Source organism: Sminthopsis crassicaudata, chromosome 2 (assembly GCF_048593235.1).
Source record: "Sminthopsis crassicaudata isolate SCR6 chromosome 2, ASM4859323v1, whole genome shotgun sequence".
NCBI classification, from domain to species: Eukaryota; Metazoa; Chordata; class Mammalia; order Dasyuromorphia; family Dasyuridae; genus Sminthopsis; species Sminthopsis crassicaudata.
The window spans coordinates 760,308-1,028,794 of NC_133618.1; the positions used below are offsets into that span (position 1 = coordinate 760,308).

The 268,487-nt window shown below is 57.8% G+C and overlaps 15 protein-coding genes and 3 long non-coding RNA genes across 49 annotated transcripts in view; 8 read left to right on the plus strand and 10 right to left on the minus strand.

Moving 5' to 3' along the window:
• Positions 1-2,508: 2,508 nt before the first annotated feature.
• EVA1A (eva-1 homolog A, regulator of programmed cell death) lies at positions 2,509-13,039 on the minus strand. Of its 3 annotated transcripts, none has more exons than XM_074285311.1 (4): positions 12,668-13,039; positions 10,289-10,454; positions 8,698-8,833; positions 2,509-4,074 (listed from the first exon to the last, which is right to left on the minus strand). In XM_074285311.1, exons 3-4 carry the CDS (start codon positions 8,771-8,773, stop codon positions 3,698-3,700), a joined length of 453 nt encoding a protein of 150 aa, XP_074141412.1. In that variant the 5' UTR covers positions 8,774-8,833; positions 10,289-10,454; positions 12,668-13,039; the 3' UTR covers positions 2,509-3,697. The 3 variants fall into 3 exon arrangements, with proteins under 3 accessions (XP_074141412.1, XP_074141414.1, XP_074141413.1); XM_074285313.1 differs by lacking the exon at positions 12,668-13,039 and adding an exon at positions 12,025-12,367; XM_074285312.1 differs by lacking the exon at positions 12,668-13,039 and adding an exon at positions 10,627-10,933.
• A 4,585-nt stretch (positions 13,040-17,624) lies between these two features.
• Positions 17,625-24,489, plus strand: MRPL19 (mitochondrial ribosomal protein L19). Of its 3 annotated transcripts, XM_074285327.1 has the most exons (8): positions 17,625-18,219; positions 19,072-19,168; positions 22,625-22,705; positions 22,815-22,899; positions 22,974-23,092; positions 23,169-23,303; positions 23,883-24,064; positions 24,150-24,489. In XM_074285327.1, exons 2-8 carry the CDS (start codon positions 19,144-19,146, stop codon positions 24,369-24,371), a joined length of 849 nt encoding a protein of 282 aa, XP_074141428.1. In that variant the 5' UTR covers positions 17,625-18,219; positions 19,072-19,143; the 3' UTR covers positions 24,372-24,489. The 3 variants fall into 3 exon arrangements, with proteins under 3 accessions (XP_074141428.1, XP_074141427.1, XP_074141426.1); XM_074285326.1 differs by lacking the exon at positions 19,072-19,168 and having other exon boundaries at positions 17,625-18,259; XM_074285325.1 differs by lacking the exon at positions 19,072-19,168.
• Positions 24,441-40,418, minus strand: GCFC2 (GC-rich sequence DNA-binding factor 2). 11 transcript variants are annotated; one of them, XM_074285322.1, is made up of 18 exons: positions 40,127-40,418; positions 39,502-39,591; positions 39,205-39,309; positions 38,821-38,982; positions 38,646-38,725; positions 38,443-38,555; positions 37,613-37,799; positions 36,971-37,094; positions 35,827-35,914; positions 35,509-35,624; positions 32,091-32,290; positions 28,190-28,334; positions 27,126-27,247; positions 26,547-26,623; positions 25,455-25,521; positions 25,160-25,306; positions 24,713-24,837; positions 24,461-24,635 (listed from the first exon to the last, which is right to left on the minus strand). In XM_074285322.1, the coding sequence occupies exons 1-18, from the start codon at positions 40,401-40,403 to the stop codon at positions 24,515-24,517; spliced, it is 2,346 nt and encodes a 781-aa protein (XP_074141423.1). In that variant the 5' UTR covers positions 40,404-40,418; the 3' UTR covers positions 24,461-24,514. The 11 variants fall into 11 exon arrangements, with proteins under 11 accessions (XP_074141416.1, XP_074141423.1, XP_074141422.1 ...); XM_074285321.1 differs by having other exon boundaries at positions 39,502-39,621; XM_074285320.1 differs by having other exon boundaries at positions 38,443-38,725.
• Positions 29,405-30,922, plus strand: LOC141553884 (uncharacterized). Of its 3 annotated transcripts, XM_074285330.1 has the most exons (3): positions 29,405-29,863; positions 29,999-30,119; positions 30,607-30,922. In XM_074285330.1, exons 1-3 carry the CDS (start codon positions 29,405-29,407, stop codon positions 30,633-30,635), a joined length of 609 nt encoding a protein of 202 aa, XP_074141431.1. In that variant the 3' UTR covers positions 30,636-30,922. The 3 variants fall into 3 exon arrangements, with proteins under 3 accessions (XP_074141431.1, XP_074141429.1, XP_074141430.1); XM_074285328.1 differs by having other exon boundaries at positions 29,405-30,119; XM_074285329.1 differs by lacking the exon at positions 30,607-30,922 and adding an exon at positions 30,484-30,589 and having other exon boundaries at positions 29,405-30,158.
• A 4,377-nt stretch (positions 40,419-44,795) lies between the features above and the next one.
• On the minus strand, positions 44,796-48,271 carry LOC141553885 (uncharacterized). The gene is made up of 2 exons (XR_012485707.1): positions 48,168-48,271; positions 44,796-48,046 (listed from the first exon to the last, which is right to left on the minus strand). It is a non-coding gene; the product is annotated as an uncharacterized LOC141553885 (long non-coding RNA).
• A 1,889-nt stretch (positions 48,272-50,160) lies between these two features.
• Positions 50,161-105,498, plus strand: ITSN2 (intersectin 2). 7 transcript variants are annotated; one of them, XM_074285333.1, is made up of 41 exons: positions 54,993-57,543; positions 57,942-58,807; positions 62,852-62,914; positions 63,400-63,492; positions 64,011-64,074; positions 69,139-69,302; positions 70,516-70,719; positions 70,799-70,895; positions 71,242-71,381; positions 72,048-72,111; positions 72,694-72,831; positions 75,228-75,310; positions 75,573-75,823; positions 78,951-79,100; positions 79,475-79,615; positions 79,802-79,889; positions 81,149-81,288; positions 81,702-81,782; positions 87,538-87,677; positions 88,325-88,467; positions 88,585-88,685; positions 88,852-89,030; positions 89,164-89,293; positions 89,914-90,119; positions 91,175-91,239; positions 91,735-91,901; positions 92,413-92,458; positions 92,561-92,682; positions 93,070-93,166; positions 93,309-93,500; positions 96,519-96,640; positions 96,836-96,942; positions 97,126-97,309; positions 100,941-101,039; positions 101,142-101,309; positions 102,280-102,495; positions 102,579-102,700; positions 103,937-104,019; positions 104,794-104,877; positions 104,962-105,135; positions 105,220-105,498. In XM_074285333.1, the coding sequence occupies exons 3-41, from the start codon at positions 62,887-62,889 to the stop codon at positions 105,375-105,377; spliced, it is 5,031 nt and encodes a 1,676-aa protein (XP_074141434.1). In that variant the 5' UTR covers positions 54,993-57,543; positions 57,942-58,807; positions 62,852-62,886; the 3' UTR covers positions 105,378-105,498. The 7 variants fall into 7 exon arrangements, with proteins under 7 accessions (XP_074141432.1, XP_074141437.1, XP_074141438.1 ...); XM_074285331.1 differs by lacking the exons at positions 54,993-57,543; positions 57,942-58,807 and adding an exon at positions 50,161-50,354; XM_074285334.1 differs by lacking the exons at positions 54,993-57,543; positions 57,942-58,807 and adding an exon at positions 52,708-52,807.
• Positions 105,499-105,727: 229 nt separating this feature from the next.
• Positions 105,728-116,375, minus strand: LOC141553889 (protein FAM228B-like). Its single transcript, XM_074285340.1, has 10 exons — positions 116,212-116,375; positions 114,304-114,407; positions 110,781-110,849; positions 109,919-110,110; positions 107,985-108,065; positions 107,371-107,458; positions 106,805-106,943; positions 106,435-106,522; positions 106,143-106,282; positions 105,728-106,041 (listed from the first exon to the last, which is right to left on the minus strand). The coding sequence occupies exons 2-10, from the start codon at positions 114,385-114,387 to the stop codon at positions 105,984-105,986; spliced, it is 939 nt and encodes a 312-aa protein (XP_074141441.1). The 5' UTR covers positions 114,388-114,407; positions 116,212-116,375; the 3' UTR covers positions 105,728-105,983.
• A 2,281-nt stretch (positions 116,376-118,656) lies between these two features.
• Positions 118,657-158,678, minus strand: LOC141553888 (protein FAM228B-like). Of its 2 annotated transcripts, XM_074285338.1 has the most exons (9): positions 158,600-158,678; positions 147,367-147,476; positions 146,805-146,873; positions 132,789-132,980; positions 122,426-122,513; positions 122,195-122,351; positions 122,022-122,111; positions 119,561-119,636; positions 118,657-119,337 (listed from the first exon to the last, which is right to left on the minus strand). In XM_074285338.1, exons 2-9 carry the CDS (start codon positions 147,451-147,453, stop codon positions 118,936-118,938), a joined length of 1,161 nt encoding a protein of 386 aa, XP_074141439.1. In that variant the 5' UTR covers positions 147,454-147,476; positions 158,600-158,678; the 3' UTR covers positions 118,657-118,935. The 2 variants fall into 2 exon arrangements, with proteins under 2 accessions (XP_074141439.1, XP_074141440.1); XM_074285339.1 differs by lacking the exon at positions 132,789-132,980.
• PFN4 (profilin family member 4) lies at positions 158,220-174,759 on the plus strand. Of its 3 annotated transcripts, XM_074285343.1 has the most exons (5): positions 158,222-158,622; positions 170,762-170,909; positions 171,245-171,382; positions 172,950-173,055; positions 173,953-174,759. In XM_074285343.1, exons 2-5 carry the CDS (start codon positions 170,793-170,795, stop codon positions 173,979-173,981), a joined length of 390 nt encoding a protein of 129 aa, XP_074141444.1. In that variant the 5' UTR covers positions 158,222-158,622; positions 170,762-170,792; the 3' UTR covers positions 173,982-174,759. The 3 variants fall into 3 exon arrangements, with proteins under 3 accessions (XP_074141442.1, XP_074141444.1, XP_074141443.1); XM_074285341.1 differs by lacking the exon at positions 173,953-174,759 and having other exon boundaries at positions 158,220-158,622; positions 172,950-173,328; XM_074285342.1 differs by lacking the exons at positions 158,222-158,622; positions 173,953-174,759 and adding an exon at positions 158,828-158,955 and having other exon boundaries at positions 172,950-173,329.
• Positions 174,760-176,663: 1,904 nt separating this feature from the next.
• Positions 176,664-177,910, minus strand: LOC141553900 (uncharacterized). Its single transcript, XR_012485709.1, has 2 exons — positions 177,558-177,910; positions 176,664-176,937 (listed from the first exon to the last, which is right to left on the minus strand). It is a non-coding gene; the product is annotated as an uncharacterized LOC141553900 (long non-coding RNA).
• A 106-nt stretch (positions 177,911-178,016) lies between these two features.
• On the plus strand, positions 178,017-183,772 carry TP53I3 (tumor protein p53 inducible protein 3). 2 transcript variants are annotated; one of them, XM_074285353.1, is made up of 6 exons: positions 178,017-178,133; positions 180,060-180,204; positions 180,541-180,808; positions 182,464-182,676; positions 182,782-182,978; positions 183,571-183,772. In XM_074285353.1, exons 1-6 carry the CDS (start codon positions 178,081-178,083, stop codon positions 183,751-183,753), a joined length of 1,059 nt encoding a protein of 352 aa, XP_074141454.1. In that variant the 5' UTR covers positions 178,017-178,080; the 3' UTR covers positions 183,754-183,772. The 2 variants fall into 2 exon arrangements, with proteins under 2 accessions (XP_074141454.1, XP_074141455.1); XM_074285354.1 differs by having other exon boundaries at positions 178,048-178,133; positions 179,937-180,204.
• On the minus strand, positions 182,001-185,332 carry LOC141553901 (uncharacterized). 2 transcript variants are annotated; one of them, XR_012485710.1, is made up of 2 exons: positions 185,216-185,332; positions 182,001-183,023 (listed from the first exon to the last, which is right to left on the minus strand). It is a non-coding gene; the product is annotated as an uncharacterized LOC141553901 (long non-coding RNA). The 2 variants fall into 2 exon arrangements; XR_012485711.1 differs by having other exon boundaries at positions 182,001-183,028; positions 185,216-185,305.
• Positions 185,333-185,349: 17 nt separating this feature from the next.
• SF3B6 (splicing factor 3b subunit 6) lies at positions 185,350-187,761 on the plus strand. The gene is made up of 4 exons (XM_074285355.1): positions 185,350-185,977; positions 186,066-186,184; positions 186,389-186,527; positions 186,643-187,761. The coding sequence occupies exons 1-4, from the start codon at positions 185,948-185,950 to the stop codon at positions 186,730-186,732; spliced, it is 378 nt and encodes a 125-aa protein (XP_074141456.1). The 5' UTR covers positions 185,350-185,947; the 3' UTR covers positions 186,733-187,761.
• A 106-nt stretch (positions 187,762-187,867) lies between these two features.
• On the plus strand, positions 187,868-220,082 carry WDCP (WD repeat and coiled coil containing). Its single transcript, XM_074285346.1, is given in 6 exon segments — positions 187,868-188,714; positions 208,975-209,221; positions 209,350-211,228; positions 212,630-212,747; positions 216,934-217,032; positions 217,035-220,082. Coding segments are annotated over 5 exon segments (2,199 nt in total). The 5' UTR covers positions 187,868-188,714; positions 208,975-209,207; the 3' UTR covers positions 217,124-220,082.
• FKBP1B (FKBP prolyl isomerase 1B) lies at positions 190,084-195,678 on the minus strand. Its single transcript, XM_074285356.1, has 4 exons — positions 195,475-195,678; positions 195,089-195,136; positions 191,037-191,149; positions 190,084-190,601 (listed from the first exon to the last, which is right to left on the minus strand). The coding sequence occupies exons 1-4, from the start codon at positions 195,509-195,511 to the stop codon at positions 190,473-190,475; spliced, it is 327 nt and encodes a 108-aa protein (XP_074141457.1). The 5' UTR covers positions 195,512-195,678; the 3' UTR covers positions 190,084-190,472.
• Positions 220,083-223,556: 3,474 nt separating the features above from the next.
• Positions 223,557-230,718, minus strand: MFSD2B (MFSD2 lysolipid transporter B, sphingolipid). Of its 2 annotated transcripts, XM_074285349.1 has the most exons (14): positions 230,233-230,718; positions 228,558-228,683; positions 228,290-228,414; positions 228,050-228,173; positions 227,887-227,969; positions 227,499-227,643; positions 227,338-227,428; positions 227,128-227,246; positions 226,847-226,930; positions 226,613-226,693; positions 226,436-226,545; positions 225,833-225,976; positions 225,320-225,496; positions 223,557-224,636 (listed from the first exon to the last, which is right to left on the minus strand). In XM_074285349.1, the coding sequence occupies exons 1-14, from the start codon at positions 230,299-230,301 to the stop codon at positions 224,573-224,575; spliced, it is 1,542 nt and encodes a 513-aa protein (XP_074141450.1). In that variant the 5' UTR covers positions 230,302-230,718; the 3' UTR covers positions 223,557-224,572. The 2 variants fall into 2 exon arrangements, with proteins under 2 accessions (XP_074141450.1, XP_074141448.1); XM_074285347.1 differs by lacking the exon at positions 226,613-226,693 and having other exon boundaries at positions 230,233-230,700.
• A 1,253-nt stretch (positions 230,719-231,971) lies between these two features.
• On the minus strand, positions 231,972-248,040 carry UBXN2A (UBX domain protein 2A). 3 transcript variants are annotated; one of them, XM_074285352.1, is made up of 7 exons: positions 247,504-248,040; positions 239,177-239,231; positions 236,845-236,980; positions 236,035-236,141; positions 235,054-235,191; positions 234,688-234,846; positions 231,972-233,367 (listed from the first exon to the last, which is right to left on the minus strand). In XM_074285352.1, exons 2-7 carry the CDS (start codon positions 239,215-239,217, stop codon positions 233,175-233,177), a joined length of 774 nt encoding a protein of 257 aa, XP_074141453.1. In that variant the 5' UTR covers positions 239,218-239,231; positions 247,504-248,040; the 3' UTR covers positions 231,972-233,174. The 3 variants fall into 3 exon arrangements, with proteins under 3 accessions (XP_074141453.1, XP_074141451.1, XP_074141452.1); XM_074285350.1 differs by lacking the exon at positions 247,504-248,040 and adding an exon at positions 242,515-245,081; XM_074285351.1 differs by lacking the exon at positions 247,504-248,040 and adding an exon at positions 239,398-242,384.
• Positions 248,041-249,147: 1,107 nt separating this feature from the next.
• The window catches only part of ATAD2B (ATPase family AAA domain containing 2B), a 54,042-nt gene continuing 34,702 nt past the window's right edge, over positions 249,148-268,487 (plus strand). Inside the window, exons 1-10 of one of the 2 annotated variants that reach the window (XM_074285345.1) lie at positions 249,148-249,564; positions 258,403-258,554; positions 260,053-260,102; positions 260,325-260,478; positions 260,695-260,797; positions 260,988-261,096; positions 261,593-261,709; positions 261,884-261,959; positions 263,128-263,226; positions 263,963-264,074. In XM_074285345.1, the coding sequence (XP_074141446.1) occupies positions 249,337-249,564; positions 258,403-258,554; positions 260,053-260,102; positions 260,325-260,478; positions 260,695-260,797; positions 260,988-261,096; positions 261,593-261,709; positions 261,884-261,959; positions 263,128-263,226; positions 263,963-264,074 (1,200 nt within the window). In that variant the 5' untranslated portion in view covers positions 249,148-249,336. The remainder of the gene's footprint in view (positions 249,565-258,402; positions 258,555-260,052; positions 260,103-260,324; positions 260,479-260,694; positions 260,798-260,987; positions 261,097-261,592; positions 261,710-261,883; positions 261,960-263,127; positions 263,227-263,962; positions 264,075-268,487) is intronic. The other variant, XM_074285344.1, reaches the window with a different exon arrangement.

The window sequence follows — 268,487 nt, forward strand, 5'->3', positions numbered from 1 at the left end:
GCCTCTTCTCTGCCTTCCTTTTGGGGAGGGAGGGGGAAAAGCAGCGTAGAAATTGTTTTGGCACCACTCTACTTGCTTCAATAAGCTTGTTTTTCTGGGCTGCTCACTGGTTACAGGAGGAGGAAGAGAATTTGAAAATACAAAAAAACTAAGTCTGTGCTTTAAAAAATGGGGGATCCATCGCTATGAGGAGGGTGGCTGAAGGCATGGAGCGCTGCATCCCTTGCTACAATTTCCCCTCGTAGGAGAGGGACGATCTGCCAGGAGGAGGGGACGGTGCAAGGCTCATTTGGGGAGGCCGTGTTTAAATAGAGTCCCCCCAGAAGGAATCTGCCACCGATGATTTCGGCAGCATATCAGAAAGGCCACGTGGGCTCTCCAAGGCTGGCGTCTTTTCCAAAGCGGAGCTGAGAGGTGGGCCCCGGGCTCAGAAGCTGGTGCTTCCCGGGGAGGAGGCCGACAGAAGCCTTCCGTCCGGCTTGCAGCCACTGCTCTTCCCCCGCTATCAGAAGGGATCAGGCCCGAGGAGAATCTGGGGCCCGGCTCAGGCCCTTCCCGGCTCAGGGCCTTCCCGGCTCAGGCCCTTCCCGGCTCAGGCCCCTTCCCGGCTCAGGCCCCTTCCCGGCTCAGGCCCTTCCCGGCTCAGGCCCCTTCCCGGCGGGCCTTCCCGGCTCAGGCCCCTTCCCGGCTCAGGCCCTTCCCGGCTCAGGCCCTTCCCGGCTCAGGCCCTTCCCGGCTCAGGCCCCTTCCCGGCTCAGGCCCCTTCCCGGCTCAGGCCCTTCCCGGCGGGCCTTCCCAGCTCAGGCCCCTTCCCGGCTCAGGCCCCTTCCCGGCTCAGGCCCTTCCCGGTTCAGGCCCTTCCCGGCTCAGGCCCCTTCCCGGCTCAGGCCCCTTCCCGGCTCAGGCCCCTTCCCGGCTCAGGCCCTTCCCGGCTCAGGCCCCTTCCCGGCTCAGGCCCCTTCCCGGCTCAGGCCCTTCCCGGCTCAGGCCCCTTCCCGGCTCAGGCCCCTTCCCGGCTCAGGCCCTTCCCGGCGGGCCTTCCCGGCTCAGGCCCTTCCCGGCTCAGGCCCTTCCCGGCTCAGGCCCTTCCCGGCTCAGGCCCCTTCCCGGCTCAGGCCCTTCCCGGCTCAGGCCCCTTCCCGGCTCAGGCCCTTCCCGGCTCAGGCCCCTTCCCGGCTCAGGCCCTTCCCGGCTCAGGCCCCTTCCCGGCGGGCCTTCCGATGTACCTGACGTTTGACAGGGAGTTGGGAGTCGGGCTTAGCTTCCTTGCTGTGGCCGCGCAGAGTTCCTGAGCAGTGTATAGCAGAGCCCCCAGGGGAGATTCCTGCCCCTGAACTTGCTAAGGCATGGGAAAGGCGGCTCGGCTGCAAGTCGGAAATGAGCCAGACTGGGAGCCCGGAGGGGCGGCTCAGGAAGCCAGACTCGGAAATGGCCAGGAGCTCCGCTAGCCGGCTGGGGGTGGCTGCCCGGGTCTGCACCCCAGAAAGGCCACCGGGGTCCCGAGCTCGACAGCCCCAGCCACCTGAAGGGCAACGAGCAGCCCGGGGATGGAGACGGGCCGTTGGCCCCGAGGGGCCCAGGAAGGAGCAGAACCCGGACACCCAGGGACTTCCCAGAGAACACCGGCTGCCCTTCAGAGGTGCGAGGGGCTGTGGGCCCACAGGATCCCCGAGCACACCCTTGCCCCTCCTGCCCCTCGCCTCCTTCCACGCACGTTCCCCACGTGTCTGCCTCTGTCAGTGTGGGCCCCGGAGGAGCGGGCAGAGCTTCGCCGGCACTCATCCTGCCGCGCTCCTTGGGAAAACGTCCTGCTTGGTTGAGTCACATCCCTGGGGGCTGCATTTTGAGAGGGTCCAGGAGCCCTGATGGAGGGGAGGGGGAATCGGGGGCTACATGTACACCACCCTTGCTTGGTCAGATGTTTCCACCTGAGCACAATTATTTCTGAGTCCGATCCCATCACCACGATGGCTCTGAGCAAGCCAGAGGGGATAAAAGGACAAACTGAGTCAGCCGCTGTCCTCAGGGAGCTTGCGTTCCATTAGGGGCCGCCCAGGGTCACCCGGCCGGGAGCCCCAGCGTGGAGGGAGTCCTGCGGACAGGCCCTTAACGACAGGGGCCGGCTGGGGCAGAAAGGTCACTGAGAACACAGGGGGGCCCGCAGAAGAAAGTTTGGGGGGCTGCTTGCGGGAGGGAGTGTAGGGGAAGGAGGAGGAGCGGAAAGAAGAGGAAAAGCAGAAAAGGGAAAGGGAGGAAAAGGACAAAAGGCAAGAAGAAAGGGAGAAAAATGGAAACTGGGGCAGCCCGCCCCCAGTGGGAGACCTTTCTGCCACGGGCTGTTGGGGGGGGGCTTCTTCAGTGCAGGGAGGGACCTTGCTGAGGGAGGGACTGAGGGGGAGAAGGGATAGAGGGGAGACTGTGTGTGAAGGGACAGGGTAAGAGCGGGGGGCACTACCGCTTCTCCGCCATGGCCCCCGGCCTTTAAATCAATACAAAGCCTTTCTTGGCTGATTCTGATTGTTTTTTAATAAAATATATAAAACAGTGTGCATTTGTACTCCTGGGAAGCCCATCCCGGGACTGAGGCACCGAGGCTGACGGGCCGGCCCAGGGCCTCCCCAAACACCCGTGTGCTCACCGATGTTCTCCCTGACTGTGTCTGTGTCTTTGTCTGTCTCTCTGTCTCTGTGTCTCTGTCTCTGTCTCTCTTTGTCTCTGTATCTCCCTGTCTCTCTCTGTGTGTCTCTCTCTCTCTGTCTCTGTGTGTCTCTCTCTCTGTCTCTGTGTGTCTCTCTGTGACTCTCTCTGTCTCTGTGTCTCTGTCTCTCTCTGTGACTCTCTGTCTGTCTCTGTGTCTCTCTCTCTGTCTCTGTGTGTCTCTCTGTGACTCTCTCTGTCTGTGTCTCTGTCTCTGTGTCTCTGTCTCTCTGTGACTCTCTGTCTCTGTCTCTGTGTCTGTCTCTGTGTGTCTCTCTGTCTCTGTCTCTGTCTCTGTCTGTCAGTCTCTGTGTCTCTCTGTGTCTCTCTCTCTGTCTCTGTGTGTCTCTCTGTCTCTGTGTCTCTGTCTCTCTCTGTGACTCTCTGTCTCTGTGTCTCTCTGTGTCTGTGTCTCTCTGTCTCTGTCTCTGTGTCTCTGTCTCTGTGTCTCTCTGTCTCTGTCTGTCTGTCTCTGTGTCTCTGTGTCTCTCTCACACACACCAACTTAATTTAAACCAGAACTGGGGGGGGGGGGGGGGGGAATGTGCTCTTGGAGGCCGCTGACATTCAGTGCCCTCGGGCCTTCAGGAAAGTGAGAGGAGGCGGCCCTGGAGGCTCCAGGCCCGAGGCCCGGAGCTGTGCCGGCCAGGGGGCGGGGCATCTCTGGGCCTGAGAAAGAAGTCCCCCTGAGGGGCCCAGGCCCATCCCCGGCTCGGCCCCCCCCCCCTCACTGCAGGGCACCGACTTCAGAGGGGGCTGGGGGGGCGGGGCCCGGGACGTCCATCTCCGGTGGCAGCCTCCCCCTGCCCCGGCAGAAGAGCGGGAGCGGAGGGGCCAGGCCCTCCCCCCTGGGCCCAGGGCCCTCAGCCTTCTCCCGCCCCTCGGTCCCTCTGGCCCGGGGCCGCCCGGGGCCGCCTGGGGAGGGTGCAGGCTGCCGGCGCGGGAGGGAGGCCGGGCCGGCCAGCCCCGGGGACAGCGGCCGCCCCCTCCCCCGCGCCCCTCAGTAGTAGCGGTTCAGGCTGCGCGTGGCCGGGCCGTCCGGCTGCCCGTTGAGCCAGATCTCGCGGAGGATGCGCTCCCGCTCCTCCAGCCGCTGCGCGCGCTCCAGCTCCTCGGCCGACGTGAACACGTTCCTGTGGGGCGGCCGCTCGAAGAGCCAGGGCCCGCGCGCCGAGCCCCCCGAGGAGCAGCCGTCGCCGCTGTCGTCGTCGCTGTCGTCGCCGGGGTCCCCGCCGCCGCGCCCGGCCGCGCCCCTCCTCGAGCGCCGCGGCCCGCAGTCCGCCCGGCAGGAGCCGCTCAGCAGCAGCGCGGCCAGCGTGAGCGCCAGCCCCACGCACACGCCCGACACGAAGCACAGGGCCGCCCGCTCGGGGTGCTCTGCAAGAGGGGGTGCGTCAGCGGCGGGCCGGGGCCCCTCCCCGCGCCGCGCTTCTCCCCCACCCTCAGTCCGGACCTGTACTCCAACAATACGGTGGGAGGCAGCGCGGCGGGGGCGCCCCCCCCCACCCCCGAGCAGCGGCAGCCCCGCCGGGGAGGCCCCCTCCAACGAGGCGGCCGCCCCTCGGGCCTCTCCGCCAGGGCGCGCATGCGGCACACCTTGGAAAGCCCGGGCCACCTCCCTGGAGATGCGGGGGCTCCACGCGGCTCCCTGCCCCCCCCCCCCAGCAGATTCCCCGCGGCCCGGAGGCTTTCAGCGGGTCAAGGCCTGAGAGGCTCGGACGGACTCAGATCCCGGCCGGGTGACCCCGGGCCAGACCCAACCCCTCTGTGTTCTAGGTCACCCGAACCAGGGGCAGCCCGCGCCCCCCCGCCCCAGAGGAGTAATCAGGAGGGCCCAAGGGGGAGGGAGCTTGCAGCTGGCACTCCCGCCGTGGCAGGGAGGGCGCTGAGAGCCAGGCTGCCCACAGAGGCGGGAAAGCTGCCCAAGGGGCCGGAAAGACTGCACCGGGCACGGCCAAGCGCCGCTTCCTTCCCACTCCCTGCCCAGGCAATCCACGCTCCTCTCAGAGCAGCTGCTGGGCTCTAAGGGGCCGCGGCACAGTCCGGCAGACACTCAGAAGGGAGGTGGTCCCCCCCTCAGGGGCTGCAGCCATGGTCCTCCCTGTCACAGGCTTCAGCCATGGTCCTCCCCCTTAGGGACTGCAGCCATGGTCCTCCCTGTCACAGGCTGCAGCCATGGTCCTCCCCTCAGGGGCTGCAGCCATGGTCCTCCCTGTCACAGGCTGCAGCCATGGTCCTCCCCCTTAGGGACTGCAGCCATGGTCCTCCCTGTCACAGGCTGCAGCCATGGTCCTCCCCCTTAGGGACTGCAGCCATGGTCCTCCCTGTCACAGGCTGCAGCCATGGTCCTCCCCTCAGGGGCTGCAGCCATGGTCCTCCCTGTCACAGGCTGCAGCCATGGTCCTCCCCCTCAGGGGCTGCAGCCATGGTCCTCCCCCTCAGGGGCTGCAGCCAGTGGTCCTCCCTGTCACAGGCTGCAGCCATGGTCCTCCCTGTCACAGGCTGCAGCCATGGTCCTCCCCCTCAGGGGCTGCAGCCATGGTCCTCCCTGTCACAGGCTGCAGCCATGGTCCTCCCTGTCACAGGCTGCAGCCATGGTCCTCCCCTCAGGGGCTGCAGCCATGGTCCTCCCTGTCACAGGCTGCAGCCATGGTCCTCCCCCTCAGGGGCTGCAGCCATGGTCCTCCCCCTCAGGGGCTGCAGCCAGTGGTCCTCCCTGTCACAGGCTGCAGCCATGGTCCTCCCTGTCACAGGCTGCAGCCATGGTCCTCCCCCTCAGGGGCTGCAGCCATGGTCCTCCCTGTCACAGGCTGCAGCCATGGTCCTCCCCTCAGGGGCTGCAGCCATGGTCCTCCCTGTCACAGGCTGCAGCCATGGTCCTCCCCCTCAGGGGCTGCAGCCATGGTCCTCCCCCTTAGGGGCTGCAGCCAGTGGTCCTCCCCCTCAGGGGCTGCAGCCATAGTCCTCCCTGTCACAGGCTGCAGCCATGGTCCTCCCCTCAGGGTCTGCAGCCATGGTCCTCCCCCTCAGGGGCTGCAGCCATGGGCCTCCCCCTCACCAGCCTTTCTTAGCCTCCCCTCCCAGGAAGGGATGCTCCCTCAGACTACACAGCCTCGGAGACCCCTTCCCCTCGAGGGCTCTGGCTCTATCTGGGCCCCCCCAAGGCCTGTGGGACAGAGATTCAGAGGCTTGATGCTGTGGAAGGGAGCGGAGGGAAGCCTCTGGCCCGGCCAAGCCAAGCGGACCAGGGCTCTCCTGGGATGTCCGGCGGAGCAGCTGGGAGCCTCTTCCCCTCGGTCGGCCCTTGGGCGGCTGCAGACCCGCGGGCACTCCTGCCGATTACTTAGAGCACAACGCCCCCCACCCCACCCAGAACCAAGAGCCAAAAGGTACAGAGGAGGCCCATTGCTCCTGGCTCGATCTCCCCACTAGAGGGCGCCCCACCCGCCATGCTGGGCCCCCTGGAGCCCCGCTGATGGGGGAAGCCAGGCAGAGCCCAGCCCCACGTCCTTCGGAAGCCTTGTGGCCAGAAGCTGACCAGCACTCTAGGCGGCCCGAGAGGGAGACCCCCCCTCCTTCCCGAGCCTGTGCCTCTCAATGCAGCGGATCATCCGGGACTTACTAAAAATGTTTTAAAAAACGAGAAAAAATAATGAGCAAAAGAGCCCGCGTGCACGCGCAGTGATTCAGGCCCGAGCCACTGAAACTCCCACGACCGACAGCGCGGATGCCAAAGGGCCCTACATCCGTCCCCGCAGCGAGACCAGCGGACCCCGAGAGGACCCGAGTCGGCAAAGCCTGGCTTAACTTGCCAACAGGAGGGGCCCCGGTCAGACTATAAACTCATCCAGAAACCCCCGGAAAGGGCACTGGATCCTTCCCTTCTCATATAGCGCAGGGAAGAGGAAATCCTGGCTAAAGAAGCCAGACGGTCAGCTAAGCAAAGCCAGCCTGAGAACGGGAAGGAAGAAAAGGGGGAACTCGAACTAAAGAAAAAGGAAAAACCTGCAGAAATCACTGGATCAAACTTTTCTCCATCAAAGAGGGCAGACCCTCACAGGGTCAATGATGAGCCTGTCTGTCTGCCTATCAATCACCTGTCTGTCTGCCTGCCAATCTGCCCACCTGCCTGCCCATCTGCCTGTCCGTCTGTCTGCCTGTCTGTCTGCCTGTCCGTCTGTCTGCCTGCCTGCCTGTCTGTCTGCCTGTCCGTCTGCCTGCCTGCCTGTCTGTCTGCCTGCCCGTCTGCCTGTCCATCTGTCTGCCCGTCTGCCCACCCATCTGTTTGTCTGCCTGCCAATCTGCCCACCTTCCCGTCCATCTGTCTGCTCGCCCGTCTGCCCATCTGTCAGCATGATTCAGACTAGAGGAGGAGGAGGGTCCCAGAGGAGGCCTGGCCAGCGCCCGTGGCTGGGACCCCTCGTCTCCGCTCCCATGGGAACCACGAGGCTGCAGGTCTTTCTCTTGTGGCAGACCGCGCCCACGGCTAAGGTCAGGCTCTGCCATTTCCCCGGGAAACGTCCGTCACTAGGGCAGTCGACGCTCAGTTCTTTCCTTGGCCAAATAAAAATAAACACTTCACTCCGGGGAGTTTCATGCCGTCCTTGCAGGCCGGGGCGGCCCTAAGCCGAGCTGGGAGGGCAGCGGCCTGGCCCCTGGCCCAGACAGACTCACAGACTGCCCAGGTGGGGCCGAGGGGGAAGGGGCCCTTGGCTGCTGCCCGGCCTCTGAGGACGGGCGGAAGGGAGAACGGTTCCTTCCGTGGGACTCAGACTCGTCCGGGCCAGGCACACGCGGGCCTCCCGGGAGGCCCTTCCTGGAGCCCAGGACAAAGGCAGAGGCCCGTTGAGGCTGCTCATTTCTCACCGGGTCACTGTGTGCCAGCTCATCCCCCAGAATCGTACCCTTGCAGCCCTGAGGGTCTCCTGCCCAAGAAGTGGTCCCCAGATCCTGGCGGAAGCCCTCTGGGTGGGACCACCTCCCAAGGCCACCACTCCACACTGGGACAGCCCTGATAGGGAGGTTTCCCCCAACTTTTGTGTCTCTGTGAGTCTTCCCCATCCCTCCCAAGTTGGGCCCGGAGGCCAGGGAGACAAGGCTGAGCCCGCTCCCGGGTGACGGGCCTCCCGGGGAGGCCGAACCCCACCAGCCCTCCCACCCCGGGCTCCACATCTGCCCGCGTCTCAGTTTGTTCTATAAAGTATGCTTTGTTCCCTTTTGGGTTCAGGTCCCGAAGGCCGGGCAGGGGCAAAGTCTGACACAAGACAAACAGAAGCAGCAGAGGGCATCTGAGGGACGGTGCAGAGGCCAGCCCGGAGGAGGCAGAGACCAAGGCCTGGGGGCCGGGACTCCTCACCGAGCCTCCTCCTGGCACCTCCAGACAGCCCGAGACAAAGTAAGTGTCCGGGACCAAGATCCACCAGTGAGTCATGGGAAGCCGGGGTCCGGGCGAGCGGAGGCCCAGCGGGGTGCCGGCCAGGCCCCTGAAGCTTCCCCGGGGCTCGGTCCCTGCCTGTGGTGGGTCAGGGGACGACCGAGCGTCCACTGGGCAGATGCTGGCCCTGTGCCACAACCCCTGCCCTCTGGGAGCTGGCCCTGCACCAGCAGGGACTGCTGCTGAGCACCTCTGAGGGGGCGGGGATGAAGGAGCACACAAACGCCTGGGGGGCCTTCTCCTGCCTTAGCCCCCAGCCTCGGGCCCTGACTGACCTCCTGGAGGACCAGGTCCCAGGCACTGAAGTGCCCTCCCCACAAGCCCCCGGCCAGGGTAGAGAGTACCCGAAGGTGCCTCCCCAGTCAGAGCGTCAGGGGCACCGAGGCAGGGCCCAAGGCCAGGCTGCAGGCTGGCATAGGAAGGGGCAGCCAAGCGTGAATCCTGCCCTGCTGAGACCCCCTGGGCTCCCCGGCACCTTCTCCCCAGCACCCTGAGGTGGCTCCCCCCCCACACCCCAAAGCAGCTCCCCCCGGTGCCCCGGGATGCCATGACCGCTGGGCACCTACCGCTGATGAAGGAGTAAGCCGCCAGCAGATTGCTGAGGAAGGCCATCTGCCCGGCGCCCCGGACACCGGGCTCCATGACGGGCTGTCGGCCGCTCGCACCGGCCCTGGAAGTCTCGGGCGCCCGACGCCCAGTTCTCTGTTAGGAAGCACAAAGTCAAGGGTGAATCCTGGGGGCGCCCCACTAGCTCCCGGTCTTCAGCAGACTCAAGGTCATTGGGGGCTCAGGGACTGCCAGTCCCACTGGACAAACAGAGAGACTGAGGCCCAAGCAGGGGCCGGCAGTGTGAAGCTCCGGGGGCTCCAGGGATTCCACCCTGGGGTCTCCAGCCCCCTGTGGCTCCTGCACCCCCTTCTCTCTCCTCTCTGCCGCTCCTGCTCTTTCTCCTTCCTGCCAAGGCACTAAGACACACCCACCACGGGCCGGCCCAGGAGGCCAACCTGTAACCGGAGACCTGGCAGGCCGGCCGGACAACACCTGGGGGCCGGGCTCTGCGGCCGGGACTGCCCCGTCCAAGGGCCAGCCACCGGCCAGGCTGGGGGGCTGCTGCAGCCCAGGCACCCCCTCCCCCACTCCTGGTCAGCTGGCCCAGCTCCAGGGCCCGCCTGCCCAGCCCCCAGAGACACATCCCCCTCAACTGGGGGCCCCAAGGCAACCCCCCCTTCCCTCTTTCCCACAGACCCTGACCACCCGGCAGCTGAACTCTAGGGAGCCAGGTTCGGGGGGCCGGGGGCTCCCAACTACGGTGGCTATTTTTGGGGGGGGCTCATCTGGGAAGAGCACGGGGAAAACATGGCGGGGACAAAGCAGGAGTGAGGTGTTCACAAGACAAGTGCAGGCAAGATGCGGGGCCCAGACGCCCTGTGCACACGGCCTCCGCGGCTCGCCAACCTGGGCCAGGGGCCTCCTCCATCTGGACAGCTCCAGTTTCTTTAACTGGGGACTGACCAAGGCACAGGACAGAGGCCCGGAGCCCCGGAGGCCCGGAGGCCCAGCCTCTGCTGGAGAAGGCAGAATTCATCTGACTTTCTGATTACTGAGTGGCCTCTGGCCTGGGGCCCACTTCAGCCCCAGACGGGCTGCCCAGAGTCCTGCCATCTTGCCACTGTCCCTAAGCACTTAAACCCAGGCGGATTTTCCAGGTGGGACTATTGGTCCACACCAAATGGCAGAGTCTTTGGGGTTCGAGGGTAGGAGGGAGGGGGGGGATTCTGGCCCCGTGTGACTTCCTTTCCCCTTCTCTCCAAGGGGCGCCCACCAGCCCGGCCCCAACCTCTGGCAATGGCAGCCTCCTCTCTCCACAGCTGTCCGGCAAAGGGCAGAACCGTGAGCTCATCAGCTGGCAAGAGGGCAGAGCCTGGCTCATGTCGGTCAGCCCGCCCATCGGGGGCGACCGCCAAGCACTCCCGCCATGACAGGCTGTAGCCCTGCTGGAGGAGGGGGCGGACAGCGCCACAGGCGAAGCGCCGAGGGCAGGAAGGAGGCGGTGGCTCCAGCAGCGGGACCTGCCTCCGGCCTGAGGCCCGCGCCTCCTCTTGGCCTCCTGGGCTCACCCGCCCCGACCAGCTCTGGGGACCCTGAGCACCCACGTACCTTAGGCCCACGGTCTGTGGCTTGGCGGGGGTCTCGGGTCAGGGATGAGGAAGCGGCCAAAGGCGTTTCTCCCCAGGGGATGGAGCCGGCCGAGCCATGGGGCCGCCCAGGACGCAGGGGAGGTCAGGGGGGAGAGCCGGGAGAGCCTGCGATGGAGCCTTGGGATCTGGAAGGAAAGAAAGCATGAGCTCAGTCGGGGGTCAGGCAGGACAGGAGAAGCGGGGTCTGCAGGCAGCGAAGGGAGGGGGCCGTCACCCCCACACTGACCAGAGACGCTCCAGCCCCTCTCGGTTCTCCTCCTCCCTCTGACCGCCCCTTCTCTGCTGGCTCCTCCTCACCTCGGGCCCTCTAAGCCAAGCCTTCCAGCGGCTCGGTCCCGGGCTCTCTTGGGCTTCTCCCCAGCTTCCTGGGGCGAGCCCATCTCTCTGCTGGTGGTTCCCAAACTACCTTTCCCGCCTCGGTCTCTCTGCCGACCTCCGGTCCCAGACGGACGTCCAGCAGACATCTGAACCTCAGCACGTCCGATACAGAGCTCCCCCCAATCCTTCCCTGTGGATCGCATCTGCCTCCCAGGCCCACAATGAGGGACAGTCCTCCCTCCGCCTCACCTCCCATACTCAGTGGTAACAAGGCCAGGGAGCTCACCCCCACAGTCTCTCCATCCCCTGCCCCCACCCCAGGGCAAACCCTCATCTCCTCACTCCATGGCTACAGAAATAGTTGTGGGGGGGCCTGCCTTCTCCCATCTGCCCCCTCAACTACTGGAGTGTTTCCCTACAGTGTGTCTTAGATGGCACCACTCCCCCCACTCAATCTACTCCAGGGGCTTCCTTGGGCCTCCAGGGTCAGATCCAAAATGCTGCCCACCAGCCCCCCATCGCCGGCTGCCCCCTGGAGCTATTCCCGGCTGGCTCATGGGCATCTCCACCTGCACGTGCCCAGAGAACGCATTTCCCTCAAAACTTGTCTTGGCAAAGGCCCCCTTTCTGCCCTGAACACCCCAGGCTCGTGCCTTGAGCATCCACTTGGAGCGCCCTCTCCCTCACACTTGCCAAGCCTTGTCTCTCCGGCTCTCCCAACTGGCTCTCCCAGTGTGTCCCACTCTCTCGGTGATGGGATCATCCCTTCATGACCCCTCACTGGACGCCGTCAGAGCTTCCAACCCTTGTTGCCCACGGCGTGGTCAGCAGCTCCTCAAGACTCTCCACAATCATACTCCCACCTTCCTGCCAGTCTCCCGGCCAGCCCCTGCCCGGGCCCCCTGCCTCTCCTGCAGCTCTCCCGCCCTCCATCTGGGACCATGCCCTGTCCCCTCCCTCTCGGCCTTTCGGATTCGGATTATCCTTCAAAGCTGCGCTCTGGTGCGCTCTGGGACTGAGCCCTCCCGAGGATTCCGGCAGCCTTCCCATCGTCTCCCTCCTTTGCCCCTTCCCCTCGTCTCCCTCCTTTGCCCCTTCCCCTCTGCCTCGTGCTTGGCTGTATAATTCTGGTTCTCCAGGAAAACACCCCCCCACCCCAACCCTAAATGCGCTCCTGGCTGCGGGCCTTCTTCTTTGGGACTCCTTTGCCTTTCTTTGTATTTCCAGGGTCTACCCAGTGGGGGAGGAGTCCTTAATCAATGCTTCTGCCCTCCCCCAGGGGTCCAACTCTGGCCCCGAAGGGAAACCCTCCGCAGACCGGAGCGTCCCTGGCATCTCTCTGGCAAGAGCAGCGGGGAGGGATGGGGAGGAGCAGACCTGATGGGACCCAGAAAGGGACTCCTGGAGGAAGAGGAGGAGGAGGGGGGGAGGAGGAGGGGGAAGGGGAGGAGGGAGGAGGGGGAAGAGGAGGAGGGAGCAGAGGAGGAGGGAGCAGGGAGGAGGGAGGAGGAGGAGAGCCGGCGGCCCCACTTCCGAAGCAGGGCGTGCCCAGGGGCTCGGGCCGGGCCTTCCAGGAGAGAACTTTGCCAAGTACTGGGAGCCGCGGGCGGTCCCCGGAGGAGCTGGGAGGAACCCGTCGGCCGCCGAGTGCCGGGCCGCGGGGCGGGAGACTGGAGGCAGGTGGGAGGGACGAAGAGCTAGCTCCGCCAGGAGGCGGGCCCGGGCGCCGGGGGTGCCGGGGGCGGCCTGGGAGGAGGGGGCGGAAAGCCCGGCGAAGCCGGCGCGCGGGGGCCGGGCGGGCGGCCTGCGGAGACACGTCGGGCCGGCCCGGGCGGCCCGGGACGGGAGCGCGGCTGCCCCGGGCACCCTGCCAAGAGCGTGTCGGGGCCGTGGCCACCCCTCCCCCGTCCCAGCCCCCCGCTCCCGGGAGACAGACAGACGGGGACAGAAACTGAGGGTGGGACAGGCGCTGCCCCTGGCGGGGGTGGGGTGGGGGGTGAGGCGGAGAAGCCTCCCTTACCTGGCCGCCCGGGCCGCGGGGAGCTGGGGGGCTGCCCCGGAGTCTCCGGACCTTCGGGGGCCTCGGGAGCCCGGCGGACAAAGCAGCCGAGGCGGCGGCGCGTGGGGTTCGCGGCGAAGCCGAGTGGCGGGCAGGGCGAGAAGCCCCCCAGGTCTCCCCCAGCCCGGCCCTCCCGAGCTCCCGGCCGCCGCCCCCTGTCCTCCTTCCTCCGGCCCGGGCCCCGCGCGCCCCGGCGTCTGCAGGAGGAAAAGCTCGTCTCGTTTCCTTCCACCTCCAGTCACCCGTCCCCCTCCCCCCCCCCCCCCCGGGAAAGATTCCCCAGTGGGAGGGGGAAGGGAGGGGAGCCGCCCCCCGGGAGGCTGGGACCGCCCCCCGGCGTGAAGTTCAAGCTCAAAGGAGGCGGAGGAAGAGGAAACCCGAGAGGGGGGCGGGGCGGGAGGGGCCGGGCTGCGCCCGAGAGACTGCGAGGTCCGGCTGGAGGCGGCTCCCTCGCCCCGCTCCGCTTGGCCCGGACCGTGGGGCTCGTGGGGCGCGCGGGGCCGGCCCGGCCGGGGGAGAAGGGGACCGTGGGGCGCCCGGGGCCGGCCCGGGCAGGGGGAGAAGGATCCGAGCGTGGGGCGCGCGGGGCCGGCCCGGCCGGGGGAGAAGGGGACCGTGGGGCTCGTGGGGCGCGCGGGGCCGGCCCGGCCGGGGGAGAAGGGGACCGCGGGGCGCGCGGGGCCGGCCCGGGCAGGGGGAGAAGGGGACCGCGGGGCGCGTGGGGCCGGCCCGGCCGGGGGAGAAGGGGACCGTGGGGCTCGTGGGGCGCGCGGGGCCGGCCCGGACGGGAGGAGAAGGACCCGGGCGCCGCACCAGGCCGAGGAGTCCGCGGACCCTCAGCACCAGCGCCGGAGAGCGGGGGTCTCGTTCCTGGCCCGGCCCCGGGAGAGCGGGACGCGGACGCGACCCGGCACTGCGGACCCCCGGGGGGGGGGGGCAGGGCAGCGGGAGGGCCCGGCTCCAAGTTCTCCGCATCATTCCCGTCAAATTGGGCTGGGAGGGGCTTCCGCCGGCACCCCTGCGGGGAAGGAGCCAGCAAGGGGGGCGGGGCGGCTTCCGGGCAGAGGGGTCCCCAGCTCTCCCCGGCAGGCCGAGCCCCGCTCGGAGCTGCTCCCCGCAGCCAGCCGGGCGGCTCCATCTCAGCTTCCGCGCCTGGAATTCACTTTGCACCTCGGCCTGTCTCCGAGGCTCTCGGCGCCGCCTGCATGAAGCCCGCCGGGATTCAAGGAGCAGCTGACCCCACTCCCTCCCCAGTGACCCCACGTTTTCTGTTCCCTTTGGTAACCGCCGGGGCAGGAGCGGTTTCACCCCCGCTCGCGGCGGGGGTCCCACGGGCTCCAGGCCCCGCCATCGGCTTTCGGTGGAGCGGAATAAGCGGTTGTTATTCATCAATAAGTAGCGGGCTCGGGTAATTATGGGGACCGGACTAGGGAACGAGAGGCGGCGGAATGACCGGACGCTTAGCCCGCGCCTCCCGAACCCGGCGCTGCCCGAGACCCTCCTGCGGGGGGGGGGGTGATGAAGCCCCTCAGCCCAAGCAGGACAGGTCGGCCTCCCTCCCCCTCCCACAATGCCCCTTGCCTATGTGAGGGGGTCAGGGAGAGGGCCACAAAGCCGGTGATCCAGACCGAGGAGAGTCTGCCCGCTCTGGGGGGGCCCTGGGCCCCGAGCTCCAGCCCCACTCTCCTCCTGGAGCCTTTCTCAGCCTCGGGCTCCAGCCCTTTCCCGCCCGGACTAAGCCTCCGTCCCCAGAGCCTCCTCAGCCCCCCTTCCCCCTCCCTGTCTCTCCTTCCCCCTCCTCTTGGCTTCTTTCTTTTTCATCTCTTCTCTTGTCTCTCTCTTTGTCTCTTTTTCTCTGTATCCCTGTCTCTCTCTGTCTTTCTCTGTGTGTCTTTCTCTTTTTTCTCTGTATCTTTCCCTCTGTCTCCTTTTCTCTTTCTCTCTTTGTCTCTTTTCCTCTGTAACTGTCTCTGTCTTTTTTCTCTGTATCTCTCTTTCTCTTTGTCTCTCTTTTTCTCTGTATCCCTGTCTCTCTCTGTATCTCTGTCTCTTTCTCTTTGTCTCTTTTTCTCTGTATCCCTGTCTCTCTCTGTATCTCTCTGTCTCTTTCTCTTTGTCTCTTTTTCTCTGTATCCCTGTCTCTCTCTGTCTTTCTCTGTGTGTCTTTCTCTTTTTTCTCTGTATCTTTCCCTCTGTCTCCTTTTCTCTTTCTCTCTTTGTCTCTTTTCCTCTGTAACTCTGTCTCTGTCTTTTTTCTCTGTATCTCTCTTTCTCTTTGTCTCTCTTTTTCTCTGTATCCCTGTCTCTCTCTGTATCTCTCTGTCTCTTTCTCTTTGTCTCTCTTTTTCTCTGTATCCCTGTCTCTCTCTGTATCTCTCTGTCTCTTTCTCTTTTTTTCTCTGTATCTTTCCCTCTGTCTCCTTTTCTCTTTCTCTCTTTGTCTCTTTTCCTCTGTAACTCTGTCTTTTTTCTCTGTATCTCTTTGTCTCTCTTTTTTTCTGCATCCCTGTCTCTCTCTCTTTCTCTGTATCTCTTTGTGTTTCTATTTTTTCTCTGTATCTTTTCTCTTTTTCTGTGTAACTCTGTGTGTCTCTGTTTTCTTTGTATCTGCCTCTTTCTCTTCTTCTGTCTGTCCCTTTCTCTCTTTTTCTCGGTATCTCTCTCCCTCCAATACCCCCCCCCACACACACACACACATCACCAACTGCTTGTTGGACAAGTGGATTTGTCTTACAGACATCTCAAACTGAATAAGTCTAAAGCAGAATTAAAGATCTTTTTCTGGAAACTCTGCCCTCCTCCAGCTTCTCCAGGGCTATGGAGGTGTATCATCCTTCCAGGGACCCAAGTTCAAGGTAGACAGCGAGAATGTCTTCCTTGACTTCCCCTCCTCCCACCCGTTCTAAGACCAAGTCTTGTCAGTTCCATCTCAAACTTCTCTCCCATCCTCCTCTCCTTGACACAGCTTCTGCTCTAGCTCAGGTCCATCCCTTCTCACCCGGATTATGGCCAGGGCCTCCAGTGTCCCTCCTCTCCAATCCCATTAACCTTCCGAAGGAGCTGCCCTCCACATCTCCCTCCCTCAGCCCAAAAGCCACTCCCTCTCTGCCACCCCTCAGACTCTCCACAGAGCATTCCGGCCTTATACAATCTGGAAGTGTGGGAGGCTTCATTGCTCCAATTATCTGCTTCTCATTCTCTGGGCCCCTCCTCAGAACTCAACTTGATCCAGTTCACACCCACCGTCTCCAGCTCACACCCACCTTCTCCAGCTCACACCCACCGTCTCCAGCTCTCACCCACCGTCTCCAGTTCTCACCCACCGTCTCCAGTTCACACCCACCGTCTCCAGCTCACACCCACCGTCTCCAGCTCACACCCACCGTCTCCAGCTCTCACCCACCGTCTCCAGCTCTCACCCACCGTCTCCAGTTCACACCCACTGTCTCCAGCTCACACCCACTGGTGTGACTGTATTCCACCTGGTGACTGTAAGCTCCCTAAGGGCAGGAACTGAGGGTCCCCTCCCCACCCCACCCCCATCTGGCACAGATGAGCACTTAAGTGACTTTGCCGACTTCCGCGGTGTCCCGGGAGGCAGAAGCTGCCGAGGACAGAGGCGCTGCCCATTTGCCGCTCTCCTTGGGATTCCACTAGAAATGTTTGACCAAGAGTGAAAGCTGAGAGCCCATCTCCTCAGATCAGTGGGAGGGGAGGGGGTGGGGGGATAACAGCCCCGGGCAGGGCCGGCCCAGAAGGCCATCCGCTCTTAACTTTGGAGCCAAGCTAGGCCGCCTGCACCGCGGTCACTGACAGCTTGTCTGAGACCATTCCTCTCGGGAAGAGGCCGAGAGCTGGAAGGTATGTGGAGGGAGCCAGCCGCCACTTAAGGAGGTTAATGTTTAACTTCAGAGGCCTTGTGGAGGGGACCATGGGAACTCTCCAGCCCTCCTCCCACCCCCGCTTTGGGGCCCTACCAAGCACAGAGTGCCAGGGGGCTCAGAGTCACCCTGCTGCACATTCTGCCCCCAGACACACTCCTGGGGCTACTTGGGGCCCCATTGTGGGCCAGGGGACCCCACAAATCTGCAGCTGCTCCTGGCATCCCTCCATTCTCCTGGGGCTGCTTCTTGGGTGACCGGGAGTGCTCGAGGGGTTTGAATCTGACCCTGACTCCTGGTGACTGGCCCCGTGGCCCCGGGCAAGGGACTCCCTGAAATGGGGGGCGCACTGAGTTGGAAACTAAGCCCAACAAGAAGCCTCAACAACAAAGTGAGGGAGAGCTATTGCAAGATGGAGACGGAGCTTCTAAAAATCAGAAACCTTCCCGGGGAGGAAGCCCCACGGCCCAGCTTTGAAGGCAGTGGGAGTCTCTGAGATAAAGGGGGAAAGGGACGTGCGTTGCTCATCTCGCAGGCCCTCACCCCCTTCCCTTTCATTAAAAGAAGTCCCAGGCTCCTTGAGGAAGGGGTGACCAAACCCAGTCCACGTGCAAGGGTCCCAACCCCGGGGCTCAGTGCGGGAGCCCGGAAAGCGGGTGGGAGCCCGTGGTGGGGACGTGAACAGCCCAGGGGCCACCGCAGGGTGGTGGGTGGGAGGAGGGCCGGGTCGGCCTAGCGTTAGAGAGAGCAGGCGGCAGGACAGAGCCCCCCCCCCCCCCACTCCGGGGCCGGCAGCCAGCGCCCCTGCCCGAGCCGCATTCATCCAGAGAGCCCTGGAGGGGATGTCCCACCCTGAGCACTCTTTTCCACAGCAGAGGAAGGGGAGGGGGAGGGGAGGACGGGACGGAGGGAAGAGACTGGACCAAGGAGACCAGGCGGGGGGCCTGGCGCTAGTCCGAGGGCTCAGGGCTGCAGCCTGGCCCAGGGCAGCGAGCACAGTCTTTGTGAGAGTTGGCGGAGAGAGGGCAGGGGCAGGAGAGGGGCTGGGACGGCAGAAGCAGCAGCCTTGGCCCGCCGGGCATTGAGGGGGAGAAGGGAAGGATGCGGCTGTCAGCCCAAAGCAGGAAACTTGGAGCAGGAGGAGTCGGGGAGGGCTGAGGGGCCGCTTTGGACATGGGCCCTCCGGAGGTGGGCTGGCCAGGGGAGACCTCCAGCGGGAGGGAGGGAGGGGGAGAGACGCAGAGAGAGAGAGGAGCAGAGACCAAGAAAGGACCAGGACAGTCTTGGAAACAGTCAGGGAGTGGGCAGGAAGACCACCAACCCGGAGACCCTCCCTCTGTCTGTTTCTGTCTCCCTTCTTCCCTCCCTCCCTCCGTCTGTCTCTCTCTGTTTCTGTCTGTGTCTCTCTTTGTCTCTGCCTTTCTCCCTCTCTCTGTGTGTCTCTGTTTCTGCCTCTCTCTGTCTCTGTTTCTCCATCTCTGTCTATCTCTATCTCTGTTTCTGTCTGTAGCTGATTCTGTCTCTCTCTGTCTCTGTCTCTGGGGGTGATGGCCATTGTCCAAAGTCACAGATGCCCCAACCAGGAGGAGAGCTGGGAAAGCAGCCCAAAAGAGGATGAATCCAGGAACAGAGGTGAGCCTGGGCCTGCCGGAGGAGGGAGGCGAGGCCGCAGGTACTTCCCGTGTGGGGGAGGTTTCTGGGGCGGGGCAGAGAAAGTGTCTTTGGGCCATTCAGAGCCCTGCATCCAAGAAGCCCCCCCCCAGTCCTCCCCACCTTCCCTCACAGTTTGCGTTGGACAATTCAAAATGTGGCTCCGGGCAGTGTAGGCTAAGGAGAAGACCCCCCAAAGTTAGAGTTCAAGGGAGGATCTGAAGCTGGCCTCGGCCTGGGGTGTGTGTGATTGTGTGTGAGAGTGAGTGTGATTGTGTGTGAGTGTGTGTATGTGTGAATGTGTGTGTGATTGTGTGTGTGTGATTATGTGTGTGTATGTGTGCATGAGAGTGATTGTGTGTGAGAGTGTGTGTATGTGTGTGAGTGTGTAAGTGTGAGTATGTGTGTGAGTGTGATTGTGTGTGAGAGTGTATGTGTGATTGTGTGTTTGTGTGTGAGAGTGTGTGTATGTGTGATTGTGTGTATGTGTGCGTGAGAGTGATTGTGTGTGTGAGTGTGTGTATGTGTGTGTGTGTGAGAGAGAGACACACAGAGTGAGCAGGCTCTGCAGGCAGGGGACAATCTGGGGGGGACCTGGAGGGGGCGCTGGCTCCCGTCGTCCTCTGGGCTGGCTGAGCCCCTCGGCCTCCAGGAGTTCCACAAGGAGCCTCCCCAGTGCAAGGGGCCTGGAGCAACTCTCTGAAATTGGGGAGAAATGAATTCTAGGTCATGGAGGGGAGAGAGTGAGGGGGAAGAGGGGGAAGGGGAGAGTGTGAGGGGGAGGGGGAGAGTGTGAGGGGGTGCCAGTTCCCCCACTCCTCCATCCATGCCAAGGGCCAGCCCACAGCGCATTCATGGCGCTGAGTCTGATCCCCACGGCTTCTGGGAGGGGCTTTTTTCAGAAGGATGAAGGAGGCCGAGGCCGCTCTAGGTTAGTGTGACTGCTCCAGAGGTCTGCGGGGGCTCGGGAGGGGAAGCCAGGCTGGGGTGGGCACTGCCTCCGGCGATCCCTGCCGCAGGGGACGAGCGTGGGGGGCCGCCGGGTGGGAGGGCTGTGGGGTCCAAGGCGGGAGCGGGGCGGGCCGTGAGGGGCCACAGAGAAGAGACGGCGCCCGCGAGGGGGCTCCGGGCGGCCCATGACGTCACAGGGCGCTGTCCAGACCTTCCGGAAATTGGGAGGGGGCCGGAGCGCCCCGTCCTCTCTTTCTGAGCCCTCGAAGCCCCGCGGGACCCACGCCAGGAAGAGCCGGCCGGCCGGGCCCCTCCCGTGGAGCCGCGAGTCTCCTCACTTGGGGCGTTTTAGTGGCGGCGGAACACACTGTTCTCATCCGCCCACCAGGGACGTCTCCCGTGGGAGACTACCAGGGACTGGGCAGGGGGGAGGGGGGAGGGAGAAGGGGGGATCCCACCTAAGAAGGATCATCGCCCGAAATTTCATCCAAAGGGCTTGAAGCCGAAAAGGAGGAGAGGGAGAAAAAGGCCAACCCCGTCTGGGGACCCGGAGGCCGGGCACAACGGGGGCCGGGAGGCCGGCACAACGGGGGCCCGGAGGCCGGCACAACGGGGGCCCGGAGGCCGGGCACAACGGGAACTCGGAGGCCGGGCACAACGGGACCCGGAGGCCGGCACAACGGGGACCCGGAGGCCGGCACAACGGGGGCCCGGAGGCCGGCACAACGGGGGCCCGGAGGCCGGCACAACGGGAACTCGGAGGCCGGGCACAACGGGGACCGGGAGGCCGGGCACAACGGGGGCCCGGAGGCCGGCACAACGGGGGCCCGGAGGCCGGCACAACGGGGGCCGGGAGGCCGGCACAACGGGGGCCCGGAGGCCGGCACAACGGGAACTCGGAGGCCGGGCACAACGGGGACCGGGAGGCCGGGCACAACGGGACCCGGAGGCCGGCACAACGGGGGCCCGGAGGCCGGCACAACGGGGGCCGGGAGGCCGGGCACAACGGGAACTCGGAGGCCGGGCACAACGGGGACCGGGAGGCCGGGCACAACGGGGGCCCGGAGGCCGGCACAACGGGGGCCCGGAGGCCGGGCACAACGGGAACTCGGAGGCCGGGCACAACGGGGACCGGGAGGCCGGGCACAACGGGACCCGGAGGCCGGCACAACGGGGACCCGGAGGCCGGCACAACGGGGGCCCGGAGGCCGGCACAACGGGGGCCCGGAGGCCGGCACAACGGGAACCCGGAGGCCGGGCACAACGGGAACCCGGAGGCCGGGCACAACGGGGACCGGGAGGCCGGGCACAACGGGACCCGGAGGCCGGCACAACGGGGACCCGGAGGCCGGGCACAACGGGGACCGGGAGGCCGGGCACAACGGGGACCCGGAGGCCGGCACAACGGGGACCCGGAGGCCGGGCACAACGGGGACCCGGAGGCCGGCACAACAGGGGCCCGGAGGCCGGCACAACGGGAACCCGGAGGCCGGGCACAACGGGGACCCGGAGTCCGGCACAACGGGGGCCGGGAGGCCGGCACAACGGGGACCCTGAGGCCGGCACAACGGGGGCCGGGAGGCCGGCACAACGGGGACCCTGAGGCCGGCACAACGGGGGCCGGGAGGCCGGCACAACGGGGACCCTGAGGCCGGCACAACGGGGGCCGGGAGGCCGGCACAACGGGGACCCTGAGGCCGGCACAACGGGGGCCGGGAGGCCGGCACAACGGGGACCCGGAGTCCGGCACAACGGGGACCCTGAGGCCGGCACAACGGGGGCCGGGAGGCCGGCACAACGGGGGCCGGGAGGCCGGCACAACGGGGACCCGGAGGCCGGCACAACGGGGGCCGGGAGGCCGGCACAACGGGGGCCGGGAGGCCGGCACAACGGGGGCCGGGAGGCCGGCACAACGGGGACCCGGAGGCCGGCACAACGGGGCCCGGGAGGCCGGGCACAACGGGGACCCGGAGGCCGGCACAACGGGGGCCGGGAGGCCGGCACAACGGGGACCCGGAGGCCGGCACAACGGGGGCCGGGAGGCCGGCACAACGGGGGCCGGGAGGCCGGCACAACGGGGACCCGGAGTCCGGCACAACGGGGGCCGGGAGGCCGGGCACAATGGGGAAAGATCAGCTAAGGCCCCGCGAGGGCCGAGCCCTTGGTCTAAGAAGAGTCCGGGGCCGAGAGCCGGAGCTGTTCCAACAATCCGGAGGAAGCCGGGCAAGACCTGCGGAGACCCTGCCCGGGGGCGGGACCCTCCAGGGCGTCTCTGCTGAATGGAAGCCGGGTCCACGGAGGGCTTGGCCGTGGGAGCAGGAGGGCGCGCTCCCGGAAGATATTTGGGCCAAAGCCCGAGGAGCCGAGGGGGAGCACAGACAGAACGGGACGGAGGGGGAAGTTCGGGAAGACGTGGGGGGGGCGGGGCCTCCGTCCTGCCTGGCCGGCTCCGCCCCACACAGTCCCCCTTAAGCTCCCGAGCCCGGAGCGCTGGCTGGTTCCTGGGACCCCTCCCTCGTGCCTCCGGGCGCCCATCCTCTCCCCGTCCTGAGTGAAGGGGCTCCCGAAGGTCAGGAGAGGAAGGGGCTGCCCCAGCAGGTCCAGGAGCAGGCTCATCCTGCAGCCAAGTTGGGAAGAGAACCCTGGGAGCCCCGCTGTGGTCGGGGAGCCCCCGGGAGTGCGTCCCGGTGTGGAGAAGCCTTGCCGCAGCTTGCCAGTGTTCTTTTGGGAGAGGGACGTCATCTGGGCTCTGAAGGAGGCCAGCAGGGGCTTGGCCCAACAACCCCCGAGGTCTCGGGGTGCCCAGAACCCCCCTGGGGACACAGAGCCAGAGCCTCGCTCGGGGACAATCGTAGAGATGCAGCTCCCGCTCCCCGCCTGGGCTCAGCCCTGGCCAGACGGGCCTCCCCTTATTCTGAAGTAGCCCCAAGTCCCCCCGCCTGGCAGTGCCCTCCCCGCCTGGTATTCCCTCCCCCGGCCTGGCAGTGCCCCTCCGAGGAGGCGCTGGGAGCCAAGAGAGGAAGTAGCCCCAAGTCCCCCGCCTGGCATCCCCTGGCAGCGTCTCCGGCTCTCCGGGGTCCCGCACCAGATGCTGCCCTCAGGGGGCCCCCGTTGGCCGTTCGCAGCCTCTCCCCGTCCATCCAAGGTCCTTCTCCGAGAGAGGAGCCACACACAAGTAGAAGCGCTGCTGCCTCCGCAGGGGGAGCTCCCCGTCCGGGCGGGTGCCTGGGCGGAACCCGGGAGCGCGCGCTCGCAGGCTGCCCTCACACGGGGGCGCTCAGGAGCAGAGTCCGCGGGATCCGGGCGCGGCAGCGCCCCCAGCTGGCCGCTAACACCACGGAGTTAGTCTGGCGCCGCCTTCGCGAAGAGCGGGATTTGGCCCTCGGAGGCCACCGTCCGATCCCAGTCACGTGCCGGGCTCTTCTTCCCAATCTAGGAAACATGGCGGCGCCCGTGAGCTTGGCCGTCGGACTCCTTCGTCTCCGCCTCGGGGCCGCGCCACGCGTGCCCGCCTGCCGTAAGATCCAGGGGGGAGGGAGGCGGGGTCGCCCGAGCCCCCCGACTGCCGCGGTCCCGCCCCGCCCCCACCCCCGAGCCCCCCACCCACGCGGACCTTTGCCCCGCAGGTTCCCTCTGCAGCCCCGGGAGCTTCCGGCCCCCCCCCAAGCCGGTGATCGCGGACAAGCGGCCGGAGCCGGAGCCGGAGCGCAGGTGAGTCCCGGGCCCCGCGGCGGGTGAGGGGGCGGTCGCGCCGCCGGCGCACCCACCGCCTCTGGCCTCCGCAGGTTCCTGAGCCCGGAGTTCATCCCTCCCCGCGGGCGCACGAAGCCCCTCAAGTTCCAGCTCGAGCGCCAGGACATGCTGCGCCGCAGGAAGGTTCTCCCCATCCCCGAGTTCTACGTGGGTGCGTGCGGGCGCGCGGCAGGGGGAGGGGCGGCGGGGGGAGGGGCGGCCCCTCAAGCCCTTCCCCTCCCCCACAGGGAGCATCCTGGCCGTCACGTCCTCCGACCCTCACGCCAAGGGCAAAACCAGCCGCTTCGTGGGCATCTGCATCCAGAGGTCCGGGACCGGCCTGGGGGCCACGTTCGTGCTGCGCAACACCATCGAGGGCCAAGGTGAGCGGGCCCTGCCGCAGGCCCCGATTGAAGGGCTCTTGGAGCCCTAGTGTGTGTGTCTGGGGGGCGTCCAAGACAAGCTCCTACTGTGTGCCCACGGACAAACTCCTGGGGGGGGGCGTCCAAGACAAGCTCCTACTGTGTGCCCACGGACAAACTCCTGGGGGGGCCTCCAAGACAAGCTCCTACTGTGTGCCCACGGACAAACTCCTGGGGGGGGCGTCCAAGACAAGCTCCTACTGTGTGCCCACGGACAAACTCCTGGGGGGGGGCGTCCAAGACAAGCTCCTACTGTGTGCCCACGGACAAACTCCTGGGAGGGGGCGTCCAAGACAAGCTCCTACTGTGTGCCCACAGACAAACTCCTGGGGGCGGGGATATCCAAGACAAGCTCCTACTGTGTGCCCACGGACAAACTCCTGGGGGCGGGGACATCCAAGACAAGCTCCTACTGTGTGCCCATGGACAAACTCCTGGGGGGGGGCCTTCCAGGATAGGCTCCTACTGTGGGGGGGCCTCCATGACAAGCTCCTACGGTGGGGGGAGGCCCCCCTGACTGCTGCACCCCCACGCCCCCAGGTGTGGAGATCTGCTTTGACCTGTACAGCCCGCGCATCCAGGAGATCCAGGTGCTGCGCCTGGAGAAGCGGCTGGACGACAACCTCACGTACCTGCGGGACGCCCTGCCCGAGTACAGCACCTTCCCCCTGGACATGAAGCCCGAGACCCTGGCCCCCGACCAGGAGGTCCCTGTGAATGAGGTGGGGCCCTGCGGGAGGCAGGTTCCCGGGGGGCCTTGGGGAGGGAGCCGGCCCGGCCCCCCCTCACGCCGTCGTGTCCCCCCAGCTCCAGGTCCGCATGAAGCCCAAGCCGTGGTCCAAGCGCTGGGAGCGCCCCCAGTTCCGCATCCAGGGCATCCGCTTCGACCTGTGCCTGAGCCCGGAGCAGCTGCAGGAGGCGCAGAAGTGGGCCCGGCCCTGGGTCGAGTTCGACATGCTGAGGGAGTACCGCACGGCCCGGCTGGAGGCCAAGATCTGGCAGGAAGTGGAGGCCGTCCGCAGGTCCTAGGCGTGCCACCCCCTCCCCCCCTGCTCTGGGGGCCGGCTCCTCAAAGGCTTCTGGGAAAGGGGGGCGGGCTCAGGGAGCACACAGTGAGCTGTACAATAAAACGTTTATTAAGCACCAACTGGCTACAGGTACAGGGGTGGGGGTCACCGCGGCCCGTTGAGGCAGGACCTCAGCTGCTCCAGCCCGTTCCTCTCCACGAAGGCCCGGGCCTGCGCCGCCGCCTTCATCTCCACCAGGAGCAGCACCATCTCTCGCACTTCGGCCCTGGGGGGAGAGAGGGTCTCAGCGGGGCAGACACGAGTGCCCCCCCCCCACAGGACCCCCAGGGCTCGAGCACTCACCCAAGCTCGTGGTCGTGCAGCTGCTGGGCCGCCCGCACCAGCGCCAGGGCCAGGTTGGCCACCTGGGGAATGGGGGACCCCGCGGGGTCCCCACTGAGCCAGCTCTGGGGGAGGCTCTCCACCACCTGTGGGGCCACACACCAGTCACCGGGCCCGGCCAGCCTTCCCCGTCCCCTCCAGCTGCTGTGGGCCCCCGCAGGCCTCGTGGGGACCGTCTGTCCTTCCTGGACCCCCTGCAGTGGGGGGACTCTCTCCCCTACATGTCTGTCCTCCCCAGGCCCCCCAGCCTACAGTGGGGAGACCCTCTCTCCTTCCTGGGCCCCCCACCTCACTCCCCATGCCATGGTTCTATTCACTTCCTCCTCTGCAGCACAGCCCACCCTCAGCTCTGCCGCCCCCATCCAAGATCACCGTCCCTGGAGGGGGCGCCCCCCGGCCCCCGCTCACCCGGCGGTACTTGGCGGCCAGCCCCGGCCCAGGGCAGGTGCTGGAGAGGCCGATGACCAGGTAACGACTCAGCAGCTTGTCCAGCGCCAGCTCCCGCAGGGCGCCCTCCGGGACCAGGCCCTCCCACAGGACCACGTTGCCCAGGAGCTGGAAGCGGACCACAGGAGGCCTGGGTGGCCACGCCCTCCCCTGCCCCCACCCCGAGTCCGCCGGGCCAGCATGCCCCCCCCAATTTGGGAGCCGGACCCCAGGGTCCCCCCACCCCGCCTGGGGGACGAGGCCGAGGGCCCCTCACCTTCACGGCCGACCGGAAGCGCCGCTCCTGGAACCTGGAGTGCGGGGAGTCTCTGTTCTCCAGGACCCTGATCACAGGAGCACACAGTGAGCCGTGACCCCCCCCCCACTGCCCACGGCCAGCCCCGCCCCCACCCTGTGAAGCCTGGCAGCTCCTGTGGGCCCGGAGGTCAAGGCAGGGGGGGAGAGGGGGGCTGGAAGCGTATACATATACACGTACACGTGTGTGCGGGACCGGGTGCATGTATGTACATGTGTATGTATGTATTTGCGTGGGGGGGGCCGGGGCCTGCGTGTGCATTGTGCGGCAGCCCAAGGCAGCCCAGAACCAGCGCCTGGCGGCCGTGATCCCACCTCTTTTTCACCTTAGAAGGGGGGAGGGGGGCAGGGAACCGCTGGGCTTCTAAGGTCCCTTGTGCCATCCATGAAATGACCGGGATTTCCTCACAAGCACTGATTAAGCACCTGCTGTGTGCCAGGCGCCACATTAGGGGCCCGTCTGACGTGCTTTCCCGTGGAAGGTGTTGAATCCCAGAGGGGAGGGGGAGCCATGACATGGGAGCGGGAGTTTGGGGGGGCTGATGGAGAACAGGCCCGAGGTCCCCTGGTGCAGACGTGGGGGGGCCCTCGTGAGGGAGCCAGGGGCCGCCAAGGGGCGCCTGCTTACATCGGAGCCCTGGACCCCCCGGGATGCGCGGTGAGCGCTCCTCCCCCGGAACTGCAAGAGAAGGAATCCTAGGAAAGGCGCCTTAGCGCGCCTCAGATTAAAGCCGCGGCACTCTGGGACCTTCGGGATCGTCCTCGCTTTCAGAAGCAAAGACTAATCACGGGGAAACTATGTTTGGAAAAGGGATTCTGCTGGAAACTGGAGGGAACTGGAGGAGCTCAGCAGAGCCTGGTAAGTGGAGGCCCCAGTGTAGACAGCCCTTTCGCGGGAGCTAAAGAGGGAAGGAGGATGAGGGAGGGCGAGGAAAGGCGAGAACGGCCGCCGCTCGAGCCGGGAGCCACAGGAGGGTGGGAGAAGCGCCGGCGCAAGTGGGGATGAGGTTGGGGGAAAGCTGGGGGGGGCCCGCTCCTCCTGCTCCCCTCTCACCTTTTTGGATAGAGGGGAATAAAGACGTCGTCCTCCACCGCCTTCTTCAGCCTCGAAACCACCAAGTCTCTCAGCTCCTGGGGTCGCAGGGGACACCTTGGCCCTTTCAGAAAGCCCCCATGGCCGCTCGCGCCCCCCAGCCTCCCCTCCCGGGGACCTTCACCTGGCCGAGGGAAGAGGCGGGAGCCGCCCCCAGCTGAATCCCACCCCACCAACTCACAGGCTGGCCCCTGGGGACCCTGACCCTTCTCCCCCCCCCACTCTGCCCTCCAATCTGTCACAGTCACTCTGGCCTCCCGACCCCAGCCCCTGCTCCCTGTGCTCTCCACGGTCCAGGCAGAGCGACCCCCGCGTGGCCTCCGGCCCTTGGCCCCGGCCGGCTGACCGCCCACCCTTAGCTGCTCTCTGCCGAGGACCCCGGCCGCCTTTCTGGGCTCGGCTCCGCCGCCTCCTCCCCCAGGAAGCCTGGCCTGCGCCTTGGAGCCGCCTGCCTGCATCCCCACGAGCTCCCCTGGGGCAACAAGGACGCCCTGCGCCCATCAGGGCCCCCGAAAGGCCCCGGGTGCGCAGCCCACCCACCTGGATGGCGTGACCCTTCCTGCCCCTTGGAGGTGGGCAAAGGCTGAGGACCTCCCGACAGCGCTCCACCAGGCTTCTGGTCTGCGGCGCAGACAGAGGGTCCCAGAGGAACCGCACGAAACCTGAAAGAGCCGTCCTGAGAGTTGGCCCGGCCCTGTCCCCTTCGGGAGCCCCGGACCGGTCCCTCGGCTCCTTGAGGGCAGGGACCTTTGACCTGGGGGGGGGCTGGGGGCCTCTGGCTGCCCCCTCCCCAATCCTATCACCAGAGGGTCAGACTCCAGGCACATCGAGGCCGGAGAAGGGAGGGAACTAACCAAGGCAGAAAGCCCCAAGCAGAGTCCGGACAAAAGGGGAAACGAGGAAGTTGGGAGGAACAGCCAAGGGTGAGCAAAGTGGGGCCAGAAAGGCCGTTCTCCCCTCCCCCCCCCAGCCAGGCCAAGAGAAAGAAATGAGCTGTTCCTCAGGCCTCCAGGGGGCGCTCTGAGCACGCCCTAGCCCTGGTCCATGCAGGGGGCCTTAGTGCAGCTCAGCGGTATGCAGGCAAGAAGGCGCTGAACTCTTGCCTCTGGCCCCACCTTGGATGGGTCCCTTCCGGAAAGTCTCTACTTAACTACCTGAAAAGGAGCCCCCTGAGCCAGGGAACCAGCCCCACAGCTCTGCCTCAGCCGGGGTCATCCCGGGCAATGCCAGTGGCAGCCGGGCACGGGCTAACAGAGACACACCCTGGCTGGGGGACGCGTGACCCCAACTCTATCCGGAGCTCCCCACGGACCCGACAGACGCTAGGGGACAGAAGCAGGTCAGCCGAGGCCCAGGATCCGGGGTCACAGCCGATTGCCGGCCCCCCCCCAGGGGCCTCGGCTGCCCCCCCCAGGGGCCTCGGCTGCCCCCCCCAGGGGCCTCAGCTGCCCCCCCCCCCCAGGGGCCTCGGCTGCCTGGATAGAGGCTGTCTAAGAGAACCACCCAGAGAGGAGGGGACACAGGCCACTGACGGTGCCACCTGTGGATCCCCGTGTGTGTGTGCTGGGCGCAACAAGTTCTCCGGATCAAGACAGAGACAGTACCCGTGATGTGAGGGAGGACGGTCTTCTCCAGAGCAGCTGGCAAGATCTCCCTGTCAGGGCTGTCTCTCCGCGCCACCGCCCCGCTGTTGGCAAAGTCCTCCAGGGACTGGAACCAGGGCATCCGCCGCAGACTGACGCAGTCCGGCTGCCGAGGAAACAAAACGGGAAAACCACCTGTCCTCAAGCGGAACCCCCCCAGCCGCCCCAGGGGTCAGATCGAGCCTGGAGCGGCGAAGCCTGGAGCGGCGAAGCCTGGAGCGGCGAAGCCGGAGGAGCGCATCCCCACTCTGACTCAGACAAGGCCACTGCGCTTCTCCTGGCTCTTTCCAAAAGTGGAAACAAAAGAACCATTCTGACTAAGAGTGAAGCGAGAACATGCTTATCAGCCCTCCTCCAGCTCCCAGGGCCAGGGCTGGGCACAGCCCTGCAGATGGGGCCCCGCACAATGGACGAGGCCTTCGGGTGGGGCCCTGAATGCTGCCAGCCCCGTCCCAGCCCATCCTGACCCCAGATCGCCCCCCCCTCCTCACTGGGCCTAGTTTCTCTCCGTGGTCTCATAATGCCATTCTTCTCGGTCAGTCAAGCAGTCAGTAAACACTGATCAGGCACCTCTGATATGTCAGGTGCTGTTGAAGCACTGGGGATACAGTGAGAGGCAAAAGAGACTCCTTACCCTCCAGGGACTCAATCTAATGTGAGAAACACGAACACAACTAAAATAAGCTACACAAATGGGAAATGAAGAGGGACTGGGACGAAAAGGAAGCGGAGGAGGAAGGAGAGCGTTCTGAGTATGGGAGACAGAGAATAGGGGAGGTCCTGTTTGTGAGAGAGCCATGAGGCTGGGATCACTGGATCTAAACGTATATGGTAGGGAATGTAAGGGATAAGAACCTGAAAAGGTAGCAGGGGCGAGGCTACAAGGGGCCTTGGATGCCAAGCAGAGCATTTTGCCTTTGAAGCTGGAGGCAATAGGAACCATTCAGGTTTACTGAGGAGGGCGTGTGACATGATCAGACCAGTGCTTTAGGAAGATTAATTTGGTATCTGGATGAAGGATGGAATACAGGGGGGAGAAACTAGAAACAGAGAGATGCTTCCCAACCCCCCGCCAGCAGCTGCTGCCATAGTCCAGGGTGAAGGGATGAAAGTCTACACCAGGATTGGGACAGGGTCAAAGGAGAGAAGGAGGCATGTGGGAGAGGTGCTGCAGAGATGAAACAGACCAGAGATGCTGCACAGGTGAAACAGACCAGAGAAGTTGCAGAGGTGAAACGGACCAGAGATGCTGCAGAGGTGAAACAGACCAGAGATGCTGCAGAGGTGAAACAGACCAGAGAAGTTGCAGAGGTGAAATGGACCAGAGATGCTTCAGAGATGAAACAGACCAGAGATGCTGCAGAGATGAAACAGACCAGAGATGCTGCAGAGGTGAAACAGACCAGAGAAGTTGCAGGGGTGAAACAGACCAGAGATGCTGCAGAGGTGAAACAGACCAGAGAAGTTGCAGGGGTGAAACGGACCAGAGATGCTGCAGAGGTGAAACAGACCAGAGATGTTGCAGGGGTGAAACAGACCAGAGATGCTGCAGAGGTGAAACAGACCAGAGAAGTTGCAGAGGTGAAACGGACCAGAGATGCTGCAGAGGTGAAACAGACCAGAGATGTTGAAGAGGTGAAACAGACCAGAGAAGTTGCAGAGGTGAAACAGACCAGAGATGCTGCAGAGGTGAAACAGACCAGAGATGCTGCAGAGGTGAAACAGACCAGAGATGTTGCAGGGGTGAAACGGACCAGAGATGCTGCAGAGGTGAAATGGACCAGAGATGCTTCAGAGATGAAACAGACCAGAGATGCTGCACAGGTGAAAAAGAGAGATGACACAGAGGTGAAATGGACCAGAGATGCCGCAGAGGTGAAACGGACTGGAGGTACAAAAGTGTAATCAACAGGCTCTGGTCCCATAGTAGATGGGGGTATGGGGGAGAAAGCATGAGAAGCTTAGGATAACTCCCAGGTTAAGAGCCTGAGAAACTGGGAAGATGGTGGCACAGTGGATAATTTATCAGGAAGACCTGAAATGACTCAGACACCTACTAGCTGGATAACCCTAGGCAAATCACTTAACATGTCTGCCTCAATTTTCTTAATAAGTTCTGTTTTGGACATATTGTGTATAAATTGAATATTGGTCCAAGGCAAGCCCAATAGACTTTGGGTGGAAAAGCCATCTGAATCCAGAAAAAGAACTGTGGAGAATGAATGTAAATCAACACATGCTAAGTTCACTTCTTTATTTGGCTTTTTTTCCCTCTTCTATGGTTTTTCCATTTGGTTCTGATTTTTTTCTCCCAACATGATCCATAAAGAAATGTAAATTAAAAACAAATTAATTAAAATTTATTTAAAATTTTAAAGATATCTATTGGACATCCAGCTGGAGATGAGAAAAGGGTCAGGACGGAGCCTTCAGGGACACCTCCTTTGAGCTGGATGGAGACCCACCAGAAGAAAGTGGAGAGGAGTATTCAAATACAGAGAAGAACAAGGAAAGAGAGAGGAATATTAGGAAATTGTAGAGAAAATAGTTAAGGAGGTCATTGGATACGGAAATAAGAGATCGTTGTGTTTTTTTTGTTTTAGGCTTTTTTTCTTGACGTGGAGGGAGATTGAGAAGAGAAATAATGTGGACCTGAAAATAAAATACAATTAAACATTTGAAATAAAGACCATGGTAACTGTGGAGAAGTTTCAGTTGAAGGATGAGAGGGTCAGAAGTCAGATGGCAGAGAAGAAGAGAATGAACAGAAAGGGGGCTCCCTAGTATAGACGGCCTTCTCAAGGGGTTTAGCCACAAAAGACAAGAAAAATATCGGGAGGTGGATGGACCAAAGGCATGTTATTGACATATTTGTAGGCAGAAGAGAAGCAGACAGGAGGAGAGAGAAAATAAGGGGGAGAGGGGTAACAGAGGGTGTGATCTGTTGGAGAAAGGTAGACAGAATGGGATTCAGCTAGCAGGATTTGACTTGACAAGGAGGCTCCTCTTTCTATGGGCTGGGAGTGAGCTCCTCAAAGGCGCAGCCTATCTCCCTATGTCTTTGTCCCGCTATGTCCAGCAGAGAGCAGGCCCACATCAAGTGCTCCCCAGACCCCAAGCTGTCCCACCAGACTCCTCTGAAAAGCCATCAGGTCCATCTGTTACCTCTAATAACAAGTGCAATCTCAGGCCTGAGGTCCTAGTCCCTACACTGCTCTTGATCACAGTCACCCAGCCCAGCTCACTACCCCCGTTTAATGTCTCTGCCACAAAGAATCCTCTCCACCCCATGGCCCAAAAAAGTATCCTCCCACTCCGGTTGAAGGCTCTTAGGCCCTGTGTTTAAGGCTGATATCCAGCACCTCCCCTCCCAGAACTCCTGGTTCTAGTCTCTGGGATCAAGCAGAACAAGAATGATCACTTGTCCCATGGAAGCTCTTCAGATTCAGAGGGTTCTTTCACCTTTCCTAGAGCCTCTTCTCCTGCAAGCTCAGCATCCCCATTCCCATGGCTGATCCTCACTTTAAACAGACCTCCTCCAGCCAATCCCTGACTTTGCTGAATTGGATGCCCATTCCTGGATCATGCTGAAGGCCCTTCCCATCCTTGAGGCACACTTTTTAGGAACTTCCATATTGGCTGGTTCCATTCACTTTGCCCCTAGGTTTTCATCAACTCATTCCCTCCTGAAATCTTTTTTCCACTTTTAAGGTCCCAGGCCCAAGGTCTCTGGCCCCAGAGCACCTGCCTGGGACACAGCTGCCATTTTATTTTGCGCAGAGTTGTATGCAGTACAGGGGAAACAAGAAGCCCCCAGGCTGGAGACCACCCCATCACTAGGTCCCTTAAGAAGCACAGATACCTTAAGAGGGTTCCAATCCATCATTTGAATCCTTATGAAAGGACTCAAAAGTTTGGGTAAGCAGAGACTGGCATAAGCTTCATAATAGGAATCAGGAAACTGCTCTCGCCATTGCTGGAATTTCAGCAAAATCTTCTGGACATCAGAAAATTCCTCATTGACATCTTCAAAAACACTCTGGCAGTTTTGTAAAATAGCCCCTGCAGATCAAAGGACAAAGGGGGCCACAGAGGATGAGCAAGGCAGTCTCCTTAGGTATGTCCCATCGGGGGGGGCAATGAGTGTCCCCCTAAACCTCCCCAGCTTCTTTTGTCCACCACCTAATTCTAGGTCCCAGGTCCAAGATGGACTGACAAAGAGACCTATGCTGCACCACCTTCCTACAGTAGGCAGTTAGTGTACTGAGAGAAAAGCCAAGTTCCGAAGCCAGCAGCCACATTGTGGCTTGGACCCTCAAGATCTGAGCACGGTCTGTTTCTGCCTCTAACTTAGGCTGATGCTGACAGGAGAGTCACCGGGACCGCACACCAAAGGGAAGCTAGCAGTTCTGTCCTTCTGAGTAGCAGAGCCTCCCAGCTGAGCCTGTTCAGAACCAAAACTAGGTCAGGAACTTGCAGAGCTCAGAGCAAGGAGGCAGCAGGATCAGAGCACTCGGAGGGTATTTTAGGCTTTCAAATATCCAGCCTGAGCTGCCCTTAAGACCACAGAATAATATCAACCCCCCCATGAAAGGAGCAACAGAACCAGCATAGACCTCTCCAGACTTATTATCAAATAGGAAAATGAAGAATTCTACCATAATAGTGACCAGGATACTTAGGACACAAAAGCAAAAGAAAAAAATGACTTTAAAACATCTACAAGCAAAGCCTCAGAGAAAAAGAGAGCTTGGGCAAAAACTCAACTCAAATTCCTGGAACGATGGGGAAAAAAAATTTAAAAAAAATTTTTTAACAATAAAATGAGAGCATTGAGGGAAGGGAAATAGAAAATAAATGAGAGTTACAGGAATGAGAAAGAACTGGAAAGGTATTACAACAGCTTGGCATAAGGAATAAAACCTGTTCAAGCAACTCCCTGAAAATTGGAATGAACCAAATGGCTCCAAAAGGCAACAAGAAACAGTAAAATAAATTCAAAATGCTTAAAAGAAACTTAGAAAAAAAAAAAAACCATAAAAGTAGTTGCTCTGGAAAATAATTAAGAGAGGAAAAAAGATTAAGAATCACTGGACTATCTGAATGACATGACCAAAAAAATAAAAAAGGAGCCTGGACATCCTATTTCAAGCAATTTTAAAAGAAGATTGCCCAGAGGTCTTACAACTAGATGGCAGGCAAAAAAGAAAGAATCCACTGATCACTTTCTGAAAGAAAAGCCAAAGCAAAAACTCTCACCTTTCTGAAAGGTGAGAGATGAATCCAGAGCCTCCAGATCAAAGAATAAATCCTCAAGTAGTCAAAAAGAAAGAATTCCAGAACCAAGGAGCCACAGCTAGGATCCTATTAGCAGCCACTACCATAAAGAAAAGGAAACATTGGTATATGCTATTACAAAAGGCAAAGCATATGGGCTTAAACACAACAATAACCAACCCAGCGAAACTGATTATAATGCGATTGGCAGCAGGGGAAGGTGGGAGTGGGGGTACTGAGAAGGAATGGACCTTTAATGAAACAGAGGCTTTCCATGAAGAAGTTCAAATACAGGAGTGAAGAGAAACAAAAAGGGAAAAAGGAACAATTACATGGAATTAAATAGGGATAATCAATCACGAATCAACATTTAAACATCCATTCTATGCCAGGCATTATGTTAAGTGCCAGGGACACAAAAAGAAGCAAAAGATAGTTCCTGCTATCAAGAAGTTTATAATCGAATGGGGGAAATAACAAGCAAATACATAGACAGCTATTGACAAGATAACTAGGAAATAATGAAGACGAATTGGAATTTATATATTATTTTATGTAATCTGATTTTATTTGGAAGTTAAGGGAGAATTCAGAGATCAGCAGCTGGAATGGAGGAGGGAGAGAAGGCATGGGGAACAGCCAGAAAAAAATATTCAGAACTGGAGAGAGATGGAGGGTCTTGTTCATAGGACAGTCAGGAGACCAGTGTCACTACATCAAAAATTACCTTTGTACTGGGAGTACAGTAAATAGACTGGAAAGGAAGAAGGTGGTCTATGACATGAAATGGACCAGAGATGCTGCAGAGGTGAAATGGACCAGAGGTCCTGCAGAGATGAAATAGATCAGAGTTGCTACACTGAAACAAACCAGAGATGCTGCAGAGGTGAAATGGACCAGAGACCCTGCAGAGATGAAATAGATCAGAGTTGCTACACTGAAACAAACCAGAGATGCTGCAGAGGTGAAATGGACCAGAGATGTTACAAGAGGTGAAATAGACTAGAGATCCTGCAGAGATGAAACGGATCAGAAATGCTGCAGAGATTAAATAAATCAGGGAGATGCTATGCTGAAACAAACCAGAGATGCTGCAGAGGTGAAATGGACCAGAGGAGATGCGGGCAGAGGTGAAATGGACCAGAAGTCCTGCAGAGATGAAATAGATCAGAGTTGCTACACTGAAACAAACCAGAGATGATGCAGAGGTGAAATGGATCAGATATGATGCAGAGGTGAAATGGACCAGAGATGCTGCAGAGGTGAAATGGATCAGATATGATGCAGAGGTGAAATGGACCAGAGATGCTGCAGAGGTGGAATGGAAGGACCTTGGCATCACATTGAATATAAGAATTCTTATTTACACACCAATTACAACTCACACACATCCCACACATTCACATAGAAGCCCCATGCATGTGTATGGATTATACACACACGTTCATAAATGTTTACAAGCACATATGGCATATGCACATATATACCTCATATACACATATACAAATTACACACGCACACATATATCATAAGTATACACCACACACACACACACACACACACACACACGTGCAGACAGAAAGAATTGGGTATAAAAATCATTTTACTCAATCAGTCCAGAATGTACAGCAGCAGCCTAAATTCACACTCAGTCTGAAGAAATGAGGACGGGGAGGGCTCCGGAGCGGACAAGAAGCTGGTGATCGGGGGAACGACTGACTCCGGGGGGCTCTTAAGGATATTATGGGACATAACAGGGCACGTGTTCTGGGTGTGCCAATGGCCAAAGCTGTGTCTCGTGAGGGCACGTGTTGGCAAAAGAGGTTTTGTTTTTCTCTCTTTCTCTATTGGGAGGGGATAGGGAGGCAGAGAAGGCAGACTTTGTGGACTGGTTGAAAAAATAAAATTGAGTTAGCAGAGTTACAGAGAAAGCCAAACACTAAGAAAGGCTGGGCAGGAGGGAAGGGACACAGGTGGAAGTTCACCACACACAGAGCACCAACCTCGCCTCTCCTGGATGTCGGCTCCCTCTGACCCACTGTCCTCGTCATCACTACTGGACGCACCTTCCTGATGCCGAGACGTGCCGGAGCTCTCTGTGGCTTGAGTTTTCTGCATTCTGCATTTTGGAAGAAGCATCAGCCTTTTATCAACAAGGGACCAAGAGCAGCATCAGAGCTGGAGAAAATCGATCTGTCCCAAAACCTCAGCCCACACCAGAGACCACCCAAGGCCTGTGGGGACGAAGAGCCCTCCCCCTGATTCAGAACAAGGTCACTAAGAAGATATTCGGGTGCAAAGAGGAGGCAGGTTCTGGCTACCTCCAGACAGCGGGCTCTCCAAGGACGTCTTGAGCTCCAACACCTTCTGTCAAGCCATCGGGCGCCGGGGCGTCATCTGTCATGCTGGCTGATGATTGACAAAGTACAGTGCTGTGAGATGAGGGCTCCAGCCACCTACTGGCCAGGGAGGCTCATCACTGGCCCCCCTCTCACGTTGTCCCCGTGGAGCCCAAACCAGTCTCTCCCTCCCTCTGTCTTCCCTCCACAAGTGCTCAATTCTCAGGACACAAGACCACCCCAAGCCCAGCCCCGCCCCTGCTCCCAAACTGGGTATCAGGGCCACTGGAAGCCGGAGGGGGGCCGCACCAGAGCACAACACAAGCCAACTTGTGAGGCCTGCTTCTGGCCCTTCCTCAGGGAAACGGCTACCTCCCAACAGGTCCTGCCTGCTGGACCTCCCCAGAGGCATCCAAAACAGAATGCATGACCCTCTGCCCCCCTCCTACCTTGGCTGTACTGGAAAGGGCCCCTCCCTGCTCCCACCTGCTAGGCTCCCCAGCCTGGACTCCTCACTCTCTCTCACCAAAGACACGCCCCTCGCCTCCTCTGTCTCCCCATCCCCTCACATTTTAAGGGGGGAGGGGTGTCTGTCTGCCTCTAGTCTCTCCCCACTCCCATCCACCCTCCATGCAGCCCTTGATGTGACCAGTGTCCCTGCCCCCTACACACTGTAAACACCAGGTATTCCCCCACAATCAAATGCACTTTTCTAGGTGGCGCCCCAGGATCTCCACAACTAGACCACTACCCCGTTATCCTCCGTGATTCCCCAGCACACGCCCCCGCCTCCCCCTGTAGGACTCCCGGGGTCACTGGTGGCCGGCTGCCAGGCCTTCTCCCTGTCTTGTTTTGGGGGCCCCAGGCCGCCCTGCCAAGCCCCTAAATGGCTCCATGACAACACCCTCCCCGACCTCCCGGAGGCAGTTTCTAGCCTCCAGTTTGAGCCGAAGAAAATTCTGACCTCAAAACCTGCTTTAAGGTATTTTTACGCGAGTGACATAGGACATTTTGCTCATTCTGATCTTTCTGACACGAGACACTTCCTGCCCAGGGGTTCTATCTGGGACCCCCTGGCTGGCGCGGCACTGAAGGAGGAAGCTTCCACGCTGGGAGCGCCCCTCACCTGCCAGCTGCTGGAGGCGCACAGCTTCGCTGTGTAACTCCGCCTGTCGGCGCTTCCAGAAGGCGGCGGCGTGTTCCCGGAGGAGCGAATGCATGGTTGACTCTAGCTCCTGAATGGCCCCGATCTGAAACGGCATCCGAGGAAAACAAAGTGAAGTGAGCGGAGGAGCAGAACCCAGGGACCCGAGCGGAGACGCTATCCCTGGAAGAAAGAACGGCCCGTCTCACGGGACGACCGGGCACCGATCCCAAACAAGGTGGAAGGACGTTCGCCAGCCCCGTGGCCCAGCCTGACGGCTGCTTCCCCTCAGCCAGCGCGCCCCACGTCCAGAGCTCGCGGCGGCCCCGGATCTTCTCAGCTGAGTCTTACTCACCGACTGGACAAATAACCCCCCGAATTATCGCTGCCCCGCATGGTCCCCGCCTCTGGGCCGTCCCTAGGCTAATCCCGAGAGCCCGGAGGCCACAGGGAAGCCCAGTGAGAACGGGGCTTTCCCCTTGTCTGGGCCCCGGAGGCCCCGGATCACTCACAGCTCCCACCGTCTCTCTGGGACCGAGCGTGAGGTGCCGGACCTTCCTGAGCCACAGACCGCGTCCAGGCATGAGGGCCCGGGGGGCGTGACGGCGGCCTGCCGGCCCATACCTTCTCCCGGAGGCAGTCGACCAGGGCCACTAGGTAGGCCTTCATGGCCCTATAAAAGGCGCAGCTGGGCGCGGGGTCCGGTGCCTTCTCGAGATCTGCGATGGCGGTCTTGGCGCTGACCACGTCCTGCAAGCGTCTCTCGTACTCCCTCTGGTGGGACCGGTGCACGCCCTCCAGGGAGGCCAACCTGAGCCCAGGGACCAGAGGTCGGTCACTGCCCACTGCGGGCCCCGGGGCCCATGCCGGCCTCTCTTCTGCCCCTGGCCGGGCCAACGAGGAAGCAGCCAGGCTCCAGCCCCTCAGGAGTGCCGGCCCAGCAGCCCCTCGGCCTCTGCGTGCCCAGGACGGCGCCGTCTCCGAGCAGAACCGGAGGAAGGAGCCCTGACGCGCAACTGCGCCCCCCAGGGGTCTCCTTCCCATGTCTGCTAGCCCCATCTCCGACCCCGGGCAGGGAGACCCTCCTGCCGCAGGGAGCTCACCGAGCCCCTGCCCTGGGCCACCCCGGCAGGAAGGAGCAGTGAGGGGGGCACTCAGAGGGGAGACAGCCGGGGAGGCTGGACCTGCCTGAGCCCCACTTCCTGTCCTCCATGGCACTGCGGGTCAGGGTGCTCCCAGGGCCAGAGGGCAAGGAGCTGGGCTGCGGACCCCTCCCCAAGCCCCCACTGCGGCCTGGCCATCCTCACCCCGCCGCGCTCGGGGAGCCCCAGTCACGCGGTTCAGCCCAGAGCTCCAGCTGGGCCAGCCGTCCCCTCCCCAGCCCTTCCGCTCAGTGTCCTGCCCCCTCTCCCCCTGCAGCTCCCACATGGCCTCCCTCCCGCACTCGCCCTTACCGCCTGTTGAGCTGTTTCTTGATGACTGCCAGGCTCACGGGGGGCAGGGACAGGGGCGGCTCCCACGCTCTCTTGCCCGGGGGGCGGTCGTGGGGGGGGCCGGGCTCGGCTCCCTGCAAGGGCGAGAACGGGGTCCTTCCTGGATCCCAGGAGGAGGGGGCGGCCCGGGCTCCCTCCCCTCCCGGAGAAGGCCCAGCACGCACGGGGTCGGGGGCCCGCAGGGCTTTCCTCATCTGCTGCGCCTCCCAAGCGTCCTGCGCCTCCTCGCTTCCGCTGTCCGAGCCTGGGGGGAAGGGGAAGGGAGGGCTCAGCCTCTCCTCCACAGGAGGAACGGGGACGGGGAGGCCGAGGGGGAAGGGCCCGCCAGCCGGACGGCACCTGGGATCTCTGCGGCCCCGGGGGCCGGCTCCTCCTCCGAGTCAGTGTCGCTGGCGCCCCAGGGGGGGTCCCGCGGCCCCCCGCTCAGCGGCAGGTAGTCCTCGGCCGCGCTCCGGAGCCTTCTTGGGGCCGCAGGGGCTCGGGTCGGGTCCGCAAGGCTCCCTGTGGCACAGAAGGCGAGCGGTGAGCGGACGCTCCGGACCGGCAGCGCTGCCCCTTCTCCTTCCCGCCTCCCCGCTCATGCCCCGGGGTGCCCCACGCCTCCTCCCGCCCCAGCCCCGCCCTGCCCTCGGCTGCTCTGGCCCGCCGGACCCCCGGGGGAGGGGCAGTGCCGGAGGGGAGGGGGGGGCCGGCCCTCCCAGCCCTGGGCCCGGCCGCCCCCACCTGACCGCTCCTCAGAAGCCGCTTCCCCGCAGGGGTCGAGGTCTCCGGCGCTGGCCCACAGGTCCCGGGTCCCAGCCTCGGCGTCCTCCCCGGGGGCATCTGGCTCTGAAGCAGAAGAGCCGCGATGTGGTCCCTGCGGCCGCCAGGCCCCGCCCCCAGGGCCCCTCCGCTCTGGGGAAACCTGCGCCCTTAGCAGGCTCTGTGCCCTCCTCACGGGCGGCGCCCTCCGGCGGGCTTCCTCGGGGAGACCGCAGCCCATCCCCCCAGATCCCACCACTCCAAGCCGCTCCTCCCCACCTGGGGAGTCGCCATCGGCCTCGGGAGACGTCGGGGAGCCTTCTCCTGCCCCGGACACATCTGGAGGGCCGCGTCCAGGACGGGAGGGGCCTGCAGACAGAGCAAGCCCCACCTCATGCCCTGCACGGAAAGGGAAACTGAGGCAGGGCTGGGGGTGGGGCCAAAGCTGAGTCTTGAGGGGCAGGGGAGGCCGGGCCTGGGGGACAGATGCTTCAGGGAGCCTGGGGGGAGGGGGGAGGAGGCACACCCCGCCCCCTCCCTGATCTCCAAGAGGTCAAGGGCCAGGACAGGTGGGAGTTCCTCCGATGGGCAGATTAGGAAACTGAGGCAGAAAATCTGTGTGTGTGGTGGGGGTCCCGGGGAGGTCAGGGGCCAGAACTGGGGGAGGCCCTCTCTACACATGGGGAAACTGAGGCAGAGAGTCTGCTTCTGTGCAAGCGCACGCCTGCAGCGCTTCCTTCCCGATCTCCATCCCGGCACCGCCCACGGGCGGGGCCTCTTCCCAAGGCATCCCCAAGAGAGGAGAGCTCTCGGAGAACGGAGCGCCGGCCGCGCATGCGTCACCAATCCCCGCGCATGCGCGGCTGCCCGCCCAGCCCCCGCGGCTCGCCGCCCCGACACGGACCTTCGCGGCGCGAAGTCGCCCACACGCGAGCGCGGCCCCGATTCCGCGGAGCCCCGAGTGCGCGCTTGGCAGCGCGGCCGAGGCCCGAATCAGAGCGGGGCCCGGGGTCAGAGTCGGGGTCAGAGCTGGAGCCGGAGTCCGCCTGGCGCTGGCGGAAGTTTCGCGGAGGTCTCCGAGACATAGTCGTCACGTACTGCGCCGGCGCGAAGCCGTGCCGGCAATCCCGATGAGGCGCTTTCCGGAGGAGGCGCCTGCGCCGTGGGCCGCACGTCGCCATTGGCCCGCGGCCCCGCCCGGTCCCGCCCTCGCCCCGCCCGGTCTTGCCCCTGCCCCGCCTTCCCGAGCCTCGGGGCCCCACCCCCATTCACCTCCTCGGGAGGCGGCCTCTTCCCGGCCTGGGGCTGTGCCTGGAAGTGACCTGGAGGGCAGGACTGGCCGCTCAACCCCCCTCCCCCCCTCCCCGGGCCCCGCCTGGAAGCCCCTAGTGCCACCCCTTTGGCACGTGCCGGGCACCCGGAAGGGGCCCCACAAGTGCTCGCGGACCCCTGGAGGGCTCGGCCTTTGGAGTATCCGCCGGGGCTGCCTCTGGACTATTGGGTCCCTAAAGGGGGGCTCTGCGTGAGGTTGTTTCCTTCCCCCACCGGGGCTGTCCCTGACCCCTGAACCAGTCACGTGACCCGCTGGACGCCTCCCTCTTCTACACTTACCAGATGATTAAATTCCGAGCCACTCTTTCCTTCCCCCCACTCCCTGCCCCAGAGCTCTGGAAAACTCCCCAGGCCCAGTGGAAGCGTGCTTGGGACCAGGTGGCCCTTTCTCCAGGTGTCCCGGTCTGGGGGAGAAGGGGACGAGGCCCCAAGGGCCAGGTCTGGAACCCCCAAAACGAGGGGGGAAAGCCGGGCAGCTGGAGGGTCACAGAGTCTGGGCCCGGGGCCCCACGCGCCCCACAGAAGCGTCCCCCAGTCCGGGAGCTCGGGCGGAGCTGATGGATCTGTCTCCTGTCAGAAGCCTCCCCATCCCCTTCAGGTCAATGTCTCATGAAACCCGGTGTCCAGAAGCACCCTTGCCCCGAGGGCGGCCAGCGCCATGAAAAAGATGGTCCTCAGGGACTGGCGTGAATGTTTCCCTGCGCGAATGTTTCCCTGCGCGCAGCTCTGCCCGTCCGTGAAGGAGGGGCATGGGCGGAGCCAAGGGGAAGCCCGACTTTCCCGCCGTCCCCTGACCTGGGGCTCACTCAGGAGACACCCCACCACCACCCCCCACTCCCCCCCCCCCAGAGGCGGCTCCGGCAGCCATGAAGCGCCCACTGGAGCCCTGGGTGGAGTGAGGAGCTCAAAGCCAGCCTCAGGCCGCCTGTCCCGCCTCAGGTCCTTCACTGTAAGGCAGGTGACCAGAAGAGCCAGGCCGGGGCTGCCGTGAGCGCGGAGCACTCGGTGCGAGGCCGTGCGGAAGAGCCGGGCCCCGGCTGCCGTGAGCGCGGAGCACTCGGTGAGAGGCCCTGCGGAAGAGCCGGGCCGGGGACTGCCGTGAGCGCGGAGCACTCGGTGCGAGGCCGTGCGGAAGAGCCGGGCCCCGGCTGCCGTGAGCGCGGAGCACTCGGTGCGAGGCCCTGCGGAAGAGCCGGGCCGGGGACTGCCGTGAGCGCGGAGCACTCGGTGCGAGGCCGTGCGGAAGAGCCGGGCCCCGGCTGCCGTGAGCGCGGAGCACTCGGTGCGAGGCCGTGCAGAAGAGCCCGGGCCGGGGGCTGCCGTGAGCGCGGAGCACTCGGTGAGAGGCCCTGCGGAAGAGCCGGGCCGGGGACTGCCGTGAGCGCGGAGCACTCGGTGCGAGGCCGTGCGGAAGAGCCGGGCCCCGGCTGCCGTGAGCGCGGAGCACTCGGTGAGAGGCCCTGCGGAAGAGCCGGGCCGGGGACTGCCGTGAGCGCGGAGCACTCGGTGCGAGGCCGTGCGGAAGAGCCGGGCCCCGGCTGCCGTGAGCGCGGAGCACTCGGTGCGAGGCCGTGCAGAAGAGCCCGGGCCGGGGGCTGCCGTGAGCGCGGAGCACTCGGTGCGAGGCCGTGCGGAAGAGCCGGGCCCCGGCTGCCGTGAGCGCGGAGCACTCAGTGAGAGGCCCTGCAGAAGAGCCGGGCCGGGGACTGCTGTGAGCACGGAGCACTCGGTGCGAGGCCGTGCGGAAGAGCCGGGCCCCGGCTGCCGTGAGCGCGGAGCACTCGGTGCGAGGCCGTGCGGAAGAGCCCGGGCCGGGGGCTGCCGTGAGCGCGGAGCACTCGGTGCGAGGCCGTGCGGAAGAGCCGGCCCCCTGCTGCCGTGAGCGCGGAGCACTCGGTGCGAGGCCCTGCAGAAGAGCCGGGCCGGGGACTGCTGTGAGCACGGAGCACTCGGTGCGAGGCCCTGCAGAAGAGCCGGGCCGGGGACTGCTGTGAGCACGGAGCACTCGGTGCGAGGCCGGGCACCCCGCTCGTTTCCCTTCCTAGATGCCAGCTACAGTTCTAAGAACCGAACGCGCCAAGAAAAGTCTTTGCTCTGAAAGATCTCGGGGTTCTGTGCGGAAGGAAGACCTAGCCAGACAAGGGGGAACACATCCAAGTGCCAGAGGAGGCTCCTGCAGAAGGAACTTGGCCCGTGCCGGGAGGTGAGGAGGAAGAGGGAGAGCAGGGGCAGAGAAGAAGCCCTGGAGTCAGGACAGGAGGTGAAAGGAAGTGTGGATTATGTGCCAGGCACGCTCCCACATGGGGAGGTAGAGGCTAATATAGACCCCATTTCGTAGTGGGGGAAACTGAGGCAGATATGGAGAGGGGGCTTGTGGGAGAGATGCTGCAGAGGCCAGATGGAGGTGGGGAGGTGATGAGAATGAGAAGGCACAATCGGCCCTCAGCACTAGGGGGAAGGGAGTGAGAGGGAGGCTTTGGGGCAGAGGTCATGCGTCCTGCTGGGACATGCTGACCGTTTGAAATGTCCGCTGATTAGCCAGTTCAAGAAGTTTGAAAGGCAGGTGGAGACGCGAGGTTGAAGGTCAGCCGAGAGTTTAGGGCAGTAAAGGTAGACGTGAAAATCGTCAGCATTGTTCCACCGTGCCGGCTCCGCGTGACGCAGATATTGCCGTGATTTGCCAAGGCCTTCTCCAGCTCCTGCTACAGATGAGGAAATTGGGGTGAAAAGGTTAAGTGACTTCACCAGGAAGACAACATTCTAACCACTGTACCACCTAGCGCACCGTCATCGGTACAGAAAAAGACTTCAATCCGCAGGAGCTGACGAAATCACAAATGCAGTAGTATAGAGCGAAGCGCACGGGGCAGGATCCAGGACAGACCCCTGCAGGACCCCGAAGGTCAGAAGGAATGAGCTAGAGGAGGATCCAGCAAAAAAAGATAGGAATATGCTGAAAACCCGGAGACTAGAGTCCCAGGCAGCTCTCAGGTCAGGAGGAGGACTGAGAAGCGGCTTGGGTCCCTTTGGAGAGAAGGTTCACGATAGAAGGAGGAGGAAAGAGTCAAGAGGAGAGTTAGAGGGGAGAGTGGAAGGCTGCTAGTGTAGATGGCCTCCTTGGGGAGTTTACCTACAAAGGGCAGAAGAGAAAGGATATTTAGCAGGGATGCAGTAGTCAGAAGAGCCCTTTTCCAGGATTAAGGAGCCATGGGCCTGTGGGGAAGAAGTCAGTGGATGGGGGCAGCTAGGTGGTGCAGTGGATAGAGCACCAGCCCTGAATTCAGGAGGACCCGAGTTCAAATCCAGTCTCAGACACTTAACACCTCCTAGCTGTGTGACCTTGGGCAAGTCACTTAACCCCAGCCTCAGGGAAAAAAAAGGAAGTCAATGGAGAAGAACAGAGTTAAGATTCAGCAGAGAATGGCCTCTTGTGCATGAGGTAAGGTTTGCTTTGGTAAAAAGTAGAGTCATTTCTTCTCATGAGGCACAGGAGAAAGGGCCGAAGGCCCCTGAATGCTATGAGATGAGGAGGAGAGGAGAAAAAGGAGCTCTCTTTGAAGAGCCTCTTATTTTTCAGTAAAATAGGAGGCAAGCTTCTCGGGCTAGAAAGTGGGACTGTGGGGAGCCACACCAAGGAGGAAGGGCTGCATTTACTCATTCATTTAGTGCCTTTACACTAGGCCCAGGAATCAGGCCATTTCTTAGCACTCTGCATCTAGGTGCTACTGTAACAGATTAGATGCAAAAGTGGAGCGTAGCAGAGTCTAGTTCAGGGTGCTCTCAGACATTTACTAGCTGTGTGACTGGTGTGCATCCGTTCTCCCACCCATAAAGCAGATCATAACTGTGCCTGCCTCTCATGGTCACAGTTGTAAGTTGGCACAGTGTCTGGCCCAGAGCAGGGGGTCGATAAATGCTTGTTTGCTTCCTTTTCCATTTCCATATGAAATTGTTCAAACGGCCCATCAAACTCATTTTACTTCCCTTTCAAGAGTAGTGGCCAACAATAAGAGCCGAGAAAGAGATTCAAGGAATTAGAGTAGGAAATGAGGAAATTAAACTGTCACTTTTTGCAGATGACATGATGGTATACTTAGAGAACCCCAAAGACTCTGCTAAAAAGTTATTAGAAATAATTCAGAATTTTAGCAAAGTGGCAGGATACAAAATAAATCCACATAAATCCTCAGCATTCTTATATATCACCAACAAAATGCAACAGCAAGAGATACAAAGAGAAATTCCATTCCAAACAAATGTTGAGAGTATAAAGTATTTGGGAATCCATCTACCAAAGAATAGTCAGGACTTACATGAGCAAAATTACAAAACACTTGCCACAAAAATAAAGTCAGATTTAAATAATTGGAAAGACATTCAGTGCTCTTGGATAGGCCGAGAGAATATAATAAAGATGACAATACTCCCCAAACTAATCTATTTATTTAGTGCTATACCAATCAGACTCCCAAGAAACTCTTTTAATGACCCAGAAAAAATAACAAAATTCATATGGAAAAATAAAAGGTCGAGAATTGCAAGGGAACTAATGAAAAAAAAAGTCAGAGGAAGGTGGACTAAGTGTACCTGATCTAAAGCTATATTATATAGCAGCAGTCACCAAAACCATTTGGTATTGGCTAAGAAATAGACCAGTCGATCAGTGGAACAGATTAGATACAAAGGACAAAAAAGGTACATCTATAACAATCTAATCTTTGACAAACCCAAAGATACCAACATTAGGGATAAAAATTCATTATTTGGAAAAAACTGTTGGGAAAACTGGAAATTAGTATGGCAGAAATTAGATATGGACCCACACTTAACACCATATACCAAGATAAGATCAAAATGGGTCCATGATTTAGGCATAAAGAATGAGATCATAAATAGATTAGAGGAACAGAGAATAGTCTACCTCTCAGACCTGTGGAGGAGGAAGGAATTTATGACCAGAGGAGAACTAGAGATCATTATTGATCACAAAATAGAAAATTTTGATTACACCAAATTAAAAAGTTTCTGCACAAACAAAACTAATGCAAACAAGATTAGAAGGGAAGTACAAATTGGGAAAATATTTTTACAGTTAAAGGTTCTGACAAAGGTCTCATTTCCAAAATATATAGAGAACTGACCCTAATTTATAAGAAATCAAACCATTCTCCAATTGATAAATGGTCAAAGGATATGAACAGACAATTCTCAGATGATGAAATTGAAACTATATCCACTCATATGAAAGAGTGTTCCAAATCACTACTGATCAGAGAAATGCAAATTAAGACAACTCTGAGATACCACTACACACCTGTCAGATTGGCTAAGATGACAGGAACAAATAATGATGAATGTTGGAGGGGATGTGGGAAAACTGGGACACTGATACATTGTTGGTGGAGTTGTGAAAGAATCCAGCCATTCTGGAGAGCAATCTGGAACTATGCCCAAAAAGTTATCAAACTGTGCATAGCCTTTGACCCAGCCATACTACTACTGGGCTTATATCCCAAGGAAATACTAAAGAGCGGAAAGGGACCTGTATGTGCCAAAATGTGGCAGCTCTTTTTGTTGTAGCTAGAAACTGGAAGATGAATGGATGTCCATCCATTGGAGAATGTTGGGTAAATTGTGGTATATGAAGGTTATGGAATATTATTGTTCTGTAAGAAATGACCAGCAGGAGGAATACAGAGAGGCTTGGAGAGACTGACAGGAGCAGAAACAGAAGATCACTGTACACTTCAACAACAATACTGTATGAGGATGTATTCTGATGGAAGTGGAAATCTTCAACATAAAGAAAAACCAACTCACTTCCAGCTGATCCATGATGGACAGAAACAACTACACCCAGAGAAGGAACACTGGGAAGTGAATGTAAACTGTTAGCACTACTGTCTCTCTACCCAGGTTACTTATACCTTCGGAATCTAATAATTAATGTGCAACAAGAAAATGGTATTTACACACATATAGTGTATCTAGGTTATATTGTAACACATGTAAAACGTATGGGATTTCCTGTCATCGGGGGGAGGGAGGGGGGGATAATTTGGGAAAATGAATACATGGGATAATATTATAAAAAAAATTACTCATGCATATATACTGGGGGAAAAACATTCTATAAAAAAAAAAAAAAAAAAAAAAAAGAGTAGTGCCCAAGCCTTTCCTGCCAGCAATGCCACCTGGCCTTGGGAGGGTCAGGGGGAAATGATGTGTTTCTCGACCTAGATTATCCTGCCTCGGTTTACTCCATATGGCCACCGATGCTGCTGGCTGTCAGTTAACATTGACGTGTTATCCAACATTGCCTGTCAGTCAGTGATGAGTTTCTGAGACTAATAAACAACGATCATGAGGTACTTAAAAGTTGACGCAGGCACAGGACAAAATTGGGGGTCTGCTACCTGACCTAAAAATTCACCTCCGGAAAGTTCTCCTCCACACACCCCTCACCCCTTGAGTTCTTTCCAAGGAATTATGGGTACTACATCTGTGCACAAAATCAGAACTGGACCACTCTTCGACTCTACCTTTAAGCCATAAAATGAGCAGATCAGTGACGTGAAGCACCTGGTCTCTCAGTTTTTCTCTATAAATTTATCTTTTTGCATATGGTTCTTTCCTAATTTCTTTTGGACTTTAATTAATGTTGCAATTATAATAAACTTGGCCCCTTGACTTGGAGATGGATCGAGCCTGCAAATTTTTTCGAGATACTTCATGGTGCTGAACCCCAAGACAAGATGGTCAGCTCCAGCATCATCCTTTCCCTTGAAAAAATCACAGTTGTGAAAATCACCTCCTTCTCAGCACCAGCATCCAGCTCAGAAATCCCAGAAGTTCCTGTCACCTGATGTTTATTGTGGTGATTGCTCCTAGGGGAAGGTGGAAGAAGAGCTAAACTCCTTTCCTTTTCTCCCTGGAATTACAAGTTTTTCCACTTGTCCCTGGAGTGTCCCTTACAGGCCTGAAAGACCTTGCTCTGGAATGACGAAGGACATCTGAAGGCCTCCAGCTGCCCAGGCCCTGCACTGCCCCGCCCGCTCTTCCTGCTCCCACATAATATGCGGGGATGTGAGAGGGTGCACTCTAGTTTTGGGAGAAAGAATTTCTAACTGTTGCTCTGCCCGTTCCATCCGAGTGGGACTGAGCCTTTGCTAAAGAACGGAGCCTGTTGCCTGACTTAAAGAAAAAGAGACTCAGTGGGGGTGCAAAAGCTAGTGTCAGGGAAGGGAGACCCAAAGGGTTGCTCTTGGGAGCTTGACAGTGTAGCAGCAGCCCCTCTCGTGACCCCCATCTGCCGGTGTGGGGCTGAGGGAGCCCCAAAGTGCTGGGAGGTTCGTCCAGTGTCCCTCTGGACACTGGCAAAGCTCCTCAAGCCCATCTCTGCTGAGCACTGGCTCCTGTGCGGTTTGGGGCGGCAGATTTCTGATTTTTCTACTTTCTGAAGGTCAAAAGATTGTCATCTGATCCATATCACCTGTAATCAGGAAAGAGCAGACACAACCAGGTCAGAAACACGTGGGGGCTCTGAATGAGGCAACCCGAAGGGACTGCCGCTGCTGGGGGCCCAACCGTCCCTCCTCCTCCTCCTCCCTCACCTGAAACGGTCATCAGGGAGTCAGCTTTCCTTGGAGTCTCGCCTGAGTCCCAGGCCCAAGGATTACAGTGATTTTCCTTATAGAGAGCTCCTACCCGCCCCCCCAGGCTCCTGGGGGAAGATGGTGGGTGCGGGTGGCTCTGCACCCTCTGGCCATCCCCAGGCCCTGTGTCAGGCACTGCTCTCCGAGGGGGCCCAGGCGGAACAACCAATCTCGGCCTCCTGAGGCCCCTGGACCACAGCGGCCTAGGAGCAAAACATCTGGAATGTTCCGCGGCTGTGCTTCCATTCAGCAACTCAGGCTGTGGGTCTGGAAACCGGGTCCTCCCATGCGTTAGTGCAGGCAGCGCCCAGGATGGAGAGCAGTAATGGGGGTCTGAGAGATAACGAGGGCTGAGAGACAGCGGGGGCTGAGAGACAGCGGGGGGGGGCTGAGAGACAGCGGGGGGGCTGAGAGACAGCGGGGGGGGGGCTGAGAGACAGCGGGGGGCTGAGAGACAGCGGGGGCTGAGAGACGGGGGGGGGGGGGGGGGGGGGGGGGCTGAGAGACAGCGGGGGCTGAGAGATAACGGGCTGAGGGTTCTTGGGAGGAGTCTCTCCTTTTTCTTACTGGGTGGGGAAGGGGCTGCCCTGCCAGGGCCGCCAAGGAGGAAAGTGGGGGAGCCCAGAGAGCGGCATCCCTCCCTCCGCAGCTTCGAAACCAGCGCAACGCCCGGAAGCCGCAGGGGCAGGAGAGATGGACCGGTCACCCGGAGCCACGTCCGGAGCTCCTCGCTGGGGAGGGAGGGGAGGAAGCCGAGGAGTACGGCGGAGCCACAGGCACCTTTCCTGAGTCCGGCCCCCAGGCCCCCCACGCAGGCGCTCCCTAAAGAACAACCCTGGCCACGCCCTTCACCTGGAACTGCCGGGGCTCCCTATCACCACTAGAATATTACCTTTTTGTGTCTTTGGGGTGTGGGTTCTGTGATCTCTATAACGATATAGTTAAAAATAAAATGAATTTCTCCCCTTTTTCACTTCGCTGTTAATTTTTTCTACAAACTGCAATTTGTCTTTTTAAAAATATTTATCTAGGTTACTTTAACACTGCAGGGTGTCATGGCAACTTCTACCCGCGGGGGTTAAGGAGACCCCGAAAGGGTGGGGTTCCAGCCTGGTTTGGAGGCAGGCTCCGCCCCGCTCCCAAGTCAAGGGCAAACTTTGGGAGAGTCGGGCCGGGAACGCGGCAGGAGCCGGACTGATGGAGGGGAAGGGGCCGCCGCACCTCCTCGGGGCCTCGGAAACTCGGGGGTCAGCGGCGCTCCCGAGTTATCGCGGCATCTCCCGGGAAGCTGCGCCCCCTCATACCCGTTAACGCTGCTTCAGGGTCCGCCTGGAGAGGGCCAAGCCACCGGCACGCGGGGAGGGATTGGCCCGTAAGGGGCTGGAATTCTGACCCGCCCCTTGGGCCAGGCTCCGCCCTCTCGCTCTCCCGGTCTCAGAGTAGTCCTGCTAGGCCCCGCCCTTCTTAGCCTCGCCTCTCGTTTCAGGCCCCGCCCTCTCGCTCTCTAGGTCTCCTTGCTAGGCCCCGCCCTTCTTAGCTTCGCCTCCTGTTTCATGCTCCGCCCTCTCGCTCTCCGGGTCTCCTTGAAAGGTCTCCTTGCTAGGCCCCGCCCTTCCCAGCCTCGCCTCCCGCTTTATGTCCCGGCCCTCTCCGGCCCCGCCTCCTCATTCTCCCTAGGTCTTTCCGGGCCCCGTCCCTTTCAACCCCTCCTCCGCCCCGCCTAATCTCGCCAGACTTCACAGGACACCTCCCCCTTTCGATCCAGGCCCCTCGCTCTCCCAGTCCCCTTGGGGAGGTGGGGGGGGGGGGGGCTCCTTCTTGGCCCCGCCCCTTCTGGTCTCGCCTTCAGCTTCCACCGTCCAATCTCCGCCCCCTCGCTCTCCAGGTTCCGCCCCCGGCTTCCCTCGGAAGGCCGTAACATGACGTCCCGGCGGGCGCGGTGACGTGAGGTGACGCGGCGGTGACGTCGGGGCGGGGCCGAGCGGAGCTGACAGGCGGCTTTGACAGGCGGCGCAGCAGCTGTTTCGCTCGGCGCTCCTGGTTCGCCGGCTCCGGAGCGCCGTCGGGACCCCTGCGGCGGATCCCCGCGGGCGGCCAGGCGGCGGCGGAGGCGGAAGCGGAGGCAGAGGCGGCGGACGGCTGCAGGTTGGGGGCGCGCGGGGGGGATGCGGGGGCGCAGGAAGCCGGAAGCAGGAAGGAGGCCCCTCTTCCGGTGGTGACTTCCTGGCCGCGGCGGGGCCGGGGGAGGCGGGGGCGGCGGCCGAGCTCCGGCTCCGCGGTCCCCGGGCCGTGGGCTGCGGGGCTGCCCACGCGCGGCTCGAGGGGGGGGCGCTGGGACAAGTGCGGCCCTCGCTCCGCCCTGCGGGGGGCGCTGCGCCGGGGAAGTGGAGGCGGTCACGGAGGCGGAGGAAGGGGGAGGCGGGAGCCGCGGGGCCCTGGGGCTGAGCCGGAGCCTCCCGCGGCCGTGGGGAGCGCTAGTCACGAGTCCCGTGACTGGGCTGCGCTTCTGGGGGGGTCTGACCTCTAACCCGCACCCGCAGTGACCGAAGAGGGACAGGGATGTTCCCCCTCCCCCCTGTAACTGGTCTGCGCTTCTGGGGGGCTCTGACCTCTAACCCGTCCCCTCCCCCAGTGCAGCCCCACGCCCTCTCCTTGGGCTAGAGCAGTCACCAGGGAGGGGGGCGGGAGGGGGGCGGGGACAGCGCGCTTCCTCCTCAGTGACTGGGGCCTGCGCTTGGGGGGTGACTCTCTGACCTCCGCCCCCCAGTGCTCTCCCTCCCTCCTCGGACTCTTGCAGGAACCACTGAGAGGGGGCAGAGGCCCCGGCCCCAGTAGATCCCGCCTCCCCCTGCTGTGATTTACCCCTCCCCCCAGCAGGCCTGGCCGGGCTCCTGGGGGGGAGGGGGGAGGGGGGCGGAGGGGCAGAGAGGACACCCCTGCTGCAGCGGCTCCCTGTGACAGGCCCCCTCAGAGCCGGCGGCTCCCCAGGAGGCCGGAGTCCAGGCCCTGCGCCCCCAGAGGCTGCGAGGCCTTCGCCGTGCTCCTGCGGAGGCCGGGGTCCGGAGGCCGGGGAGCGCCCCAGAGGAGGTGGGGGTCCATCTTGCTCCCCCCAGGTGCATTTTCACTCTTCCCTGTCCTGAGTAGCCCAGGCCTCCCTCCCGCCTTCACGCTCCTGGCTCCCCAGAAGTCCCGGCTCCGCGGTCCCGGCCCCCAGCCTCCCCGGGCCGAGGCTCGGCGTCCCGCCTTCCGGCGGCTGGGCAGGGCGCTCCGGGGTCTCTGTCGGGGCGCCAGCTCGTTTTCGCGCCCCGGGCTGGGGGTTGTCCCGGGCTGGGGGGGGTCCCGGGAAGGCCTTTGCCTTTCTCCTCTCCGATTCTGCGCCAGGCGGAGCTGTTTAATGGGAGCCCCGGAGACCTGCGTGACCTCGTGCCCTGGCTCCCTTGGTCTCGTGGGCCAGGGCTGCTCGGGGCTCTCCAGAGGGAGCAGCGGGGCCTCCGCCAGCCCGTTGCTGGGCGCCGGTCTGGCGGGCTTCGGGCCGGGAGTGTTTTGGAGGGAATCTTTCTGGAGGGGCCTCGGGGCCAGATGTGGCCGCCCTTGGCCCCGCCTCTGCCCGTCTCCATCTGCTGAGTGAAAGGCCGGGCTCCTGGGGGGGGGAGGGGGCTCCTGCTGAGTGAAAGGCCGGGCTCCTCCTCACGCTGGGGGGGGGGGGGGGCTCCTCGCAGAGGGCCCGGGTGTTGCCTCCTCCCTGACCCTTTCTGTCAGAAGCTGCGTCCCGGTTCCAGACTGGCGTTCTCGGGCCGCCCAGAGAACCGGCCCGTGCTCCGCGGCCGAGCTTCCCGATGGGCCGGGGCTGGAAAAGGGAGGAGGAGCCGTCATCCTTCCTCAGCTCCCTTTTCTTCTCGCTGTCGGCTGCTGCTGCCCGAAGCCGCCCTCGCTTTTCCCAGGCAGCGCTGGGCATCCAGGGCTGGCCGTGGCCCCCGCCTCGTCCCGGTGGCATTGGGTCCGGGACTCGGACGGGCCGCTTTTCTGCTCTCGGGGCGCGGGGATTCCTCCCGGGCAGAGCGCGCTGTGGGCGCCTCACAGGGCGAACTTCCTCTCCCTCAGAACGCTGCCAGGTCCAGTGTCCGGGGTCATGGGGGTCTCAGCACATTCTTAATTAGAGAAGGGGGGAGGAGTCTGCCCCGAAGGTCCGTTCTGACTCCGGCGGTGCCGCCAAGGCCGCTGCAGGCTCACGCAGCGGGCATTAGTGGGGCGCCTGGCAGGGCAGAAGGAAAGCTGGGCCCAAGTGCCGGCGGCGGAGGCAGAACTGAGAAAGGCCCGGCCCCTCCCCCCCCCCAGTGTCCGGGCCCCCCCTTCCCCCCCCCCCCCCCCCGCGCCAGTGCCTGCCCTCCCCCTCCCCGCCAGTGCCCGCCCTCCCCTCCCCCCCCCCCCCCCCCCCCCGCCAGTGCCCGCCCCCCCCCTCTCCCGCGCCAGTGCCCGGGGCCAGCTGGGTGAGGACTCCCCCGGGGCTGGGGCGCAGGAGGCCTGCGATGAGCTCGGCAGGGGGGGGGGCCCTCCCCGAGTTGGGGTCTCCTTGTCGGCGCTGGAAGCAGACTTGCAAGGTCGGTAGATCTGGGCCCCGCTCGGGGCTCGTGGGCCGCCAGTCAGCCTGCCGGAAAGCCTGAGGAAGCTGGTCGGAGCAGAAGGGGGGGCACCCTGGGCAGGGGGGGCCTGGGGAGTCGGAAGCTCTAACTGCCGACTCAGCACTCAGGAAACGCTCCTGGCTGGCCCTGCCGTTATTTCTCCTTGTCTTTCTGTGGCCCAAATGTGTCCCTTTGAGCCCGGGGGGCTGGGGTGGAGCCTCCCTCCGAACTTGGAGGGAGCTGGCTGGCACAGTTCCGAGCCTGGGGGGAGATGAGGTTGAGGGACGGGGGGGGGGGGGGGGGGGGGGGGGGGGGCCCACCGGGTGGCCTCGGGCAGTCCCTCCCCCCCACTGCCCGTGTCCCTTGGGCGGCTGCCATAGCCTCTGGTGCAGGGGCATTGGCCCGGGCACTTGGCGTCAGGGCCGAGCGTGGCTCTTCCTCCCCGGTGCCCGGCTCCCGGCCCTCCTGCCGACTGGCTTTTGTTGTCAGAGGAGGGATGTGGTCAAGCCCGAAGGGACAGCTTGCTGCAGTGGGGAGAGACCGGCCAAGAAGCCGCAGGGCTCTGGGCAGGGCCGCCGACCAGCGTGGGGGGGAAGCCCTGGGCGGGGGCAGTGCCAGGGTGAGTCAGGGCAGTGGCGCGGCCCGTTCCCGGATGCAGAGGTGAATCACATTCCGGCCTTTGTGGCAGCAGGAAGGAAGCCCGCCCCGCTCGGGCCCACGGAGGAAGGCAGAGTCGGGAGCCCGCCCCTCGAGGCCGCTTTGTGCCCGGACTCTCCTGGGGGGGGGGGGGTCTGTGCCAGGCAGGCGCTGGCGAGCTTGCCAAGACCGGGGCTCGCCGCTCCTCAGGCCTGGAGCGGAGAAGGGGAGACCGGAGAAACGGGAATCTCAGCGGGAGGGTCTGGGGCCCGGGGCCGAGCTCCGAGGGGCGGCTCCGTTCCAGACTGGATCCCGGAAGTGGTTGGAAGCCAGCAGAGCCCCGCGGTGGGGGAAGGGGGGTCCTTGGGCCTCACAGAAGCAGAGTTTGCTTCTTAGCTGGGCAAACGTTCGCCTTCGCCTCGGGGTCCTCGCCCGCAAGGTGGGCAGTGACGGCCCCCGGCAGAGGAACCCGAGAGAAAGCCCTCGGCGCGCCGCCTGGCAGGGGTCACCACCGTCTGGGCCCCGCTCGGGTTTTCCTTGGCCAAGACTGCAGCCGCCTCTTCAGCTCATTTTCCAGATGAGGGACTTGCCCAGGTCACCCCTTAATGAGTGTCCGAGGCCAGATTGGAGGGAGCGCAGAAGGAGGGCTCTGCCTTGGCAGGAAGATGGGGCCCCCTCCCTGGGAGCCGGGCGGGGGGGGGGGATGAGGTGAGAGGAAGAAGGAAGGGGAGCTCATAACAAATGGCCTCCATGTTGTCAGGAAACTGCCGGCTGAGGGGGTTGAGGCGTGAGGAGGAGGATGGGGGGAGGGCAGGGGGCGGGCGGCCACCCCGGGCCTGCCCCGGCGGAGCAGCAGCCCATGAGCTGGGAGGGCGGCCAGGCTGGGGCCCAGCAGGACTCTGGGACAAGTGGGGGGGGGCTCAAGAAGGTGCTGAAGGGTCTGGATGCGAAAGAGGGGCGAGTGGGAGGGATCGGGCGGAGCCAAGGGTGGGCGAGGCAGTCTGCCAGTCCCTGGGAACCGGCTCACTTCCCTGGCACGAAGGAAACAGCCCCCACACCCAGAACTAACTTAGCTCTTCTGTCTGGGGGCAACACGCAGATCAGGAAGCACCTGGTGGGGGGTGGTCTGGAAGGCCTGCCTCTCTAACCCGTCTTGAACCTGACTCCCCGGTCGTCTGTGGCGGACCGGCCGGGCGACGTCGGGGGAGCCCAGGGCCCGACACGCTGGCTATGCTGGCTCTGTGGGCCCTCGTCCCCCGAGGGGACCTCCTTGCTGCTTCCGGGACTCAGCCCCCTCCTCGTCAAGGCAACTTGCATTCGCTAGCTGGATTTTGATAGAATGTAAGCTTCTGGTGGGCAGCTGGGTCCCATGGTGCCCCCCGGTCATTTGGCTCGGGGGAGAGAGCCTGGCACTGCCCAAGTGGGCGGGGGGAGTTTCTTCGCACTGGCCGTTTTGACTTGGATCAGGAAGATGGAGGAGTGTTCCTGCTATTACAGGGTAATTAGGGGCAACCCAGGGTTTGCAGGTGTGGTACGGGAGAGGAGGGCTGCCAGCCTTGGGCCTCAGGTTAGCCAGAGTCATTCTAGGGCCCCCCAATATTACAGACAAAGCTTTCTGTCAGTGTTAGGGCCGGCCGTCTCTAAGTTGTCCTCGGGGACTGCCTTCGCGCCTCTTCTTCCTCCAGAGTGCTGCCCCCACTCTGTCCCAGAGTAGACTCACTCCTTGCCCTCCCGCCCTCCTCTTTTATCCTAGCAGAGAGCGCAGCTTGGGGAAATACTTCAGCCAATGAACTTGCTCCCTCAGAAGTCCAAAAACTCCCTTTAAAGGCCCGAACCAAAGGTGTGAATTGTGAGCAGAGAACTGCGCAGACAACCTGAGTTCTCACCGTGTCATCCTAACTCCTGCCCTTGTCGGGGTTCTGGTCGCCTTTTGATTTTACTTTGTCTTCATTTCTGAATCGATGGCCCCTCCCTACCCAGACATCTTTCTGAAAGGAAGAAACCAGGTCGGGAAAGGAGCCCTGTGTCCCCCAGTCAGCATCATGGGCACAGTCCGCCCCTCCAGTCCTTCCCTGACCCCCTTCCAGGGCCCCGGGCTCCTCCCTTGGGGCTTCGCGGTCGGGGCAGTCGCGCAGCTTCTTCCGGTCCGTGTCGTTCCTCCGTGCCGGGTTTCCCTGCTCTTGTTATTGGAGAGAAGCGGGGAGTGGAATTGGAAAGCTGGATTCCACTCCTGCCCCAGGGGGCCCCCCAGGCCGAGCCCAACCCCCCCTGCAAACCCAGAGCTTGCCAGGCGTTCGGCCGACGCTCAGAACCAGGACCCGACCCAGAGGTGGCTGTGGAGGAAGCGGGCCCGGGGCCTTGAGAGACGTCTGAGAAGCTGTGCTCCTTGCTCAGGAGCCAGGGGGAAGCTTCTGGCTCTCTGCTGGTGCCTCCGAGGGAGGGGGCAAGGGCTTCCCTCTGTCGTTATGAGCCCTCCCCCGTGCTCCTGTTTTGTTTTTTCCACGTTTCACCTTCAATCTGACTTGTAAGTCAGTAATGATCCCTCTTATTAAAGGACTTGGGCTGGCACAGGCCCCTCCCCCCCCAAGCATCAGCAGACCTGCCCCAGAGACCAGAAGGAGCCCCCTGCCTCGGGAGCCGGCTTCCCACTGGGGCCTGTACGCGTACGAGGGGGGGCTTCCCTGGGAGGGGAAGCATCAGCCGAGCTTTCCGAAACCCTTCCCAGGGAGCGTGCGGCCCTTCCCTTCCTTCCCAGCTCCTCTCCCCTGGGAGAGGGAGTCGGACTTGGGATCAGACTCGCTCACTCCCCGTGCCGACTTCAGCGCTTGCCCCGTCTGCTTCTTCGGAGCCAGCGGGGGATGGGCGCTGCCCAGGGAGAGTCAGAGGACGTGGGGGGGGCCCAGATGCCACAGCCGGGGGCACTTTTCCCTGGCTCAGGGTCTAAGGAGAAGGGCTGGGCCTTGCTGGGCCCCTCTGCTTCCCCTCCTCCCGTGGTTACTGCTTTCAGGACCTCGGAGAGCGCTTTTCTCCCTGCGGGGAGTCGGGGCCCACTGTGGGCTTCATCCTTGTTACTGTTGGACCATGGTCCAGTCTGACACCTGGAATGTCTGCTTTTTGGGTGGGGTCAGAGGCCAGCTCTCTCTCGGCAAGGGGCCTTCTGGCCAAGCCTGGGCCCCCTGCTGCCTGATTTCCCAGCGGCTGTGTCCTGTGGTCAGCTGAGCTGCCCTGAGCCGGCCTGGCCTCCTGGCTTTGGAGCCGAGCCGCCCTGAGGTCAGGAGGCTTTTCCTGGACTTCCCCGCCCCCCCTTCCCTCTGGCCTCCGGCTCACCTTCAGCTCTTTGTGGGCAGAGATGGCTTCCCTTTCGAGTTGGGAACCCTGGGACTTGGCACCCGGTTTTCCGGGTCACGGTGTTTTGCAATGATAGAACCCCTTAAGAAGGGGCAGGCTCAGTGAAAGACTTGTTTTCCCCCCTGGGAGCTGCACTTGCCAGTCAGCGCGCCTTCAGAAGCCTTTGGGGCGGGCACCAAACAGAACTAAATGCTTTGGGTTCAAGAAAAGGCAAGAATGGGTCCCTGCCACAAGCAGCCTCCTCTCCGGCGGAGGAGGCCGGACCCCGGGCGAATTTCCAGCAGCCAGCAGAGGTTTGGACGCTCACTCCACGCCTGGTAGGCTCTTCTGGTGGCGCGGGCAGCAGAGCGCAGCGGGTTCACAGCTCAGTGTGCTCGCAGACGTACGCCGTCGTAACATTCGTTTTTAACGGTCCCAAATCCTCCATCTTGGCCCTCCCCCCTCTGAGAAGACTGGCCGTGCCGTCAGTGGTGCATGGGCCGGCGTGCAGCGCTGGTTTCCCTGTGAGCCATGGCAGGAAAGGAATCCAAGAAAGGGCAGGTGAAGAAAGGTCTGCCTCACTCGTGCTCCCCGCCCCTCGCCGGAGCAAGATGGAGTCTTGCGTCATCGACTTGATCCCGCCGCCATGTCTTTGCCACTCTTGCCGTGGCCGGGGTCATCCCGGTCATTTCGAGTGGACAGAAGGGTAGCTTTGGTGGGGATGGCACGAGCAGCTGGCCCCACTGGGAAAGGTGTGCGGGACAAGGGTGCAGAGTCGGGACAGGGAGGCCAGCCTTGCTGCTTCCAGACCCTCGGGGTGTGAGAGGAGGATGGGAAGCTAGGGAAAGGCCTCGCGGGGGAGAGTGTGCCGGGGCTGCCATTCGCCAGGCCGAGCAAAGGCGGCTCCTGCCCTCAGGTGGGCGAGACAGACAGCAGTGGGGGGACTGAGGCCTCTCCTCCAAAACTGGAGGGAAGGCCGCAGCTTCTCTTCCCTTGGGGAGTGGCCTTTAGGCCTGCTTAAATAAGGCCGAGTTTGGGGTCTTTGGCAGCCGATGGGCCAGAAAGGAAGCGTTGGCTCCTGAGTTGGGGTTGGCTCACAGGAGATGAGAGGATCTTGAGAAATGGGCGTCCTTCTCTTTTCTCTGTGAAGGGGATGGCTCAGAACGATGCCTGAAGTGGGAACTGAAAGCTGAAAAAAGGATGGAAAGGAGCGCTGCCACTGGTCCCAGATGAACCGCAGCCTGATGGGGGGTCATTGTTTTTAAATTGAAATTCTCTCCCTCCTGCAAACCTCCATTGAGAAAGCAAGAAAAACAAAACTATCCATTTTCACATTAGCTATGCCCTGTCCTCCCTCAAAAAGGGTATTGCTTTTTTTCCCTGAGGCTGGGGCTAAGTGACTTGCCCAGGGTCACACAGCCAGGAAGTGTTAAGTGTCTGAGACCAGATTTGAACTCGGGTCCTCCTGAATTCAGGGCTGGTGCTCTATCCACTGCGCCCCCTAGCTGCCCCGGTATTGCTTTTTTTTTTTTTTAAGAGATAAATGGGCATTTTGTTTATTTTTATTGAAGCTTTTTATTTTCAAAGCATGTGCATAGATAATTTTCAACATTTACCTTTTGCAACATCTTGTGTCCAAATTTTAAGCCCCTCCCCCACCCCTCTAGACAGAAAATAATCCAGTATTTGTTAGACTTGTGCAATTCTTTTTTCCATATGTCCACAATGATCATGCTGCACAAGAAAAATCAGATCTAAAAGGGAAAAAATGAGAGAAAACAAAATGCAAGCAAACGGCAACAAAAAAGTGAAATAACTGTTGTGCTCCACCCCCAGTCCCCACAGTTCTCTCTCTGGGTGCAGACGGCTCTCTCCATCACAAGGTCATCGGAAATAGCCTGAATTAGCTCAATGCTGAAAAGAGCCACAACCAGCAGAATGGATCCTTGTATAGTCTTGTTGTTGCCGTGTACAATGATCCCCTGGTGGTGCTCACTTCCCTCGGCATCGGCTCATGTAAGTGTCTCCAGGCCCCTCCGGACTCATCAACAATAGTATTCCAGAGCATTCTTGTACCATAATTTATTCAGCCATTCTCTCACTGATGGGCATCCTCTCAGTTTCCAGTTCCTTGTCACTACAAAAGGGGTCCCACAAACATTTTTGCACATGTGGGTCCCTTTCCCTTCTTTAAGATCTCTTTGGCATACAAGCCCAGTAAAAACAGGGTACGCACAGTTTGATAACTTTTTTGAGCATTGTTCCAAATTGTTCCCCAGAAAGGTTGGATCCGTTCATAGTTCCACCAATAGTGTATTAGTACCCCAGTTGTATTCTTTCACAACTCCCCCAACAATGCATCAGTGTCCCAGTTCCCCCACATCCCCTCCAACATTCATCATTATTGGTTCCTGTCATCTTAGCCAATCTGACAGGTGTGTTGGTATCTCAGAGTTGTCTCAATTTGCATTTCTCTGATCAGTAGTGATTTGGAACACTCTTTCATGTGAGTGGATATAGTTTCAATTTCATCATCTGAGAATTGTCTCTTCATATTCTTTGACCATTTTTCAATTGGAGAATGGCTTGATTTCTTATAAATTTGAGTCAATTCTTCATATATTAGAAATGAAGCCTTTATCAGAACCCTTGAATATAAAATTTTTTTCCCAATTAGTTACTTCCTTTCTAATCTTTTCTGCATTGTTTTTGTTTGTACAAAAACTTTTTTAACTTAATGTACTCAAGATGATCCATTTTGTATTCCATAATGTCCTCTAGTTCTTCTTTGGCCACAGATTCTTTCAAAAAGATGCTTCAGTCTGTACTCGTGACTCCCATCGCCTCATTAGTCTTGGTGCTGATCAGCATTCCCAAGTTTTTCAAAGTTATTTGTCTTTACAGTATTGCTGTTATTATCTGTAAATTGTTCTCCTGGTTCTGCTTACTTTACTCTGCGTCTGGTCCTACAAGTCTTGCCTGTTTTTCTGAAACTATCCCCTTCACCGTTTCTTACAGCACAGCACCAGTGTATCCCATTTACATACTGAGGAGGAGTAAATTTGGGCACTAAGCCCAGGTGGATCAGCTCTTCTCCTCCTGCTCTGATTAACCTCTCTCCTTCCCCAAAGTAACCCAAGGGCGGGATACTCAAGGCTGTATCAAAACAAAGTCTTTGTTGATAGGAAAGGGATAGACAGGCATTTGGCCTCCAGGAAGGCCAAACTGCCTGGCAAGGGGACGCCAGTTGGCGGGCACAAGGCTGGTGGAGACCGGGTGCAAGGAAAACAATTTTAGAGATTCCTTTTATACATAACTAGGGTCATCAAACCACGTTTGCCCAGAGATGTTATCCAGGGAGTTATTTGTAAATAAGACAGGAATTTCTCTTAATCTTTTGTATCTCAAATTATCTCCTTTTACCCCTCCTCGGACAGGAATTTCCTGTTTATTATTTCTATCTTGAACTCTCTCTTTTCTTTTTGGCCTTATCACATACCATCCCTTGTTCAGCCATTCCCCAGTGGATGAGCATTCCCTCAATTTCTCATCCTGTGCTGCCACAGAAAAACTGCTGTACCTGTTTTTGTGCCTCTGGACCCCTTCCCACTAACTTCCTCTAATCCCTTCCCAAATGTCCACCTTGTTTTCCAGAACAGCCGGCCCAGTTCACAGCCCCACCAAGTGTGCTTTAGCATACCAGCTTTCCCACCTTCCCTTTTGGCCAGCCTCACTAATGTGATGCTAATAAAGTTTGCATTTGCATTTCTCCTAATCGTTTGTGAGCTCAGGAATCTACATAAGTTGGTTGATATCTTGGATCTCTTCCTCCCAGAACTGCCTGTTGAAACACTTTGATCATTTATCAGTTGAGGAATGGCTTTTCCTTAGAAGTTGGACTCAGTGATAGGTAGGCAGGTAGATAAATAAGGGGATGGATGGGTGGGTGGATATACACAAAGACGTGCACAGCTCTGGTCTTGTCACTTCTTACCTTTCTACCTTCACGACCATCGCAGTCAGCTGCAGGGATGAGCTCACTGCTAGGATCAGATAGAAACCCCCCTTAGCCGGGCCCTTTCTCCCACTGGCCTCCTCTCTTCGTTCTCCATCTCCCCACTGCATTTTTCCTGCCTGTGCCCACTCCCTGGGATGCTCTCTCTTTTCCCTCCTTTGCTCTGTTAATCTGTATAGCATCGCCAGCAGGCCTTCTCTAGCTCTAGCTGCTGGTGCCCTGGGGGGGGGGAGGTCCCCCAGTTACCCTGGGACCTTGGGGTGGCTCACACGGTTCTTCCCTCCCTGTGGCACCCTCTCGGCCCGCTCGTGCTGTTCAAGTCCTACGGGGGCTGGGGATGGCCAAGATTGAGTCCTCAGGTGGCCCGACCCGGGCTAGCATGAAGAGGAGGGAGTCTCCTTTGGGACCCGAAGTTGTAACCAAGGCCTTTCCAGGCCTGCAGGTTGTTGGGGAAGCATTAGCGCCTAACAGGTGTCAGGTCCCCTCCGGCTCCGGGGGATCTCACCCACAGGAGGCCGAGAGTTTCCCAAGTCAACGTTGGGGTCAAGTCCGTGTGACAGCAGCCTCCGTGTTTCCATCTTTTTCCGGGGCTCGGAGCCAGCGTCCTTGGATAGCCGTGCTCCCCACTGCCGTCCTCCCCTCCGTCTCTTTCTGGCCATTAAGCAAGGGCTCAGGCTGGACTGGATGACTTTGGAGGGCTGATGGGGGGCGGGGGAGACCGCGGGGTCAGAATGTGGCCTTTTACTTCCTAATCTCCCATTCTGGGCTCTTCTGCCCCAGGGCCTTTCTGCCTCTGTTCACGGGCACAGACCAGGGCTGGAGACGCGGCTCTGGGGGTTCTTCAGGGCTAACTTTAGAAGCGTTCTCCGCGCAGCTCCCCTTCGTCTCTCGGCCCCTGGCTTCCCGTCTGGCCTTGGGGGGCACGTTTGTCCGGGAGCCGGCTCTGCGCTTGGCCGCTTCCTTACAAAACTGGAGAAAACTGGGTAATGACCGCACAAAACCCAGCTCCGCCGTCGTTGCCCTGAATAATCGAGCCCCGGCTGGCCGCCTGCAGGACGGGGGTTTAAACCCTGCTTCTCCCACGGCATGTCTGCGACCTCGGGCACCGACGGCCTCTCGGGGCCTCGGTTTCCCCCCACCCCGTGGCCCTAAGGGCCCGCGACCCTCAGAAGTGCCAGCACGTGCCCGCCTCGATCCACCTGAGTCTGGTCGAGAGAAGGAATCGACATTCTCTTTGTCTTCAGACCTTAGGAGATGTGTGTGTTTTAAGGGGAGAGGGAGAGCTCCCCCGGGGCCGGGGTCTCCAAGTGGGGGCTGGGCCGGACCCCCCAGGATGTCAGAGGCTGGGGTGGCGGATGGCCACGTCCATTGGGCAGGACAAGTTGGGCCCAGTGTTTTCTGGTCTCCTCAGGGGATGGCGCCACAACGCTTGCGCGCCTCCTCACAGGAGTCCCCCACGGAGAGAATGATAAATACCGCCCGAAACGGGCCCCCTCCCCCAGTCACCCGGCAGTGCCCGCAGTGACGGGGCGGCTCTCCGACGCGGGGCGGCGAGTTGGGCCCGAGGAGCCAGTCCGGGCACCTCAGCTGCTGCTCCCACACCCACAGCCTGACCCCACCCCCTTCCTCTTCCCCTCCCCCCCCCGGGAGACTCCATCACAGGCTGGTGCTCTCCAGGCCGGCCCTCGCTTGTGCCCTCGCCTCCCTCGTCGCCCTCCTGCCTCGCGGCCCCTGGTTTCCTTCAGAATTCAGCCCCCGCCCCCAGATCCCCCCTTGCAGATAGAATGGAAGCTCTCTGAGGCAGGGAGAACGGCGTTCGCCTCCCTCGTGCCCGGCAGGGTGCCCGGTGCCCAGGAAGCACCCCGCCTGATGAGGGAGGGAGGGAGGGAGGGGCGCCAGCTGGGCCGGCCGCAGCCCGGGACAGAGGCTCTGCTCCTTTCCCCGGATTCGCCGTGAGCGACTCCCGGCTCCCGTCACTGCCGGGACGCCCCGACCCCCCGGAGCGGGAAGGGGAAACCTGAGCCACGCGTCTCTTCTTGTTGCAGATGGCCGAGAGCTGCCAGGCCGGCCCCGGACCGTGATGGCTCAGTTTCCCGCCGTCATGAACGGTGAGACGGTGGGGGGCGCGGGGCCGGGCTGGGGCTTCGGGGCTTCTTTTTGGACCGGGCTGTCTCTGACCGCCGGGGCTGGCTGGGAGAGGGGCCTGGAGCCGCTTCCGCCAGCCCGGCCTCACGGGTCTCTCCCTTAGACCCTCCACAAGCAGGGCCGGCCCCTCCCTCCCCACCCTCGCCCTCCAGCGTCTTGGGCAGTTTTGTCTCTTCCTATTCCATTGATTCTCCCTCTCCTCTCCCCCTCCTCCTCCTCTCCCTCCTCCCTTCCCCTCTTCTCTCCTTCCTCCTCTTCCTCCCCCTCCCCTCCTCCACAGTGGGGAGCTGACGTCACGGCCGGCGGATGCCGTTTCCGGTCACCAGTCTTGGCCGGCGTCCAGCTTAGCCCTTCCCCGTCGCTCTGTGCCGGCCGGTCCTCCCCGGGGGGATGCTGTGCTCCCGGCCGGCGGCGGCGGCTCACGGGGGCCCTTCCCCGTGTGTTTCAGGCGGCCCCAACGTGTGGGCCATCACCTCCGAGGAGCGCACCAAGCACGACAAGCAGTTCGACAGCCTCCGGCCCGCTGGCGGACACATCACAGGTCAGTGCGGCGCCCCCTGGCGGCCGGAGCTCCCGCGGCCTCCTCCCCACGGCCCGAGACTGACCGGCATCGAGGTTCGGCCGGATGCCCGCCTCACACCCCTGGGAACTGGGGGGAGGGCCAAGGCTGCTTTGGGGGGCAAAGAGGGGGAGCCCACATGGATGAAGCGCCTCCTGTGTGCCAGGCCCGGGGCCTCCCCACGACACCCTGGCAAGGGCGGGGCCGAGGACCCCCGGGCTCTCTCGCCAGGAGCGGGTCTGGCCCCATCTTCCTGGACCGAGGGACCGTGGCGACCCCCTTCTCCCAGGGGAGAGGGCAGGCCGCCCTTGTAGCTCCTAATCAGCAGCCAGCCCCCCCCCCCACACACACACACAGAGGTCCACCCAGACCTCCAGGCAGATGTCAGCGCCTCCCCCCCCCCTCCTGGCGGACTCCAGCCTCCCCGCCCGGCCGATAGATACTTCCTGATGGGCGCTCGCCGAGCCCGCGGCTCACTTCTGTCGCTGTTTCGGCCGCAGGTGATCAGGCTCGCGGTTTCTTCTTGCAGTCCGGCCTCCCGGCTCCTGTTTTAGCTGAAATATGGTAAGGCGCCTTTCTCCGCCGCGGGCATCGAGAGCGGGGCGGCCCTTGGCACGGAGCCTCCGACAGCGGCCTTTCTGCCCTGGCCGGGAGGTCCTCGAGCTAACGGCGGCAGCCTGGGGGGGGGGGGGGAGACCCCGGGCAGGGCCTCGGGAGAGCCTCCAGCGTGTGAAGCCAAAACGGAAGGGCGCAGGGGCAGCTGGAGGCGAGAGGGAGAGTGAGCGTGGGGGTGTGGGGGTGTGGGGGTGTACCTGTGAGTGTGTACCTCTGTGTGTGTGTACCTGTGAGTGTGTACCTGTGTGTGTGTGCACCTGTGTGTGTACCTGTGAGTGTGTGTACCTGTGAGTGTGTGCACCTGTGTGTGTGTACCTGTGTGTGTGTGTACCTGTGAGTGTGTGCACCTGTGAGTGTGTGTGTGTACCTAACTATGTGTGTACCTGTGTGTGTATGTACCTGTGAGTATGTGTGTACCTGTGTGTGTGTGTGTACCTGTGTGTGTGTGCACCTGTGAGTGTGTACCTGTGTGTGTATGTACCTGTGAGTGTGTGCACCTGTGAGTGTGTGCACCTGTGAGTGTGTACCTAACTATGTGTGTACCTGTGAGTGTGTGTACCTGTATGTGTGTGTACCTGTGTGTGTATGTACCTGTGAGTGTGTACCTGTGTGTGTACCTGTGTGTGTGTGTACCTGTGTGTGTGTACCTGTGTGTATGACCTGTGAGTGTGTGCACCTGTGAGTGTGTACCTGTGTGTGTGTACCTAACTATGTGTGTACCTGTGAGTGTGTGTACCTGTGAGTGTGTGCACCTGTGAGTGTGTACCTGTGTGTGTATGTACCTGTGAGTGTGTGCACCTGTGAGTGTGTGCACCTGTGAGTGTGTACCTGTGTGTGTGTACCTAACTATGTGTGTACCTGTGAGTGTGTGTACCTGTGTGTGTGTGTGTACCTGTGTGTGTATGTACCTGTGTGTGTGTACCTGTGGGTGTGTACCTGTGAGTGTGTGTACCTAACTATGTGTGTACCTGTGAGTGTGTGCACCTGTGTGTGTATGTACCTGTGAGTGTGTGTACCTGTGTGTGTGTGACCTGTGAGTATGTGTGTACCTGTGAGTGTGTGTACCTGTGAGCCTGTGTGTACCTGTGAGTATGTGTGTACCTAACTATGTGTGTACCTGTGTGTGTGCACCTGTGAGTGTGTACCTGTGAGTATGTGTGTACCTGTGAGTGTGTGTACCTGTGTGTGTGTACCTGTGTGAGTGTACCTGTGAGTGTGTGTACCTGTGTGTATACCTATGTGTGTGTGTACCTGTGAGTATGTGTATACCTGTGTGAGTGTACCTGTGAGTGTGTGTACCTGTGTGTGTACCTGTGTGTGTGTGCACCTGTGAGTGTGTACCTGTGTGTGTATATACCTGTGAGTGTGGACCTGTGTGTGTGACCTGTGTGTGTGTGTACCTGTGTGTGTGCACCTGTGAGTGTACCTGTGTGTGTACCTGTGTGTGTATGTACCTCTGAGTGTGTGCACCTGTGAGTGTGTACCTGTGTGTGTACCTGTGTGTGTGTACCTAACTATGTGTGTACCTGTGAGTGTGTGCACCTGTGAGTGTGTACCTGTGTGTGTGCACCTGTGAGTGTGTGTGTGTACCTAACTATGTGTGTACCTGTGAGTGTGTGTACCTGTGTGTGTATGTACCTGTGAGTGTGTGCACCTGTGAGTGTGTGCACCTGTGAGTGTGTACCTGTGTGTGTGTACCTGTGAGTGTGTGTGTACCTGTGTGTGTACCTGTGTGTGTGTACCTAACTATGTGTGTACCTGTGAGTGTGTGCACCTGTGAGTGTGTGTGTACCTATGTGTGTACCTGTGAGTGTGTGTACCTGTGTGTGTATGTACCTGTGAGTGTGTGCACCTGTGAGTGTGTGCACCTGTGAGTGTGTACCTGTGTGTGTGTACCTGTGAGTGTGTGTGTACCTGTGAGTGTGTGTACCTGTGTGTGTATGTACCTGTGAGTGTGTGTACCTGTGTGTGTGTACCTGTGAGTGTGTGCACCTGTGTGTGTATGTACCTATGAGTGTGTGCACCTGTGAGTGTGTACCTGTGTGTGTGTGTACCTGTGTGTGTGTACCTGTGAGTGTGTGTACCTGTGTGTGTATGTACCTGTGAGTGTGTGTACCTGTGTGTGTGTACCTGTGAGTGTGTGCACTTGTGTGTGTATGTACCTGTGTGTGCACCTGTGAGTGTGTGCACCTGTGTGTGTATGTACCTGTGTGTGTGTGCACCTGTGAGTGTGTACCTGTGTGAGTGAGTGTGTGTGCACCTGAGTGTGTGTACCTGTGTGTGTGTACCTGTGAGTGTGTGCACCTGTGAGTGTGTGCACCTGTGTGTGTTCCTGTGTGTGCACCTGTGAGTGTGTGTACCTGTGAGTGTGTGTACCTGTGAGTGTGTGTACCTGTGTGTGTGTGTACCTGTGAGTGTGTGTACCTGTGTGTGTACCTGTGTCGGTGTGCACCTGTGAGTGTGTGTACCTGTGTGTGTGTACCTGAGTATGTGTGTACCTGTGTGTGTGTGACCTGTGTGTGTGTACCTGTGAGTGTGTACCTGTGTGAGTGTGTGTGTGTGCACCTGAGTGTGTGTACCTGTGTGTGTGTGTGTACCTGTGAGTGTGTGCACCTGTGAGTGTGTACCTGTGTGTGTGTGCACCTGTGAGTGTGTGTACCTGTGAGTGTGTGTACCTGTGAGTGTGTGTACCTGTGTGTGTGTACCTGTGAGTGTGTACCTGTGAGTGTGTGTACCTGTGTGTGTATGTACCTGTGAGTGTGTGCACCTGTGTGTGTGTGCACCTGTGAGTGTGTACCTGTGAGTGTGTGCACCTGTGAGTGTGTGTACCTGTGTGTGTATGTACCTGTGAGTGTGTGCACCTGTGAGTGTGTGTACCTGTGTGTGTGTGTACCTGTGAGTGTGTGCACCTGTGAGTGTGTACCTGTGTGTGCACCTGTGAGTGTGTGTACCTGTGTGTGTGTACCTGTGAGTGTGTGTACCTGTGAGTGTGTGTACCTGTGTGTGTGCATGTGTGTACCTGTGAGTGTATGTACCTGTGTGTGTACCTGTGAGTATGTGTGTACCTGTGTCGGTATGCACCTGTGAGTGTGTGTACCTGTGTGTGTGTACCTGTGAGTATGTGTGTACCTGTGTGTGTGTACCTGTGAGTGTGTACCTGTGTGTGTATGTACCTGTGAGTGTGTGCACCTGTGAGTGTGTGCACCTGTGAGTGTGTACCTGTGTGTGTGTACCTAACTATGTGTGTACCTGTGAGTGTGTGTACCTGTGTGTGTGTGTGTACCTGTGTGTGTATGTACCTGTGAGTGTGTACCTGTGTGTGTGTACCTGTGGGTGTGTACCTGTGAGTGTGTGTACCTGTGAGTGTGTGTACCTGTGTGTGTGTATCTGTGTGTGTGTACCTGTGAGTGTGTGTACCTGTGAGTGTGTGTACCTGTGTGTGTATGTACCTGTGAGTGTGTGCACCTGTGTGTGTGTACCTGTGAGTGTTTGTACCTGTGTGTGTATGTACCTGTGAGTGTGTGCACCTGTGAGTGTGTGCACCTGTGTGTGTATGTACCTGTGTGTGTGTGTACCTGTGTGCACCTGTGAGTGTGTGTACCTGTGTGTGTGTACCTGTGTGCACCTGTGAGTGTGTGTACCTGTGTGTGTACCTGTATGTGTGTACCTGTGAGTGTGTGTACCTGTGAGTGTGTGTACCTGTGTGTGTATGTACCTGTGAGTGTGTGCACCTGTGTGCACCTGTGAGTGTGTGTACCTGTGAGTGTGTGTACCTGTGAGTGTGTGCACCTGTGTGTGTATGTACCTGTGTGTGTGTGTACCTGTGTGTGTGTACCTGTGTGCACCTGTGAGTGTGTGTACCTGTGTGTGTGTACCTGTGAGTGTGTGCACCTGTGTGTGTGTGTACCTGTGAGTGTGTGTACCTGTGTGTGTGTGTACCTGTGAGTATGTGTGTACCTGTGAGTGTGTATACCTGTGTGTGTGTACCTGTGTGTGTGTGTACCTGTGTGTGTGTGTACCTGTGTGCACCTGTGAGTGTGTGTACCTGTGTGTGTGTGTACCTGTGTGTGTGTGTACCTGTGTGTGTGTACCTGTGTGCACCTGTGAGTGTGTGTACCTGTGTGTGTGTGTACCTGTGAGTATGTGTGTACCTGTGAGTGTGTATACCTGTGTGTGTGTGTACCTGTGAGTGTCTGTACCTGTGTGTACCTGTGTGTGTGTGCACCTGTGTGTGTGTGTACCTGTGTGTGTGTGTACCTGTGTGTGTGTGTACCTGTGAGTATGTGTGTACCTGTGAGTGTGTATACCTGTGTGTGTGTGTACCTGTGAGTGTCTGTACCTGTGTGTACCTGTGAGTGTTTACCTGTGTGTGTGTGCACCTGTGTGTGTGTACCTGTGTGTGTGTGTACCTGTGAGTGTGTATACCTGTGTGTGTGTGTGTACCTGTGAGTGTGTACCTGTGAGTGTGTGTACCTGTGAGTGTTTGTATCCAAAGCTCTGCGGGAGGAATGAGCCGGCGCACAGTGGGGCCCCTCCCAGGGGTCTGCTGGTCCAAGGGGCCTGGTGACCTTTGGGGGTCACTCCTCGGCCTCCGCGCCCTCCCCCTGACCCAGGCTTCTCATTTTGAGGCTGAACGTTCCCAGGACAGTTGGCCGGTTTCCTGGGGCAGGATCTCCTCCCTCTGGGCGCCCACCTTGCCCCGGCGTCGTGCAGAGGCTGCCTTTTGGGGCAGCGTGGGAGCCTCTGGGCTCCTAGAGAGGGCCTGGTCCACTCGGGCCCCTGCTCCTTTTCACCTCCCTTTTCCCTGGCAGTTCCCTTTACGGGTCCCACTCCGGTTCTCTTGGTTTTCAGAGGGGCAGGAGTGGAGACCCAGCGCCGGCGCAGTCAGTGCGCTCCCCGGAAAGGCGGCTTGGTTAACGGCCCGCCGCAGTCGCTCTGACTTTGGCGGCGCTGGGAAGGGGAAGGACCGGCGGGGGCCTCCCGGTCAGCGCCCCTCCTCGTCTCTGCCCTCAGGACGCTGTCGGACCTGAACAAGGACGGGAAGATGGACCAGCAGGAGTTCTCCATCGCCATGAAGCTCATCAAGCTCACGCTGCAAGGGCAGCGCCTGCCTGCCTCCCTGCCTCCGGTCATGAAGCAGCCTCCCGTGCTCTCCCCCTTGGCGTCCGCGCGCTTTGGTACCTCCTGGGGCCTCGCCTGGGCGCCATCGGGGGGGCTCCGACCTGCCCGGGAGGTGGGCGGGCAAAGCGGAGACTAGAACCCGGGCCCCTTCTCCGCCCTGACTACCGGGACAGAAAGCGGACCCTCAGGCCCACGGGGCGTGGGATTGGCCTGGGAGCCATCCGCTGGGGCCGGGACAGAGGGGCGGCCTTTGGCCGGGCACAGCTCAGAGCCCCGAGGGCACGAAGTCACCCCCCCTCCAAAGCCCAAAAGGGGAGCAGAGGCTCGGGCCGCCATGCGCCCTCTCCGCCCTCCCCACGAGCCGGTCACCCTCCTCGGACAAGGCATGCTAGGGCCTGCGGTGCCCGGGCGGTCTCTGGCCATCTCCGGGGGGCCGGATTTTAGGGCAGGCAGCCTCTAAGCCTTCGGGCAGTGCTGGGGGAGCTTTTGGGGACCCCGTGGCTTGGGACCCAAAGTAGCCAGGAAGGGGCCCTGTGGAGGTCCGGAGACGTTCACGGTCTGTGGCGGGCTGGGCTGACCCCTGCCGCGGGCTGTAGCCCAAAGCCCCCGCGGAGCCGGGCCCAGGCGTGGCTTTGCCCCCGAGGAGCCCTCCTGGTGGGGAGGGACTGGGGGGGTCGGCCCTGGCCCTGCCTCTCCCGGAGTCCTCACTGGGCTGGCCGCCCTGGACCGGCCTGGTCCGGGGCCCCGCGGTCATGGAGGTCCCTTTGGCTTCCCCGCCCACTTCCTCCCCACCCCTGAAGGACAGGCTCATCCGGAGTCGGGGCGCCCCGGGGCTTTCAGGCCTGGCTCGAGAATAATGTGACAGCATGCACAGCTCCCTCCCCCCCAAGACCCTCGATGACCGTCTGTGGCCTCGTGTGAAAGGGCAGCCCCGGCTCCGCTGCTCCTCCAGCACGGCCCCCCTTTTCTCAGGGCGCACCTCCTCTTTGTGAGAGAAGACAAGCGGTTCCCGGGCCCGCTGGGCTCTGCCTCTTGTCTGAGAGGGTCCCCGGCCTGCGGAGCCCCAGCTCCCCTCTTGTGCTTTGGAAGCGGGGAGACCTCGGGCCCTCGTTGCTCTGAGCTGTACCGGACGTCGGCGCCCGGGCCCAGAGAAGGAGGCGGCGGGTGGTCCTTCCGGACCCCTAGAGCTGTCCGAGGCTAGCCTGGCCGGGGTGTCGTCGGGAGCGGGGGGCGTTCGGTCTCACTGGAGGCCCGCTGTGTCCCTCACAGGAATGGGAAGCATGCCCAACCTGTCCATCCCTCAGTGTGTGCCTGCGGCCGCCCCCCTGGCGCCCGGCGCCTCCCGGCCTTCCGTCACGTCCCTCCCTCCCTTGGGGATGCCCGCGCCCCTGGTGCCCTCCGTGAGCACGTCGTCGCTGCCCAATGGAACGGCCGCTCTGCTGCAGCCCGTGGCCGTCCCCTTCTCCTCAGCAAGTAGGTGCCTGGGGGGGCGCTGGGGGTCTCCGCCGGGGATTGGCCAGGGACGACGCCCCCTCTCGCTGCTTCTTTCCAGCGTTGCCTCATACGTCATCGTACGGCCTCTTGATGGGCGGCTTCGGCGGCTCCTGTATCCAGAAGGCGCAGTCTCTCATCGACTTGGGATCGAGCAGGTACGGGGCGCTCGGTGGCTCCTCGGGGACCCGCCCTGCTCTGAGGCACGTGGCAGCGGGTCCGGGGTTCCCCCTGCACTGTCGGGGGCGTTCTGTCCCGTGTTCAAGTTGGGAACAAGAAAGGGCAGCCCCCCTCCCCCCAGGCAGGCTAACCTTGGGGATCTCGCGTGGCTGCTCTGAAGTGGCGCAGAGCTCCTTGGAGCACGGGACGCGCCCGACGACTGTGGGGGCCAAATGGCCAGTTGCGCATTGATCCGGTCCAGTGTCTGTCACTCGCCCGCCCTCCTGAGGGGCGTCTCCGGGGGGGGTCTGCCCCCGCCCTGCCAGCTTCTCCTTTTCCCTATAGCTCCACGTCCTCCACTGCTTCACTGACAGGGGGCTCCCCCAAAGCTGGAACCTCCGACTGGGCCGTCCCGCAGCCCTCGAGACTGAAGTACCGGCAGAAGTTTAACAGTTTGGACAAGGGCATGACGGGTTACCTCTCAGGTGAGCCAGATCGGGGCGCACGTTCCGAGCGCCGCCATGGCTGCTTTGCCCCACGGTTGGGGGCTTCCTTGTTAGCCCGGGGCCGGGAGATCCGGGTGGGAATCTGGTGGAGGAGACCTAGTAGCTCAAAGGCCAGAGTGACCTCCCCCTGAGACCATCTTGCTCTGGCAAGTGTACGAAACCTTACTGGTACCTGCGTGCTCAGGACGGGCCCATGGAGTGGCCTTGGCAGCGGGCCGTGGAGGGAGGCAGCCCGGGCCCAGGCAAGGAAGGGGGAGGCGCCTGCCCCTGAAGCTCAGATTAGCCGGGGGGCTTTGTTTGCCCGCGCCTGCCCCTGGTGATCTGGGGAAGGCCCGGCCTTTGCCCTGCCGTGGGGGCCCAGCTGCCAGCCATACTCAAGGGAGCCCAGGGCCAGCCTGTCCCCTCTGGTCCGCTTTCCATTGGGCCCGCTTGTCCCCTCAGGGCCGGCATGTCCCCTCAGGGCCGGCTTGTCCCCTCAGGGCCCGCTTGTCTTCATTGGGCCAGCCTGTCCCCTCTGGTCCCGCTTTCCATTGGGCCGGCTTGTCCCCTCAGGGCCGGCTTGTCTTCATTGGGCCGGCTTGTCCCCTCTGGTCCGTTTTCCATTGGGCCTGCTTATTCAGACCCCATGTTCTCCTTCTCTGCCAGGTCTGCAGGCTCGCAACGCTCTGCTCCAGTCCAACCTTTCCCAGACCCAGCTGGCTACTATTTGGTAAGTTGGTCCTCGGTGCTGGAGGGCGTGACTTGGAGGGGCAATCTGGGGCCTTTGAGAACTAGGGAGACCCTTGAGCGGAATCCCTCTTTTGGGGAATACCCCCAAACTCCCTCTCAAGGAAACTGCTCGCCCAAAAACGGTCGTAAGAGGACTGAGGCCGTAGAATGGGTATCTGAAGCCTCCCCTCTGACTCCACACCCACGTCCAGGGAGCCGGTCCCCGGGCACACCTGGGCCGTGGCCCCGGGACTTCTTGGGAACGAGGAGGGGTTGGCCCAGAGCCCGACTGGGCGACCCCGGGATGAAGGCCGGGGAGGCCCGGCGGCTCTGTGGCCAGTCATGGCATGGTTCGCCAGTCTTTCCAGCTGCTGAGTTGCCCAGCACGCGTGCCGGGGGCTGGGCACGGGCCGGGGGCAGTCCTGGGCCCCGTTAGCCCCTGGGGCCCCTGGAGGGCGGGTGAAGCAGTTTTTCCTCGTGGTCCCTCAGACTGCCCGAGTGACTCGGCCCGTCACCGAGCGCCCCGGACCTCGGGTCTATCGCCCTCATCAGGGCCATTCCCGTCTCACGCGTTTTCCTTCAGGAACTTGGCCGACGTGGATGGAGACGGTCAGCTCAAAGCGGAAGAGTTTATTCTGGCCATGCATCTCACGGACATGGCCCGCGCCGGGCAGCCGCTGCCTCTGACCTTGCCTCCGGAGCTGGTGCCGCCTCCTTTCAGGTGAGCGGGCTGCAGACCCGGGGAATCGGCTGTTGTCGGGTTGACCCTGCCCCAGCCCGACAGGGGAGAAGGTCCGTGGGGGCCACGAGGCAACCGATCGGCCGCCTCCCTGCCCGGACGTTGGCTCTGTCCTCGCCCTCGGTGCGTGCGGACGTGGTCTTCCCTGGAGGAGTGGAGGCCGTCGGAGGGCCGTCACTGTCCCGGCCAAGGCCCACGGCGGGCCCTCACTAAGCGCCCCGGACTAAATTCCGTGTGGCCGAGCGCTCTGGGACAGCCTCTGGACGGGGCCGGGAGGGCAGCGAGAGCCGCGGGGCCGGCCTCGGGCTTCCCAGGGGTGGGGTTTGAGGGGCACGCGGGGGTCCGTGGCGGACGTTGCGAGGCCCCCAGACCCGTTGCTGCACTCCTTCCACCCCCCAGTTAGCCCAGGCTAGCAGGGTAAGGAATCTGTCCTGGTGGCTGCCCGTAGAGCGGCAGTGACGACCACTGGGACCGGCCCAAGTGCCAGCCCAGAAGAACCAGCCAGTGTCGGGCCTGAGGGAGGCTCCAGCGTGGGGACGGCCCAAAGGGGGGTGACAGATCTCCCCAGGTTAGACACCGGGCAGGCAGCAGGTGGGGGGTGGGGAGTCCCTTGCCAAGCTTCTGTGCCTGCAGGGCCCCGTCCCTGGGCATCTGTGGACACTGTGCCCCCGAGCGGTGCCTGAGGCTGCTGGCCTGGGCCTCTCTCTGGGCTTCCCCAGAACTTCTCCCAGCCTCCTACCTTCCAAGTGACTGGGTCTGCCCTGGCGATGGAAGGGACGCCTCACGGCCTGGCGGCAGCTTTGGGGCCGGGGAGTCTGCGTGTCCTCGGGGCTCCCGTTTCTCCGTCCCTTCCCGGGGCTTCCCACAGGACTCAGGCGATAATATATAAGTTCAGGCAGCCCCGGGTTGGTCTGGGCTGTTCACGGTCCTACTTTCTTCCGGCTCAGACTTAAAACTTCGCGGTGGGCGCTGCCCTCGGCCCTTTGGGACGCGGGGGGTGCGCCTTTGGCAAGGCCCGTGCCGGGGCTGCCGTTGTCGAGTCAGAGAGACCGGCTTCTGAGCGGCCGGCCCCCGAGTCTCCCCGGCCCTCCGTGGCGCAGGGTCCCCGTCTGCCCGGGATTTCTGTTCTCCTCTTTCGTCGCCTTTGCCAGGCTGGGGGACGTGAGGCGGAGGCTTGTTTGTGTGGCAAGTCACGTGGTGGATGATTTGGAGCCTCCTCTTACTTGGTGCTTAAAGTCCTGCTTGTTTTTTGCCACGAGAACTGCCCATGGTGTCTTCTGACCACTTTTTTCTCAGGGGCGACTTCTTATTTATTCTCACAGCTTCTGTGTGTCTTGGCTCTTTCTCAAGATGTTCCCCGGGACCTTTTTTTTCGACCCGTTAGCTGGTCTCTCAGTTTGTGCCGCACTGGTTTCGTCCACATTCGACGCTTTTCATTTGGGACGGCACGGCTGCTGGGGGGAGGGGGGAGCTCTTTCAGGAGTCAGGGGAAGAGGTCCCGGCAAGGAGGAGAAGCCCCGCTGCAGCGGCGGCCGGGAGCCATCGCAGACGTGCGGGCGGACCCGGCGCTTTTGGGGGGGGGGGGAGAGACAAACCCGGGGCCAGTTCCTGCTGGGCGTAAGACTCTGGGCTAAGCCGACAAAGACTCTTTCGTTTCTCACCGTAACCCTGTGAGGAAGGTGCGATCCCTGTCCCCATTTTACAGCTGAGGAAACTGAGGCAGAGGTGAAGTGATTGGCGTGGGGTCACACAGCTGGCAGATATCTGGGGCAGGAGCAGAGCTCAGGGCTTCCTCACTCCAAGGGCAGCACTCTGTGCCCGGCACCCCCAGACGTTGAGTTCTAGGCGACTCGGGGGCAGCCGCGGTCCCGTGCAGAAACGAGACGAGCAGGAGGAAGAAGGGGAGCCCGGCCGGCAGGCGTTGGTAAAACGCCGAGCCGGCGAAGGCCCCTGTGCGGGGACCCAGAAATCCCGGGGGCCATGGCGGCCCTGGCCTTAATCACCAGATTACCGAGGGTCCCGGCTGCTGAGAGCAGGCCCCCTGCGCTGACCCTCCGTGGTTCTCGGGCCAGGACGCCCGCCCCCTGGGCTGTCCTGGCCCGTTGTGCCTCGACCTTCTCACCAGAGCTTGTGGAGGGGAAAGTGGGGAGAGGAGGGGGCTGGGTCCGGAGTCGGCCGGGTCATCCGTCTGCGTCCTGATGGCCGTCGAATCCCCGACCACAAGGGGAGACGGAGAGTCCTGGGAAGCCTCCTGAGGGCTTGGGCGTGGTTTACTGGCAAAGACCCCCCTCCCCCCCCCCCCCCCCCCCCGCCCCGGACACTTTCCAGAGAACTTGGCTGCAGGGATGGTCTCCAACTGCTGCTCATGTTTTTTCTAGAGGAGGAAAACCTGCCGATTCCCTCAATGGAGCTCAGCCTTACGAGAGAACCCAGGAAGAGCCACCCCAGAAAAAGTTGCCAGGTATGGCACAAGCCGCGGGGTGGGCGGTCTCCATGCAGGACGGGTCAAGGGGGACGGGCCCCGGGGCCTCACGAGTGTCTGGCAGCCAGTGTGGAGAGAGCGTGGGAGCAGCCGCCCGTGTTGGTGGGGGCGGCCACGGGGACCCTCCACAGGCTGCGGAGAGAAGTCCGCCCAAGAGCCGCTTGGGGTCCTTGTGAGGGGGTGGGGGAGGGGGGCTCGCAGCTGGGGGCTTCTGGCGCTCACCCTGCTGTCGCCTGTGTAGTGACCTTTGAGGACAAGCGCAAAGCCAACTACGAGCGCGGGAACCTGGAGCTGGAGAAGCGGCGGCAGGTGCTGCTGGAGCAGCAGCAGCGCGAGGCCGAGCGCAAGGCGCAGAAGGAGAAGGAGGAGCTGGAGCGCAAGCAGCGGCTGCTGCAGGAGCACGAGTGGCGGCGGCAGCTCGAGCTGGAGAAGCAGCGGGAGCTGGAGAGGCAGCGGGAAGAGGAGCGCCGGAGAGAGGCGGAGAGGCGGGAGGTACTGGGCTCAGCGCTGCGCGGGGCTTCCTCCCCCGGGGCTGGGACACAGGCGGTGCTCGGCGCCTTTGCACCCACTGCCTGACTGACACAGGCCCCCAAACTCGGAGGGGGGCTTCCCTTGTCCCCAACAAGTCCCACCGTAACTGGAAGGGGCCCCGGGGTGGCTCGGGCCTGGAGACCCAGATACAGAGGAGCTGGCCCCGGGTGGTCCGGGCTGCCGAATTTGCCCGTGAGCAGCCCCCGAGCCTCTGCTCCTCCTTCGCGTCACTGGCGGCTCCCGGCTCCGGCTCTGTGGCTCTGAGTCTGTGGGACTCTTGGCAGCGGAGGCTGGTCTGGGAGCCCATGCCGACTGCTTCGGGCTCTGTCCCTGACCGAGGCTCACGGTGGGGGGGCCCAAGGTCGGGGGGGGGCATGGCTGGGTCTGTGACATTTCTCTTTTCCTTTGGTTTGTTGGCCTTGGAAGGAAAGCCCGAGCTTGATCAGGCCAAAGTGGGTGACCTCACGTCACGCTCCTGCAGTGTCACCTCCCATCGTCCTCCTGCATTCCCTGTGCCCGATCCCTTTCCTCTCTGTCGGGGCCCACTCCAGCCCCTATCAGGACTTCGTTTTTGAGACGGGCCCCTCGCCCACTTTGAGGCGGAGCACCCACTTCCCCTAGGGCGCTAGCGGTTCCCTCTGCCTTTTGAGGCGTGAGATGATCACCTGAGTAAGCAGAGAAGACCTTAGGCGCAGGAGGGTTTCAGCCCTCTCGTCTCTTGATGACCTCACTTCCATCTCCGCCTCTGTGGCTTTCCCTCCGTGTGTTCCTTCCCAGACCTCCTCCCCTCTCCCCGGATTTGTCCATTGCCTTTGGCCCAAGGGGCACTCGCAGCCTCCAAACCTCAAGGCTGCCCACCGGCCAGTTGCCTCCTTGGTTCGGGTTTCCCAGGACGTGCCCCATCCTGTCGGTACACGGCAGAGGCACGGAGTCACTCTCTCACCTTTGCTTTTGGTTTGGAGCTCTTTAATGAGTTTCAGAAGACGAGCCAGATACTTTCCCACTAAGGCAGCATTTGCTACGAGTCCGTGCACCCTTTCCTCGCCTCCTCTGCGCACGTGTGTGTGCGGCTTGGGGAAGGATGCTGAAGGCCCGAACTTCACTTGCTATGAATGGATGGGCTTGGGCTGGGGGGCGGTCACACAAAAGGTGGGAAGGTGGAGGGAAGTGGCTTCGTTAGCAGCCTTCCCTCCACACTTGGCTCTCTCACCTGGATTTAAATCATCATCCCTTTCTCAGATGTCACTTTCTGAGCCTAATATTTGCTTCCCTTATCACCCTCCAGTAACCCAAGATGAAACTCCCCTCCCCCAACTTTTAGATCTTCCCTCCTGTTCCCAGCCAGGTCTTTGTAGGGACCGAGGCAACTAAGCTCAGTCAGGCTTTGAGTGGGTGACTCAGCCCCTCCCTGGGCACTTACCCCGAGGGAAAGAGGCCCCTGCTCGCCAAAGGCTCCTCCATCTGCACGTTTGGCGAAAGTGTGTGAGGACCAGCAAAGTCTCGTGTCTTCCTTCTGCTGAGGAGAATTCAGTTCTGCTTTACGGCGAATGTGTGCGTCTCACCCTGTACCTGAAGGAAGAGCCACTGATCGGGGTGTTTGGGATCAGCCTTTGGGGAGAACACTGCCCACAGGGTCTTCCTTTGTCCTGCTCGCTCTCAGAGGGCGCCGCACTGCCTGTGAGCCCTGAGAGGTTTGGGCTCTTACCCAGCGCCCTCAGCCACGATGGAACCGAGGCAGAAGAACCCGAGCCCCACCGCGCCTCGTGGTGTGGAGCCAGATCTCCGGCCTCTGTCCATCGTCTGTCAGCAACAACTGAGAGTGCCAAGAAAATCTCAGCTGGCTTTTCCGTGAGACCCCAAACCTCCTTCCTCTTTAGGAGCTCAGAATTAGCCGCAGCAGCTTCCCTGAGCTGTTCCTGTACGCGAGGACTCAGGGTCCTTGTGCATGATGACTTAAGGGCTATCAAGTGGTGAGGAGAAGGAGCCTCTTGGCGAGGGTGATTTCTGGTAAACTTGGTGCCCATGGAGGCGGCCCAGGCCCCGGCCCCATTCTCCTGAGCCGATCAGTGTGGATTTGGATCTTAAAGAAGTGATTAGACTATCTGCTAACTAAGGTTTGCGGTCTCAGCCTCATGTCAAGTCAGCAAGTATTGATTTGGTTCCCACTGGGCACTAGGCACTGGTGACCCCAAGGAGCTATACCGGCTCTCATTGCCAGGGCCTGGTGGTTTTGCCTCTGTAGCCCCTCTGGTCAGTTTCACTTCTGCAGCCCCTCTGGTCAGTTTCACCTCTGCAGCCCCTCTGATCTGTTTCACCTCTGCAGCCCCTCTGGTCAGTTTCACCTCTGCAGCCCCTCTGGTCAGTTTCACCTCTGCGGCCCCTCTGGTCAGTTTCACCTCTGCGGCCCCTCTGGTCAGTTTCACCTCTGCAGCCCCTCTGGTCAGTTTCACCTCTGCAGCCCCTCTGGTCAGTTTCACCTCTGCAGCCCCTCTGGTCAGTTTCACCTCTGACAAGCCCCCTTCTGCCCTCTGACATTGCTCCCATCCTGGTACAGACCTTCATCCTCTCATGCTTGGACTATGGCAGTAGTTGCGGGGAAGGCTGGCGGGGTCTGTCCACCTGCCTCAAGTCTCTCCTGACTCTAGTCGATATTCTACCCACCAAAGTGATTGCAAGTCCAACCATGTCATCCCCTGTGCAAAAGTCCCAGTGGTTCCTTAGCAGATGCTTCTGACAACTTGTGCATTGGGGATGGGGCTCAGGCTTAAAGTTCGGCTTGTCTCCCTTTTCTCATGGATAGCAGACCCTCATGTGACTTTGGACACAAAGATTTTTCCCCCTCAATCCCACACTTTCTCTTCTGGTTCTGTCTACGAGATTTCATTCATACAAAAAAGTTCCAGTTTCAAGGACCCAAAGTGATTTCTTTTCTCTTGGTTAATAACTCAGCCCGTTGCTGCAAACTGTTAATAATATGACTCTTCGGCCTCCTGTTCTTTTTGAACCCACTGTGGTTTGCAGTGTGAGGGACTTCCCACTTTATTACCGAGGATCACTGGTCGTCAGTCATTTTCTTTCTTTCTTGCAGGCTGCAAAACAAGAGCTGGAGCGTCAGCGCCGATTGGAATGGGAGAGAATTCGCCGACAGGAGCTTCTCAGTCAGCGGAATAGGGAACAGGAAGAGATCGTCCGACTGCAAGCAAGGAAGAAGAGTCTGCACCTCGAGTTGGAAGCGCTGGTGAGAGCTCAGTGCTGGGGCGCGCTGGTCAGTCGAGAGATTGGGGCAAGAAAGGAAGGAGATCATCAGCAAAGGGGCTCGTTAAATCCGTGAGAAGTGATGAGCTTCACCCAGTGAACGAGGATGGAGGAGAAGAGGGCGGGCCTGAAGGATCTTGAGTGAGGAGAGATGAGGGAAGGGCTTCCAGGGTTTCTTTCAGGTCCTACCCAAGACCCTTCCCCTGATTACTTCCAACTGAGAGTGACTGCTGAACACTGAGACTGTATTTTCTTCTCGTTATCGTCCCATTTTGTTTCAAGAGGCTCTCTTCTTCTTCTTCTTCTCCTTGTCCTATTTTCCTGCCCTAATTACTGGCTCTCTTGACCTTTGGACAGAATGGCAAACATCAGCAGATCTCAGGGAGACTCGAGGATATGCGGCAGAGAAAACAGAATCGGAAGAGTGAGTTGGATGTCCTGGACAAGCAATGCGACCTGGGGGTCCTGGAGATCACGCAGCTTCAGCAGCAGCTCCAGGTGACTCCCCTGCCCCCGGCCCGGGGCTGCCCTTCAGCGTGTGCCCCACTCCCCTGCTCTGGGGCTACGTGTGGCTCTCTGTTTTCCGGAGAGCGGGAAAGGGAGGGCTTATTTGGAAGCAATCTGGCAACAGGGCGGAAATATGGCACCTCTCCAGTGAAGGGTTGCTTTTTTTTTTTCTGAAAGGAATCTCAGAACCAGCTTGTCTATCTGGTGCCGGAGAAGCAGCGCTTACAGGACAGGGTTCAGCACCTGCAGCCGGACAGCGCAGCCCGTGAGTCCCCTGACTGGCCTCCCCGAGGCCTCCCTCCAGCCCTGCCCTTGGAGGCAGCTCTTGCAGACCTCTCCCAACACTTCTCTCCTGTTCAGTTCTCTCCAGCCCTCTCCCCGACCCCAGCTCCCACTTAAAAAAGCAGAAAGCCGTTCCCTGGTAAAACACGGGCGAGCCGGCTCAATGAAGCCCTTGAGGACCATGCCTGGGACTCTTAAGTTTCCAGCCACGCAGAACACCCTGGGGTGGGGATTTGTCTGTGCCGAAGCGTTCCTGGAAAAGCTTCCCTCGGGTCCCTGCATTTCTGCAGCCGCACCTCAGTGAAGGGTCCTCGGGAGCCTTTTGTGTAGGTGCAGGTGCTCGCAGTGCCGCAGAATTTCTAGTTGATATCATCAGGGATTGACCCCCGCAGAGCCCCCACGTGGCCTGAGAAGCTGAGCTTTCAGGAGCGCCCCTCGCCGCCCCCCTGCGGGGCCCCCGCACTTTCTGGGCCACGGTTTGTCCTGCCCCTTCTTGGGGCCTCGTATGGCCTGTGGCACATTGTAATAAATGCTCCTTCTTCCCTTTGGAGACAATCAGGGTTAAGTGACTTTCCCGGCATCACGTAGTGAGTGAGGGTCCAAGGCTGGACTTGAACTCGGAGCTCTCTTTGCTGCGCCTCCTTATGTTGGAGCTCAGGGAAGGCTGTTCTTGGCCTCCCAGCTGCCATCAGGGCCCGAGGAGGAGAAGAGGCATTTAGAGAGCACCCTCTGTGTGCCAGGCGCTTACCTGGCTCCATACAGATCACCTCTGGTTTGTGAGGTGGGCGCTGGGACGACGAGGAAACTGAGGCTCTGCGGCCCGCGCCATGTGCTGGCAGCCCTCCCCTCGGGCCTGGGAGCTTCCCTGCCACTGACAGGGACCGTGTGTGCGCACGTATGTGAGTGGCCACGTGCGTGCCCGTATGTGTGAGTGGCCACGTGCGTGCCTGTATGTGTGAGTGCCCACGTGCGTGTCCATATGTGTGAGTGCCCACGTGCGTGTACGTATGTGTGAGTGCCCACGTGCGTGTACGTATGTGTGAGTGCCCACGTGCGTGTACGTATGTGTGAGTGCCCACGTGCGTGTACGTATGTGTGAGTGGCCACGCGCGTGTACGTATGTGTGAGTGGCCATGCGCGTGCCTGTATGTGTGAGTGCCCACGTGCGTGTCCGTATGTGTGAGTGCCCACGTGCGTGTCCGTATGTGTGAGTGCCCACGCATGTGCCCGGGTGCATTTCAGACCTGGGCGTCGGCGCTGTCCACAAGAAGGCCTTGGAGAAGGAGGGCCTGTGCCAGAGACTGAAGGAGCAGCTGGACGCCCTGGAGAGGGAAACGGCTGCCAAGCTGTCCGAGATGGACGCCTTTAACCGGGAGCTGAAGGTGAGTCCCCGGAGGGCCCGGCCCCGCGGGAGGAGCCCCCGCGCTGGCTGTGCATGCTCGGCGGGCCGCCGTCCTCACCCCTTTTCTGTCGTGGTCTCAGGTTGGTTTGTGGAGGCTTTTGGAGCAGTTCCTGTGGAGGGACCCCGGCCCCCCGGCCAGGGTGAAGGGAAGGGGACGCTGGGGGAGCGGTGGCAGACCCCCCTCGGAACCCCTCTGTGTGACAGCGGCGACGGCCGGCAGCCCCCGGTCTTCTGCATGAGCGCGGCCCGGCTCACGGGGCCGTCGGGGCGGAGGGCTGCCAGCCCAGGGTGGCGCCGAGGAGCAGGGGGAGGACTGCATGAGCGAGGAGAGGCCGCGGAGGCTGCGCCGGGGCCGCCGGGTTAACTGGGCTTTTTGTCTGCCTTATCTTTCAGTGTGTGACTGTGGATGACTCTATGCTGCGGTGCCTTTTGTCCCTGCTCAGCTGTCTCCACCACCTCTTCCTCTTACTTAAGGTTACTTTCCGCCGCGGGCCCGCTTTCTCGGAGCGACGTCCCGGCTCTCTCCGCCCCCCCTGCCGCCCGGTCCGTGGGGACCTCTTTTCTTTCTGCTCGCTTTCCTAGCCTTCTGCGCTCTGACTGGGCCCGAGCCATAGGCCTGCTCCGCGGGCTCGCCTTTCTCTTGCCTGCCCCCAGCTCCCCGCCTCTCCGGGGGCTGAGAAGGCTCGATGGGAGCCGGCGTCGGGGGTGAGTCAGTGTCCGAGCCGAAAGCGGGGCTGGGGGGCCTGGGGCCCGGCCTCCAGGGGCAATGTGTGGTTGGTCAGGTAAGATGTGGCCGCCCCCTTGGGACGGCGCCTTTCCTGGCCGGAGCTTCCCTGGCTGCCCTTCCCTCCCCCCCGATGTGCCCCTCGTGCCTCCGGCCCTCCGCCGGGTTCCCTCCAGGCCCAGGGGCCGCCTTTCTGGGAGTGAATGGGAGCAGGGCCAAAGGGAGGGGGCCCTTCCTGCCTTCAGGGGGCTTTTCTTCTAATGAGGAGGGACGACGTCCCTCAGGAGAGGCTGCTTCCTGTGCCCACGGTGGGTGCCCAAACGTGGCTGGCTCTTGGGCAGCCCCCGCAGGACTTCTGGTGGCTCAGGCGCCACGTGGCAAGGGAAGGCAGCCCTAGAACGGAAGCGCTCCCCAGTCCGGTGGTCTCAGGGTCACTGGAGCAGAAAGTTCTTTTTTTTTTTTTTTTTTCCTGAGGCTGGGGCTAAGTGACTTGCCCAGGGTCCCACAGCTAGGAAGTGTTAAGTGTCTGAGACCAGATTTGAACTCGGGTCCTCCTGAATTCAGGGCTGGTGCTCTCTCCACTGCGCCCCCTAGCTGCCCTAGAAAGTCCTTGAGGGGAGGAACTTTGGGTCCGTTTGCCCAGAGGAGAGGTGGAGGCTGGTGCTTCTCAAGCCTTTCTCACCCTGTCATGGGGGCCCCCGGGCCAGCTCTTTGCCCCCCCGGACTCCTGGTCCTCCTTTCCTGATGTCTGCTGCAGGTGGGGGAAGGAGCAGGCTTATAGGAAGCCCCTCTGGAGGACCCCAAGTACAGGCCGTGGTCACCCCAAATCCCAGCGGCTCCCATGGCCGCTGGCTCGGCCTCCGAAGCTCCCCTTTCCAACCTTCCCCTCGGGCTCTTCTGTCCGGGGACCGGCCCTCCTGACCGTCCGCAGCCGAGACCCTTTGTCTCCTGGCCGGCCGGGCCCAGGCCTGAGTGGGGGACCCGGCCCCGCCCGCTATCGCCCATCCGGCTTCTGCCTCTCTGTGCGTGTGAGCGTGTGCTCGTCTTCCCCCATTAGACCGCGACCTCGGAGCACTTAGTAGGTGCTTGACCGACCGGTCTCTCAGTCCTCCCCTCCAGCAGGCCCCTGCTTAGATTACCGCAGCTTTTGGCAGAGGTCCCGTCGTGCAGATTTTAGCGCAGTGGGCAGCGCCCGTTTGCTTTTGCCCGGGAGGTTCCCCACACATTTGTAGCTGCCCCCCTCCCCCGCTCACGTCTTGCTCTCATCCTGTGGGACGCCTCCCCCACTTCTCTTCCTTGGCAGAAGCCTCTTGCCTGGGCAGAACCTTCCCTCGGCTTCCCTTTCCCCACTCTCCAGAGTCCTCCGTGGGACTTGTCTCAGAGTTCCTGCTGCCAGCCCTCGAGGGGTTCAGGCAGAGGCTTTTGGAGCAAGAGGGCCTTGGAGGGCCCGGGCAAAGGGGCCCGTTTCTCCAGGTCCTGGATCCCACCGCCGGTCACATGCAATGTCCTGGCTTCCCTTTCGACCACTCCTTCCCTCTCTGGGCAGAGACCGCTATTTCCCTGTTCTCCGTGGCGGCTCCCGCCATCCTGTGCCCTCCTGGCACACCCGAGTCACCCGTGTACCACGGGGCCGTTCGCAGCTCGGGTTTAGCCAGCGCCCTTCAGCTCGGGTACGGCTTTTGTGCCTAGCACATGTCCCTCAGTCACTTGTCCCCGCCTTCAGAGGACTCAGAGCCTGCAGGGGCCAGAAACCAGCGCAAATAGAGGGAGGTTGGGGGGAGGGGAGGGGCCCAAGCTACATCGTGAAGGGGCTCACTGGGGGGACTGGAAAAGGCACCTGCCAACAGATTTGGGCTGGAAAGCCCAGAGGGAGGCTGAACGTGGAGCGAACCCTAGTGTCTGCCCCCGCCACGGTTGTGGCTCGTCTGCCTGCCTGCCTGCCTCCTTTTTTTCCTTTCTCCTTTTGATGCGATTTTTCTTGAGTAGCTGCTCAATCTGTCTTGGAGGATCGCGCATACGTAACCCCGTTGGGTTGCCCGCTGTCCTGGGGAAGGAGGGAGATGGGAAAAACGGGGACATGCAGTTTTTCCAAAAAACGATCTTTGCGTATCTTTGGAAAAACAAAATACTATTAGGAAGGAAGGAAGGAAGGAAGGAAGGAAGGAGAGAGAGAGAGGGAGGAAGGAAGGAAGGAAGGAGAGAGAGAGAGAGGGAGGAAGGACGGAAGGAAGGAAGGAGAGAGAGAGAGAGAGGAAGGACGGAAGAAGGCCTGACTTCCAGCTGACACGAAGTTTTCCTGTCATCGTGTGGAGGGCTGTCTCAGAGTTGTCTTCATCTGCATTTCTCTGATCAGTGGGATGTGGAACTCTTTCATATGAGTGGGAATGGTTTCGTCATCTGAGAATTGTCTGTTCACATCCTCTGGCCATGGACAATTGGAGAAGGGTTTGGTTTCTTATAAATTCGAGTCAGTTCTCTCTATATTTTGGAAATGAGGCCTTTATCAGAACCCTTGAGTGCAAAATGTTTTTCCCAGTGAGCTGCTTCCCTTCTAATCTTGTCTGCATCGGTTTTGTTTGTACAAAAGCTTTTTAACTGAATACACTCAAATTTTCCGTTTTGTGATCAGTGACGATCTCCAGTTCTTCTGTCACAAATTCCTCCCTCCTCCACAGATCTGAGAGGTCAGCAGCTCTCCTGTTAGTGATCTCGTTCTTCATGTCTACGGCGTGAAGCCCTTCAGACCTTATCTTGGCGTATGGTGCTCGGCGCGGGTCGGGGCCTGCTTTCTGCCAGACTAGTGTCCAATGTTCCCAGCCGTTTTCGCCAAACAGTGAATTTCCTTTGGTTTGGCAAACGCTGGATTGCTCTAATCGTTGACTATTTTGTCCTGTGAATCTCCCTGACGGACTGCTCGATTTCTTAGCCGGATCCAAATGGCTTTGCTGGGCCCCTGGGAGCAGCCTTCGTTTCAGTTCAGTAATCGGCACACGCTCAGCCGGGGGTTAAAGTCCAGATGCTTTATTTTCTCCTCCACCTGGGGCTCGGCCAGCTTTCTGAGGCCTCTCTGTCCTTGGTTCTGAGAGCTTGAGCTCCCCCCTCCTTCTCTGAATCTCCCCGACTTCAGCCTCCAGGCAGCACAAAGGCGGGCGAGGGAACGAATCTGGCCCCGAGAGCCCCTAGCGCGCTTGCCCTTTGTGTTCTCTGCCTCTGCCCGCTTCTTTAGGAGTCTTGGGTTTGGGGGAGGCGGGAGGCCCGCCATCATGGTCTCCGCCTTCCAGTTTTGAGTCTGGCTGAGCCTGTCTGAGCTCACGTGGTCTCTTAACAAAGCTGTGAACCTCGCGGAACCGTAGTCAGTCCTAAGCGCACGACTGACCTCCAGCCCTGGCAAGCACCACGTTAAATCGGCTAAGTGACTTAGCACCTTGTCTCAAGTTCTGGCCGTGACTGGTGGCCGCTGCTTCCGATACAGTTTAGAGCAGGTCCAACCGGGCCACCTTCCTCGGCCTTTTTTCCATTAGTTCCCTTGAATTCTTGACCTTTTTTCTTCCGAGTGAATTAAGATTTTTCCCAGCTCCGGGAAGTCATTTCTTGGGAGTTTGATCGGTACGGCACTGAATAAGCAGATCAGTTAAGGTAGAATTGTTGTTTTTATCATACTGGCTTGGCCTGGCCGGGAGCCCTTGATTAGGTGCGACTTTATTTGTGTGGGAAGCGGTGTTCCGAGGCTTCCCGACTTCGTCTTGGCGGGTAGACCCCCCGATATTTCTCATTGCCCGAGTCATTTTGGGTGGACTTTCTCTTGCCGCGGGGCTGTTGGTGATAGAGAGAAACGCTGGAGATTTCTGTGGGCTCCGTTTGCGTCCCGCCACCTTGCTGGTTTCATCTGCAAAGAGTGGTCATTGGCTTCCTTCCCTTCCGACTCTTAATTCCTCCAATAGCCTTTTCTTCCCTAATTGCCAAAGCGCGCCTTTCTAATACACTGTTGAAGCGTAATGGGGATAGGGAGACCTTGTGGCACCCCGATTTTCTCCGTCCTGGGTGACACGCTGACGCTTTTAGATCCATGCCGGGCTCTTCAGAACAGAAATACAGATCCGAATTAGGCAGATGGAGCTTCCTGGGCCCGCCCCTGGGACGGGCTCGCGGTTTGGGCCTCTCGGGAAGGGGCGGCTGCTCCATCCCGAAGGGAAATCTCTGGGGAAAACAAGGGAAGCTTGCTTGGAATGGATAAAAGCCTCCAGGTGTGGAAGGGTACGAGTGCCCCAGGCTGTCAATGGGAGGGGGCGCCCTTAGCCAGTGCCTGAAGGAAGCTGGGGGGCCCCGGCTGGGGCAGAACTTTCAGAGGTGAGCAGCGAGTCCAGTCCTTCTGGAAAATGGGGCTGCTCTTGGCCCGAGTCCTTGTCTAAAATACCAGCCGCCGCCCTTGACCTCCAGCCCCTGACCTCCAACCCCTGGTACTCCACCGGAGCATCTTTCTGGGACAGGATCAGGCCAGCGCTGCTGGGGCTCCCTCAGAGACTCCCCGGCCGTGGGTGTAAAAGTGGAATAAAGCGGCGTCTCCTTGTCTCCTTGCGCCCAAATCCCCACTCAGCTGTTACCTGAGTAAAATCCTGGCTCGTCAGAGGCCGTGGGGGTCATCGTGGGAGGTGGAGAAAATGAGCGTATCCCTGGCCGCCAAGCAAGGGGGGGAAGGGGACAAGACCTTGGGCCCGGGGGCTCCGTCCGCAGGCCGGCAGGAGCAGGGCGCCATCACCGGTGTTTCAGCTGAGGCTTCTCGTAAGGATGCTGCAGCCGCTGGACCTCATTCTCCCCCCCCCCCATCCTCCCTGCTTTATAGATGAGAAAACTGAGGGTCAAGGGTCCAAAGCCGGCTCTGAGGTCGGCAAGAGAGGGCTTCCTTCCCCCGGACCCATGATGGGGAAAGGCCCAGGCCAGCTTAAGGCTGGTGTCCCCAGTGGTGATGGGGGGAGGCGATGATTGTGTGTGCGTGTGTGTGTGTGTGAGTGAGTGTGTGTGTGTGTGTGTATGTGTGTGTGTGTGTATGTGTGTGTGTGTGTGCGCACAATCTGACTGGGACGTTGGGGCCCTGCCAGGGAGGACCCCGACCACTCATCCTGCCCCTTGTCCTGGGCCGGCGCCCCCTGCAGGACTTTCTAGATTCGAGCTCCCCCTGAGCCAGCCCGTGGTGCTCAGGGGATCGTTGGGGCCTCTTTGGGGGCCTCCTTAGTGACAGCGAATGGCACACAGAGGGTGACAGTAGGGCCGCTCGCTTCCCACGCACAAACGGGCGCCAAAGCCAGGGGGTCTTCACTGTTTAAAGCAGGTTTGGGGAGACTCTCCCCTTCAGCGGTCTGTGCTGTCCCTGAAACCTCTCCGGGAGGGAGTGGGCCCCCCGCCCCTGCCCCTAGAAAGCCTCCTCCTCCGGGCCCCCGCTCTGTGGGCGCCCGGGCGGCCCCGGGAAGCATCTCCGCGGCTCTCCGACTCCGAGCTCTTGTCCCGTAGGAGCTGAGGGAGAACTACAACACGCAGCAGCTGGCCCTGGAGCAGCTCAACCGCATCAAGCGGGAGAAGCTGAGAGAGATCGAGAGGAGGCGGGCCGAGGCGGCCCAGAAGAAGAGGCAGGAGGAGGAGGAGGCCACGAGGTGGGGGGGCCGCTCGTCCTGGGGGCTCTGCCGGGGCTCGGGGGGCCGCTAAGCCGGCGGGCGGGGCTGGGACCCTCCCTGGCAGACTCGGGGCTGCGTGCTGTGCCCAGCCCAGTCGTGGCAGCTCCTTGAGGGCCTGGTGCCCGGCCCAGAGCAGGCCGTGACTTCAGACCACCGCCATGAGGGCGGGCAGATGGGTGGGACAGGAGGCTGACGGCGAGCTGCCCCCAGTGACGCCCAGGTGCTGGTCGAGCCTGCGGGTCCTGGGCCTCGTTCCCTGGGGAGGCTTTCTGCCCCGCCCCCCCCGCTGCCCCCCCTTCTCCACAGCCCATCTGGGGACAGAAAGATTCCACAAGGGTCCGCATGCCTCTGAGGAGCGGTGGGGGCCTCGTGCGCACTCCCCGGAGTAGCAGCGCTGGCCACGGCTGGCCCCCTCCATTCTCCAGCTCCCACAGAGAGGCTTCGGCCGTGGCCCGTAACCACCCCCGTCTTGGCCGTCTCTGGCCAGGAGGGTCTTCCCTCCTCCGGGGTGTCTGTCTGTGGCAGAAAGGAGGCGCAGGTGATGAGCGGGGGTCGAGGGGGGCCCAGACGTCTGGGGCCCCCAAGACCCAGAGATAGAAAACAGGCTGCTCCCTTCCCCTTCTAAGGAGAGCGAAACAAGGGAAGGAAAGCCTGTGGCAGGAAAGCCTGCGGAAGGAGGAGGAGGAGAAGCAGAAGCGGCTGGTGGAGGAGAAGCTCCGACAAGAGCCGCCCAGAGCCGAGAACAAGCCGCGGGGGGCCGAGGAAGGGGGTAAGAGGGGGGCGGGACCCACTCCGACGGGGCCTCCTCACAGCCGGGCCCCGCTCCAGCGCCCGGCTTCCCTCGAGGGGACGGAGACGGCCAGGGCTGAGGTCGTCCTCTTTCCAGGGGAAGCTCTCGGGCCTGGCTGGGTGAAGTACAAGGCCCTGTACGCCTTCGAAGCACGGAGCCATGACGAGATGAGCTTCAGCGCGGGGGACATTGTGCAGGTCGGAAAGTGGCCCCTGGTGTCCATCTCCCCCCACCCCGATGTCCATCCCGTCCCCCCCCCCAGACAGCCCCCCCCAAATTCTCCGGGCGGCCCCTGGTGTCCATCTCTCCCCCCACCCCGATGTCCATCCCATCCCCCCCCCCAGACAGCTCTCTTCTCTCCAGGTGGATGAGAAGACCAGCGGAGAGCCGGGCTGGCTCTATGGCTCCTTCCAAGGCCGCTGCGGCTGGTTCCCAGGGAACTACGTGGAGAAGGTGTCAGTCGGCGAAAAGCTGGCGTCCCCCAAGAAGGCCTTGCTGCCGCCGGCGGCTTCCCTGCCGGCCGCCTCCTCTGCTCCTCCCGAGTGAGTCCAGGGACAGCGCCAGGGAGTCCAAGGGGGACTCGGGGCAGCGATGGAGAGGAGGCCGGGGGGAGTTCTGGGGCGGTAGCCCCTTGTGTTCGGGCTTATGGGTATCCCTGCGCCCCCCTCCCTCCAGAGCCCGGCCGGCAGAGACCAGTTACCAGAACGTCCCCTTCTCCACCCTGACTGCCAACGCCAGCTGGCAGAAGAAGTCCGCCTTCACGCGCACTGTGTCCCCTGGAGCTGCGTCCCCCGTTCACGGGCAGGTGAGTGCACCTGGGCTCTGCCTCTGGGCAGCCCATCCGAGGGCATACCACTGACCAGCACCTCGTCAGCGACGCCCCCAGCTGGGGGGAAAGGGGGCCTCAGAGTTCATTCTGAGCAAGTCGGGACCGGGAACCGCAGTCCTGTGGCCCTCCAGGCCGGGGGCCGGGCCTTTGTCATGAGCCCGAGCGACAGCGTGGCCTCTGCTTCTTCCCCTGTAAGAGGGCCAGAGGAGGCTGCCCCTCTGTCCCTTCTGGCTTGGTCCGGCGGCCTGGGGTGTGAGCCCAGGAGCAGAGGGAGATGGGCCGGTCTCCGGGGTCACGGGGCTCCTGAAGGAGGAACACTGCCAGAACTGGCCAGCACCTTTGACCTGCAGGCTCCGAGGCAAGCCTTGAACTCAGGTCCTCTGACTCCCTCCTCCAGGCCACGCGCCCCTCTCCATTAACCATACCCGACGAGATCTCCCTGGCACCCCCTCCCCGGGCTGGCCCCTGCGCCTCCCTCGCCCGCTCCGTTGTGGTCTTTGAATCGCCCCCAGCCAATGCACCCCATGGATGGGCGGGCCGACGGGCCTCGGGGCCCCCGCCGCTTAGCCGGGTGACCCTGGACGTGTCTTCCCCAGGGACAGACCGTGGAGAACCTGAAGGCTCAGGCCCTCTGCTCCTGGACGGCCAAGAAGGAGAACCACCTGAACTTCTCCAAGCACGACATCATCACCGTTCTGGAGCAGCAGGAAAACTGGTGGTTCGGGACGCTGCACGGGGGCCGGGGCTGGTTCCCCAAGTCCTACGTTAAGATCCTCGCCGGCCCGGAGGCCAGGAAGGGAGAGTGAGTTCTGCCGAGGGGCTTCTCGGCTTGGGATGGGTGTCCTGGCCGTCTCACACTCCGTGTCGTCACCGTGATGGCGGGGGGATGTCAAAGCGCACGGCTTCTTTCGTTCCCATAACTCCCTGGGAGCAGGGCCCACATTTTATAGGGGAGGGCCCTGGGGCAGACAGGAGAGGTGACCAGCCTGAGGTCACTAGCTAGGAGTGGCCAGGCCACAGGTGACCTCGGAGCTTCCTGACACAAGCCCAGCACCCCCTGACCTTGAGTGGTAGCGGGGTACCGGGCAAAGTGCCAAGCACTGGGGACCCACATTGGTCACAATAAGCTCCGAGCAGGGTGTTCATGGAGAAGGCTGGCCAGATGGGGTGGGAGCTAGCTCCATTAGGGTGGCAAGTCCCAGTCAGACCCGGGCCCAGGCCGGCCTTGGGAGCAAGAGAAAGAGAGCTGGGTGGGAGGGCTGTCAGACAGAGGAAGGGGAGAAGGAGGAACAAAGGAGTAAAGGAATGAACAAACTGAGTGAATAAGGGTCCCAGGGAGCAGATAAACAAGCAAAGGAGTAAAGGAAGGAATAAACGAGTGAGTGAACAGATAAATGAGCAAAGAAATGAATAAATGAGTGAGTAAACACATAAAGGAGCAAAAGAATAAAGGAATGAATAAGAGACTGAGTGAATAAGGGACTGAGTGAACAGATAAATGAGCAAAGAAATAAAGGAATGAACCAACAAATGACTGAATAAATAAGTGAATAAATAAAAGAATCAACAAATGCCTGAAGGAAGGAAAGACTGGATAAATGAATGAACAAGTAAATGAGCGAACAGATGAATAAATGAGTAAATGAATGAATGAACAAATAGGTGTGTGTCTAGATAAACGAATAATTGAATAAAATAATACCCAGAGCAGGGAACGAGTGGATGACTGTGTGAACCAACAAGTGGAGAAGAGCCTCGTGAAGGGCCCGCAGTCTCTAGCGGGGGGGGGGGGGGTCACACAGCATCCGCCCGGGCGGCTCGCCCGGTCCCTCCCTGAACCCCCTCTTGTTCCCATAGACCGGAAGCCATCTACGCCAGCATCAAGAGGAACCCGGGCGGTCCGGGCCCCACGTTGGGAGAAGGTAAGGGCCCAGCTCCAGGAGCCGCGCCAGGCACCGGGGCATTCATGGGCCCCTCAGTGGGCTTGTGGGCCAGGGCCGTGTGCCCAGAATGAGGAGAGGACGGGCACAGATGCTGTGCAGAGAATCCGGCCCGTCGGCCTGGAGCATCCGGGGAATCAGGCGGGTCCGGAAGGGCTGGGAGCAAAATGGTGCACGCGGGTTGGGTCCCAGATAGAGAATGCAAAGCAGCAAGGTGGCTCAGTGGTTAGAGTGCTGGGGCAGGCTGGCCCGCCGGATGGTCCTGCCTCAGTTTTCTCATCTGTAGAACGGGATCATAGCAGCACCCATCTCCCAGGGCGGTCACCGGGACCAAACTAGGTGATAATTTGGATGGCACAGTGCCCGACACCGCGTAGGTGCGAGATGGCCGGGCCCCCGGGGTGGGCGAGGACTTGCCACAACCATCTCTCGGGGCTGCGTCCCTCCCTGGGCGCCATCCCCTTTACTTCCTGGCAGAATACGTGGCCCTCTACTCTTACTCAAGCTCGGAGCCCGGCGACCTGACCTTCACTGAGGGCGAGGAGATCCTGGTCACCCAGAAGGACGGGGAGTGGTGGACGGGAAGCATCGACAACCGCACCGGCATCTTCCCGTCCAATTACGTCAGGGCCAAGGAACCCGAGGTGGGCAGAGCCGAGCTTATTGTGAGCGTGCTGCCTTTGGGAGCGCACTTAGCTAGTGTCGGCTGCTGTCGTCCATCTGGCATTAATTAGGCGCCATCTGGGTGCCAGGCCCTCAGGGAACACCTTTCCCATTCCAAAGAACACAGACGGCTTTCAGAGTCCATTGGAGGGTCTCAGGCCAGTCCAGAAGAAAAAGCTGGGCCAGGTCCCCAAAGAAAGGGAGCCAGGAAAGGCGGGCCTCCCTGACTGGCAGCTGACCGGGGTGGGGGGCTCTGAGGAGGGCGCGCCCCTCGGCCAGCTGAGATGGGCCGGGCGCCTCAGAGCAGACCAGTCCAAGGAAAGCCTCGCTGCTCTGGCCGGGCTGGGGTCTGTGCGGCCCTACTGTGCACGGTCAGAGCGCTTCGGGAGGAAGGGCCCAAACTACTGAGGGAGGGGAGGAGGGCAGGAAGGTGGACGGCGGAGCGGGAGGGGGCCCCTTCACCAGGACCAAAGACTCCCTTTTTCCTTCCAGGCTCCGGGGGGCACCGGCCGAGCCGCGGCCCAGAACAAAAAGCCAGGTAGGAGGGGAAGCCGGGAGGTGCTGGGGGGGGGGGGTTAGGCTAGTGAGGAGCTGCTGGAGCCCCAGCCTGACCCCACGGCTCCCGGCTTTGTCTCCGCAGAGATCGCCCAGGTCACTTCCGCCTACACGGCTTCTGGGGCGGAACAGCTCAGCCTCTCGCCCGGGCAGCTCATCTTAATTCTGAAGAAAAACCCCAGCGGCTGGTGGCAGGGGGAGCTGCAGGTAACCCCGGGCCCACCGACGCGGGGCCGGGGGAGGCTGCGGCGGCTGCGGGCTCGGGGCCGGGGAGGCCCCGGACTATTCGCTCCGGCCTTGGGCCGGCTTCTCCCTCCGGGCCTCCCCTGCCCTCCACAGACCGCCGGCTATGCCCTGTCCTGGGTCTTTTGTTGGCTCTGGGGATGCAGCCCCACCTCAGCCCGGCCTCTGCCGCCCGAGCGGGATGGCCGCTCCTGCGCGAGGGCTCACGGGGCATTCCCTTGTGCCCCCCCTGGGCCGAGCTTTTGCTGTGAGGCCTTTTTAAGGCCTTCTCTGCCCGGGCCCCAGCAGGAAGCTTCAGGGGAACCCCCATGAGCAGGGCTGCAGGCTTCCTGACCTTCGACCCTTTTGCAGGCTAGAGGAAAAAAGCGCCAGAAGGGATGGTTTCCAGCCAGCCACGTGAAGCTCCTGGGCCCGGGGAGCGAGAGGGGGACCCCCGCTTCTCAGCCAGGTACCACGTGCCCCCCGGCCTGGGCTTGTGCCCGGAGAGGGCTCAGGGCGGGGGCAGCCGCGGAGCCGCGTGGAGGCCGTGGGGAGGGGGCTGGGACCCGATGCGCCCGCGCCCCCAACACGCCATTCTGTCTCCCTCGCAGTGTGCCAGGTCATCGCCATGTACGACTACGTCGCCAACAACGAGGACGAGCTGAACTTCTCCAAGGGGCAGCTCATCAACGTCCTCAACAAGGACGACGCCGACTGGTGGCAGGGCGAGGCGGGCGGCGTGACTGGGCTCTTTCCCGCCAACTACGTGAAGATGACCACCGACTCGGACCCCAGCCAGCAGTGTGAGTAGCCTCGGGCCGCAGTGGGGGGCCGGGTGGGGGCCGCAGTGGGGGACCAGATCCTGGTCTGCTGGGGCCTCCTCATGTAGGAAGAGCAGGGAGCGCCTCCCCACCCCGGGGGTCTCCTCGGCTTCTCAGGACCTCGCCTTTCCCTGAGGGTCCTCAAGTGGTGGGTTTGGGGCATCCAGGGAAGGCATGGGATGGAGAGCTCGAAAACTCCGACCTGGGGCAGGGGCAAAACCTGCAGGTGGAGGAGGGGGAGGGCGGGTGGGCTGGCAGCGCTGCGGGGGAGGAGACGCCGCCCCGGGGTCCGCTGGGCCGGCCTGGGCTGCCGCCGGGCTCCTTGGGTGCGTCCCGGGTGACGGGGCTGGATTGGGCTCCAGGACCTTTTTGGGCGCTTGTTTGGAGAAGCCGGGAGGGCGGCTCCTTCACCCGGCAGCAGGGCACCCCAGGGTGGGGGTGGCTGTGTCGGTAGCTCGGCCCCCTCCCCCCGGCACTCCCCGGAGGGGGGGTCCGGCCGTGGCCCCAGAGCCGCCTCGCCTCCGCCCCAGCCCCGCGCCTTTCCCGCCGCGCAGAGGACTCCCCGTGAGGGAAGGGGTGGTCGTGGGTGTGACCGTCAGTGGGGGGCTCGGGCTCCCGGCGGTGCGGCTGCGCGTCCCGGCCGCGCTCACGTGTCCTCGTTTGTTCTCTTTTAGGACGCGCTCTTGTCTCCCAGCGTGACAGCTCCTCAGAGACCCACTATCCTCCCAGTCTGGCCCGCGGCGCCGGCGGCGGCTCCTCCCCTAAGAGGCCTTCACCGCGGCCGGACCTTAGCCGCCTGGGACGCCGGCCTTGGGCCTCCCCTCCCCTCCCCCGGTGGTGGGCAGAGCTTGAAGGATCGTGGGTCTTTGTGTGGCTCTCACCGCTGTTCCCTCCCGCGTCCTCTGCCGCCCCCCAGGCCCCCCTTCGCGAGGCACAAAGACCCACTTTCTGCTCGCTCTCCTCGCGCTCGGCCCCCAGGGCTCGGGACCCACCCGTGGGCTGACCAGCGTCCGGGGGGCCCAGCGCAGAGCCCCCCCCCCACCGCCGCCCCAGAATGTGGCCAGCAGTGGCGGGGCGTCTGCAGGGGCGAGGGCCGCGGAGACCGAGCCGGGCCCCCAGGCCCCCTGGCCCCCAGGCCCCCAGGCTTCCGGGCCTCCGGGCCGCGGCTCCTTCTCCTGGGGGGCGCTAGTGCCCCCCCGGGGCGCCGGACCCTTAGCTTAGGCGGTTAGCGGCCCGGCCTCGGGCGTTTATGCCATCGGACGATGTTTACAAGTGACCGCGCCAGGTCCGGGAAGGTCGAGCTTTTGTGCGGGCGCCCGTGGACCGCAGCAGCCGGCTCTCTCCGCGGGAAAGTCCTGGCGGTGCCGGGAGCCGCCCCTCGGGCTCCCTTAGAGCCTTCCCTGGGCCGGGGGTTCCGAAGCGGCCTCCCCGAGTTCCGGGACTCGGCTTGGCCGTCGGCGGTGACCGGAGAGCCGCGAGCGGGCAGGGGGCGCCGGCGGTTCTCGGGGTTTGGGGTCTCCGCCGCGGCTGTGGGGAGCCTGAGTCTAGGCCTCCGCGGCGGGCGGCTCCTTGGGGACCCCTCTCTGTCCCTGGGCGTGAGGGTCACGTGGGAGCCGGCGGGCGGAGCCGAGGTCCTCCCTCCTTGTAAATAGCAGCTTTCCCACCGATTGCGGGTGCGTGGGCGGGCCGCGGGGCATGCTGGGGCATGAGGCCGCCGGGCTCCCTTGGGCTTTTCCTGTCAGCAAACTATGCAAGCGTGTTTATTAAAGGGACACAAACCAGACCCTTTGTGCGTGTGTTTCTTTGGGGGCGTCCTGAGAAAGCGCCGCCCCCCCCCACGCGGACGCAGCAGGAGAGCGCCGAACCCGGGGCCAGGGGGCGCCCTCTCCTCCACTTTGCGCCTGACTCTGTGGGCTTGGACCCGCGGGCGCCCCCCGGCGGCCATCCTGGCCCCGGGGCGGCTGGGGCTCTGCCGGCCCCTCCCCCTCCTGGCCGCCATCTCCCCAGACGTCTCCCTCCCCCCCTCCCCCCAGCGGCTCTGTAAGGCGGGTGGGCGCCAACGGCTCCTTTCTGGGGTGTCGGGAGAGCCCCTGGGGTCTCCTTAGACCCCGCCCCCGTTCCGCCCACGTGGTTCTCCGTGCCCCCGGGCCGAGTTCCCAGAGCCTCGAGCCACTGACCGGTGGGGGGGGCAGAGACTGACGCGGGCCCTGGGGCTCCCCCTGCTGCTCAGCCGCCTCAGGCCCCCCCCCCCCCCCCCACGCACCGGCTCCAGGCCTCTGGCCCATAGCGGCGGGCCGGCGTGCAGGGGGGGGGCACGGCCGCAGGAATTGTTCAGTCGTGGCTGGGGGGCTGGGGGGCAGCAAGGCAGCGTCCTTGGCTCTGCCCTTAGGTTTAAATGAGGCGGGCGAAGAGGCTCACCGAATGGGGGCCTGCAGCTCGGGGCGCCGGCAGCCCCTCTGGCCGGGGGCTTCCTTCCCAGAGAGGAGCGGTCGCAGGGAGCCCGAGAGCTGGGGGGAGGGACTTAGTCTCCCTGAAGCCGCCGGGGCCCTCGGCTGGGGGGGCCACAGCGGCCGTGCCCGGGGGGTTGGGCCTCACCCGGTGGGGCTCCCATCCTGCTCCCGGGGAATAAAGTGGGGGCATGGAGCGGGTTTGGCTTGAAAGGGGAAGTGGGGGGGCCGAGGGCAGGGCGCGGGCCGGGAGGGGCCCCCACAGAGGGAGGATGGGTCTGGAGCCGCCGGGGAGAAGGGAGAGGCGCGCTGCGAGAGGAGGCGCTTCCAGAGCCGGGACCTGGGCCCCGCGTCCTGGAGGGTGGGGGGCAGCCCCGGCCGAGGGCCCCCCCCCCCCCCCCCCCCCCCGCGGTCCCCGGGCACCGCCCGCCTTTGGCGCACTCAGAACTGGAGCCCGGCCGGCCAGAGCCGACAGGCGGGGCTGGGGGGGGGGCTCCTCCATACCCCGTGGTCCGGGGCTGCCGCAGCTGACCGGCCCCGTGCCCTTTCCCAGGGTGTGCCGACCTCCAGAGCCTGGACACCATGGCGCCCATGGAGAGGAAGAGGCAGGGCTACATCCACGAGCTGATCCGCACCGAGGAGAGGTACATGGATGACCTCCAGCTGGTCACGGAGGTGAGGCTCCCGGGGGTCCTGCCTCAGACCAAGGACCCCTGCGTCCCCTGCGTCCCCTGCGTCCCCTGCGTCCCCTGCGTCCCCTGCGTCCCCTGCGTCCCCTGCCCCGGGGCAGGCTCTGCCAGTGGTTTCGTGTCCGCGGCCGGAGTTGTGAGGGCGCTCCGGCCAACGGACTCCTCGCTCTCGGGGCCTCAGGTGTTCCAGAAGCGCATGGCCGAGTCGGGGCGCCTGAGCGAGGGGGAGATGGCCCTGATCTTTGTGAACTGGAAGGAGATCATCATGGCCAACACCAAGCTTCTCAAGTGAGTGGGCCGGGGCCCCCGCCTTCCGAGGGGCCCCCAGAACCCCCGCCCCCCCTCACTGTCCCCTGAGGCTTGTTCCCAGCCCAGCCCCCCCTGTCCCAAGAAAGTTGGGGGAGGTCAGATTTGGGGGCTGCGCCCCGTGACACGTGCGGGGGTCTGCTCATGGGGCGCGCTCTCCCACAGGGCCCTGCGCGTGCGGAAGAAGACGGGCGGCGAGAAGATGCCCGTGCAGATGGTCGGCGACATCGTGGCGGCCGAGCTGTCGCACATGCAGGCGTACATCCGCTTCTGCAGCTGCCAGCTCAACGGGGCGGCGCTGCTGCAGCAGAAGACCGACGAGGATGCCGAGTTCAAGGAGTTCCTGAAGGTACCCCCTCCCCCCTCAGGTGGGCCCCTGCCCCGGGGCTCGGGCGGCCCTAGGCAAGGGGAGCAGGGCTGCAGTCCCCCTCCTCTCCTGGGCCCCAGCGCCCCCACCCGAACTGGAAAGGTCCGAGGGGTTTGGGAGACAAGACCACCCGTGACCTAGGAGTTTAATTGGCACCTCGCAGTGCCCCGAAGAAAGGGCAACAAGGGAGAGAAACCACAGGACGCCAGTAAGGAGAAACCCCGGCTCCCTTTAACTGGCATCAAAACTAAGGGGAAGCGATTCCAGGTTTCGAGAGCACTGGAGAGTGCCCCACTGGACGGATGCCCTCCCGTGTTCGTTTCCTCTTCCAGCACCCGATCCCCGCACTCTTCAGTGCGAATTAAACGAATGCTGGGGGGGCACAACCGGCGTGGTCACCCCGGCTCTGCCAGAGGAGCTTCCGGAGGGCCTGAAGAGCCCGCCTCGCGCAGCCCTGCCAGGGCAATGGCAGCTCGGGCGCTTAGGGCCCAGTCACTGAGCAGGAAAGGAAGCGCCCTGAGCCAAGGCCGGCAGCCAGGGGCTTTCCTAGGAGGGCCAGGGGACCAGGGGACGGGGAAGACCGACCGTGAGGGCCCCATCCGGGAGCATCAGACCACGGAGGCTGAAAGCCGTCTTGTGCCTTTGGGGAGCTCGAGTCCCTGCCAGTGCAGTGTTCCACCGCCCACAGGAGAGGGCGCTGGGACAGGTGGCTGCTCTTGGAGAGCGCACCACTTTCTGGATGATCCGGGAGCAAAGGAAGCCCCGGCCTGGGAGTCACTCTCAGCCGTGGAAGGGCGGCATGGAAGGGGGACTTCAGACCCCGAGGAGGAGTCATCCATTCACCTCCAGAGTATACGAGGGGTCTGGGCTCTGGGCACCACCCCCTGCACAGGTGATTCTGTGGAAGGGGGAGAACAAGCACCTTGAGATGAGGAACAGCTTCAGCCAAGCCACAAGCTACAAGGCCAACAGAGGATGATGGGTCACGTTTCTATAGTAACGGGCAGGAGCAGAAGGGAAATCCCGTCCCAGACAACCACGTGGGATCCACAGAAAGTCGTCCGATTCGTTGGTGACACGAAGATCCAAAATGTCTGAGAGCGCAATTTGGATTTTGTAGCTCCTGCCCACGATCGAGGTCCAGGCCTGGTGACAAGGTGATTTTATTTCAGCAAAAGTAAACGCCAAAAGGGATTTGTGTTCCTCAGAGCACTCGAGCCTTTTTTTTTTTAACCAACATGCTTTTATTTTTCTTGCATCTTCTTATGGGAGAAACACAGAAACTTGGCCACGTCAGAACAGTAGCAACGGGTAGTTTTGTTGATTCATTCATCAAAGTGTTCAGGAAAAAAATTCAGTTTTACTTCCCTGCTTCCAAGCCAACAAAAAAGACTCAATTTCCAAGAAAAAAAACAAAACAAAACAAAAACGAGAAATAATGAAAGAAGCTGTGATAGAGGAGGGAGAGCACTTCCGAACCTCAAACCATACTGAAAAGCCAGTCATCAAGACCATCTAGCATTGGTGCTGAAGTATAAGGAAAGACTATGGAACAGGTCAGACCAGAGCGAATTCAGTGCGATGCAACTCCTCAACCCAGTGTTCTATAAACCGGAAAACCTCAATTATTCAGAAAGGAAAGCCCTATTTGATGCCAACTGCTGGGCAAACTGGAAAGCACTCTGGGAGAAATCGGGCTTAAAATAACGCCTTTCCCTATGTCCCATAATAATCCTACACATAATAATTTTACTAGGAGATATAAAAATTTACATTTTATAATACAAGAATACATAATATACATGAGTATATAATTATATATGATGTTATATATTCATATCATATACATAAGCAGAAACAGATTTTAACGTCAAACATTTCACAGCCGTGAGAGGAATATTTTCTTAAACAAACAGGGCATAGAAGCGCTTACAGAAGATAGAGAACTTTACATGAAACTAAAAAACTGCACAGACAAAATAAAATAATATACCGAGGCTAAGAATGGAAGTAGTTGAATAGGGGGAAAAAATCTTTGTATTCGATTCCTCCAGTAGCCAAGATATACCATTAGCAAATATGCTCCTGTCACCAGAAGCAGCGAGGTGCGTGCCCAGAACCCTGGTTCTGGGGTGAGGAGGGCCCAAGTTTCAAACCCAGCCTCCAACACTTCCTACCTAGGTGACCATGGGCAGCCTCGGTTTCCTCACCTGCAAAGTGGGAGTAGTCACAGCAGCAGCCCTTCCACGAGCTCATGTTTGTAAAAATGTGCAGCCGCTGCCTGGCGTCCCTTCTCTCCCCCGCGGTCACACCATTACCCAGGGGACGAGGCTTGAAGACCAGGGAGGGGAGGAACGAGGTGCAGGGTGGAGGACGCCCGCAAAGCGCGCCTTCGTGGACGGGATGTCAGACCCCGGGGATCCTGACTGCTTTGCAAACAGTTTGACGGTGGGCTGAGATGCCAGGGCGCCTTGCGCTTTTTCAGACTTCGAGGCAATGTGGTTACTGCACTAACACCAGAAAATTGTCACAGGAAACATGTATCTGTAACCCCAGGGGCACTTAAAGTACCACCAAAGAAGGGGCTGGCGACCCCTGAGCCCCTTGGCCGGACCGACCCGGTAGAGGTGGACAGCTTCTAGACTACTTAAGATACAGGCATAAGGTATTTCTTCTCTTAGAGAGGGGAGGTCGGGTTTTTTTGGTCCCACAAACATTCAGTTAAGAGGCAAAATAAAAGTCTCAGCAGTTAATTTTTTTTTTTTAATCTGTGCAACACGATTAGAAAAGCTCGGGAAACTATGCCGTTAAATGTGACATCATTGTCACTGTGCCCCCCGTTTCCACGGTCTTTAGCAAGGGCGGGACATTTGTTGGCTCACTTAATGCTCCCAGCGTCCTGCCAGGCAGATTAGCTTCTCAATAAGGGGGAAGCTCCACCAGGTGACTCTCAGGACTTCAGGACAGTCGGTCCAAGAGGAGAAGCTCTTCTCAGAAGAGTCAGCAGGTGGGAAAGGGGGACAGAAAAGTCCTCCTGACAGTGTATTGAGCTACAAAGGAAGCGGGATTGATTGTGCTGATGGTCAACACTGTAACCACAGTGTCGCAAGTGCCTCTGGGACAGCAGCGGCTCCTCCAGACCCCTCTTCTCCCCTCGCCTCTCATTCTGGACGGCTCCTCGGCCCCCCACTAGTGATGCGCTCCATTCCACTAACCTGATTTACATCATTTTTTGCAAGGGGATATTTTCGTAAGGACGAAGCAGTGAGAAAAGCAGGGGCCGCTCTCCATAGGGGACCTTCAACCATTGCTGGCCAGGCTCCCCTCACGGTCCGCCCAGGCGAAGCACCAAGGCCCATGGTCCCGGCCACATGCTGGTCCCCACAGTCCCACGAAAGCCCCTCCCTTAGCCCACCAGCCCGGGCCCAGGGCTCCCAGGAGTCTCCGCTGCTGCCGCTCTGGGCGCCCTGGAGAAGATGGGGCCCAGGCTACTGGGCGGCCGAATGGGTAGTTTTTCTCTAGCTCCACTGGAGCCCCAGCCCTCGCCAGGACATCAGAGGGTGGTGGTCGGGCCGGGCAGGAGCTCGGTCCGACCGCTGTCCGCTTCTCCTAGAGACTGGCCCGAGACCCTCGCTGCCAAGGCATGCCGCTGTCCAGCTTCCTGCTGAAGCCCATGCAGAGGATCACGCGCTACCCCCTGCTCATCAAGAATGTGAGTCGGAGGGTGGGGGGTGGGCCTGGGGAGCGCAAGAGGAGAGGAGGGAGCAACGAGCTGCTGGAGGTCAGCTAACCCTAATGCTAAATGCGCCCCCAGATCCTGGAAAACACCCCCGAAAGCCACGTGGACCACTCCTCTCTGAAGCTGGCCCTGGAGCGGGCCGAAGAGCTCTGTTCCCAGGTCAACGAAGGGGTCCGCGAGAAAGAGAACTCGGACCGGCTGGAGTGGATCCAGGCCCACGTGCAGTGTGAAGGCCTCGCGGAGGTGAGGGGGGCTTCCGCAGCAGGACGTTCGGGCTCTGGCGGGCAGCCCCGGCCGGTATCCGAGCCGGGGCCTCACTTTACATTGCAGTCTGAATGGACATGTGCCGCCGAGTTGGGCGGGGGGAGGGGGGTCAGGCAAGTGCAGAAAGGAGGGCTCGATGCAGGAGGACGGGGCTTCCCCGCGGCCAGGGCGTCCTGCTGTGATCATTTCTGATCGTGGTCAGTAGTCAGGGCAGATCCAGGGTCGCCCATGGGAGCCCCGGAGGCCCTCGATGCTGTGTCCTCCCGACTCCCAGGCCGGCACCGGGGGCCCTGTGGCCAGCGCGCCTCACCGCGTGTGGGGTCGGCCCGCTTGGGCCTGGGCAGGGCCTGGGTGCAGGCAGGAGGAGCCGGGCCAGCCCGGTGGCATAGGGAGCCCGGCTGGACAACTGCTGAGGGCGGGAGGGGTCTGCTATGGTCTGCTCTGGGTCCCAAGAATTCAGACGTTGGGGGAGGGGGGAGGTGTGGGCCGAGGGCAGGGCCCTCCCATCTCTTCCTTAGGGTCATTCTAGTATGTGGTCTGAGACCCTAAGGAGGAGGGAAGGGCAGGGGGTGGATGGGACAGTGGCCCTTCTCAATAGCCACCTGCCCTGGAGCCTGTGACCCCCGGCCCTGATCCCAGCCCGGCAGCTCTGCTTAGGCAGCCCCGGGGTGGGGGCACGGCAGACACCTCGCAGACCTGCCTGCTAACACACCCAGGGACCCTCCACTCACGAGAGCCTCCCGGGTCCTGTGCTCCCCCTCACTGCCGACCTCCTGGAGAGGGCCATCTGCCCTGGCAGCACCCCCCTCTCCTTACCCCCCCCATCTCAAGCGCTCCTGGCTGCGAGGGCCCAGGCGCCCCGGCCCCCCCATGTACTCCAAGAGAAGCCCCCTCGTCCCCCCCCAGGCCCTTGGGAGAGCCCCCAAGTGACCATCTGTCTCCCTCGAAGCAACTCGTCTTTAACTCGCTGACCAACTGCCTGGGCCCCCGGAAGCTGCTGCACAGCGGGAAGCTGTACAAGGCCAAGAGCAACAAGGAGCTCTTCGGCTTCCTCTTCACCGACTTCCTGCTGATGACCCACGCCGCCAGGCCCTTCCCGGCCGCCGCCGGCCCCGAGAAGCTCTTCAGCGCCAAGTCCAGCGCCCAGTTCAAGATGTACAAGACGGTGAGGGAGGCCCCTGGGCGGCGGGACCCGCGGGGTGGCGCTGGCTGGGCACGGCCCGCCGTCACGCGTCCGCCTTCCCCCAGCCCGTCTTCCTGAACGAGGTCTTGGTGAAGCTGCCCACGGACCCCTCGAGCGACGAGCCCGTCTTCCACATCTCCCACATCGACCGCGTCTACACGCTCCGGGTGGACAACATCAACGAGAGGTCAGAGCCCTCCTCGGCTGGGGCCCTCCTGCCCGGGCGCCCTCCCGTTCGTTGATCCCTCCGTCTGTCCCCCCGTGCCCCCGTCTGTCCGTCCCTATCCACCCAACTCCCTCCGTCTGTCCCCCCGTGCCCCCGTCTGTCCGTCCCTATCCACCCAACTCCCTCCGTCTGTCCCCCCGTCCCCCCGTCTGTCCGTCCCCCCGTCTGTCCGTCCCTATCCATACAACTCCCTCCGTCTGTCCATCTCCATCCACAAGGTGTGGGACTGTCTGTCCATCTCCCTGTTCTCACCTCTCTCCATCCACTTATTCATCTCTCTCTCCAAATCTCCATCCATGCGCCCATCTCTCCCATCTCTCCCATCTGTCCATCCGTCTTCTCACGTCTCTTCCTCCATCTCTCCGTCCATCTCTGTCCATCTCTCCACATATTAATCATTTCCGGCATTCACATCTGCTTTTTCCAAAGTCCAGCCACTAGGGGGCACCATAGGACAGAGAGTCGGCAAGTTCTGAGTTCCAATCCTTTCCCAAATACTCACCAGCTGATTCTGCCTCAGTTTCTTCATCTGTCCAGTGGGGATCATTCTAGTCTCATTTCCCAGGGTGGTTGTGTAAAGTGTGTAAGGCAGTGCCTGGCACACAGTAGGCCTCTCGCCTGCACCCAGGGCTAGCCGAGCCCCGTGGGTGTGCCCCCGTGTCCCGGGGTTTATAGAAAGGGGGTCCAAGCTCAGGAGAAAGCCCGAGTTGCCTGTGGCCGGGCCCTTCCGAGGGCTGGCACCCGAGCGACTCCAGGCGGCTTCGCTGCCATGGGAAGACAAAGCCGAGGTCCAGGGTGGGCCCTGACTTGCCGAGGCTTGAACCCTGACCTTGAACCGCTCCCCCAGAAACAAATCCGTCTCGGCAGGGGTTGAGCCCCCCAGCTCCTTAGCTAGAGGGGATCGTGACCCCAAATCTCACCCCCTCCTCTCCGGGTCTCAGCGTTAGGGCCAAAAGCGGAGGCCCCGGGGCTTGCAGCCGGGCTGCCCCTGGTCATCCAGGAACCCTGCTGGGCGGGGCCAGGCGGCTCTCCCAGGGGGCCCGGGGGGGGGGGGGGGGGTGGGGTGGGGGGACCCTCGGGCAGAGGCAGAAGGGATCGGTGAGTTTTTTCTGAAATGGGGTCATCAGCTGCTGGCCTGGGAGGCAGTCAGTGACCGGGGCCGCCAAGGCCGGCTGGCCAAACCCTCTCTGCCCCCAGGACCGCCTGGGTTCAGAAGATCAAAGCGGCTTCGGAGCAGTACATCGAGACTGAGAAGCGGAGGCGGGAAAAGGCCTATCAAGGTAGGGGCGGGTCCGGGGTGTCTTTGGAGCCGGACCCCCCAGGGGGAGGGACCGGGTCGGGGCGGCCCAGGGGGCTGAGCGGCCCGGCCCCCTCCCCCACTCCCAGCTCTTTGTCCAGACCTGGCCAGCTCCTTCCCCAGCCCCCCCCTCCATGAGACAGTGTCAGGGCCTTGCCCCAAACAGGAACAGGAGGGGCTGGTGCAGGTGGGGGGCGCCAGGGGGCCTAGAGGAGCAGCTCAGGAAGGAGCACCCTGTGAGCCGAGCTCAGAGGAGGCAGCCCCCCCCCCTGGGGCCCGAGGCTCAGAACAGTGGCTGCCCCCGCCCGCCTCTCTCCCCTTCCCGAAGGAGCTGCCATCTTGCTCGGCCGGCCCAGGGCTGACCCCCTTCCTTCAGCCTCCCCCCCTCACCTCGGGTTTCACGCCCCCGTCGGCCAGAGCCGTTGCCCTCCTCCCCTTTGCACCCCCGACCATCCCGCGGCCTCCGGGTGCGGCCCCCGGTCCCTCCCCCGTCCGTCCTCGGCGGCGCTCACGGCTTTCTCCCGCCCCCGCTCCCCATTGGTCGCCGGGCCGCGGTCCCTTCCGTCTGGGATCCAATCGCGGCTCTGGGCTGGGCGGCCTGACGGTCACCCCCCCCCAGGCCGCGTCCCCCTTGGCCCTTTGGGGCGCCCTTCCGGAGTGGGTTCCCTGGCCCCGGGGCCCGAGAGTCCGCGCGTTAGGCCGGGGGGGGGGGGGGGGGGCGCGGCCCCGTCAGGCCGACCCCTCCGCTTCCTGGCAGCGCGCTCGCAGAAGTCGTCGGGCATCGGGCGGCTGATGGTGCACGTCATCGAAGCCTCGGAGCTGAAGGCCTGCAAGCCCAATGGTGAGCGCTGAGCCCCGGGCGGGGGGGGGGGGGGGGGGGACGGCCGGCCCGGGCTCCCGGCCATCGCCGCTGTGCCCCGTGCAGGTAAAAGCAACCCCTACTGCGAGGTCAGCCTGGGCTCGCAGAGCTTCACCACGCGGACCCTGCAGGACACGCTGAGCCCCAAGTGGAACTTCAACTGCCAGTTCTTCATCCGGGACCTCTACCAGGACGTGCTGTGCCTGACCCTGTTTGACCGGGACCAGTTCTCCCCGGACGGTGGGCGGGGCGGAGGGCGGGGGGGAGGGCGGGGGGCGGGCCCTCGGGCCGGGCTCTGACGGGCTTTGGGTGGTTCCCCCGCAGATTTCCTGGGCCGGACCGAAATCCCCGTGGCCAAGATCCGGACGGAGCAGGAGAGCAAGGGGCCCACCACCCGCCGCCTGCTGCTGCACGAGGTCCCCACGGGCGAGGTCTGGGTCCGCCTGGACCTGCAGCTCTTCGAGCAGAAGCCGCTGCTCTAGGGCCGGGCCTGGGTCCCTCCGAGGGGCCGGAGAGACGGACTTGAAATACTGTGACCTTTGATGCCGTGGAGAATATTTTTGTTTTTGCTTTTCTCAAGAAGCCTAAATTATTTGGGTCAAAGGCTCTGGGTTTGTGTCCTGGCGGCGGCGGGCACGCGCCAACGTGTGCAGGGGGAGAGCTACAGACTGGTGGGCACGACCCGCTGTGATGGGGGGTGAGGGGGAGCCCGAGGGGCGGCGGGCCGGGGGCGCCCCGGCATCTCGCCTTCAGGTTGGGTTTGGGCTTGCTGGGGGCCAGCTCATGGCGGTGGGGGGGGGTAAAGGAGCCTCCCCAGGGCCGGGGTCCATTGTGTGGTACACAAACAAGTGGCTTTATTTGGCCCTCAGGCTACCGGGTGCTCTCCCATGTTCCCCCAACCCCCCCAAAAAAAACCCATCAGCCTCCTAGGAGCAGAAACGTCGCCCCCAAAACTGGGGGAAATCCACCCAGCCCCCTGCAGAGGCAGAGCCCCTGGGGGCAGCTCCTCAAGTTCAGTGCCCCCCAGGAGGAAACATGGAGCTTCTGGTTGCCAGCTCAGGCGGGTGCTGGGGCCCACGCCGACCTCCTCATGGCCAGTGCGAGGCCTGGCCCGGGCTGGGGATGTAGGCCGGCCTCTCCTGGTATCTGGGGCAGAAAGGGCACAGAGGACCCCCTGAGCCGCTGGGCACCCCCAGCACCCCCCAAGTCCAGATGGGAGCTGGGCCCCCCAGCAGAGGCTCACTTACGCGGGGCGCACTTTGTGGCTGGCGGGCCGCGTGAGGGACCTGAGCAAGGGCGGCCGGTGGGCCCAGGCCTCGGCAGCCCTGCTGCTGGCCCTGGTGCTGCCCACCTCGTCCAGGTCCAGCGTGCTGAGGGCCGAAGACATCTGCCCCGGGACCAGACGAGAGTTGGGGATCCTCGGAGGGCCAAGAGCCCTCCCACACCCCCCCAGGGGGGCTCTTATCCACCAGAGGATCAGCTCCCCAGGAGCTGGGCTTCCCGGCGGGTGGGGGGGGCGCTCCCCTGTTCCCAGCTCACCGCCTTCTCCTGTGCGTCCTCCAGGATGGGGAAGTGCCTCGGGCCCGCCGACTGACTCCTCCCCACGGTGGCTGGCCTGGTGTGGGCCCTGAAGGGAACCCGGAAGGAAAGGGGGTCCCCCTGGGCCGGACCTGCCAGGGGGCGCTTTCTGCACCCCCATCATCGGGCACCGTCCGGGGGGCCGAGTTTGACCAGGGCGCCACCGGGACCCGGAGCTGGCCTCCGCCCGGTGACGGCCGGCCTCCGTGAGGAGGCAGCACGGGCCGGCCCGGCCTGGAGATGGCCCGAGGCCTGGAAGTCGGCCCAAGGGGCCCCTCTGCGTCGCTCCTCCTATCGCCCCCGCCCTGCCCCCGGGGGCCGCCCCGCGCACCTGCTTCGGGAGAAGCCTCGGCCTTCGGCGGGCGCCGAGGCGGGGCATCTGCGGGGCCGGGCGAAGGAGAAGCGGGGCAGCCCCGCCAACTGCCGGGCCTTCTCCGCTTCCTTGAACTCCTTCATCGTGTATCTCCTCCCTGCAGGGACAGCGGGACCCCGAGGGATTCCCCCAGGCTCCCCCCAAGCCGGGAGCGGGGGAGGGGCCCGCCACAGCGCGGCTCCCGCCCTGCCCCCGGTCCGCGCGCGCGCCCCCGCAGCCCCGCCCACCTCCTCCCGGCCCGTCGCTGGCCCTGGTCCTGACGGGACGCGCCGTCCCGCCCGCGGGAGCCTGCGCCCCCGCCTCCTTCGGCCCCCGGCCGGCCCCTCCCCGGCCCCCTCCCGGCCTTCACCGCGGAAGCGCTCGTCGCTTTCCTCCCCCTCCCCGAGGGGCAGCGGAGACCTCAGGGACCGAGGCTCGGACGCCAGGCGGGCAGAGAGCTCCGGGCTCGGGCCGAGCCCGGCGCGGGGCGTCACGGGCGAGGCGCGCTGGGATTGGTTGTCGGCGGCGGGGGGCGGGGCGGGCACCTGTCTCACACTGGAGAATGGCTCGGTTCTCCTCGTCCCGGTCTTGCTGGGCTTGCCACACGGGGTCCCGGAACGGAGGGACCAGGACCTGGGAGAGAGGCGACGCCCACCGGGGCTCCGGGAGGCGTCTCGGGAAGCGGCGGGCCCTCGGGGCGAGAGGGCGAAGGGCGCCGGCCGCGGGGGGGGGGGGGGGGAGGGGGAGAGGGGCGCCGGCGGGGGGGGGCCGAGGGGGCGAAGGGCGCCGGCCGCGGGGGGGGGGGGCGAAGGGCGCCGGCGGGGGGGGGGGGCCGAGGGGGTGAAGGGCGCCGGCCGCGGGAGGGGGGAGGGGCGAAGGGCGCCGGCGGGGGGGGGGCCGAGGGGGTGAAGGGCGCCGGCCGCGGGGGGGGGAGGGGCGAAGGGCGCCGGCGGGGGGGGGCCGAGGGGGTGAAGGGCGCCGGCCAGAGGGGCGAAGGAGCAGGAGGGAATTGGGCGCGCCCTTCTGAGGCCATGACGGGCCGTGTCCCCCAGTCCCAGGGGGTCCCTGCTGGCAGCTCAGGAGCGTCCGCGTGGTGACCCCCGTCTCCCCCCCCTGCGCCCTCGGAAGGGCACGAGGCCAGTCCGGCGGAGGGCAGTACCTTGAGATACGCCGGGTCCTTATTCCTCATGTAGAAAGGGTCGTACTCCCGCGGGTCGTAGTGATCAATGAAAGTTCTGCCCTGGGGGAGGGAGCAGGAGGCGGTGGGGGGGGGCGTCTGCGGGGGCCCCGAGCCAGGACCGAGACACGGCCCCTCCTGCACGGCCGCTGCCACGGAGACCCCGCGGAGCAAGGGGGAGGCGGGGAGGCCGCCGCTCCGAGAATCCCGTGGGGGCTGCCTGGAGGTGGGCGAGGGCTCCCATCCAGACTCAAGGGGGGACGGTCCTCCACCCCAGGGCTCTGAGCAAGCTTCTCGGGACCCTGCCCACGCCCCACAAACTCCTGCCTCCGGGCCTTTGCCTGAGCCGTTCCCCCTCCCTCTATGTCCCAGATCCCCTGCTTTCCTCAGGTTTAAGCACCGGAAAGGACGTTAGATCGGGGAACCTGAATCTGGGATGGGGGGGTTCCTTCCCCTTCTCCCCCCCCCCCCCCAGGGAAGCTCCTTGCAGCCCCAGAGCTTAGTCTAGGAGCCGGGACACCCACAAGTCACCTAATTAACGCGTGACTGCTACAGAACTCCCCAGGGCTGCCCCTCCCCCCCTCCCCTCTGTCCCTGCCCTGCTCCTGGGGACCCCCTCCAGATCCTCCCCCTCCGGCCCTCCGAGGCATAAGGGGCACCTGGAGGAGTCTGAACGAGGGAGGCCCGGGCCAGGCCGGGTGAGGAAAGGCAAAGAACAGGCCGGAAGCACAGGCTGATGGGCTGGGGAGGAGGGGGTCGGCACTGAGAGGGAGGAGGGGGTCGGCACTGAGAGGGAGGAGGGGGTCGGCACTGAGAGGGGAGCAGGAGGGTTGGGACAGAGAGGGAGGAGGGGGACAGAGAGGGAGGAGGGGGTCAGCACCGGAGGGAGGAGGGGGTCGGCACTGAGAGGGAGAATGGAGGCCCCCCCCTCCAGGGGATAGAGACTCCCCGCTTCTGATGATTCAGGGGGCCCAAAGGACCCCTAGGACCACCAAGTATTGCAGTGTCTGGCGGGGACCCCCGGCACGCTGTGAGAGACAGAGACACCAAAAGGTCACATGAGTCAGTGGTCACAACATGGCTGCCAGAGGTCAGGGGGCAGAGGAAGATCCCTGGTCCCGGTCCCTGAGGAGCTCCGTGAACTGCTCTGTACAAAACAGGCGGGAAGGCCCCGGGGGCAGGGTGCCGGAAAGCCAGAGGGTCCGCAGCCCCCAGCCGCGATGCAGAAGGCAGATTCTGGGAAACGGCCCCCCCACAAGTACCCGGGAGCAGAGCTCGGCCTGAAAAGTCACAGAGGAAACAGGAAAGAGCCAGTGCAGGAGCAGCAGATGCCCACGGGAGATCCCAGGGGCTGCTTGGAAAGGCCACCAAGAACTCTGAGGGGGGAGGGGCCGGTGCTGGCCCTTCTCCCTCTTCCTAGGCTGTCATCTCCACTAGAGGGGGGGTCCCTGGAGGACCCAGCAGGAGCTTCCCCCCCCCCCCCCCCCCGGCACAGAAAACACTTGATAAAAGCGGCCGACTGACCAATGGCTAACCCGGGGACTTGCAGAAAGGGCCTGGAGGTGGCCAGGGAAGGAAGTGGGCTTGGGGGGGGGCGCCGGGAGGGGCGGGGGATCTGGGGGGAGGGGTCACGGTTCTTCGTGGGCCGATCCAAGCCTGATGTCCGGAAGAAGGAGCGCCCCAAGAAGTGCTGGACTGCCAGCCACAGCACTGGACACAGGCGGCGCTCGATAAACGCTATTGGATGGATGCCATGGGTGAGAGGCCGCTGAGGCAAAGGGAGCTTGTGGGCCACTGCCCCGGGCAGGTCTTTTTCAGAACCACTCCCTCGAGCCTCATCTCTCCTGGGGCTCTCCTGGGGCCGGTGGTGCCTGGGTGGGGAGCCCTCCCCCCAGAGTCCTCCTGCTGCCCGGTACCATCTTGTTGCTGTACTTGAGGTAGTTGTCCGCCGCCTCTAGCTTCTCCTTGGCGGTCAGGTGGGTGGCGGCCACTCTCTGGGTGATCAGCTGCTGCAGAGGGTCCCCGACATTCCGAACCCATTTCCGGTACATCAGCTCCCTCCTCCTGACCCTCAGCATGTCCTGATAGTCCAAATACTTGTACACTTCCTAGGGAACCGGGAGACCAAAGGAGCCGGCTCCTGCTCCCTCCTCCTCCTCCTCCTCCTCCTCCTCCTCCTCCTCCTCCTCCTCCTCCTTCCCCCCTCCCTCTGGCATGAGCCCACCTGCTTCTAGACTTCAGGTGCCGGGGGCCTCCCTCCTTTAGAGCTCGGGGAATAATGGGGGCCAACCAGGATTAGCAGCACCGCAGAGCTCCACACCCTCCCCAAGGGGTCCGCCGGCCTCGGGGGATTCCTCAGGGAAGGTGCCGGAACTCTGTGGGAAGGGGTGGCTCCCCCCAGCTCTGTGCCTGGGCAAGAGGGCCTCCATAGAGGCAGCGCCGCATCTTGGAGAGCACGGAGCCTGGTGCCAGCCCAGGGATGCCGCCCAGCTGGCTCCCGCCCTCCCTTCCGCTCTCTCCAGCCCCAGGACACTTTTCTCGGCCAGGGTTGCAGGGCCCTTCTCCCGCACAAGCCCCTCCCCCCCAGGGCACGGGAGGGAAGAGGCCGTTCTCTTGCGCCCAGCGTCCAGGGCATTCCTGGCCCACGGCACGGGAGGGAAGAGGCCGTTCTCTTGCGCCCAGCGTCCAGGGCATTCCTGGCCCACGGGAAGGGCTCGAACCCCCTGGATACCACATCGGCGGCCCGGCCAGGCACAGACCACCGGGCCCCGCGCTCACCTTCACGATGAATTTTTCTCGGCATAAGATCAACTGGACAGCTGTGTCGACGTCATATTTGGCCAGTGCCTGAAAGGAGAGAGGGACGTGGCCTTCAGGAAGAAACCCTGAAAGGCCGGAGCCCGGGAATTCCCGGCCCTGGAGCCCAGAGACCGGCTTCGGGCAGCGGCAGGAGAGCCGGCGGTCCTCGCCCGCCAGGAGCCCAGGACTCGCCACGGATTGGGAGGGCCACGTGCCCTCCATGTGCCCGAGCGCGGCGCACTCGAGGCTGCTGCCCACGGCCAGGGGGGAAGCACAGCTCTGGCGGCCCGGGGGTCGGCCTGGCTCGGCCCCCGCGGACACCGGGTGGGAGCAGTCCCAAGGAGGCCCATCGGAACTTGCTCTCGGAGTTCTTCCCTCTAAATGGCCCATGGACAGCTTGATCCCTGCGGGACCTTTGGTCGTGAAGCTCTACAAATGCCGAGGAGAGGAGGAGGCTCCATTGTTCTCCATTCAGGTAGAACTTGTCAGCCCTTTGTCAGCCCGATGGTGAAAGGCCAATTCATCTTTCTCTTTATGAAAATAAAAACTGTGGACCTCTTTACGATTGTGTCACTTCCTCCCTTCCCCCCATGCCCCAGACACCCCCTATCCAGGGATAAGGAAGCTCAGAAACAGCCTTTAAAGAGCAATCCCCGTCCCTAAGAGAACCCTCTGGACCCCTCTCCCTGATGACTGTTGTCTGTAGTGAACAGGATGAGAAGGGAGCCAAGCCCAGAAAGACCACCATTGTGCAGAAAGGAAGGACCGAAGTGACCTTTCACTGGCCTCTGGCCTTCCTTTGAATAACCCGGCATAAATGGCCATCCCTCTGCAAAGAAGCTTCCCGGAAAACCTTCCCTGGGACTTGCACATCCGGGGAAGAGCATCTCTGGCCAGATTTAAAGCTCCCCCAGGCTGGAGTCTCATCCCTGAGCCGATTCTGGCCAGGCTCGGAATGCCGAAAGAAAGCAACAGGAGCGGAAAATCATTTTCCTGCCTCGCAAACGGAGAACATCACAAGCTAACTGGAAGCTAAATTTGTAGTTAAAAGCTGTTTACTGCTAAGCCCAGAAATAATCGGAATGGTAAAACTAGCATTGTCCACTGAAGAGAACAACTCTTGTAGAGCCGTCAACCGAGTGGAAAAAGAAGTGCAAAAGGTCACTGAAGAACAGAACTCCTTAAAGTTCTAAACGTGCAGGGCTCCCATGGCTGGCCTGCAGCCTGAAGCTCCCATGGCTTAGGGAAATACCAGACCACTGGGGGCGGTGGGCACCCGCCAGTGGGGACTCGGAAAAGGCTTCATGTGCAAGGAGGGCCCAGCGTTGGGTTTGAAGGAAGAGGGAGAATTCAAGGGGTGTGGGGGACGCCAATGAAAGCTGGAGAGAGGAATGATGGAGATTCGTGCCCAAGCTCTCCCCCCACTGCCCCGGGTTCCTTCGGATGATGACTGAACACATTTCAGAGCAGCAGAACACCCGGAGAGGGCTCCACCTAAGGCAGAGAAGCACCACCAGTGCCGGTGACTTGTTCAGAGTCACGGATCTAGTAAGAACCTGAAGCTGGGTTTGAACTCGGGTCTTTCTGACGTGACACTTGCTCTCTGGCAAGAAGTCTCCCGAAGCCAGAAGTTAGAAATAAGGGAAGCAAGAAGCCGAGGACACGGAGCCTTCGGCTTTGGGAACGGATGGGCTGTGTCTGCCCTCGGTGGGCAGGGTCTCCCATGGGCAGCACCCTCCATCTGGAAGATTTGGGCATTCTCTCTGGCCGTCCCTCTTCTGCTCTTTACCACTGATCTCCTGCCTTCTTCTCCTGGGAGCCTTGCACAATCCCTCTTAATTCCAGCGCCTTCCCCTATTTATTCTTCATCCTTTATAGAGCTCGCTTTGTATCCAGCTTGTCTATTTGTTGTCCCCTCCATTAGACCGCCAGCTCTCTGAGGACAAGAACTATCTTTTGCCAGCACTTAGCGCAGGACCTGGCACAGAGGAGCGCAAAATAAATGCTCTGTTCCCCCATCATTAAGCACCAGTGAGGCCCCCTCAGTTGACGAGGCTAATTTTTACAAGGGAGACCGACTCACTTCCAAGACAGAACAAAACAATGCCTTCTCATCACCCACCCTGAACTTTAACATTTACCTAGCCACGATAAATAAAGCATCGTGGGGGCACCCTGGCAGCAAACCCTGGTGTTTAGGCTACGTGAACATAAGGAGAGGAGGTAGGCAGGATGGAGAGTGGCCAAGGCCAGGTGTGGCGCAGAGTGCCGCCCTGACCATAGACTTATCCTCTCCAAGCTTCACCTTCAACAGCAGCAATGGCTCCCAGACAGAAAGGCGACCGCTTTAGAGATTTGGTGTCCAGCACTGCGTTTTGCTCGTTTGGGTCAGAACCCTTGCAAACAAAAAGGGAAGGTCTGAATGCTGTGGAAGAGTTCACTTACTCGGCGGGACACTTTCCAGGGACTGATAATGAGATTGACCCCCACACTGCCAGAGCTTTCCAAAGGAAAGTGGGGGAGAGGAGAGGTAGCAGACTGACCACCCAACGGGAGGCCCACAGAGCCATGGTGCTGACCTCACTGTGGTACTGGAGTGCCAATCATACGCTTGCCTAAAGATTATTTATGGAGAACTCACAGGCAGGTCCTCATAAAGTAGTCACTCTCAGGGTCTCTCAAGAAGTTTAGAATTAGGGCAGCTGGGTGGCACAGTGCACAGAGCACCAGCCCTGAAGTCAGGAGGGACCTGAGCTCAAATTTGGCCTCAATCCTGGCCCTGTGACCCTGGGCAAGTCACTTAACCCCGATTGCCTCAGGGAAAAAAAGAACTTCAGAATTGAGACGATGACACAGGAGGCTCTGGCACACATACAATGATGTCATCACACTGGTCCATTCTGTGAACGAGGGACAACTGAATTAAACAAACTGAGCGTGTCCAATCTGTTGGTGAGGCGAGTAGTGACCTACGAGATGAGGGGGTGAGGGAGAGCGGCGCAGGACGTCGCATCCCCAGAAATGCTGCAACAGCCCCCCTTCTCTTCAGCGCCCCGTCTGTGAATGGGTGTGTTTTGGTAGAGAGCCTCGGCCATAACCAGCCCACAAGCCTTGTTTCTGTACCTGCTCAGAGCCGGCCTTTAGACAGGCAATGGAAGGCATCTGGCTGCCCCAGAACAACTAGCCCAGCTTGGATGAGTGAAAGTAAGGCTGGAACAGAGGTAGCCAAGGAGAAAACATGGAGGGGTGGGCACAAAACCAGAAGGCTGCAGAGGGAGGGGGGAGGAGGCAGCTGGAGAGATGTCCAGGCCCAGGTGGGGGAGGACTGGGAGGAGGAAGAGGCTGGATTGGGGAGGGAAGCAACTGGAGGAGAGTTCACTTCTGGGTACCCAGCCAAGGTCCACCCAGATTGGGCAAGTTCTGCGCCTTCCTTCCTTTGCGCCCCAGCAGCGCAGAAGGCAGGTCTCCCGTAGGAGCACGTGGCTGGACGGTCTGGCCCTACCTCCAGAAAAGCCATGGACTTGGGCTCCGGCCAGTCTCTGACGCCAAACCTGGAAAGTCTCGAGCAGCAGAAAGGCTTTTCCATGGTACTCCCGAGCACAGCCCCTGAAAGAGCCACAACGGTGCCCTCAGAGGGCGTTCCCTGAGCGCCAGCCCAGGCGGATCCCTCCCATCTGATTACCCAGGGCATGGGGCATGGATGACAAAGGGCAGCCCGCACGGGAGGAGGGGAATGAGGCTTAAACACCTGGACTCGTTCGTCCACGGTCACAGAAGGGAGTGTGAAGCTGTATCCCAACCACGGGCTCCCGGGAGAGACGGCTCTCCTGGAAACTCCCATTGACCAGGGAGGGTCAGCCCTGCCAGTGACAAGGCAGTGTCAGTCACAGGGGCTTCTGAGAAAAGCAGCGCGAGCAGCCGCCCGCAGCGTCCCACAGACGGGACCCCAACACTGCCCCCGAGAGCCCACTCGGCCAACGGCGGGAGACTGCTCCGGCAGAAGAGCCACAGAAGCCGTCAAGTCTGAAGTCATGAGAGGAATCTGGGTCCTCACCTGAAGCCCTGCCCCCTGCCTGTTCTTTGTTAAAAGGATCCAGACAAGGATCAAGAGGAGAAGACAAGATTAAAAGGAAGAAGAATCTCTGATTAATTCAAGTCCACAGAGACTTGGTCCATTCTCCAACTCCTAAAAATGACCAAGGACATGCAGAGGAAGAAAGGGAGGGAAGAAAGAAAAAAAGGAAGGAAGGAGGGAAGAAGGGAAGGAAGGCAGGAAGGAAGGGAGGGAGGGAGGGAAGGAAGGAAGGAGGGAGGAGGGAGGGAGGGAGGAGGGAGGGAGGGAGGAAGGAAGGGAGGGAGGGAGGAAGGAGGAGGGAGGGAGGGAACACTTGAGACTTCCTGAAGAAGGAAAGAGAAGGGATCAGAGGTTCTTAGTGGGAAGATCACTGGGAAGGGGCTGAGGAGAAGCGCTGGAAAGGAGGGTCTCCTGGGGCCAGCCGCGTGCTGACCCCCCATTTCCAGAAGGACCCTGGCAGCCCCCAGCAGGACCAGGAGGCGGAGAGTTCACCGCCGCCTTCTGCCCGTTCTCCTGAATGGGAAGGGGGTGGGGAGAATTGGATCCCTGACCAGGCAGAAGGCTCCAATACCTTCAGTTTCGCTCCCTGGCCCCCCTCCCCCCGCGTCATGTCCCTGTAGACCCCACTATGGCCGCCCTCCTCCCGCCTCCTTTGGCTCGGTCGGCCTGCAGATCGGGGCGCCGCCCCTTTGCCACGTGGTCTCTCGGGACCCCACTTCTTAGACCCCACTGAGGCTCCTTGGGGGGTGCTCCTGGCTAATTAACTCCGCCCCCTTCCTTGCTCCCCTCATTCGGCCCCTTTCAAATCTGCCTTTTGCCTTCGGACCCAACGCCCGGGCCGCCTCCGCCCCTCCCCCTCCTCTGGAAGCCGCGGGCTCCTTGTCCACCTTTGCGCATTCTTCCGCCGGACAAAACGCCCGGTACACAGTAGGCACCTAACAAACACTTGTTGGCTTAACTTGCAAAATGAAGAGTTGGCCAAGACCATGGCCAGGACTCCCTGGAGCACGTCAAAGGGAGAAGGGGGCGGAGGGCGCGGCCTGGGGGGGATCCAGACTTCCCACGGTCCTCCCTCTCCGCTCACCCCCACGGGATTCACAGAGGCCTGGGGGGAGGGGAGTAAGGCTTTTCCTCCCTCGAGGCTTCACTGCCAGAGGCATGGCCTAGGATGTCCCCGGAGGGCTAACGGCCGCCTGGTGACGTCAGCGCCTTAACGGACAGAGGCGGCTTTCTGGCACTCGGACCGGCCGGACCAGAGCAGGGCCAGGAGGCCTCGCTCCAAGGCAAGCCCGTCCTCCCTCAGGACCCGCCCGGGCCCCCCACCCGGGAGCCAACCTGCACCTCCCTGCTCCCTCCGCTCACGTCCCGCCTCTTCCGGTGGGGGGCGCCCAGGGGCGGGGCTGTGCCGATTCACCCCGCCGCGTGGAACCCCGAAAGAACGCTGGCTTGGGGTTTGGCGGTGCTGGCGTGACCTCGTGGGGCCTCCGTGGGCTTCAAAACTCGCGGTCACGCGCCAGCCTCTGCCCCCCCCCCCCCTTTATACATGGACTTCTGTTACTTCTCCCTAAGGGAAGTCCTGATAAAGCCGCCGCGTGGCATGGATTAGGCGCCTGCTGTGTGCCCTCCCCTAGAGGGCTCCAGACGGGAGGGGCGGCTGGAGCCCCGAGCGGCGGACGTGGCTGGAGCGGAATCCTCCCAGTGCCCGCAGCCCAGTGTGGAGGTGTGAGCATTGGGGATTGAGAGACCCCCTGGCAGCAGTGGGACCCTCTGGGCGGGCAGCGGCCTTTGTGGAAGATTCCGACCCCGGTGACCCAGGCCCGAGGTTTGTGACAACGACCCACCCTCAGAGGCCGCGGCAAACTCGAGCTGGGAATTAGCAGGGGCCCACAGGCCGGGGTGTGGGGTGGCCTTGGCCCGGCTGGGGCTACTCTTCAACTCAGGAGAGGCCCCAGGCCCAGACTTCCAGGTGAACCCGTTCCTTCTCTGGGAGTTCCCCCGGGATGTTGGAGATTCCCTTCTGACCTGCCCCCCAAGATTACAGGGGATACCGTTCCATCATTTCCCCCTCAAGCAGTCCCCCCATGTTCCTTTGATCATCTGTGGCTGCTCAAGCTGACCAGGGCGGTAGAGCTGTCCCTCTGTTCAGTGGGTTCGGGCCAGGAGGGGAAGCCCGAGATCAGAAGAGGCGGCGGCCGCCCGCAAGGGCAGCTGTCCCGACTTCCCGGGCAGGACGCCCTCCTTCCCCCTGAGGGAGTTGTTGGAAGTTCGCTTGGAGCCAGGAGGAAACAAGTCTCGCCAGCACATGAAAAGGGGGGGGTCCTCCAGGGTGGAGAGGGTGACGTTTGGGAACGGGACCTTGGCAAATGGTGCATCAGGTCCCATCTGTGGGCTGCCCCGAGGATGCTGAGGGCCCACCAGCGATCCTGAATGCCCCACTGCCCATCCAGGGAGCTCCCTGGCTGAGAGGCAGGGCCCCAGAACGACATCAAGAAAAGGCGAGGGGCAAAGGTCTCATCCTTAGAGCCAGAAAGGGTTAGGAAGGAGAGGGGGAGGGAAAGGAGGACGGACGATTTCTGACATCCCTGAGGAGGAAAAGCTGGACAGGCCCCGGAGAGGTACAGTCTCTCTTAGTGAGCCTTCTCAGTCCTGCAGGAAAGGCTTCCCCCAGTGAGTAAAGGTGTCAACAGGGACCAGAAGCACCCGGAAACCCCCTCCCCGGGTGTGTGACAGGGACCAGAAGCACCCGGAAACCCCCTCCCCTGGGTGTGTGACAGGGACCAGAAGCACCCAGAAACCCCCTCCCCCGGGTGTGTGACAGGGACCAGAAGCACCCGGAAACCCCCCTCCCCGGGTGTGTGACAGGGACCAGAAGCACCCGGAAACCCCCCTCCCCTGGGTGTGGGCCCCTTTTATGAACAGCTTCAGGACCAGCCAGAAGGACAAGGGGCTCGTTCTGTGGGCTCTACAAAGGGCTGTAAGAAGCAGGAAGCTGGGGGGGGGTGACAGGGGTGAGCAGGCAGCGGCTTTAGCTGCACCCTAGACCCAAAGGGAGTCTCCCTTCCGGTGTCCTTTACAAGACATGACTGAAACCTCCCTGGAGTGGGGGGGGCAGCCTGCAGTAGCTGCAGAATCTCCTGCATATTTAATGGAATTCTCTGTGTCAAAAAGCCCTCTTTCTTTCCACATGGCCCCGGGAGCATCCCCAATATGGAACGCCCATTTGGAGCCCCCGTAGGTGTTCGTCTCCTTCCCTTCCCCAGTGCCAAAGCTCCGGTCGGGCAATGAGTTCAGCTTTCTGGGGAGAAGTCCCGGGGGCGGTGGCCGCCAGGGTGCCACTGAGGGTTAGCCTCCCACTGGTAGCCACTGGTGCCCTTTGGCTTCTAAACTGCTCTGGTGCCCTAGGGTAAATTTTGAGACGTCTCCTCTAAGGCACAAGAGCCACTTTAGGGAAACCGAGTCCAGTTCCTTTGAGAAATGGGCCGCCAGTCTGGGACCCCCCAGCGACTGGCCCTGCCTGTCAGGACTGCAGATCAAGATGAGTGCAGTTAAGTGGCTCCAAATCTCTTAGCTCTTTGCCTAAAAGTCCGTGCTAAGAAGTTCTCCATCCTGACTGAGGCTGGAGTGGCCAGAGGGAAGAATCTAGATTTCAGAGGGATGTGGAGGGCTTGGAGAGCAGCACAACAAGGCCATCTGGAGGTCTGAGAAAACAGGGCCCCAGTGTCACCACTGAACCGCGCCCCAATAAGGGAGCAGGAGAGGAGGGCAGAAGGAGAACGGGGTGTTTGAACAACAGGTGGCCAGGGAGAGGGAAGGTCTCCCAGCAGTTCTCGAGTTTCCCTGCGATCCTCATCCTACCGAAGGAAGGGCAAGGGGGAGCAGGGTGCGGGAGCAAGAGGGAAGTCCCCGCGGCTGACCTGGGGGCAGTCCCCCAAGGCCGCCCACAGCCACAGCTGGCACACGGATGGAAAAAATCATTTATTGAAATCCTTAGATGGGCCCGAAAGGTGGCCCGGGCGTTGCCCGGCGTGGGCCCCGCTGACCCGTGCAGGCCGGCCCCCTTCAGAAGCTCTGGCCGCCTCTCTGGCCGCCTCTCTGGCCTCCGCTCTGGCCGCCTCTCTGGCCTCCGCTCTGGCCGCCTCTCTGGCCTCCGCTCTGGCCGCCTCTCTGGCCTCCGCTCTGGCCGCCTCTCTGGCCTCCGCTCTGGCCGCCTCTCTGGCCTCCGCTCTGGCCTCCGCTCTGGCCGCCGCTCTGGCCGCCTCTCTGGCCGCCGCTCTGGCCGCCGCTCTGGCCTCCGCTCTGGCCGCCTCTCTGGCCTCCGCTCTGGCCGTCGCTCTGGCCGCCGCTCTGGCCGTCGCTCTGGCCGCCGCTCTGGCCGCCGTTCTCAGCCACCTCTCCCGGGGCATTGGCTGTGGTTCGTTCCTTCAGACTGGATGCAGGCTCCCGCCGGTCAGTGCTCCGGGCCTGGGCAGAGGGGGGAAGAGCATCCAGAGGGGCGGGGTATTTGGGCAAGCTCTGGGCCCTTCCCGAGGCCCTCCCCCCTCAGAGCCCAGCTGGGATCCCACCCAAAGCCAGCCCCTCAGCCGAGGCTGGGGCCTGGTGGCAGCTGCCCGCCCACCGTGGGATGAGGGGCTCCCCAGGTCACTCTGAGCTGTCCCGGCTCCCGCCTCCCTGGGACTCGGCTCACCCTGCCCGGCTCCTTCTCAGGAAACTGTCCCGACTGAGACGTCCACGTTCTCCTGGCCGTCCGGGGAGGGTCCGTCCTGCCCAAAACAGCCGGCTTGGGGAGCGCCCTCAGGGTGGGCCCGGGGAGTCCGGGAGCGGGGCCCCAGACAGGGACGCGGCCGGCCCCGAGCTGCAGTTGGGGCCCAGTGTGAGCGTGTGAGAGGGACAGACACAGACCCGGCTGCCCGGGAGGGGGGGCTGGCCGGGAGGGGGGGGCTGCCCGGGAGGGGGGGGCTGGCCGGGAGGGGGGGCTGCCCGGGAGGGGGGGCTGCCCGGGAGGGGGGCCTCCCCCACCCCCACCCCCGCCTCCCTCCAATTGGTGCCCGAGGCTGAAGCACCCGGGATGTCACGGCCGGCTTTGACAAAGGTGGACAGCGGCGCAGGCCCCAGCGTGCGGGGAGGAGGGGCCCTGCCCACGCTCGCCGCGCCGTGAGTCCATTTGTCAGATGGGGAAACTGCGCCCCGGAGAGAAGCAGCCTGGCGCGCTGGGCCGGCGCCACCAATGTACAGATTGTGAGACCGGAGTTCGCTCTCCGCTGAAAAGGCCCCTTTCTTATTGCGGATTCAGGGCGCGAGGAGCGGGGCTGCGGAGGGCGACCCCCGCCCCGTCCCCCGTCCACATTACGACTGGCCGGTCCTCGGGGGGAGGGGGCGAGCGGCCCTCCCTGGGAGCGCGGGGAGGAGCAGCGCCGGGGCCCTCCCGGGGGGACTCGGGGCCGGCTTCGGACCCCCGGGCCTGCCCAGCCCCGGCTCCCGCGCTCCCCCTAGCGGCCAGGCAGCGGGTCTGCTGAGAGGGCGGCCCCGGCCCGGGCTGGGGGACTTAGTTTCCCATGAAAGTGGGCATTGGGGGGTGGGGATCAAGGGGCGGGGGATGAACGGCCTTCCCCACTAACCCGATCCGGCAGCGCCGCCCGGGGCCACGCCATTTCACAGGCCAGGACCACCGGCGGGGAGGGGGGGGGGGCGGGACTGGCAGGGAGAAGGTTCCTCTTGGCGGGTTTAATCGGGCTCCGGCCCCCCCCCCCCCCCCCCCCCCCCCCCCCGCCTTTTACTCTAAACCACTATTCGCGTTGTCATTTAAGCAGCTGGAGCTACTTGGGGCGTCCAGGGGGGGGAGCCTGGAAACCAGCAGTGCCTCCGGGAAACTCCCGCTTCCCCACCCGGCTCCGGGAGAGAGATTGGGGGAAAGCCCCGCCCCAGAGGCGGGAGGGGGGCTTGGGAGTGAAGGAGGAGAGCGAGCAACGGAGCGGGACGGGGCCCCGAGGTGCAGGGGCCCGAGGTGCAGGGGTCCCCGCGGAGCTGGTGCAGGGGCCCGAGGTGCAGGGGTCCCCGCGGAGCTGGTGCAGGGGTCCCCGCGGAGCTGGTGCAGGGGCCCGAGGTGCAGGGGTCCCCGCGGAGCTGGTGCAGGGCCCCGAGGTGCAGGGGCCCGAGGTGCAGGGGTCCCCGCGGAGCTGGTGCAGGGCCCCGAGGTGCAGGGGCCCGAGGTGCAGGGGTCCCCGCGGAGCTGGTGCAGGGGCCCGAGGTGCAGGGGTCCCCGCGGAGCTGGTGCAGGGGTCCCCGCCCCGAGGAGCCGGGACAAAGGCCTGGGCAGAGCCGGGTCAGGGGCCCCTTCCAGGCAGAGGTGGTTGGAAGGTTGTTGGAAGGGAGAGGAGAAATGTGACTCGGAGAGTGGGGGGCGGGAATCTTATCCGTGGAACCAAACCTCCTCATCCCCAAGAGAATCTGGGGAGCAACGGCCCCCTCTGAGCAGGGCCTGAAATGGGGAGTTACCAGACCCTTCCTCCCACTGAGTCAGCTTCTGGAGGGGCTCCCCCTGAGGCAGGCGGGAGCCTCTGGGGGGAGCAGCTTAGAGGTGGAGACAGCAGGATGGAGAGTGGGGGGCCGCATGGGCCCCCCAGAGGCAAACCGCCATGAGGGTCAGTGTAGTGTCCTTCCACACGCGCCCCAGGGTCCTTTGTGTGTGCTCGGGGTCCCCCTGACACTTGTGCCTTTTGAGTAAAGCCTTTGCTTTTGCTCTCCGTGAATGTGTTTGGGGGTAACTGAGCGTCTGTTTGCGGGAAGGACCCTCAGCCAGCCTCAGACCCAGACGGTGCAGGGCAAGCGAACGGGGCCAGCGAGGAGCCGGTCCAAAGAGAGTCCTGAAGCCTTTCTGAAGGATAAGAACATCCGGGTCTCCATAGAATTGGGGAGTGCACAGACCTGGCTCTGGGAGCTGGCAAGGAGCCGGCTCCGAACTCAAAATGTAACAAATAAATAGAAAACCCTTGGACAGATTTCTGGCAGTCTGCAGGTGAGGGGACCCCACCAGAGCGTTTCCCCTTGGGAGTCCAACTGTCGTAAGCTCCACGGCGGGAAAAGAGGCTCCGGGAAGCGGGATTATCGGCCCGTGCCAGGAGCCTCCACAGTGCCGGCCAAAGACTTACCGGGAAAGCTTGGCTGCTCCTCCGTGAGTTTGGAAAGGATAGAAAACCAAGTCAGACCTGATCCAGTTCCGGTCCACTTTCACCTTTAACCTGGAACAGGAGAAGGGCTGCTCAGGCTTTTCCCAGGCCCTCCCCGTGAGCACCCGGCTAAAAGGGCAGAAACAAAGCTCTACCTGGCTTTTTGGCGAAAATCACTTTCCATGTATCCGAAAGGGACTCTCAGCCACTTGTTGGGGCCCATGTTCTGGCGGGCCAGGGAAGACTGCGGCAGCTTGGCCAGCTGCTCGGCTTTCTCCAGCTCCTTAAACTGCTTCATGGTGTAGATCTTCCCTGCGGGGACAGAAGCGGCGTGAGCGCGGCATTTAGTCGGTCTCCCCGCCGAGGGGACCCGGGCGTCCGGGTACCTGTCTCGCACTGACGAATCGCTCGGTTCTCCTCATCTCTGTCTTGCTGGGCTTGTAACAGGGGATCACGCAACAGAGGGATCATAACCTGGAAGAAAGGTGACGTGCTGCAGGTGGGTCTGAAGCAGACACGACCCCTTCCTGAGCTGGCCTAAGCATCAGGACGGTCTCGGGAAGCAGCGGGCCTTCGGGGCGAGGGGACAGAGGCCCTTTTGTCCATGGGGAAAAGGGCTCTCTGCGCAAGAGCCCATAATGCTGCTGCTGGGACCGTGAGCAAGACAGACTTCTGCAAAATCCTCTCCCCCAAATCTCCGCCTGGAGAATTTGGGATGAAGCAAGAGTGTTTGGGCCTGATACCCTTGGTCCCAGGCTGTCCCCCAAGGCTGTCTGGTTTTCAGTCTCTCACCTGGACTCAAAGACCCTCCTTAGCCTCGTGACAAACAAGGAGGGTCACTGCTAACTCCCATTACCAAGCTATCAACCGACCATGTTGTTATCTGCACTTCGGTGACCATCCTGCTGCCCCCGATATCATGTCATCTACCTCATTCGGTTCTTTGTTCCCTGCTCCCCCAAATCCATAAATGGGGAGCTGTTCTCTTTGGCCTTAATGGGCACAACCCATGGACCCATATTTTGAAAATAGCTCGCCCCTGCTGACCAATGTTATCTTACTCAAGAGACCTGCCTCTTTTGCCCAAATTAATCAAGGCAATTGATGACAGTGGGATAAGGAGAGAAGAGCTTTCCTGTCCGGATCCAGAACCTTCTCAGAACTTTCCCCTAGTCTATGGGGCCCTAATAGAACAAATCTTCCACAGAGGGAAGTTGGTTAGGGACTGGTAGTGGATTATCCTCTCTCCCCAACAGTTTCAGATCTTCTCCAAGCAAACAAACAAAATAAGATGTTGTATGATGTATGTTCCGAGAGTTTCCCTATGATTTATGTTGCTCTGAGTGTTTCTCTTTGTGTTATCTGCAGCTTTGGAATCTGAACTTAATGGGCTGTAAGTAGTTTCATCAAAGCCCAGCCATCCATCCCGGGGCACTTCCGTGGGTCCCCAGAAATCGGTTAGAGAAGTGAGAAACGGGCACACACCAGGCACCCGATTTCTGATGTCGAGAAATTGGGGAACTGCCTGCGTCCAATCATAGAAAAGCGGACATGGAATTCCAGCAGCGTCTCCTAAGGATCGAGCCGTTCAAGTTCCCGCCTGCAGACTCCTATCGTTTTTCAGGACTGTCTCTGAGGGCAAAAGGGTTTTGTTCCCAAGTTAGGAATCCAAGGACAAACGGAACAGATTGAAAGTGTCTGTGTTTGAGATGTGAGGTCTCCAGCTGTCAGACTGGTTAAGGCAGTATCTAAGTTGGTCGGTGACATTGACTTAAATTATACTTGGTCAGATTTCAGAGATAAATTATCAGGTAAAATCAAAGGGCTAATAATAGAGTTAGCAGTTGGCTGTCGTCCTTCATTCTTGAAGAGGATCAACGGGATGTCCCAGTACAAGATCCAGCGTGGCCAGTACAAGCTCAGAAGGCTCCGGGGCAGGTCAGGCACAAATGGTCCACATGAACACTGGGGGCAGATTATTATTTATGCACCTCCTGGGTGTTGGTTGGTTGGTTTGTAGCTACTGCAGTTCTGCTTTGCTCATCAGAGCGCAGCACCTTCGTTGATGCAGGTGCCCCGTGCTGAACATTCCGTGCCATTTTCCCATATCTCACAAGTGCTTCCAAAGTTCTCCAGAGAGACTTTAAAAAGTGTCTACCTGTCGCTGCTTCTCCTCTCCACCTGAGCCTTGTGTGCTGTGAATTCTCTGGGAAACAGGCTTTCAGGCAAACACTTGCTTGGCATTTGAACAACGTGGCCAGCCCGTGGAAATTGGGTTCTCTGCCGAAGAGTGTGGATCCTCAGCTGCTCAGCTCCAGAAAGGACTCGGTGTCTGGTGCATTACCTTGTCACATGATCTTCCTGAGATAGTCCAAGTGGAAGCAGTCCAGTTTCCCGGCATGAAACCTGTCCAGGGGAGTCAACTCAGCTGAGACCTTCAGTTTGGTTGTCAATCTAATAGCTTTTTTCTCCTATACTTGACTTTTTTCTCAAACAAAATTTAGCTTTATTTTATGAAATTAGATTTGATTTGCTTTATTTTTAAAATTGATGTTCATACATACAGAATATTAAATGGCTTGTGTCATACTGGACATAGAATGTGCTGATTTACATTCAATCTCCATAGTTCTCTCTGGATGCAGAGGGCATTTTTCCATCCAAAGTTTATTGGGATTGCCTCGGATCACTGAACTACTGAGAAAAACCAAGTCTTTCATAGTTGATCATCACATAATCTTTTTGTTTTGTTTTGTTTTGTTTTTTGCTGAGGCATTTGGGACTAAGTGACTTACAGCTAGAAGTGTTAAGTGTCTGAGCTCAGATTTGAACTCAGGTCCTCCTGACTTTAGGGCTGGTGCTCTCTCCACTGCGCCATCTACCCCAACTATCACATAATCTTGCTGTTATTGCATATAACGTATTCCTGGTTCTGCTTGTCTCCTTTAGCATTAGTTCGTGTAAATCTTTCCAGGCCTTTCTAAAATCAGCTTGTATATCATTTTTTATAGAACAATAATATTCCATAACATTCACATACCCTAACTTATTCAGCCATTCCCCAGTTGATGAGCAATTCTTTGCTACCACAAAAAGGGCTGCCACAAACATTTTGCACAGACAGGTCCCTTTCTCTCCTTTAGGATTTCTTTGGGATATAAGCTCAGTAGTGACACTGCTGGATTAACAGTTTGATAACTTTTTGATCATAGTTCCAAACTGCCCTCCAGAAAGGTTGTGTCATTTCACAACTCCACCAACAATGTATCAGTGTCCTAGTTTTCCCACATCCCCTCCAACATTTGTCATCTTTTCTTGCCATCTTAGCCCACCTGAGAGGTGTGAGGTGCTACCTCAGAGCTGTCTTAATTGGCATTTCTCTGATCAATAGGGATTTCGAGCATTTTTTCATGTCATAGGTGATTTTAATTTCATCATCTAAAGTTGTTCAGATCCTTTGATCTCCTACATTTCCTTCAGTCTCTCCCAAAGACTGAGCTAGTGGTGGCAATGCATTCACTAACCTCATCCTCCATGTGCACTTCCCTGAAAAGGACACTCCGAGGTAAGGGAACTTGGCCATGGCATTCAGCAATTGTCCACTTGCTATATCTGGGGGTTCCACGTATGGATGGTGTGGCGCCTGCTGGTGGAGAACCTGTGTTCTCTTGGTGCTGATGGGCGCAAAGTGAGCATAAGAAGCAGAGCACTGGTCCATACCATCCTGCATCTCACCTCAGGCTGAGCACACAGCCATCTCTGAACTGACTGAGGGAATAATTCTCCAAGAAGGAAAGGTCACCCACCAACTCCCCTCCACTCTAGCATTGGCTTTTCAAGTTAGAGAATTGCCATCAGAACGGTGGCTGACCTCAATGCCATTTCGTCCACATGGAAGAATTCTGACAGAACTGCTGAAAACGTCATGCTAAAAAGCACAGGAGCTGTTTCCACTGCGCTGGTGACCAGGCGAGTCCATTATCCAGAACCTGGACTAGTGTGCCTGAAACTAGTGTACGATACAGATGAACTTCTCCAGGCAGCCACCTTTTGACATCATTTTTCATAGACCTTCATGACTGACAGAATCAAAGGCCTTGGTCAGAGCTACAGATATTGTGTACAGACCTCTGTCCTGCTCCTGAGATTTCTCCTGGAGCTGTCAGGTAGCCAGCACCTGTTCCTCGGCCCACTCTGAAGCCACGCTGGCTCTGGATGATCTTCCAGGTTCAGGATTAGCCTGTTAAGGACGACTCTAACAAGACTCTTGCCAGCAGTGACCAAGAGAGAGCCATCCCCTTCCCTGTGATTGTCACAGGACAGTCTGTTCCCTTACCTTTATAGAGATGGCCAATGGAAACATACTTGGTGTCCTGCCATATAATCCAGAAGATCTCGGTCATCTTGTGTTTGGGCAATGGTACCCCCACCTTGTAATCTTAGCTGGAGAAGAATCCGCACCAGGAGCTTTGCCACAAGAAAGGAGCCACTGGCACTGAAAACGTCTTCAGTTGGAAGTTTGACTAGAGAGGGACTGACTGAGTTCGTCCTGAGGTATATGGTCCGTGGCTTCGGTGTTGATTGGTGATGGTCTGTTGAGAATGCTATATCAGTTCTCAGCCTGTTTCTCCAGGATCACGCTCATCAATGTGGCTCCATCAGTACTGAGTAACTGAGATGCACCCTAAGTCTTTGGCCCATAAATAAGGGCCATCGTAAAAGTGCTTTGGATTGTTACTATCAGCAAAAAACTGAATTTCACCTGCCTTCTGATCCAAGAATCCTGCATCTCTCTAAGCTTTGCTTGTATTGGGGAATTGACGGAATTAAATGCTCCCTTCTTAGATACAGAAGAACTATCCTGCTGGTATAAACCCTATGGAGTGCTTGCTTTTCATTTAACAGCTTCTGAATTTTCCCATTACTTTCCAAGCCAATCTTGATGTTTGGGAGTGTTCTGACCCAGATGAGCCTATTCAGTGCTGTCCACTCAATCTCTGAAAGCTGCCCACTTTTTTTCTGCTCCACTGTTGCCATCCATGCATTAGCATAGTGTTCTTTCCAAGTCAGCAACAAAACTGTTTCTACTCGGAGAATGAATCCCTCTGATCTGTTGACAGTAATTCTTCTGATCATCTTGTTGGCTTGGCTTATTGCATGCAAAGGCTCTTGGAAAGGATAAGTCTGTGCTCGGTCCAGCACTCGCCTTTGTGGCTCTCTGATGAGTCCCTGTCTTCCCCTTACAATGACAGGGTCTGTGAAATGTCAAGGTTTGCTGTGAGAATGCATCCGTGAAGTTTTATTGCATTTAGATAAATGGAAGACATGGTGGTCCAGAGATGGTCCTGAGATTCACAAGTCTTCAGTAGAAAGTGATGGCTGCTGTGGCTGTTTCGGAATCCATTCTTCCCAAGGGATACCTGCTATGTCTGGTATGTATCTGCATGTGGTCTGTCTATGCCATCTTATTAAGATTGTTTTCAGAAAATTGTAGGCATCTAGGAAAACAAAACAAAAAAACCCCCTCTGTGTCTTGTGATCTACTTTTTGAGTTCTTTAAGCTTTCAGGAGTCTCTCCTTTTTCTAGTCATCCCTGCACTTTTTGGATATTTTAGGAGGGTAAGGGGAGAGATAAAAGATAAGATTTTCCCCCCTCAAACCTACAAATTTATGACATGAACTAAATTAGAAACTGAATTTATGACAAAAATATAAATTCTAAACTATAACCCTAAATCTCCAAATTTTGTTTTAAAGCTTTTTTAATGCTGAAATAAGTAAGAAAGCAAAGTTTTGGAGTTAATATTCTTTAGAATTTGTTTTATGCGATAAGAGGCCTTCCCTCATACCCACCTTATCATCATTATGTAGAATAACAAGTAACAAGATTTATTTTTCTATGGTCAAGAAAAAAAATTTTTTTTTGATTAGAGAAAAGGTTGTAATATATACAGACACACACACACACACACATCCATATGTATGTATGTTTGTATGTGTATAACCCCCATTACCAAGCTGTCATCCACTTATGTTGTTTCCTGCACTTCAGCTCTGTATTTATATGTATATATATGTACACATGTGTATGTGTATATATGTAGGTACATATGTGTATAGAGATATACCGGCACTTAATATTTTAAAAGTTAATTCTGCCTACAAAGAGAGGAGCTTATTTAAGAATGCAACCTGAAATGTAAGTGAAATTTATTTGGATAAATGCTTTGTTGTTTGTTATTATATGTATTAAATTATTTGTTAATTATTTTTATAAGGTGATAAAAAGATTTTTATAATTGCTAAAAGCATCTTAAAGGATTTTTGGTACTTCCATCTTTTAGGAAAAATAGAATTGCTAATTCAAGTTTTTTAGCAAGTCATTGGTTTTGTTTAGCAACTGTGTATGTTAAAATTATAAAGGAGAAACAGTGAAGTAAGGATCAGAGAATAATAGTCTGGTTGCTCTTGGAATAATAAGAATTTAGGAAATGAACTTTCAAAATAAATGAAGTTTAAAGGAAGAATGTGGAAGACAGTAAGTTAGGTGTGGGTTTTGGGATTACAGGAGAATATGTTGAAGGAAAGGTTTGAGGGAATTTTTGGCTTTAAGTAGAAAGATTGTATGAAGCTTCATGTATTTCTTTTATTGGGCTCTAGAGTATTAAAAATTGCAGTTTGATTTGGAAGTATGTAGGGAAAAATTATAGGGAAGCTAGAAGTAAACTGATCAGCAATTAGAACCCAGATTTGAACTAAATTAAAATATGCTTTTATGTGAGATGATTGGGGATAGATTAAACCTATCATCAGACTGTCATTTAAAAAATTCTTTGGCAATGAATTACCTGGAAATAGTGAACTCCATACTATGAAATGCTTTGTGAAATATCTAATGCTAAATCATTTAAATTATTAAGTGAACTTCTGTGTGATGCCATTTGGAAAATTCAAGAATAACTGAATTTATTCTAGGTCCCCTTTTAAGTAAAGTGTATCTCTCTTAATAAGAAGTTTATGATAGGTCCGAATTGATTCTACTACTTGGCAGGAAGACAAAGTGTTGGGGAAATGATGGATCTGGAAATTTTTCAGCTATGTGACAAGTTACCTCGATTTGCTAATATGCAACAGGAATAGAGTAGCTAGTGAATGTGAAGAAATCACAGTGGTTCTCATAGCCTAACATGGACTTCAAACAAGTAAGATTGTGTCTTAATGTGATTTTGTTTGACCTTTGTATATCTTATTACTATTTGCTAATTTATTCTACGATGAACTGTGTTTTGTGCTTATATCTTTCTAGACTTTGAGGATTATAAATTTAAAAACATTTATGGTTGAATGACTTTTGCTGTATGAAGGTTAATTTGAAAATATATTTCACTGAATTAATATCATCTGATTAACATGGTGTTTTGCTTCATGTTTCCAATTCTTATATCACCTTTCTAAATTTTTTGTGTTGTAAATTCTAAGAATCCATTAAATGTGAAATGCCATTAAATTAATGGCATAATCATATTGGATATCTTCATTCTTTTGTATTTGGATACTGGGAAATTATTGAAGTTGGAGGCTATTGTCATGATGTTAAAAACTATTAAGTATTTAACTGGGTATATTTTACAAGGGAAGAATAAAAATTGCTTTCTTTATGGAAAAGAAAAGGGAGATGGGGTAAGTGGAAAAGAGAACTTTTTAAAATTAAAAACACTCCCTTATTTGTTAATCTGGCCATTTCAGCAAAATCATGAATCATTATCAGCCCTGAAAGAAATAGGAATAGGGTTCTCCTTCCCCATTACAAACACTCCTTGAATAAAGGGAGGGAATTGTTGTGTGTTTACAATATATAAATGATTTGTGATTATGATAATTACGAAGTTATTCACGGAATGGTCTGTACTAAAATTACATCTTTATCCACCTTAGTCTTAACAGACCCAAATCTTAGAAATAGGAATTACTAAGCAATCATATAAGCACTATTTATGAGAACTTACAGAATGTGATTATTTTATTAAATTCTAATGACTATTTTGTTTCAGAATGAATTTTTTAAGCTGTATTTGAGGAGGAGAAATGCTAGAAGAAGGAATGTTAAGTCAAATCTTTCACGCATTTGTTTTTAAAACACCCGTTGGCTCTTTCTCTGCTTCCTGACTTGTTAGAACAAATTGAGAGCATTGATAACAACTGTGTCTGGCCTTTCTGTGTTTAGTGAGGCGAACCTTCTGTTTGAGGCAAACCTTTTAGAACCCTGAATTTTCTTTGTGAGCTTCATTTTTAGGGTTATGGTGTTCTTCAAGAAAATTGCTAGCAACTCTGAGAGCCAAGCTTACGTGTAATTCATTCTAAGCTAAATCCCCTGTGATATCATTGGTCATCTTTGAAAATGAAGGACAAACAACAGCAAAATATTTAGCTTTTGGTTTTTCAGTTGTTTCTTAAATGTCACTGTTAACAGCTATAGAAAGATAAAGGATAATGGAGTCCATTCTCATTTAGAGAAGCATTCAGCCTTAGTTTACACGCCCATTTTGTAAATGCTAAATCCTTAGCTGGAAGGACTCGTGGACAAATCAGATTCTTCCTTTTGCTTGTTATCAGCATTGCTTGTATCCGGCACAAAGTTAGATAAAGAAGCAGCTCGGGGGTATTGAAACTGCAATTCTCTGAAGTTTTAAGTGAACTATGGGTTCCTAATTTAATGTTATCTGAACCACAATGTTTAAACTGGTTTTAACTAGTTATTGGAGAAGTAATGTTTTAGCCCGTCCCAAAGTGTTGGGAGGTCTGTTTTGTAAAAGATTTTAGCTAGAACATTCAGGAATTTCCACAAGCAATATGGAACTCCAAGGACTTCCAGGAGAAGGTGTTCCTGGGCCAGAGACAATGCCCGGGATGAAATGGGCAGCTTGGGTGGGCTTGGGGCACGAGGAGACCGGATGTCAGTCCCTTTGCTGTTGGCCGAGTTCTCTTCGGACACTGCTAGGACTGCTCCGATTGGCAGTCTCCTCGTGGTTCTCTCTCAGTTTCGCCTTAGTTACTACATTAATGCCCGTTTTGAACTTTCCCTGGGGAAATCTGTGTTTAGGGGTCCTATTGTTGATAATGATGTGTAAAGGATCTCCAGAGATTATAGTCAAGTGGCGTATGAGAAATGATCTCTCTCTTATTGGTCAGAGGGAGAATACAGAAGACAAACGGGCGCTATCTCGGTTTTTCTCATTGAGTCTGTTTACAAGTGATGGCTTTTGCCCTTTAACCACGTAAAGGTCACGGTTCTTTGTCTTTGGAACTGAGTTAAACTGGGTTAAATTTAACTGTCCCTCCATTCTTGCCTCAGTGAAGAAGAGCTCTTTTGGGGAGCCCTGTTGAGCCCCATCCAAGCACTAGCAGGCCCCTTGAAGTGGATGAAATGGGTGTATTCAGACAGGTCAGAAGCACAGGACACCAATGAGACCTCGTGTCAGAGGTAGCAGTCAGCCTGGGGGCCCCTCAGAGGAGGCAAAGCCCTTCCTGGTCTCCTGGCCCACCCGGCGTCGTCCACCAGGACCTAAGAGAAGACAGCTTTGGGACCGGATGGGGCTCCATAAAAACAGGACTTCTGTGCCCCGAACTTTCCCGTCTGCACCTGCCTCTCTGTGGGCCCTGTAGGTGCTCCTGGGAGGGTCTTACACTGCCTTGACTCCGCATTTTCTTACACTCAAGGAGTACTGGGGGGGGGGGTCCTCAAGCCCCACGCAGCAGCTGCGCCCAAAGGATCCCGCTCACAAGTTAGGAAACCGGCCCCTCGTGAATAACAATTCTGCCGGAGCTTGCACGGGATGAAGCTCTCCCCAAGGCCAATCCAGAATTGTTACCTGCTCTGCTTTTGGCTGAATGCACTGGGCCCCCTGCCCAGGCTGGGGCCCCCGTGGCTGGTGGTCAGCAGCATCTCCCAGCCCAGGCCCGCCGTCCTGGCCAGCGTCACGGCTGTTCTTCCTGCTCTCTGGGTCTCATTACTCGGCTCCAGACTTTCTCTTTTAGCTCCCTTGACCCCTAACCCTAACCCTAACCCTAAATGCGCGCTACACTGAGCCTTCCTCACCAGTCTGAAAGGCTGAGATTCAAGGGAAACATCTTTTCCTTTCTTTAGGCGAACTCCATTTGGGCCAAGAACCAGTCCCTGCAGTTCTTTAGGACGCAGTTCAGAGTCCCTTCTCGGACTGGCCTTCCCTGCCCTGTGCTCCCCAAGCCCTGCTCTGGCAGGCTTAATTTCCTCTGTCAGGAAGGTGTGGCTCTGGTTACCAGTCCTGGGGCGTCCATGCTGGTTGTGGGGGATTACCAAAGGTGCACAAACCACCCTTTCACAGCCCTAGCCTTTTGTCAGCCCAGAACCAGAGAACTACAAAGTTGGAGGCGGCTTCTGGGGGCCTTAGGTTAGGGGGGAGGGCCTTGCAGCCCCAAGTGCTCAGTACCAGAACCGAGGTGCTTCCTGGCCTGTGAATCAGACGTGTCTACACTTCTGGGGGTGGGGAGGAGGAATCATACAATTCCCCCCATCCTGGGGACTCTCTCTCTCTGCCTCTGTTGGATCGCCATCCCTCAGGAGGCTGCCTGGCACTCGGGGGGCTCCTGCCTGGATGCCCGCCCTCAGAAAAGGGAAACCTGAATCCCTGCGAAGGAGCGCAAAGTGGGGGTTCACGCGAGCCTTGAGCTCTCGGCTCAGGGGCCACTCTAGGCAGAACAGGAGCTCGGTACCGTGGCATCCCTGAACCGCAAGTAACCGTCCAACTCCAGGCACTTCCTCTTTTCGATCTCCTTGGGGGAACCGACTTTGTCAATGATTTTCTGCTGGAGAGGAAAGGCGACATTCTCAGTCCATCTCTTGTGCAGCAGCTCCTTCCTCCTCGAATTTAAAAAATCCTGGCGCTTCAGATACTTGTTTATTTCCTATGGGGAAAGTGGGACACGGCAGACAAGTGAGGAGACCCCCATCTAGCTCCTCTCCCCATAGCCACCAGGGGAAGCACCCTCTCCCACCACCTCTGATGGCCGCCAGAGAGAGGAGGCCCCTCCCCTTCCTTCCTGCCAACCCCTGGGCTTCTCTGGAGGTCTGCCATGGGCGTTCCCCTCCCCTCAGGAGCCCTGCCGTGGCTGACCGCAGCCCCTCGGCCTGCAGTCTATTTACTCCTCCTGCAGGGAAGATGAGAATTGGGGTCCTTGAGAAGGTAAGGGCCCAATGAGAACAGAGCCACAAAGTTGTTCCTCAAGACCTTAATTTTACAAAAGGAAAAATTCACCCAAAAAATGGCTGGGGATCCATCCCAGAGAAGTGAAGCACATTAGAAACACCCACTGCCCTTGTCTGGCCATTGATCCCTTTTCCACCTTGCTCAAGGGCTGGGCCTGGGAAGAAACTGGGCTGAATCCCATGGCCGATGAATGACCGAGCTCTCCCGGGGTCCTCATGACTACAGCTCAGGCTCCTTCCCAGGACACCAACCACTAAGCAACAAATCAACTCAGAAGCCAGGAAAATGCTGCAGAAAAGCTTCAGCTTCCACAAGGGCAGAGTCCCCTGGGGGGAGAGCGAGCCTGGGGGATCCTCTCCCCATGAGCATCCATTAGCACTGTTGTAAACTCCAGAGCCTTGAACCAATGGCCAGAGAAACAGCACCCCGGGGAGGCAGACATTCCCACTGTAAATGAAACCAGGAGGGGGAAAGGGGAGCTAGGGCAGAGGGCCCCAAGCTCCCCGAAGCTTGATGTGCCCCGAGACAAGCTCCCCTGGGCCTCCTCATCTGAGAGAAAGGAGGGCCATTGTCACAGCAGGGGCTGAAGAGGGACAAAGAGCCTCCAAGAGTCACAGCCGGCTGCCTTTGGACTGGACTTCAAAAACATCACTCACCCAACCTCTTGTTAAAGAGGTTGGCAAGATCCTCCAGACAAAGCCCCCCATCCAGAGCCTTGGGGGTGCATGGCAAGGCTCGTGAGGAGGTCATCCGGAGCTACAAAATGAAAGACGCCAAAGGATGGTCCAGGACAGAAGGTGGGCTTCCAGAGGAGGAGAGCCATGGATTGGACCCAATTCCTCCAAAGCAACTTTAAGTGAAAAGTGCTGCTCCCGAGACAAGAGCAAGAAGATGAAGGACAGGAAAACTTAGCATGAAAGTGTCAAAAAGCCAGAAGAATGAGATTGGAAGGGGGGGGGGGGAAGTCCCTAGTACAGTGTATCAATATTAAGGCATAGATGAAAGGAAGGAGAAAGGCAGAGTAACATGGCAGCAACAACTGCACCTCGGAAACAAAAAAGAAATTTCCCCAAAGAACTTCCAGTAGTTTGGAATCCCAAGAAGAAAAATCTGGCATCAGAATGCTGAAAAGAAGACCAAGAATCCAAAAAAGAAAGACTTTAGGCAGCAGTAGACTCTGTAAAGAACAGAGAGGTTCAGGCTGACTAAAAAAATGTTTTTCCATAGAGTTTAACATAGCAAATATTTATTATTCAACACTTTTATTTCCCTATTCTATGAAATATTGCTATAAAGAGCAGTTACTGAAACCAAGAACAAAATGTTGCAGCTATGTTGTTACATAAAATTCCAAATGTTGTGCTACAATTCTCTTTTATTGTCCTGACTCAGTTTCCCTAATTGTCCTGCCTCGGTTCCCCTTAATTGTTATGCCTCAGTCCTTCTGGTTGCAACACCACCCTTCCCTCCTGAGCATTAGAACTGATATAATTTAGGGCTGGCTAGGCTAAAAGTATAAATGTAAATGTTCAATCCAGATAAGGAGAAAGACTTTCTATTTTAGACATCATGACCCCAGACCTTCCCTACTTATTAGAATGTCTGGTGCCTTCCCCCCTGTCAGAACTGGATTGTCTGTCTGTTCCTGCTTCCAGTGCTCTGACTCCGCCCCTGCCTCCTCCTACCCCTGTAGCTTGGAGACGTGCTCACATATACTACATGGGAAGCCCACAGTAGCTGCTGAATTCTTGGAGATGATAGTCTCATTCAGCCCCGGAGGCAGAAGGTATTCGGCTCTGCCTCCAGTAAATCTCTCCCTTTCAAAAAAAATAATAAAAACACTCTAATCTCTATCTTGTCTTAGTTACATTACACAAATACATCTAAGTGAACTCATTAAAGAAGATATATTATTGTGAAAAGACATTCTCACTAAAGTATTAGTTGATTGAAATTAGCATCAACACCTTTATCAAGATTTGAATTCACTTAACATACAACTAAATTTAAGATTGTCTACTTCCTGAGCTTTTGATTTTATTATGATTCTGTGTAATTTTTAAGAATTCTGGACATTTCATTTAAATATTCTGATTTAGTAAAGACTTTTAAAAACTAACAAAAATAAAAATAAATTATTTTCCTTTTTTCCCATCTTTTAATTTTTTAAACAAGAAAACTTGGAGAAGACTTTAGTTCTGTACAAACCAAAACAATAGAACTAAAGAACAAAGCTCAATTAGAAAATAATAGCTATATTAAGACAATGAGTCTTAATATCATGTTCTAGGACACCATGAACTCCCCCCAAAAAGCAACAGCAATAACAACAACAAACAATCCAGATGTCTTGGAAACAAACAGAAGAATGCAGATAGAATCCATAGCTTGCCAACAGAGAGAAACCTGAAGTTTAACTCCAAAATATTATTAAGTTCTCCAACTGTAGTATGAAAGAGAAATCCTACAAGTAGCCAAGAAGCATACATCACATACTCAAAAGGACTTAAATCAACATGATTTAAAAAATGAAAGACATGTCTGGGATGTTCTATGACAGAAATCAAGAGAAATTAATAGACATTCTAACACTAAAAACCCTGAAAATTTAACATATTGCATCCTGAGAAAGAACGAAGACTCTTCAATGACATCAGAAAATTTAATTCTTTCTTCCTGAGAAATCCAGAATTTAGCAGTGCCTTTAATATGCAAATTGAATAAGGAAGTGAAAGTGGCAAACAAGTAATACAAGTAAGGAATAAAGAATCACCAACATTTGTGTTCTAAAAGGAAGTGATAAGAATGTAGTAGGGTTTTAAGTCTTATCTAGTGTGAGGGTAATTGAAATACAAAAGCAAATATTTTATAAAAAGACTGGAAGAATAGGGTCTGAGAAGTGAAATAATATTTAAGATCATAGTTGTAAAGCTGGAAATCATCCAGTCTAACTCCTTTATTTTTTTGATGAAGGAACATAATGCAGCTAGTATCCAAAGTCTTTTGACTTACATAATCCCCAGTGACTCATGTTGCCTGCTTTTTAACAATTAAGAAACTTAAATTGAACTCCAAAGGTAAAGATAAGGGCCTGAAAGTGATTCTCCTTACATGTCAAAACACTTTTTTATTTTGCTAAATTTTGAGTTTGACATTCTTTCCCTCCCCCCTCCTTGAGAAGACAATTTGATACAGATGACCTATGTGCAGTCATGCAAAACATTTCAAAAACAACTCATAGACCAAAAACAAAAAGCCAAAAAAAACAAAACAAAATGAAAAATAACTAAGTATGCTTGGATCTACATTTAGAATCATTAGTTCTTTCTCTGGAGATGGAGAGCAATTTTCATGAGTCCTTCAGAATTGTCTTGAATCATTGAATTGCTAAGAACAGCCAAGTCATTCACAATTAAGCGTCACACCAGCAGGAGGAATATAGAGAGGCCTGGAGAGACTTAAATCAACTGATGCTGAGCGAAATGAGCAGAACCAGAAGATCACTGTACACTTCAACAACAATACTGTATGGGGATGTATTCTGATGGAAGTGGAAATCTTCAACATAAAGAAGATCCAACTCACTTCCAGTTGATCAATGATGGACAGGGGTAGCTGCACCCAGAGAAGAAACACTGGGAGGGGAATGAAAATTGTTAGCACTAATATCTGTCTGCCCAGGTTGCATGTACCTTTGGATTCTAATATTTATTGTGCAACAAGAAAATGATATTCGCACACATGTATTGTACCTAGACTATATTGTAACACATGTAAAATGTATGGTATTGCCTGTCATCGGGGGGAGGGAATAGAGGGAGGGGGGGTAAATTGGAAAAATGAATACAAGGGATAATATTATAAAATATATATATATAAAAAAAAAATTAAGCGTCACACAATACTATTGTTACTATGTACAGTATTCTCCTGGTTTTGCTCACTTCACTTTGCATCAGTTCATAGAAGTCTTCTCAGGTTTTTCTGAAAGCATCCTGCTCATTATTTCTAATAACACAACAGTTTTCCATCACAATTATTTGAAAAAAAAAAAAAAAACTTCAGGCCCAAATTCTTAGAGTGAAGGAAGGCTTTATGTGTTCCTTGCCAGAAGTGGGTGCCATAACATTTTTCCTCTCTTCCCCAGCTTGACACTCTGCATGCATCCCCAATTTTCTACTATTCTCTATGGGGGCTTACTGGAGGAATATCAGTGGGGTTTCCCTTACTCCCCTCAGGAACCTGTTTCTTACTATTTCTTGGCCCCAGCCTAACTAGATGTCCTCTTCCAGTTTAAGATCTGAACCAACAAAGTACTACTTTGGGCTCCAACACAAATCTTGACCCTTTTCACACCTTGTCCGATGCACTAGCTTGCATAGTTCAGAGCTCCATTCTAATCTTCCTGCTCTGTGTTTGCCAGCTCACTCTTTCAGGCTTTTGTGTCCCTTGCACTGAGATTTCCTGGACTATGTACCAATTATTAGAAATGAAAACTTCAGACCCAGATTCTTGGAGTGTAGGAACACTTTATTACATTTCTTGCAAGAAATGGGCATCATGCCCCAAAAGTTATCAAACTGTGCATACTCTTTGACCCAGCAGTACTACTACTGGGCTTATATCCCAAGGAAATACTAAAGAAGGGAAAGGGACCTGTATGTGCCAAAATGTTTGTGGCAGCTCTTTTCATAGTGGCTAGAAACTGGAAGATGAATGGATGTCCATCAGTTGGAGAATGGTTGGGTAAATTATGGTATATGAACGTTATGGAATATTATTGCTCTGTAAGAAATGACCAGCAGGAGGAATACAGAGAGGGTTGGAGAGACTTAAATCAACTGATGCTGAGTGAAATGAGCAGAACCAGAAGATCACTGTATACTTCAACAACGATACTGTATGAGGATGTATTCTGATGGAAGTGGAAATCTTCAACATAAAGAAGATCCAACTCACTTCCAGTTGATCAATGATGGACAGAGGTAGCTACACCCAGAGAAGAAACACTGGGAAGTGAATGTAAATTGTTAGCACTAATATCTGTCTGCCCAGGTTACATGTACCTTCGGAATCTAATGCTTATTGTGCAACAAGAAAATGGTATTTACACACATATATTGTATCTAGGTTATATTGTAACACATGTAAAATGTATGGGATTGCCTGTCATGGGGGGGGAGGGAGTAGAGGGAAGGGGGATAATTTGGAAAAATGAATACAAGGGATAATATTATAAAAAAAAAAAATATATATATATATATATATATATATATATATATATATATATATATAAAAGAAATGGGCATCATACCCTTCTAGGGTTCACACACACAGTTTACAGAGATCAGAATCAGCAGTTATATTCCATAATATTTCTCTGCTTCCTCAATTTCCACTGGAGGAGACCCTTCCAAAATCTAATATTTCCGACATGCTACAGGCACTCTTAGATATGTATCCATATCCCCCCTTCCCTTGCCACATCATCATATGTTAAAAAATGGTGAATGTTTCCTCTGTAAGGGAGAAGTTAATATGTATGAGGCTTATTAAGCATGCTCAATTAAAAATTGTGCTTTTCTAGGGCATAAACCCAGGTCATTTGCACTCAACCAGCACCTGTGGGTTACCTCCGTTGACTTAAGACATTCTTTTCAGCCAGGATAAGGCCCTACAGCTTAAATCACATTCTTTTCTCCCAAGGCAACAGAGGGAGGTGTGACTGAAGCTTTTTAACGGTGGAAACAAACAACAGTCACAAACCACAACTTGTTAGCCATACCCCAACTGATGGACATCCCCTTCATTATCAGTACTTTTACTGCTTTTAAACTTAAATACAAAATAAGAAAAGCGTCGTCATGTGCCCAGAAGAACATGAGAGAGGATTCAAAATATAAAGCAATAAATTTCCATTTCAAGAAAGGCTATATAATAAATATTTTCTTTTGTTCTCTGCTCTGCACACTTTATTTTTCCCCTTCTCACCTCCCCCTACTTGAGACTAGTGTGCATATATATATATATATATATATATATATATATATATATATATATATATATATAGAGAGAGAGAGAGAGAGAGAGAGAGAGAGATATAGATAGATAGATAGATGTGCGTGTACACATATACATGCATACAATACACATCTATGATCATATGCATTCATATGCATATGTGTAAACTATACTATGCTTATTTCCTCTGTTTCTCTGAAGGTGGATAGATAGCTTCTTCCTAAGTTTAAATCTTTTCACATATTTCCCTAAACCATCAGCTCGTCATTTCTTTCACCATAGCAATATTCCAACCTTGGCTGACAAGTAACGGAGTTTCCCTATTTTGAGTAAATCTATTTTAGCTTTAACTTTAAGATGATGATTACTAGCCCTGCTTTAAAAAACAAAACAAAACATAATTCTACTCCAGATCTTTGTTCATCTCTCTTTTTATAACATTTCCTGAAAGCAACATATTGTGGAATTCTAAATTTTAATCTACTTTTTCCATTTTATGAGTGATTTATCAATTTACTTTTCTAAGCTATAATTGTTTCTACTCTTCCCACTTAGAGTGAATTCAACAATTCACATTCTGAGCATTAATTACTTATTTTCCTCACTATCTTCACCTTATTTCTCATCCTACTGACTCTTCTTCTTTATTCCTATCTGGTTTCCTTGCCCTGCTCTTACTTTGCCTACCCTGCTCCAAGAATCCTTCCATTGTGCTCTCTCCCCTACCTTATCCCCTTGTCTTCTTGTTTCCGTCTGAATTTAGAAGAGTTTAGACTCTTCCAAATATATGTTGTCCCTCTTTATCCTGTTCTTATTAATCTACCCACCCTTTTATACACCCTCTTATTCTATTTCCTTAGCCTCCTTCTAAATTTAGAAAATTTTTACTTCTTTCTACATATGTTGTTCTCTCTTTGTCAGCTCTGATGTGACTAGGGTTCTATCTAAAAATCAATCCCTTATCCTCTCCTCCCTCCTTATCCCCTTACCCTCATTTCTTTCTGAATTTAGAAAACTTTTATACACATATATGTATATATTTATGGATAGATATATGCATGTATGTATGTATGTATATACTGTTTCCTTTAACCCATTCCCGACGAGTAGGGTTCCAAAGTTACCAGCCCTTCTCCCTCATCTAATTCCTCGGTATTATTTCTTCTTCTTGAAGCTCATATGTAAGAGATAATTTTATTTTTTACCTTCTATGGTTTTGCTTTTTAGAATCACATCATACTCAGTTCTACTCCAATCTTTCTTTTAAACTACCCAATTAGGGGGCAGCTAGGTGGCTCAGTGGATAGAGCACCAGCCTTGAATTCAGGAGGACCTGAATTCAAATCTGGTCTCAGACACTTAACACTTCCTAGCTGTGTGACCCAGGGCAAGTCACTTAACCCCAGCCTCAGAAAATAAATAAATAAAATAAACTACCCAATTAGTAATGACAAATCTTAGACATAGTTTACATTTTTCACTTATACAAAATAAATAATTTGCCCTTATTGAGTGTCTTGTAGTCTTTAATGTTTACCTTATTTCTCTTGCATCTTGTATGTCAACTTTTTTATTAAGACATGAAGTTGTTTTTGCAACAAAATCCTGAAAGTTTGGCAATTCATTAAATGTTCTTTTTGTTGTTGTTGTTCAGAATTATGCTTAACTTTGCTGGGTATGATATTTTTAGCTGCAACTTCAGTTCTTTTGCTCTTTAATGTATTCAATTTTCAATTCTTTTTCACCACAAATAGAACTGCTATAAACATTTTTGTACATAAATATCCTTTTCTTCTTCCTTTGATCTCTTTGAGATACAGACCTAGTAGGAGTATTACTATGTGAAAGAGTATGCCCTTTAGGCATAGTTCCTATTGCTCTCCAGAAAGTTGACTCAGTTCAATGCATTACTGTATCAATTTTTTTTTAACACCTGCCCAACATTTGTCATATCCCTTTTCTATCATATTAGCCAATCTGATGAGTGTGTAATGGTAATTCAAGAGTTATTTTAATCTGCATTTCTGTAAACAATAATTATGTGAAGCATTTTTTAAAATCTTTTGACCATTTATCAATTGGAGAATGACCCTTATTTTTATAAATTTGAGTCATTTTTCTATAAATGAAATTTACTATAATTTTTCTCCGTCTCCTCTCCACCCCCAGATTCCTGCTTTCCTTTTAATCTTGACTGCATTGGTTATGTTTCTGCAAAAACTTTTAAATTAAATGTAATTAACATCCATTTTATATCTCATAATGCTCCATACTCTTGTTCAGCCATAAATTCTTACCTTATTTATTGATTTGTTACATAAACTATTCTATGGTCTCCTAGCTTGCTTATGGTATCACCTTTTATATTTTATATTTTTGTAGATATCCATTTCAATGAGATTGTCAGATTTGTTGGAATACAACTGGGTAAAATAGCTGCTAATTATTGCTTTAATTTCTTCTTTATGGGTAGTAAATTCACCCCTTTTTGTTTTTTATTCTGGTAATGTTTTTTCCCCTTTTTTTCTAATTAGTCAAAGGTTTGTCTGTTTTGTTGATTTTTTTTTCACAAAGACAACTCTTAGTTTTATTAGTTCAATAGTTTTTTAAATTTCAATTTTATTAATCTCTCCTTTGAGTTTCAGAATTCCTAATTGGGTATATAATTGGGATTTTTAATTTGCTCCTTTTTTTTTTTTTTTTTTTAGCTTTTTTAGTTGCATGCCAAATTCATTGAGCTTTTTCTATTTTATTCACATAACTATTTAGAGATATAAAATTTCCCTTAAGAACTGTTTTGCCTGCATCCCATAGGTTTGTATGTTATGTCATTATTTTCATTCTCTTAGATGAAATTATTGTTTTCATCATTTGTTGTTTGATACATTATTTGTTAGAATTAGGTCATTTAATTTCCAGTGGGTTTTTAATCTATTTTCCTCTGGACCTTTATTTAATGTAATTTATTGCATTATGGTCTGAAAATGAAGCATTTACAATTTCTGCCTTTCTGCATTTGATTATGAAGTTTTTATGCCCTAATACATAGTCAATGTTTTTGTGTAGATGCCAGATGCTGCTGAGAAAAAGATCTATTCCTTTCTGTCCCTATTCAATTCTCTCTGAAGGTCTATCATATTTAAATTTGTTAAGATTCTATTAACTTCCCTAAGTTTCTTTGTTTATTTTGTGGTTAGATTTATCTAATTCTGTGTGGGAGAGATTGAGGTCCCCCACTAGTATAGTTTTGTTGTTGATTTCTTCCTGTAACTGCTTAACTTCTCTAAAATTTGGATACTGTACCATTTGGTGCATATATATTTAGTATAATCACTACTTCATTCTCTATGGCATCATTTAATAAGATGTTTCCTTCTTTATCTCTTTTAATTAGATATATTTTTACTTTTTCTTTATCTGAAATCAGAATTGCTACCCCTGCTTTTTTTGGGGGGGGTGGGGGGAGCTTCACCTGAAGCATAACCAGTTCTGCTCCTATCTTTTACCCTTACTTTATATGTATCTCTCTGTTTCAAATATGTTTCTTGTAAACAAATATTGTAGAATTCTGCTTTTTAATCCATTCTGCTATTCACTTCCTTTCTATGGGAGAGTTCATCCCATTCATATTTGCAGTTATGATTACCCCTGTATATTTCCCCTCTATCCTATTTTCTCCCCTGTATATGCTTTACATATTTTTTCCACCTTGTCCCTCCTTAGTAGTATTTTGTTTCTAACCACCCTGCCCTCCCCTCTATCTCCCTTCTCCCTTCTAACACCAATTTCTTCTATTGTCTCTGCCCTCTCTTCTATCTAGCCAGTCCCTTTTCTTTCCTACTTTTTTTCTCCTATTTCCTTATAGGTAAGAAATTTTTATACCCAACTGAGTTATGTTATTCTCTCTTTAAGCCAAATCTGATGAAATTAAGACTATGCTCATCCTGCTCCTTTCCCCCCCTTTATTGTAATAGGTCTTTTGTGCCTCTTCATGTGATCTAATTTGTCCTATTTTACCTCCTCTTTCCTCTTCAACCAATACAATCTTTTTTCCTCTTCCTATCCACTTTTTCTTTGACATCATCATATATCAGAGTCCATTCATATCCACACCCTCCATCCATGTATGCCCCTTTTAATTACTCCAATAACAGATACAGTTCTCAAGAATTACAGATATCATTTTCCCACCTAGGAATAGAAAGAGTTTAACCTTTAAATAATATACATATTTTTTTCTGTTTACCTTTCTTTGCTACTTGAGTCCTGTGTTTGAAGATCAAATTTCCTATTCTGGTTTGTTTTTTTTTTTTTTTCAACAGAAATTACTGAAAGCTTCTTACTTATTGAAGATCCATTTCCTCCCCTAAAAGATGATGCTCAATCTTGCTGGGTAGTTAATTCTTGGTTGTAACCCTAAGTCTTTTGTCTTCCAGAATATGGTATTCCAGGCCCTCCGATCCTTTAATGTAAACATTGCCACATCCTGTGTAATCCTTCCTGTAGTTCCTCAATATTTGAATTGTTTTTTTTTTCCTAACTGCTTGCAATATTTTTAATTGAGAATGTTTTTTGGGGGTTTCCTTGTGAGATCATTGAATTCTTTCAATGACTATTTACCTCTCTAGTTCTACTAGATCAGGGCAGTGAAGAATGCTATCCAGGCTCTTTTTTTGGTCACTGCCTTCAGGTAGACCAGCAATTTTAAAATTGTCTCTCCTGGATCTATTTTCCAGGTTGGCTGTTTTTCTTCCATGTCTTCCCATTTTTTTTTTTAGTATGTTTGATTGATTCTTGATATCTAATATCTCATAGAGTCATTGGCCATTTGCCTGCTTGTAGTTTTTAATGTGTAATTTTCTTCAGTTAATTTTTGTATCTCTTTTTCATTTGACTAATTCTACCATTTAAGGTATCAATTTTCCTTAGTGTATTTTTTTTTTTTTTGCAATTGCTCTATTGTACTTTTTAAAGGAATTGTTTTCTTCAGTTCTTTTTCTTCCTTTTCCAAGTTATTGACCCTGTCTTGCATACTTCTTATTTCTTTTCCCAGTTTTTCTTCTACCTCTCTTATTTGCCTACTGAAATCTTTTATGGGCACTTCTAAAAAGCTCTTTGGGCTTGAGATCAATTCTTATTTTACTATGAGATTTCTCATGTGGGTATTTTTATCCTTATCTGAGTTGATGTTTTGGTCTCCCCTATCAGTACAGTAGCATTCTGTGCTTTGGATTATTTTATCTTTCTTATTCATTTTCTTTTTCTTCATTTCCTATTTTGTGACTTGGCACAGGAGGTACTGGCCCAAGCTTCTTGTTTGCGGTCCTGAGTCTTAGTGCAAAGAGGATCCCTTGTCTTGGGTGTTTCACTCACAGCAGGAGTAGTCCTATCTCCCCTCTCCAAGAAAACAATTAGTTTTTTGAGCTGTCCATTTGCCTTCTGCACTGGGACTGCCCCTCTGGTCTGCTCCACTACTGAGCCAGGACTGTGAGTCCCAGCTGCTGATTTGCTGTGATGAAGACTTTCTCAGTGGTTTTCTCAGACCCTGTCTAAGGTGGGCTGAGCACCCCTTTCACCCCAGGGAGACTGACCTTTCCTGAAATCCTTCCAATCTATTTTGAGCTGGAGAGTGGTTTCATTCCATCAAACTCTGTTCAAAGGCTTAGTTTCATGTGGTTTTCAAAGGAAACTGGAAGAACTCGAACAGTTTATTTGATTCACTTTGCCATCTTGCTCTGTCTCCAGAACTCCCTCCTAATTTTCATTCTTTTGTTTTATTGTTTCTATTTTTGTTGACTCATGGAGTCAATGGCTTCTACTTGTCCACTTCTAGTTTTTGAGTAATTTTCTTCTTTGATGAACCCTTCTATCTCTTTCCCCATTTGGCCAGTTCTGCTTTTTAAAGAGTTATTTTCTTCAGTGTATTCAGTGTATTTCTTCAGCTTTTACCAAGCTCTTAACTCTCTTTTTATAATATTCTTGCCTCACTCTGATTTCTTTTCCCATATTTTCTTTTATCAATTTTTAAAATCCTTTTTGATCTCTTCTAGGAATTCTTTTTTGGGCTTGTATCCAATTCATATTTTTCTTTGAGGCTTTCCAAATAACTTTTTTTTTTTATCATCTTTTAAGTTTGTGTCTTGATCTTCCTGGTAACCATAGTAACTTTCTTTGTTCAGGTTCTTGTTGTTTACTCATTTTTCCATCCTCTTTCTGGATTTTTAAAACTCGGGCTCTGCTCCTGGCATAGAGGGAGGTACTATTCCAATCTTCAGATTTTTCTTGCTGCAATTTCTTTCTTTTAAGCTGGTCTAATCTAGGGGAAAGTGTGGTCACTGCTGTCCTGGTCTGTATTAGTCCAATTGACCCCAGGACTGTGACCCGGAGACACATATAGGAAATGCAACAGAGTCCTGCACCTAGTGCCAGCAAAAGCATCACCTGCAATCCTTTTCTGACCACTTGTCTGGCCCCCGAGGCCCATGCTGGACTGTGCTCCACTCTCACCCCAGCGAATGAGACCTTTCCTTTTGACCTTCTAAGTGGTCTTGGGCTGAAAAAATGTTTCTTTTTGACTTTGTATGGGCTCTGCCATTCCAGACTTTGACTTAAAGCATTGTCGTTTGGAGGGGAAATTGGGAAACCTCAGGTGAGACCCTGCCTTTAGTCCATCATCTTGGCACCAATTCTCCTCCAAAGGTGACTCTTAAATTTAATTGTTTCCTTGTCTATGGAAGAAAAGGTTAAAGAATGAGAAAGAAAAATGTATCATTTCAAGCAAATTCAGTTTGTGTGGAAGTTTATGTGCACATAATTAATTCGACTCATACAAAGGAGAAAAAGTTCTACTTGTGTTAGTCGTGGGCAGGGAGGTGTTGAGGAATACGGAGCAGTCTAATAGTAAGACTATGGTGTTTGGACTGGGGAGGAGTGACTTGGGAAGCAGAAAACGTCACCCCAGTAATGGGGTCACCCCTGAAAATAGAACAGAACAGTGGGAATTCAGTAACTCCAAAGACCAAAAATTTGAGATGTATGTAAGTATTAAAAAAAAACAAAACCCCTCCAGATTTGTGAAATAGCCACAGGAGAAACAGATTAAAAATCAAGGACCAAATAAAAAACCTGAATGCCATATTCAGGAAATCATCAAAGGGAACTGCTCAGATTTATGAAATGAAAATATAAAGAATGAAACTCTCACCTCCCTTGAAAGGACCTCAAACTGCAAACTTCAGGAAATAAAGGTGAAAACGAGCATTAAAAGTCAAAGACAAATACAAGCAGCCAGGAAAAAATGAGATTTTAAGTACCAAGGAACCACAGTCAAGATTTCACAAGAGTCAATTAGAAATACTTCAAGGGAGAGAAGATATTAGGACATGTCCAGGGTTGCCCGGCTGACCCAAGGTAAAGTTCCTTCTGATGCTCAGAAATGCAGGGACTAGTCCAGGGTCACCTAGCCAGGAGGGTCAGGGGAAGCCCCACGGTGGTCACTCACCTCTATAATGTAGCTTTCTCGGCACAGGATGACCTCCACAGCAGCATCAATGTCCTCCTTGGCCAAGGTCTGCAATATAGAAGGGACACCCTGACAAAGGGTGACAGAGCCATCATGGGCTGGGCAGGAGGGCCAGCTATTGGGTGAAATTCAGATTCTGGCTCCCCTTCCTATGTCCCATGTGACCTTGGAGGGACCATTGAAGACCCTGCTCCCCGGTTTTCTTTTGTAAGATGTCTCTGATTCAGGACACCCAGAAATGCCAAGGAGACCAACTTGGCAAGCGCAGACAGGTCTGGACAATTGGGGCCATGCGTCTGCAGTGGTTGGGAAGGGGTCCTGACCCACAGCAGGATGAAGAATCTGGGTCAGTAGACCTTTCATGATCTTGGTCGGAAGGTGTGGAATAGGTACTTACCCAGGTGCCTGTGGAGGTCTCTTCCAGGGCTGGGCAACGGTTTGCTCAGATCATGTGACTGGCAGCAGTGTGGAAGATGCAGTTAAGGGGTAAAGGGGAGGCTCAGGGCAGTGCCTCAGACCTTCTGGGGCCCAGCCTCCTTACCTCCATAAAGGACACCTCCTCCATCTCAGTGCAGTCTCTGGAGCTTCTTTGCGTAGGAGTGTCCTCGAGGTTTACCTCCTCATTCATGGCGGCCACCAAGAGCAGGGACCCTGGAAAGGAGATTCAGAACTCCCGTCCAAAATCTCCTGTGATAAGGGAGGACTTCCAGAGTTCAAGTCCAGCCGTGGGCACTTCCTAACTAAGGGACCTTGTCCTGTTTGCCTCAGTTTCCCGAGAGCATTCACCTCCCCAGGCTGTGGTGAGGATCAAATGGGATAACCCTTGTAAAATGCTTCCCAAAAAGAAAGGAAGGGACCCACATGTGCAGAAATGTTTGTGACTGAGTGGATGCCCATCAGCTGTGGAACGGCTGAATAAATTGTCGTATATGAATGTTATGGAATATTATTGTTCTGTAAGAAATGACCAGCAGGAGGATTTCAGAGAGGCCTGGAGAGACTTCCAGGAACTGATGCTGAGGGAAATGAGCAGAACCAGAAGATCATTATACATGGCAACAACAATGCTGTATGAAGATCAATTCTGATGGACGTGTCCTCTCCAACAATGAGATGATTCAAACCAGTTCTAATTTTTCGGTAATGGAGAGAGCCATCTACACCCAGAGAGAACTATGGGAAATGAGTATGGACCATAACAGCATTTTCACTCTCTGTGGTTTGCTTGCATTTTTATTTTCCTTCTCAGGTTATTTTTACCTCATTTCTAAATCTGATTTTTCTTGTGCAGCAAGATAACTGTATAAATATGTATACATATATTGCATTTAACATATACTTCAACATAGTTAACATGTATGGGACTGTCTGCCATCTAAGGGGGGGACTGTGGGGAAGGAGGCAAAAAGTTGGAACAGAAGGTTTTGCAAGGGTCAATGCTGACAAATTACCCATGCATATATCTTGTAAATAAAAAGCTCCAATAAAAAATTAAAAAGAAAATGCTTCCCAGAGTGCCCCCCACACAGTGGGTGCTTAATAAGTGGTTAGCCCTTTCCTGCTTCCACCACCTAATTTGCCAGGGACTATTTGTAGTCTGCCCATTGGCAGATTTTTAGTCCCTGGTCCTTTTGCCAGGAGCAGCATTCTCCCAAAGGGCAAGCCTGGAGCCTTGGAGGCCCTCCACCCTCCCCCACCCCAGGGTCCTCCCGACCCTGCTCCCAGGTGGGAGGCTGCACTGAGAAGGGCTGAAGGATTCCAGCTATGACAGTTAGCGGCTGGGATCATATCTGGGGGTCGACCTCCCAACTCCCGCTCAGGGTTCAAAGGCAAGAGCTGCGAGAAGGGCGGACGCTGGGGAGTTCGTGGCTGGGCTGCGCCAATGCCACAAGAGTGAGCCTTGGGGCTGCTCAGAAAAGTCACCTTCGGCTGAAGGGAAATAAAAAGCAGCAGGATGGCCCAGAACCAAAGCTGGAACCGGGGTCCCAAAGCGGATCCCCACGGGATCCGAGACCAGCAGCCGCGGCGGGGGCGGCCGGGGACTGCGCCTCACACGAGTGCCGGACACGGACACGGCCGAGGAGTGGGGGCAAGGGATGACCCCCAACCCAAAGGAGAGTGAGAAGGGCTTCCATCAATCCTCCCAACAGGGGGTGGAGGGTTACGAGCAGTGGAAGAGCAAGTCAGAAGGGCCGGGGCAGGGGTGCGAGAGTCCGCTTTTGGGGAGTGCGGGTCCGCTCGGCCGTCCGCCTGAAGTGCCAAGACACGGTCCCATCGCTCGGATTCCTTAACCCATCATTCAGGAAGTATTTCCGAAGCACCTACTGTGTGCCGGGCCCCAGGGAGCCTGCCTCCTAACAGGAGGAGTGGGGAGAGAAGGGGGGAGCGCCCTGGACAGTCCGTCAGCTCCCAGAGCAGAGCAAGTCGGGGTGCATCCATTCCTCCCCCAGGAGCAGCTGAGCCCGCTGGGTGTGGATCCGAGGGGGTTCTGACGGAATTCCCCCGAGGCAAGCAGCTGCTCCAGCCCTGTGGAGGGCCTCAGAAACCGATTTGGGTCAAACCCACGAGGCTGAACTTCCCCTATAAATCCATAGCCCATGCCACCTTAGCTGAATCTCTTTGAGCTAGGGCCCCCGGCTCTATGGCTTTTCTTCTGCCCTATACCCGTGGTCTTTTTCCTCTCCCCTTCCCCCACAGTGTCTCTCTCCTCCCTCCCTCTTCCATCCCCCCTCCCCAACTCTTTTAGGTGATAAACAGGGTCCCCTTCTCCTGGCTAATCTTGAGTTCCCCTGGGGACCTGCTTTCCATTGTTTCTAGTTAGCGCCTTTTCCTCTCTGTGCTCCCCAAATCTATTTCCTATTCACCATTCCCAGTGTCTGTTGTGCCCCTTCATTCTGTCACTTCCAAGTAAACCTGCCTTTTGCCAAAGAGAATGGCCATGATGAATTCTTCACCTGACCGGACCCAACACTTGGCTTAGCATGCACCTGGAATACAGGAAGGCTTGTTGCTGCCATTTTGGGCCACAAGAATGGACTTGGAGAAAGAGCTCAATACTACTGGTGAAGTGCCCAGAACCGACGCAGCCTGTGTACTGACCACAACCACCTGGGGGGAAGCCACAGGAGAAGACACCCCAAATCTGGGGTATTCTGGGGCATTGTCCGCTGCTCAGCCAGACTGCATGGGGCTCTTTTGATGGGCATTTCATTTGGCCAGAGTCCAGTAGGCAAAATCTCCGGCTTGGAGAGCTCCAGGAACAAGCCCCCAGCGGGACCTCAAGAACACACCTGAAGCCTTTATTCCTTCACCTGGGGAGGGTTCCCTCGTCTGCCTGTCCATCCCCCCCTTTCCTGGCTTGTTACTAAGCCTCCTTCCTGAGCTCATTCCAGACACCCACTAGCCTTCAAAGACTTTTCCCTCTAAAGTGTCTGATTGAGGTCAGTTACTCTCTGCTGGTACAGGTCTCATCTGGGACTTTAGGAGGGCTGGAGGTTAAGTTGTCAGGGTGAGCATGTGGTGGGCAGATTGTTCCCTGGGCTAGCAGGGAAAGGGCTCTGATAGAGCCTGGTTTGGCTCCGTGGTCCCAGCCTTGGTGGGGGTTGTGAACAGTCCAGCCATGTCCTCTCAGAAATCCCAGATACTTCCCCAAAGTAAAATGTTCCCTATAAATCTGCTTATAGCCCATGTCACCGTTGCTGCTGTCCATCCTCCATGACGCTGTGGTTTCTTTGCCTTCCCCTCCCCTCTCCCCTAACCCCACTCTGCCTTGTGAGGTGTCTCCTCATAGCTAACACTTTTAGGGTGCTGAATCCCTTTTAGGATTTAGCCTGCAAGCCAAGGGCAGGCCCCAACTTTCTACTGGATAACTGTCATTCCCATCATTAATTACCAAAATTCCTCTCCTTGCTAGTGCTCTCCCACTCTACTTCATATTCACCTTTCCTGGTGTCTTTTGTATCTCCCCATTTTGTCTGCAGTCTCTCCTAAATAAAGCTATCTTTTACCAAAGCACATCATCTGCCTCCATCAGTCACATCGTTTTGGTGCTTGAAACCCTTAACCGCCTTCTTGACAAAAGGTAAGAACTGCACATCCCAACATTCTTTCCTACTTCTCCACTAAGGCAGGGAGTGACTGGGAGCCCAGCAAACACCTGGTGCTTTCTCCATCACCTAAAGGATCCCTCCAATATTAAGTCCCATTCCTCTCCCTATAGCATAGTAAACCTTTTTAGGGGAGACCCATTAATTTTTTCCTCCACGGCTCATTGGTCACTTAGCATAACTAGGGGCTAGCAGAACACTCTTACTCAGGGGAAGTTGTTTTGCCATGGCTGGTGTGGAGCCCACCTTTCTGGGACAGGATCTATGGGCACTGGCTGTGAGGATGGGACAGGAGTGGGGGAGGCTGCCCAAGTGCAGAGTTTTGGTTTTGGTTTTTAGGAATTTATGGCATCTGGACATCTAGAATTTAAAATGCTTTTTTCTTCTCTCTTTTTTTGTAATCTTTCCCTGTCAGTCACATCACTAGCATGTGGTAGGAGCTTAATAAATATTTGCTGACTATTTTTGCACATCCCTGAATGGGCCCAGGTGAAGATTTCTCCAAAAGTTTATGAGATGGAGGTCAGACCTTACGCTAAACAGCAGGAAGTCACATAATCCCTATTAGGGCAAAAAGGATCAGACCCTAGGTCTAAGCTCCAGAAAGTGACCTACAGGAAGTAGAATGCATTGCTGACCATTAGTCAGTGGTTACTTCCTTTTCAGTCCAATGAACCCAAATTCACTATTTCCCACTCACCAGGTCAGGCACTTGCTGGGAGAGGGGAGCAGAGCTGGGGCCTCTCCTTGTCAGGAGAATCAATGCTTCCTCTCTGTAGTCACTGTGGGTAAGTGGGCCCAGCCCCAGCCCATGGAGTTTGTGGGGGCTCCTCTGGGATCTGTGACTTTCCAGAGATGGCTCTAGGTTGGGTTTTCTCTGACTGTCCTTCAGACCAGACCCTCAGCCTCCCTCTCTGTGCAGTGAGGGCTGAAGAAAACAGGAGCCCGAGGCTCCGAAGGGGAATTCACAAGGAAGTCACCGGCACAGAGCAGGGACGTCTGGAAGACTACAGGAGTGGGGAAACCCCTCCGGGCCTGGGGATCCTAGTATTACAGGATCTCAAGCCAAAGGACTGGAGACGCCCTCCCCAGAGGGAGAAGAGAAGGAGCGACCCAAACCGAACCTTTGGAGCCAAATAAACACTCTAATATCACCAATGTGCCCTTGATATTTCCTTCTTTTGTGTGGGAAAGGGACAGTCCTCTTCCATGCAGTTTTTGTCTGTGTTTGTGTCTCTGGGCAGAATGTGTCGTGTCTGTTCTATGAGCTAGATTTTGTTTAAAGAGAAACAGAGAAATAGACACAGAGAGACAGAGAGAGAAAGGCCTGGCCTTTTCCCGTAGACTCCAGCTCTGCAGCTGGCGGCTGCAGAAAAAGTCAGCTAATTTCTGAGAGCAATGACTTGGGAGTTTGTCAATTGGTCATCTCAAGATTACAAAAGCGCTTAGCATGAAACAAGTGCTATGTGAGTGATAACTTCTTTACTGGGTTGGATTGCTTCATATTTGGTAACTTTACCTGGATTTTTAGTTGTGAACAACATGCAAAACCAACATTGAGACAAATTAATTGTGTGTGTGTGTGTGTGTGTGTGTGTGTGTGTAAAGTAATTTGGAAACAAACTCAACTACATTACGCCCTCCTCAAGGAAAATAGTGCATGAAGAGAGTATCTTTCTCTTTCTTCACCCTTCTCTCCTTCAGTGAAATTTGTTATTTGAGATATGATAGTAAAAGCAGTTTTATATAAATTGTAATCCTTTTGCATTGACTTTGGGAAAAGCAGAAAAGCACTTGGCAGCTTTTAAAACAAACAGCCTAGTTCGAAAGCCATTTCTGATTCACAGAGAGGTGAAAACTGAGTAAAGCCTTATCTTCATTAAATTTGCATTTTAGGAGACCTACAGACCAGAAGTCAGGAGGACCCAAGTTCAAATCTGACCGAAGACACTTAACATTTCTTAGCTGTGTGACCCTGGGCAAGTCACTTAAGCCCAACAAAATCAGCAAAAAAAAAAAAAAAAAAAAAAATCTGGAGACCTGAGACTATGCAGCTTTGAATGGGGGGAGGTAAAAGAGAATAAAGAAAGCTGAAATCAAATCAAAGAAAGAAAGACAGCAAGCTAAGTGGAATCTTTCTGGAATTCCTCTTAAATTGTGAATTTGTTAAACTTCTTAAAAACTATTTTGTCAGATTATTATCCCTGAGAAATATGAGTTATGCATATACCAATGAAGGAATGAGTTTACTGATAATCTATAACTTTATTAAGTAGGAACAAGTTCTAATGATTGGCTTTTACATCGGAACGATGAGCTTAGGGCCGTCCTCAGATGTCAAGATGACTTGTAAATTTTATTTGATGAATCTTTTACAATTATATGAGATGATCACTATTAAATGGTATATGATAGGATTTCAAGTTTGTTTAAGCACAAGAGCTTAGAAATTTGTGTGCAAATATTAAAATATTGCTACTGGAAATTTAAATCTGTATTTGTTTGATTTTAAGTTAAAAAAATAGATTATTAAAACAAAGTTCTGATAACTTAGGGGGGGTTACATGTTTATATCCTCTAATTGGATGAAGTATGTTGCTTTCTAAAACATATAATAGGTAATTTATAAAAATTATGAGCTATGCTTTAAAATTTTGTCAGCTCTTCTGGACATATGTATAAGTTTTATGAAATTTGGTCCAAAGTTGTTTGGATATTAGCTATATTGTGAATCAAAGTTAAAAAAAAAAAGGTACTTTTAAAAACAAGGGACAAGAAAGATTGATTTGTAAAAGCAATTGATAGTTTGAATGGAACATTTGGTTAGAATATCACAAAGTAAATTATTGATTTTTAAAATAACTTTTTAATTGGTGTGGACATTATAATTGTAAACGGCTGTAAGTTACATAAGATTCTTATCCATTTTTGTACATTTCCTATCACTTATGAAAGTTGTGAAATTGGTAATTAAATTTTTTGTCGTAATATTGAAACCTAAAGTTGTTGGGTATTATGTGGGTTATGTGGACGCCAGATGATGATGGGCACCCAAAGTTGGGGTTTGGTCACGTGAGGAATTCACATTGACCATTATCTTTGGTAAAAGGTAGATTTTTATGGAAAGGGGCGAGCTCCTAGTGGAGCGTGCCATTTGCCAGGGGAAAGGAGACAGCCCATGAGGTTGGGGCATGACCTTGTCTGGCAGGTTGGGTCCTGGTACCTAATTGGCACCTGAAAGAGTTGGTTCTAAGGAGAAGTGGGGTCGAGAAGCATGGTGGAGAGACACCATATGGAGTGGAGGAAGGGAAAGGGGAAGATCTGTCTTATACTTGGAAAGATGAAGATTTAACTTCCCTTCCCCTCTCCCCCACTTTTTAGAAGTGAGAGAACAAGCTGCACTCCCTGGAGCTCACCCCACCCCCTTGCTGGTTAAATGAAATTACTTTAACATTGTTTTTATTGTTTAAAGAAATAGCATACATTTACATGGTGTTAATAACTGAATGTCTGTTTTTATTTTTCAAGTCTATGGCCACTTTAAGACAAGGACTTTGATGCTATATCTAAGATTCCATTGCTTAGCAATACATGGAACTTTTGAAAACTTTCTTAGAACCACAAGTTCTCTGAAAATGATTATTTCTGCCAAGGTCTCCATTTGTCTTCAATTTATTTAAGTGTATAATGGTCTCCTTGTTTAATGAATAAGATGACAAATATGATCTACAGATTTCTTGAAGTACCCAGAGCAGGATTTGAACCTGATATCCCTGACTAGTTTTGAGTATGTTTTGCAGGTGCTTTTGATTGGTTATGCACATTCTTTGTAAGACCTGAAGCCCCTCATTGGCGAAACTTGCTATTGAGATGAAATCTCTTGGGACATAACATTGTTTTGAGGTTCAAATTTGGACATGATTGTGGGACGGATCGTGAAGTCAGTGATCCACTGTCTGAAAGAAATAAGCCTTCCGTTCCTCAGAGGGAACCTTATTTGGCCAGAGCTGGGAGGACCACCTTAGCCTCTGCCTAAGGTGGGATGCTTCTGGCCCAGTTTCCAGCTCTGTTTCTGTGGTTCCCCCGTGATTATTCTGGGGTCTGGCTATGAGGAGGTTGTCAGAGCTTTATCTTGTCATGGATGCTGAGGCCCTGAAGAATCAGTTTGGCCTGATTATATTATTTTACAATCAGTTCTTGGCTTTTTCCTCTTATAGCAAATTTCTGTGATCAGAGCCAGTGTTCAGTGGAAGTATGTAGATGACACCTTGATCTGCAGCCCAGCCCTGGAGGTTTCTCTGGCTGCTGCCATAGAGCCCTAAACGCTCTTGCTTCCTGGGGTGAGGGTTTCTTTGTCTGGAGGCCCCCCTTTGCCTAAGTATTGGGGCCACCTCCTCATTGGGAGAGGGAGCAAACAATCTTAGCACGCCTTTTGGGACCCGGAAGGTACACTAATCTCCAGCCCAGAGCCTTTGACACTGTACACTGATGGAAGGCTGGCCAGGTCTTAGGGGTCTCTGGAATCCGATCCCAGACCCCTTGCTTGCTTCTCAAAGAAGCTCCTTGTCTTTGGGGTGGCCCCCTGCCTTAGAGCTGGCTGCCACAGCCCTTATAATTGGGGAAGCCCCTAAGCTCCCCAGTAACCTCCACCCTAACTCCCTTTTTTTTAATCCTCATGTTTGGTCCTGGCATTTTTAACCTTCTTGAGAGTTATTTCTTCCAGACTCCAAGCCATGAAATTCCATCCACTTGGCCAACCTGCAATCCCCCATGCCCGATTCTGACACTCGGGCCCTCCACGTTGCCTACAAGTCATGTGTTCCCCCCTCCTCAGTCCGGACCCCAGGGGACAGGCCAGCTCTAGGCCCCTCGTCAGCCTGAGGCAGCTCCATAGGATGAGACCTTCGTCCCTTTGTCCCAAATGAGTCTGGGTCAGGACTGCTGGAGGTGGAAGGATGGCCCGACCCTGGTTCCACGGGTGCCTGGCTGCAGATCTGTTGGTCTGGGATGACTGGGGTTCAGTGGAAGCGGGGTCTCTGACTCCTGCCCACTGCTTTGAGCAGCAGTATCCTGTCCCCCGCTTGCTTATGCACCTGACCACTAGAACAGCTCAGATTTCTTGGCTAAAGTGGCTCCTGAAAGCTTCCACTGATGGCGGGAGGTGGTTTTAAATGGTGGAGGGCAGGTTACAGTCAATACTGAAGAGAGGGACCAGCCTGGAAGTCCAAGTGACAAGGATGTCCTGGTGGAAGGAATGGATCAGGATTGGGGTGAGAAAGCTTCAGGTGTGAAAAAGAGGGGGCCCGAGTGGGGCCAGGCGAGGGTTTCTCAAAAAGTCTGAGGTGGAGTGGGCCAGACCCGGGGCCCGCAGGCCCGGCCCCAGATCCCCATTCTCAGGGTCATGGGGCACAAAAGGTCAGACCCTAGGTCTAAGCTCCAGGAAGTGCCGTGACCTGCAGGAAGCAGACCCACTGCTGACCACTGGTCAGTGGTTACTTCCTCTTGTCCATCCAGTGAACCCAAGTCTTTTGCTATTTAACCAAATTCACCATTTCTGGCTCGCTAGGCCAGGCACATGCTGGGAGATGGGAGCTGAGAGTCTGGCTCTGCTCAGGGCCTCTCCTTGCAAGAACCCAATAAATGCCTCCCCTTTGTGTCTAAAGGAGCCTCTGAGCCGTCAGTCTGGGGCAGGGGGTCCAGCCCCAACGCCCCCAACAGTTGGTTCAGGATATGGCACAAGGTGGGACTTCAAATACAGAGCAGGGGTGAGGAACGTCGGGCTTAAGGCCCTTGGAAATCATTTGCTGAGGCTTCTGCGGAAAGCCTAGAACAGCAGCCCCCACGGCTGGTAAGCTGATAACCTAGTTAGGAATGCTGCCCTGCAGGAAAAAGGGATTCCCCAGCCTGGTGTGAAGGCCTGCAAGCACAAATGAAGGAATGACAGAACAAATGAAAGCCCCCAAGGGATACCTGCGTGAATGAACGAATGAATGGGGATGACCGAGTGAATGGATGAGCAAATGAACGAATGAGTGAACAGGAATAAAAGAATGGAGGAGTGGATGTCCTTATACATGGATACCTGCGTGAATGACCGAGTGAATGGGGATGACCGAGTGAATGGATGAACAAATGAACGAATGAGTGAACAGGAATAAAAGAATGTAGGAGTGGATGTCCTTATACATGGATACCTGCGTGAATGAACGAATGAATGGGGATGACCGAGTGAATGGATGAACGAATGAACGAATGAGTGAAGAGGAATAAAAGAATGGAGGAGTGGATGTCCTTATACATGGATACCTGCGGGAATGAACGAATGAATGGGGATGACCGAATGAACGAATGAGAGAACAGGAATAAAAGAATGGAGGAGTGGATGTCCTTATACGTGGATACCTGCGTGAATGAACGAATGAATGGGGATGACCGAGTGAATGGATGAACGAATGAACGAATGAGTGAACAGGAATAAAAGAATGGAGGAGTGGATGTCCTTATACATGGATACCTGCGTGAATGAACGAATGAATGGGGATGACCGAGTGAATGGATGAACGAATGAACGAATGAGTGAACAGGAATAAAAGAATGGAGGAGTGGATGTCCTTATACATGGATACCTGCGTGAATGAACGAATGAATGGGGATGACCGAGTGAATGGATGAACGAATGAACGAATGAGTGAACAGGAATAAAAGAATGGAGGAGTGGATGTCCTTATACATGGATACCTGCGGGAATGAACGAATGAATGGATGAACGAATGAACGAATGAGTGATAGAGACAGGGGAGAGGTGGAATGCAAGCCTTGGAACACCTGCGGGACTGAATGCGCGAGCGGGGCCTGGCAGAGCGGGAAAGCGCCGGAGTTCAAGCCCCGCTTCACCCACTTAGCACTGGCCGGGAAACGCGGGCAAGTCACTGAGCCAAAACGTTAAAAGACTGAGCGAAGGAGCAAGGGGATGATCAGCGAATAAGAGAATGAAACAAGAACGCCGTGTGAACGAACAAATGAAGGAAAAACCAAATAACGCCCTTGGATGGGAACGCCTGCAAGAACGGACGGACGGGCGGAAGAGAGGACGGAAGAGAGGACGGCGCACCGGACGTCCGTCCCGGGAAGCTCGCGCCTAGCGGCTCCAAAAGTCCAGCCTATCCCCCTCTCAAACCCTGCCCGGCTCCACCTGGCCAGCAGGAGGCGCTTTAGAAACGCTCCCTGCCGCAGGGCGCGGGCGGGACGAGGGCCGAGAGGGGGCGGGGTGAATAGAGGTCGCGGCTTGCCGGGCCAGAGGCCGCCCCGCCCCCTGGACAGGCTCGGCCCCTCAGCGAGCGCGAGCAGTTCCTCCCTTGGCCAGCTCCCACTATGCCTCTCCCCAAGCTGCGCGGGACAGTCTCTAACACCTGCACAACCTTTACGCTGGCCCGCCCACCGTCTCCATGGTAACAAGGGACGAGCATCTCCCCAAAGGTCCGGGAATGGCACCTTCTCTAGCCAATGGACGGCAGCTCGCTCCCTTCTCTCACCCGCTCCCTCCAGCCCTTCTAGCCCGCTCCAGTCCTGAGCCTGGCTCGCAGCCTCGAGGCCTCACGCACGCGCCCTCGGGGAGCAGCGCTGAGGTCAGAGAGCGGTCCCCGCCCCCCTTGTCCCCGTGGGCCGGACCTGCGACTAGGAGGTCGTCCTAGGTAGGCAGCACACGTCTCGCCCTCGTCCTCCGCGAGGTTGGCGTCCTCGCTGTTTCTATGGGGACCGTGGGCGGGCTTTGTTACGCCTTTGACGACGGGCACCAGAGGCGACCAATGGAGCAGCCAGGAGGGAGGTTGGACAGGCCCATGTGCTCCGGGGAGAGGGGAGGACGGGGCGGAGCCGGGTCGGGGGCGGAGCCGGGACTTTGAGTAGATGTGCTCTCAGTTGCGGCCTTGTGCCCCAGATACTGGAGGCCTCCTCGGTCGGGGCCGAATGGCTGATTAGCGTTGTTGGCCTCGGCGAGTCCAGGCCAGTTCTGGATCCTGCCATGGGTCAGTGTCTGGAAGGGTCAGTGCCGTTGCTCGGGGCTCGGGCCTGGACAAGGTCTGGGCCCCGTCGCTGGGACGCGGGCCCGTTGGTTGGGCTCGGACAGCACCTCTGACCAGCGAGGGGTCCTTGCCGGCCCAGCCTGAGGCAGCCCTGGGGCAGACACAGGGACCCCGCCGTCCCTGGGCCAGGGCCCCAAAGCCCGAGGAGGGAACTCGTTGGCAAGAAGCGCCCGGCCCGGCCGCGGCCTCCGCCCAACACCACAAGGGGATCCTCCCCGGGGCCGGCGGACGGATCCTGGTAAAAGGACCATGCGGAAGGAGAGAAGCTTCTCTGACGTCCCGGGACAGGGCCGCGGAGCTCCTTGGGGGTCACCGCGGACGGACCACGTTCAGCTCTTTAGAAAGTTACCCCTCCACACCTGTTGAAACTCGTGACCATGTGGGGCCCAGGCCCTTCCGTTGGCCGGTGCTGGGCGGACTGGGCGCCATCATGGAGAGTCAGTGACCGGGGATGACCGGTCAGTAGTAACTAGGAGACTAGTAAGTGACTGGTCAGTCTGAGCTATCGCTGCTCAAGACTACTGGGGGAAGAGGAAAGCACGCGGCACAGGCTCCGCAGTCTGCGCTTCAGCCTTTTGAAATAGGTGTCATTATTCCCATTTATACTTGAGGAAACTGAGGCTAAGAGAAGTGTCCGAGGCCAGATTTGAACTGGGGCCTGACTGGCTGTGTCTTGGGCAGCCCGTGGGTCAGTGATTCGGAGCGTGGCCATCATTCGTGACTTGGGACGGGTCGGTGGCGGGGTAGCTGGCGGGGTCCGTGCGGCTGGAACTGGTCAGCACCGTGGTCAGCGTCACTGGCCAGCTCAGCTGTCCCGGTGCTTCCTGCCCCAAGGACCTGAGCCCGACAAACGGTGCAGCGTGAGAAAGGGCCTGGGACGCGCCTTGGCAGGCACTAGCCTGGCTAACAAATGGACCCGGCGCAGCCTGGGCCTCTGTTTCTCTTTTCTGCAGAGTTTTTGGTGGCTCCGGGAGGCCCCGGAACTTCCGCGTGCCCAGCAGCTGACACCTGCCCACGATGACCCCATTAGCGTCAGCTCTTGGAGAGCAGGGCGGCTCCAGGGCTGGCCCAGAGCGAGCATTTCATTGACTTTGAAATCCGTTCTTTCATCAGCCAACTGATGTTGGAGCTAGTTCGCCTTGTTGGTCATTGTTAGAACTGGCCAGCGCCCCGGTCAGTCATGGGGATGACCAAGCCCGTTCATGTAATAGTGTCGTGGTGTAAGAAACGGTGAAAGGGCAATTTTAGAGGGACGGGGCAAGCCAGGGGAGCGGAGCCAGCAGGACGTGAGCCATCAGCACAAAATGGAAAGAAGCTCGGGAAAGATGAAAGCGTTCGCGGCTGGGCAGCCAGGCGCCCCCCAGGAGAAAGGGGGCACGAGGGGCTTTGCTCTGGACAGTTTGTTACCAGTTTTCTATTTCATGGTCAAGGTCCTTCCTGCTCTTGGTCCTTTTGGTTGTCTCTGCTCCACTCACCTTGGCCCCAAGTCCCCAATGCAGAGAACCCTTACATAGAAAGAGCTGAACTAAAGTCCGTAACTCACTGGCTTAGCAGAGCTTGTTCTTCCAGAAATTAAAGTCATTGTGCTAGATTGGGGAGAGGGTACTGAAGGCAAAAACGAAACTACCCATACCCTTGGGGAGTTTAATTATGTAATCGAATTCCCTCAAAAGTTAACTTTGTAAGGTTTTGCATATTGCATACATTTTAGGGCTTTTTTCAAAATATTGGTTAGGTGTGCTGATTTTTCTTCTTTTTACAAAAATTAATGTTTGTTTTAGGAGATGGCTTTAGAAAAGGGTAAAGGAAGGGATTCTAGGGAAAATGGTGGTAATATAAAAAACAAAAGATATCAATTAAAATTTTCTTAATTTTTAAAAAAATTAACAATGTAAAGTTCTCAGGTCCCTTTTAGATGAGTTGCTTTCTTTTAGTTTTAGTACCATTTTTTAAAAATTTGGTTTTCTCCTTCCCTTCCTCCCCCAAAAGATAAAAATAATGTGTCCATCTATTTTCCACAAAAGATCTCTTTGAAGTGGCGATCAGTAGATTTTCTCTACTGCTACTTTCCCTTCATATTCTATCACTCCAAGACAAGTGTGTTGGTTTATTTCTTGCATTATTGTGTCAATCAAGGTTCTTTTTTTTTGGTCACATTTTTCATGTAGTCAAATTATTCTTAGATTTTCTCTTTTTGATCTCTTCTCCAGACCTCATTTTTCTTACACTTCACATTGTTTGAAGTGTACATGTATATAAATGTATATACATACACAGACATATATAGAAAATTATAAGTTGTATGTCATGTAACAAGAATTATTGTAGTTATATATGTGTGTGTTTACATATATGTAGATATAGGTATAAATGCTAGTGAGGAGATGTTCTCTACCTTACCTAGGTAATATCATTGTCACTTTCTCTGATTTTTTTGTCAGCTTGTTATTTAGTCATGTTGTCCCACTTGGAGTTTTCTTGTCAGAAATCTGGAGCAGTTGGCCATTTCCTTCTCCGACTCATTTTATAGATGAGGAAACTGAGGTAAACAGAATGCCAGGGCCACATAGCTAGGAAATGGCCAAGTTTCTCTGACGGCAGGCTTGTCCCCCTGTCCACACTGACCCTGAGCTACTTCCACTCCTTTTCTTCTCCCTCCCTTAGGCTCATAAGCTTTAAGAAACATCAATGTGACTGGCTGTGCACTCTATTAATAGTGTGACTGATAAAAAACAAAACAAAACAAAACAAAACCAATTAATTATTCAACAAATACTGCAGTGAGAAAGATCCCAACCAGAGTCAAAATCACTTCAACTGCTGACTTCTCATCAATTCTGGAAACAGTCCCACCATGTAACTGTGAATGAATCCAACCATTCTGGAGAGCAATTTGGAACTATGCCTTTTGGGGCTATCAAACTGTTCATGTCCTTTGATCCAGCAGTGTCTCTACCGGGCTTATATCCCAAAGAGATCTTAAAGAAGGAAAAGGACCCACATGTGCAAAATTGTTTGTGGCAGCCTTTTTTGTAGTGGCTAGAAACTGAAACCTGAGTGGATGCTCATCAGTTGGAGAATGGTTGAATAATTTGTGGTATATGAATGCTATGGAATATTATTGTTCTGTAAGAAGCAATCAGCAGGCAGTGTTCTGAAAAACCTGGAAAGACTGACATGCGCTGATGCTGAGTGAAATGAGCAGAACCTGGAGAACATTGCATGTGACAACAGTAAGATTTTATACAGTGATCGATTCTGATGCACGTGGCTATCTTCCACAATGAGATGGTTCAGGCTGGTTCCCATGATCGTGTGATGAAGAGAGCCATCTACACCCAGAGGGAGAGGACTGTGGGAACAGAGGGTGGACCACAACATAGCATTTTCAATCTTTTTGTTATTAGATTGCATTTTGTTTTCTTTCTCATGTTTTTTTTTTTCCTTTTTGACCTGATTCTCTCATTGTTGAAGAGAGCCACGTCCATCAGAATTGATCCTCATATAGTATATTGTTGTTGAACTGTATAATGGTCTCCTGGGTTCTGCTTATTTCACTTAGCATCAGTTCATGTAAGTCTTTCCAGGCCTGCTGGTCATTTCTTACAGAACAATAATATTCTTTAACATTCATATACCACAAAGAGTAATGTTAAATGACTGCCTGATAGAATTTACAGAAAAAAAAAAACTTTAAATAACAAGTGAGAGAGATTGAGGAAAAACTAAAAAATTAAAAATAACAACCAAGATTATTTTTTAAAAAGTTAACCAATTAGAAAAGGAGATAGAGTCTTAAAGAATAAAATAATTCTTTGAAAATTACAGTTGGGCAAGGGGAAGCCAGTGAAGCTTTAAGAGACTAAGAAATAACAAAAAATATAGTGAATGAAAAAAAAAAAAAAAGAACAGAATGTGAAACGTAAAAAAAAAAAAAAAAAAAAAAAAAAAAGATCTGGAGAAGAGATCAAGAAGAGAAAATGTAAGAATAATTGGATCACATGAAAACTGTGACCAAAAAAAAGCACCTTGATTGACATAATGCAAGAAATAAACCAAGACACTTGTCTTGAAGTGATAGAACATGAAGGGAAAGTAAAAGTAGAAAAAATCCACCAATTACCACCTCAAAGAGATCTTTTGTGAAAAACAGATGGAAATATTGCCAAATTTCAAAACTCCCAGATTAAAGAGAAATTTTACAAGGAAAAAACACACCAAAAAAACAATTCAAATATGAGGGAGCTACAATTAGAATTGTACAGGACTTAGCAGTAACCACAATAAAAGACCACAAGTCTGGAATAATATATACCAACAATCAAAAGAATTAGGCTTGTGGCCAAAAATATATTTAGCAAAATTATCCATTGAATGAAAAAAAAAAAAATGGACATTTAATGAACTTGCAAATTTCAGGACTTTGTCTCAACCAAACCTGAACTCAATAGAAAATTTAACATTTAAGAACCAATATCAAAGATTAATTTCATGGAACTCAACATGGACAGATTGTTTATGTGTTGTATGTGGAAATGTATGTCATATATTTAAAATTGACATCAGCATCTGGGTGGCTCAAAAGATACACTAATACAAGGATCAGGAGTCAAATTTATTAGGAAAAGTATGATTAGTAAAAATTGATCTTAGATAAGGTCAATTTTAAAAATTCAAGAGAAATCTACATTATGTCAGCCATATTAATATTTAAAAGCACATTTACATAGGGTTAAATACCTACACATACTCAGACACATGCATGAAGCTCCATGTATATGTATACATAAATGTATATATGTGTGTGTGTGTGTATGTGTGTGTGTGTGTGTGTGTGTGTGTAGGTCTGGGTGGATTTGTTTATATGTGAATGTATACATATATATGTGTGTGTATATAAATATATCTGTGTTAAACTGTAGTCTACTTGGAGGAAGGATGAAAGGGAAAAGAATAAAGTTTTTAAAAGTGCACAGCAGAGAAAAGAATAACCTACAAAGAAGCAAGAAAAGATGGGGCATGTTAAGGGCCATGCCTAAGTGTGAAAGGACAGGCTAACTCTCCAAAAACCCCCATAGTTGAAAATTTAACACTTGAAGGAATTGCAAATCAGCCTTTCCTGATACAGATGTTTCTTGTTAATTGGGAATGAAATAAATTGGAGGCAAGAGGGAAGAGGACAGAGGTCAGAGAATGCAATTGCCTTCCAGTCTCCTTATATTATCCTCCCACAGGAAGGGATCTATTCTGCTGGTCAGAATTAAATCCCCAGGAGCCACTAGCAGATGGCTCCCATAAGACTTGGTAGGTGTCTCCTGTAACAAATGGTGCCCAATGTGGGGCACAAGAAACAAAGAAGTAGCAGCGCTTGAGAGCTTTTTGTGAGTAGGATCCTGCCAGGAGAGTTCCTTTGGTAACCCATGGGGAAGAAAATGAAGAGACCCAGTAAAACTTTTGCAGTCAGGATAATTAAAAAGGGCCAACACACCAAAGGGCTGAGCTAGGAAACTGATAAAGGACTTATGAAAACTGATTACAATCCTATTTCTCTGTCAGAAAGTTTTCCTCCATGACATCTCACAAGATTCAACACCTGCTACAGCATCTCACCCTGCAACCATCCAGAAGAATAGGATGGAAAAAACTTTGATAGTACTGTGTGCATTCCTCAGCATGTGGATTCAGACAATAGCCACTTCACAACATCGGACAAACTTATTGACCATGCTATTGGGGGAAAAATAATTGTGTTCCCATAAAACAAAAAAATGGGGAATTGTTAAGGACACTTATTGTCCAATAATTGTTAAGGAGATTCAGATCAATCCTATAAAGCCCCCACAGCTATGAATCATAACACTTGAAGGAATTACAAATCAACCTTTCTTGATGCAGATGTTGCTTGTGAATTGGAGGCAAAAGGGAAGAGAGGTCAGAGAATGCAAATGCCTTAGTCTCCTTGCATCATTATCAACCTCTCACAACGATCTGTTCTACTAATTAGAATTGGATCCCCAGCAGCCACTAGCAGGTGGCTTTCATAACACTCAGCAGCCACTAATAGGTGGCTCTTATAACACAGGCACTCCTGAATATAATTTCTTCTATTATATATGCTTTCAAAATGGAAATTTGTTACATTTTTTGAATATTCCTTGAAGTTTTGTGGAGCACATGACAATGCTCTGTTTTGCTTTGTTTTGATTTTCCTTTTCTTTCTATTTTTTTCCTTATTTTGTATTCAGTGCAACAAATATATTTTTTTAAATTGCAAATTTGGGCTTTTCTTTGGCAAAGATACTAGATGGGTTGGCCATTTCCTTCTCCAGCTCATTTTACAGATGAGGAAACTGAAGTGAACAGGGCTAAGTGACTTGTCCAGGGTCACACAGCTAGTGAGCATTGGAATCCAGATTTGAACTGAGATGTTCTTGTCTCCAAGTGTGCCACCTAGCTGTCCTGACGATTGTCATCTCTCAAAGATCACATCGTTCAGAGTTTTCTTTAAAGAGCTATGGAAGCTGAGGGAAGGAGAAGGAGAGGGAGCAGAAGAGAAGGGGAGAGAGGGGAAAGGGAGAGAGAGAGAGAGAGAGAGAGAGAGAGAGAGAGAGAGAGAGAGAGAGAGAGAGAGAGAGAGAGAGAGAGAGAGAGAGAGAGAGAGAGAGAGAGAGAGAGAGCTAAGAATGACAAATTTCTTTTGATATTAATATTTATAAACCTTAGCTTGGATGCCAGAATTCTCAGTAGGAAACTTTTGTCCAGTGACAGGAAAATGACCACTGCAGTGAGAGAAGTCTGAACTTGATTTTCTGAAGGAGGGGCTTTAGAATCATTGGGCAACCCTCTGGCTGAGGAGCTTGGCTGATATTTATGGGACAAGGGTTGAATCCTCCCAAGGAAGGTCACCTTTCAATCATTAGTTGGAACTAACAATCCTCTTCAGGACACCCAGACCTGAAAATACTCCACAGGACCCAAACATCCTAGAGCTGGCTGAGTGGGTAATCAGCTGCCCATGCATTCACTGACCAGGGGCTTGCTTGGGCTCACTCCATCACCAGAGAAAGTGAATTGTGCCCTAGGGGAAGTTGATGCTCAATAGTCTGACTTCTCAGAGAGGAAAACAAAGATGTTGCCAGAAGTGGATTTACTGTGAGTTTGAAATCCACAAGAAACATAATTTCATGAGATTTTAGTGGTCTTGTCTTTTCAGAAAAAGATCCCAGAAACAAATGCAGCTTATATACCAGTATCTGTTGTGGAAGATGAATTGGTAGAGAAATTATATGAAGCGTATAATAAGATCCTCAAAGCCAGACCAACATACATTTTGATACCTAATGACTTAATGAGAAAAAAGGAGGGAAAAAATGATATTTGCCTGAAATGACCAGCGTAGATATATGGAAAACTCTCAAGATTTTATATGGATTGATACAAATGCTAGAATTAAAGCAGATAACTAAGAATTATCACAGAAGGCTGCCTCTTTTAAAAAAAGTTTCCCAATGAGGACAGAATCAAGGCAGCAAAGAAAGGCAGGAAGTCACCTGAATTCCCTCAAATTTGTCTTCAAACAAATAATACTCCAAAATGGATTCTGGAGCGGCAGAACTATTAAGAAGATGCTATGAAATAATTTTCCAGCCCAAACTTAGGTCAGTGAAAAATTTGGTAACACCAGGATATGTTCAGAAGGAAAACATTTGTGAGAAGGGACAAGATAAAAAGAGAAAGAGGGAAGGAAAGAGAGACACAGAGAAATGGGAAAAATAGGATGGAGGGAAATACATAGTAATCATAATTGTGAATGTAAATGAACTTATACAGAAATGGAAGCATATAGCAGAGTGGATTAAAAACCAAAATTCTATAAAATGTTGCTTATAAGAAACACACATTTGAGGCAGAGAGAAACACCCAGGTGAAGTTAAAAATTAAACAAAACGGGGTAGCAATCACAATCTCAAACAAAGCAAAAGCAAAAATAGATCTAATTTTAAAAGATAAGGAAGGAAACCACATTTTGATAAAATACAATGAAATAATGACAGTACTAAACATATATATACCAAATTCAAATTCTAAAGCAGTTAAGTGAATTATAAAGGGAATAGACAATAAAATTATACTAACAGGAGATATCAACTTCCCTCTCTCAGAACTAGATAAATCTAAGGAAAAAAAGAAAAAGAAAATAGTTAAGATGATTAGAATTTTAGAAAAGTTATGGTAATAGACCTGTGGATAAAAATGAATGAGAATAGAAAGGAACATACCTTTTTCAGGGTACATAGCACCTACACACAAACTGACAATATATTAGAATACAAAAAACTCACAATGAAATGCAGAAAATCAGAAAATTTAAATGTATTTTTTCCAGATCGCAATGCAATAAACAGTACTTTCAATAAAGAATCATGGAAAGAGAGATTAAAAATTAGTCAGAGGGGCAGCTAGTTGGTGTAGTATATAGAGCACCAGCCCTGAAGTCATGAGGACCTGAGTTCAAATTTGGCCTCCAATACTTAATACTTCCAGGCTGTGTGACCCTGGGCAAGTAATTTAACCCCAGTTGCCTCAGGGGGAAAAAAAAGTTGGAAACCAAGTAATATAAAACTAAAGAATGAGCAGTCAAAGAGCAAATCATAGAAACAATAATTTCATTAAAGAGAATGAAAACAATGAAATGACATAACAAAATTTATGGGATGAAGCCAAAGCAGTATGTACAGGAAATTTTTATATTTCTAAATGTTTACATCGATACAATGGAGAAAGAATAGGTCAATGAACGACATGCAACTAAAAAAACTAGAAAAGGAATAAATACCCAAATAACAACCAAATTGGAAATTCTGAAAATCAAAGGAGAAATTAGTAAAATTGAAAGTAGGAAAACCATTAAATTAATAAAACTAGGAACTGATTTTATATAGGAAAAAAAAAAACAAAAAAAACAAAGGCTAATTTTATTTAAGAAAAAAAGAAAACCAAATTACCAGTATCAAAAATGAATTGACTATCAAAGATGAAATTAAAGCAATTAATGGAGATATTATGCTTGGAAGAATTGCACTATATTGGATTGCTCCCTGTATAGGGAAAGGAGCAAGGGAAGGAGAAACATTTGATGAAAGAAAGGAAGGAAGGAAGGAAGGAAGGAAGGAAGGAAGGAAGGAAGGAAGGAAGGAAGGAAGGAAGGAAGGAAGGAAGGAAGGAAGGAAAGAAGGAAGGAAGGAAAGAAGGAAGAAAGGAAAGAAAAAGAAAGAAAGAAAGAAAGAAAGAAAGAAAGAAAGAAAGAAAGAAAGAAAGAAAGAAAGAAAGAAAGAAAGAAAGAAAGAAAGAAAGAAAGAAAGAAAGAAAGAAAGAAAGAAAGGAAAGAAAGAAAGAGAAAGAAAGAAAGAAAGGAAAGAAAGAAAGAGAAAGAAAGAAAGAGAAAGAAAGAAAGAAAGAAAGAAAGAAAGAAAGAAAGAAAGAAAGAAAGACTATCTTCGCATGGATTTGGAGAAACAAAAAGTTATTAACAAAAGAACTGGCATTGGTTGCATGACGTGGGAGACCCAGGCACAAGACACCCAGGATGGCAGCGGGCCCTCATCAGAGAAGGTGCTGTGCTCTATGGGCAAAGCAGGATTGAGTTAGCTCAGAAGAAATGCCAGATGTGCAAAGTTGGGAAACCCCCCAAAGGTGCATGTGGACTATTTGTATCTGGCTTGAGGCAGAGCGTTCTGAGCCCATGTTGGTCTGATGGACCATAGTTGGACACTCTGTAATTCAGCTCTGACACAGTGATGTTGCTTTGCTCCTCTTTGAGAACAGAGCAATTCTTCGGTGTGAGACAGATTCTTGGATAATTGCCACCTGCCCCATCCGTCCCCTCACGGTGGACCCACAGCCCAGACAGGAATAGATTCAAGCTTTCATGCTTCTGTCCATTAGGAAATATGTACACAATAAAGAACTGGAAAGCTGACCCGCAGAGGCCGGACCCCCTTAATATGATGGTGATGTGATGATGGTGATGTGATGGTTTCACATGCTCAGCTGCTGGAGTGATGTAATAGTTCTGAAGTATTCAAGGGCTGAGAAGACACAGAAGAATCTCAGACACAGACACAGAGAAGACGCGAGACTCCAGATTCCAGACTCCAGACTTCATCTTTGACCATCCACTCTCATGAGTCTCCTGCCTCCTTCACTCCTCCACTAAGACCAAGGACTCAGGCCAATCCTGAGGTCCTCCAGAGAGGTAGTCCGGACATTACACTGACCAGCTGGCTAAGCTGCCCCAATCATTCCTCTTTGTTTTGGGTTTGTCTTTGGTTACTAAGAGACCACTGACCATCAACTTATTACTTGCTTTCCCTATTAATTGATTCACAATTAATTATCAGACTCTCAGGCTTTTTGTTAGCCACAACTGGCCAACAATGCATCTGGAAAAGGATGTGAAGCTCTAAGTGGACTTCAGACTGTGTTAGCACATGTGGCTGCATGAAGGCGCCCAGTGGTCTCCTTTTTTCTCTGCTCTGTCAGACTCATTGGGAGGACTGTGCTCCATGACTGAAAATGAGGGTCTTGATGACAAGTTCAAAGAGCTGGGCTTGTCCAAGCAAAACAGGAGAGCAGATTGATGTTGGTCTGAGACTTGCCCCATGTGTTCTGAACATGGGGCTTCTTGCTTAGGCCAGTGTTGGCCCGAGGCCCGGGGAGGATCTGGGATTTTCTTGGGAAGGACATGTAGCCCTTGGGGTGAACTGTCTCCCCTCCCCCATGGTGTGATCCACCATGCACACAAAACAATCTCCACAGGAGCAGTCACCCCTTGGAAGGTGAGCCACCTGCTGATCCTGTACCCCAAAGAGATCATAAAAGAGGGAAAAGGGCCCTGTGCAAAAATGACTGAAGAAATTATGTTCTTATATTGTATTTAATTTATACTTTAACATATGTAACATGTAGTGGTCAACTTGCCATCTGGGGGAGGGGGCGGGGGTAAGGAAGGGAAAAATTGGAACAGAAGGTTTGGCAATTGTCACTGCTGAAAAACTACCCATAAATATATCTGGTAAATAAAAACCATAATTAATTAAAAAAAAAAAAAAAAAAAAAAAAAGAAGTTATGTTCTACAGTACCGATTCATTAGAAGTGATGGGCGGGCTGATTCCAGAGAAGCCTGGAAAGACGTGGCTGACCTGGGCCCGAATGAGGTGAGCAGAACCTGGAGATCAGCGTGCCTAGGAGCAGCAGGACGGGGTCAGGGGCAGCTGAGATGGACGAGGCTCTTCTCAGCGTTGGGTGATCGGAGCGCTTCCGATACACAGGATGGACGATGTCGCTTGCATTCAGGACTCTGGAGACGAATGTGGACAAAAGCAGAGTGCTTTCACCTCTATGATTTTCCCTCTCTTGGAGGTTTTTGGTCTGATTTTTCTTGCACAACCTGACAAATACAGAAGTGGGTTTACAAGCCTGCACAGATCTCAACTGTATCAGATTGTTTGCTGTCGTGGGGAAGGGGAGGTAAGAGGGGAGGGAGAAGATTTAGAATTTTTCCCAAAATCTTATGTTGAAAACCATTTGTTTGTGTATTTGGAAAAATGAAATATTACTAAAAAAAGGAAAAAAGAACCTGAGACCTCTGATGGCAGGGTCTGTACTGCTCCTCCCTCTGTAGGAGCACTTTGCACACAGTAAGTGCTCACTCAGTGCTTTTTTATTTCATTCATTCCTTGTTTGCAGAGACCTTCCACTGGCCCAGAGTTGACCAAAAATGAGCAAAGTACAAAATCTGCTGCTGGAATCCCTCCTGGGCACGAAGCATGTGGACCACGCGGCCATCATCAAGTTCCACGAGCAGACTGTGTTGGTGTCTTCTCCAGGGTTTAATGTAAGAAAAGAGCGGGTGGTCGGCATCACAACCGAGGGGCTTCTGGGGCCTCACACGGCATGGGGCCTGCGGCCAGAGAGACCTGTGGATGGTTCTCGGCTGACCCCGTCTGCCTCCAGCTGTCCTGGGCAGTTCTTGGGGGACCCGTCCACCTCCAGCTGTCCCACAGGGGCTTCTTGGCTCACCCCATCTGCCTCCATTTCTCTGGCTGTCCCACAGGCTGTTGGGAGGATCGGATGAGGTCTTATCTATAGAGTCCTTAGCCTGGAGTCTGGCACATAGTAGGTGTTTCATAGATGCTTCTCCCCTTTCCTTCTTTGTCCCTAAAACCGCAGATCTCACCCAATGACATCCGTGTGCTTGTGAACGTGTTCTCCAAGAACCCTTTTCAGGTGCGCAGGGAGGGACTCTACTTCAAGGAGAAGGATTACACATGCGTCCGGGCAGATGAACGCTCCCTTTATGCCAAGAAGGTAAGTGGCTGAGAGGCGAAAACCCGGCTCTGGCCAGCCCCTCCCACCTCACCAAACCAGATGGGGACGTGCCATATTAAAGGGCAGAGTGATAAGAAATCAGAAAAGCAGGATCTGGCCAGGGATGCAGTTCTTTTCTTTTTATGTTTTCTTGTCTTTTGTTTTTATATCACCTAGATTTCCCATTACCTTCTTTCTGTTCCCTCCCAAAGAGCCTTTTTAAAAAGGAGAATTTTAAAGATAAAACTAAAAAAGGAAAAAAAGAGAAAATAAATCAGCAAAAATAATGAGACACACCAAAAAAGGAAGGCCAAAACTCTCCCACAGAGCCAAGCCAACACACTTGCCCTGGTCGTGTCTGAAGAGCGCACGTGGTGACCCGCGGCTCTCGGTCAGATGGACGCCATCGGCTCGCGGCCATCTGGTTGGCCATCGTGTTGATCGCACAGCCCTAAAAGTGGCCTGGTCTTGTTTGTTTTACAAAATGTTCTCCAGTTCTGTCTTCCCTCTGCATCAGTCCATACACATCTTCCCAGATTTCTCTGCATCCGTGCCCTTTATCCTTGCTCATGGCACAGTAGGAGGGAGGCTCGTGGTCAAACCTGTGACTTTGGGGGCTGGATGGAGGACAGACTGGAAGCAACCTCTCTGCAACAGAGCGGGCGTGGAGGGGAGGGGGGACGAGGGCAGGGGAAATGAGAGCATGGGTCCAGGTCCATGAGATGTTGCAAGGGCAACACTGACAGGCCTGGAGGGCGAGAGAGGAGCGGGCAGTCGTCCTCCACAGTAACAGGGACTTTAGGAAGACCAGAGGGAGTGGGATAGGGTCGGGAGCTCTGCTTTGGCTGCCTCGGGTTCCAGATATCTGTGGGGTGTCCAGTTGGAGATGGAAGGTTGGAGGTCAACAGAAGGTCGGGGCAGAAAATGCAGGGCTGAGAACCATCAGCACAGACATGGGCATTAGGTCCATGGGAGTTGGTGAGCTCACCAAGGGAGCAGTCTAGAGGAAGATGAGAGGAGGGTCCAAAACAGAGGTCAGAATTCCAGTCAAGGAGATAGGGGAGGAGAGGGAGAGAGAGAGAGAGAGAGATGGAGAGAGACAGAGACAGAAACAGACAGAGACAGACAGAGCCAGTGAATCAGAGGCACTTTTTCAGCCTCCTGGAGGAGTCCGGACAAAGGCAGCCCAGATACAGGCCCCTGCATGGTCACCCACTTGGTCCCTTGCATTTGGGAGACAAGGAGTCAGTGAGAGGCCAGACCTTCCCCTTGTCTCTTCCTTTGTAAGGGAAGGAGGGGGGAACAAGTACTGATTAAACACCTGCTGTGTGCCCAAATGGTCTCTCCTTTAATCTTCCCGATGGCCCCAGGAGGTAAGTACCCCCTGCGCCTGCTCAGGACCTCCCTCTGGGAAAGCCTCCCTTGCCCAGGGTTTGTGGCCTCCACCCTTCCCTCCCAAGATGCAAGTGCAAGAACAGGGCGGGGGGACCCCAGGATGCAGAGAGGCCGGTCGAGCTGAGCGCTCGCCTGGCAGGGCCCGGTCAGGGTCTCCTCTGCTTCTCTCCAGAATGACACGGGGCTGGTGGTGGTTCAAACCAACCTCTACCTCCTGGTGGCCACTTATCGGGAGGACATGTACGCCAGCGTGTGCGTGGAGGCCGTAGAGAAGCTGGGTAAGGGCACGGGGGCCAAACTCCTCTCTCCACAAGAAGAGCAGCCTCCTCAGGGAGGTCTGAGACCCAGCCTTTGCTCCCGGGGCAGTCCCCCCTCCCATTAGGACCCCTCCTTGCCCCTGGATTGGCCTTTGTGTCCCCCTGAGGCTGCAGCTTCTCGGGGGGTTTCCCAGAATCCCAGGGCTGAGGGACCTCAGTGACCCCTGAGCCCGACCCCCCTTTCTCCACCACTTCCTGATGAGCGCTTCTCCGGCCTTGGAGACCTTTGTGAGCCGGAGCCCCCCAGTCCCTTTGTGAGCAGGAGCCCCCCGGCCCCTCTCACCTGCTTCTTCCCCGGCTCAGAGAGAATGTGTCCTTCCCCCCTGGCCCCCCCCGAGATTTCCCCGGGCTCCAGGTGACCGGTCCCTTCATAGTGAGATCATGGACTCCAGGCCCGTCCCGGGCTCCCAGCTCTCTGGCAGCTGCCTAGGGGAAGGGGAGTTTGCAGCCCACTGCCACCACCAGATTTTCTTCAGATCCCACCTCTGCTGGGAGGAGGGGGACACACGGAATTCCCAGAGAAGTGACGAGGAACGGGGAGCCGGGACTGCCCAGCCCCGTGGCCGCCCGGGTTGGGGACTCTCAGGGACAAACGGGCACGGGGAGGCTCGGAAGGCTTCGCCAGGGGAAGCGGTGCCGAGGAGGGGGAGCCAGGGCTGCCCATCCTGGTCCGGTGCCGGCTCGGAGGATGGGCCCCGTCCCAAGCCTGGCTTTGGGGACTTGGCTCACGTCCTCCTCGTGCTCGGCCCCCTGAGGGTCCCGGCTTCTGCCCATCCCCGAGCTGCGGGGTCCCAGTCCCTCCCCCACAGGGGAGTGCAGGGGCCAGCTGACCCCCATCTAATCTCTGGTTTCTTCCAGGAGACTACTTAAGGAGAAAGGGAAATTAATCCTCTGGGAAGATTCTGGGAACCTCAACTAAAGAAAAGACCGATTTCCAAAGAAGGGTTGAGGTCATGACTAATGGCCTGGACTACCTGGGTGACAGTCCCAGTCCGGGTCAGAAGGGGGGTTAGGGTTAGCGTTTACAGCCTAGACAGTCCAGGGTTAAAGGTCAGGGGTGGGGGGGTCAAAGCCAGAATTAGGGGTGGTCATGTGGTCAACGGCCCAAACAGTCCAAGGTAAAGATCAGGACTGCGGATGCTATTGGGATGGACAGCTGGGAGTATTGGGGGTCAAGGCTGAGATTGGGATTGACAACTTGGAATATTTGGGGTCAAGGCTGGGACTGGGGTTGACATCTGGGAGCGTCTGTGATCCAGGCCGGGACTGGGGTTGACAGCTGGGAGTGCCCGGGGTCAGGGCCTGGCTGGGGTCTTTCTTCCTAGGGTGGATGCTTCCAGGGATTTCTGGGTCCTGCCCCTGGGACCCTTGGGGAGGGAGCTTTCCCGGGGCCCCTGTGGGCCTCTGCGGGGGGAGCCTGCCCCTCCTTGGTCACACACAGAAGGGTGGTCGAGGCGTAGCTTAGCAATGGCCAGGCCCCAGAAAGCCTGGCCTGGGCCGCCCACATTCAGGGAGCAGATTCGGTGCCCCTGAGGAGCCAAATACAGCCCCAGGGGACCCGGATCCTGAGGAGTGCTCCCCGTCCACGTGGGAGCTGCAGCCGTCGCCACGCCTTCCCCCGTCCCAGACCTGGTTCTTCCCAAGCCAATAAACCTCTGCACCGTCTTCTGTTTGCTCGCTGGGGAAGGGGAACCTGTGGCGGGGGCTGGAGAGGAGACCTGAGTGAGGGAAGATGGGGCCCCACAAGGAGCCCGGGGGCCTCAGGGTGGGCCCCTCTCCCACAGCCCATCCTGGGCCCCGCGGACCTGGCAGGTGCTCTCATTAGCTGGCAAACGAGTCAAGCAGAAGTTCTCACTGGCCCAGGGTCACGTCCAAATGGGTCTGGGGCCACATGAACTCGGCTCTTCCCGCCGGGACCCCTTGGCTGCCAGGGCCATCTCCAGTCACCCCGCATTTGCCGATTGGCTTTGCTGGCCCTCCCTCCCTCCCTCCAACCCGCCTCCCCTGCTGTCTGGGCAGCAGCTCCCTGATGTCCCCGATGTCCCCGAGCTCTTGGAGGAGAAGGGCTGGTGAATGGGGGGAGGAGGAAGCCCACCCTGAGCAAAGGCCACGCACATCCTCCAGGCACTCATCTCCTGGCAAGCCCCAGACTCCCATTTCCCTTTCTCCCCCAGCTTGTTTCACACACCCCTTCCCTCCCATGACCCTGCTTCTGGGGAGCTTGGGACGTCCCGGCAGGGAGCAACCACCATTGCCCAGGCTCAGGGCGGGGGAACCCATCTGAGAGAGATGATCCTTGGCACAGAGCCCACAACAAATGCTCATCCTCTCTCCGCTTGCTCCCAGCTCCCGCTCACCCTGAGCTCGGCCACGACTGTTTTAAGGCAGACCTGGCTCACGAGATTGGTGCGAGGGGGTATGGGAACCAAGAAACAGGCGAGGGGAACCACGTGCCCAGGCTGCCCGGCCTCAGCACTCCCTGCCGCCTTCCCGGGTGCAAAGGGCAAGCCCTGGGCAGGGGTGTCTCCCTGCTGACTCACAGGGTTCAAGCTGGAGAGCTGGGGCCTTCCAGCTGGGGAATGGAGGCTTGGCTCTTCTCCGTCCTCGGTCCAGTGGGGCTGAATGTTCCCCGAGGCGGGCGCCGTACTGGAGGGGAGGGACTGTCCCCATCGTGCCCCTCTAGGGTTCAGGGCGTTAGGAGGGAGTCAGCCCACGAAGGGTCAGGAGATGTTTACCCTGGAGAAGAGAAGGCTGGGTGAGGGGGCAGGGGCAGCCGGGAAGCCCCAAGGTGGGGGGGAGGGAGGCAGGGAGCATACAGGGAAGCAGGTCTGTGCCACAGGGAAAGGGCAGCTCCCATCCCTGGAGGGCATGGGGCCGGACAATGGCTGTTAATTTGTGCAGTTCTCAGGTCTCTCCGGGTCTGCCTTTCATCCCTAGTGGCCAGGCCAGTGTCTTGCCCGTGGTAAGCCTTTGCCGTCTTGAGTGGCAAGTGGCTTAATCTCTGAGGCTCAGTTTCCCGGGTGTCTGGAGATGACTGGACTCCATGACCTCTGAGCTCCCTTCTAGCTCTACATTCAGTGCACATCCCCTTTCCTGGCTCAAAATCCATGTCTTAAACATGAGGGGCCTTTCCTTGTCTCTATTCTTTGGAGCCCCCCACACCCCCCAGGACCCTAAGAGATAGGTTTCTCCGTCTGCCCCCGGGAGCCCCCAAATTGCCAGCTTTTAGATCTTTCAAACTGGAAGCTCTGGAGGCATCTCAAGCTCTAGTCCAGCGACTTAGCCGCTTGTAAGAATCCTAACAGGAAACAGGATTCCAGCGGGCAGATCCTTGGCGTGCCGAGCACAGGGCTGGCATGGTTGGAACCTCTGCAAAGGGAGGGTTTTAGTTGGGCTCTTTTAGAAGAGGGGGCTTGTTAGGATTCTTACAAGGGGCTAAGTCACTGGAATGGAGAGAGACGATAGTTATCTCCTTTAGCCTGCTTCAGTCCGATGGATCTGAGCCTACCAGGAGATGTCACAGGCCAGAACTTGAGACAAGGTACTCAGTGCAATTGAGGAGACAGTGGTTACAGCTAGTTTAGCACTGATTTAATCCTACCACAAATGATGGTTTCCTAGTGATGTCATGATTGGGGTGTGCTCAGTGTGGGGCCAGACTCACAAGGCCGCTCTCCGGGATGGAGACAGATTCATTCCCACTTCCACCTTGTGCTGTCCGGGGACATGGGGGGACGAGAGGCTGACGCTGCAGAGGCAAAGGACTGGCGACCAGAGCTCTCGGAACCGAGGACGTAGATAGGCCTCTAAGAGAGCTGACCGGGCCCCAGGAAGGAGACAAGACTTAAAAGGAAACAATAAAGGATCTGGACTTTAACTCCTGGCTGCATTTGGGGGGATTACTCTGAACTGAAACGAAGGCTGCCTCCAGAAGCCCCCCAAGAAACCTGCTCCCAGAGAACATTATATTCTAGAGAGGAGCATTACAGGGGCTTTGGCTACAAGCTGAAGGGGGCTGGTTCCCAGGGTGGCTCCTGGCAGGCTTTCAGCCAGGGTTAGGATTTGAATTGAATTCCATGGGTTTCGTGACTGAGCTGGCCCCACCCAGATAACAAAGATGACAGTTCGGGTGGAGTCCCCTCACAGAGGCCAAGTTGAAGGAGATTTTCTCCTTTTTCCTTTAAGGGTTTCTTCTTCAAAGAGATCTCATGACCTTTCCCTTAGAACCCTTCCCATTTCAGAAGAGATCTCATGACCTTTCCCTTAGAACCCTTCCCATTTCAGAACCGGCTCGGGGTGGCTGAAGGCTCTGCCATTCCCCTAATCCCTGGGAGTCCCACCTCCGCAGGATCCTTGACTCCTCATTTAGGGACCTTGCCATTTCTCCCGGACATCTTTGATTACATAAGTGTCTTTCCCACGGTCCCCCCTGCCTCTTGTCCTTACGAGGGCTGCGGGGCGACCAAGTTCTAGCTCCGCCCGCTTACTGGCTGTGGAAACGGCTCCTGCCAGGGGAAGTCTCGGCACTCGGTGCATCCCCCTAGCTCTCCGAGCTCCGAGGCCCTTCACTTAAGCCCAGCCCTCTTTGCTACCCCGAGGGTAGGCGCGGCTGCCGGGCTTGCTCCGTCTTCGGCGAGCCGCCCCCGAGAGGCCCCTGACGCCCGAGCCGCGGGAACCCCAGGGGCTAAGGGGGAGAGACGTCCCAGAGCTCTGGCCTCGGCAGCAGACTGGACGGGTGGGCGAGGAGTGGGAAATGACGGGCTGTGAGCCGGGGGCCCGGGCGGCCGCCGGAGAGTCGGTCGGACGGAGCGCAGCCTCACGGGCCCGGGTCCGAGCGCCCTGGGAGTCCGGGCTGGTCGCAGCGCGGGCGGAGCCGGCTGGGGACTTCGGGGCCCTTCCCCGGGCCGAGGCGGAGTCAGAGGAGGAGTCAAAGGGGGCCGAGCGAGGGGGAGGCGGCCCTTCCGCCCCCTCCTTCCTCCCTCCTGAATGCCCCGCTGGCCCCCGCCTCTTCCAGTCGGTGCCGGGTCCCGGTCCTACAGGTAGGAGCTGCGGGGAGCGGACTCGGGCGAGGTGGGGACCGGGCTGCCTGAGCGAGGGCGGGGGGCGGGGGGGGGGCGCTTCCCTCCTCCGCCAGCCGCCCCTCAGCACCAGGGACAGGGCCGAGCGGGGCAGAAGCGGGGAGCCGAGGAGCGCCCCCTGCGCCGCGGTTTTCCATTTCTTTTTTTTTTTTCCTGAGGCTGGGGTGAAGTGACTTGCCCAGGGTCACACAGGTAGGAAGTGTGAAGTGTCTGAGACCAGATTTGAACTTGGGTCCTCCTGAATTCAGGGCTGGTGCTCTATCCACTGCGCCCCCTAGCTGCCCCCTGCGCCGCGGTTTTCCAAGGGGCAATGACGGCTGGCACCAGAAGTCCGGGGAGCCCTTGCACTCTCCCGCGCCCACCGCCCGCCGCTCTGCGGGACTCGGGCCACGCCCCGGGCTCAGCTTGCCCCTCCCCCCAGCTGGGCGTCCCGTCACCTGGCCGAACCTGAGCCCGCCGCTCGCGCCGCTTCCTGGGTCCCGGGGAGGGAGCGGCAAGCAGGAGCAGCTCCCGACTCCCGGAGTCCCAGCTCCCCCCCAGTCCCAAGCTCCCCCGCTCTCAGCTCCCGGGGTCCCCGGCTAGAGCCCGCCTCCGCCTCCGGGGAGTCCCGGCCTCTCCCCGGCGCCCTCATCCCGCCCCGAGCCCCGCCCCCACCTCCTGGGGGTGCTCCTAGTTGGAGCTGAGTCCCGCGGGGGGGGGGGGGGGGGCGGCGGGGGGTCCCTGGTTCTTCTGTACGCCCAGAGGGAGGCTGGGTCCGGGCCGCAGGCGCGTGTCCGACTCCTCCCAGGGGCCCCCATTCCGAGGGGTCACTTCTCCCCGCCGCGCAGCCTTCCTCTCTCCCGCTTCTCTTTGGGCTGGCTCCATCCCCGGGGGCGACTCCCTCCCGCTATTCTCCGTCTGCTGGTGCCTTCGCTCTGCTTCGGAAGTGGCCAGGGTTCTCCCTCCCGCTCCCTCCCTCCTTTCCGCCTTCCCTGCCCCACCCTCACCTCGCCCCCTCCTCTGGGACCCAAGGTGAGAAGGTTCCCCCTGGGTCTCCCAGGCCGAGCAGTGGCCACCAGTCTTCTCCAGGCCAAGCCTTGCGCTGCTCCCACTTCAGCTCACAGAACGGGACCTCTGGCAGTTCCAGTCTTTGTCTGGGTTTTCCAGGCCTCCATAGCTGTGCTGCCTAGAGCTAGACCGAGTGCTCCCAGTGTGGCGGCGGCGCCGGGCGGCAGGCCTGGGGCCCAGCGCTTCCCTGTTCCTCTCCAGATACACCCCAGCAGCCGACAGGGTGGCCGGGGTGCCACATCAGATTGCTGATTCATCCTGAGCTTGCAGTCCAGTCTAACGCTGAGCTCCTCCCCAGAAGCGATTTCTGGAGCCCTGATTATAAGATGGACTGTGTGCGAGCCCTCCCTCTGCCTGGGGCTCTCCAGTCCTTTCCGAGGTGGGGACGAGGAGGGCTCCCTCTGGGGCCACGGATGCCTCAGGGCTTGACCTTGAACTGTCTGTCTTAGCTGGACTTAGCGGGCTGCCTGGCCCACAGGAAGTGCTCCGCCACTGGTTTTTGAGTGGCTGGCTGATTGTCCAGGGAAAGAGTTTCTGTGTGAGCCATAAACCAGGGACTGAGGCTCTAGGAATAGGAGGTGCATGGTGCGGGTGCTGGGTGGTCTGGTGCAAGACGGAAGCCCCGGGACCCGGAGCCAGCCTCCCTGGATAAAGGGACTGACCATCTCAAATGCTCTGGCTTTGTTTGCCCAGGACTAGCACAAGTTTATTCCCTAGGAAAGGCTCCTCCATTGGATTGGGGAGGGAAGGAAGAGGAAAGAACAGCTTCCTCCCCCATTCCTGGTGGCGGTTGCTGTCCGCTCTCACTCACTGTCCCCTTCCATCGGCTCCTCTCTGAAGAAGCATCATGTTGGCTGTGTACTTTGACCAACCCGGGGACCCCAGCAACCTGTACCTGAAAGAGGTGGCCAAGCCTGAACCTGGACCAGGAGAAGTGCTTCTGAAGGTGGCTGCCAGTGCCCTGAACAGGGCAGACGTGCTGCAGGTAGGATGCCGCCCAGCCCGGGACACAGACTACTGCTTTGGTTCTCACACTTCCTAATCCGTGCTCACCTTGCAAGGTGGGAGGTTCCTGAGAGAGGAGGGACTTGGGCAGGGTCCCAAGGGGCAGGGCTTTGAAGGGTCCCATCCTAAGGGGGCCAAATCGAGCCCTCTTTCCCCGGCATCCCCAGCCGGGATAGCTGATCAGGGCCTCTTGCCCACCTTCCCATCAGACTCACTTAGGGCCTACCTGTAAAATGAAAGGCTTGGACTCAGCTGGTACTTTGAGAGGTCGCTGTCATTTCTGGTCTCTTCTCTGACTTGGTCCCTCTCTCCACAGCGCCGTGGCCTGTACCGCCCCCCTGAGGGAGCCAGCAGCATCCTGGGCCTGGAGGTGTCTGGTCACGTGGCCAAAATCGGTCCGAGCTGTCAGGGGCCGTGGAAAGAAGGACAACCGGCGATGGCTCTGCTTGCGGGGGGAGGCCAGGCGGAGTACGCCGTGGTCCCTGAAGGTTACCTCATGCCTATTCCCAAGGGCCTGACTCTCACCCAGGCAGCCGCCATACCCGAGGCCTGGCTCACGGCCTTCCAGTTGCTCCATCTCATAGGTGAGGAAGTAAGCTTGGATTTCTCCATCTGCTTCTCATGTGTCTGGGGCCTGAGCTCTGGGTCCCTACAAACTGTGAGCCTCCTCCCCACCCCATTCCCAAGCCTTTGTGGTGAACCTCTCACAGGCTGAGCTGTTTGTGGGGCTAAAATTGTGAGTGGCTCCTGAAAAGGAGGGCTGGGCTAGAGTGGACTTCCTGAGGCAGGAGCACCCTCTCCAGAGCAGCCCGGGATATCTGGGCCAGGACCGAGATGCTGCAGGTCAGGGTTGGGCCTCCCGGGGGCACCGCTGAGGATGGCTCAGGGTAGAGAGGGGAAGGAGGAAGGGCTGAGGGAGTTTCCTGGAGGAGATGGGACCAGAATTTGGAGGGCATACAATGGCTAAGGGAGCACAAAGCCAGGGAGGAGCCTCATCTGACCAGCCTAGAGGACGACTCATGCTGGGGAGTCATATGTTGGGAGTGGAGGAGCCTCATCTGACCAGTCTAGAGGACGACTCATGCTGGGGAGTCATATGTTGGGAGTGGGGATGAAACACAACAGGATGAAAGGGCTGTGAAGGGCCTCCCCCAGGGGATGTCACTGCTAGTTGGAATGGAGCGGCTCAGTCTCTTGTCTGTCATCGCTCACCCTCCCTCCCTGCATCCCCCTCCTCAGACAGCTTTAACAAGCCTCAGCCAATTCTGCTTTTGGCCGCCTTTGCTTCCCTCGGCGCCTCCCACTCATCCCAGGCTCCAGCACCATCATGTTGGGCTCTTAAATAAATCTCATTGAGAGCTCCACACCCCAGTGTTGCCCGTGACCTTCCAGGCATCCCACCCATCATGCAGTGAGGCTCTGCTGGCCAGCGCAGGAGGCGAGGGCGTGGCTCTGAGGGGCTAGGTCTCTGCACCTGCTGCTTTCTCCCTCCTCCCTCCTTTTAAAAACCAGATTTGCAAGTTCTGGGGCAAATTCGTGCTTCTCCCACTAGAGGGAGCCCTCTAGGTTAGCTCCTGGCCTGGAAATGCAGTGCCCTCTTCAGCCACCAGCTTGACGAGTTGTTTTCTTTTCTTCCAAGTCACTGCCTTCAATGCGTAACAATAATGCAAAATCACTTGTACCCCTCCTCCCACGGGGGCGTCCCTCCTTGTTAGCTTTCCTGTAGTGCTGGGGCCCCCTTGGTGCCCACACTAATCACCAGAAATAGGACATCTCTTTTGCCAGCTTTTTTTATTTTCTATTTTAATGTGATGACTCGGATCCATGCCCTAGGAACACCAGATCTCTTTGGGGATTGCCCAGGATTAGCTGGAGATAGTGCGGAGGCTAGAGCACTGGCTCTGGAGTCAGGAAAACCCGAGTTCAAATCCATTTTCAGACATTTCCTGACTGTGTGGCCCTGGACAAGTCAATGGCTATCATCAGAGCTTCCCTTTTATTGGTGGGACAGCATGTATCTAAATGAGAGAGGCTCCCTATTTTTTTAATGAAGTCCCCACCTCGTTTCCCCAAGACTCTTGACTCTGCCAGAACAAATGAGGGGTGAGACGATGAAGAAGAGGCACTGAAGGAGAGGTCAGGGGGTAGCAGCGGGGACCCCAGTGCTACCTTGGGGATGCAAGCAGTGTGTGTGGGGGCCTGATGGGATCTGCTCCCCGGGTTCTGTGTTCCATTCCAGGCCAAGTGAAGGCTGGGGAGACTGTGCTGATACACGCGGGATCCAGTGGCGTGGGCACAGCCGCCGTGCAGCTGGCCCGCCTGGCTGGCGCCATTCCTTTGATCACTGCTGGGGCCCAGGACAAAATTGAGGCAGTGAAAAAGCTCGGGGCTGCTGCGGGCTTCAACTACAAGGAAGAGGATTTTTCAGCTGCAACACTGGAGTTTACTAAAGGTAAGAAGCTGCTCCCCTTGCACCAGCCGCCGCCTGGGGCCGAGCATCCTTTCAGCCAGCAGCTTCGTCCCGGGTCAGGATGATCACTCTGTGACTCCCCTCCAGGTGCCGGAGCCAATGTCATTCTGGACTGTGTCGGCGGGTCCTACTGGGAGAAGAACGTGGCTTGCCTGGCCCAGGATGGCCGATGGGTGCTGTACGGCCTGCTTGGCGGGGCCGAGGTCCACGGGGAGCTGCTCTCCAAGCTCCTGGCTAAGCGAGGGAACCTCTTCACGAGTCTGCTGAGAACCCGGGACAAGAAGGCAAGGCCCCCGCTCTGGCCACCCACTGGGCCCTCCAGAAGAGACCTGGGCTGGGCAAGAGAGGCTTTTTGAGGCTGGGGAGGGGCCCAGGGCTTGTGTTCTCAGAGGCTGTTTTATGCACCCCCCCCCCCAAGCTCTGGCCACCCTGTTATAGTTAAGGGTCAGGGATTTGTAGGGAGCTGAGGTGCAAGTGCAGGGGTCCAGAGGGAGCTGACTTGGGTCAGTGGTGTGTCCTGGGACTTGGAGGGCTTGTGGTCTGTAGGGATCCTCGCAGAGCCAGTGGTACCAACCTGGCTGGGGGAGGGGGGTGCTTTGTGGGAAGGCAGGGGGATAAAGCGGGCAGAGGCTTGCAGTGCCACGGAACCCGGGCAAGGTGCCCATTGGCATTTGAAGTTGGTGCTTTTAAAGGTTTTCTCTTGTCTCCAGTCCACCTGGGGAATGGAGCATGGTGATGGCCTGCGGTGCCCTGGTGATCTGGAGCCGTGGGGGCCTGGCTCTAGGTCACCGGGGTCTCACAAGGGGTTTGGCCAATGGGGAAGCCACAAAACGGAGGCCTCAAGTAACACCACATTTCGTGGTTTTTGCCCCTCAGTACAAAGCAGAGCTGGTGTCCGCCTTCACCCAGCAAATCCTGCCTCACTTTGCCCAGGACGAGCCCGGGGCACTGAGGCCTGTAGTGGACAGCGTCTACCCCCTGAAGCAGGTGGCAGAGGCCCACGAGTACATGGAGCAGAATAAGAACCTGGGCAAGATAGTCCTGGAGGTGGCACAATAAACCATTCTGCTCCCTAAAACAGGCTGGCCAGTTCTTTCCCCCCAAAAGCTTCCCAAGCAGAGAGTGGGGTGCATGCTGCTACTCTTGTGGAGGGCAAAGCCAGGACTGCAGGGGGGAGGGGAAGGGGAGGGCTGGGGTCCCCCAGTGTACCCAAGGGGAAGGAAAGCGGGGCAGGAATAATTCCAGTCTATGGTGGGGAGGGAAGAGGAGGTATCAGGGATCCTTCCAGTGTAGGGGAGGGGAGCAGAGGAAGAGGGAGGGCCAGGGATCCTTTCAGTGTACCTGGGGGGGGGAAAGAGGGAGGATCAGGGGTCCTTTCAGTGTACCTGGGGGGGGGAGAGGGAGGGCCAGGGGTCCTTTCAGTGTACCTGGGGGGGGGGAGAGGGAGGATCAGGGGTCCTTTCAGTGTACCTGGGGGGGGAGAGGGAGGGTCAGGTGTCCTTTCAGTGTACCTGGGGGGGGAAGAGGGAGGATCAGGGGTCCTTTCAGTGTACCTGGGGGGGGGGAGAGGGAAGATCAGGGGTCCTTTCAGTGTACCTGGGGGGGGAAGAGGGAGGATCAGGGGTCCTTTCAGTGTACCTGGGGGGGGGAAGAGGGAGGATCAGGGGTCCTTTCAGTGTACCTGGGGGGGGAAGAGGGAGGATCAGGGGTCCTTTCAGTGTACCTGGGGGGGGGAGAGGGAGGATCAGGGGTCCTTTCAGTGTACCTGGGGGGGGGGGAGAGGGAAGATCAGGGGTCCTTTCAGTGTACCTGGGGGGGGGAGAGGGAGGATCAGGGGTCCTTTCAGTGTACCGGGGGGGGGAGAGGGAAGATCAGGGGTCCTTTCAGTGTACCTGGGGGGGGGAGAGGGAGGATCAGGGGTCCTTTCAGTGTACCTGGGGGGGGAAGAGGGAGGATCAGGGGTCCTTTCGGTGTACCTGGGGGGGGAAGAGGGAGGATCAGGGGTCCTTTCGGTGTACCTGGGGGGGGGAAGAGGGAGGGTCAGGGATCCTTTCAGTGTCCTTGGGGGGGGGAGAGGGAGGATCAGGGGTCCTTTCAGTGTACCTGGGGGGGGAGAGAGGGAGGATCAGGGGTCCTTTCAGTGTACCTGGGGGGGGGGAAGAGGGAGGGTCAGGGATCCTTTCAGGGTACCTGGGGGGGGAAGAGGGAGGATCAGGGGTCCTTTCAGTGTACCTGGGGGCGGGAGAGGGAGGGTCAGGGGTCCTTTCAGTGTCCTTGGGGGGGGGGAGAGGGAGGATCAGGGGTCCTTTCAGTGTACCTGGGGGGGGGGAGAGGGAGGGTCAGGGATCTTTCCAGTGTAGGGGGGGGAGAGGGAGGGTCAGGGGTCCTTTCAGTGTACCTGGGGGGGGGAGAGGGAGGGTCAGGGATCTTTCCAGTGTAGGGGGGGGAGAGGGAGGGTCAGGGGTCCTTTCAGTGTACCTGGGGGGGGGAAGAGGGAGGGTCAGGGGTCCTTTCGGTGTACCTGGGGGGAGGGGCGCCTTCCATCGTTCCTGGAAGTACTTTTTGGTAGCAGGGCCCCTCCCGTGACAAGGGTTTCTTGTCATAGTGGGAGGTGGTGGCTCTTGTGCCTCCCCCGCGGGCAAGGCCAGCATCTGGGGGGCGGATCTGGGGCTCTGGTTCCCAGGACACTTGGCCCCGGGGGCTTCATTTCCAGTGGGGGCCGGCCAGAGAGCCGCTCAGTGGATACAAAGTGACACAAAGAGATGGAAGGAGATACAAAGTAATCTCTGCTGGGGGGCGGGGGGGCCTCTCCCATCCGGGCACTTCCGGGCCCAGGGCAGGTCTTCCCCCTGTGCCAGCCGCCCCTGCCCGGCTCCCTCCTGGGGGGGGGGGAGGGGTCACCGTGGTCCCCAGTGTCTCCCGCAGCGCATTCCTCCAGGCCCCGCCCAAGTTAGCCTTTCCCCGCCTCCGGCCCTAGCACTGCCGGCTCGCCGCACCCACAGCGCAGCCACGCCTTCAGGCCCTCCCCGCCACCGTCCCGGAAGAGCGGCCGGCGCCGTGCGGAGGCGGGACTTCCGGCGACTTTTGTGCTTCCGGAAGCCGAGCCGGAAGTTCTGTTAGATCTCGGCGCGTCCGCCTCGAGGAAGAAAAAGAAGCCGGATAAAGCGGACCCGGATCCCGGTCCCCGGTCCCCGGCTCTGACGAACCCCGACCCCGCTCCCGGCTCCGGCCCCAGCGCATCCCGACCGTCGCCATGGCGATGCAAGCGGCCAAACGCGCGAACGTGAGTGCGCCCCTCCCCCTCCCGCGTTGGGCTTCCAGGCCCCGCGCCGGGCGGTCGCTGAGCGCTAGCTCTGTCTCCCCTCCCCCAGATCCGGCTCCCGCCCGAGGTGAACCGCATCCTCTACATCCGCAACCTTCCCTACAAGATCACGGCCGAGGAGATGTATGACATCTTCGGCAAGTACGGGCCCATCCGCCAGATCCGCGTGTGAGTGTCCTCCCGCCCCGGGGGGCGCGGAGGGAGGGGCCCCGGGGGCGGGGCTGCGGGCCTTCTGGTTCTGATCCGGTGGGATGGGGCGCTTCTCTGGCCAGGGAAGGGGAGGGGAAGAGAGGAGAGGGCGGGGCTGGGCGGGGCTGGGAGTTCACCTGGAGGAGGGGGGCTGCTCCATGCTTGTCTCTCCTCCTCCCCCAGCGGGAACACCCCGGAAACCCGAGGCACGGCCTACGTGGTCTATGAGGACATCTTTGACGCCAAGAACGCCTGCGACCACCTGTCCGGCTTCAACGTGTGCAACCGCTACCTCGTGGTGCTCTACTACAATGCCAACCGGGTCTGTGCTCCGCGCTGCTGCTGGGAGGAGGGAAGGGGGAGCGCACCCGGGCTGGAGGGAGGGGGAGGGCACACCTAGGGTGCTCAGGGGGGGCTCACACCCCGTGTTTTTGCAGGCTTTCCAGAAGATGGACACGAAGAAGAAGGAGGAGCAGCTGAAGCTGCTGAAGGAGAAATACGGCATCAACACGGACCCCCCCAAGTGAGGGTCCTGCGGCTTGGGCGGTTCATCTCCCTCGGCCCTCACAGCCTCCATGGCATAGGAAACTTTGGCTTTTGACTCTTCTATCCCCCCACCCGGCCCGGTGGCTCTCCTTTGGACACTTGGGGCCAGGGCTCAGTGAGTGGCCCCGCGGGACCTCTCGCAGAACATTCTCAGTCTGACGTCTGTTTCCCGAAGTTGCTCGTTGTTCCCGGGGTGCAGAAGGTTGGCAAATAAAGGTGTGGGTATGGCTCTGGGCAGTCTCCGCTGCTCATCTCTGCCCGTGGTCGCCAGTCCCCATGCCTTGACCTGAGCACCAGGCTGGGATGCCATGAGCCTCCCTGGGAGTTTGCTCCTCTGTGAAATGGGGCGTTGCAGCATTGCTCATCTCATGCTCCTGGATTTGTTTGAACATCAGCCCCATGTGTGGGTCTTGCCTTGACCCCCCCCTTCCCTCATTAAGTGCCGCTTAGTGGATAGAGGGCTGGTTCTGGCAGCACTTGCCAATGGCTAGCGGCATTTGCCCCCAGTTCATGGGCAAAGGCATCTTCCAAAGGGTCCCTTAACACAGTGCCACTCAGCAAGATGGGGCCGGATTCCCAGAAGGGGGGTCCCCTTAACTGAGCGATGGGCCAGCCCAGGGGCCAAGAGAGGCCTGGTCTCTAGCGGGGCACCAGGATCCTGGTTGTCACCCGGGTGGCCCAGGCCTGCCAAGCACAGGAAGTGAGTAGTCCTGTTTTGGATTCCAAGAACAAGGAAAGGGAACTCAAGGGGGAAAATGGAGCAAACTGGGTGCAGAACCAGGACGCGGGAGGGCAACCTTGGAGGAGCTGAACTGCTGCTGCTCTGCCATGCCCGGGGCACTTTCTGATGGTTGCCCCCTAGCGACCTGAGCCGCCGAATGCAGTGGTTCCTTCTGACCGCTTTTCTTCCTGGAAGGACTTGGTAGATGGGAGGGGCTGTTTCTTTGTATCCCCGGCAGTTAATGTTGTACCTGAAAACGTAGGTGTCTAATAAATCCTCCAGAATCCAACACCCTCCGCGCCAGAGCTTCTTGAACTTTCCCACGCACCCTTCGTGCCGTGACCCGGGGACAGAGGCACAAACTTGCCCCCTGTGGGTCCTGAGGCAGGTTCTGGGGAGGGCCGGCCCGCTCCTGGCTCTGCCCCCTCGTCCCCCCAACCCGCCCTCCCTTCCGAATGGCTGCCCAGTCTAGGGGACGGGATCCGACGCTTGACTCCCTCCCCTCTATTTTCGGTTCTAGAACGAGCTCTCCCAATGCCCGGGGCCCGCAGCAGAGGTTTAGCAAGAGCTTGGGGTCTGGAGGCCCGCGAACATTTGGTCCCAACCCCTGAGCGACCCCTGCTCTGCCAAGGACGGAGCCCCCCAGGATCTGCCTGCCGGCCGGCCCACAAAGCGGCGCCCTCCCGGGTTCCGCTCTTCTCGGTTCCCGAGCTTCGCAAACCGCCCTGAGCAAACGCTGCGGCGGCGACAATTGTACTGCTCGGATGACGCCGATAACCGCGGCCACAAGCATTTATTAGGCGCCTCCTGTGGTGGGCCTTGGGAATTCGGGCCAAGAGCCTCGTGCGGCGCGGACAAACCCGAGGAATCGTGTCGGTGGCGGCCCTGATTTCGCTCCCTCCTGCCCCCACTCCATTTACAAGCTGCGAAACTAAGGCTGAGGAGATGGAGGCTCAGAAATAGGTCTTGCGAAGCTCGAACCTCTGAATCTTTCCTGCCCCAATTGCGCGTGCGCTCAGAAAAGAGGGCGACACCTCACGAGAAACTCCGCGCGCCACGTCTTGCGTCACTTCCGGGGAGACGCCAGGCAGCGGAAGTGTTTGCTGCTTGTGGGCACGAAATCTGAGGTCGAAATCTCCCGTAGCCGGAGGTCACCCCGGCCCGCCAAGTGCGGGCACCTCGCCGGAGGGGCGTCTGGAGAGTTGCGGGAGTAAGCGGACGCAGACCCATTGGCGCCGACTGGTAAGTGAGACGATGCGTGGCGTCACTTCCGGGATCGGGGTGCTTTGCGTCGCTTCCGGCGTCTTGGGGCGGAGCCTCGAGGAAAGCTCCGAGGCTGTGGCGGCTGTGGCTCCGGGTGTGCAATGCCACTCTCGGCCTTTGGCTTTTGGGCGCTGGGGGACGGCCCCGGAGAGAGGCGGGAGCTTCAGGCCTCTGCTTGCAGGCTCCCGGGTGGCAGCAGGCCTCGGCGCTCCCCTCTGTAAAGTGGGGCGTCAGGCTGGTCCGCGCGCAGACATGGATTAAGCCCCTGCTGTATGCCGGCCCCGCTCTCCCCACTTTGCTGCCCCCGGGTGGGGCTCCCGGCCTCGTCCTGCAGCTCCCCCCAAGGATCTGGGGCCCCGGACTCGGCTCCGCCCCAGGCAGGCAAGGCCGGCCGGACCCGAGGGTCCTCCCCCCCGCTTTCCTGCCGTACTCCCCTCCCTCTCACGGGGCGCCCCCGCTCCCAACAGCCTCGCCTGGGCCGAGAGCTGAGTTTGAAAACCCCGGGCTTCCCGCCCCCTCCCCCACCAGGGGGGAGCGGCCGCGGTGTCAGCTTTAATCCACAAGGGGGCGGAGATGCCCGGGAAATGCAGGGACGGGAGGCGGCCGGTGTCCTCCGGGGGCAGGACCGGCCCGTACTGTGGCTGGACACGGGCTGAGCTCCTTACAAAGAGAACCGCACTTGACCCTCAGGAGCGGCATGGGAGAGGCGCGAGCGGATCCCGATTTCCGGGGGAGGGCGTGAGGGGCCGCGTGCCCCCGACCCGCCTCGGAGCTGGGCACCCCGGGACCCGATGCGAGGCCCTGGGCCGCCGGGCTGGCTGGCTCTTAGAAGAGGCCGCGCCGTGGTATGGGACCGTGTCCGGGCTCAGTGCCGAGCGGGGACTGAGAAAACGCGGCCTCCCCCGGGCCTGTGGGACCAAGTGCAGAGCGCTCTGGCCCTCGAGGCCTTCCTAGCCCCCCCACTCTGATCCCGGGATCCTGACGCCTTCCAGACCCTTCCAGACCCTTCCAGACCCTTCCAGGAACCAGACGCTCCGCTTGGGCCTGAGCCGCGGCTCCGCTGCCAGGCTGGATCACCCCCCTTCCTTTAAGTCCCAACTAAACCCCTGACCCTAAAGGGCGCGAAGCCCAGTCCGGCTTCATTGCAGGGCCTCAGTTCAGCGTTCCCCGGCCTGAATGTGGTTTTATGGGGCCCCTGGGGAAACTGTTGGGCGGGGGACTGTCCTCCCCCTCTGCGTGTGTCCAGCACTGAGGAAGTGCCAGGGGGTAGTAAACGTCTAGTGGCGGCCCCCCAACGGGCCCCCGCCCCCTCGCACCCCCCCTTCCCTTCCGAGTGGTGAGATCTGGCCACAGATAGAACCTTTATTTTGCATACATCTTCGTTCCAGGTAGCAGCGAGGCCCAGGCAGGCTGGTGGGGGTGGGCGCCCGGCCTGCAGCTCCTGGGCTCAGTGGACAAGTAAGGCAGTGCAGACATTTTGCTTCATAAATAAGTGTGCCGGCGCGTGGGGGGGGCGGGCGGGGCACATGCAAGTGAGAGGAGGGGCCCTTTGAGAGCGTTCCTGACGGGGTCTCCTCAAAGCCAGGAAGCTTGTCAGCACAGAACCGGACACGCGCACATGCACACACACGGGCCTCCCCGGGATGAGAGCTTGCAATGGGAAGCTGGGGGACCCCGGGAAGAAGGGGTGGTGTAGGAACGGCAGCAGCGGCGGCAGCTGGCCTCAGCCGGCCCGGCTCACTCTAACCTGAGCAGCTCCACGTCGAAGATGAGGGTGGCGTTGGCAGGGATGACTCCCGGGTGCCCCGTGGCTCCGTAGGCCACGTCGGGGGTGCAGGTCAGCTTCGCCCTCTGACCCAGGCTCATCTGATGGGCGAGGAGGGAGAGGAAGAAGTCGGATGACCAAGGGATCCAGCAGTCAGGGCTGGGTGTGGAGGGGGGCGGGGGCCTCTCGGAGCCCCTCCAAGCGCTCCGTTTTTCACGTTTATGGAGCTCTTCCTTCCTTGGCATACTGCCTAGCTTGCTTCACTGTGGGAGACTGAGGGGGGGGTCAGAGCTGCCCACTGCCCGGCTCAGGCACCGGGAGGCACTCACCCCGCATTCCCCTGTGGCTCTTACATTCCCTCCTGAGCCCCTCTCCCCTGGGACAGCCCCCCAAAGGGGTGAAGGGACAGGGTCTCGGACCCTGCGTGTGCCTCAGTCTGAAGACCTCGGGAGCCCAAGATGCTACCGGAGGAAAACGGGGTGGGGGGTGAAGAGCAGGTAGCAGTCCTCCCCTCATCCCCTGCTTGGGCGCCTTACCTGGGCAGTGCCATCCTCAAAGCCTTTGATCACTTCTTGCCTGCCAATCTTGAACCTGAAAGGCTTGTTTCTGTCTCTAGAGGAATCAAACTTCTTCCCATTTTGGAGCATTCCTGCCAAGACAGCAGATTAGCATCAGCCCTGCGCCCGAGGGCCAACTGGAGCCCCTCCCCTCCTCCTCTACTCTTCCCTCCCCCTCCTGGGGGATGCAGAGGGCCGCAGGCAGTGGGGACACTCTGGGGGAGGTACAAGACCCTTCAGCCCAGAGGGAGCCTGCTGACATGTCTGCTTCAGCTCCCTTGAGGGCTCTCGGCCTTCCGAGAAGTCGGGGGCGTGACGGCCTGCGTGCAGACTGAGGCAGAGTGATAGCAGGCGGCAAACTACGTACAATAGCAGCTTGTTCACGTGGTCCTGTGCACAGTGTTGTTTTGGTTACAAAAAGGGGAAAGACTGAAATAAACTGACTCCGTTTTTCCACCATCCTGAGTCCCACCTCATCACTTCTCCGCTAGGGAGGGATATTTCACCACTCCGGGGTGGGGGCTCTAGAAAGCAGGACATAACAGGTGGACTCCAAGACCAGAACCAAGGGGAGGTCAAAGGATCCTTGTGTTCAATCTGCTACTCGGGCACCCAAGCAGTTAGCTCCTGCAGCCTGGACTCGGACTGCTCCGGCTGATTAAGACTGAGCCCCCTCACCTCCCTGGGTGATGGCTCCCCGAGGGCCTCCGGGCACTCGGTGTCTGCTCTGTGAATGAGAGCCGGAGGGTTCCGGTAGGTAAGTGGTCACAGCCACTCTGGCTGAACCGGGTCCGCTCTTCGGGCTCTGCATGCACACGAATAGACACGCAGGCAGAAGTAATCCGAGTGGAAGGGTCTGCGGCCCACGGGCACTCCTGCATAGATTTCATGAATGCTTTTATCAGGAAGAGCAGGAAGTCCTTGGATGTGGAGTTGTGAACACCGTGAAAAATTAATTGGCTTTTTTTTTCTGGCCAGACAGGAAACAATGGGGCTACTAGCCAGTAGTTATCGAAAAGGATCTGTGGGTCTGTGTAGATGCAAGCTTGGGTAGCAATGTGATCTGGCAGCCAAAAGACAAATGCCATCTGTGGCTGCCTGAACAGATAGACGGCGTTGAGCCCGGGGCAGGGAAAGAGCTGTTGGTGCCCTGGCGGGACCCCGAGTTCGTTTGATAAGCAGCTTGGAGGAGGGGGGCCAAGGCCCAGCAGAACGAGCCGGTGGATCTGGAGAGCACGGGGAGGGGAGTCAGCCCTGGCCGAGAACCAGAAGCTGGGTCTGGCAGGAAAACTATTCCAAAGGGAGTTGGGCCGTGGCCAGTGGCCCTTCCCCAAAGGCAGGGGCGCCTTGTTCAGCTCCGGATGGCTGCCCGATGGCACACCCTCACAGCCTGATGTCTGGGGACTCGGGACGCACAACGAAAATTATCAAATGCAGCAACTGTGACCTGGAAGGTGGGCCCCGTTCCTTGGAGGGACTCCACGAGGTGCGCCCCCCCCCCCCTTTATTCGTCAATCTCTCTTCACACGTTGAAATCGTTCGAGTGACTGAACGTGGCCACTACGAGGTCGTGGTCGGCCCCAGACGTCACGATTTGGCAGAGGAAAGAGAAATCTTGTGCATAAAAGGTTCCCGGACAGGAGAGCGCTTTACATTGTTTGGAGAGTCCAACTCTTCAAAGGTCCCACATTGCTCACGTAACAAAAACTGTTTTTTCCACCCTGGCATTGTCCCGGATGCCTCGTGGCCTGGGGTCACGGAATGAGATTTCTCCAGAAGCAACACTGCATGTGACCCAGAGGACCACGGTGCAGGGTGACGGGCCCCATGGGCTGAGTCAGTGACCCGCGGCGCCCTAGGCCTGTGATGTAGAATGACCGTGGTCACCCAGAAAGCCTTGGGGCAGCATATACCAAGAGCAGTGGTGACCTGGAGCACTGCACCCTGAATTAAGGGAAGAGGCCTGGGAGTGGAAGTCAGAACATCCCCAGAGGGAGGGAGGGGAGTGGGATGGTGAGGAGGGATGACAGAAAGGGACCCTTGGCCTTTCAGCTTTCCAAGCCACATGGGGCACTAGGGGAGGCCCTGGGGCAGGCTATATGTGCCCCTGGTGCCCACTCAGGGGAAGATCAGCCATTCATTCGGATTGTATGTGCCCCCTTGACTCTCCCCAGCTTCCACCTCTGGGCTCAGAACCCTGGCATCTTCTTTGCCCCCTCCCACTTCCTCTACACTCGTGCTGTGACCCCTGCTTCAGCCCTTCCTGACACATACTTGGCCTTTCCTGAGATAGGTGTCTCTTCACCTTGGTCTGCTCAGCTGTGGCCTACAGCACCCCAACCCCACCCCCACCCCCACCCCCGGGCATCGACTGGCCCTAGGCCTGGGGGGGTACTTTAGGCAGGGGAGAGTGGGGGGTAGCGGGGAAGGAAGCTGTCTCCTCTGAGGCCGGGCAGCCTGGCACCTCGCAGGGGGGAGCCCCTGCTCGCTTTGTCTCCTCAGCACTGCCCTCGGAGCCTGGCACTAATTCCACAAGGTGTTACCACGAGCTGTCACAAGGGGCTTACTCATCTCCCCATCCCGGGCCTCTGCTCTGCCAGAGCGTCTGCTGGGGCTTCTGCCGGGGACAAGGCCAAGGGGAGCCTCCGGTCAGCAGGGCTCCCTCTCCCGGGCCCCTCCGCCGAGGCCCCGGCCCATGGGGACGGGACTTGGGGCCCGCGCTGCCCTTCCGCTCTGCCCTCCCACTCTGCCCGCTGCTTCTGAGGCTGCCTCCCAGCAGGGAATGGAGCCTGACCCCGGGGGGCTTTTTGTCATCATTTTGGTGTGATGTGCTCAGGGTCTCCCAGGGACGAGGCTGCTCGAACCCGGCGCCTGGAGATCAGTGACAAGAGCAGCTCTTGCGGGAGAGGGCCGACTCTGGCAGCTAGCTGGGTGCTGTGGGCAGGGGCATAGCCATGAGGGAAGTGATGCAGGATGCCACCAGCAACTAGGGGGGCTTGGAGACCCCCAAATGCAAGGGCAGGCAGCTTGGAAAGACCGCAGGGGTCAAATGAAGGCTCCTCTTTTCTCCCTCAGTTTTCTCCCCTGAGCAGCCTGGGGGAGGGGAGATGCTTTGCCTGCTCGCTCCCTTCCCCTTGGCACCTTGGGCCAAGGTCAGCTCAGTGAGGCCGTTGCAGAGCTGTCAGTGAGTGCTTTTCCCTCCTCAGAGCTCCCGGGGGCCCGCAGCCTGCTCTCGCTGCTCCTCCCCCTGCCTTTCCAGGCTGGACCCTCTTCCAGGTCGGGCAGCCAGCCATGGGGGCCCTCACTGCTCTTCTCTGCACCCACCCCCAGCTGTGCCCCCCCAGCTCTAAAGGTGTCTTTGCAGACTCAGCCCGTGGCCAAAGCCACGGCTCCCAGGCGGGATCAGGGACAGCAGGGATCCAGGGGCTCTGGGATGGTGAGAAGTTCTGTGGTTCAGCCTGACAAGAAGTGCTGGGCCTCTGGGCCCTGAAAGGAGGTGGGGAGGCCCCGGGACCGGCGTGGGCCCGAATGTGCCCACCGGATCCCAGGCTCAGTGCCCGCGGATCCCAGGCTCAGTGCCCACGGATCCCAGGCTCAGTGCCCGCCGGGCCCCAGGCTCAGTGCCCGCTGGACCCCAGGCTCAGTGCCCGCGGATCCCAGGCTCAGTGCCCGCCGGACCCCAGGCTCAGTGCCCGCGGATCCCAGGCTCAGTGCCCGCCGGACCCCAGGCTCAGTGCCCGCCGGACCCCAGGCTCAGTGCCCGCGGATCCCAGGCTCAGTGCCCGCGGATCCCAGGCTCAGTGCCCGCCGGACCCCAGGCTCAGTGCCCGCGGATCCCAGGCTCAGTGCCCGCCGGACCCCAGGCTCAGTGCCCGCCGGGCCCCAGGCTCAGTGGCACCAGGCCGGGTTTAGATGTGGCGCAGTGGGTGGGGGCGCGCCTGGTGGCCTCCAGGGCCCTTCCCCTCTGGGCTGTTGCTCTGTGAGGGGGCCGGCCCCCAGCTCAGCGCACCCCCCCCCCTCCCGCCACCTACCTGTATAGTGCACCACACAGGTCTGGCCCTTCTTGGGAAACGTCCTTCCTGTGGGGCAAAAAGGACGGGCCTCAGACCGGCCGGGCACGGGGGACTAGAGCGGGGGTGCCCATGGGGCGGCCGGGCCTGGCGGGGGGCAGGGCGCCACAGCCCTCCTCTGTGGGGGTGGGGGCTCTGCATGGGGGCTGCTGGGGGCGGGACGCAGCCGCTGAGTACTGAGCCTAGAGCCAGGCCAGGGGTGGGCCCCTGGTCTCCGTCCTCCTTGCCCCCTTCCCTGTCTCCCTCCCCCTCCCAGCCCCTTTCCCCCTCCTCCTGGACCTCCCCCAGCCCCCTCCTCTGTCTGCTCTTCCCCTCCCTTTCTCCTGACCTTCCCCTCCCCCCCTCACCGTCTCCCGGGGAGATGGTCTCGATCTCCACGCCCATCAGGACCCTGTCCTCCCGCCGGGGTCCCGCCAGCGCCAGCCGCTGCCTCCGCCGCCGTCACCACAGCTGCTGCCGGCCGGCCTCCCGGACTCCGCCCCGGCCTCCCGCGTGGCCAATGCGCTGCTTCCCCCCGCCCGGAGCCCGGAGGGGCGGGGCCGGCACTCCCTCGGGCCCCACCTGGGGGGGACTCCTGGCAGCCCAGGGGAACGGCCAGGGCTGGGGGCGGGGCTGGGGAGGGAGCCCCCATCCCCCTCAGTCCCTGCGCTCTCCCCGGAGCCAGCCGCAGTTCCACAGGGCCGGGCTCAGGGACTTCCTCGCCAGCCCCGGGGGAGGGGGGGGGGAGCGCTCCGGCACAGCCAGACCGGGCAGAGGCTGCATTTAGAAGCTGGCGGGAGCCCGGCCCCTGGGGCCTATCCTCCGGGCTATTAAAGGAAAGGGGGGGGAGGGGCTGGCCCACAGCGCCCCCTGGGCTGAGCGGAGGAGGGTCCTGGGACCGGCTGGGCTCTGGCCCCCGGGAGCTCCCTTAGCTTCCTCTGCCTCAGTCTCCTCCCCTGGGAAATGGGAACCACAGACCTCCCCCGGGGTATTGTGGGAAGTACATAGGAGGTCCCTTCCTCTCCCCCTAGACCGGCAGCCCAAGGGCACAGCAAGGCGGAACCCACAGGCGTGCCTTAAAGCATTCCTAGGGCTGAGGGGTCCCATCAGCCAGTCATCACGTGTTAAAGGCCTCTCGTGGGCCGGCTCTGTGCGGCTGCTGGGGCTTCAACACTGCACGGCTCCGCCCTCACGGAGCTTCCCTGGAGCCGCAGCGTACAAATGCATGAAGTCAGTCTGGGTGCCAGAGGCGGCTCCACTAGGAAGCAGGTAAAGAGCAAGTACATTCTAGGCCTGGGGAACAGCCTGGGCAAAGGTGTGGAGATGGGAGATGGAGGGCCTCTCTCTTCTCTCTCTCTCTCTCTCTCTCTCTCTCTCTCTCTCTCTCTCTCTCTCTCTCTCTCTCTCTCTCTCTCTCTCCTCTGTCTCTCTCTCTGGTCTCTCTCTGTCTCTCTCTCTCTCTCTCTCTCTCTCTCCTCTCTGTCTCTCTCTCTGGTCTCTCTCTCTCTCTGTCTCTCTGTCTCTCTCTGTCTCTCTGTCTCTCTCTCTTTCTCCTCTCTGTCTCTCTCTCTGTCTCTCTCTGTCTCTCTCTCTCTGTCTCTGTCTCTCTCTCTCTCTCTCTTCTCTCTCTCTCTCTCCTCTTCCTCTCTCTGTCTCTCTCTGTCTCTCACTCTCTGTCTCTCCCTCTCTCTGTCTCTCTCTCTGGTCTCTCTCTGTCTCTCTCTCTGTCTCTCTGTCTCTCTCTGTCTCTCTCTCTGTCTCTCTCTGTCTCTCTGTCTCTCTCTCTTTCTCCTCTCTGTCTCTCTCTCTCTCTCTCTCCTCTCTCTCTCTCTCTCTCTCTCTCTCTCTCTCTCTCTCTCTCTCTCTCTCTCTCTCTCTCTCCTCCCTCTCTCTCTCTCTCCCATGTTTATGTTTCACCTATATGCGTATGAATGATCCCTGCATTAGACGTAGCATTCCCACAAAGGCGGGAGACGGAAGCCATCCACCTACATAGCACCAGGGGAAGCCGTGGCTTGGTGAGGACGCTCAGCAAGAGAGCAGGACCAGTGACCGAGCCCCTGAAGCCTCCGGAGGAAATGAAGAGTGGCAGCAGGCCCTGAGCAGAGGGACGAAGTGCTTCCCGGGTCACCGCTGACCTGGGGACAGAGCTCAAAGGGCTGAGGAATGAAGGGAGAGCAAGGAAACGAAGGCACTGACAGCCGAAGCTAGAGCTCGGGACAGAATGTTGTCAGTAAAAAAGTCAGTAGAGAAACTGTCAGGTGACACACTTGGGCCCTCAGCTCTGCCAGGTTGCTGCCAGGATCTGCTGCTCAGTCACGTCCCCGGAACAAGATGGCGACGGTTGGAGTCAGTGGATCTGGCCGGATGGGGTAGCTGGAGACCAGGGCTGCATTCACCTCGGGGGAGTGGACGCTTTGGCCATCAGCGACCCCCCCTTCATTGACCTCAGTTTCATGGTCTGTGTGCTTCGATGGCAAGTTCCAGGGCACCATCAAGGCTGAGAATGGAAAGCTGGTGCTCAGTGGAGAAGCTGTTAGCGTCCTCCCGGAGTGGGATCCTAGCAACGTTCCAGGGGGAGAGGCTGGCCCCGGGTGTGCGGTAGAGTCCGGTGCTGTCTTTGCCACTCTGGAAGGGGGGGTCATTACCTCTGCCACTTTTGCTGATGCCCCAGTGTTCGGTAAGGGAGCAAACCATGAGGAATAGGAGAATTCCCTCCACACTGTCGGGAATGCCGCCTGCACTACAGCTGCCCGGCCCCCTCGGCCGAGGTCGGGCGCTTGTGTTCCCAGAAGACAGGCCGGACGTGGTGCTGCCCGGCACGGCTCCCCTGCTGCTAAGGCTGTAGGCAGACTCACACCTGAGCTGAATGGGGGGATCACGGGTCCCAGTGGATCTGTTGCCTGAAGAAACCCGCCAGATGTGGCCAGAAAGGGGGGAAGCAAGAGTCATGGGGCCCCAGAAGAGTGGCTTGGGCTTCACAGACCAGGTTCTATCCCATGACTTGAATAGTGGCACCCAGTCTGTCGCCTCTGCTGCTGCTGCGGCCTTCAATCACCATTTAGTTCAGTGTGTTTCCTCGGGCAACAATGAGTAAGATGACAGCAACCACGTCGTAGGTCCCGTGGTCTCCGTGGCCTCTAAGGGGCCAAGTGGGAAGCTGCGGATCATCATCTCTAGCCAGGAGAGGAGCTCATACCCCTAGCCTCTGTCCCTAGCATCCTAGACTGGGGATCCCATGCCCATTCACATCCTTGTCCCAAAGCTCTCCAGCGGTAGGGGGGAGAAACCTCGAGTCCCAAATGGCGTGCCATCAATAAAATCACTATTCAGAGAGAGAGAGACAGAGACAGAGAGAGAGACAGAGAGAGAGAGTGAAAGGCCAGAGCGAACAAGCACAGTGAGGAAATGTGGCCAGGTTGCATTTTGTCTGAACAAGATCAGCAGGCTTGGTGGGCCTTGAGCGTGGCATGAGTCCACGGTGGGATACAGCAGGGAAAAAAGATTCAGCTTCCAGGAATAGGATGCCGGGAGCCCGCAGGAGCACGGGAGGTGTTTTCCTAATTGTTCGTTGAAGACAAAGCCCAAGAGAAAATTTCATCTGAGAAATGAACAGCCCATCAGACAGCGTTAATGAACACCCTGGGCGTGCCAGGCACCGAGCTGAGGATCCCGAGAAAGGAGCCCCTGCCCTTGGGGAGCCGGCCTCAGCCTGAGGAGGAGACGGCATGCAAACAGCGAGATCCGTACGGATAAACTGAGGATAATCCTTAGAGGGATTGGGGGAAGCTTCCCGTAGAAGGCCCGCTTTTAGCAGGGACTCAAGAGGCAGAGGCCAGGAAGGCGAAGGAGCGCTGTAGGCCAGGAGCTGATGGAAGCGGGGACGAGGCAGGAGCCGTGCTCGGAGGGCGTCGGGACCCTTGGGCCGGCCAGCGGTCGCCCCCTCAGGCCTGGAGCTTCCCTTGTTCGGGCTTCCGGAGCCCCTCTCCGATGATGGCGACGAGGTGCTGTGGCCGATCGGCCCGTCTCGCGCCTTGGTGAGGCCTGACTGGGCGATGCTTTGACAAAGGCGGCGAAGTCTCCGCTGGCGCTCGGCCCGCACCTCCAGGTCCTGAGGGCCCGTGGCGGCCCAGCCGCAGGGCAGGGACACCTTTGGTGGGCTCCGGGAGGCCGCCGCGGCGGAGGGGGCAAAGGCGAGCTCCTTCCCGCGCTCCACACTTGCAGTACACGGCGGCCCCCCCTTCCGCACCCTCTGGGTGCATCTAGAGAGCCCCAGAATAAGGCACAAGGGCGGAGCCCTCCCCATTCCAGGCCTTCAGCTCTTACTCTCGGGGGACAGCCTCAGACCCGGGAATTCTGGGGGTGGGCCTGATTGTTCTAGGGGGCGGGGCCCGGATGCTCACCCCTCGGTGGGAGAGCGAGACCCAGGGACTGGGGGGGCGGGGCCCCAACTCTCCTGACGTGGGCGGGGCCCTACTGTTCTCCGGCTGGGGGCGGGGCTCAGCTGCCCTTCCCTCGGGCTCAAGTTGGAACCACACAGAACTTTACGTACCCCTTCCACCCCCCCTGTCCCCCTCCCCGTCCCCCCCTACCCCCCCCAAAGTGTGCAGAGCCCTCACTGCCGTGCATTCCGTTGCTCCAAGCCTCAGTAGAGACAGGTGCTCCTCCCATAATCCTTCTGGAGGAGGGGTGCCCTCCCTCTAGGATCCTTGAGGGCTCACCCCTGCCCTGCCCTGATGTCTGTCCTGGGTGAGTATCTGGGAGGGCCCCCCGAGGAACAGTAGTGCTCTTCCCCCCACCCCACCCGTCCGCTAGGACTGAGCCGGCTCCGTTCACTTGGGCCACTTGTTGGGCGGAACAGAAAGGATTGTTAAAATGGGAAGCGGCCATTCCAGAGGACCAGAGGAGCGGTCACTTGTCCAGGGCCCTACTATGGCCCCTCGCACTGGGGTCAGTGCACATCACTCACTCGGCTTCGTGACCTTTCTCTGGCATCATAATAGGGGTTCCTCTCTTTAGACGCAGGCTGTGCTCGAGCTCGGAGCCCTTCTTTCTCACCCTTGCCTCATGGAACCCCTAATTCTCTTCAAGGCTTAGCTCAAGGGTCCCCTATTCCAGGCGGCCTTTTCCTTTTTTCCCTCTCTAATTCTCTGTGATCCTTTGTTTTATTTTTCCTTTAAGCTGAGAATTTTTTTAAATGATATATTTTTTTATTTTTTCCAGTTACATGGAAAAAAAAAATGTTTTTAAAACGTTGAGTTCCAGATTAACTCCTTTCCTCCCCTCTCACTTCTGCCCCATTGAGAAGGCACACGTGAAGTTGTGCTGTAATTTTTGTCAAAGTCATGTTGAGAAAGAAAACAAATTCCTCCCCCCCCCTGCCAAAAAAAAAATAACCTGAGAAAAAAGTTTAAAGAAAAAAGTATGCTTCAGTCTCTTTCTCTGGGTATGAGTAGCAGTTTTCCTCAGAGTCCTTCAGAGTTGTCTTGGAGGTTTGTGTTGGTGAGAGCAGCAGAGTCATTCCCAGCTGATCATCCTACAACATTGCTATTATTTTGTACACAGACTCTTTCATTTTGCATGTGCTCATGCAGCACTTTCCAGGTTTTTCTGAGAGCATCCTGCTCATCATTTCTTATAGAATAGTATTCCATCACAATCCCATACCACAATTTATTCAACTGTCCCCAGTTGACGAGCATCCCCTCAATTTCAGTTCTTTGCCTTGAGAAATGAGCTGCTATTAATTTGTACAAATAGATCCTTTTCCTTTTCCTTCCCCCTCCCCCCTTTAGAAAAAAACATGGTGGTATTGTTAGGTCGAAGGATCCACATGATTTTATAGCCCACCCTTTGGGCATAGTCAATATCTTTTGATCAATTATTGGGGAATGGCTCTTAATTTGTAGCAGTTTGTCTCAGTTCCCTATTCATTGGAGAAAAAAGGCCTTCAGAGAAACTATCTTCAAAATTCTTTTCACAGTTGCTATTGCTAATTGTTCCTCCTCTCCTCCAGTTGTTTTCTCTCTCCTTTTACCCTGTCCCTTCGCAAAAGTGTTTTACTTCTGATCATCCGCTCCTCCATAGACTGTTCCCCCTTCTCTCTTTTCCCTTCCCCTCCTACTTTCCTGCAGGATAAGATAAATTTCAATACCCGTATCCTCTTTGAGCAAATTCTGATGAGATAAGGTTGACTCCCCTTCCTCTGTCCCTCTCCTCCTCCACTGTTTCAGCTTTTTTTTTTTTTTGCCTCTTTTATGGCAGATAATTTATGCCCTTCCACCTCTTCCTTTTCCCTTCTTCCATACATTCCCCTCTTACCTCTTAATTTTATTATTTTGGATATTATCCCTTCATATTCAGCTCATACCAGTGCCCTCTGTCTAGATATACTCCTGCCATAACAATGAGAAAGCTCTTTTGAGTTACAAGGGTCATCCTTCTGTGTAGTAATGTAAATAGATAAAACTCATATCTTTTCCTAGTTATTTCCTTATGGTTTTGAGTTTTGTATTTGAAAATTAATTTTTCTGCTCCGCTCTGGTCTTTTTATTGCGAATGCTCAAATGCTTGAAATTCCTCTATTTCACTAAATATCCATTTTTTGCACCTTATGAATTATATTCAGTTTTGCTGGGTAAGTGATTCTTGGTTGTCATCCTAATTGCTCTCCAAAATATTAGATTCCAAGTCTTCCAATCCTTTATTAGAGAAGTTGCTAAATTCTGTGTTCTCCTGACTCTGGCTTCCCCATACTTGAATTGCTTTTTTCTGGATGCTTGCAGTATTTACTCTTTGACCCTCAGAGTTCTGGAATTTGGCTATAATATTCCTGGGAGTTTTCATCTTGGGATCTCTTTCAGGAGATAATCAGTGGATTCTTTTGATTTCTAATTTACCCTCTGGTTCTAGAATATCAGGATGTCTTCCTTGATCATTTTTTGAAAGATGATGTTCAGAATTTTTTCTTTTTTGATCATTACTTTCAGGTAGATCAATAATTTTTAAATTATCTGTCCTGGATCTATTTTCCAGCTCAATAATTTTTCCAACAAGATATTTTACATTCTTTTCTATTTCTTCATTCTTTTGGTTTTATTATATTGCTTCTTAATTAAAACAAAACAAAACAAAACAAACATTAGTTTCCATTTGCTCAATTCTAATTTCTAAGTAATTTTCTTAAGTGAACTTTTGTATTTCCTTTCCCACTTGGCCAATTTTGCTTTTTAACTTTTTCTTTTGCATCTCATTTCTCTTCCCATTTTTTCTTCTGTCTCTTCTATCTCTGTTACTTGATTTTCAGAATCCCTTGTAAGCTCTTCCATGGCCTGAGACCATTGGAGGCTTTGGATAGAGTTGGGAGTCGGGAGGCTTTGCTTTTGTTATCTTCTTCTGAACATGTTTTCATCTTTCTTGTCATCATAGTAACTTTCTATTCTCAGAATCTTTTCCTGTTGTTTGCTCATGTTCCCCAGCTTATTACTTGGACTTTAACTCTTTGTTAAAGTAGGCCTCTGTGCAAAAATATTTGTGGCAGCCCTTTTTGTAGTGGCAAGAAGCTGGAAACTGAGTGGATATCCATCACTTGAGGAATGGCTGAATAAGTTATGTTACATGAGTGTTATGGAATATTATTGTTCTGTAAGAAACGACCAGCACGATGATTTCAGAGAGACTTGGAGAGACTTGTATGAACTGATACTGAGTGAAAGGAGCAAAACCAGGAGGTCATTATATACTTCAAAAACAATACTATATAATGATCAATTCTGATGGACGTGGCTCTTTTCAACAATGAGATGATTGAGGCTGGTTCCAATGATCTTGTGATGAAGAGACATCTACACCTAGGGAGAGACTGTGGAAACTGGATGTGGATTACAACACAACCTTCTCACTCTTTTTGATGTTTGCTTGCATTGTTTTTTTACTCATTTTCTTTCCTTTTTGATCTGATTTTTCTTTTGCAGCATGATAATTGTACAAATATGTTTACACATATTGGATTTAACATATATTTTAACATAGTTCATATGTATTGGACTACTTGCCATCTAGGGGAGGGGATGGGGGGAAGACGGGGAAAATCTGAAAAACAAGGCTATGCAAGGGGTCAATGTTGAAAAATTATTTGTGCATATGTTTGAAAATAAAAAGCTTTAGTTAAGAAATAATAAAATAGGCTTCTGTTTCTGGGTGCAATGGCCCAAGGAGGGGTTTTTAATGCTGTTTTCAGAACTGTTCCTAGAGACCTGTAAGCTTTCAGTTCTTACAAAGAGAAGCGTGTTTGAGCACTCTTTTCTGCTCTGTACTGAGAGGAGAGTGCGATGCTGCCCTAGGACTGTGAGATGCTAAAAAGAGCCCTTCCTTAGTGCTAGTAAAGATACTTCCTGTGGGCTGAGGCCTTCAGAGCTGCCCTGCTACTGCCCACATTCACTCTTGGTTTGCTGGTTTCCCAAGGCCATCACCCTGCTGTCCATCCAAGTTATCTTAGGTGTCTCTGGGCTGAGAGGTCTGGAAACTGTTGGTACTGATTCGGAGGCCCAAGGGCCACCTGTGCTTTGCTGGAGCCTGGGCTTCCTATGCCAGACTACGAGGGACTCCCGCTCTAGTTCAACAGACCCTTCCTGCTGACCTTCTAAGTTGTCTTTGGCTGGAAAATTGTCCCCTCTGACTTTGTGTGGGTTTTGACTCTAAAATTTGTGTAGAATTGTTATTAGAGGGGCTGGATGCATTCCTGCCTTCCCTTTGCCATCTTGGCTCCATTTCCTCCCTGAAGGCCTTTCTCTGGCCGCCAGCAGCTGGGAGTTCCAGAACTTCCTCTGCTTCTTAGGTGGTTCCGGGGCTGAATGCCCACCCAGAATGTCAGCGGGGGCTGCGCCATTTGGGCGTGTGACCCGATGTAGCGCAGAATCTGTCACCCAGGGGAAGCGGTCAAATTGAATTTATCAAAGCACGAGGTTGGTGAAGTTTGTCTGGCTCCAGGTCAGTGGGAGGCCTTTGTGAGGGCCCTGGCCTGGTCCCAGGTGGCAGCCATTGAGGGCCTGCTCCAAAGACCAGTGGATTCCATGCAATTCTCAGCTGTCCTCGAGGGATCTAGAATGGTGGTCTCTCCTCTAGAGCAATCTGTGCCCTAAGAAAATAGTTGTTGGGCTTGCGGTGGAATCACAAGGGCAGGGCAGAAGCTGGCCAACAAGCACTGGGCGTTCCTAGGTGCCAGACGCTGCCCCCTACCCACTGGGAGCTGACATGTCACGAGGAGGAGACAACCACCAGCTGGGGGCAAACAGGAATCCGCCGGATGAGGGGCAAGGCCAGGCGCCCCACTGGGCGGGGCATTTCCTGGGGAACCAGAGGGCTGCTCTTAACCCAGTGCAGCTTCCCTGCTGTTTATCAATGCCCCGCCGAGCTCTCCCTCCTCCCCAAAGAGGCGCAGAGTAAGCAGGGTCTTGGCCACAACGGTTCTCAAGAACCACTTTGTTCCACGGCCCAGGAGCCCCCCAGGCCAGGTCTGCTGCCGGCCATTGTGGAGAAAGAAGCCGGGGTGAGCCTCACAGGCAGCAGCGTCTGGGTGCCAGGTCCTTCTGGTCCAGGAGCAGGGTTGGTGATGGCTCTGCTTGTCCCCCTAAACCGCTTCCCTTTGGCCTCGGGGCCCGTGGAGTCAATTTCACCTCCCTCTGGACTGTGCGGTGACTGCTGGGGGTCTCCGGCCTTTCCTCCAACCATCCATCAAAGGGGTTTTCCTAGAGCAGGCATGTGACCATGTCAGCCCCTACTCAGTAAAAACTTGAGCGGTTTCCTTCCTGTTTGGCCTTCAGATCCTTTCACAACTTGCACTCCCTTCCCGCTTATTCTTTGTGCCCACAAGTCCGCTTTGCCCAGTGAGGCTCCATCTTCCACCTCTGGGCATTTCTCCCATGTCACCCGTGCCTGCCACATTCTCCCTTCTTATCTCTACCTCCTTCAATTCTCCCCTAAAAGGACACCTGCCCCGGCCCCCTCGATCCCCGGCTGGTTCTCTGGTGATTATTGTCGCCCGTTCTGCCCCGGCCCCCTCGATCCCGGGCTGGTTCTCTGGTGATTATTGTCGCCATTCTTCCCCGGCCCCCTCGATCCCCGGCTGGTTCTCTGGTGATTATTGTCGCCGTTCTGCCCCGGCCCCCTTGATCCCGGGCTGGTTCTCTGGTGGTTATTGTCGCCCGTTCTGCCCCGGCCCCCTCGATCCCCGGCTGGTTCTCTGGTGATTATTGTCGCCCGATCCCGGGCTGGTTCTCTGGTGGTTATTGTCGCCCGTTCTGCCCCGGCCCTCTCGATCCTTGAGCTTGTTCTCTGGTGATTATTGTCGCCCGTTCTGCCCCGGCCCCCTCGATCCTTGGGCTTGTTCTCTGGTGATTATTGTCGCCGTTCTGCCCTGGCCCCCTTGATCCCAGGCTGGTTCTCTGGTGATTATTGTCGCCCATTCTGCCCCGGCCCCCTCGATCCCGGGCTGGTTCTCTGGTGGTTATTGTCGCCCGTTCTGCCCCGGCCCCCTCGATCCCGGGCTGGTTCTCTGGTGATTATTGTCGCCCGATCCCGGGCTGGTTCTCTGGTGATTATTGTCGCCCGTTCTGCCCCGGCCCCCTCGATCCTTGGGCTTGTTCTCTGGTGATTATTGTCGCCCGTTCTGCCCCGGCCCCCTCGATCCCGGGCTGGTTCTCTGGTGATTATTGTCGCCCGTTCTGCCCCGGCCCCCTCGATCCCGGGCTGGTTCTCTGGTGGTTATTGTCGCCCGTTCTGCCCCGGCCCCCTCGATCCCCGGCTGGTTCTCTGGTGATTATTGTCGCCCGTTCTGCCCCGGCCCCCTCGATCCCGGGCTGGGTTCTCTGGTGATTACTTTTGCTCATTCTGCCCCGGCCCCCTCGATCCCCAGGCTGGTTCTCTGGTGATTATTGTCGCCCGTTCTGCCCCGGCCCCCTCGATCCCCAGGTTGGTTCTCTGGTGATTATTGTCGCCCGTTCTGCCCCGGCCCCCTCGATCCCGGGCTGGGTTCTCTGGTGATTATTGTCGCCCGTTCTGCCCCGGCCCCCTCGATCCTTGGGCTTGTTCTCTGGTGATTATTGTCGCCCGTTCTGCCCCGGCCCCCTCGATCCCGGGCTGGTTCTCTGGTGATTATTGTCGCCCGTTCTGCCCCGGCCCCCTCGATCCCGGGCTGGTTCTCTGGTGGTTATTGTCGCCCGTTCTGCCCCGGCCCCCTCGATCCCCGGCTGGTTCTCTGGTGATTATTGTCGCCCGTTCTGCCCCGGCCCCCTCGATCCCGGGCTGGGTTCTCTGGTGATTACTTTTGCTCATTCTGCCCCGGCCCCCTCGATCCCCAGGCTGGTTCTCTGGTGATTATTGTCGCCCGTTCTGCCCCGGCCCCCTCGATCCCCAGGTTGGTTCTCTGGTGATTATTGTCGCCCGTTCTGCCCCGGCCCCCTCGATCCCGGGCTGGGTTCTCTGGTGATTACTTTTGCTCATTCTGCCCCGGCCCCCTCGATCCTTGAGCTTGTTCTCTGGTGATTATTGTCGCCCGTTCTGCCCCGGCCCCCTCGATCCCGGGCTGGTTCTCTGGTGATTATTGTCGCCCGTTCTGCCCCGGTCCCCTCCATCCCAGGCTAGTTCTCTGGTGATTACTTTTGCTCATTCTGCCCCGGCCCCCTCGATCCCCGGCTGGTTCTCTGGTGATTATTGTCGCCGTTCTGCCCCGGCCCCCTCGATCCCGGGATGGTTCTCTGGTGATTATTGTCGCCCGTTCTGCCCCGGCCCCCTCGATCCCGGGCTGGTTCTCTGGTGATTATTGTCACCCGTTCTGCCCCGGCCCCCTCGATCCTTGGGCTTGTTCTCTGGTGATTATTGTCGCCGTTCTGCCCGGCCCCCTCGATCCCTGGGCTGGTTCTCTGGTGATTATTGTTGCCCGTTCTGCCCCGACCCCCTCGATCCCCGGCTGGTTCTCTGGTGATTATTGTCGCCCGATCCCGGGCTGGTTCTCTGGTGATTATTGTCGCCCGTTCTGCCCCGGCCCCCTCGATCCCGGGCTGGTTCTCTGGTGATTATTGTCGCCCGATCCCGGGCTGGTTCTCTGGTGATTATTGTCGCCCGTTCTGCCCCGGCCCCCTCGATCCCGGGCTGGTTCTCTGGTGATTATTGTCACCCGTTCTGCCCCGGCCCCCTCGATCCTTGGGCTTGTTCTCTGGTGATTATTGTCGCCGTTCTGCCCCGGCCCCCTCGATCCCGGGCTGGTTCTCTGGTGATTATTGTCACCCGTTCTGCCCCGGCCCCCTCGATCCTTGGGCTTGTTCTCTGGTGATTATTGTCGCCGTTCTGCCCCGGCCCCCTCGATCCCTGGGCTGGTTCTCTGGTGATTATTGTTGCCCGTTCTGCCCCGACCCCCTCGATCCCCGGCTGGTTCTCTGGTGATTATTGTCGCCCGATCCCGGGCTGGTTCTCTGGTGATTATTGTCGCCCGTTCTGCCCCGGCCCCCTCGATCCCGGGCTGGTTCTCTGGTGATTATTGTCGCCCGATCCCGGGCTGGTTCTCTGGTGATTATTGTCGCCCGTTCTGCCCCGGCCCCCTCGATCCCTGGGCTGGTTCTCTGGTGATTATTGTCGCCCGTTCTGCCCCGGTCCCCTCCATCCCAGGCTGGTTCTCTGGTGATTACTTTTGCTCATTCTGCCCATGGCTCATTTGCACACAGTTGTTCACGTATTGTCTCCTCCATCACTCTGTGAGCCTCCGAGACTGGAACTACCTTTGCCTTTCTTAGCAAAGTTCCCAACAGCAGACATTCATCACGTGCTTATTGGTTGCCTGACATATATTTTTCAAAACCTAGGTAACTGAAGTTGAGTTGATCTTTTGGATTGTTTTTATATCAAAATGTTCAAGTTTGTTGATATTTGTAAAGAGCATAATTTTTTAAAATGAACATTTAAGGAAGAAAATTAGTTTGAGACTCTATCGACTAGCTCTGTGACCCTGAGCAAGTCACTTAATCTCAATTGCCTTAATGACCAAAACAAAAAAAGAAGAAAAAGAAGACTGCAAGACTTATATACTACCGACTATTAAGACATTTACTAGATCCTCACAGAAACCGGGAGGGAGGCGCTCTTATGCTCCCCATTTGACAAGCACACAAACAAGCATGTTGAGGTGCACAGAAGTGAAGTAACGTGTCCAGGATCCCCCAGCTTGGAAGTTTCTGAGGCAGGATTTGAATTCAGTTCTCCCTGACTCCAGGCCCAGAGGCCGGTGCCATGTGTGACCACCCAGCTGCCTGGATGAGGTAGTTAAGGCTTTACTTTGTGCTAGGTCCCAATACCTCAAGAAGCTTCTCTCCCTTTGAGGGGGACGGTTTCAGGTGGGGGGCGGCTTCCCCAGCCATGGCGGGGGGGGGGGGGGAATGTGCCCTGAAGTAGCCCAGGAAGACCGGGGAGAATCACCCAGGCAGGCAGGCGGCTTGTATTGAGTTCCTACTGTAGACCAGGGCTGTGTGAAGTCACGAAGGAATCAGGGCCTCGGAGGCGGGGAGGGTGTTCGGAGACCCGAGGGGCCCCTGCCCCGGCCCCCCTCGGAGGAGAGTGGCAGTTTCCAGGCTCTGAAAGGGATGTTTTCTGGGGCTCCTGTGGGCTCAGTCCGCCTATGGATCGGGAAGGGGTCGCTCATCCTGTGGCTACTAGGAAAGTCCTCCCTGGGTCCGAAGCATTTCCCCTCTTCCTTTGGCTGCGATAACAGGACCCTCAACATTTCAGGGCACGGCTGCTTGAGGGCAGGGGGACCCCGGAGAGGGACCAGGGTGCTTCTCTCACCCTAGTAAGTCACACCCAAGCGACCTGGCCCTTCTCAGTTTCTAGGGTCCGTGAATGATCATCAGCAGGCCATGCCCGCCCGCCGCCCGCAGTGACCGAGGGGAGGGCTTGCCGAGATAGCCGCGCGCTCAGGGATCCAGGCGGGCTTCCGTGTCAACAGAGAGATTACCTGGGAGTTGTGAAGACGCTTTGGAGCCAGAACAGCCGGCGCCCTCAAAGGTAATCGGGATCGTGGAACGAGCGGCACGAGAGCCTAGACGGTGTTCTCAGAATGAGGCGCCCGAGGTCAGCAGGGGCTGCGAGAGGCCTGGGGGGGCAGGGGCTTGGCAGGAGTCGGGGATCCCACCCGGAGAGGGCGCCGGGGGGCAGGCCTCTCCCCACGGGCCCTCTGCCACGGTCTCATGTGATTCCAGGTGCCTTCCGGCAGGGAAGATGGACTTGGGCAAGAGCAAGCTCCTGCGCACCGGCCTCAACGCCCTGTACCAGGCGATCCATCCCGTCCATGGCATCGCCTGGACTGACGGCAAGCAGGTCATCCTGATGACCATGCAGCTGCAGAACCAGGAGCCCAAGTTCGGGAACTCGCGCATCATCGGGCAGTTCGAGCACGTGCACGGGCTGACCTGGAGCCCCCCGGGCGGCAGCAGCAGCCCCACGCTGCTGGCGGTGCAGCACAAGAAGCACGTGACCGTGTGGCAGCTGTGCGCCAGCCCCTCAGAGCGGAGCAAGCTGCTGGTGTCGCAGACGTGCGAGATCGGGGAGCCCTTTCCCGTGCTGCCGCAGGGCTGCGTCTGGCACCCCCACAAGGCCATCCTGACCGTGCTCACCAGCCGCGACGTCTCCGTGCTGCACTCGGTGCACTGCGACAACTCGCGGGTGAAGGCCGACCTGGTCAAGGTGCACGGCTTCGTGCACTGCGCCTGCTGGACCCGGGACGGCCAGCGGCTGGTGGTGGCCGTGGGCAGCTCGCTGCACTCCTTCACCTGGGACGAGGCCCAGAAGGCCCTGCACCTGTGCTCGTCCTGCCCCGTGTTTGAGGTGGGCAGTCCCATCTGCTCCGTGCTGGCCACTGTGGATATGCAGATCGCTGTGGCCACCGAGCTCCCACTGGACAAGATCTGCAGCCTGGGCTCCATGGAGGCCCTGGAGATCTCCCCCTCATCCCGGGCGGGCAGCACGCAGCCGCCCTTCGTGGACCCCCGGAAGACCTCCGGCAGCTCGGAGCCCTCCTCCTCCTCCTCCGCATCCGTCTCGTCTTCGTCCTTGGACTCCCTGGTGCTCTCTCAGATTCTGCCCAGGAGCTCCCGGTCGGAGTCCAACTCGCTCTTCAACATCCGAGACAAGGACTGCTTGTCTGCCATGGATCAGGACTCCTCCCATCTGGTCCTGGTGACCTTTGACAGGATGGTCACCGCCACCCGCAAGGTGGGCATCCCCGGCATCCTGGTGCCGGACATGCTGGCCTTTGACCCCCGGTCGCAGGTGGTCGCCGTGGCCTCCAACATGTGCCACATCATCCTGATCTACGCGCTGGGCTCCTCGCTGGCTCCCAGCGTCCAGTGCATCCGGTTGGATTCCTGCGAGAGGCCCAAGGGCATCTGCTTCTTGTCCGACAAGCGCCTCCTGATCCTGGTGGGGAAGCAGAAGTTCACGGACCCCACCTTCCTGCCCTCCTCCAAATCCGACCGCTACACCATCCGCCTGCTCATCAGGGAGATCAGCTTCGAGGACGAGCCCTCCTGGAGGTCCGTCTGGAGCCAGCAGGACTTCTGCAACGTCAACGTGACGCTGGGCATGGCCACCAAGAAGAAGCTGGGGGAGAACCACTACCCCATCTTCTACCCCCCGAGGAAGGAGCTCCTCCTCCCCGGGAGCCTCACCATCCACTCTCGGACTAGCGGCAAGACCCTGATCGAGGAGATCTCGGAGCCTTCCCAGAGCTCCAGGTTCAACTCGCCGCCGCCCCCCGCCGCCGCCCCTGCAGAAAGGGTGGAGCCCGGCTCCGGCCCCCAGCCCTCGACCCTCCCCAGCCCCCACGCCAGGCCAAACTCCCCGAAGAACCACTGCCGCCTGATACACGAGCCCCTGAACCTTCCCCAGGGCCAAGCCGCCACCAACGAGAAGGAGGAAAGCCGGCTGTGCGGGACGCTGGACAGGCTGTCCGGGAACTTCACGGACCTCCAGCAGCGCCTCTCCGAGCTCCTCGACCTCCTGCGCAACCAGAGGCAGTCGCCGACCCCCACCAGTTACCCGCACTCTCAAGACCCAGCTTTTCTTCTCATCACCTACCAGGTAACTGGGGGTGGGGGCTTCCTCTGTCCCCCACCCCCTAGGCGAGTGGAGTCCTGGGTGTGCCGGGGGGAGGGGAGAGGCTTCCTCTGTTCCCCACCCCCTAGGCGAGTGGAGTCCTGGGTGTGTGGGGCTGGGGGGGGGCTCTCCCGATTTCTGCATTGGCGTCTGCTTCAGTGACGGGCGGGGAATCGTCGCTCCTGCCCTCGCTCACAGTCGGGGAGCCGAGGGGACCCTTCCTTTAGGATGAGCGTTTCTTTAATCGTTGGCAGGACGCAGAAAGGCAGAGTGCGCTGGGAAGCCATTTTGAACTTTGAGGTCTGTGGTTTCTTTGGGTTTTCAGCTCCCGTGTCCGTAACCCGGGAGGTCCCCGTCCCGTCCCCCTGAAGCTAGCGGGTGAGGAGTCCTAAACTTGTCCAGCATTTGTCGGCCAGGAGTCGGGCAGAGCTGGAGGAGGGGCTTCTCGCCCTTCCCGCTAGTTCACTCCTCGGACGGGGAGTCCCTCCATTGATGCAGATCGCAACATAGCCCCCTAATATAATGCCGTAAGGGTTGCAGAGCACTTTGTGGAGGGGATTTCATGTGCGCCTCATTCTTCGCTGTTAGAGATGATTTTAGACAGAAATATTAAATATGGCGCCTTTTTTTTTTTTTTTTTTTTTTTTTAAATAAAAGAGGCTGTTTCCATTAGGCCGACGTGAGGAACCTTAGGTTAACAATTCATTCTCTTTACATGGCCTTGTTTATCCAATTGCAAGAGAGATAGGAACCCTCTTGCAAGGAAGAAGCTATTTCTGATCAAAGCGGAAGTGTTCCTTTTCACATCCTTATAACAGGCAGGGCCAGCGGCCCCCCAGGCTGCCCCTCTGCTGGGTTAGCCTCTTCTGGGACAACAGGGCGTTCCGTCAGGATGGCCCCTAGCTTGAATCCTAGAACCTAACACGGCAGGGGGAAGGGCTGGGGAAGGGGAGAAGTGGATCCCTAAGAACAGTCATGGGGAGGGGGCAAGCGGGGGCTGGGCAGGAGCTAGGGATGCAGCAGAAGCAGTGATCTGAGGAGAGGAAGATGGGACACGGCATGCTGTGACCAGGACAGGAAAACATCCAAGTCAGTTCTGTTAAAACTTTCTTTGGGAGAAATGGGGAGTTTCCAGGAAAAAAATATTCATTTCGTGTGTGACAAAATACGGCTTAAATGTTTAAAAGCTAATTTAAAAAATCCTCATCTTTTACCTTAATCGCCTCGTCTTCTTGTCTTTCCCCCGTTCTGGTTCCTGAAGTCCGTTCCCCGGCAGAGGCTGAAGTTTGAAGCTCTCTGAGGTTGCTTGAGGGGGCTCGGCTCAGGGTTCGGGGGACCCACAGCGGCCTTATTGCCGGGTAACAGATTCTGTCCTTGGGCTTGAAGAAGCCCTCCTCCGCAGGCCCCGTAGTGGACAAGAGAGCGGTCCTTCTCTGCGATGGCAAGTTGCGCCTGCAGATGGTCCAGCAGATGTTCGGCCTCACTCTAGTGGAGATGCAGCATGGTGAGTCGGTCTGGGGCTGGGGAGCCCAGCAAGCATTAAGCACCTGCTGTGTGCCCAGCGCTGTCGGATAGGGGATCAAAGGACAGAGCAGTTGGGGGGAAGGGGCTGCTTGCCTCCCTCCATGGGCTTAGCTACACCTACATTCAGGCCTCCAGGGGAAGGGGCGTTTGAGGGGTGACAGGGAGCCTTCGTGTAGAAGGTGGAGCCTGGACTCGGAAGGACTGAGGAGCGAAAGAGCCCTGGAACACACTGAAGGAGGCCAGGGACGTTCAGCGGAGAAGTTTGTACCTGAGCTCTCAGAAATGTTGAGACAATAGGGAGCCATGCTGGATGTGACGGCCTAGAGGGTGACGAGGTCTGGTCGGTGAAGGAAAGCTTGCAATAGGGAGAGACCAGGGCCCAGCCCAGGTTGTGGTCATGAGGGTCTGAACGAGAGGAGGGGCTACGTGAGTGGAGAGAAGGGTTCAGGTGTTGTGGAGGGAGATGTGGCGAGAGGAGGGACAATGCTGGAGTTCAGGACTTGAAAGCCCGAAGGAAGGGTGGGGCCTTGCCAGAAAGATGCATGTTTGCACCTTGGAAGCCGATCAGGAATTAATTGGAGATGAAATAGCCTTATCTTAAAGAATAGTCTTAGAACGAGTAATAATTCCACTGAAGAGAATGGCGCTAATGAGACAAGGAGCAAAGGCAGTAATCTCAGGGAAAATGATATCTGAATGCTTCCATCAATAAAATAGAGAAAGATAAGGACAATGAACTGGGTATACAATTAAAAAAAATTGGAAATCCTAAAAATTAAAGCTGAAATTAACCAAATTAAATGTAAGAAAACCTTTGAATATACAAATAATACTGAAGGCTTTATGAAAAAAAAAAACCCAGTAAAATAGAAAAACCGCTTTGTTAATTGATTAAAAGAAGAAAATCAAATCACTCGCATTAAAAATGAATACATCATTAATGAAGATGAAATCAAAGCAATTATAAGAGTTATTTTACCCAATTACATGCCAGTAAATACAATGATTTAAATAAAAAGGAAGAATACTTACAAGACTATATAAACTTCCTAAATTAGCATCAGAAGAAATAGAATATCAAAATAAATCTATTTTAGAAAAAGAAATTGAATAGGCAATAATGAGAAGAAAAAAAAAACATTAGGACCAGATAGATTTTGAATTTTACTATTCTACTATTCATTTAAAGATCAATTTGTTATCTCTATATATGCATATATATATATATATATACATATATATATATATATATAAAACTTATTTAAGATTAATCTGAAATAAGTTATAAGTTGTCACTAACAAAACCCTGCAAGAAGACAAACTAAGATGTACCCCATTTAAAATAATAGTAGGCAGCATAAATTGCCAGAAAATATATCTGCCTAGACAAATCCCGTAACTACATGAATATAATTATAAAACAAATAAAATCAGATTTAAATAATGAAAAAAAGTATCAATTATTCATGATAGGAAGAGCCAATATAATAAAAATGATCATTTTGCCTCAACTACTCTGTTTAATACCATCCCAATTAAATTACCAAAAAGTATTTTATTGAGCTAGAGAAAAATGAAACTAATTTAAAACAAAAAGTCAAGAATATCAAATACTAATGAAAAAAAATGTAAAGGAAGGAGGCTTAACCTTATCAGATTTTAAACTATAAGGCAGTAATTACAAAAACTCTCTGGTATTGGTCATGTACCAGAAAGGTGAATCATTGGAACAAAGTAAATGTACAGTGCTCAGTAAATAATTAGTAACTTTGGGTTTGACCAATGTAAAGATTTAAGCTTTGGGGATAAGAATTCACTGTATGATGAGAAGCAAAATTTGTTGGACAAGCTTTGGAAGGCACTGTCTGGAAGAAATTGGGTACAATCCAATATCTTATGGCATTTTCCAAGATAAAGGCAAAATGGATACGTGACCTAAATATAAAGGGAGCTATCACAAGCAAAATAGAACATGATATTAGATAACTTAAAATTAGAGCGCAAATATGATTTAAAAGACTTACGAGTGAAAGAAGAATTTATGAATAAATTAGAGCATTGTGAAATATAAAATGGATAGTTTTGATTATATTTAGTTTAAAAAATTTGTAAAATAAAAGCAGTGTAGCCAGGATTAGAAGGAAAGCAGAAAATTTTGGGAGAAATTTTGTAGACATTTTCTCAGAAAAATGTCTCGTCTCAAATACATTGAGAATATGAGTCATTCCCCAATTGATGAATAGTCAAAGGGTATGATCGAGCAGTTTTTGGATAAAGAAATCAAAGCTATTTATAGTCACATAAAAATGCTTTATATTATTGATTAGAGAAATGCAGATTAAAACAACTCTGAAACACCATCTCTCCGATGGGCTAAAATCATAGAATGGAAAAAAATGACAAATGTTGGAAGAGTTTAAAAAAACACAGACGTTAGTTACACTGTTGGTGGAACCGTGAACTGATCCAACCATTTGGAGAGCAACCTGGAATCATGCCCAGAGAGTTATAAAACTGGCGATACCAATATTAGGTCTGTTTCCTGAAATGTTCAGGGAAAGAGAGATCCTGTGTTCTGAAATGTTTATAGCAATTCTCTTTGTGGTGGCAAAGAACTGCAAGTCGGAGGCTGCCCATCAGCTGGGGATTGGCTGAACAAATTATGCTGTATGATTCTGTGCTAAAGAAAGGATGAGCTCGATGACCTTAGAAAAACACAGGTAGACTTGTGTGAAATAGGAGTGAAATGAGCAAAGCCAAGAATACATTGTATACGTTAATGGCAACATTGTCCAAAGAATCCACCTCCAGAGAAAGACCTGATAGAGTCTGTTGCCTCTTGTGGTTTTACATGTAGTGATACATTTGTATCAAATGGTGGCCTTTCCTAGTCTGGAGCGGGGTGAGAGGGAGGGGGAAATGAATGTAACAGTTTTAAAAAGAAATAAGCAAGTCTGCAAGAGAGAAACATTTGTATGGGGCATGTTGCATTTGAATGGCCCTGTGGCTTCCCATCGGCATGTCCCTAGGCACTTGGTGATTGGGGATAGAAGCTCGGGGGAGAGAGATCTTGGGGTGTTACCTGTACAGAGATGACGATGAGGTCACGAGGAAGAAGAGACCGGAGGGCTCGGGACCTAACCCTGGGGGCCACCTGTGGTTAGGGTGTGAGCTAGAGAGGATCCACTCAAGGAGACAGAGGAGGAGTGGGCAGAGAGGGAGGAGGAGAGCCAGGAGAGAGTCCTAGAAACCCAGAAAAAAGGGTCTCTCGGAGGGGAGGGTGAGCAGCAGGATGAAAAGCTGCAGGGAGGTCCGGGAGAGTGAGGATGGAGAGAGGCCTCTGGATCTGGACACTGAGACGACACTGGTCGCTTTGGAGAGGGCAGTTTTGGTGGAAGGATCAGGTTGGAAGCCAGATGGCTTCAGAGAGCAGGAGAGGAAGCGGAGACCCCGCAGGGAGCAGATGAGACACAACAGCCAGGAAAGGGGTTTGGGGGGATAGGGAGACCTGGACATTGTGGGTAAGTGGGAAGGAGCCAGCATAAGGAAGAATGAAGAGCAGTGAGGGGGGATGGTAGGGATGGTGGTGATCTGGAGGAGGCGGGATGGCAGGGATGGTGGTGATCTGCTGGGGGAAGTGGGATGGCTCATGTGAACCTCCCCGCTTCAGGCCCTTCTCCCTCGCACCCCAGACCTTCCAGCTGACAACACGGAGGCCTCGGGCTGACCCTTGAGCCAAGGCTGCTCTGAAGCCCCTTCTCTCTTGACCATCTTTAGCCATGTTTAGCTCTCACTGAAACTCTGCCTCAGTTTCCATCCCGGAGCTTTTGTGAGCTTCAAAAGGGAGATGTGGACGCCAAAAGCATGAGCAGCGAAGGCGGGTCCCGGGGTCAGGAACACTTTCTTGCGTGCCCTGCGCTGGCTTGGTGCTGTTGGGCACCCAGCATGTGTGAAGGCGGGGTTCTCGAGAGGTGCTGGGCAAGGCTCTGGCCTGAGAAGGGGGATCAGAAGGGCAGAGTGTTCGAAAGCAAAACAGGCCGGAGACCTTTCCCCCGGCTGCAAGAGGCAGGAGCCGTGGACAGCCGGGGCCCTCCTGGGGCCTCTCGGGCCAAGGGCACGGGCTGCTCGGCAGGAGGAGGGCTGACCCCTCTCTCTTGGACTTCCAGGCTCCCTCTGGATCCTCCTTTCCGCCGACAGCGAAGGCTTCATCCCGTTAATCTTCTCGGCCTCCCAGGAGATCATCATCCGCGACGGCAGCGGCAGCGCCGGCGGGCAACGGCAGCAGCAGCGGGTAGCGCCAGTGCCAGCGCCAGCGCCCACGGCAGCGCCTGCGGGTTGGGTTCTCCCATGCAGTGAGGCGGCGTCCTTCTGCGGAGCGCACATTTGCACCTGAGCGGTGCCCACCCCTCTGCGAGGCTATTCTGCGCCGTTGAGACGTCTGGCACTCTCAGGGACAGTTGGGTCTGAAAGGGGCCGCTGTGTCACTTTGCAGAGAGACAGGAAGAATACAGTCTGGTGACGCTGCCGCCACCGCCACCAAGGAGTCTCTCTCTTTCTGTGGCTGCCACGGGGGCTGAGGGCGTCCAGGCGCCAACGAGGCTTGAGCTACGAGCCGGGGGAGTCACGACCCCTGCCTGCCCTCGGCTTCCTCACCTGTAAAATGGCCATCGCCACGGCCTCCCTGCCGGGGTGGTTGTGAGGACTGTAAAAGCTTATCCCAGTACCTGGTACGCAATAGGCCGGTTCTGTTCCTTCTAGCACGCCCCGCCCCAAATGCTCGGGCCTGGCTCCGCGAGGAGGGCGTCCGCGGGGACCCCGCCTGTGGAGAAGGACACCAGAGGAAGACCAGAGAGTGGGGGGGGAGCCAGGAGCAGGGCCCCGAGCTGAGTCTTGAGTGAGGGAACCTCCGGATGCTGAGAGGCAGAAGAAAAACGGGGAGTGTTCCAGGGAGGAGGGGATGGCCCGGGCAGAGGGAAGCCACAGATGCTGGCTGGAAAGGGAGGTAGAGAGGCAGCTGGGAGAAGCCTGGGGGCGGGGGGAGAGCTCATTTGCTCCTGGAGGTGATGGGCCCTGAGAAGGGGGGCAGGGTGGCTAGACTGGTGCTTCAGGAAGATCCCTGTGGTGGCTGGAGGGGGGAGAGATGGGGACAGGCTGTGCTCTCCCCCCCTGACTGCGGGGTCCAGGCTGGGGGGGAGCCTGCACCGGGCTGGAGTTGGGTCAGAGGAGAGAGGAAGAGGAGGCGCTGCCCCGAGATGTGGAGGAGGTGCAATGGCTGGGCCTGGGGGAGCTCCTGCTGCAGCCACATTGGTGCAAATCCCCTCTTCCTCCTCAGCCAGCTTGCTTTTGAGCAGCTGCTCTGATTTCTTATTTCTTCCATCTTTGGGAGGGCAGGAGGAGGAGGAAGGAGGGGAAAAAAGGAGGGATAATGGAAGGAAAGCGAGAAGGAGCAGGGGAGAAGAGAGGAAGAAGAGAGGAAGGAAGGAGGAAGGAAAGATGGAAGGAAGGAAGGAGGATAGAAAGGAGGAAAGAGGGAGAATAGAAGGAAAAAGGGAAGAAGGAGCAGGGGAGAATAGAGGAAGGAAGGAGGGGAGGATAGATAGAAGGAAGAAGGGATAGATGGAAAGAGGGAAGGAAGGGAGATAGGAGGAAGAAAATGAGAATAGAGGAAGGAGAGAGGCTAAAAGGAAGGAATGAAATGAGAGAAGACAGAAGGAATGAAAGGAGAATAGAATGAAGAAAGGATAGAGGGAAGGAAGGAAAGGAGAATAGAAGAAAGGAGGAAAGGAGCAGAGAAGAGGAGGAGAGGAAAATAGAGGAAGAAAGAGTCTGGAAGGATGTAAAGGAGGAGAGAAGGGAGGAAGAAGGGGTAGAAAGGAGGGAAGAGGGGGCTTGCTCCAGCAGCTGCCAGGATTGCAGTGGGGGGCATGGCTCCCCACCGGCTGCCACATCTCTGCTTCCTGCCGTCTCAGGGGCCTGGCCGTCTGTGCCCACGCACCCTCCCCTCCCCAGCGTGCCGCTCTCCTTGCGGCTCCTTTCTTCAGAGCCGGCCTGCCAGGCCTTGGCTTTGCTCCTGGCTGTTTCGAGAACTCTCCTGAAGGCCTGTGGGCCCCCGGCCTCAGGACCTCCCAGGCGCTGAAGGCTGGTTTCCCCGGGGACTCCCTTCTTGGATTTTGTTGCCCGTGAATTGTGGGTGTCTTGGCTGCTGTTTCTCCCCTTGGTGTCCACTTGGGTGGGTGCCCAGAAGGAGTCTTCTCTTCCTCTTTATCCTTTTTTAAAAATAGGATTGTCGGCCACCCGGCCATTGTCGCCCGTTTGCCAGCCAGTTCAGGCCCGCGGCCTGTCACTTTTGTATTTAAGCCCCCCTTCGGACACCACCTTTGTGGCCATTTGTCCGCCTCTCCAGGCCACTTTCCCCTTCGGGCTCCAGCCTGTGCTCCTGGAGCCTCCGTTTCTTGAGTGATAGTGCCCCCGGCAGCTTGGGCCTGCGGACGTCGGGAGGCCTCCGGGCTGACCAGAGTGGTGAAGCTCTTGTGGCTCCAGGCCTGGGAAGCCAGCCGAGCGCTTTCCTCTTGTTCCTTGGGCCCTCCTCTGTCATCCCTGGGCTCCCTCCCGAGTAGCCAGCTCAAGAAGAGGCTCAGGAAGGGCCTTGAAGCCATCTTCGAGCTCTAATGATGCAGGGGCCCCTTTCCCTCTTCCAGCCCTGCAACATTCTGGGGCTCTTCAGGGTTCTGAAGAAGGTGGCCGGGTTCCCTCCCCATTGTCTGTGATAGGACCTGTGGAGGACCCCGTAGGTCCCTGGGCCTCATACAGACCTCAGAGCCCAGCCGGCCTCTCATAGGAAGGAAGGGGTGCTAAGCTGTTGTCTGAGCTAATGGCAGACGGGCCTGGTGCCGGGGCTGAAGGGTTTAAGTCCTCTACGAGGACATGCGCCTCTGGGCCAGGCACCGTCACCCCCTCCAGACTTTCCTGCCGACCCTTTGGTCTTCTCTGCCGCAGGCCTCGGACGCTAGGCCCTCTGACACACTCCTTCCAGATGAGGTAGGGTCTGGGGCCTTCCCTCCTCTTCCTGGGCTATTTCCACTTTTTGAATGAATCTAAATGTGAGAATTGGGGAACTGTGCTCGGGGATCCTTTCTGAGGCAGGCGGCCACCCTTGGCCATCTCCTCTTTGGGAAGACAAAGGAAGAGGGTATGAGCAGGAGAACAGAGCTCCGGGAGCCAAACCTTTTTGTTGACAAAAACATGGCTTTCCTTTTGGATTTTTCCTGTGCTTCAATCTGCTTGTTAAATTAAATTTTGATTCCTTTACTTTGAATTACAATGATGTCTGCTCTGACTGAGTATTCCACAAATGTTCTATTTTAAAAAATAGTTTTATGGTCCCTGCCCTAATGAGGGGGGGCTCTTTGCCTCTGAGTGACCTGCATCTCACAAGTGTGGAAGGCCCACGGCAACCTGGGCTCTTATAAAAGAGTCTGAACTTGCAACTCTTTCCACGACCTGCCTTCTCCCTGCGCCCCAAGCCAGTGACAAAAGAGCATTGCCGAGCACAGAGGCAGTTAGTCCAAGTAAACATTAAATGCTTTTTGTTTTCCAGGGACTGCGCTAAGAGCTAGAGATAGGAAGGCAAAAGGCAGTCCCTGCTCTCAGGGAGCTTACAGTCTAATGGGGAAGACAACATGCAAACATAACCCAGCAAGGTACACGTAGGGACCGGGACACGAGAAGCAAGGCTCTGGATTGAAGGGGCTGGGGAAGGCTGCCTTCAGAGCAGGGCTGGGGATCCCTTTTTCTGCCAAAGGCCATTTAGATCTTTATGACATCATACAAAATTATCAGCACATGGAACTTAGGCAGTGGCAGATTGCTATATCTAGTTTTTGGCTCATCGTCGCTGGTAGTTGCTTTAGCAAATGATTTCAGGGGCTATATATGGCCCACGGGCTGGAAGTTCCTCACCCATGCTGTAGAAGGGGAGATTTTAGTGGAGACTTAAATAGAAGCCAGGGAGGTTATTACCTCCCAATTGAGCGTGGGGGCTCAGTTTTCTGCTCTTCAGAATAAAGGGAGGGGGCTAGATGCCTTTTGAGAACCTTTCTAGCCTTAGGTCTGGGATACTAGGGGGCTAATTGGAGCCCACTTGTCAAGAATTTGAATGCTGGAAATTGGCTTCCTTATGGGACTTGCTTCTCACCACATAATCCCTATGGATTCAGGGACCTGAAGGATGTGCCCAGGCCACACCACCAACTTCCAACCTTCCCATTTTCAGGAAATGTCCCCGCCTCATGGTCATGGGGGATTCCCTCCCTGTTTTGAATATCTGAAAAGGTCCTTCCCCCCTCACCAGGAGACCTATAGCTCTTAGCGGGGTGAGTTACCACACCTGGCACAGCACTCGGGTCAGCGTGGCCCAACTCCCCTCACCTGCTGCCATAGACCCAGTGGAGGACACCCCCAGGATTCCTACCAACAATCAAGGCCACGCTTTGTGGCCCTCCTGAACCACCCCATCTGGTCAAGGGAAGGAAGACGAGGCTGGGGGTGGGGCCCAGCAGAGCCACAATACCTAGGAAGATGGCTAAGGCCAGTTCTCTCTGCTGACCCACCCCCAGCACTGGCTTTCTGGCCCAGGAAAGATTGGAATGGGGGATCTAGGCTATACCCCTAATGGGAGCAATGAGGGAACGGGATCATGCTGCAAGCCCCATGGTTAGTTATACTCTCGAGAGTCCAAGAAGCAAATCCTGGAACTAAATACTCTATTATTAATGTCTCCCTCTCCTGCCTCCTGACTCTACTAGTGAGTCAGCCAGTCAGCGAGCATGCATTGAGCACCTTCTGTGTGCCAGCCATGTGCTAAGAACTGGAAATGCAGGGACTGGCAAGAACAGTCCTTGCCTTCAAGGAGCTAGTATCTAATGGTGGAAACAACATGAAGACGACTGTGCACAAACAAGACACATGAAGGATTAAACGACAATCTGAGAGGGGAGGCACTAGCTCTGAGGGGATCGGGAAAAACTTTTGGGCTGGAAAGGGAGGAGGTGGTGAGTTTATGGGGGGCTTTAATATGGAGAATGTTGTATTTGTTCCTGGCGACCATGGGAAGCCATGGAGTTTGTCGAGTAAGGAGTGACATGGTTGGACCTGTGCTTTCAGAAAATCACTTTGGTAGCTGAAGGGAGGATGGACTGGAGTGGGTAAAAACTTGAGGACAGCAATACCCCAGCAACTTTTGCAACAGCCTGGGCATTTGGTGATTAGGCTCCGCACCAGGGAGAGGGGAGGGACAGAGGAGAGAATCTGAGAGATGCAGCAGAAGTGAAATGGACCAGAGATGCTCAGAGGTGAAATGGACCAGAGATGTTGGGGAGGTGAAATGGATCAGAGATGTTGTGGGAAGGTAAAATGGATCAGAGATACTGCAGAGGTGAAATGGACTACAGATGTTGGGGAGGTGAAATGGATCAGAGATGTTGAAGAAGTGAAATGGACTAGAAATGCTGCAGAGGTGAAATGGATAAGAGATGCCGCAGAGGTGAAATGGACCAGAGATGTTGGGGAAGTGAAATGGATCAGAGATGTTGTGGGAAGGTAAAATGGATCAGAGATACTGCAGAGGTGAAATGGACTAGAAATGCTGAGGAGGCGAAAAATCACCAAAAAAGGCTACAGAAGTAGTATCAGGCCTTGGCACCACATTGGGTGATTGATAGAAAGGTAGAGGGGGAGGGTTAGGGGTCACTAAGTTGTGGTTTGGACGCATTGAGTTTCAGGTGTTTACTGGACATCCAGTTGGAGATGAGAAATTGAGGCAGAATTGGTAGATTTGAGGATCTTCAGCACAGAGATGGCATGAAACCCACAGAAGCTGAGAGAGGTCACCAGAAGAAGAGCCCAGCACAGAACCTGAGGGACACCACAGCTGCAGGGCACCGGGAGAATGACTAAGAGCATGCCATGAATATCTGCTGATTAAGCAAAGACCCAACAAGTGACATGGGGGGGGGGGGAGTAGAATTTTACTGCATCCCAAGAGTGGAGAATAGGCTCCTTCGGGAGCCGCACTGGAAAGAGCCCTAGGAGCATCAGAAGCCAGGTTCGGTTCAGCAGCCAGACATGGTTCCAGAGTGTGCTTGAGGAAACACCCCCCTTCCTTGTAGCAGAGATGCGACTCCATAGCTGTGGTCAGGGGATTTTGCTGAGCTGTTTCTCTGTTGCGGGACCTCCTCCCACCCTTCATCCACAGGCCAGCGCTCTCCCCCTCCCTTTTAAATCGAGAAATCCTTTGCTTGATCACCTTGCTCATTTAGTCTGGTCACGATTCAATTTCTGGACTTTCCGCTTCTTCCCCAGCTGCCCCGACTTCCTTGGGTCCCTCACTCTTTCTCCTTCCCTCCCCCTTTCCAGCTCTTTGCTTCCTGAGGACAGGAGCTGTCTGTCTTGTCTTTGTTTCCCCCACACTCAGCACCATACCTGGCACACAGTAAACTTTTAACAAACGCTCTCCATGTTGGAAGCAGCCATTTTTACATGGGGGAGGGGCCATTAGAAATGGGCAGGATTTCAGAAATAAGTGGCATCTGTGCAGTCCAGTGTAGTGTCTCTGAATTCGAAGATCAGACCCTCCTACAGCAGCCGGCAGAGGTTTCTTGGGCCATGCAAGGACGCAGCTGGATTCAGCCGGGCCCGCTGGTCAGAGAGCTCCCCTCTGCACTTAGACATCAGCCGGTGGAGGCGGCGGCAGACAAGTTCCAGACCCACGAAGGAATCCAAGCCCAGCCTCCATGGTAGGGGGCGGACCTGCTACCCCCTCAGTACAACTTTATTTTTTGTTTTGTTTTGCTTTTTTGCTTTAAATCAGAAAAGGACACACTTCTTTAGTGCTGGGGGGGGGGCACCTGCTCCAGTTTCTGCAAAACTGCCCCTTCTGTCTTTCTGAAACTTGGGGAAGGAATTATAAGCTGTTGGTTTTTGGCAGGTAATCACTCAATAAACCTTTATTAAGCACCTGCTGTGTGCCAGGCGCCAAGGTACAAAAAGACCCAGTCCCTGACCTTGTGGAGCTTACAATCTAGTTGGGGGGTCGGGGCTGGGGACGACAATACGCAAAACAAGTTAACAGGAAAGGCACTGCCGTGAAGAAGGGTTAGGGAGGGCTTCCTGGAGAAGGGGGCTTTTTGAATTGGGGAATGGAGAAGGGAGAGTGTTCCAGCCTGGGGGACACCAGCGAGAATACCCAGAGCTGAGATGGGGGAGCCCCCAGAAGCCACTGCAGGGTGTGAGGATGAGGGTCTGGTTCAGAGGAGCGGAGGGGCGTGTCTGGGAGAGGCTGCTGAGACGGAAGCAGGGGCCTTGGCGCCATGTTGGATAAGCCAGTGGAGGGAGGCGGGGAAGAGTTCTTGAAGGATCCAGGGCGACTGTGGAAGTGGGGGGGATGCTGCATTCGGAGCAGTGGGGAGGGAGGGGGAGAGGATCAACATCAGGAAATGTCTTCGGACATATGGAATGGGAATAAGGGAAATGTCTTTCAGGCTCCAAGAAGGGCTGTGGCCCGGCTACCTGGCAGCTCTGGGGATAAGTACCTGGCAGCTCTGGGGATAAGTACCTGGCAGCTCTGGGGATGAGCAGAGGCCGGCAGGCTCCGGGGAAGCACCAGCCTGAGCGCTGGCGTGGGATTACCTTCCCACTTCACATTTTGAGCCCCATCCTTCTTAAAGCCCGGCGGAAGCCAGGCTGGGAGCTAGAGTCCAAGGCCTTCGCCGGGCGTGGCGCTGCTGGGCTGGGCTCAGGGCCCCGTGGTCAGAGCTGTGGCTCCACCCTGGGCTCGGCTGGGACTGGGGGTCCTGGCGTGGACACCTCCTTCCTGGAGAAGAGAGCCAAGCTGAGGGTGGGCTCCCGCTCCCACCGGCCCCCACGCCCTCCCTCCAAACCCGGCCCCTGCGCTCCCCTCCCCACCCCAAACCTCGTTTGCTCAAGATGGCCCCCTCCCTTCCCCAAGCTCCTCCACCAGCCCCCTTTCATCTCCTAGCCAGCTGCCCCCTCTCGTCGTCTCCCCTAACTATTCTCTCATTGCTGCCTGGGGCATGGCCAGCTCTCCCAAATCCCGGGCCCTCACTGACCTTCTCTCTCCCCCATCCTGGCTAGACTCTGCACTCGGGGCCTCCACTTTCCCCCCACCGCCTCCTAGACCCCTTCCAACGAGCTCTCCCAGGGGACCAGTGGCCTTTCCTCCATCCTCAGCTCTCTGCAGCCTGTGGCCTCTCCTTGAGCCTCCCTCCCGTCCTCCTCCTCCGGCTCAGTCTGCTTCTCTCCAGACCGTGCCCTCCGACCCCCAGGGCTTCCCCCCCACGCTGCGGCAGCGGGTGCTCTCCCCGCTCCCGGGATTCACTAGGGCTTGGCGGAAGGTTCCCCAATTTACAGCTCTCGCCTTAGCCCTTCCCGGACTCCGGGGCCATTCTCCACCCGCCGGCCCTCTCCCCGGTCACTGGGCCCTTCTCCCCGAGCCTCGGGTCAGCGCGGCCAGGCTGGGAGTGCGCCGGGGCCCACCTCAGCACATCCAGCTTGCGGGCGGTCTCCTGGCGCCGCTGCTCCGTGATGGGGTACGCCGACAGAATGGCCAGCCCCAGCAGCACCATGCTGGTGGGGACGGCTCCGATCAAGACCTTGAGCGCCAGGACCGCCTGCTCAGACTGCTTACAGGCCCCGGACTCGTACCCTGCGAAGCTGAGACGACCCCGTAAAGCCCCTGCCCTCCCCGGCTCGGAGCCCAGGCCCGCAACGCGGCGGATCGAGGACCCCCGAGGAAATTGTGTCACTGGGAAACAGGGAGGGAGGGCGACTCGGTGGAAGTGATCTGTCCTCGGGGACCTCCCCAACCCCTGGGACATCAGGGGGGCAGGATCGACCCGGGAGGAGCCCAAACACTCTCCGGACAGAAAGCCCCCCGCCCCGGGGCCCCAAGGCTGCACAAGGAGGCCAGGCCCCCTCCCGGCCCCCCCCCCCCGGCCCCCTCACACCCCTGCTCCCCTCGGGCCCGGCCCCCCAGCCTCCGTCACTCACTCCAGGCTCAGGGTGGAGATGCCCAGGGCCGCGGCCCCCGACAGCTTGGTGAAGAAGACGTAGGAAGAGTAGAAGATGGTTTCCAGGTCCTTCAGAGGAAGTCTCTGGAGCCTGAAGTCGTCCACGACGTCGGGCAGCATGGACCTGGGACAGAGCCCCGGGTGTGGGTGACCCCGCGGGCCACCGGCCCCCCCCAGCGCCTCCTTCCTCTCTGCTCCAACTCAGGGTGGGGGGGGGAGTGCCAGGGGGGAGCGCTGGGCCCGGAGAGGGGAAACCCGAGTCAGGACCCGTTCCTCCCCTGCTTGGGCCTCCCTCCCGGGGTGGTCTGGGGGGCAGTGAGAGGAGGATTGTGGGACACTCAGCACAGGCCTGGGCACACAGGAGGGGCTACATGCCCATCCCCCCCCACTGGGCTCCCTCGCACCCCAGAAGCTCCGGGGCCTCCCAGCCTCCCCAGCCTGTCTGGGCACAGATGGGAGCCTTCCAGCTTGCTTTTGCCAAACCCACAGCCCCCCTCCGGTCCTGCCCGCCTCTCCCTTCGGTGTCCCTGACCTCCCCCTGCCCCCGCCGCCCACCCAGAGGAGCCTGGCCCTGGCCACCTACCAGGGCAGCAGCGAGGCCACGGCAATGCTGGCGCCGGACACGAAGGCCACGCTGTAGGCCACGGGGGCGGTGGGCACGGCTGCCAGCAGCAGCGCAGAGGGCACCATCGCCTGTGGAGGGGAGGGGCCGTTAGAGGCCGCTTTAACCCCCCCTGGGCCGCCCCCCCTCCTCACTCACCCCGATCCCGCAGGCTGCGGACTTCTTCCCCACTCTCAGCAGGAACCATTCCCAGAAGGGGGTGCTCAGGACAGCGGCCACCTTGGGGGAGGGGAACCGGGCTGTCCACACCGTGGGGGGCAGGGAGCTCCAAGCCCAACCAGGGCCCCGACAGTGACCAGCGCCTGCAGCCGGGGCCTCCACCCCCCGTGTGACCTGCTCCCCTCCTCCCCATGGCCTGTCAGGCCCCCTCACCAGCACCAGCAGCACCAGGTTCTGCGTGTGGCTGTGCAGGGGGGCCGCGTGGGTGCAGAACAGGACCAGATAGCTCTGCTGAACCTGTGGGGGCGGGAGGGCGCGGCTGTTGGGGGGGGCCAGGACCCGGGCTCCGAGGGCCGGCTCCGTGTTCTGGGGGCGCCTCCGGAGGGGGAGGGAGAAGTGTCAGCCATCCCGGGGCTCTACCCGGGTGGGGAGGGGGGGGGCGGGGCTGGGGCTCTCGGAGGACAGGGTGGGGGAGGGGCCGGGCCCGGAGGTACCTGGACGGCGGCGGAGATGAAGAGGAAGGCAGCCACGAGCCGCTGGTAGGGCTGGTGCCGGAGGGTGTGGCCGAGGCCCTGGAGGAAGGGGAGCCCCCTGCGCTGGAGGCCGCCGAGATCTGGAGGCCGCGGCAGGCGGAGCGTTAGGAGAGGGTCCGCCCTTCGCATCCCCCGCCCGCCCCCCGACCCCCCCTCCCGCCGCCCCCTCACCGTCTTCCTCCGAGGTCCCCAGGGCCAGCAGGGCGGCGCACAGGGGGTAGGTTCCCGCGACGACCCCCGCGGCGATCATGTAGCGCTGGCTCTGTGGGAAGGCGCGGTCACGGGGGCCTGGGCCCGCCCCCGCGGCCCCCCCAGAAGGGCCCCCGGCTCACCGTGTGCGGAGGGGCGCCCGAGGCCGGAGACGGCGGGGGGGCCGTGAGGTTGGCCTCCGGGCACGCGGGGGCCTCGTGGGCGCCGGCCACGATGAGGCCGTGGGCCGTGGCTCCGATCAGCGTGCCGGCCATCTCCATCGTCATCCTGGGGGGGCAGGGCCAGGGTCCCGGGCTCACCCTCCGGGCTGGGGGGCGCCTGCCTCCACCTCCCCCCAAAGTGAGCCTCAGGAGCTGCCCAGGAAGCCCTCAGTCTCATCCAGGCTCCCTCCCCCCCCTCCCCCACCGCATCCCCACGACGGGGCTATCTTTGTGTTCCTAGTGCTTGGCACACAGCAGGCACTTAATACTTGCTCACGAGTCCGGGAGCCCCGGACGCCCCCTGAGCCACTCACGATAGGCAGTGGCCGAGTCCCTCTCCTGCTGGTCCCGAGTGAGGAACATGGTGAGGGCCGAGTAGGGGACCTGCAGCAGCTGGAGGAGGGGGCGCGTCAGCGCCTCGAGGGGGACCAGCCCCGCCCCCCCCCCTCCCGCGCCCCGGCCCGAGCCCTCACCGTGGACAGCGCCTGGAAGAGGCAGTAGAAGGCCCCGTACCAGAGCGCCCGCAGGCGGCCCACGGGGGGCAGGAACCACAGCAAGAAGTAGGTGAGGCCCAGGAAGGGCGAGCAGCCCAGGATCCTGGGGGGGGGGGGGGAGGGGGGGGGGGAAAGAAAGGTGAGTCCGGCCTCCGTCCCTCAGGACGGGCCCCGCCCCCCCCGCGCCCCCCCCTCCCCCCCCCCCCCCCCCCCGCTCACCAGGGGGTGAGGCGGCCCAGGCGCGTCCTTGGGCTCCGGCTGACGAGGAATCCGGCCGCGGGGTCTGCCGCCGCCCCCGACAGCCTCCCCGCGAACAGGACGAGCGAGGCTTGGGCGGCCGGGATCTGCGGCCACAGGAGCAGAAGTGAGAGGGCGCCGGGCCTTCCCGGGGCGGGGCGCCCTGGCCGGGGAGGGGGGCTCTGGCGGGGGGGGGGCGGGGGGGGGGCTCTGGCCGGGGGGGGGAGGGGGGCCGGCGGGAGGCTCTCACCCGGGCCACGTCGAGCAGGAAGAGCTGCAGGTAGAAGGCTGCTGCGCTGGAGGCCGCCTGGTTGGGGGCGCCCCCAAGGCTGTAACAGAGCTTGGAGATCACGGAGAGGCGCCCACCGGGACCATCCTGGGGAGAGGCGGGTGTCAGCGGCCCCGCCCCCCCCCCGGGGGCTTCAGAGCCCCGCGGCGGCGCCATGGGGGGGGCTCTGGCCTTCGTGGCCCCATGTATACAGCGCTGCCTGCCTGATAAATACCGCTCTGCCTGATGCATACAGCTGGCTCCTAATAAATGCTCAATGAATGGGATCGATGGAGGCGAACGGAAGGAAGGGCTGAGAGGCAAGGCCTGTCCCGCAGGCTCCGGGCCCGGATGTGGTTGGCCTCCCTGGAATCTCCGAGCTGTGGGGCCGCGGGCGGGCGCCCTCCTAGCGGGGGTGCGTGTGCATGAGTGTGAAAATGAGGGCAAGAATCTGGAACTATGCCCCAAAAGTTATCAAAATGTGCGTCCCCTTTGAGCCAGCAGTGCTACTCCTGGGCTTATATCCCAGAGAAATACTAAAGAGACCTGTATGTGCCAAAATGTTTGTGGCAGCTCTTTTTGTTGTAGCTAGAAACTGGAAGATGAATGGATGTCCATCCATTGGAGAATGGTTGGGTAAATTGTGGTATATTAAGGTTATGGAATATTATTGCTCTGTAAGAAATGACCAGCAGGAGGAATACAGAGAGGCCTGGAGAGACTTACATCAACTGATGCTGAGTGAAATGAGCAGAACCAGAAGATCACTATACACTTCAACAACAATACTGTATGAGGATGTATTCTGATGGAAGTGGAGGTCTTCAACATAAAGAAGAGCTAATCCAATTCCAATTGATCAATGATGGACAGAATCAGCTACACCCAGAGAAGGAACACTGGGAAGTGAATGTAAACTCTTAGCACTACTGTCTATCTACCCAGGTTACATGTACCTTCGGAATCTAATAATTAATGTGCAACAAGAAAATGGTATTTACACACATATATTGTATCTGGGTTATATTGTAACACATGTAAAATGTATGGGATTGCCTGCCATGGGGGGGGGGGGAGGGAGTGGAGGGAGGGAGGGGATAATTTGGAAAAATGAATAAAAAAAAAAAAAAAGAAAATGAGTGCAAGAGGGCACATAAGGATGCGGGAACATGCATGAGTGTGCGTGGGAGAGAGTGTAGACGGCCGGCCAGGCGGGTGCAGAGCCTCCAGCGGGGTGGGAGGGCGGCCGCTTGACCATAGCCCCTTGTCCCCCTCCCCCCCCGGCTGCAGAGAAGGTGCGGGGGTCTGCGCCAGCCCCGGGAACCGTCCTGGGGAGGAGCGGGCGCCCAGGCCGCCCCGGGGCCCCACCCGCCGCCCCGGCCCTCCCTGGGCCCCCTCTAGCCGTTATCTGGCAGCTCACGCCCTCACACTTCCCCAGCCGCGGAAAGCCAAGTCATAGAGAGCGGTGGGAGGGCCGCGGGGGGGGGGGGGGGGGGGAGGCTGGCTCCGAGAAAGTCCGGAAGCAGTCCCCCTCCCCCCTTCCACCCCGCTCGGGGGCCGCCGGCCCGCAGCTGCCTCCCGTATCCGCGAGAAACTGTGCGGGAGGAAGCCCGGCCGCTGCTGACCCCCGGCCTAGCGCCCCCCCCCCCCGCTTCACCTGAGGGGGCTCCTCCTCTTCCTCGAGGATCCGGGGGCCTGGGTCGCGATCCCGAGTGGAAGCTGCCATCCGGCCGCCGCCTCTACCTCGGTGTCGTGGCCACCAGGAGCGCCGGCTCCTCTTCTTCTGGAGCCGGGGCTTGGGGGCGGGGCTGGAGAGGGCGGGGCAGGAGGGGGCAGGAGGACCCCCGCCCTCCAGATGCGCTGGGGAGGAAGAGGCCGCCGGGGTGGGGCCGAGGCCGGGTTCTGGGATCCCCCAGCGGAGGGGCCCGCCGGAGGCCGGTTGGGCCTTCAGTCTCCTTCCCGTGGAGGCCGGGGTGAAGGCGGAGCGGGGACCTGGGGGCCCCGGGACGGGCGCTCGGGCGCTGCGAGAAGCAGCGGGGGGAGTGAGGGGAGCGCGGCCCAAGAGCCAGGACCTGCCCGGGCTCCCGGCCAGGGAGGGATGGAGCGGCCGCGGCCGGGCGGAGGCTGGAAAGGCGCGGGGAGGAAGCCTTCAAAGCAAAATGTGGCCAGTGTGGTGCCCTGCGCCAGGCCGAGCCCAGACTGCCGTCCTGGGGGGAGGGGCGCCAGGCTCTGGCCGCGGGCACCGGCTGCCTCACCCCCTTCCCCTTCCCCAACCCGGAGCAGTTTTCCTGGCGGCCCCTCCCCCCGGCTGCCTCCAGAAGGCACCTTAAAAAGGATTGGGGGGGGGTGTATATTTGACACATCCGCACTTCTATGGACATTTACGCCCACATAGACATGGATGCATGTTCATGCCCACATATTCCACCCGGATCCCACACACACACATGTATGTTTTACACACGCACAGACATAGTACCCACACCTATTTTACAGATATTGCACATTTTTACACACACAGACACACGTACATATTTCACACACACATGTAAACATTACACCCACACATTAAAGACAGGTCAGGCCCGCCCCCCACCAGCCGCGCCTCCTCCGGAGGTGATTCTGGGTGAAACGGGATCGTAGCGGCGCCGTCTCCCACGAGGGGGGAGGGCCACCTGAAGCCACACGTGAGGAAGCCCACGGCACACAGTAGGGCCACACACGGCGCCCTTTCCCCTCCCGTCTTAAGTAACGCGGCCACACGGGCCGTTCCTGACTGAGGGAGCGCAGGGCCCAGAGTTCACATGGGACCGCGGACGCTTCCTGGCCCCGCCGTGATCTCCATTTCCCCGTTCCCCTCGTTGTAAAAGGGGCTTTTCCGTGAGTGACCGGACGCGTCCGAGGGCTTCGGGCCGGGCTGACGGAGGGTGCCGGCGAGCCCGGGCGCCCGCATCTAGAGAAAGGCGCCGCTCTGGCTCCCGCCGCACTTGTCAGACCCTGTGGCCATTCCCTCCTGCCTCCCCCGCCCCCCCAGCCTCCCAGGGCGTGCTCTCCACATGGGGCTCGCCCCTCGGACGCGCGTCTCCCCAGTCCCGGAGGCAGCCACACCTGGAACGCAGGCGCTTTCTCTGGGTTTTCAACATGAGCGCTGCCCCAGGTGGAGCTGGAAAAACACTCACACACACTCACAGCCTCACACACTCACACTCACTCACTCTCACACACACTCACGGTCTCTCACACTCACACACACTCACGGCCTCACACACTCACTCACACACTCTCACACACACTCACGGCCTCACACACTCACTCACTCACACACACACACTCACGGTCTCACACACTCACACTCACTGTGCCCCTCTCCTGCCCCGGACACAGACAGAGGCACTGGGCGGTTTCCTAACTTTATTTAGAACACTGAGTCTCCACACTGACCGATGGCCGGGGAGAGGGGGAGGCCGGGCAGACGCCCACGTCCCGACGAGCCTTTCCGGTGACCGTCGTCCTAAATGCTTTAAGGCACTGAAGTCTGCCCCTTGCCCCTCGGCGGGCCGGAAGGGGCCGCTCCCTGTGGCCGAGACCCGCCCGGTGCCCTGGAAGCCCCACGGGTTCTAACAGTCGAAGGTCAGGAGGACTCCTCCCCATTCTCCCGCAGAGAAGCCGGGGACCCACGCCGGCTCTCATCCCTGGGCAGGAGCGGTCTGCACAGTTCCAGGGCAGATTGCCGCCCGAGGCTCAGAACCCCACTCTCCCCTGGAGAGCCGGCCAGCGGGCGCTCCCTCCCCCCGAAGGAGCTCCTGCCCATCCCTGGGCATTCTGCCAATGCCAAGGGAGGGACCAAACTGCCGGGCAGGATGGGGGCGGGGGACAACCGCCGGGGCTGTGGCCGGTCCTCCAGCAAAGCGGCCTCCTCCACGTCCCCCAGGGATCGGGCACGGGGGGGGGGTTTGGGGGCGTCCGCCGTCCTAATTCGCTGGGAGCAAAGCGCTGCTCTGCTGAGGTTTCTGGGGGTTCTCGGCAAACGGAACGAAGGGCGCGCCATGCTGCGGGTGCGGGACGGGACTGGAGGAAGGCTCGGGTTCCCTTGCAGCATTTTCCAGGAGTACGAAGCCCACGAGAGCCCACGCCACGTGGGGCTCCCTGCAAAGGAGGGAGGGGCCTCCACTCCTGTTTCTTTCTCTGCCTTAATTGCTTGTGCTTAGAGTCGCCATAGAAAGAATCCGGGGGAAGGCCCCGCCGGGGAGCTCAGCCGCCGCGTCCGCTGGAGCTCCCGACAGGAGCCGGCGTCTGTTTGACAGAGGTGGGCGGGAGGGGAGACCCTGAGGAGCGGGCCCCTGGGGGGAGCAGAGGGACGTCCAGAGAGCTCGTTCAACCTGAGGCTCCGGCCCAGGGCCAGGAGAAGATGAAGCATCTACCATTTCCAAGGGTCACCTAGAACGAGCCGGACCCAAGACCCCCGCTGTTCGCCGGCAGCCCCCCATCCAGCCGCATCCCGCCGCTCCCGGCTCCCCGCCGTGATCTCTGGGAGAAAAGGGCCGGGAGGTGCCCGGAGAGCAGCCAGGGGCCCCCCAGCCAGTGGCTCCAGCGCCAGGGTTAGGACAGGCCCTGCAGGGCGGCGTGAGGGGCCTGGCGCCTCTGGATGACCACGGCGTTCTGCAGCTGCGCCTCCTCTAGTGTGAGGGCGTCGTCCAGCAGCCTGAGGCCGGGAAGAGCGGTGACCAGCGCGAAGGGCCGGCTCCTCTGGGGGCCTTCGTACCTCCTGATGAAGTCTCGGACGTGGCTCACCCTGGGGAGGGAGGAGGCAGAATGAGCGAGGGGCGGTTCCAGCCCTTCCTTCCCCAGGTCCTGGCCCAGCTCTGTGAAATCCGCCCCCACGCTCTGAGATTTCCCACTCGTGTTCGCTCCACTGTCCCTGGGTTATTCCCGGTCCCCATCCTGTCTACACTGCCCGCACCGGGCCCGGCCCACAGCAGGTGCTCGTGAACGGGAAACCGAGTGGAGACGGCCGCCCTGCTTGGGGTTTATGAAGTGTTTGTTGCTGACTGCACCCGGCCCGCTCCTGCCAGGGTCACGGGACTTCTTCCCGCGCCCTACACGCCAGGCCTTGCTCTGGGAACATGGAGGCTCCCGGCCCTCCGATTCACCCGGCGCCGGCCATGGACTCCCATCCGCCGGCAAAGGGGGCTTCCTCCTCCCCGGCCCGGGGCGTAACGGGGGAGAGCTTGCGCCGGCTCCCGCTTCTGCCGCCGGGGGTGGGGCCCGTGCGTCTGTATGCCGAGCACCCAGTTTGTCCCTTGGGCCAGCGCTGACTCCTCCGCAGCTTTAGGGGAGCGGGCCGGCGCCCTGCCCACCGCGCCACCTGGCCGCCCGTCTCTAATCCAGGCTGTCTTCCACTGCACTCCATGCTGCCTGCGTACCCAGGGGAGGAGCAACCGCAGACCCTCTCCGCGTTTCCCAGTTTTCCGGGTGGGCTCTCTCTGGCTCCCCCGGCCCAGGCTCCTGGGCGGAATCGCTGCAGCTCCTTTCTAAGCTGCCCTGTGCGTCCTCCGCTGCTGGGGCCTGTCTCAAAGGCTGGGCCCTTCACCCCCGGCCCTGCCGGGCGGCCCCCTCCGGAGCCCCTCGTCCTCCCCGCCTGGACTGCAGGTGACCGCGCCTCTAGAGGGCTCAGAACCGGCCTTTGTCAAAAGCTTCGGGCCTAGTGACGTCACCAGGTGCTCTTAATGTTAGGAGCAGAGTCCCCTACTTCACAGGTCTCTTTCAAAGGGGGCCCAGGTGGTTGCTATGGAAACAGCTGAATGTGAGTGGCGATTTCTTGCTGCTTAAATGCAGCTGCTGATTCGCTGGAAAGGGCCCCTCCCTCCAGTGGGGCTGGAGCCCTTGGACGGGGCCCTCTCCCCAGCTCTGCCTTCCTCCTTCAGAATAACGAGCACTCTGGAGGGCGATGGAATCGCTCTTGCAAAAAGCTGAGAGCCCCTCACAGAACCTGCGGCGTCCGGGCTGCCTCCTCCCCCCTCTTTCAGGGCCAGCAAATTCTCTCTCAGGCCGAGCTGAGGAAGTGAGTGTCGGAGACCCAGGCCCCCGGCCCGGCCCCCAGCCCGGCACACACCTGTGGGACACGTTGAACCTCTGCACGAGCCTCTTCCCATCGGCGAGCCAGATCTGGACGCTGGTGATGGGCTCCGAGGGGTTCAAGGGGACGGAGCTCAGAGGCTTCGGGTGCCCGGAGTCCCCACCGCTTGCCCTGGAAACAATTCTCGGGGTAGCGCTGCAGGAGGAGAGGAAAGGCTGGAGCCCAGAACTCGGTGCCGCCGGCCCTCCAGAGCGGGACTCTGCACAGAGCGGCCTGAGGCCGCAGGCGCCCCACCTCCATGCCCCGGGGAAAAGCCCATGGGTGACTTCCTTCCCAGGCCCAAGGGGCGGCTCTCCGGGGGCCCAGCGCACACCAGTTTCAAGCCCGGGGGACCCCGCCTACCTCCCCAGCCGGTGGCCCAGCCCCGAGAAGGGCTGGAAGGGGGGCTTTTTGGACACGTAGACCTCCTTCTTCTTGTCCTCCACCTTCACGTCCACCTCCTCCTTGTCAAACATGCCCTGCAGCTCCAGGGGCAGCTCCCTGGGGGAGAGCGGAAGTCAGGGCCACGGCGGAGTGAAAACCGCACCCAGGCAGCTCTGGGGGCCCTCCTGGGGCAGGGAGGCCCCGTGTTAGCGGCAGGAGGCCCAAGAGCACTCGTGAGAGAATCATGGCAGGAACTGGAGGCTCACTAGGCCCGGAGGGCGCCAGGGAGCGAGTCGGGGAGGCCCCGGGCTACCCGGTTCTGCTTGGCCTCCGGAGCCCTTCGTCCTCCCCGCCTGGACTCCTCTGCTGACCTTCCTCTCTCCCGTCCAGCACTGGCCTCCCTGACTGCCTTTGTGTCTCAGCCAAGTTCCCCCTCCTCCGGGAAGCCTTCCCCGGCCCCCCTTCATTACCACAGGCCACCTGGGCCGGAGCTGCCTTCCTACACCTTCGTTAGCCTGGAGGCTCCTTGAGGGCGGGGGCTGCCTCAGGAAGGCAGGTCTCCCCATTCAGCTGGGATCCCAGGGGAGCCGCCCTGGATGGGCCAGCCCTCCCGGCACCCAGAGATTGACGCCCATCGATTCCCCATCACCCTCCCCAGAGGTCCTGGCTTCTAGTTTCCACCGCCATCTGCCAGCCCGGGACCCTGAGGAGATCTCTGTGGTATGGCAAAGGAGAGGGAGAGGGGAAAGGATCCCCAGCCAGGACCCCTGGCCTTCTCCGGGCCTCCCAAATGGAGACTGGGCAGTGGGTCTCGAGCGTTCTTGGCAAGACTTCCTTCGTTTCTGGGAGGGACACAGCAGTGACCTTGGGGCCTCCCTCCACCCCCGGGGACTCTGGGACAAGCGAGAGGCAACAAAAAGCCCCCCCCCCATCTTCAGACACCCCATCCCGGCCACGTACCCCTTTCTGATGGCATTCAGGAACTGCTGGCTGGCCCCGTCCCCGTAACTGCGGAACTCATCGTTCACGGTGAACCCATTCTTCCAGAGCTTAATGCTCACGTCAGCCTGTGAGAGGCCACAAGGGAAACTGAGGCAGTCAGGCCGGCCACCCCCAGGGTGACCTGCTGGGGAGATGCACCGGGAAGGAGCCAGTGAGCCCCTCTCGGGCACCCGGGACGTTCTGCTGGGAAGCATCTCCCTGGTCTCTGGGAACAGCGCCGCCCTCAGGGCAAAGCGATTCCCCCAAAGTTCCAAGAAGTGCTTTCAGCTCAGGGAGGGAGGGCAGAGCCCAACAATCCCCCAGGCTGGGAATATGAGCTGGGGCTCCCACACACGGGGCCTAAATCCCAGCAGCCGCACGGTGGCAAGCGCCCCCCACACCTGTCTAGGCAGGCCATTTCCCTCTGGATCTCAAGCTTCAGTGTGCCCCTGGGAAATAGGGGCCAACCAGGGCACCTGCTCCTCCAAGCCTTCTCTGGGAGCCGCGTCCCAGCTGAGCTGTCCTCCGCTGTCTGGCCCCAGCCTCTGGATTCCCTCCCAAGATGCTCTGCAGTTTCTGGGCATCCTCCCTGGAGGGTGCTGCCCCAAAGGGAGGGGGGAGGATCAGGCGGCTCTAATATGGGGTCCCTGCCTTGTGCAGTCAGGAGCTGCTCCAGCCCTCCAGCCCCCCAACATCTTCCTGCAAAAATCCCACCTCACCCTTGGGAAGCTAAATTTCTGAGGCCCCTGGGTGGGGCCGAAAGGCTCGGCCCGGGCACCGGACACCCACCTGTCTCCTGTCGGTGGAGGGCAAGCACTCGGTGCCAATCTTCTGGGCTTCCTCCAAGAGGCTGTCGAAGAGCAGCTCGCAGCTTTTGGCCTGGCCGCCATGGAGGGTCTGCCCTTCGGCTCCAGAGTCACAAACCCTACGGGACAAAGGAAGGAGCTGAGCCTGCGGCCTTGGGAGGCCAGCGCCCCCGGCCATGGAGGAGGGGGAGCACAAGGGCAGAGGCCGGGCGGTGCCTGGCTCCTCAGGGCAGGGAACCCAAGTCCCTGGCACTGCTTGGTGACAATGGACCCCCAACGTGGAGAATTCCTTGTCCCCACTAGAGACTGGTGGAAACGGGTCCCGGGGGATGACCATGCATAGCACCCTGTGCTGGGTTTGGGGGAGAAGCAAGGGATTACAGTGCAACCCCTCAGCCCCCGAATGGTCCTAAAACTCCCAGAAAAGCTCTCCCTAGCACACAAGCAGCTCCCATCCCCTGCACCTGAGGGCCATGTTCACCAGACCAGCAACAACCCACTGACAGCCCTCCTCCCCAGCCGCTCCTCAAACAAGAGCCTGCACACCCCTCATGGCAAGAGAGCTCAGCAGGCAAGGAGACCCTTACAGAAACATGGCTGAGATTCCCCTCCTAGCAGCCCCCTCAGCACCCCGGTCAGCGCCCCCACAGCAGGGATGTGGCCATGATTCCCCTCCTAGCAGCTCCACTCAGCACGCTGCTCAGCGCCCCCAGAGGACAATGGCAGTGATTCCCCTCTTAGCAGCCCATTCAGCACCCCGGTCAGCGCCCCCACAGCAGGGATGTGGCCGTGATTCCCCTCCTAGCAGCCCCCTCAGCACCCCGGTCAGCGCCCCCAGAGGACAATGGCAGTGATTCCCCTCTTAGCAGCCCCCTCAGCACCCCGGTCAGCGCCCCCACAGCAGGGATGTGGCCATGATTCCCCTCCTAGCAGCTCCACTCAGCACGCTGCTCAGCGCCCCCAGAGGACAATGGGAGTGATTCCCCTCTTAGCAGCCCATTCAGCACCCTGGTCAGCGCCCCCACAGGACCATGGCCTTGATTCCCCTCTTCACAGCCCCCCAGGCTCCCTGGTCAGTGCCCCCCTCCCCCCCAGCAGGGATGTGGCCTTGATTCCCCTCTTAGCACTCCGGTCACGCCCTCACACGTGGAAATTAACAGGGAGTAGATTTTAGTTACAAATTTCACTTTTTTCAAGGACTTGGCCCCCTGGAAATACTTGGGAGGGCAGGACCAGCCCTCCCAGTCCCAGGCTGGTCCCAGGTTTGGAGGGAGCCAGCCGCCTCACTGCCCACTCCAAGCAGGTTTTGGGTTTCTCCCCTGGAAAGGCTTCTTGGGGCCCTTTTCCAGAATTCAGGCAGTGCCCCCTGCGGACATCCCACAAACCCCTTTGGCTGCCCCCAACACCCTGACTTTTCTGCTGGGGGGGGGGGCTCTCTCCAGGCCCAGCCGGCAGGAAAGGGGCTCTGGTTCAGGGGAAGACGTTCCTAGAGGTGCCTAGGCCCCTTCTCACTAGCTGTGAAGGCCCTGATAGGGGCAAGGGAATGCTGGGGGGACCGTCGGATCACTAGCACCGTGGATAAAGATGAATAGGTCGTGGGAGAGGATGGGGAAGGGGTTCGAAGGCACCCCTGAGGCCCTTCAGGTCTCATTTCCTGGCCCAGGGCGCTGCTCACATGGAGGAAGCCAGTGGCCAGCTGATGCTCAAGTTTCCCTTAATGCAGGCGGAAGGACACCTGCCTGGCAAAGCAGTCTGCTGGTCAAAGATCCCCCAGAGGCAGCCAGTGGTGCAGGGGGAGAGTGCTGGCACCGAGTCAGGAGTTCAAATTCAGCCTTGGACACTTCCTAGCTGTGTGAGTCTGGGAAAGTCACTTCACCTCTGTCTACCTCGGTTTTGTCAACTGTAAAATGGGGATCATTAAGAGCACCTGTTTCTCAGGTTTGTTATGAGAATCAAAAATATAATTGTAAAAAGGGCTAGCACATTGGTGCACAGTAAGGGCTCCGGGCCTGCCTACTGCTTTCCCGTCTCCTTTCCCGCCCAAATCCCAAAGACTTTGAAATAATCTGTATTACTGATAGAATCTGAGTGAGGAGGCCCTTGAGAGGGAAACCGAGGCAGGGAGAAACAGCCTGTGCCTCTCACAGGGGCCCTTAAACTCCAAAGCCTGTCACCAGTCAGCAAACGGCAGCTGGCCCAGAGACATTTCCAGCTCCAGCTCCCGAAGGACCCAGGGTGCCACCCAGTAGAAGCGCAGAGTACTTGAGGGCTGGGGAAGGGGGAAGGGAAGCCCAGGCGGGGCCCTCCTCACTCACCAGTCTTCTCGGAGGCTTTCCAGCTTCTCCACCTCCTTCATCCTGGCAGCCCCAGCTGAAACGTGAAAGAAGGCGACCATGTCAGCAACAGCGCCCCTTCCCAGCTCCGCCCCTGAGGCACCCTCAGACTGTCCCCCCCCCTCCCCCCAGCAGAGAAGCGGCCTGAGGCTCGCCAGGGAAGGACTGCAGAGAGAACGGCCATCCAGACCGCCCGGCTTCACCCGCGGCCGCCCACTGGCGAAGACCCGGAGGAGCGGGCACAGCCACCCGCTGCTGGTGGAGCTGGGCCGCGGGGCTGCGCAGTGGCCCGAAGGGTCTGAAGCCCACTGCTCGGAGGAAGTCCTGTAGCATCTCGATACTTCTAGTAGCACTTTTTTAAAAAAATAGTTAAGGGCCGGGAACAAAGCAGAAGTCTCCAGAGTGAAGTACGACTAAACAGGCGGAGGGACGCGAACGTGATGCGGTCAGACTGTGCCGTGAGTGAGAGAAACCCTAGGAAGGGCCGCCTGAACCTGCAGGGGGAGGCAGCCAAGCCACGGAAAGGATTCCTCCAATGAACGGCAAGAAAGCCGCGGGCCCCAAGTCAACGGGGGCGTTACGGGCCCAAGGAGGGCCTGGCTTGGGCTCATGGGCACTCTTAGCCGTCCGTCAGCTCTTCAAAACCCCTTCGTCCTGTGGGCCGATGCTTGGGAAAGGGGGGTGTGAGAAAGAGAAGCCCTCATTAGAAATGGCCTTTTAACCAAGGGCCTTCCCCCTGTGTGGGGGAGGAGGCTCAGCGGCGGACGCCACAGATCCTGTCAGCCAACCTGAGGGGGGGCTTAGTTGGACCACACTGTCCCCCTTCTCCCCGTCATCACAAAGGACAGCTCACGGGGACGGGATGGATGCAACTGGCAACAAAAGTGACGTCCCGGCCCCTCAGGGAGCCCGGGAGCCGCTGATCTTCGTCCCTCCCAACGCTGACCTTTCCCGCTTGTCACCTCACTCCACGGGACTCCACGGGCCGCAGCGTTCACGTATCAGCCCTCCGCCAGAGGAACAAGGCTCTACCTGAACCTGTTCCGACCATGAAGCCAGAATGCAGCCAACTGCGGGCTGGTTCCTCAAGAGGGAAGCAGAGTGTGCTGGCTCCTCTGCCCTTCCGGCCCCGCCTCCCCGTGGAGTTCCCAGGGACCAGCAGCAGGAAAGGGAGCGTCTGGGGAGGGACACGCAGGGCCCCCTCCCCCCCCCTGAGCTGAGGGTGAGGAGGACCAAGGCGGCCAGAGTTCAGGGTGACCGCCAGAGCCGGAGGGATTAGGGACAGGATGAGTAGATTACAAAGGGGGCGGGGAGAATTCTCAAAAGAATGGTAAGCCATTTACCTAAGACTGCTCAGGACCCCAGTAAGGAGTGAGATACAAAGGAAAACAAGCCCAGCAAAGTGACAAAAATGACAAAAGACGGGAGGCTGGGAGACCCATTTAAGGAAGGCCCATTTTAAGGGCTGTCAAAGTCTCTTCTCTGCCTGCAACCTGGGCAGCTTTCTCACCTTCCCGATCCCCTCATGTGGTTCCAAAGGAGATGTCCCCACCACTGCGGCCGTCAGCTCCACGCTCTGCCAGTCGCCCCCTGGAAGGGAAGCCTCTGGGGAGCGGGAGAGGCCTCGTGCCCCCAGAACTTGGCCCATTCTTCTTCACTCGTCCCTTCACCAAAAGCTTATTTTAGCTTTCATCCAAGAGCTGGAAAAAATATAGGTCCAGGAGAAGAAAGGAATATTCCTGGGCCACGAAACAGCAGTCCTGAAGACAAGAACCAATGTCTTCAGTTAATTTAATTAAACTTCACTATTTAAGTAAACAAAGGGAGAAAATGCTCATAATCCTGACCAAGACTGGCCCTGGAGAAGAGTAAATTAGGGAATTAAAAAAACCTCTTCAAGGCTAATGAAATCCTTTGCAGATAGGATCTCATTATCTTGGGAATTAGGGGCTAGCATTAATCCCCTTTGTTCCAGAAGAGGAAACAGGCTGAGAGGTTTAATGGCTTGTCCACTGTGGCTCAGCACAAGGGTGACTGTGGCCATATTTGAACTCAAGTCTAGGGTCCTAACCACAGCCTCATGTGGCTATTCAGGACCCAAGATGTCCCAGGCACTGGGAACGCAAATGCATAAGCGGGATAGGTTCTGCCTCAAGGAGCTTCCATTCTTGTATCATTTCCTGCTCTGACACAGAGTGACTCCTTTCCCTGCATAGATCTGATGGGCGGACGAGTCTGCTCTTGTGTCTAGTTCTAGAGCAGAGCTCCAAATGGGAGGCAAGAGAGAAGGGCAGGAGCAAAACGGCCACGAAAGCCCCATCTGCCAGGCAGGAGCTGGCAGGCCACGAGGCAGGAGCTGGCGGGCCACGGAGCAGGAGCTGGCTTTGGAAAGTGCACCTTCTCCCCTTCCCTACAGGGCGAAAGGGCTGCAGATGGAGACCAGAACATGCTGCCACATACGGTGGACTTGGCTCAGTTCTGCTTTTGGAAAATTCCCTTTAAAAGTCTCTGCTCTAAGGAGTGGCTCCGTGCAGAAGCGAAGGGCTATGTTAAGAAATCGAGGCGAGATAAAAACAAGATTAAGAAGCTAATGTGAAAGGAGTCAGATGCAACTGGGCTAATAATAGCATTTACCTTCATGGGACTGGGGTGAGGGGCAAGTGAGAGAAGAAGATGAAAGCCTCTGGCAGGCCGGCTGCTGGAGATCGGCCTTCTTAGCCTATAAGAGGCAGCCAAGGGAAGGAGGGACCCGGTCACGGGAGTGAAGGAGCCAGAGGATTCTGGGCGTGAGGAGGAGGAGGAGCAGGGAGAGGAGGAGAGGAAAAAGAGAGGGGGGGAGAAAGGAAAAGGGGAGGAGCAGAGAGGAAGAGGGGTGGGTGAGTAGAGAGAGGGGAAGGGGAACAGGAGGAAGACTGCTATCCCAACAAGAAACCACTCAGGAGGCCACAGGGATGAGCCAGACCTAGTAAATGGCACACGGGGGCTCAAAACTCACTCTTGGGTGCCTGGGACAGAGAAGGACCTAGAGGGGCGGGACAGCGGGGATCCATAGGACCTTATGACACAGCCCTCCAGCGTGGAGGCCACAGGCTTCCACTGGGGGATCCCAGGCTCCCAAGGCATAAAGCTGAAGGCCGCCCCTTCAGGCCTCCCAGTCTCCAGCCACTGACTGAGAGACCTGAGGCGCAATCCCGCTGTCCACGGTGCTGATCCTGCTCCCGGAAAATCCCCCCCCCCCCCACCAGAGTTGGGATCTCTGACTCACACCCAGAGAGGGGAAGGGAGCACAAGTAGCTTCAAGAAAGAAAATGTCTACTTACACACTGAGAAGACGTTCCGCATGATCACAGGATTAAAGCCTGTTAAAAAAGGGGCCCATTCCGAAATAACCAGTGCACTGGCTAAGCTTGGCAGCGAGGCTCCCTCTGGGTGCCGCCCGGTGACTCTGGCTGCTTTGTGCACTCTACCCCTGACAGTGGCCAGCTCACTAACTTCAGACTCCTGGAGGGCGAGGGCCCGGAAGAGCTGAGCTCGGGGAGCAGGGAGGCCGTTCCCTGGGCCGCAGAGCCCCTCGTTTGGGAGAAAAAGGGCTCTGCCCCCCACTCTGCCACTTTCATGATGCCCCGGGGCCAGACCCCCCAGCATGCAACCTGGCCTGTGGGACATGCTTCCCTCCCCATTCCTCAGGCAAAAGGTTATATCACGGCCTTTAGCAAGAAGACACATCTCTGAGGGTGTGAACAAAGAAGGATGAAGAGGAGGGGAAAAGGGGGAGGAGCAGGAGGAGGACAGGGTTTCCAGCTTGGTCTGACTACTAGCTTCTTCCGAGGACGAGGGGTAGGGCGTGCTGGAGCCCTACAGAATCCCTGGCATCTATTCCCGCTCTGTGAGAGGCCCCAAAGGGAGCCCCTGCTGGCCTCAGAGGCGGCACTGGGGCCTTAATGTTCAAGGGCGGGAGCGAGGCTGAAGCCACAGGCAGCCCACTGGGGCCAGGAGCCTCCAGACCGGCATCCCCCTTCTCCGGGTTTGGCTTCAAGACTTCCATAGTTGGCTAATAGCCCTCCCCTCCAAAATACAAGGTACAGGAAGTCGGGACTGCCTTTCTCTGGGCTCCAGAGAGCCAGGGAGGCTCCAACACTGGCCACAGCGCGAGAACATCTTCATCCTCCTCTTTGTTTCCATCCTGGACAAGAGCTGGGCTTCCTTGCTTTTGTGAAGATCGGAGTCCGAGGCAGGGAGGGCTGTTTGCGCCAGCGGATCTGACTCCCAGCAGGCCACTCTCTGGGGCCACTCAGAACCGAATGAAAAGCTCTTCTGTGGGATGGGCGTTGCCCTCTCAAGCCTTTCTTCCTCCAGCCTAAATCAAAATCCCCTGGACTTCCCACAAGTTGTGTATGGGGGTCAGGTCCGGTTGCTCTCCGGACCTTCCAGGTGGACAGCAGCTTCAGTTCCAGTTGGAACATTCCCCCGCAGAGGCTAAAGGAGCTAGTAGCCCCTCTCAGGCTGACCTTCGGCTCCTGGGCTTCCCAGAGAGAGGAGACCCTGAGGCAGGCATCCATTCCCGGGTGCTCAAAGGTCAGCAGAATCCCCTTGTGGGGACCTGGCCAAGCAAAGAGAGCTCCGACTTTCAGCCACAACAAGCCTTGGAGGGGAGCCCCTTTCCATCACCCGCTAAATCTTAATGCAGTAACCTTGGGCTCCCAAGCCTATGGTTTCCCTCCTTGTTTCATTGTGTTCAACTCTTGGTGACCCATTTGGGGCTTTCTCTGCAGAGATTCTGCAATGATCTACCATTTCCTTCTCCAGCTCACTGTACAGATGAGTCAGACGGGGGGAGTGACTTGCCCAGGACCACACAACTCCTAAGTGTCTGAGACTGGATTTGAATTCAGGGCCTCCTCACCCCTGCTTCCATGACTTCCCCTGGCTCCCTTCTATAGGAAGCCGGTGCTGATCTCCCTGCTTCTGCCCATTATTTCTTGTTTGTCCGCTGTGCTCACAGAAGGCCAAAGGTCAGCACTATGTCAGAGTCAAGTTGGCGCATCTGACTGGGGCCGATCAGACCCACTCTGCCGCTGGCCGGACACAGGGTCCCTGTGAAGCTTCTCTGGTTCTGCACATCTCGGGTTTCTCCTGAGCTGATCCCATCCTGCTTTGCTCCTAGAGCACGGCCCCTTCCCTGATGAGGACGGTCCTGGGCCAGGGTCTCCTGTGTGATCCTAAAGTTCTTAACAGAGACCTTGGGAGTGTCCTTGTATGGCTTCTTCTAGCCTCCCCGTGAGCATTTGTTCATTCTCTGTAAAAGAGTCTTTTCGGCAAGAGATGCTGGGCATTCAAGCAACAGTCAGCCCGTCCGAGCTGGGCCCTTTGCAGTGGGGCTCGAGTGCTCGGCATTCAACAAAGTCTTGGTGCTGTTGACGAGCTGCAGAAGTTCCCAAGGCGATGCAGATGAATTTGGTTTCCCGGCATGGCGCCGGCACAGCGTCCGTACAACAGCCCTGGGGACAAGGGCTCTGTAAACCTCCAGCTGGGCGGTCAGTCCTCTATCTTCTCTCCCCCACCCTTTCCCTCAGAGCCTTCCAAACACCGAACGTGAACGTGCCCTGACTGGGGGTCAACCTCATCATCACCGTGGACATTTCTGCAAAGTGCCCGCCAAGGCAAGGGAGCTCATTCACTTTTCTATTTGCTGTAACCCCTGGTCCCTGTGCGGAGGGCGGGGCACCCATGTGTTCTTGGTGTTCATCATCAGGGCAAAATTGGCAAGCAGAGAAGAGACTTGGTCCATATGTGCTGCTGCTATCATCCAGGAACAAAACCCAACTCTCCCTCCGCCTTCCTTTGGGCTCTAAGCTTTTTCCAAGTTAAATCATTCAGCATGGGTGTGGTGGTTGACCCCCCACCCCCACCCCAGGCCCCTTCATCCTCCCTGAAGGCATGTGACAACATGGTAGAACTCCAAGCTAAAAAGCAAGGAAGCCAGCACCTGGCCTGGTTCCACTCCCCTGCCTGGTGAGAAAGTGAAAAAGCGCCATTCATCACCCAAACCCCAGGCCAGCGTGCCACCAGGAAACTGGCACACAAGACCGGTGGACTTCTCTGGGCGTCGAGACCTTGATACCCCCTTCCTAAGCTCTCTCGATGACAGCGTCAAAGCCTTGGTCAGATGCACCCTCTGGCCCGTGCGGGCCGGGACGACAGCTCCTGGTGCTTCTGTCCCTGCCGTCTTGTCTCTTACTTAGGACCAGCCCGCTGACTTGCGCTGAAATTGAGTTGAAGGGAGGCAGAGTCACTCAGTGACAATTCCAGTGGCGGGACGGAAGTCAGGGTGAGAGGCAGAGGCTTGGGGTGCAGCAGAGGACCCTGGGATCTCCCCGTCTCAGCCCTTGCTTCAGCCACATTAGGGCCACAGACCAAACTTTCTCCCCCACCCTTTGTGGGGGGGGTCTCTTCACAGGCTTGGGGCAGACGCTCCCCTAACTCACCCACAGGTTGGCGTCTCTCAGTGACCCCCACCGGGTTCAGCCCTGCTGGGATGTGCACGTGCTGCCGCCACAGGCGAGCTGAGTGGATCGGGTGGACAGCCCCTGTGGAAGGCTGCTGGGGGGAGGGGAAGGGCGTCCTCCCCCAGAGGGGCCAGTCTTGGGCAAACATCCCTGTAGGCTGATTCCTCCCCTCCCCCAGCTGGCCTGATGCCTACTTGTTTGGGGGTCTCCCCCGGAGACGGAGGGCTCTCTGGAGGCAGGGGCTGGCTTTCCGTCCCTAGCACTTAGCACACACAGCGTCTGGCACATAGTAGGTACCAAGTGCTTCCTGAGCGGCTCCTCTTGGGCTGTGATCTGTGGTCAAGCCCTCACCTCTCTTTTTGCCCCACACAAGAAAAACACAAGAACAGCAGCCGCGTGCATTGATAGAGCCTTTAAGGTTTGCAAGGGATTGGACAAGCATTCGTTTTTCACTTCATCTAGTGAATGCGAGAAAATTCCGGCGAGAGCTGGGAAAAGCTCACTTTTAGAGCAATGGGGGGAGGGGGGAGCAGGGGCCAGAGAGCTCAGAGCCAAAAAGTTCCACCCAAACAAAGTCAAAGCACCTCGGGGGGACCGGGAAACGGAGCTGGGGGTCCTTGCAAATGTGAGCCGGGCCGAAGTCCCAGATCCCCCCGGGCAAATAGAAAATGTGAAAATGCCCCAGAAATAGCGAGATCAGGGAAGCGGACAGTGGGGCTGGGCCCAGCGGCGGAAGCCGGGACGTGGGGGAGCGACCACAGGGATGCCAATGCCCCCTTCTCCAGATCCGGGGGAGGGACGGATGCCAGACAGCGGTAAGACACACGGACCGAGCGGCTGCTGCCGGTGGGGGAGGGGACGGAAGGGCTGGTGCAGCCGGAGAAGGGGGCTCCTCGGGCAAGGCCAGAAATGGCCAGGAGAGCCAAACTGAGGTCTGGCCGGGAGCCAGCAGAGGAAACCTCACGCGGAGGTGGGGGGCCACGGATGCGCCAAGCTGAATGCAGACTCCTGGGGGAGCCATCAGGAACCGCGGGATGGAGGAGGGGGAGGCCCAGGGAAAATGGCCAAAACCGAGAGCGGAGTGCTCATCGGAAATCACCTGGGCTTCTCCTGGGGGGGGAGGGTGCGCCCAGTGCCAAAGAGGAGGAATGGGGGAGGGGCTGCTGGCATCCAGGCCACAGATGTGGGGGGGGCGGCTTCTCCAACCCCTCGGAATGGGGGGTGACCCCCCCTCTGTGCCGTCCTGAGCCTGCTCAGAGCTGACCCCGCGTTCGGGGTCCCCGATCCCCTCCCCTGACCCCGCGTTCCGGGGTCCCCAGTCTCCCCCCCCACCCCGCGTTCCGGGGTCCCCAGTCTCCCCCCCCACCCCGCGTTCCGGGGTCCCCGATCCCCTCCCCTGACCCCACATTCCCGGGTCCCCAGTCTCCCCCCGACCCCGCGTTCCGGGGTCCCCGATCCTCCTCCCCAGGTCTCTGGGCCGCTTCCTCAGCCCGGGAGCCGCCCTCTGAGGCGGCCTTTGCCGGCTCGGCCCCTCGGCCTCCCACAGGCTCCGCTCCGCGCTCTGGCCCTGGGGTCTTTCCGGGCCCGGGCCGGCGGAGCGGGGGTGCGCCCGCAGGGGCAAGGAGGGTCCCGGGAGCTCCGGGGCAACCGGGCGAAGGGCCCCGCCCCCAATTCCCGCTTCCCATCTCTCAGGACCGCTGCGTCTGCGGCGGGCTCCGAACCTGCCCCGCTCCCGCCGCGGGAGTGGTCCCCCTCCCCTTCCCCCACAAGCCCCTCCCCCCCGCCGCTCGGCCCCCTCCTCACCCGGCTCGCCCGCGTCTGCACCGCCGGGACGCCCCTCAATTTTCCAAAGCGATCCCTCAGATCGGACCTTTCCTCCTCTTCCTCCTCCTCCCGGCCTCCGGTTCCGGGCCGGACGTGCACGAGCGTGCGCCGCCCCGGCGGCGGGAACGAGCCGCGGGAGCGAGCGGCGGGCCAGGGCCCGCGGGGGAGGGTGGGCGGCCCCCGCCCCCTCGGGAGCCGGGGTCGGGGTGGGGGGCCCCGCTGAGTTCCGGCCCCGGCTCTGCTCTGCGCAGCCCCGGGCCCGCGGTGTCCGGCCCCAGACCCGGAAGGGCCGCCCCGGGGTGACTTTCGGCCCAGTGAGCCCCGGCCCCAGGCTTCGGCCGGTCCCGGCTTTGGCTTCCTGCCCTGGGCCGGGCGGAGGGGGGAGGAGGGAGGAGGGAGGCGGGACCGGTGAATCCCCAGACCCTGGAACCCAGACCAGCCTCGGGCTGGGGGCGCGCTCTGCCGGACATCGGGTCCGAGGGGGCTGCAGGGAGCTGGACCGGGAGCTCCGCAGGCGGCGCAGGGGGCGGCCCGGACCCGAGCGGGGGAGGAGAGGGCCCGGGCCGGGGGCGGGGAGGAGAGGGCCCGGGCAGGGCGGGGGCGCCTCCCGCTACACCTGCCCGGATGGGTGTCCTGGGCCCCTAGGGCAAAGGGAAGATCCCGGAGGGTCGTGGTGGGTCGTGGGCCGGGAACCGGCGCCTCGGAGGGGCTGAGGCGGGACAGCGCAGGCCCTGAAGCCGCGAGGACCTGAGTTCGAATTCAGCCTCTGACACCGGGAACCCGCGCAAGTCACCCAGCGCCAGTTGCCCGGAGAATTAAGGGGGAAGAGTCGGGCGCTCGGGCAGAAAAGGCCGGAGGGACAATGGGGGGGATCCAGGGTCAGCGGGGGCGGCGTGGAAGGGCCCGGGCTCGCCCCCGTGGGCGCTCTCCACGCCCGGCCCGGCCCTCCGGCGCTCCCTTTCTTTCCGGGGAGCCCTTCCCCGCTCCCCGCGGAGCCCGCCACCGGGGCTGCCCGAGAACTCGGGCTCCTTTGGAATCCTCCGCCTTTTGTCGCGCGTGTCCCCCGGGCCCTCCCGCGTGACTGCGCACTAGGGCGTGGGGGGCTCCGGGAGGGACTCCGGGACGCGCCCCGGGGCTCGGGACGGACCGGGTCAGCTTGACACCTTGTGGCCCCGCCCCCGGGCTGCGGGGGAGGGGCCAGGCCCGCCTCCTGCGGGGCTCCCCCGTGCTCGTCTGTAAGGAGGGGCCCGGGCGATCCCGGAGCCTCTCGGGGCCCCCTCTGCCCCTCTGGCTCCTGGCTTGGAGCCCTCTCCCGCGCGGGGTCCCCTCGGCCGCCCCTCCCCCTTCTCCTTGGGAGGCCTCCGTTTTCACAGCTTTCACAGCTGTCACACCTGCCCGGCTAAGGCCTCCCGCCACCATAGAGAGGAGAAGCGCCACAACTAGAGCGCCGGGCCGGGGCGGGGCCTAAGTCGGAGAGAGCGCCGCCGATGCGCACGCGCGGCCCACGCGCCGCGGGCGGCGCGCACGTACCTCTCATTTCCGCGCTCTCAGCTGCGCGCGCAAGTACGCCCCGTTCCGCCGCTGACGCACGGCTCGCGCCGTTACGCACGCACGCACGCCCCCAGGCCCCCGTCCCGTCCCGTCCCGTCCCGCGGGCGTCGGGAGCGCGCGCGCCAGAGAAAGGGGAACGATGGCGGCTCCAGTGGGCCGCTCCCGAGGCCGCTGACAAGGCGGCGGGGCCGGGTCCGGGCCGGGGCCTGCGCTGCTGCCCAGCGCCCGCGGGCCCGAGCGGCGAGGGGAGCCGGGGCGGCCATGGTGAACACCCGGAAGAGCGCTCTGCGCCTCCTGGGCGGAAAGGCGGCCGGGCCCGGGGCCGGAGGGGCCGGCGGGGCGGCCGGCGGCACAGCCGGGCCCGGAGGCGGGCACTTCATCTCGTCCCGCACGCGCTCCTCCAAGAGCCGCGCGGCCGGAGCCAAGGCGGGCCCGGGGGCGGCGGCGACGGCGGCCGGAGCGGGAGCCGGGGACCTGGACGACGCCCGGGTAAGAGCTCGGAACTCGGCCGGCCGGCACTTACGGAGCGCCTGCTGTTTGCCCGGTTCTCCGGTTCTCCGGGGGGTGGGGGGCGGACCCTCGCGGCGCCCTCTGTCCGCGGCTGTGGCGGGGGGGGGGGGGGTGGGGGTGGGGGGGCCTTCCTCCACCTCCCCCGGCTGTGGGGCCGCCTGGCGCGAGGTAGTGCGCCCACTGGGCCGCGAGACCGCCGGGCCGGAGCTTCCCCCGCGGGGGGCCGTGCCCGGGGACCTGGGGCCCCCTCCGGACGGAGCCCGCACCCTCCCCCCTCCTCCCCCTCCCCCCCGCGGGCAGAGGCCGTGAGGAGACGCCCCCAGTTGGAGCCCTCAGCCCCTCCACTTGTCACAGGGCGCGCGGCAGGGGTGGCGCGCGGTTCTTCCTCGCGGCAGCGTCGGGCTCCGCCGGCCCCCAGCCCCGAGGAGGGCCGGAGCCCGCTCAGCGGCCCGTGCGGGGGCCAGGCGCGCTCCCGTGAGCCAGGCGTCCGCCCAGGATTCGCACTCGGGCCCGCGCCCCCGCCGGCTCCCTTTTTGCCCCCCAGGGACTCGCCTTCCCCCCCCCCCCCCCTATGATAAAAGGGCTCAGGCTGAGCCGCCGCTGCCGGCCTCTCCTGGGGGGGGGCAGAGGAGGGGAGGCCGGGCCCCCTGCGGCCTCGGGGAGCGCCGGAGCCTCCCTGCCTCCCGCACTGGCCGGGTGCCAGGGGCAGCTCCGCAGCGGGTCAGGCCGCGGCGCCCCTCCCGCGCAGAGGGGATAAAGGGGCCAGAGCCCGGGCAGAGTTAAGCAACAGGTCGGACAGATGGGATCCAGACGCGCCCCCCCCCCCCCCCCCCCCCCAGCGCTGAGTCAGGGCTCTTGCGCCACCCGGCCGCTGGGGCTGACATTGCTGTCCGCTGATGGTTTTCCTGGCTCCTGGGGCGCCTTCCGGGAGGTCCCCCCAAGTCCCCTGAGGACGGGACCCCTCCCAGCGGCCTTTGCCTTGGTCCTCCCTGAGCTGCTGAACACTGACTCTCTTCAGAGCGTGTGTTCCGTGGTCCTCCCCGCTCCCTCCTCCCCAGACCCCCCCTCCCCTGAGCTCCCCCGCTGGCTCCGCGTCCCTTCTCCCCCGCCCCGGCTCCAGGGCTCCCCCTCGCGAGCCCTCATGGCCGGGCTGAGCTGCGGTTCTCCGGCTGTCTCTGGGAAAGGGGGGCCTCTGCCCTTGCTCCCGGGGGCGGCCGGCTGCTCCCCAGGAGGACCGCGGAGCCCCCCACGAGCTCTCCTGACCCTCAAGGGAAGAGGAGGCGCCGTCCGCGGCCGGGTCAGAGCCCGCTCAGGCCTTTTCTGGGCACGTCCCCTGACTGATTACGGGCCGCCGGAAGGCCCTCTGTCTCCCCCCTGGAATCCCCGATTTCCCTCAAGGCTCCTCCCTCCAGTTTCGCCTCCTTGGCTCCCGCTTTTTCGGGACTTCCCCCCGCGATCTCCCCTGCCCCTCGGGGTCCGAGCGGCCGGCGCCCCGCCAACTTTGGGCCCGGCCCGGCCTCCGGGAGCGACGGCCAGTGGTTCGGAGGGGGCCGGTGTGAGGTCAGGGACCGCCGGGCCCCGCTTTTTTCCATTAAACCCTGCACTTTGGCAACTGCCCCGAGCAAGACGGGAAGATCAAGGGTATTGCGGTGGTCTGCGGTGGTCTGCGGCAGCGAGGTGGGGGTGTGGCGCCTGGAGTGGGGGGGAGGGGCCTCTGGGTGGCCCTGGACTAGCCCCTTGTCCCTCTCCCTCCAAGTTTTCCCACCCATACAGGGAGACGTGGAAGGGCGGGGCCAACCCTCCGAGCTCTCTCCTGAGAAAGTGGGTCACAGACACCAGGCTGGGGCCTGGCTTGGGGGGCTGCATTCTGAGGGGGTGGGGGAGGAGGCCGCCGCAGAGGCCTGGGCGTCCGGCCGGGCAGTTCTGGGACACCGGCTCCAGGGGTGATGCCGGGGCGGCTGGAAATCCTCCCCGCCTCTTGGGAAGGCAGGAAGAGGAGTGCCCGGGTCGGGCCGGACAGATGTCCGCTGTGTGTGTGTGTGTGTGTGTGTGTGTGTGTGTGTGTGTGTGTGTGTGTGAGTGAGAGTGTGTGAGTGTCTGTGAGTGAGAGTGTGTGTGTGTGAGAATGTGTGTCTGTGAGTGTGTGAGTGAGTATGAGTGTGAGAGTGAGTGTGTGTATGTGAGTGTGAGTGTATGTGTGTGTGAGTGTGTGTCTGTGAGTGTTTGTGAGTGTGTGTGTGTGAGTGTGTGTGTGTGAGTGTCTCTGTGTGAGTGTGAGTGTGTGTCTGTGAGTGAGTGTTTGTGAGTGTCTCTGTGTGAGTGTGTGTCTGTGAGTGAGAGTGTGTGTGTGTCTGGGTGTGTTATGTGTGAGTGTGTGTATGTGTGTGTGTGTCTGGGTGTGTATGTGTGAGTGTGTGTGAGTGAGTGAGTGTGTGTGTGTGTGTGTGTGTGTGTGTGTGTCTGTGAGTGAGTGTGTGTGTGAGTGTTTGTGAGTGTGTATGTGTGAGTGTGTGTGAGTGAGTGTGTGTGTGTGTGTGTGTGTGTGTGTGTGTGTGTGTGTGTGTGCGCGCGTGCGCGCGTGCAGGCAGCCTTTGTCGGGGCCCGCCTTTGACTCAGTGAGCGTGTTCTCACGCCGGCCGAAGTGGTCGAGAACCCCCCCCCCCCAGCTCCCAGTCCTTTCGTGGTTTTCCGAGTTGCGTTGAGGCCTCGTTGGCGTCTGAGGGCCGGGCTCTCCCTGCTTTACTCCTGATCCTGTGGGAAAGGCCTTGAGCGATGGCGCCAGCTCTTGGGTTTAGGCCGGTGGGGACACAGAAAGACTCATTCGATCCTTCGCTTTCTAGCACTCTCTTTTTTCCCCTGAGGCTGGGGTTAATGACTTGCCCAGGGTCACACAGCCAGGAAGCGTTAAGTGTCTGAGGGCAGATTTGAACTCGGGTCCTCCTGACTTCAGGCCTCTGACCCTCTGGCTGCCCCCGCCTTCCAGCATTCTAACAGAAGTGGACGTCAACGGAAAAGGATTTCGGCAAAAAGCTCTTTGGGCGTCTGACGAGGGCGCGGCTTTTATCCTTGCTAACAACTGCCATTTGGATGTCTGTTGACCGGGCAGGGTTGGGGGGTGTCCCGGTGGGGTCGGGGGTGACGAGCAGGGTTCGCGTGGCGTCCTTCCTTGCTTGCGTGGTTCCCCAGGGAACACAGGAGGGCCTGACGCATTTCCTGATCTTGAAGGCACCTGGCGGTTCGGAGGCCGCAGGGGCCACGGAGTGCGGGAGGAGGAGGGGGTTCCCGAGGGCCCCGAGGTCAGAAAGAGGCTTCTGGCCCGGCCAAGCGGGGAGCCCCGGGACCGCTGCCGTGCCATGGGCAGGGCCTGGGAGTGGGAGAGCGCCCGAGCGCTCCTGGCAGGGGGACAAGCAGGAATGGCCGCCGAGGGCTCCTGGCTTTGGGGGGGGGTCCTCTCTGGAGGGTCAGTCAGCTGCCCCGGGCCATCTCCCGTCAGGGGGAGGCCGTAGGACCTCAGGGACTGGCAGGGCGAGAGATCTGAGGCCCCTGACTGGGTGCGGTCACCCTGGGAGAGTGGAGGGGGCCTGAGGCAGGAGCACCCACACCGAGGGGGAGGAGCCTGAGGAGGAGGAACCGGTCAGACGGGTGAGGCCGCCCGGAAAGGGGGGGTCAGCGCCGACGGGGTGCCCGAGGGGGGACGGGGGAGCCCAGACGTGTTGGGAAAGGGAGGCTGATGGCTGAGAAGCAAGGGGGGGAGAGCGGGGACGGGCTGAAGGTGGGAGAGGGGCCGCAGAGTCCCCAGGGGCAGGGGTGGACTGAAGGGGGAAGGGGGAGTGGTGGGCCCTGGGGGGTCAGCTCCGTGTCAGGCACCATAGGAAGGGAGTCCATCCCCAGCAAAGTACCAGGCTGTGAGGGGAAGGCGACAGAGAGCGGCCATGTGCGCTCAGGGCCCAGCCCCTTTGTGGCCGGAGCTGGGAAAACACCCGGGGGCGTCAGAGACCAAGAGCCGGGGCCCCCGCTGGCGGCCAGCCTGAAGCGGAGAAGGTCCTTGGCAACCCTCAGCAGAGCACTAGGAGGGAGGGGCCCTGAGGACGTCCTGGCCCGCCCTGGAGGACCAGGCGCCCTTCTCAGCCCTTTTCTTGGAGGAGAGAGTTCTCCGACGCTTGTGACCTGTGGGCCTCCAAGGTGTCTGCGGCTCCCCGGCCTCCGGGCCTCCTGGGCCCTGATTTCTGGGCATATTTGAAGACATTGAGTCTTCTCCAGAATTGGATTTAAATTTCCCATTAAGCTCGATGTTGGCGAGTGGATCCAGCACAGGGTCGAGGGTGGGCAGGGCGTGCTCTCGCCGACTGTGGGGCTAGGAGCGTGTCCTCCCCTCCTGCGGGGAGGCTCCCTGCCGGTCCTCCAGGAGACCCCCCTTGTGCCTGCTCCCCCCCCCTGAGCTCTGGACCACCTGGCTGGGCAGCGCTCGGACTGCGCCGGGCAGGTGGCGAGCATCGTCTGGGTTTCGGGTCGGTCGTCAGCCCCTGCCGTGTGGTGACCGCGCTAGCCCCTGGGTGCCTTCGAACCAGCCGGAGTCAGGCTGAGCCCAAGTCTTTATTCTTGGTCTTCAGCGGTAGAAGGGAAGAGAGCGCGGGCGCAGGATCTCCGCGACATCACCGCCTCCTCTCTGGCAGAAGTGACCCCGGCCAGTCTCCCTGCACCTCCTAGCCCCTCCCACAATTCTCCCTATACACCGAACAGGATAGTGGGAAGGGCCACTTTCCAAGCATACTCCTATAGAGTGTTGTCCAATCAGCGATTGGCCTCGAGTGCTCGCTTGTCTGACCCCGTGCGTTGGCTGCAGAGTTTCAGCCCTTCACTCTGGTAGACGTTCGCAGAGCGATCGTGCCGTGCACGCGTGGATGTCCTTTTGTTCACTCCGAGGTCGCGATGGTTTTGCTGGCGGGCACGCTGTGGGGGGGGCACCTGAGAAGCGAGTCATCTGTGGCCCCTTTGCCCAAGTCCCCGAGGGCTCGGCCAGAGACATCGTCTTGGGAGGAGGCCGGAGGGCCGTGTCCGCCGCCTTTGGCCAGACACACCAGGGGCAGGGACGTGGGGAGACTTTGGGGGGCCCGAGCTGAGTGTTGGGGGGCGGCTGGGGGGCAGGAGGCAGAGGAGCTGGGGCCGGCGTATAATGAGGGCGGCCGGGGCCGGGCTGGGGCCGGGCTGGGAGCTCAGACGGGAGAGCAGAAGGCCTCGAGGTGCGTCAGGAGGAGAGAGGTCCCTACTCCGGCCAGCGCCAGCTACACCCTCGGGCCCCGCAAGAACCGGCAGCCGGGAGGCATTTTCAGGACCGAGGCGAAGGCTGAGGCCCGGCAGTCTGGCGCGCCTCGGGGAGGGGTCCTTGCAAGGGAGGAAAGCCCAGTTCCCTCGAGGGCGGGGGCTTCCTGGCCCCCCACTTTTCCTGTTAGCACAGGGCACTGAGGCGGTGGGTGCTGGGGTGGCGTGACCCTGGGGGAGAAGGGATTCCAAGCTCAGCAGCTGGCCAGAGTCACCCCTCTGTGGCAAGCCTGTGCCGTGGGGGCCGCCGGGAGGGCGCCGTGGGTGTCGGGGTCCCGTCTGGGTCCCCCAGGACCGGGGGCGGCGCGCTCGTTCCCTCTGCAGGAGGTGCCCGTCAGGCCCCAGAGATCGGCACGGGAGGAATCCGCCAAGTCGTGCTTTGTTTTTATTCCTCCCTTTCCGTTGTGTCAGATTCCTGGTGGCCCCTTTGGGGTCTTCTTGGCAAGAGCTCCTGGAGCTCCTCAGCCCCTTTTGCAGATGAGGAAACCGAGGCAGCCAGGGTGAAGCCTGGTGGCCGGTCAGGGAGGCCCAGTTTGAACTGGGGCACAATATTCCATCCGCTCGCTGCTCAGCTCTTCAGTGGACGGGCCAAGAGGGCCAGCATCCAGGGTGGGATGAGGGACTGACCCCGGCCCCCGCCCCTGCCCCTCTTCTGGAGGGTGACGTCAGGTGGCCGGCAGGGCCCGGAGGAAAGACCCGGGGCCGACGGCAGGATCCTTCTGTGGCTGGCAGAGCCCAGCTTCAGGCCGAGGCCGGACGACCGGCAGTGGGGACGAGAGGGGCGGGCACGGGACTTGAGCCTGTGGAGCATCAGCGAGAACATAACTTGTCTCCGACCAGAGGTTCTGCAGGCACGGTTTTGTAACCGGGGTGTTCCTCCTGGTAACCCTGAGGGAGCCCGTGATGCAGGGGGCGAGGGGGCCTGGGGGTAGAGGCAGCTCTGGTCTCCCTCCTGGTAACCCTGAGGGAGCCCGTGATGCAGGGGGCGAGGGGGCCTGGGGGTAGGGGCAGCTCTGGTCTCCCTCCTGGTAACCCTGAGGGCGCCCGTGATGCAGGGGGCGAGGGGGGCCTGGGGGTAGGGGCAGCTCTGGTCTCCCTCCTGGTAACCCTGAGGGCGCCCGTGATGCAGGGGGCGAGGGGGCCTGGGGGTAGGGGCAGCTCTGGTCTCCTCCCTCTTGTGCATCGCTGTGGGTTTGCGCGGGGAGCAGGGGCGCGGTGCTGCTTATACACAGTGGGCATTTTGGCCGGGCGGCCGAGGGAGGAGGGGGAAAGGAGGCCGCTGGGGCTCTAAGATGGGGAGGGCTTTAGGAGCGTCCTGGACACGGTGGGAAAAGACCCCCACGGTCAGACGGGCTTTTAGGGGAGGCTCAGATGGCCCGGAGAGGGGGCTGAGGGCTGGCTGCAGCAAAAGCCCCATGGAGGCTGGGGGCCCAAAAGGCCGAGGGGGGGGCTTCCTGGGCGCTCCCTCCGGGCGCCCCTGACAGGGCAGGTGCAGCTGGTTTGTCCAGGCTCAGACTTGGCAGCCGCCCTTGGCAACCGCTCCGACCTGTTTTTAGTGGGCGTTTCACGCCCTTCAAGGACTCTGGGCTGGGAGCGTTCCGTGATTTATCTCATAGAAAACGTGGCTGTAGAAGCTCTCAAGGGGAGGCCTCGGGCCTGGGCTTCAGGACCCGGGCCCCAGGGGTCAGGGCGCTTCCGCCCCCCTTGGCCCGAGGGCCGCAGAATGTCGTGGGGGGGGTGCCGGGGAGCACGGCGCGGCCATCACTGAGCGTTCGTGCGGGTTCTGTGCAGTGGAGACGTCGGGGCCCCTGAGGTTTGAGCAATGGCGCTTCGTGCTTTGTCCTGGGTGCGCAGAGGAGGGGATTGTGGGTGGCAAGTGACTAGACTCGTCTTACTGGTGAGGGAGAGCCAGTGTTAGGCTGGGGGGCCATCTGCGTGCCGTCATGGGGTTCACCTTCCAGCTCCCATGAAAAGGGCCCTCTGCTCCAGGAGAAGGGGTTGCTGGTCCCCCGGATGAGGGCGTCTGGGAGGAGGCGGGACCCGAGGCAGAGTTTGGGTGTCTGGGAGTCGGCCCCCCAAGTGCACGCGCCTCCCGCTGGGAGAAGGTGGGGCTCTCCCTGGCTGGCGAGCCCTCCTCGGGAAGTTAACTCTCTCCTTTTAAAACAATGGCTCCCTTGGGTCCCCCTGATGTTTCCAAGCCAGTGACCTTGGGAGGACCCAGACCCTGGCAACCGGGTCCTTAGTGGACAGACGGGAGTTCTGGGATTTGGGCGAGTGAGGGGTCAGACTGTCCCTCGCGAGTCGACCACAAGGAGCGGCGTTCTGGCCTCGCCGGCGTCCTCGTCACTTGGGTCTCCCCTTTAGAGCGTCAGCTCCTTGAGGTCGCAGGCCCGTCTCTGGTTCCCCTTTGGATTGGGGTGAGGGGCGGGCCTGCAGGAAGGGCTCGCCCGGTGCTTTGTGGGCACTTGGGGTGCGGCCCCCAGATGGGGCGCAGGGGCGGGGTCTTGTTTACGCCCCATTTGGGCCGGACCGCTTTCTGGTGCTCCCGGCTGGTTCTTGGCTTTGGGATACTGGGTTTCCCGGCACCTCGGAACGGAAAAGGACGAGATGAGTAAGCTGAATATTCTCTGACAAGGCCAGAATGCCCCCCAAAAGCTCGTAAATGAATCAGACGAAAATGGGGATACACGTGGGAGGAGAAACGAGGAAGCAAAGCGACGGAGACTCTAGAAATAATAAGTAAAAGGAAAGCTGCTTCTTTAGGAAGCCCATCTGCCAGAAGAGACGGGGAAGTCGCCGCACCGCGCCGGGAGGCAGGGGGGGCTCGGGCCCAGGCCGGCGGCTTCCCCGAAACCCCCAAGGAAGCGCGTTCTCTCCTTCCTGGCTCCTCCCCCCGCGCCGGGACACCCGGTGGCTCTGGGCCGGCCTCGGCCCTCTCTCCATCCCGGGGCTGGGCTCCTGCTGAGGTCGGGGTTGTGTCCCTCGCCCGCCGGTGCTTCTTGAGGTTTCTGGGGGAGGACGAGGCCCGTTCCTTTGGGGTGGATTGTTGCTGCCGGAAGGGCCCCTTCTGATAGGCTGAACTGGACTCTCTGGCTTCTTGTCCGGAGCGCCAAGGGGCTTGGACTGGAGGCTGCCCCGTCCCTCCCACTACCTGCCTTACTGGTCAGCTGGCTGTGGGGCGTCCACTGTGTGAGGCAGGTGGGAGGAAGAGCGAGGGGGCCGCCCTGGTCCCCGGGGTAGATGGGAAGGCGGGGATTGTTGGCTTAGGAGTTGGGTCTTCAGATTCCTGGCTGGTTAGGCTCCGTCCGGGGGGGGTCCCCCACCTCAGGGCACCCCTGGACCTCCTTGCCTTTCTGCCCCCCGCTCCCCTCCCGACCTCTCGGTCCTCTGGGATGCTGAGCCATGGCTTCCGGCCTTCCGCTTCCGCCCGGGGTCAGTGAGCCGGGGACCGGGAACTTGGCGCAGGAAGTAGCCTTCGCTTCTGTGCTTTTCCTCTAGAACGCAGACGCTGATGGCAGCTTGAGCGACAGCCACATATCCCCGCCAGCCAAGCGCACTCTGAAGCTCGCCGATGCTCTCTGCAAGGACAAATCCAAGCCGCGAAGTCCCGGCCCGCGCGAGGAATGGAGCCTCGCCGCTGGCCAGTCCAGGTGAGCAGAGCGGCGGCGGTGGGCCAGGCCCGAGAGACCGCACCCGCCGTCCCTCCTGTCTCTCGGGCAGTTTTAGGGGAGCAGGGCCCGCCTCTGGGCTGGCTCTTCCATTGCAGCCACGGGGTGCCCTGAGGACCTTTGGCCTGGCCTTGCAAGCTCGGGGAGGGGGGCTGTTTCCTTCTCTCCCTGGGGGAGATCCAGTTTTAGGGGCTGGGGGCGGTCGTCTCCCCTTCGGCGTGCCCTCCTGCCCGGTGTGGAGAGGAGATCTCTGAGATCTCCATCTCAGCGTGGAGCCCAGCCCGTGGTTGCTCCCGGGTGCTCCCCCCTGGTGCCTGCCGGGGGGCCTGCGGGCGTTGGGATAAAACGCCATCCGAGCCCCATTTTTCCGGCTGAGGCTCATTGCCCGGTTGCCCGCAGCCGGCTGAGGTGGACACTGAATTGGAGCTCGGGCTCTTGAATCCAGAGCCAGGTTTGCACGCTCCGGGGCACCCCCTCCCCCGACCCTCAGGTCCTGTGGGGGCTTGGGGTCCGGGGACCAGACCCTTCCGGGGTGGAAGGCAGGGAGGCCAGTGGCCAGAGCAGGGGCTCAAAATGCCGAGAGACGGGGGCCTTGGTGGTGGGCCAGCCAGGTGGCTGGGGTCACTGAAGGAGGAGGGGGAGCGGTCCATAAGGGATCGGGCTGAGGGTCTGTCTGTCACTGAATTCTGGGGGTGTGGGGGATGGGGGACCCTCACAGGGTCTCACAGGTCATCCAGGAGTCCAGGGCGGCTCGCAGCTCAGGAGGCCGAGGGATGGGCTGGGGGAGGGCCGGGTCGGCGGGGCCCTGAGAAAGGCCGCTGGGCCAGCGTGGTCGGAGGTCGGCAGAGAGATTGTTTTAGGAGAGGGGGATTCGAGCGTCGTTCTTCGCTCCCCCAGGGAAAGGCCATGCGGGGGACAGGGTCCCCGGGACCTCTGGGCTTCGAGGCGCCCCTGGCAGGGGGCGGGGGCAGGAGGACTCGCTTAGAGAAAGTCAGAGTCCGCTGCAGGGGACGCAGAGGACCTGCTGGGTCCTCGTATGTGGGGACCCTTGGGGGGTCCACGATGTCCTGGGATGGCTGTGGGGGGGGCGCCTCGCTGCTCCTCCTTTCAGCCCTGGTCCTCTTCCGGGGCGTGCGCTTGGGGCCCATGTCGGGTGACCTCGGTCAGCTCTGCGGGCTCCCCCTGCCTCCCGTCTGGGCCAGCGCTCTGTCCTCCAGAGGAGCAGCCCCTCTCCTGAGGGAGGCTCTGTGGGGCAGGAGTGGAGAAGGGGTGGCCCCTCCCCAGGTCCCCCAGGCCCAGCCCCTCCTGCTGCTTCTGGGAATAAGGAGGCCTTAGGTCAGATGGCTCAGGGGAAAGCCCCCTGTGCTTCCTCGCCCTCTGCTCTGGTTCTCCGGACATCAGGCCCGTGTCTGGTCTCGCGCGTCTTGTTCCTCGCCATGAAGGCGGCTGCGTTTGCCCACGAAACGTCCTTGTGTTCTAGGTTAACTTCTCAGCCGGGCGCCGCGATACCCAACGGCCATAGCAGCTTATGTGAGTATTCTGGGGGTGATGGGGAGTGACCTTCGGACCCCGGCCGCCCATTCAGACATTGGGGGGTGGGGGGTTCTGAAACCCGGACGATCCGGATTGAGGGAGACGAGACTCGTAACGAGCAGCGGACGTCGGCCGGCCGTCTTCGGTCATTTCTTGCTTCGGGGGGGCCCTTCCCACCCTTCTCCCGCCTCTTCAAGTGGGCCGTCCGTCTCCCGGCAGCTCTTCGAAGCCACCCTCTGCGAGGGGAGAAGAAAGGAGACGGGGACCACTCCTGCATGAACGGGGACATGGAAGTCAGGAAGAGCTGTCGATCCAGGAAGAACCGATTCGAGAGCGTCAATCAGAGCTTGTTGTTCGACCAGCTTGTCAACAGGTAGGGCCGAGCGCGCCCCCTCCCTCCGGGGGAGCCCCGTGCGCCTCACTGGCCTGGCCCGAATGCGTGGGCATTTCTGCCCCTCTCTCCCCCCTCCCCCCTTGCAACCTGCGCAGCCTCCGTGGTTCCTTTTGGTCCCTGATGAGGGGGGCCTCTGCCCCCAGAGCCCCCCAGGTGGCCCTAACTCCGGGGACCCCTCTCTCCGTGTCCCTGCAGCACTGCCGAGGCGGTCCTGCAGGAAATGGACAATATCAACATCCGGAGGAACAGGCGGTCCGGCGAGGTGGAGAGGCTCCGGATGTGGACCGACACCGAGTTTGTACGTGGGCCGGCCCGGCGGGGGTGGGGGTCCCGACTCCTGTGTGTGGGGGCCAGCCCAGCGGGGGTGGGGGTCCCGACTCCTCCCCCCCGAGTGCGTGCATGGGCTGGCTCCCACTGTTCTGGGGCCCCCTCTGCGTATGGCGCCCCAGCTGGGGCTCTCTGTTGACTCGCTTGTTCTCTAATAAAAGGAAAACATGGACATGTATTCGAGAGTGAAGCGGCGGAGGAAGTCCCTGAGGAGGAACAGCTACGGGATCCAGAACCATCACGAGGTGTCGACCGAGGGCGAAGAGGAAGGTGGGTGAGAGCCCGGGGCCTCCTGAGGTTGGCTTGTGGGCGCCGAGCCCTCGGCCTCCTCGGGTCCTTGCCCAGAGGCTGCCCAGGGTGGGTCCCCTGCTCACCTGAGCCCTTTTTCTGTCCTGGGCCCAGAGAAGGGATTTGGGCCCTCCCTCTGCCATCGAAACGGGCCCTGCATTACTGGCTGAGCCTGCCCTGGGGTGCCACGCCATGCCAGGCAGCCTGGAGGGACTTGTTTTGGGGGCGCGAGAGAGTCGGGCTGTGAGGACAAATCCTGCCCTAGACATGGAGAACCGGGTGACCCCAGAAAGTCTGTCCCCATCTCTTGGCCTCCTCTGGGCTGGGGGCGCCCAGTGGGTCTGCGTGCGAGCCTCTGGGGGGGGGTCAGGTGAAGTGCTCGTCGAGGGTGCGGTGGAACTGCCCGGTGCCAGGGCCCCCCACCCTCACAAAGGCCTCCCCGGGGGCTGCTGGGCCATAACCTGCATCCCGTGTTTAGAGTCTCAGGAGGAGGACGGCGACATGGAGGTGGAGGAGGCCGAAGGGGAGGAGAATGATCGCCCCTATAACCTGAGGCAGCGCAAGACCGTGGAGAGATACCAGGCCCCGCCCATCGGTGAGGGAGGGGGTGTCCCGGGGGGAGGGGGAGGACAGCGATGTCCAGGGGAGATGGAGTGGGGAGGGGGTGTATCGTCCGGGGCGGGGGCCCACAAGGCAGCCCCAGGCCTTTGGAGGGGCCGTCCCTCAGGACTCGCCGCTCAGCGTCCACCCCTCGTCCTTGTCCTCTCAGTGCCCGTGCATCAGAAGAAGAGGGAGAACGCCCTGTTTGATATCCACAGGTCTCCTGCCCGAAGAAGCCATATCAGGTGAGCTGCCCGTCCTCCCCGGTCACCCTTGTCATTGCTGGGGCCCCGGCCAGTCTTGGGAGGGCCCGGGCCTGTGGCCCTCAGGGTGGGGGCTGCCTGGGCCCGTGGCCCTCTCGGCAGGGGCAGGGGCCCTGCTCTGGGGTCCTGCTCTGGGGTCTGGTCTTTGGGAGCCAGTCAGAGTGTGCCCAGTGTGGAGAAAGCGCGCGGCTCCCTCCTCGGCGGTGCCGGCCGCCTGCGCGTCCCTCCCACCGTCAGCCTCGCCCCCTGGCACGGGCCCCCACCGGTGTGCCCTCAGGTGCCGTGAGCCCTTTCTGTGTGACCCTGGGCAGGGAGGGAGCTCAAGTTGTGGGGCCCGAAGGAGGGAGCTGGGCCAGGGGCCCCATTTCCCAACTGGAGCTTCTCTGACTGCCCCCAGAAAAGCTCTTCGAGGGCAAGAAGCATCCCCGATGTTTAGCCCTATGCCTGCTACACTGTGGGGGTTTAATAAGTGTTGATGGCGGTTTATCCAGGAGGTCTTCCTTCAGTGCTTAAAAAGCCCCCCTGGGCTCCTGGAGAAGAGTCTCAACCCAGAGGAGACCCCTCACTGTGTGCTCCCCCCTCTTCAGAAAGTCCCCAGGCTTCCCCCTCCGCGTCGCCCGCTGCTTCCCCCGGGGTCTCGGTCCTGGCAGTTTGGGGGTGGTGGGAGGGCCCCCTCCCCAGGACAGCCCTCACGGTCTGGCCAGTCGGAGAGCGAAGAAAACGCACAACCCCACAAGCGCAGGCGTGCGGGCCAGGATGCTCGGGCCCTGCTCTGTGCAGCGGGAACGCTGACCCCTGCCCCAGGGACCCCAAGGGCGCGCTCTGTCCGCCTGGGCTCCCACGGGCCCCAGAGAGTGTGGCCGTCAGCTGCAGTTTGTGCCTCTGTCCCACTGACCTCCAGCCTCTTGGTTTCTCATCCTTGCCTCCTGTGGCTGCGGCCCTGTCACTGACCGCTCCTGGTCTCCCCTGACCTCTCTGGGCCCAGGCTCCCTCTTCTTGACCTTCTGGGACCATCTCAGCGGCCCCGCGCCCGCCCTCCCCCTCATCTTTGGGGGGCGGCAGAGAAGGCGCGGCACTCCCTGCGATCGGCTGGGTGCCCGCACGGGCCGGGGGCTTCGGGCCCCTGACTCTGTTCTGCTCATTCGGACAGGAGAAAGAAGCACGCCATCCACAGCAGCGACACGACCTCCTCGGACGAGGAGCGCTTCGAGAGGAGGAAGTCCAAGAGCATGGCCAGGGCCAGGAATAGGTTGGTCACGGGCCGGCAGGGCCACCCCTTTGTGGGCCGGGGGAGCGGGGGCTGGAGGTGTGGGCTAGGGGGTGTGGGTGTGTGGAACTGGGGGCCGAAGATCGACCTCACAAGGTCAAGGTGAGGGTCCCGTGTGCCAACATAGGCGAGGTGCCTCGCCAAAGGCCTCCTGGTCACTATGAGGCTCCCGAGTGCCCAGCCTCCACTTTGTGACCTCTCTGGCCTGCTGCAGGGCCCGGAGGGCTTCCTGCTCTGGGACGGAGGCTTGGAGGCAGGGTGGGGGCCTTGGCTGACAGCCGGGGTGGGGGGAGGTGCCCATCCTGGGTCCACCTGGGTGTTCCTTCTTTAGAAGGATGGCAGTCAGGGCGGCTGTGGGGCCCAGAGGTCAGATCTGGCCTGAGACGCGGGCCTGCCTGACCCAAAGTGACCTCTCAGACTGCGCTTCCGGGTCTGTGAGACCCGGCGAGGCACCAAGAAGCGCCTTCAGTGGGGTTGGACGGCCCGGCTCTCTTGGGCTCACTGCACTTCATGGCCGGCCTCTGGCACAGGACCAAGGCGGTCTTTTCTCCTGCATGAGCGTGCCCTGCCTTTTATTTGGCAGGGGGCGGGGGGGGGGGGGGGCCTCGCTCAGCTTGGGCACAAAGGGACCCGGCCCCGCAGAGATCTGGGCCTGAGCTGCAGCCTCAGAGAGGGCGGGGGCTCCCTGGGGGGCTCACCCGCCCGTCCTGTCCTGCAGGTGTTTGCCGATGAACTTTAGAGCCGAAGATTTAGCCAGCGGGATTCTCCGAGAGAGGGTCAAGGTTGGGGCCAGCCTGGCAGACGTCGACCCAATGATCCTGGACAAATCGGTAGGTGCCCCCCACCGTTCTCTGGGCTCGGCGCGCCTCAGCAGGGCCGGGGCCGCGGGTCCCCTCGCCTCCTTCCCTCCTCGGCAAACTCTTGATGCCTTCTCTGGGTTCCTTGCCATCCGGCGGGGGGAGCCCTGGGGCCGAGCCTTGGGGAGTGTGCACGTTTAGGGTCAGGGTCCTCTGGGGGACGGGGAGGTGTTCCAGGCAAGGTGGCAAAAATGAGGCCTACTAGAGGAAAGGCACCAGCTCAGAAGGGGGCTGGGGAAGGCGGCCTTTATTCTGGGATTGAAAGGGTCAGGAGGGGCCCAGAGGAAGGGCAGGCAGAGGTGGCTCCATGAGTCAGCATGGAGAGACACTACACTTGTCCTGCAGGGAAGTGGGAGGCAGTAGGGAGTGTATGGGCGGGATCCTCGGCCAGAGGCAGTGAGAAGGCCCCACCTGGGAGCCTCCTGAGAGAAGAGAGGTGAGAGAGAACCAGACTTTCTTTTTAAAATAATAATAATAGTATTTTACTATCAAAAATACGCACAAAGATAATTTCCAGCATTCACCCTCGCAAAACCTCGTGGTCCCCATTTTTCTCCCTCCCCTCCCCAGACGGCAAGTGATCCAGTGTAGGTTAAACGTGTGCACACTTCCACAATGATCGCGCTGCACAAGAAAAATAAGTTCAAAAAGGAAAAAAATGAGAGAAAAAAAAAGAAAATAAATGATCCTCACTCAGTCCCCACAGCCCCCCCACCCCCCCGGGTGCAGATGCTCTCTCCATCACAAGACCCTTGGAACCGGCCTGAATCATCTCATTGTTGATGAGAGCCACGTCCATCAGAATCGGTCCTCACATAATCTTATTTCTGTGTTTCACAACTCCACCAACAATGTATCAGTGCCCTAGTTTTCCCACATCCCCTCCAACATTCAGCATTATCTTTTCCTGTCTTCCTAGCCAATCCCAGAGGTGTGGAGTGCTGCCTCAGAGTTGTCTTAATTTGCATTTCTCTCATCAATAGCGCTTTAGGGCACCTTCTCATATGGCTAGAAACAGTTTTAATTTCTTCATCTGAAAATTGTCTCTTTGTATCTTTTGACCATTTATCAATTGCAGAATGATTTGAATTCTTACAAATTTGAGTTAATTCTCTATATATTTTAGAAATGAGGCCTTAATTTAGGGCCCTTTCTCCCCCAGTTTTCTGCTTCCCTTCCGATTGTGGCTGCATTGGTTTTGTTTGTATCAAAGCTTTTTAATTTACTATCACCAAAGTTGTCCACGTTGTATTCTGTAACATTTTCTAATTCTTCTTTGGCCACAGATCTGTTCTTCTAGTTTGCTGATAGTATCACCCTTTATGTGTGAATGAGGAAGCGATTTCTACTTCATCTTGGCAGAGAGGGTTAGGTATGGCTCATGTCCAGTTTCTGCCATCCTATTTTCCAGTTTCCCCAGCAGCTTTTGTCCAGTAGTGAGTTCTTGTCCCAGAAGCCGGCTCCGGGGGTTTGTCAGCCGCTGGATTATTTCGTCCTGGAACCTGACCTATTCCACTGATCAACTAGTCTGTTTCTTAGCCAGTACCAAATGGTTTTGGTGATCACTGCCTTATGCTGTAGTTTTAGATCTGGCACAGCCGGGCCACCTTCATTGGCATTTGTTTTAATTCCCTTGAAATACTCGACCTTTTGTTCTCGCGTTATTTTTTCTAGCTCTATATAGTCATTTCTTGGCATTTTGTTGGGATGGCCCTGAATAAGTAAATTAATTTCGGTAGTTTTTAAAAATTTTTCTTTGTCACAGCTTTTTATTTACAAGTGATTTTTCAGCATTGACAATTGCAGATTCATTGATGTAGAATTGTCATTTTTATTCCATTTTTGCTCTCCCTAGTTTCAGTATCAAAACCACATTTTATGGCATGGGATGAATTTGGTGGGATTCTCCTACCTGCTTTTTCCAGCAGTTTAGTTAGTTGCAATCAGTTGTTCTTTAAATGGGTGCTTGGAGTCACTTGCAAGCCTGAGTGGTCCCGGGGTTTTTTCTTTAGGGAGCTCAGCGTATACGATCTATAGATTGTTCACGTTCTTTTTCTAAGATGGGATTGTTTAAGTTTTCTACTTCCTTTCCTATTTGGGTAAGCGGTCATCCATTTCATTTAAATGATCGATTTTATTGCCATGCAATTAGTCAAGATGACTCCTCATTTTTGCTTTTTCATTTTTGATATTTATAATTGGGGTTTCTTCATGGGGGAGGGGGTGAGGTGAAAACCTGGGCCAGGGCAGAGTCCATGTCGGAGAGAGAAGGGCGTGTGGCAGAGAGTGTGGATTGCGTAAGGGCAGGGCCCTGTGAGAGGCAGGGAGTAATCCGGGCTGGCTCCTAAGTCAGAAGTTGGGTCCGGGGACATGGTGGTCCCCTCTCTAGTAAGAGGGAAGGTGGGGGGGAGAGAGGGTTTTGTTTTGCACATGTGGAGCCGGTGTCTGCTGGACTTGCACTTTGAGATGGAGAGGAGAGAGTTGGGCCAGGGACATGTGAGAATCATCAGCACAGAGTGGCCATTAGGTCCAAGGGCGCAGAGATCCCCCAGGAAGTGGTCTGGGGGGGAAGGGAGGTGGGCTTGCAGACACAGCTAAAGAGCCTGAGACTGGCCGAGCAGGGGGAGGAGAAGCAGGCGTCTGACGGCGTTGCTCCCGGGAACGTCGTAGCTTTGGGAGGCCGATGAGGTGCGACAGTGAGGGAGTGCCAGGCTCCTGTCCTGCCCTCTCTCTCAGCAGCCGAGAGCCCTGGTTCTCCGTTAGATCCTCACTGTCACTCCCCGGGACGTCATTCCTTCTTCCCTGCTGACCAGATTGTGTCATTACCCCCTGAAAGCGCTCCGGGGCCTCTCCTGCTCCTGGAGCGGTGGTCAGACTCTCCTTGCTGGCCTTTCAGGACCCTCTGTGACTGGCCTGATCTCATAATACTGGTTTTTGTGCAAGAGTCCCCTCCCCTCCTGCGGGAGGGGCCCAGAGAGGATGAGCCCTGGGGTGGGAGAGCTTGGCAGGGCCACTCCTCTCCCTTCCCAGGACACACCTGGGAAAATGGTCTCTGTGGATGAGCTAAAGTCAGAGACTGACAGAATGGCCTGTGCCGGCCGTGATGGCCGCGACAGTGAAGGCGGCTGGCGTACCTGCCGCAGCCATTTAGATCTCGCAGGCCGTTGCCGGTCTTCCGGACTTGGGTCCGGCCACTGGACCTTGGTGACTACAGGAGAGAGGGAGCTCTTGCTTCAGTCCGAGTCAGGACCGCACCGGTGGTGTCCCCTCCAAACGAATCTCTCTCAGGAACGTCCCTGCTCGTCGGTCACCCCCCAGTGCTTTGTGCCGCCTGCATCTCCTATTTCTAAGAAGCAAAAAGTTCGGAGGTCGCCGTCACCTTAGGCTGAGCCTTTGCCAGGAGCCTGGCCTCTGAAAGTGGATTCTAAAAAGCCAGAGCTGGAGAGCGTGACTGCGTATGCAGGGGAAGGGGCCGTGGGGTCGAGAGGACGTGAGAGACACCGAGAGGAGCCGGAAGTTCTGGAGAGCCCCGGCAGTCCGGGCAGAAAGTGCACTCCTCCTTCAGGACACTGCAGGCTGCCGCAAACAATGATCCGGCCGGCGTGGCCGTGGCCACCTCCCCGGGGGTCAGGAACCTGGCTGACTTTCTGCACGGTGCCCAGGGGGCAGCTGCCAGCTTCCCCGGAGGCCACTTGGTGCCTCGTGTGTCTGATTTGGGGTCTCTTCCAGGGATGTGGGAGTGACGAAATAATGGAGGCTTCCCAGGGGATTCAGGAGGAGTCCGTGGAAAAGGGGAGAACACCTGGTCCTTGGCAGGAAACCTGTGGGGTCTGCGGGTCTGCGGACTGTGTTGCTCTTCTGTGTCTGCCCCGGCTTCTCTGGGCTGTGGAGGAGGAAGCATGACAAATCACAAAAGCTGGAGTCGTCTGGAAGGAAATTACGGACTCAAACCATCTTGAGGTCACCGGGCCGACCTTCCTTATGATGCCAAGTTCCCTCGCAAAGCTCTGACTTAGGAGGAGAGAGGCTGCAATCTTTTATGGGAAAGGACCCGGAGCAGTGATCCTCAAGACCGCAGGAGGGTATTGGGCGCCAGCACAAAGGGCACGCTGTTCCCTGGGGCCCCTCGCCTCCTGGGGTGCTGCCAGGCCCCTGCCCCAGCCCATTCACCCCGCTTCCTTCTCCAGGACTCCCTTTCACTGTGGGCGTTGGGCTGGCTCGGGCGTGTTTCCCTTGTTCCCTCTGAGGCTCTGATGCGCAGCATGGGACGCCTGTGAGGGCTTCCTGTTTTGGTGGGAGTAGAGACTGATGCTTAGAGGCCGCTCTGGAATCTGTTCTTTGAAAGCTTTTGTTGTGTCATCGTCTGAGCCGAAAGCTCCTGTGCTT

Coding starts and splice junctions, on each gene's coding strand:
- LOC141553889 (XM_074285340.1), bottom strand. CDS start 114,387: ATGGAAAAGCCTTTCTGCTGCTCGAGACTTTCCAGGTTTGGCGTCAGA. Junction 110,111..110,780: donor GAGAAAAATTCATCGTGAAG/GTGAGCGCGGGG, acceptor CCGGTTCCCTAG/GAAGTGTACAAGTATTTGGA. Junction 106,523..106,804: donor CGAGGCTTCTCCCGAAGCAG/GTGCGCGGGGCG, acceptor GGTTCCCTTCAG/GGCCCACACCAGGCCAGCCA.
- LOC141553888 (XM_074285338.1), bottom strand. CDS start 147,453: ATGAATGAGGAGGTAAACCTCGAGGACACTCCTACGCAAAGAAGCTCC. Junction 122,112..122,194: donor GATTTTCGCCAAAAAGCCAG/GTAGAGCTTTGT, acceptor CTCCTGTTCCAG/GTTAAAGGTGAAAGTGGACC. Junction 119,338..119,560: donor CTGAGAAGGAGCCGGGCAGG/GTGAGCCGAGTC, acceptor CCCTCTGCCCAG/GCCCGGAGCACTGACCGGCG.
- FKBP1B (XM_074285356.1), bottom strand. CDS start 195,511: ATGGGCGTGGAGATCGAGACCATCTCCCCGGGAGACG. Junction 191,150..195,088: donor CTGTGTGGTGCACTATACAG/GTAGGTGGCGGG, acceptor CTGTCTTGGCAG/GAATGCTCCAAAATGGGAAG. Junction 190,602..191,036: donor TTGAGGATGGCACTGCCCAG/GTAAGGCGCCCA, acceptor CTCGCCCATCAG/ATGAGCCTGGGTCAGAGGGC.
- MRPL19 (XM_074285325.1), top strand. CDS start 18,135: ATGGCCATTGTCCAAAGTCACAGATGCCCCAACCAGGAGGAGAGCTGG. Junction 18,220..22,624: donor GGATGAATCCAGGAACAGAG/GTGAGCCTGGGC, acceptor TTCCCAATCTAG/GAAACATGGCGGCGCCCGTG. Junction 24,065..24,149: donor AGGAGGTCCCTGTGAATGAG/GTGGGGCCCTGC, acceptor GTGTCCCCCCAG/CTCCAGGTCCGCATGAAGCC.
- ITSN2 (XM_074285331.1), top strand. CDS start 62,887: ATGGCTCAGTTTCCCGCCGTCATGAACG. Junction 92,683..93,069: donor GGTGGCAGGGGGAGCTGCAG/GTAACCCCGGGC, acceptor ACCCTTTTGCAG/GCTAGAGGAAAAAAGCGCCA. Junction 101,040..101,141: donor ACCCCCTGCTCATCAAGAAT/GTGAGTCGGAGG, acceptor ATGCGCCCCCAG/ATCCTGGAAAACACCCCCGA.
- MFSD2B (XM_074285349.1), bottom strand. CDS start 230,301: ATGGCAGCTTCCACTCGGGATCGCGACCCAGGCCCCCGGATCCTCGAG. Junction 227,429..227,498: donor CGGGCGCCCCTCCGCACACG/GTGAGCCGGGGG, acceptor GCCTTCCCACAG/AGCCAGCGCTACATGATCGC. Junction 225,497..225,832: donor ATCTCCACCCTGAGCCTGGA/GTGAGTGACGGA, acceptor GGGTCGTCTCAG/CTTCGCAGGGTACGAGTCCG.
- EVA1A (XM_074285311.1), bottom strand. CDS start 8,773: ATGGAGCCCGGTGTCCGGGGCGCCGGGCAGATGGCCTTCCTCAGCAAT. Junction 4,075..8,697: donor GGCTTACTCCTTCATCAGCG/GTAGGTGCCCAG, acceptor CCCCTCTTGCAG/AGCACCCCGAGCGGGCGGCC.
- PFN4 (XM_074285341.1), top strand. CDS start 170,793: ATGAGCAAAGTACAAAATCTGCTGCTGGAATCCCTCCTGGGCACGAAG. Junction 170,910..171,244: donor TGTCTTCTCCAGGGTTTAAT/GTAAGAAAAGAG, acceptor CTAAAACCGCAG/ATCTCACCCAATGACATCCG. Junction 171,383..172,949: donor GCTCCCTTTATGCCAAGAAG/GTAAGTGGCTGA, acceptor GCTTCTCTCCAG/AATGACACGGGGCTGGTGGT.
- SF3B6 (XM_074285355.1), top strand. CDS start 185,948: ATGGCGATGCAAGCGGCCAAACGCGCGAAC. Junction 185,978..186,065: donor AAGCGGCCAAACGCGCGAAC/GTGAGTGCGCCC, acceptor CCCCTCCCCCAG/ATCCGGCTCCCGCCCGAGGT. Junction 186,185..186,388: donor CCCATCCGCCAGATCCGCGT/GTGAGTGTCCTC, acceptor CTCCTCCCCCAG/CGGGAACACCCCGGAAACCC.
- TP53I3 (XM_074285353.1), top strand. CDS start 178,081: ATGCCCCGCTGGCCCCCGCCTCTTCCAGTCGGTGCCGGGTCCCGGTCC. Junction 180,205..180,540: donor ACAGGGCAGACGTGCTGCAG/GTAGGATGCCGC, acceptor CTCTCTCCACAG/CGCCGTGGCCTGTACCGCCC. Junction 182,677..182,781: donor AACACTGGAGTTTACTAAAG/GTAAGAAGCTGC, acceptor ACTCCCCTCCAG/GTGCCGGAGCCAATGTCATT.
- GCFC2 (XM_074285314.1), bottom strand. CDS start 40,403: ATGGCGACGTGCGGCCCACGGCGCAGGCGCCTCCTCCGGAAAGCGCCT. Junction 37,095..37,612: donor TCGACTGCCTCCGGGAGAAG/GTATGGGCCGGC, acceptor ATGCCGTTTCAG/ATCGGGGCCATTCAGGAGCT. Junction 28,335..32,090: donor TGGATTGGAACCCTCTTAAG/GTATCTGTGCTT, acceptor TTTCCTCGGCAG/CCGGACTGCGTCAGTCTGCG.
- UBXN2A (XM_074285350.1), bottom strand. CDS start 242,920: ATGTGTCTTCTTGCTAAAGGCCGTGATATAACCTTTTGCCTGAGGAAT. Junction 236,142..236,844: donor CCTCCACCGACAGGAGACAG/GTGGGTGTCCGG, acceptor GGCCTCTCACAG/GCTGACGTGAGCATTAAGCT. Junction 233,368..234,687: donor AGGTTCAACGTGTCCCACAG/GTGTGTGCCGGG, acceptor CTCCCTCCCCAG/GGTGAGCCACGTCCGAGACT.
- LOC141553884 (XM_074285328.1), top strand. CDS start 29,405: ATGAAACAGACCAGAGATGCTGCACAGGTGAAACAGACCAGAGAAGTT. Junction 30,120..30,606: donor AGAGGTGAAACGGACTGGAG/GTACAAAAGTGT, acceptor AAAATTTTAAAG/ATATCTATTGGACATCCAGC.